The following is a 230,564-nucleotide window of genomic DNA, read 5'->3' as shown; positions in this document are numbered from 1 at the left end:
ATTTTCCGGTGTCCCACAGGCCCAGTCTGACACTGCTTCCTAATACACCTGGATACTTGAAACTAGCCTTAGGCATATCTGTCACACTTAACCACCCCTTTTTTTTCATACCCCCCTTAGGGCATTCCAACCATGGCACAGCACTGCAACATGACCTCAACCATTTACTCTGGCAGCACCATCCCACCTCAACCAAAAACCTCTCCATCCCTTCCACCAGACCCAGGTTAATTAAATCCAGTGCCAACTTTGACAATTACTCCTATAGTTATCAAAAAGCCTGCCTTCCATGTATTTATGCTTCACCACCACATACTGAACCTCCTCATAAAAATGCCCAAAAGCTTGTTCAGCTTTTTTTCTACCCCTTTCCGTAGGCGGAGGGTGATTTTTTTGTTTGAGTAGTGAGGGATTTGCTCAATCGGTGGCTGCAGTGCTTGCATAACATGAAGTGAACAGCAGGTGGAGTTTGTAAACAGGACTGGGCCTGCTTGTTTATTCTGCTAAATAACACAGTTCAAGTGAAAAATGTCATTTATGGGAGATGTTGCATATAGAAAGTATAATGCAGAAATATTTTGGTCTCCTTGCATAAAACAGTAGCTGCCTGTTTACTGAAGTTTCAGAGTAATATAATGTAATAGTAGATAAGGACTGTGATAAATAAAGATTGAATTGCAACTAGATCCAGCTTGAAGTCTGTCTGTATTCTTTCTGCTGAAAGACTTTTGAATTGGAAAGATTTTGTTGCTTATTCTAATACTTTTGTAAAAAAAAAGTTCCCAGAAAAAGAATTAAGAATTAGTGTTGGGGATATTCCCCCATTTTGATTCTCTGAAAAATGCACAAATTTCCCACAAAATTTATGAAATTTATGACGGTTTTGACACAGGCGACTTTCCATCGTGCGTCCAAATTTTTTTGACGCCGGCAAATTTTCTCAAATTTATTCACCGGCAGTGAAACCCAGACATTCGCCACAATACGCGCCTGCCGAATTTATTCGCCCATCAAGAATTGGAGGTGTATGGAAAAGGGGAATAAAAGGAGCATAATGGTGTATTAATAAAGGAGATTTAGCATTTAATGGTGAGGAGCAAAAGGTAAAAGTAGGTAAGAAAGGCATGAGAAGGAAAGGAAGCCAAATACCACAAAATAAAAGTAAAATTAGTGAAACGCATACTGGCAGCCAACAAGGGACCCACATAGGGTTCAGTCAAGTGTCTGCAAATGTCAAGATTGCAAGGCTACAAAGCTACACCCTGCTTTATTGGAATGTGTGAAAACTTTCTAAACATTTAAGAAGTGGCAGAAAAATAATGAGCTCACACATCAAGTTTACTGCAAGAAAAGGAAGAGCATAAAACAAAGCAGAAGGCATAGAAATGATGGATCCAGAGAGGGGGGAAAGAAGACTGTAGATGAAAAAAAAAAATTTAAACAGAATTTTTGGAATTTGAAGGGAAGAAAGCTAAAAAATGTCAACAGTAACACTGTTACTGGTTTTATAACTGGTGGGGTTCCACTGTCCCCTCCCAGGCCAAAATCCCTATTCCAGCTATTCAAATACCTGTTCTGGTCCCCCATGACCCACAATTATGAATACCCCACAACTTATTTTAGAATTAGCACTAGTGCAGGAGGAATTGATGAGGTCCTTAGGTGAGGGTGAAAGGAAGGCTCAGCGGTCCAATATTACTCCATTGAGTGTTGGGATTATTTACAAATTTAGTTGCTAAATTGCACCAGTGCAATTAGCCATATTATTCAATCAGATCTTATTGCAGACTGGTTACCTTGATCCCTGTTGAGATGAAGCATTCATAGCAGATTTCTCCAGCAACATTTAGTAGGATGTTACATTATTCCTGAACTGTGTCCGATGCTATTTAAAGACTGTTTTGAGTGCCTGACTTGCCAACTTGCTTTGCAGCTGTGAAACATACTGTGCTGTCAAATGACATTTTTGAGCCAACACAAATATTTAACGCACACTTCTTTGTTCATGAGAGGCAGTTCCTCGAATGTTCAAAGATTTCCACCATGCCTTTTTTTTTCAATCATTTTAGTTGTGCTTGCAGCATTAGAGATTAATTTCAGGTGAGGATCAATGCTTGTGTTTCTCACAGTCTGCATCGTATAAATAGATCATAGTAGTCTTAGCCGGCAATGGCTACAGACAAGCTGAAAAAGCTGGAAAAGTTTTGGGAATTTTTTTTTTTTGCATTTCTTTTCTGCCTACGTTTTACAGTGTCTATTTTATTTCTGTATTAAGCAACATATTAGAATAAAACCTCTAACACAATGTACATTAAATGGGAAATTACATTAGAGGTTTTTTCATTTCCACCTTACTATATTTTAGATTGCTCCCATTCCCATTTATCTATGTTCATGCATTCGATTCTGCAATTGCAGTTGTACACATTTACACACATGTACAAATTGGGTACATATACAGGTATGGGACCTGTTATCCAGAATGCTCGGGGCCTGGGGTTTTCCGGATAATGGATCTTTCTGTAATTTGGGTCTTCATGCCTTAGGTCTACTAGAAATTCGTTTAAACATTAAATAAACCCAATAGGCTGGTTTTGCTTACAATAAGGATCAATTATATCTTAGTTGGGATCAAGTAAAAGCTACGGTTTTATTATTACAGAGAAAAAGGAAATAATTTTTAAACATTTGGATTATTTGGATAAAATGGAGTCTATGGGAGACGGCCATTCCGTAATTCGGAGCTTTCTGGATATCGGGTTTCCGGATAAGGGATCCTATACCTGTATATGCATGAGTGGTTCATAATGAGCCCAAAGTTGTGGTAGTTGCACAAGTAATGCAAAGCAAGTGGCTAGAGGGCCCCACTCACGAGAACATACATTTTTTCCCCTTCGCTCCATTTTACTGCTCTTATTTTATCCATCTCATCTGCTATGTGGTTTATTGCACATGGGCATTTATTATAACTTATAGTACTCTCAGTGGTTACCACAATGATCAACATGCTCTTCTCTACAAACAACCACTTCTTACACACACACAGCCAGTTGGAGAATGGAAAGTTTTCTAAAAGGTCAGGATGGTTGTTGCCAAATAAAGGAAAAAACATACAAATTCTATATAAATGCTGATACTCGTAAAAAGGCTTTGATCGGTGTCAGTTTTTGACAAGTAGTGATGGGCAAATTTGGGGCGTTTCGCTTCGCTGCGAAATTTGCGAAATGATGAAAAATTCGCGAAATGGCGCCAGTGGCTCGTTTTTTTACGCCGGCGTCCGTTTTTGATGCCGGTGTCCTCTGGCGAAAATGGGAAATGGGAAAATGGGTGGGAATCCACCGCAAATTTGCACCTGGCGAATAAATTCGCCCATCACTATTGACGAGCTGTCATGTTTTTACATACATGTGCCTTTGGCTGGGTAGAAGAAAGGATTATAAGGTGAGTGGGTAGTCATTATTGTGTTTTATTTTTATCTACTCAAAGGGGGTTATTTATCAAGGTCCGAATTTATCTCAGTATTTCTAAGTTAGAAATCCGAGCAACTCCAATTGCCCAAACCCGGGTTTTCACAGAAATCCCCGAATTGTTCGGCGTTTTGCACAAAAACTAAGATTTTTTTCGGAGTTTTCATGGTTTTAAGCGCACAAACCACAAACTTATACAGGACCTTGAGAGCTTTTATGTTCCAGGGTTTTGGATTCAGAGTTTTCAGACCATCAGACTTGAAAAATTCTTCGTTTTTTTTCCCCTCTGAATATCGAGGTTCGGAGCTTGATAAATAACCCCCAAAATTTTAAAACCCACCTGCCACTGGCTCCCACTAGAGTCAGTAGGAACAGCTTGACACCTCAGTGCCAGGGATCATCTATGCTGGGGTCTTTTAAGTGATTTCATCTGTCAAAGCACAATAAATCACTACAGTGGCCTCAGTCTATGGTGTACATTACCTAAAAGGAAGTGATATTAATATATCTCTATTGAGAAATGATCATACAGTAATAAGAACGGTGTATTAAGCTCTTTTCCTCAAGGAATAAGAGAGTCAAATGCTGTAAGCTTTTGTACAGATAATAAAATGTAACATAGCCCCTCCGATATCCGAGAGGCAAGTGTTGGCGAGTTTATTTTAGCAAGAACCAATAGCTTTCTTCTGGAATTCCAGATAGCAGCTCACTGAAACATGAGTTCACTTACCAAATATAGATTGCTAGAGGAAGAATGACACGGCCCTTTGGGAACAGATGCAACTTGCAGGCCACACTCACCTCACTCACTTGGGACAAGAGGTTTTCCATGTATAACAGCAGATCTTCTTTATTTCATTAGAGCGAAGGACCAAGCGTGGGCTGTTTCTTAAGGTATGTACTTTTATTCTACATTTCGCAGGCCATATTTTCAGCCAAGTCTTTATCCTGTTTCAGATAAAAGTTTGTAATTATAGATTCCTTTTTAGAGGCTTGTGCTTTGCTGATGAGACACATTTAGAAATGTATGTTACTTAAATGCTGCAGTAAAGTTTGTGTAGAATAAATCGGTAAACATAATTACTGTTATACAAAGCAAACTGAGCTGAATATGAAGGGCTTTTCCAGCTGGCTAATTAAACATTTTAATTGTTAATTTTGTATTGACAAACAAGCACAGAATTTATACTGGCAAAACTCATGCATGCATTATAATTTGTGTGTATATACAGTAAGTATTAGTAATGATATTATCTAGCCTTATGGACATTTGATTCTTTTTAAACTTTTACCAATATATACATGCATTGAATTCTAGTTTATGTTTGATAATGCAGTTAATATAGTTTTGTACACTATAATTTTTATTTCATTGTAATTTCAGTATTTAGAATGCATGGTTCAGCATTGATTGTTTGTATATTTGAGCCTCTCTCAGTATGTAGTTTTGATAACAGAATTTGTTCTTTCTCTAACAGGATTTATATTCAAAATGGCAAACAAAATTCTAGATCAAGCTCTGCCCGTTCCGTTAATGCTCAAAAGCTCCTACCCAGATGAAGCAGCTCTGCAAGAAAGCCTCTCGGAAAACATTTCGGAAGCATCCTCACATGACTCCTTCTATGATTCATTCTCGGATTTGAATGAGGAGTCTTTCCCAGAACTCTCTGCCTTCCTTAGTCAAGATGAGATGGATAAGAGTCTTGACATTGCACGTGAAGCTTTTTCTGGCTCTAAACATGAGGAACCATTCCAAGAACATTTTGTAAACCCTCCTTCCTTAAAATCAGAAGGTTTCCAAAATCGGGATAATCTAAGACTTAATGTACACAATCACCAAAATACTATTCCTAAAGCTCCCTGCAAAGTCGGAGCTACTGATGTGCGTAAAATGATATCACCGCTGTTAACAACTAGTCCAAGTATAATCCGAACTCTGCAAGCCCAAAAAGCTTCCAAAAACATGAGAAAATGCGACATAAGTAAAACACCCATCCCAAAAGCCAGGGCAAAAGCTTTCCGTGGGGACACTGGTGCACAGAACAACGAATGTGCAAAGGCAGCTACTTTTATTGATGAGCTTTCTGCGATATTTCGAGAAACTACCAAAGCTAGAAACAGGAGGTCAAATGGAGATTCCTCTTCACCAGATAGTGGTTATCTTTCTCCTAAGAAAGACATGCCTTCTAACACAAATTCTTCAGTAAGTGAAAACGAGGTTGAAATTAAGCAAGAATTAATACCCAAAGACAGGCAATGTATTAAAGTGACGGAACACACTTTTCAGGAACTTCAGAGCCAATTATACCAGCCTGAAGTAAAGGTTATAGATGACAAACAATGTATTAAAGAGACGGAGAACAGTTTTCAGGAAATTCAGAGCCGATCCAACCAGCCTGAAGAAAAGGTTATCCATGGTACAAAATATACTAAAGAAATAGGGAATAGTTTTCAAGAAAATCAAAGCCAATCCAACCTGCCTGAAAAAAAGGTTAACCCTGGTATAAAATATAATAGAGAGATGGGGAATAGTTTTCAAGAAATTCAAAGTCAATCCAACCAGCCTGAAGAAAAGGTTATCCACAGTAGGCAATGTATTAAAGGGATGGAAAACAGTTTTCAGAAAATTCAGAGCCAATCCAACCAGCCTGAAGAAAAGGTTATCCACGGTCCAGCCAATAAATCAGATAATCCTCTTGCAGCTGCTCGATTTATTCAGAAGCTCAAAAGCCAAGAAGTTGCTGAGGGAAGTAGAGTCAAACTAGAATGCAGAGCAACAGGAAATCCATTGCCAGAAATTAGGTAAGTCAGTTTTATATCACATTCGCAAGGCTGGAAAGTGAACTGAATATTACTTATTTAATAACATGAGAGAATAATCTAAATGTTTTACACCTGATGCTGGCTCAATAATAACAAATGTTTTTTATCAAATGTTTTGTACTAGTAACAGCAGAACCTGCTGTAAGTAAAAGGGTAAAGATGCAATATATAATTAATATTAATACAGGAATAGGACCTGTTATCCAGAATGCTTGGGACCTAAGGTATTCTGGATAAAAGATCTTTCTGTAATTTGGATCTCCATACCTTAAGTCTACTAGAAAATAATTTCAACATTAAGGGGCAAATTTACCTAGGGTCGAATATCGAGGGGATTTTCGACTGCCGAATTGAAATCCTTCGACTTCGAATATCGAAGTCGAAGGATTTAGGGCAATTCGCTTGATTGAACGATCGAAGGAATAATCGTTCGATCCAACGATTAAATCCTTTGAATCGAACGATTCGAAGGATTTTAATCCATCGATCGAATGATTATCCTTCAATCAGAAAATTGTTAGGAAGCCTATGGGGACCTTCCCCATAGGCTAACATTGGCCTCGGTGGGTTTTAGGTGGGGAACTAGGGGGTCGAAGTATTTTTTAAAGAGACAGTTCTTCGACTATCGAATGGTCGAATAGTCGAATGATTTTTAGTTCGAATCGAAGTCGAAGTCGCCCATTCGACGGTCGAAGTAGCCAAAAAAAACATTCGAAATTAGAACTATTTTTCCTCTATACCTTCACTCGAACTAAGTAAATGGGCCCCTGTATAAACCCAACAGGCTGCTTTTGATTCCAGCGAGGATTAATTATATATTAGTTTTGATTAAGTACCAAGTACAGGTATGGGATCCGTTATCCGGAAACTCATTAACCAGAAAGTTTTTTTTCCTTTATCTCTTTAATAATACAACAGTAACTTGTACTTGATCCAAACGGAACTGAACTGAATCCTTATACTTGAAAGGAGTCCTTATTGGAAGCAATACCAGCCTAATGGGGTTATTTAATGTTTACATGCCTTTGCAGTAGACTTAAGGTATGAAGATACAAATTACGGAAATATCCTTTATCCGGAAAACCCCAGGTCCCAAGCATTCTGGATAACAGTTCCATACCTGTATTGTTTTATTATTACACAGAAAAAATAAATACTTTTTTTAAAATTTTGATTATTTTGATAAAATCTGAGTCTAAGGGAGATGGCCTTTCCATAATTCGGAGCTTTCTCGATAATGGGTTTCCGGATAATGGATCCCATACCTGTACTTCAGCTTGCTTTATAGTGATGTCATAAAAATGATTGTGATTATCACACTAGGCTTCTGCACAGCTGCACACACATTGCATGTGTGTCCAAACAGCAGATTTTAAAAGGAGGACATACTAAACAATATTATTTAAAATATATAGTTGTGTTTACTTTCATACCCCAAATCACTTAAAACTATGCACTGACCGTAGTCACTATGAGGCTGCTGGGCATTAGGGGTCTCATTTAACAATTCCCTTGCAGCAGGGGTGCAAAGTTGTGGCCCTGGGTACTTATTCACATTGGATATTGTAATGGCTGAATCTGTATTAATACTGACTCAAGCATTCTTTTTAATAACCAGAACATATAGTGCTTGACATTAAGAAAAGACCTGCTAAACTCCTTGTAATTTGTATAGCAGATCACATACTCATAGTGGTAATGAAAAACCCTACACAAGTCAAAATTATAGACTACCCAATAAATAAACATTAAAGTGATGCCGACATGTCAGCTAGGATCTGATTGTCCCAATGAGGGCATAATTAAAAAATCTGCTCCCGAGAGCTACTGCTTTCCTGCACTGTTGCTTTCAGCTGCAGTGAGAGATTGGCTGTTGCATGTGTCTCCTATACACACGGTCACCATCCAAATACTTAACTTTTTAATGCCCATGCAACCATGATGATCAGATACTGTAGATCATGTGAGGACAATCTACTCTATATATTTATTGTCGTGAGGTCAATACTAGGACACCTGGGGAAGTCCAAGATGGAGCTTATTTATGTCCCAGGTTCCTAACGGAGTGGTTCCGGGACGGTTAGTCCAGCCCGGGTGTTTTGTGTTTCATGAGGCACCTCAGGTGGATAATTAAAAAGGCAGCTCAAGCCAGAATAGGGAACTCCAGTCTGGGGAAAAGACATAGAAAAGCTGCCTGTGTGATCTCACTAAAAGGCTTGAAATCACCACAATGTTTGGGACTTTGTTTGTTCTCTGAATGTTCTATGTTTTGGGGAGACAAGCTATAGGCCTATTTCTGGTTATTTAGGATAACTAACCTGTGTTAGTTAGAAGCCCATTAAGTGGCAAGGATTTTATTTTGAACTGTTAATTTTGTTTATTTGCTGCAAGTGAAAATAAACTGCCAAAAAGAGACTTCACTCTCATGAGTTGTGATTGTGCCATTTGCTGCTTAAACCCCAGAAAGCTGATCCCAGCTACCTAATTACCTGACTATATATGTTAAAAATGTATATATATATATATATATATATATATATATATATATATATATATATATTTATTAATTAGAATCACTTTCTTTTTTTTCTCAAAGAAGATTTTTCCTTGCCTTAGAAAATACCAGATATTTCCCCATAATAGGCAGCCTGGGACATATTGATCTATAGTAAGTAATTACTAACATACCAAATGCTTATTATATAATAGAGGTAATAACTAAATCCAATTATTACACTAAATTTATATTTACAATTAATCAGTGTGTTCTAGATAAACTGTGACTCTCCCCAGTGATATTAATAGTTCGGTAGAATATAAATGATATGCAAACGCAAAAACACAATGTGCCATTTATCAAGTTAGCTCTCCTTTTATATCAGAACAAGTCAATTAACAGGTTTATTTAAATATTCAAGATATTTTCAATGTGATCAGTTAACAGTACTAATCAGACATTACTACAGGTATGGGACCTGTTATCCAGAAAGCTCGGGACCTGGGGCTTTTCTGGAATACAGATCTTTCCATAATTTAGATCTTCATACTTAAAGTTTACTAAAAAATCATGTAAATATAAAACCCAATAGGCTGGTTCTGCTTCCAATAAAGATCAATTATAACTTAGTATGGATATTGTACAAGGTACTGTTTTATTTTACAGAGAAAAGAAAATCATTTTTAAATTTGGATTATTTGGATAAAATGGAGCCTATGAGAGAAGGCTTTTCCGTAATTCAGATCTTTCTGTATAACTGATTTCTGGATGATGGATCCCATACCTGTATTAAATCCATTGTACAACCTGATTATGTGACCGCATTTCTCTTCAAATTACCACGCTGCCTTCCTTCCTCTTCTTAGCCGGAAAGTTACTAGGGCGCGCACTTCTACTTTTTATAGGTGCTGGCGTGATTACGTCAGCGCGAAATTCAAACCCTATTTAAAGGGAATTCAGTGTGCAGTTCCTTGCCCGTTCTAGGTTTCCTCCTAGTGAGTTCCTGGTGCCTCTGTGCTGTTTAAAGCTTCTGATTACCTGTTGTGACCCCTGCCTGTTTGAGACAATCCTGACTTCTGAAATCCTGACCCTGCCTGGTAAACCGACTCTGCTGTATCCATATCCCTTCTGATTGATCTCTTGGATTGACCCTTGCCTGTCTGACTCCGCTTGTACTCGACCCGCACCAACCCGGCCTGATTTGCACACGCTTTCTGTCTAGACTTTGTACTGTGACCTCCTGCTCAAAAGACTTTGCCTTACGTTTGTGCCCCTTTGCTCTTCTAGAACCCTTAGCTTGGCACCTCTCTTAATAAGACCTGGCGGCATCCGATTAGCCGAGGGCTTAGCATTGGTTCTGGATTTAGGGCGCCAACCGTGACACAGATAATTTAATTATTTTATTGAAGGCGATTTTCACTTCATCGACTATAATTATTGTAATGATTTTTTTTTCAACCAGGAACTGTATCGTTTGGTTTGGCTGATGGTGAAAAATTTCAAAAAGGGTGGGAAAATGTGCATGGCAAAAGTTCTTTTAAAGTCAGTGGGCATTTTTTGCAGCATATTATTTTACACAAATCAGTGGGCTTTTTTTTTTTGCACGTGTCTTATTTTCTTGTAGTGTTTTTTTTCCACACAAAATACCTTAAGGTCCGCACTCGAGGAAGCAAAATGCACTGAATGCAATGGAGGCCTTTGTGTGTGCATTTTTCTTCTCGCAGTGGTTTTTCTTATCGCAAATCCGTGTATTGATGATTTCAGAATTGCCATTGGACGAAACGTATCTAGGGGCCTTAATATCATTCAGCCGTTCACCTTCTATTAACATAGGTATATTTGTTATTTTTACAATCCTTCTGCATAAAATAAACTACAACAATGTTGTTTCATAATACAATAAATATGGTTTTCTTAGTAAGAGATAATAAATATTGTAACTTTTTATTGTACTATAATTTTATGAACACAGAAAAGAAAAAATATCTTGAATAACCGCTTTTTAACTGAAGGAAAGCAGCTTTTCTTAGACACATGGGTAATAGTTCCACATTAGAACTGTAAATGGAATCCCACTTTCCTGTGGCAGCATCCGAACTTCGGCAACAGTGAATAATGTCTGGGAAAAGAAATCCCATAAAACCCAAAGTGTCTCATTTCTCCCCTTTCCTATACAAATCTTCCCATAAAGCTCAAGGGAGGGGATGTAAATCATAAGCAACTCCGAAGACCACTTTAAAGTGTGAATGGTCTGTACCACTTTAAAAGTGATGGATGTAATATTTCACTAGATACCTCCCACGTTAGGTTTCTGTGTGCCCAAGCTCTAAAAAGTTCTCTGTATCTGTCCTAGTGAATAGTTAAGTGATGTACTTAATAATATCTGGCATCTTTTTTTTCTTTTTTTCTTTGCCCTCTAATTTTATTCTGTTCAGCCACCTGCTGCATGATTTAAATAATGCCGAAAGACATGGCATGTTTACAGACCCTGTGCCAACAATATATGTTGCTGTTTGGCTAATTATAAGAAAGCATTCATGTCCGCAACAGCTGCAGAAAGCCTAAGCTTTCTGAAGAGGCAATTGGTTACTTACATTTGATTAAGACATTTTATTATCTAAATAATTTTTTTTAATATCCATCCCTGTTGCACACTTCTTTAGAAATCCTAGCTTTCAATCATATATTGCCTTCCCTGGCAATGCGCGAAATGCATTGAAGTCACTGGTCAACAGCATTTTTCTAAGCTCAACGATTTTTTTTACGGACGTGACATTTTTTTCTATCCAAATTCATTAAAGTCATTGGGTGTTTATTGTGTTTTTATGGTCATATAACATCACCATAAAAATAGAATTTCTGGTTACAGGTATATTGTTATATAACAGCAGCACCTTATATATTATATATTATTATTATATATCTATATTTTATTCTTTTTATTGAATTTTAAACATAGGGTGAGGGAGAAAAACAAAAAAAAGGGGGGGGGGGTGTACAGCCATGTTTGAATTCAACCATATAATCCCAAGCATGTAAATCATAACATAACACGAAATTTCACTTTTAAATTTATTAAGCATCGAAATATTACGAGGTGAGTTTCCAACCAAGGGGCCCCATACTTTATCAAATTTCCCTGGTTGTCCCCTGGCCTCATATGTTAATTTTAATACTGGCAGCATTTTGTTCACATATTCTTCCCAAGCCCCTTTCTTAGGAGGGAGGGGAGCCATCCATCTCATGACAATCAATTTTTTGGCGTAAAAAAGCTAGGACCTCAGCAATGTCCTCCCATGATTTGTAGGGAGTAGATCATATTATCAGACCCAGCAGATGCACCTCTGGGGAGTGGCTGGAGGGGAGCATTAGTATGTCTGTCAGGTGTTTCGTTACCTTTGTCCAGTATCTCTGAATTTTGGAACATGTCCATACCATATGCCAGTAGGACCCGTCTCTGTCACCACATCGTTTACATACAGCTAGTGGACTTTGTCCCATACGGTGCAGTCTGTTGGGGGTTAGATATATTCTCAGAGAAAATTTACATTGAATTAGTTTGTCCCTTGAGCTGATTAGGAATTAGTACAATTTGTCAGTGGCTTCCTCCCACTGGTCCTGATTCAGACCAGGCATATCTTGTTGCCACCTACCAAGCCATATGAAATGGGGCTGGTGTGGTAGATGGGACTAGTGAATTTAAAACGAAAACCATCTTGGATGTATCCTCCTTTTCTAGTTGTGTCAGTGTTGGGATTTCCACCATGATCAGGTCTCCAGGCCCAAATTGCGCCCTAAAAATGTGCCTCAACTGCAGCTATCTATACATAGATAGATGTGTTTTTTTTATATTTTCCCTATAAATTATCAAATCTATAAATCTTAAGTTACCTTTTATATATTTAATATTGCCCCAAGAGAAAACAAACATTGTAACTAGAACAAATGAAATGCAGATATAGGAGCTGTTATCCAGAATGCTTGGATGTTTCCTTAATTTGGATCTTCATTCCTTCTCCTAAAAAAATCATGTAAACATTAAAGGGATCCTGTCATCGGAAAACATGTTTTTTTCAAAACGCATCAGTTAATAGTGCTACTCCAGCAAAATTCTGCACTGAAATCCATTTCTCAAAAGAGCAAACAGATTTTTTTATATTCAATTTTGAAATCTGACATGGGGCTAGACATTTTGTCAATTTCCCAGCTGCCCCAGGTCATGTGACTTGTGCCTGCACTTTAGGAGAGAAATGCTTTCTGGCAGGCTGCTGTTTTTCCTTCTCAATGTAACATAGTAACATAGTAACATAGTAATTAAGGTTGAAAAAAGACACATGTCCATCGAGTTCAACCTTTTTTTTTTTTTTGTTTATTAACTACCTATCTGCCAGTTGATCCAGAGGAAGGCAAAAAACCCATCTGAAGCCTCTCCAATTTGCCTTAGAGGGGGAAAAATTCCTTCCTGACTCCAAAATGGCAATCGGACTAGTCCCTGGATCAACTTGGACTATGAGCTATTTCCCATAACCCTGTATTCCCTTACTTGCTAAAAAGCCATCCAACCCCTTCTTAAAGCTATCTAATGTATCAGCCAGTACAACTGATTCAGGGAGAGAATTCCAAATCTTCGCAGCTCTCACTGTAAAAAACCCCTTCCGAATATTTAGGCGGAACCTCTTTTCTTCTAATCGGAATGGGTGACCTTGTGTCAGCTGGAAAGACCTACTGGTAAATAAAGCATTAGAGAGATTGTTATATGATCCCCTTATATATTTATACATAGTCATCATATCACCCCTTAAGCGCCTCTTCTCCAGCGTGAACATCCCCAATTTGGCCAGTCTTTCCTCATAGCTAAGATTTTCAATACCTTTTACCAGCTTAGTTGCCCTTCTCTGTACCCTCTCTAATACAATAATGTCCTGTTTGAGTGATGGAGACCAAAACTGTACGGCATATTCTAGATGGGGCCTTACAAGTGCTCTATACAGTGGAAGAATGACCCCCTCCTCCCGTGACTCTATGCCCCTTTTAATACAGCTCAAGACCTTATTTGCCCTTGATGCTGCTGACTGGCATTGCTTGCTACAGCCAAGTTTATCATCTACAAGGACTCCAAGGTCCTTTTCCATAATGGATTTGCCTAGTGCAGTCCCATTAAGGGTATAAGTGGCTTGGATATTTTTACATCCCAGGTGCATGACTTTACATTTATCAACATTGAATCTCATTTGCCACTTAGTTGCCCAGATTGCCAGTTTGTCAAGATCAAGTTGCAAGGATGCCACATCCTGGATGGAATTAATTGGGCTGGATAATTTTGTGTCATCTGCAAACACTGATACATTACTTACAACACCCTCCCCTAAGTCATTAATGAACAAGTTAAATAAAAGTGGACCCAATACTGAGCCCTGGGGGACCCCACTAAGAACCTTACTCCAAGTAGAGAATGTCCCATTAACAACCACCCTCTGTACCCGATCCTGTAGCCAGTTTCCTATCCATGTGCAAACGACTTCATTAAGCCCAACAGACCTTAGTTTAGAAAGCAGTCGTTTGTGGGGCACAGTATCAAACGCTTTGGCAAAATCCAAATAGATCACATCTACTGCCCCCCCACTATCCAGAATCTTACTTACCACATCATAAAATGCAATCAAATTCGTCTGACATGACCTATCCTTCATAAAGCCATGCTGATTCTTGCTCATAATGCCATTCATTAGGACAAAATTTTGAATGTGATCCCTTAACAAGCCTTCAAATAATTTGCCCACCACAGATGTCAATCTTACTGGCCTATAATTGCCAGGCTGAGATCGTAATCCCTTTTTAAATATTGGAATAACATCAGCTTTTCTCCAATCCATAGGCACCATACCAGATGACAGTGAATCTGAGAAAATCAGAAATAAGGGCTGGTCTAAAACTGAACTAAGCTCTCTTAGAACCCGGGGGTGTATGCCATCAGGCCCTGGAGCCTTGTTTACATTAATTTGTATTAAAGCTTTTTGAATCATATCCTGAGTCAGCCACTGACTAGATTGAGCTGAACCATTCGTGCAGTTATTAAGTGAGCCTGTGAACCCAGACTCCTCTATTGTATACACTGAAGAAAAGAACTGATTTAACACATTTGCCTTATCTGTATCTGTTACAACCATACTGGTACCATTATTTAATGGAGCAACACTCTCAACCTGCATCTTTTTACTATTAATATATTTAAAAAACTTTTTAGGGTTAGTTTTCACCTCCACCGCAATTAACTCTTCATTTCTTTTCTTAGCCTTCCGGATTGCTGATTTACAACATTTATTACAGTGTTTATATTGTTTATGTAACTGAAGGAGTCTCAGTAGGACATGGGTTTTTACTATTGAGTGTTGTTCTTAGATCTACCAGGCAGCTGTTATCTTGTGTTAGGGAGCTGTTATCTGGTTACCTTCCCATTGTTCTTTTGTTTGGCTGCTGGGGGGAAAAGGGAGGGGGATGATATGACTCCAACTTGCAGTACAGCAGTAAAGAGTGATTGAAGTTTATCAGAGCACAAGTCACATGAGTACAAGCTACTATTTTATTATTACAGAGAAAAAGGAAATCATTTTAAATTTTTTTTAATTAACTATAATGGAGTCTGTGGGAGATGGCCTTTCCATAATTTGGAGCATTCTGGATAATGGGTTTCTGGATAACAGATCTCATACCTGTACAATGTATTACAGAGCTGGGATAAAAGGGCACCTGCTGTCACTGCCTAACCCCCCTAACCACCTTCACCTCCTGCTTGCTCATTGTGCAGTGCTGGATACTCAGGGCCGGATGTAGACAAGGCAGCAGAGATATGAGCCTAGGGTCCTGGCACCCCCTTCCTACTTACCATTGCACCCTAGCAGGTCAGGACTTTAACTCTGTAGATTAAAAACAAATGACAGAAGGGCTGCTATAAGGTGAATAAGACAGTCCTTGTTATTGAATCTGTGGAGGCTGTTTGGGCCCTGTACTTGTAACGCCAGGACCTGTGCCCTAAGCATGTGCCTGATAAAGGAAATGTAGTCAAATCCAATTATTTCAATATGACTGTAACAATAGGGAAAATGTATCAATGTATAATGTATATATTAAGAAGTTATTTTCCTCCCTTAGGAAAGAGCTGCATTTCATTAAGTCTCTGTTAACAAATTTCAGAAATACCTTAGCCATAGTTCTTTGTGTGTAGGAGAAAGAGAGAGGTTCTCACAGTTATGAAATGGTTAAACATGAAGAAAACACAATATTTGCAAACTTTGACCATTTCACAACTTTGACACACGTTTCTGATTTGTTCTTTTTGGACTCTACACTAGGGCACTGATAATCTCCACAATATTTAAAGGAGAAGTAAAGTTACAGAGGCATTTTATTGCCAATAGATTAGCTGCAATAGTGTCAGCTAGAATGTTATAGCAATAACAATAAAACAACAAGCCAGCTGGACCACATATCCCCTCACCCTCACCTGCACTTGCAAACGTGGGCCTGCTTGTCCCGCAGATGGAGAGTGGGAAAACTGAAAAACTTGCAGCCATAAGGTGCAAAAGAACCCAGACTAGGGGTAGACTACGAATCAGGTATGTGCCTGGCACCCCCAATCACACTGATACGCCCTAGGCACATGCATCTTCTGCCTACCCCTGGTTCCAGCCCTGCTTAAAGAGCATTTGTTTTTAGATTGAGTCAGTGACCCCCATTTGGAAGCTGGAAACAGTGAAAAGAAAAAGGCAAATAAAATCAAAGATTGAGGTGAATATTCGAATTTCAAGCTATTTTTTGTGTACTTCTACTAGGGAATAGTCCAAATTTTAAAAAAATTCAAAAATTCAAATATCGAAATTTATCATGTACCGTCTCTTTAAAAATTAGACTTCGACCATTCACCATCTAAAACCTGCCGAATTGCTGTTTTGGCCTATGGGGGACCTCTTAGATCCCATTTGGAGTCGATTGGTGGACTGAAAAATCAAAGGTTTTTTTGGGGAAAAACTTCGAATCTAATGAGCTATTCCTTCGATTCATAATTTGAATTCAGGCAAATACGGACCTATTTGATTGAAAACTGACCTTTTCGACCAAAAAAAACTTCAACTTAATTTCAGTTGGTCTTTTTGAATTTGAATTTTTTCAAATCAAAATTCGACCCTTGATAAATATGCCCCTAAAAGTTAACTAAAAGGTGAACCACACCTTTAGGGGCAGATTTATCAAACGTCAAGGCGAATTTTCAATTGAAAAAAAAATTTGAATTTCGAGCTATTTTTTTGTGTACTTGACTAGGGAATTTGTCCAAATTCTATTCAAATTTGAAAAAATTAGAATATCGAAATTTATCATGTACTGTCTCTTTAAAAAATCGACTTCCACAATTTACCATCTAAATGGCCATCGAATTGCTCTTTTAGCCTATGGGGGACCTCCTAGAACCTATTTGGAGACAATTGGTGGACTTTGAAAAATCAACGTTTTTTTTTGGGAAAAACGTTGAATCGAATTTGAGCGTTTTAGATTCATACGAATTCAGCCAAATATGAACCTATTCGATCAAATACGGACTTATTCGGCCAAAAAAAACCCGACAATTTTGGTTGGTCTTTTTGAATTTCGAAGTTTTTCAAATTTGACCTTTGATAAATATGCCCCCAAATAATCAATAGGAATGAAGTATAAGTATAGAATTAATATATGTCAACTGGTGATGGAAACAATGACAAAAGCATAGTTTATTATTACCTTTATTAGAGACACAACTTGATAGGCGTGGACAGGTCCATAGTTTCAATAGACCTTCAGATTAAAATGGGTTTAAAGGAGAACTAAACCCTAAAAATGAATGTCTAAAAATGCCATAATTTATATACTGAACTTATTGCACCAGCCTAAAGTTTCAGCTTGTCAATAGCAGCAATGATCCAGGACTTCAAACTTGTCACAGGGGGTCACCATCTTGGAAAGTGTCTGTGCTCAGTGGGCTTTGAGCAGCTGTTGAGAAGCTAAACTTAGGGGATGTCGCAAATTATTAAGCAAAATGAGGTTGGCCTGATGCTACAGGGCTGAATATTTTAATTCTGATGCTAGTTACACTGGTTTTGTGAGCTGCCATGTAGTAATAATCTGTGTTAATTAATAATCAGCCTTATATTGTGACATTTCTATTCTATGTGTACTGTATATTGTGAGTGGGTCCCTAAGCTCAGTAAGTGACAGCAGCACAGAGCATGTGCAGTGAATCAGCAGAAGATGTGGAGCTACTAGGGCATCTTTTGAGAAACATATCTTCCCTGTGAAAGGGCTGTGGTTGCCTTGGGCTGGTACAGAAACCCAAAACATAATGTACAATATTTCTAACTACTTCTTTAGTTGTGCTTTATTTCTCCTTTAAATGAATTCAAAAATATTGGCTAGTGCCATCACGTTTTTAAGACAATTTGGGTTTACCATGGCAACAGTGTTTTAGGGAGATTATTTTTAATTTGGTGGCAAATGTTACACACAGATTTATGGGACGGCTATGGAGATGCCGTTTGCTCCTAGTTATGCTGTGTTCTTTGGGAGATGTAGCTTATTTGAACTAATTATATCATCCTCCGTGTTCTATGAACGATATATATAGATGAGCTACTCATGATCTAAAACAGGTTGTTGGGCTAATTATTAATTGCAGACTTTTTTTTATTATTGTAAAGGACCTGCTATTTGTAGCTGGGACTACGGCTATGTACATTTCATTCTAGTTTATTCCTTGTCTATAAACTATTTGTAATTTGCAGAGAATAAAAACCTGTGACAACCACTGCTACTAGTATAGGAATATCTAACAATTGTTACAGAATACTATATACAATACTCTAGATGTTTCATAGCTGATCAGGCTGTAATTAGTCATATTGGGACCATTAACCAGGATGCAAAGACAACACGGAGTGGTTTTAGTACAAAACATAAATATTTTACTTGGCAGCTTGCGGCTCTCTCTGTTCTGCATAATTCAACACCTTCAACACCAGCAATAGGTAACCAAGCACACCTTGTTTTTAATGTGCAGATGTTTAGAATTCTTTAATGACACAAAGAATATCTGTGTTGGTGTCAGGTTGTGAGTAGAAAGCAGCCGACAAGATGAGTCAGGGAGCAAAGTGCAAGATTTGAGCCACACCAGTGTCGGACTGGCCCACCGGGATACCAGGAAAACTCCCGGTGGGCCAAGGTGTCAGTGAGCCCTCCGCCATCTAAACATTTGGCCTATTTCATGGTCATTACCAATTTCCATGAGAACAAAGAGGATAAATAGATGGATTAATAGATTATAATATGTAAAGAAAGGAGACTAGGAGAATAGAGGTTGAGCGAGGAGAGGAAGAATAATAGTACTGAGAGTGGGCCCCTGGTCTAAGGTCTTTGGGTGGGCCCCTGGTGTCCCAGTCCGACACTGAGCCACACGCTGATATTTTGCACCCTAACTCACTTAAAGAACCCACAGGTAGAGGTCTTCTCATTCCAGAATGCATGCAGCAGCACTTGTCTTCATGAAGGGGGACAGCATGTAGGCGTAGGCATGCTCTATCCACCCCCTACCAGCATGCCTTCAGCATTTATGGAGATGCATATATCAATATATACTGTAATATTAGCATATGACCAACAAACATAACACAGTACCAGGACCCATGTTTGTCTGCAAAAAGCACTGTCAAACTTCAGTTACAAAAAGTGTGCTTTGGGGGTTTTTATACATTTGAAACCATATGTTGTTGAGTACAGATGTAAACAGTACAAAAACCTAAATCAAATGGAAGTGTCAGCTGTGTGTATTTACAGTACAGTAATAACAAAGGAGTGACATTCCGTAAAAAATGTGTCATACAGCAGATGGCGCCCTAAACCCATGGAAAAGTTACAGTGGCACTTAACAACTGTTAGTCTGCTAACAATACATATTTAAAACCTCACTGTAGAAGTTGTAATTGTGCTACATACAGAAACGTTGCATTGCATATTTTTCATTAAATAGCACACTTGCACCGAAAAAGAAAATGTATGAAGGTGATTCCTAATTAAATAAGGGCTTTAAATAAAGGCAAAAGCAAAACACTACTACACCATATTTACTTGGTCTCTACATCCAATTAGTTTTGAAATTTCTAAACACCCAAGCTAGTCCTCCAAGCTCTGCTTTTATGGGATGACTTTCTGAGCAACTGTTAATGGGTTAGTTATCAGGAGTTTCTTCCTTCGGTTTGCCAAGTAGTAGGCAAATGGGGTTCAGGCTTAGCAACAGCTGTTCCAACACTTGAATATGAAACATATCCAATAACCATGAATCTTGTAAAAGTTCCGCTTTCTGTTTGTTGGGTCAGTGATTTATAGAAATTTACTTAAGAGATCTCTATGTAAGGAAAGTTTTAACTTTATTTTATGTTTTGTTCTTCTGATTATATTTTAGACTTATGAGTGTTTCTAAAACCGGAATAAAGAAGATTCCTGATCCCATGAGTTGGATGACTAATGTAGAAAGAGTTCATGACCACGAGAATTGAAATAGGAATAAAGTGGATTATTTATCTTGTAAAGAAAGTTATTTAAATATGGTCTTGAACAACATTATTCTTCTATAGCAAGAAACCCCAACCTTTTGAACCCGTGAGCAACATTCAGAAGTAAAAGTAATTGGGGAGCAACACTAGCATGAAAAATTTTATTGGGGTGCCAAATAAGAGCTGTGATTGGCCATTTTTAGCCCCTATGTGGATTGTCAACCTACATCGAGGCTCTGTTTAACAGTACACCTGGTTTTTATACAACCAAAACTTGCCTCCAAGCCTGGAATTCAAAAATAAGCACCTGCTTTGAGGCCACTGGGAGCAACATCCAAGGGGTTGGAGAGAAACATGTTGCTCACGAGCTACTGGTTGGGGATCACTGTTCTATATTATTATATAGTGTTATTGCTCTCCTTTTCCACATGGAGATGCTGTCTATCTGTACAGGTTAGAGGGTTTTTCCTCTGAAAAGGTGATGAGTTTGGTACAGGTAGGGGAACTGTTATCCAGAATATTCTGGACCTGCAGTTTGCCGGATAACGGATCTTTCCTTAATTTGGATCTTCATACCCAGGGGCATAACGATATAGGAAGCAGACCCTGCGGCTGAAGGGGGGCCCAGGAGGTATAGGGGCCCAATGAGGCTAGAATAAATATTGGTAAAACAAGTCAACCTCTAGACATTTGTAGGGGCCTGAAAAATAATTTGCTATGGGGCCCAGCAATATCTAGTTACACCACTGTTCATACCGTAAGTCTAATAAAAAATCATGTAAACATTAAATAAACCCAATAGGCTGGGTTTGCTTCCAATAAGGATTAATTATATCTTAGTTTGGATCAAGTACAAGGTACTGTTTTATTATTACAGAGAAAAGGGAAATCATTTTTAAAAAATGGGATTATTTGAATAAAATGGGTTCTATGGAAGATGGCCTTTCTTTAATTCAGAGCTTTCTGGAAAATGGATCCCATACCTGTATATAGTAAGGCTTGCTATTAAGTTTGGCCACTTCTGTTATTATCTCTCGGTGGATATCCCCTTTGTCAGTAGCATCAATGGGCACTGATTTTTGAACCCTTATTAGCTCTTTGCACGCTCAATCATAAAAGAGGTTTCTGATGTTTTAGTTTAAACCACAAGCTGTACCCATCTTGCACTTGTGTAGCAGGTTGAGGTGGGGAAGCCCAGTTGTGAGTGATAAAAACCTGTTCTAGTAACAAAAAGTGTCAAGACACCAGGGCAGAGTCCATTAAAAAAAGCGATGATCATCATGGGAAATCTGGGACAAACAGCGGCCCACACCATTTTTCAGTTTAGGGCAGAAAGAACTTTGCACTCTCACCTTCCTTAGGTTAAAATGCTCTACAAGAAGATGGGAAGATGATCTATATAAATAGGTGCAATTACAAAATGAAAAATTCCAACTGTGCGCAACAGTGTGAATACATAAAGCAATCGTGGTGTATGCTAATGATAAGAATAGAGGAAAACCTAACCCACGTGCAACTGAACAAGCTTCTCAATGGACATACATACTTACAAATAGATATCTAGAAGAACATACAATTAAATGGTTCCAGATGGAGGTGGAATGGGTTTCAGATGTACTGGCTGTCAGATATATGTAGCACTCTATATGTCAGAAGGATAAGTGATTCTTATAGACCATTATATTTAGTGAAAAACTACACTGAAATCCTAACAATATGAACTGACACAATCTGAAACAAAAGTATATAGCATTACTTTACTGGATTTGCTTGTTCTGTCTTAGCTACAGATGGCCGCATAGAGTATGACCTAGTATTGTCATTCTTGCCAGTATTTTGCCTTCTATGTTGAAGTCGAACAGCCTAAAATTTGGAGTCGTCATAAGTGCACAGTCACCCATGTGATATCACTTCCCTGGCACAAATTGCATCCATTTGCATAAGAGTTACACTACTGCCATTGTTTGCACCTGCTTTTATCCATTTCACATATTGGTGATATGATCACTTTTGCCATTTTGAATGTTTCACTGTGTCTAAATGCTGGCCTGTTCCCCTATAGAAAGAAAGTCTTAGAAAAGTCTCCTGGAATAATTCAGTTTGGACAGTGAGAGAATCACTATGTCTCTGTGCAACGGCTGCTGTGGTTTCTTAGTAATAATATAATGGCCACGTACCCTATTCTTCAGTAGATGCTGAGAAGACAATGCATTTGTCTGCAGTGAATTCAGGGGCAAGGGGACCTCCCAACATCTTTGGGTGCAAAAAGACGAGCGGTAGAGCTATGTTATAGTTACTAGTAGGCAGACTCAATTACCTCTTATTATGAGAATAAAACCTCCAAATATTTACTCAGCATTAGACCCAAGAAATGAATATCCTGGGTATTTAGTGTCCAGGATGAAGGGTTTCGTATTTTTTATGCATTTTCTTCTCTTGGTCTTGTCTTGGGTTCTTTCTTAGACAATGTACACTGGATGCATACCGATTTGACGATCTCTGGAAATGTTAAAATAACATTCCATTTTGAAACTGTGGAGGTCAATTATAACAGAGCTGAAATATCCATGGCTGCATTAAAACCATATGTTCTTACAATATATTTTAAGTCACTCTATAAATTTACAGCTTGAATTTAGACTGCCCTCCTTTTTTTTTTTATGTCTCCTGATCACTACTCGAATAAGATTACTTGAGTGGAAACCGTTTGATGGCGATGTGTTGAACTACACTGTCTGATTTATGTAGACACAGCCTCATGAGTAGCAACTATAAATTATATAATGTTCAGTTTAATAAACATCAGGGAATTTATCCATTGCCCCATGGACCTGCATTACTAGAACTAGAGGTTTTTAGATAATCATAGATCATGTAGTTCTGTGCATCGGCTTAACAATACATCATGCAAGACACTGCTGAAATCTCTATATTAAGGGGCAGATTTATCAAAGGTCGGGGTGAATTTTCGAATGAAAAAAAAAATCGATTTTCAAGCTAGTTTTTGTGTACTTCGACTAGGGAATATTCCAAATTTGAAAATCGAAATGAATGTAATATTTTGTTAGCATAAAAAACTGTTGCAAACACCGTTGTGAACATTAATGACTGATTGATTAAAGATTGATTAAACGACTTCCTCGCAAAGTTTGCGACCAAATTGCATTTGCAAAGGTTCTCAGTATATGTAATAACATTTCGCTAATCATTTTCTGCTAAAAAACTCAAGAGCAGGTGTTAAAGGTTCACAATTCACAGTTAAGGTCCGCAATGCAATAAAAGCCTAACTAGGAATATTACCTTGAATGAGTTTTAGTAGCAAAGTTTTGCTCTTTGCAAATTTTACATTTCCCCCAAAAAGACCATCATGACTCAATGGGGGAATGCAATTAAAGTCGCAAAGAGAAAAACAATTCACACCAATAAGAATAAAAATCCCCATCTCACTATGTAATATTTTTCCTTAAACTGTTATTGCATTGCGAATTTTAACTGCGCATTGCGAATTTTAATTGTGCACTCTTTTAAGAAGTGCTTGAAGATATCGTAATCTTTTGGAGTAAACATACAGTAACATCTTTTTCAGTAAGAAGTTTTATTACATTTACTGCGCATTGGCGCAAACAGTCTTCCACTGTCGGAAGTGGTCGCTAAACCGTTTCCGGGTTCGCAAAAGGTATATTATTAAATTCGTGCAAAGCAAAATTTGTTCACGCAAAGGCATAACTTTTCACATTGTGAATAGTTTTTCCCTTACCGACTTTTATTACATTCCCCAACTTGTCAGCTTTTGCCAAATTCTGGAGCTTCAGTGACAGCCTTTTAAGACACTTTAATAATATAGAATTCACTAACACTTTTGTTCCTTATTCCTGAAATATTGTGTTTAGATTACAGTAGGTACTAACTCTTATAGAAGTCAGTAGGTGGGGATGCAAAATCTGTTTGGTTTGAAACCCCCATCTTTTTCAGCCCTATAGTATAGTTTCTACTTCCCAAGACCAGTAACATTATGATGTGGTTGTTCAGGATTAGGGATGGGCGAATTTTTTCGCCTTGTTTTGCCGAAAAAATGACACCCATAGACTTGTATGGCTTTGTGCGTCAAACTAAAAAGACGCGCGTCAAAAAAATTTGCCGCGCGACAACTTTAATGGGCGTCGGCGACGAATTTTTGGCGAAACAGGTAAAATTCGCCCATCTCTATTCAGGATTACTTGACTAGATTTTTTCAGTATTGCCAATGTTACTACATGTTCACAACCACATGGGGAATACTGGAGTCTTCTTTGTTCTGACTTTTTAAACAAATATTCAACACAAAAATCTAAGAATGTAAAGGAAAAATTAATTGCGTCATTCATCAGTTGCATGCTTTCCATAAAACAGCAGTTTTTTCCAGCAGTAGCCAGACAAATTTACATTTCTTGGAATTCACTGGCATTATTTTAAGAATAAAATTTAGAGGGTTGACCAGGTTGTAATCACAAATCCATAACACTGACATTTGAAGACCACTAAGAATGCTTTATAGAGAACAAACATATGTTATATTAATATGGGAAAAGACTGAAGAAGCCATTAGGTTTATTAACAAATTAAGATCACTAAAATGGGTACAATGTTGAGCATGCACAAAGGTAAATTACATGTTTCTTATATCGTGATCAGACCAAATAATTTGTATACGGCCAGCTTCAGTCTTTTCAACTCTTAGCAAATACACAATCACCACCATTTATTAAGGGGTTCTGTTGAAATATAATCGCAACTGCACGGTTTCCTTTACCGGACTACCAGTGTATTATTTTTTACTCCTTTTAAACTTTTCTAATGGAAACATTTTGATGCAAATATACTATTGTAGGGATCTGGTAAATTAGCCACCCTTAATAATATTGGCAGGCAAATTCCCAGTGTTATAGACACCTAAATGGGTCCTAATGGGGGAACTATTTCATTATTCTGCCTAAAGCTATGCCCCTTGGTGTCCAAACAGTGACCAGTAGATGGCACTGTGCTATAGTATAAAGGTCTGGGTAACCATGTGCTCAAGGTCCTTTGCTTTAGCCCTTACCTGAGTTTACAGGAAGGGAATAGGTAGTGGAACCTAGGTATAGTAGACCTAGTAAAGGATAAGCTATACTCTTTAATAGATCACTCTAGGATTTGGCAATCCTGCGGTCGAACAAAAATCGTTCGATTGAACGATTAAATCGTTCGAATCGAACGATTTTAGCGATCGATCTAAGGATTTTCCTTCGACCTCTTAAGACTTAGAGAATAGTTGTAGAAGGTCCCCATAGGCTAATATAGCACTTCGGCAGGTTTAACTTGGTGAAGTATTGAAGTCAAAGTTTTTTTAAAGAGACAGTACTTCGATTATCGAATGGTCGAATATTCGAACGATTTTTACTTCGAATCGAAGTCGAAGTAAATTCGAAGTCGTAGTATCCTATTCGATGGTCGAAGTATCCAAAAAATTACTTAGAATTTCGAATTTTTTTACTTCGAAAATTCCCTCGAATTCACTTCAACCCTTAGTAAATCTGCCCCTAAGTGTAAAGACTTACGGATGTAGATATATTTCTGGATTTCACTTATGGAAAAGGCTGAAAGCTGGGCTTACCTTCAATTGCTGCTGTGTATATTCCCTTGCCCACAAGGACTGAGCTGATCATTGGTGTTTGTGAGTATATGCTATCCTCATGTTGCTCTATGTTCCTGTTGATTTCTACGAACTCCTATTTGGATGAAGTTGTTGAATAAACTATGTTCTATGGTTAAGCATAAAGAACCACTGTTGTTACTGTTATTATTGTGCATAGCAATTCATTACAGTTGCACTACACCCTGCCTCCCTAAGAGAAAGGTCTCATCCGGAGCACAAATATATAGAAGGGTAAGCCTTAGTAGAGATGGTGCCACTCAATTTACTATACTACATTATTATTTACCCTTTTGCTTTGCTAATCTTTATTATTAGGGGGGTTTCCATGGTCCTACTAATGGTAACAGCTCTTAAATGTGCCTAAAGAGAGATAACAAAAACCGTATCATCATATGTATTGCACACAATTTTGCAGTAAAGATTTAGTGTAGAGGCCTCTAATAACTACCTCTACATGGCAGTTATGCAATGCACGCTATCCATTTTTTTTTTCTAATGAATAAAATTGACTGTTCATTATCATGGTATTTATAAAATCAGCAATGTGAATTGTGCAGGCACCACTATGTCTGTCCTGTTATACATTGAACTCTCTTGTGGGCTTGCCTTGAGTTTATGTTCTAATCTAGGTTCTTTAAGTATTCCAAACACTCCCACAAGATTTGGAATACAAAATTTCAATAACTTAAACCTTATCACAACATGCACCTCTTGAAGGCAGGTTATTACGGAACAGTTGCGAAGTTCAACTATGTGGACAATAAAAAGAGAGACATAAAAGAGCTACAGACTAAATATGAACTATATTTAGCAACACTGTGTGTTTCCATTTAATGTTCCAAGTATTCATAAAAACATTGTCTAACCAAATGCTTATACACTTATGTCCTGTCTGCCATATGCACTAACATTTATTCACCACCAGTTTACTATTGACCCTTGTGAAAATATATTACTTAATTTATTTTACATGGACCCCAAAAAAAAATAAAATAAAATAGGTCTCTAGCGTCCATTTGTTAACGACCAAAAGTACAATTTTTTTAATTTACAGAAATACCACTTACAAACTAGTCTGTAACTGCAAGACTTAACCTCTGCCAATCATGAACAAGAAGTAAAATGGTTTCAGCCTTGATCCGCATGCAATATTGACATTGTTGAGTACTTTTAGGTGATGCTGACAGTTTAAGTGGAATAGCAGAATGGCAGTTATTATAAAGCATACAACAAAGTTCAAACATTCTACTATATATCTATTTATCTACATCTTAAGAAGTGCAAAACCCTTGTTCACTCAATCACAGAACTATTACTTTGTTCCTAAAGTTAAGTTCATCTCTTTATAAAACCACTTATTACTTAGCCATTAGCAGACGTTACAATGAACTTGGTTATTTACCATATACTCAAAAATGTTTCACAGAGACAAAGAAACAGCTAAAAGAAAAGTACCATAGAGACCAATGGGAGGAAAAAAGATTTTGTGATTCATGGAGGTTGACTTGATATCATCCAATGCTCGAAATAAATGTAAGAAGAGGTGTATGTTCTTTAACTGAAGAGCTAAATGACAGCTAAAAGATGCTGTTCTCCTGTCATTCAGCCTTGAAGTCTACCATCAGGCACATTTTAGAATGATAAGAATAGCTGCAAAGTATTTAAATGTGGTTTTAATATAAATTATACAGTTGATATTGGTTCATTAAATGATTGTTAAGCTCTTTTCATAAAACCCTGGCTCCAGTTCCGTAGCAGTGAATCTTCTAGGCTTTGTGCAATGTGGCTCCAACGTGGCATCAATCGTTCTTCTTCTTCGTTATTTCACTTTTTCATTATTAAGCTATAATAAAACTCTTCAGGCTCAGCATATCCCATGGTATTCAGGGAGTGTGGATTCCAGAAATTATATTTTCTTGTTAAGCAAAGAATTTGAAATATTACATACAAAGCAGAAACTATAGTGTGAGAGAAAAACATGATAGAAAAATACTTTGAAGAATAGATTTTTTTTTTTGCTACAGCAGTATGTATTTATCTCTCTGTGGGCTTTAACTGCAATACATGGATCTTTGGAAGTCTTGGTATTTGGCGGTCACTCCCTACAGTTTTCTAATGTTTGGGATTTTTAGATTATTCCACTTCATATAATGGCAACGTCAAATAGGTATTCCATTGTAATCCAACTGAAATTAGTATTATTTGACAGCAAGCTAATCATAGGCAGAGAATGGAAGCTTTTTCTTAGACATGCCTACCAAGATCAATGTCGCAGACTACAAGATATTGTACTCTGTGGCCAGTATCCATGTGTGGCTTAAATCATTTTCCTAGATTAAGTAAACATTAAGGAAGGTCAGGCTAATACTACCTGCAGAGTCACTTCAAGGCCAAGGGCAAAGGTTGCATTAGTTGTATTTTACTGCCACAAGAAAATTGTAATAGAACTAACCTCATGCACATGAAAGTCAATATAATATGGAATGCAATCAAAAATTCTTGTTCTTACTGAAGTTGATTTTATCCCCAGATGTGCTGCCCTGAACCCACAGCCATTGCAGTAGATCTATGACACCACAATAAATAAAGATCTCCAGTAATCTACACTAAAGAGAAAATATCTCCTAGGAGCATATGCTCTAACAGAAAGTAGAAAAGCAACGATTGTGTTGTAGATTTCTTCCAGTTGATGAAAATGATGGGTCTGCCATCTGATGTCAAACATTATACCAGATGTAATGTCTGATAGTGGGCCCCTTGTTCTGGTGGACCCTAGGCAAAAAAAAGTGTTTCATCAGACATTCATTTGTGTGGCTGTAGCCAAGTATTTTCACCAATCTGGCCCCTGTTTTAAACACATTTTGGGGTTATTTACTAAAGTTCGAATCTGGTAAGAGTTATAAAGGGGAAAATACCATTTTTTCATGGGGTAAAAAAACTTGAATGTTTCTAGATTTATTATACCCCAAGGCCGCTAAAAGTCAGAATAAAAAAAAAAATCCATCTCAAACTAGCCACGGTCATGTAGGAGTCAATGGCAGATGTCCCTTTGGAAGATATCATGATCTACACTGTTTCATACAATCAGAATAATTTGTGGCTATTGAGCATTAATGCCATATGTGTCAGTGCATGGCAGCACTGTATTCATGAGGGACAGGCTGCGAGAGGCAGGTTGGTGCCCCCCCCCCCTAACAGGAGCGGTGGAGCACACTGCCTGCCAATGTTGTGCTCTATACTTTGCCATAAGGTGCAGAGCTTGGCTAGACCTAGGGATGGGATTGGGGTTTTTCTTCAGGTGGCAACTGTACCTGGGATCCCTAATGTGTTGCAGCCTGATTTTATTGTCCAGTACAGGGATCCCCAACCTTTTTTTTACCCGTGAGCCACATTCAAATGTTAAAAAAGTTGGTAGAGCGACACAAGCATGAAAAAAATTCCTGGGGGTGCCAATTATAAACTGTGGTTCACTACTGGTGGCTCTTATGTGGACTGGCAACCTACAGAAGGCTTTGTTTGGCAGTGAACTTTGGTTTTTATGGAACTAAAACTTGTTTACAAGCCTGGAATTCAAAAATAAACACTTGCTTGGAGGCCACTGGTAGCAACATCCAAGGGGTTGGTGAGCAACAAGTTGCTCAGGAGCCACTGGTTGGGGATCACTGGTCTAGCATATGCAGAATCATTCACAAAACAATCTGTGCAACTTGTTTCATGTATGCCCTCACATTCAAAGCTTACCAAATCATTTTTACCCTTCAGTGCCTGCAAGGATTTCCCTACACATATACAGCTTGGCTAATTAGCTCCAGATGAAATTGATGAAATGTGTTATTTAAGTGTAATTAGGACCTCAGACTGTAAGCTCCACTGGGGCAGTGGATAGATAGATATATATATATATATATATATATATATATATATATATATATATATATATATTGTGAAGTTTGGGGGGATCACAGCGGGATTGTTAGCATAAATGCAGGCCACTCCAAGGTGAAAAGAAAAACAGTCCGTTTATTTTGAAAACAAAGAGCTTCCAGCAGCAGTCAAAATGTAACAGAAAGAAAACAGCTTCATTCAGCAACACAAAGTCCAGCAATAAACAAAATAGCTTACTTCAGCGTTTTTAAGTTTCCAGTACCCCCAAGGTACTATCCAGGCTTGGTCTGTGGGGAAAACACCAGGAAAATATCCACCTGGCTATCAGGCCCCACAGGTCTCTGAAAATACAGCCATTCCAACCCAACAGCCCAGCCCTCCTGTGCAGCTCCTTCTCTCACACCCTGCACACCTGCTGCTGATTCCCTTAAACACCCCTTGGCTGTCCAGCCCACCTTCTGGCTGCTTAACCCTCTGGTGTTTCTTAAAGGGAACATTCTTAAATGGATGGCTCAGAACCTAAAAACCGGGTATACATATCTGCCATCCACTATAAATCCCGTCCGGCTTGTACAATATATATATACAAAAAAATCGAAACAATAGTAATAATATCTTTATTTAGGCTTCTCGATTCTAAAATGTTTTCTTTGACAATAAACAGAGGTGTTTATCTTTAGGCTCTGCTTTTGGATTCATTTGCTATAACCTCTAGCCCCCGCATTCAGTGTATGTTATGTCTACAGAATTTTCATTACAAATATTTATTTTTTTACTTATTTTAAAATATAAAAGGGTCAAAAAAGTAGAGAACCCCTCATTATGGTTAGTTTTGATGGAAATAAAATATATATAAAGTATATGATCCATCCCTGCCTGATAATATGAGGAGTTTCTTGTGGTAAGCTAATGCATTTCATAGAGGATTTCCTGTTTCAATGAGACTGATTATTTGTTCTTTAAAGCAAATAATTGCCGATCTAGGATTCTTTTTCAACAAACTAGTGAGTCACTTATTTTAAGACCTGTTTGACCAAAAAATCACTTAAAATACACAAGCTTTCTGATGATGTCATTCTTGATATGTTTTGTATAAATGCAGTAGATTGATCTATAGCAGAGAATTGGCCGCACTTCAAAGCCAAAATTTGCTTCAGCCAAAGGCTAGAGTTAGGTCCATCAGTTATTTAGCTTTGCTTTAGACAGTAGTTCTCTATCTAACTTTACAAATACATACAGGTATGGGACCTGTTATCCAGAATGCTCGGGACCTGGGGTTTTCTGGATAATGGATGTTTCCGTAATTTGGATCTTTTTACCTTAAGTCTCATAGAAAGTCATGTAATCATTAAATAAACCCAATAGGCTGGTTTTGCTTCCAATAAGGATTCATTGGGGCAGATTCACTAAAGGACAAAGTGGCTAACGCTATCGCCAATTCGCCAGCGTTGCCACCCGCAGGGACATCGCCAATTCACTAACAGGCGCAGGCGCCATTACTCTAGCGAAAGGGATTGTCCCTATCGTTTGTTCGCACTCTATTGCCAGGCAACTTTTCGCACTGGCGATTGATTTTTACTCCGCAATTTCTGTAAAGTGCGGATTTTACTGAACGTTAACTCTTTTGCCTCATACCAGGAGAAGTGCTAGATCTTCCTCAATCTTCTGTCACTTACATCATATCTTGTGTATCACAAATGCATTAAAGTTACAAAAAATGCTGTAGACTTTCCCTTTTTAGAAGAGGGATTACCTGCAAAAGTCCTAACAAACTTTTTTTGGGGAACCGATTTTCTCCAGACATTTCATAACATTTGGAACATTCATTTTACAGTGGGCTCATGTGTAGGGCATTATATTAACTCTTACTTCAATGGTACCGCTGCGGAGCGCCGTTCAAAGCAATAACGGAGTCTGGCGTTTAGATATCAAATTATTGGCTTTATTAAGCGCATTAAAATTGTTGTGGAGGGGGATTACATCTAACGCGTTTCGTGTCAGTAAACCTGACACTTCATCAGAGTTACAAAAAATGCTGTCGACTTTCCCTTTTTAGAAGAGGGATTACCTGCAAAAGTCCTAACAAACTTTTTTTGGGGAACCGATTTTCTCCAAACATTTCATAACATTTGGAACATTCATTTTACTGTGGGCTCATGTGTAGGGCATTATATTAACTCTATTTTCTTTATTGAGGATCCCTGGACACGTAATAAAAAGTGGTAACTTCAAGCATTTGCACCAATATTTATAATAAAGACATCCATACAACTTTAAATTACCCGGCGTATGCAAATTGACCTAAGCGCAAGATCACTAGCGAATTTTCGCTATGCACAATCGAACGCCAGTGCATCTTCGCTATGAAATGCTCGCACTGCCAAAGTAACGCTAGCGAAAAGTCGCCCATGTTAGGCGCCCAGCAACTTCGCATATTAGTGAATTAGCGTAATACTAGCAAATTTTCACCTGCCAAAGTGGTTTGATGTGTGTGAAGTGGTCACTGGCGACATTTCACCCTTTAGTGAATCTGCCCCATAATATCTTAGTTTGGATCAAGTACAAGGAACTGTTTTATAATTACAGAGAAAAAGGAAATTATTTATTAAAATGTGGATTATTTGGATAAAATGAAGTCTATGGGAGACGGGCCTTCCCTTAATTCGGAGCTTTCTGGAGAACAGGTTTCCAGATAACAGATCCCATACCTGTATTACATTTAAATTGCTGTCCACGTTCTAGGGTTATTGGAGGTGGTTGATCTTTTACGCTCTGTGACCATTTATCCCAGGTTACACCTACACGATATTAGCAAAAATTTGTAAAAACTGGTAATATCAAAAAATATATCAATTGCAAGCATGTTCAGAAGATCACTCTTAAGATCAGTTTTATATTTATAGATAAAGGCTAATTAAAAAGAAAAATTAAGTTGAAATTCCCCCTTAATTAAAGAAGACAAGGGTTACTAGACAGCGGTATCTTTTCCCCATGTTAATACATAATGCCCAAGATAAAAGGGATGGAGGTATTAGTGGGGTAACTACAGAGGAAGCAGACCCAGCAATCATGAGGGCAGCATTGGAAAGGGGGGCTGAGACTATGGGGGTCTGCTTCCTCTACAGTTCTCATAAATCCCCCCTCACCAGCAGCTCTTAACCAACATCAACGTGAGTGGGCCGGGAGAAGGGGACATGATTGGGCAGGTGGGTAGAATGAGGGCCTGGTTGGAGATTTTTGCTCGCAGCCCAGCCGAAGATTTTGAGGGGGGGGGTCTGGAGCGTTATTGTTACAACACTGAGAGGCATGATTAAATAATCATCAACATAATCCATGAAGCCTCACATCAAAAAAGTGTGGTATTTCAAAATATACCATACTGGCAGGGACTTGGGTAACATGCTAGCAATATTTTTATTTTTTAAAATTATCATCGATCATAAGCATTATGTAACATGTAAGACTGATTTATAAATTAAACATTTTTAAATTTGCTTAGAATCCTGGAAGACTTGTTTCTCCTAATTTAGGGGACTAAAACTGCATCTCCATCACATTTACACATCTACATATTTACATTACAACACTCACATAAGAAGCCTCTAGCACAGGGATCCCCAACCTTTTTTTACCCGTGAGCCACATTCAAATGTAAAAAGAGTTGGAGAGCAACACAAGCATGAAAAAGTCCATTGGGGTGCCAAATAAGGGCTGTGATTGGCTATTTGGTGGACTGGCAGCCTACAAGAGGCTCTACTTGGCACTATACTTAGTTTTTATGCAATTAAAACTTGCCTCCAAGCCTGGAATTCAAAAATAAGCACCTGCTTTGAGGCCACTGGGAGCAACATCCAAGGGGTTGGAGAGCCACATGTTGCTTACGAGCTATTGGTTGGGGACCACTGCTCTAGCAGGTCTCCAGTCACTTCTAGCTGCATGAAGTATAGATCTCCTCCAGGGCTGAAATCTTGCAATAAAATTACTTCTTTATTCTATTTTTATGTAATCTTACTTTTAACAATCCTACTATTAGTGGCTGAACAGTAAAATATAAACAGAAATATATATATACACGTATATGTTTGCATCTGCCATGGGTCTCATGGGCACTAAATAGTAGGCCTTTAACCCGAGGTAGAAGTGTTCATTTTTTGGGAACCTAAATTTCAGCAGCCCAGTAGATTTGACTCTTCGTTATGAGGTGCTTTGAAGTTCAATCATTGATCACCCTTTGTTGTTGTGAGGATGTACAAACACATGCAGCTGTCAGGAGGACAGGTTGCAGAACCTGAGATTTTCAGAAGAACCTTTTTTGTCTAAAGAATCAATTCTTGCTACTAAAGGTGAAGTTCATATACTAGTCAAATGCAGGCAGTGGTCTTCTGTCCAGCCTGGAATCTCAAAAGTTAAAGTCACTTTATGAACTCAGAATAAGTGGTACAATTCCTGCAATTGATATTTCTGTGACGTGATTTGCCATTAATCTTTCATTTTAAGAACATGCAAGTTGCACAAAGCAATTTTTCTTTTAGCACTATGTGCGTCCAGCAGGAGACATATTTATTTTTACAAGACACAGTAAGAAGTGATGCAAGAAATATTCATTGCTACCTCCTTCTGTAAAGATGCTTAAGAAGCAAGATCCCGGAAAAAGGGCATCCTGTAAAACCTAAGCCTTAATATTGAATTTTAAGTTTCCTAGTAATAGTGATACCTTTTACACAACCTTGATATCAGAACTAGACTCACGTCGCTTCCTAATCCCATAGCAGTTTATGGTGCCAACTATCTAGCACTACTGGGGAAGAAGCTACTACCAAGCACTAGGGCTTGTACTCGTATAGCGCCCTTAAGCCAGCCTTAAAATGCTCTTGCCCAACAACTATATTTGCTCTCTGCCCTGTTATCATTGGCACTCTTGTTGCCATTGCAGCTAGTTTACTTTCTCCTAGCCATATCCCCTTCTGTTTCCACTTCTTGCCATTTTACTCTGACAAAGTAATGACTGGTGCCCTTCTGGTGGCATTAAATCCATGCTAGTTCAGCCCTGTTCATACCTTCACTCTAAAAGAGGAGAATTTAATTTATGATATTGAGGTATGCAGTTAAACCAATCACCACTTGTTGTATGAAAGCATACTAGGTGGTGCATGGCCTTTCTATTGTTGTAGTATTGTGCTTCTCCCACAGGGAGTCCTGGGACTTGTACCAGATGTATCCATTCCATCCAACCACACGTTACAGCCAGCTCACTCTATGGGCTTCCTTATCCTGCCCACTCATGTTTCCTGAATTTCCAGTACTCCCTGCGGAGAAAATAACACCTCAATCTGAAACATCCAAAGAACTTGAACAGTTCATTTGTTCACTGAAATTAATCTTCTTTGTGTGTGGGCAGTTTTACCATTTCCTACAAGATGTTTTATGCAAAAGACCCATCAAGCTTTGCAGTCTGACATTGTACCCAGTCTGCTTATATGACTCTTACTGTGTTAGTTGTCCAGTCTTTTTGTATACAAGAATTTGTATAAAATACACAACACACAGCTCTTAGAGCAGAGATGCACTGCTATTTTGGGAGATTAGTTTCCCAGTGACAAATTGCTTCTTCAGGCAACTAATCTCCCCGAAATGAATTTCCGTCAGCTATAATGAAAATCGCTGATGGGATAGGACTCGGAATGCTTAGTTTTTCGAAGTCAAAGAAACTTCGGGCAACTTCGGAAAGCCGAATCGATCAGAGTGCAATCCTGTCTTCAATTTAGATTCTAGTTGGCGGGAAGATTAGTCTCCTGAAGATGCAATTTGTCGATGGGCCACTAATCTCCCGAAATAGCAGCGTGTGTCTCTGCCCTTACTTGGCTTAGTTGACAGATTAATCATGTGCTTCCTCTAAACTTGGACTTGAAATTGTTTTATGTTCTGTATGTTTTAGCCGGGGAGAGGGGGTGCTAAGTACTTCAGTTGATCAACTGCTATACAGCAGTGGTTCCTAAAATATAGGGCTACCCTCCCTAGGGGTCTCCAGAGCAGTAGGGGGACCAGATTTAAGATCAGTTAATGTAATATATGGGGTAAATACCTGTTTGCGGTCCGACTTACTCCTCGAAGTCTGGGTAAATAAGGTGAGATTTGGGGCAAAGACTAATTTTCGGGCCTTGATTTCCATAGAAGTATGACAGAAATAATTTTGATATCATCATCATTTATTTATATAGCGCTGTCAAGATACGCACTTAATATGATTGTCACCTTGTTGACCCTGTCCAAATTTCGCAGGAAGTTTGAATTTTTAGGTTGTAAGCTTGTTTTACATCTTTTATTGGTTAATGGTTGTTCTTGTCTTGGATATGATGGCACTTTATAAATATGTAATAATAATAACTAAAGAAGTCTGACAACAACTAGTATAGAAAGTTTGGAGAATGGGATAGAGTGGTAAGCTACTGCCATATAGTACAGTAACAAAAAAAGTAATTTAATACATATTGTATAGTAATAGTTTGTGGTGTATATCTAGTTGTTGGTATAGCTGAATGCTGTGGAAGGATCATGCTTAAAGACACTTAAAGGGATCCTGTGATCGGAAAACATATTTTTTTCAAAACACATCAGTTAATAGTGCTGCTTCAGCAGAATTCTGCACTTCAATCCATTTCTCAAAAGAGCAAACAGATTTTTTTATATTCAATTTTGAAATCTGACATGTGGCTCGACATTTTGTCAATTTCTCAGCTGCCCCTGGTTATGTGACTTGTGCCTGCACTTTAGTAGAGAAATGCTTTCTGGCAGGCTGCTGTTTTTCCTTCTCAATGTAACTGAATGTGTCTCAGTGAGACATGGGTTTTTACTATTGAGTGTTGTTCTTAGATCTACCAGACAGCTGTTATCTTGTGTTAGGGAGCTGTTATCTGGTTACCTTTCCATTGTTCTTTTGTTTGGCTTCTGGGGGGAAAAGGGAGGGGGGTGATATAACTCCAACTTGCAGTACAGCAGTAAAGAGTGAATGAAGTTTATCAGAGCACAAGTCACATGACTTGGGGCAGCTGGGAAATTGACAATATGTCTAGCCCCATGTCAGATTTCAAAATTGAATATAAAAAAATCAGTTTGCTCTTTTGAGAAATGGATTTCAGTGCAGAATTCTGCTGGAGCAGCACTATTAACTGATTCATTTTGAAAAATAATTTTTTTCCCATGACAGTATCCCTTTAAAGGATCAGGTTAACTATTGTCTATTTTACCATCTATGAATGCCCTGATCAATATGTATCACTTGTAAACACAAATGGGAGCTCTTGCATTGCCCAAATAAAAACAAATCCCCTAAATGGGACACGTTGGGTATTCACATCTTGTAATATGCAAGTTAATTATTTGCCATCAAAAAAAGATAAAGTTTGACAATAATTAAGACTAATAAGACAAATACACATATGAGCCTATCACTATGAGCTAAATTTGCTCTCTCTCGTATTTGATCCCACTAGAAAAAAATAAGATGAAATGCATTATTATTGAACCCCCTTCCACTGCAAAAGACACTGCAGAATAAACCATGCAAATACAGGGTATCATACTGACACTGGAAACTATCATGGAATGCATGTATGTGTTAACTCATATGTGTGGGAGTTTCTAAATAGTAAAACATAATATTATCTACAGACTACAGGGTAATATCCAAACTGCTAACCCTGCCATCCCAACTCGCTGAACAAAAGCTCCTAGCTGTCAGGCAAAATTAAGATATCTGTGCATAGCAAACCTTTTGCACAAGGGCACTTAATTCTCTGGCTCTGGTTTCTTCTCCAGCTGCATTTCAAGATAATGGCTGCCTTTATCAAGCATTACAAGTCTGTTTCTTCATGTTCTTTAATGGCAAACAGAGCTCATTACAATATTGTGCAGTATATCAATTTGCACTTGATTAATTGACACCAGACCCCAAGACATATAACAATATATACTTACCATAAAAAGAGGAATTTTTTCCTTTTGAAGACTGCTGTTATGAATTGGGTGCCAATCGTACACTTATCAGCTGCATGACACCCAATAACCTTTGCATAGGTCATGACCTGAACAATAAAATGTTCCAAAACTGGAATGCACAAAAACACTGAATGGAATGTGGGAAATCTGTCATGACTTTCAGTTCGGTTTGTTGAATCCTCTTTATATAATTGTAAGAAAAAGAGATTTGCGTGTCACTCTGATACACATTGTTTTTGTTTTTTGATCCTTAAAAGTCTCGCAAAATAATCAAGATATACAAAAATGTAATTCTCATTACATTTCATATTCATAGAGTATTCCTGTTGTTCCTGAATTCATTACACGCATAGCTTTGCCTTAAAAAGGAGTAGCACTTTTACAAAACTTTAATATCTAGTTTTTTTTCTTAAACTAGCAGTTGAAATATATGTTATATTTTCTTTCTTCCAGTAGTTGCTCAGATATCCCGTTGGTCAACAATCTAAAATGTTCCAATGTCATATATTATTTGCTAGTGTTTCTTTGCAGCTTTAAGGAGCTTCTAAACATGCTTTGCAATGAGAAGCTTAACTAATGGCTATTACAGAGCCACAATGTGATACATTAGTTGGTGGTAAAGAAAATTAGACTCAAATTACTTTTTCAATGCCCAAGTGAAAGAGGTGCTTGGATTGGTGTTAGTTTCCGTTAACTATTTTGGCTGAAATTGAGAGGCATTATCCTCAGACAAATTAGTGTTGGACTGGTGTGTGCAAGGCACATCAGAGATATTACTTCCCACCCTGGTTGCTAACTCCTCCACTCTCATGAAATATGCCACCAGCCAGCCTACACTTCCTCTTCCTCCACCTATGTGTCTTGTGTTCCTCTTCGGCTGTGATTGAGGTTGGGAGGGGAGCACCCTAAAGTTCTTGTTGGGGTGTGGGGCTTTGCTGGGTCATGCCGGTTTTTTTCCAGTGTCCCAGTAGCTCAGTTCAACCCTGGATAGGATCTCTGTCATGCAGCAGATTTACTAAAGGGTCGAAGTGGCTGTCACTAGAGAAAATCTCATTTGCAGGGACATAGCCAATTTACTATCAAGCATAGATGACAATTCACCAGTAAAAGAGACCGTCTCTAGCACAGTTTCGCACCCTATTGCCAGGCGCATTTTCTCCCAGGTGAATGGTCGTAACTCCATAAATTTTACAGAACATCAGGTCTGGACTGAGATTCAATATAGGCCCTGGCATTTCAGCTACACAAAGGCCCAAACAGCACCTCACCAGCCCAATAAAAAGTGTCTGTCTATGGCAACTTACAGCAGCCCCTCTGGCATTTGCCAGAACCCACAGATTGCCAGTCCGGACCTGCGGAACATTACCTCTTTAGCCAGAGTTTCCTTCGCCACCTTAGACCAAGCAAACTGATAAAATGAAGCTGCATCATCCTCAATCTTATGTCAGTGACATCATATCCGTTTGCCGGAAAGTCACAAAAAGTTGTAACAAACATTGGCTTCTAGTTCTTTTAATTTTTTAAAGCAGGATTGTCTTCAGAAGTTCTTAGTATTAAAGATTTTTGTGTTCATTTTTTTTAACCAATTTGAGGAGCTCATGGCTAGGGCATTAGAGGATCTCTTAACTCTTTATTTTGCTTGCTTGGACATGTGTCATAATAAGTAGCCACTTCAAGCATTTTAACCTACATCTCTAATAATGATGTCTATACGAGCTAAATGTACACCTCCTTTGCAAACTGACCTTATCGTAAGAGTAGAGTTGACAAATCAACGCTAGCGAAACTTTGCCAGCGTTTGGCTGCTGAGACGCAACTGCACATTTTAGTGAATTAGTGTAGTGGTAGCGAATCTGTGCCTGGTGAACTGACACGAAGTGCTCGCTGGTGAAAATTCGACCTTTAGTAAATTTGCCCCGTGTTATCTTTGGACACAACATAAATATGCTCTTCTTGCTCTCTCCTGAGAAGCCATAAACCAACCATATTTGTGTTGGAGTAAAGTGGTCAGTTACATGGGTTTTAATTTTAGGGGATTCCTATTGATTCCACTGCTTTGCTTATCCTTCATGTTCGATTTCCACCACCAGCAAATACTCGTGACGGTTCAGCCTTCCTGTAGAATGTGAGCTCCAATAAGCGAGCTGGACTAATCGATCAGATTGTCTGGCTTGCCTGTTCATTCCAGAACACCATAGGTTCCAGCGCCAGACAGCAAAATCCATTCTCTGTTTAGGAAGATCTCTCACTATGGAGAACTTAAAGGGGAAATTCATCTTTTTACACTTCTCTGTGGACACTCTACCAAGTCATATCAATATATGATCATGATGCATCTTGTGAAACGTCCTAGGAGGGGACCGAAATTTCACCTTTTTAATAGGGATGCACTGAATCCACTATTTGGGATTCGGCCGAATCCCCGGTGAAAGATTCAGCCGAATACCGAACCAAGTCCGAATCCTAATTGGGAAAAGACCCTAAGGAAAGTTTCCCCACATGGGAGAGAATTATGGATAATGCAAGCAGACCATCAATTCACACTTCCATAAAGGAAAAGGTTGTAAGGTTGTAATGGGATGGAACCATACCCTACTGCAATCAGGGTTAGACTGGGCCGGCAGGAAACTGGAAAAAAAACCAGTGGACCCTGGCCCTTATGGGCCCCCGCCAGGCCAGACCCCTCCCCCATTCTGCCTGGCCCCCAAAAAAAACGGCGGCAGTGCGCGGCAGGCGCACCAGGGGCCCCAAGAGGTTTGGAACCCGGTGGGCCCCCCAATGTCCAGTCCAACCCTGACTGTAATTGTACAAATGCTTCCCAGACTCATCATCCTCTGTGTGTTGGTGATTTGAGGAACAAGAAGGCTCATTACAAAATATGTTTTGGGGTTGTCATAAATTGACTATATTCTAGAAGGTGGCTAAGCTAAGCAGTCGGTGTAAAGGGCGATCATGATTGAGATAAAATGTGACCCAATAATAATTACACTGGGAGATAAAATCCCTAGAATGAAAAATCCTCCACAAATGATGGCTAATCATATCCTGGCAGCAGTGAGGGGATTGATAGCAAACATTGGGAATTGTTTATACCCCAACTGAAGAAGAATTTATTGAAATAATACAATATATATAAAGAGCGGAATACTTGTTTTCACTAAAACATGATAAATTAGATCTACAGTATGTGACAAGGTTTGCTATAATTGGGATCTAGTAGAATTCACTGAAGGAACACACGGTGCAGCTAACTAACTATGCACAAACTTTTTTAATAGTCAGCAGAACCCCCATTTTATGTTTTTCAGGGGACCAGAAAAAATGGTGTAAAATCCAAGGAAATATAAAATCATGGAAATATATTATGCATTAAATATTGGTGGAACCACAATTATTAAAGGGGATGTAAAGTCAAAAGATTATGTTACAAATACAGTACCTCTTCTCCATCTTGAAAGAAGCATCTTTTAATATACTTTATTTAGAAATTCAGAGCTGTTTTTATAAAATGAGCATTTTTCTGCCAGCGTTTGTATCCTCTGAATCTTAGAGTTGAAGTCCTTTGAAAGTTTCAGGGCTGGAACAGTTTGAAATGATCAGATACTCTGCATTCCGAAGGGCAGAGAAGCAGAGAAGGGCTGTTATCTGTAGGATGGGTTCATTTATTGTTGAGGCTAACTTCAGTGAGAAAGTATCACCCGCGCTGCTTCTCTGCTCTTCTAATACAGAGTATCTGATCGTTTAACACTGCTCCTGCAACTTTGAGAGGCAGAGGATACAAATGCCTGCAGAAGAATGCTTATTTTATAAAAGCGGGACTCAATTTCTAAATAAAGTTTATTGCAAAGATGCTTCTTTAAAGGCTGAGAAGAGGTATTTGCAATATTATTTTTTGACTTTACATCCCCTTTAAAATCAGAGTATGTAAAATTGAGGTTACACTGTATATGCTATTAGAGGGATAGATATAGGACATGACTGTAGAGGGTATCCGAGTATTTGAAATGCATAATGTGAAAAAAAGATGTTACATGTGTCATGCCTGCTCAGATGTCAAATATACTTTATAATCTGTACATGATGTTTAATGAGGTATAATTATACCTCATATATATATATATATATATATATATATATATATATATATATATATATCTTACTTTTTCTTCATGTTATGGCCCCTTTGAGGCAAAGTGTATGTTTGAAAGACAATCTGTAAAAAAAAAAAGAAAATTAGCATCTGAAAAATGTCTGCAAATAATGTATATAATTGTAACAGCTTGTCTGTAACAGATTTACAAATTATTCAGGTCTAGTAGCTACTTCTGAGAAATGCCAGCAATAAGTACACCAAGTGGTAACAGTTTACCAGTCCACCACTTGGATTACTGAACTGCTACTGGGAAACATCAGGCAGACAAAATTAAATTAAAATCTACTGAATGTAGATTTTAGAAACACATTACAGAATAAAAAAATAAAATAGCATTTGCAAAAAAAGACACCTGAATAATTATTTTGTGAAAGTGAAGTTCTGACCGAGATAACAAGGCAAAAATAGGGATGAGCACGTAATGGTAAACAGAAAAGACAACGCGATGACAATGACAGACCAAATTGAAAGGTAGCAAAAGACAATAAGGTCAGGCAGAGTAAAACCCATGTCAGACTAAACAAAAGAAAAACAGAAAAAAAAGCTAGAACGAGGTAGAGAGTGAGATGGTCCTGTAGCTTGAGCTTCTATGACAGGCAAACCTCTTTTTCTACTTGATGATTTGCAAGGTGCCCCATAAGCTTAGCATTCCCAGACCACACTGAGCATGTGCGTGTCATTGACACCCCTGACAAAATACAAGATGGTGACCCTGTGTGCATAACTTTAAAGGCCTGGATCATTACTGTTATAGAGATTCTGAAAATTTAGGCTAGTGTAGTAAGTTTAGAATGTAACATTTTGGCATTTCTACCCATATTTCTTTCTAGGGTTTGCTTCTCCTTTAAAAAAAGGCAGATTCTCTTATAGCAGTGGTCCCCAACCAGTTGCTTATGAGCAACATGTTTCTCACAGTGGCTTGGATGTTGCTTCCAGTGGCCTCAAAGCAGTTGCTTATTTTTGAATTCCTGGTTAGGGTGCAGGTTTTGGTTGCATAAAAAACAGGTATCCGGCCAAACAGAGCCTCCTGTAAACTGCTTGTCCACATATGGGCTACCAATAGCCAATCACAGACCATAATTGGCACCTCCAGGAACTTTTTGGAAGCTTGTGTTGCTCTCCAACTTTTTTTTACATTTGAATGTGGCTCATGGGTAAAAAAGGTTGGGGATCTCTGCCTTACAGCAATGCCACCTACAGGAAGAAATAACTTTATAGGAACTTTACAGATATCTATTAAACCATTGATGGAAATGTGTCAAATGGCAAAATCACCCATCTCAGTTTCATTACCTTAGAGCACCCCACCTTCCTACACATTTTAAACCCAAACTCTGACCTGGAGGAGTGTGAGATAGAACAATGCAAATACCTTAATTTGGTATTCAATTTGCTTTACTCACTATAAAGGTGTGTTGACCTTTCTGGCGCACCACTCTGGCTTTTTTTTTACACGTCCCATAGCTTCTCTCAAACTACATCTAAAAGCAATATATATACAATCCTTTCAGCTGGGTATTGTACTAACTTAATCAATTAAAGTGAGTTTCAGTCCTGAATGTAACCCATATTGGGCAGGGAGGAAAATGCCTCTCCATTGGAAATTATTGAAATTGCCTCTTTGTTCTTCCAAAGTCACCCGAAGTTGCTTCAGGAGGAAACTTCGAGTGACTTTGCGATATGTAGGTTTTACCACCATCGATTTCAGTTATTTCCAACGGAGAGGCATTCCACAGTCAACCATAAATAATCTCAATCTCAATGACAAATCTCCCTGTCAGCCAGTGGCCTTAAGGAAAGAATTCCACCTTTTGGATAAATCCCCATTCCTTCCTACACCATGAATGCACCAAGCCTAAATAAAATGGTCCCCTCCCTCAATATTTTCCAATTGGCTCTCTCTTCATTGGATGCTGCAGGACAAGCCAATATTACTTTTCTTTGCATCTAAACTGGGTAACCAATATTAGTTAATTATCTGTTACTTTCATTCACTAAAAATATTGAGACCACAGCACTGGAGCTATTGGCTTGTAGGAGATGTAAGGAACCCAAACTGAGAATTAGTGTAATGTAAAACGCAGTATAAAATATATATTGATATAACAAAAAATATTGTCTCTACTAGAGTCTCTACTTAATATCTAGTATCTGCAGTAAAAATGCAGCATATGTGCTGGTTAAGGCTCCAACAAAACAATCATTGAGAAGAATGTTCTGCATTCTGTTCATCTGCATATTTCTCTTATATAGAAATAATTGCTGGTTAGGAACTGGCAAGTTTGGCCAGAAAATTCCTTTGCCAAAGCAAGTTAATTTCATAGTTTAACCACAAGCTTCAGTAAAATATGCTAACGTGCAGATCAGGAATGGGGAGATGTAAAAGCAGCATCAGACTGTCTCCTTGGCTTCATTTATCAGTTTCTGCTTCTTTTTTATTTGCTTTGAAAATGATCATATAAAATGTAATGGATTTTTCTTCTAGCTCTTTTTGAGATTATCATCAGGCTCTCTGGTTAGTTTTATAATAAAGATTGCAGATTGCCTGCAAAATTGGTCGTCCGTATTAAAGGGACATAGCAATAACAAACAGATACTTGTAAAGCTGTGTAATGCTAAGCAAACAGGGCTTGTGCTGAAGTTGTGTTTTGACAATTGTTTTAATTAAGAAATAGCCAAAGGTTTTTTTTGTTTGTTTTTATGCAAAAACAAGTGAAACATTATTTGGTATTCTTAACTCCTCTCACTGGTTAGTTTAAGGAGCCTTTATAATGAGCTTCTATCAATCTCAGTCCTACATCAAGCTGCAGAGCCCCCCGAAAGAATTTGTGGGACACTCATGGCCATGAATTTCTCCTCCCCAATAGCTCACTGTTGCTTAGTCTTGTACCTGTCTTCGTCTCTTAGTTAAGTGCAGGAAACATGGTTGGATTGCTGCTCATGGGTGGGGAGGGGGAGTAGATATAGAGTGAGTTCAGCAGCTTCAAGTCCCTGGAAATTATATTAACTTACATTAGTAACATTTGCAGAGAAATGTGTGCCCCCTAAATATTTCACTATTGACACATTTCTGGGAAAGAAGGTGTAAAATTTAAACCGCACAGATGTCACAATATAAAATTAAAAGACATTACAAATAATGCATTAGCAGAAATCCTGGGCTGCCACCCAGCATGTGACATTAGCCTGAGAAGTTTGCTCTCTTGTCAGTCTCAAGTTATTTTAGTGATTGTTCCTAGGAAAGTGTTGGATCATGGAGTCCACACACACACACAGTTATTACTATATGAAGTTTTCTGCATGGCTATCACTTATGCAACATACACAGGATTTCATAGCAATACACGCATTATTATTCCCAAAAGACTACATGTAAAAACAAGTGCCTCTGTACTTGCAGGGAGCAGGGTACAAACACACAAAGAGAACTGTGTGAGAAGTTTACCAGGGGGTCTATTGGGGGTACGATGGGGGCGCCCGTCACACCCTTGGCAGGGACGCCCACCGCATCCTTTCTCCTCGCGCACCGAATAGTAGCGGGCGCATGCACCTCTTCCGGGTTTGACGAGGAGCTGCATCTGGCATCATCGAGCACTGGACCAAAATTCAAATATTCTGGTAACTCATTGCCCAACATAAGGAATATTTGCTTAGTTCCTGGGTGCAGTTGCTCTAGTGTTCCTGCTCACATTTGACCCTGCTTGTCCCTGACTTCGTCTGGTTCGCTGCCTGCCATGACCCTTGTTTGTTATGACTATCCTTTTGGATCCTGTTCTGTACTGCGATATTGGTGTATTTTGACCTGGCCTGTGACCGCAAATACTACTCTATTTGTACCGCATTTTCTGACTGTTACAAACCTGGCCTGGCTTTCGACTAAGCATCTTTTTTCCCATTCTACTAATTCATACTCCATTCCCTAGCTTGCTCAGAACTCACCTCTCACGTTAAGACCTGCCTGCATCCAAATAGCAGAGTGCTAGTCCCAGAGCCAAAGGCTACTGTTATAGTAAGAGTGAACCGCGACTGGGTCCTTGGAGTCTGTTCTGAGTTTGGTATACCCTGTGTTACAATCTGCCTTGGGGTGGTATTATAACAAGAGCCCCTTTTGTGTACTGTGCCCACAAACACAACTGACTTGTACCTAATGAATCAAACACTAATGCTTTTATGCCAGAAATCAGCCAATTGCCACATATTGAGGCAAGAAAATAAAATGTACCCCTATTTTAAAATATAAAAGATATAGTGGAAGTCCCTTGGGACTCTGTAACTATATATATATATATATATATATATATATATATATATATATATATATATATATATATATATACACATATATATATATATATATACATATATATATATATACATATATATATACCATTTAGCATCATGCTGATTGCCAAACAACTTTTATAAGGATATAGTTTACATATATATGGCAATTAAGATATTATATTGATATATAAATAAATACACCAGCTCTTACATTGTTGTTGTTTTGTTAGTATATTTTATTTCACATTAATTTCCTTTTATATCTTTATTTAGGCAGATTACTATGCTAACATGCAGGCAATGCTAAAGATATGGAGCTGTTTTAAATCATTGTTGTAACAAGTGAATGCTTAATTAACTTCCTAAACATTAACTATGCCTTTATTTTCTCTAGTAATCTAGCAGAAACTCAGTAATTTCTAAATAAGTACGTTGGTGTCACTGGCATTATATGAGCCATGTCATGCATGACTGCAGTTGGTGGAACAGAGGATGATTAGAAAAAACAGGCAATATTCAGTTTCTTTACACCTCCTTAAGTTCTTGGAAGAAAAAATAAAATAAGTGATTTATCAGCAGCTGTGTTGACACAGTAGGCACTAAAGTTGTCAGAATTGCACTGTGCTGTTGGGCTGATGATGCACTCGCCCCACTTGGTTCCCTTATACACCTATATAAATAATTTCTCAATCTTCTGCCCATTTTCATTGTGGGTTCCCGTGTTACAGTGAAAAGTGTTTCTAGATAGTTTAGGGGGGGAATATGTAATGACATTTTGCTTACTTGAAAACATAATGAAGATGTTTTAAAATAGTTACATTTGTGTTTGCATAGAGACACAATCTACCTGTCACTGTGGCTGTGTACGCAGTGACAGACAGATGTTATTCTTGTCATTACACACAATTGGGGCAGTAGGGTCCCGAATCTGTGGTATGTGATTAGCCTAGGACATGCATGCCATTTTTAATTCTACCAATTCTAGCAAGCTGTGCAATAGTGCAATAGTCTTAAAAGAATTCATCAGCAGCTTAAGGGTGGTTGCACACGTGAAGATTTGGGGGAGATTAATTGGCCAGCTACAAATCTTCTCTTCTTCAGGCGACAACTCCCCTGAAATGCCTTCCCGCTGGCATTGAAGTTGCCTTACGAGGAAACTTTGAGCGATTCTTATTCCATCCCGCCGGTGATTAGTATTCTTGCCGGCGGGATGGCATAAGAATCGCTTCGGATTTCTGGAGTTGCCCAAAGTTTCCTCGTAAGGCAACTTCGAAAATGTATACCAAGGCATAAGGGGAGATTAGTCACCCGAAGTAGGGGAGATTTGTCCCTGGTTGACTAATCTCCCTGAATCTTCAAGTGTGCCATCACCCTAAAGGGGTTGTTCACCTTACAAACACTTTTTAAGTTTAATTGTTTTCAGATTGTTCTCCAGAAATAAAGACTTTTTTCAATTACTTTCCATTTTCAATTTTTACAGTTTTTCCAAAATCTAAGTTTAAAGTTGAATGTTCGTGTCTCTGGTGTTTGAGTCTGGCAGCTCAGTAATTCAGGTGCAGACTCTAAACTATTTTGCAACATTTAGTTTCTCAGAAGTGAAATATTAGCAACTATTGTATCAATTCTAACAGCTGCCTTTAATGAAACCCAGGGATTCTGCTGAGCAGGGACAAACATAAGAAATGTATCAACTAAACATATCAATTTAGAACAGTTTACAGGGTCAGCGACCCCCCCCCCCAGAGCTGATTTATAAGGTGAAAAATTACACTTCAATATTAGAAAAACAGTCACACATAGAAAAAGTCTTATTTCTGGTGAACTATCTGAATCCAACTGAATTGAAAAAAGTGTTGGAAGGTGAACAACCCCTTTAACTAAGCAAGTTTAACCAGACAAATGAAACAACTGCACAGCAATTTTAAAGTGTGTCATATTATGATATCCTTAAAGGGGAAGGAAACCTAGTTGGCGCAAAAACCCTCCCCCCCTCCCGTGTGTTGCCCACCCTCCCTCCTCCCCCCTGGCCTACCTGTCCTGCTGGGCAAATGCCCCTAAATTGTTACTTACCCTTCTGCGCAGGTCCAGTCCAGGGAGTTCACAGACGACATCTTCTTCCACGCGATCTTCTTCCTGCTTTGAACGGCGCATGCGCAGTAGGAGCATTTCACTGGTACGATCTACTGCACATGCGCCAAAAGTACATCGTGACTTTTGGTGCATGCGCAGTAGATCTGTACCGGCGAAATGCTCCTACTGCGCATGCGCCAAAACGCCGTTCAAAGCAGGAAGAAGATCGCTTGGAAGAAGATGTCGTCTGTGAACTCCCTGGACCTGCGCAGAAGGGTAAGTAACAAGTTAGGGGCATTTGCCCAGCGGGACAGGTGGGCAACACACGGGAGGGTTTTTGCGCCAACTAGGTTTCCTTCCCCTTTATAGAGGGATGGGATCTGCTATCCAGAAAGCTCCCAATTCTGGGATTTCCATCTCCCACATACTCCATTTTAATCAAGTAATCATTTTTTTAAAAAAAATATTTTCTTTTTCTCTGTAATAATACAGTATCTTGTACTTGATCCCAACTAAAATACAACTAATCCTTGCTGAAGGCAAAACAACCTTATTGGGTTAATTAAATATTTAAATTATTTTTTTAGCTTTATTAAATGTTATATTAAACATAAAGGTACCATAACTGTATGTATGTATGTATGTATATATAGATATAGATATAGATATAGAGAGAGAGAGAGAGAGAGAGAGAGAGAGAGAGAGAGAGAGAGAGAGAGAGAGAGAGAGAGAGAGAGAGCTCATTAAAACATGCATAAAGCAAAAACAGCAATATTTATAAAATAAAATTTTGGGATCACTGATCAAAAAGCTTACTTTTGCCACTCACTTTCTTCCTTCCACTGCCTGGTGCTCCTCTTCTTCAAATACATCAGTGGCCAGAGGTACTGTTCAACTAAGCGCCACACTGCCATATTATACCAGTTTCCCAGACATTGCCAGCAACTTTTTTAAGCCGGGAGCATGTGCAATACAGAAACTGTGGCACTAACCTCATTTTTTGTATATAGATATATGGCAATATTTTTTTCTATGGATTAAGGCAAAATATGACAAAATTGAGACCAGAGTTGATGGTGATCAATAAGTTTGATGCCACAAAGGGCTGACCTTGGCCTGGGGAAAAACGCAGGACAAGAATCTGCCTCTCTGCTGGCACCAACTTTCTTCCTGGCCTGTACCTGGAACCATGACTAGTAAGGGACAGATTGCAGCAGATTGTTGTTTGGATATTATTAATGGCTGAAACATTGTCAGATGTACAATTTTAGTACACAAAATCTGAACGTCTATAGAAACCTAAAAAAACATTAACACATTTTTAGGTTTTATTGAGGTGAATTGAGGTTGAATTAACAAGTTACGGGACCTGTGCATTTGCATTGTCTGGTACAGGGACTTTAAATAAAACTCTCCTACAATGAGATTTATCTTGAGCTGAAAGATACACAGATATTTTTGTTTATGCAGCTGACTCTGGTCAATGGCAGCACCACTTCTTGGCAGCAGGTGTTTATTTTTGCATTGTGCCTCTGGAATCCTCTCTTTCTTCAACTAAACCTTTACTTTTATTCCTAAGAAAGCCTCCAAAATACTTCAGAGTGGGCAGCCCAAAACAGACCAGTGCTGCCTCACATACACATATTTTGTGTACTCTGTTGTTAGCATTATCAAATATATCCTTACATTTTAAAATGTAATTAAGAATATGTATATGTCAATTAAAAAATGTTTGTGACTATCTTATTTATAAACAAACTATATTTAATAAGAAATGGACAATATTTTGATGTGGCTGACACTGTAAAATGACATCTAGAAACAATGAACTCTGATAGTAAAAGATGTGGCAGACGTAGATGAACAATAAGATCAGACGACAGGTTGCTTTATGGTTTAGGGTGTTTTGCTCTAAATTTGGGGACCTGTATAGAGTTTCAACAATCCTAAATCAAAGGAACTACCGCAGTATTCTTCAGTGACATGGCACACCCTCTGGTATGAGCCGTATCAGACAGCTGTTTGTCATGCAACAGAATAATGATCCTAAGCATACCTCCAAGCTCTGTCAGATCTATTTGAAGAAAAGGGAAGATAAAGGGATGCTAATGACCTTAATCCCAATGAGCTCATGTGTGGGCAAATCTGCAACAATGTTGGAGAGAACTTTCAGACCAATATCTTGACTATTTAATTAATAGAATGCCCAGAATTTGTTCTTCTGTGATCACTGCAATTTTCATGAGTCAAAACCTGTTTTAAGCTCTGTTGAGCAGGGCTTTTTAATCAACTGAATCAGTTATTGGTTAAATGTTTTTATAGATATGCCTATTTTTAACATACATAATTCAGAGGTGTCTACATTTTTTGCTTTAGCCAGAGTGGTGCCTTCTCTTGTCCTGCTCCATCCCATTGTAGACAACTAATCAATCACCTGTCAAATCTGGACTAGTGCAAAAGCCTGCAACGCCTCAAATATAGAAATCTTTGACACCTGAGTGCAAAAAGGAGGGGACCCTACACAAGATGTTTAGAATGCCATACCAGCTGAATTTAATACAAGGGTAGTATTATATAAAAAATAAGTCCTCTATTAGACAGAGATGGTAAAGTAAACACTGGCTCCAGGTGAACATGCCCCAGACCTTCAGCATAGGAAGTAAATACAGGAATAGTATTTTGCAGACTGGCACTGGTCTGGAGCCCAATAAGTAGATAAACTATAAGCAGCTAATTTTTAAAGCCTTACGCATTTCGTGCTCCCACGAGCATTTAGTCATAAGCTTAGGCTTGATGCAAGTGTCAGGGATTCTCTGGCATTCCTTCAAAACCCCGGAAAAAGATCTGAAAAGTTATATCTTGTAGGATTTTGTTTTTATTTGCTTTGAAGCTTCATATATGAGCCCTGGTATTCCTAGAATGTAAAAAAAAAAAACTACTTTAGTATAGATACTGTGCTAATTACAGACAATACACTTTAGGTCTTAAAGAGTAAATTGCCCAATGCTTCTTAATAACTACAGTTTAACATTTCAAAAAGTTATGAACTGAAAAGATTGCTGGTAATTGCAGGGTTTCCTTGCATCTATGTGTGTAACAGTGCGAAGTTCAGCAGAGCAGATGCAGGTTTCTAAGCAAAATATATGGATTCAATGCTAGATGCAAATCTGGATAGTGCCAAGGCACACTCAGTGTTGTGGCCTCTGGTGAAAAGGGCTCTCTGGATCTATACTCTATAATAATATCCTCTTATGTACTTTAAAAGAGAATCATGTCCCATTGCAAGAGCTGTAGGAAATATCCCCAACCTTGACAGCATTCTGAATTATGATTAGAAAATAGGAGGGCTTAGTCAGACAGACCTTTCCAGGAACATTATATAAGGCTCATTGTTTTTATTAATCTTTCACCTGCTTGTTCAGCCCTTTTATCAAAACTGATTTCAGCTCAACATTGTAACAAGAAACCAGCTTGTTAACAGATAATGCTGTGGCCTGAATGCTAAGAGAATAGTACTTTAGACAATAACTTGCAATGGCAACTGTGTGGCTAATATACCTGAAATCCAATTTTCATGCCTCAAGCATACTCGAATATGCTCAAATACATGGAAATTAGTAATGCTCTTGTTACATTGCATTCAACAGGGAAAATGGCAATATATGTTACATAACTGAATTTGTCCTGAGTAGACCAGAATGTTTTGTGGTACATTCTGAAGAACAAAGACATTTTCTGTTTAGTGAGGTTTGTCATTGTTCCTAAAAATAGAAACTTTCATGGACAGAAAATTACATACTTTTAAAAGAAATGAATACAGGCTTGGTATTTTACTGTGTGGTGGAGTTGCAGCATACTACAACATTAACATATAACATAAGCCAGGCCAACAACAATTCCCTTTAATCTCTAATTGTCAGTCCCAGGAGAAGTCATTTGAATATCCACAGTGATGGCAGCCCCAGGACAAAGACTATTATGTGCAGGACCTTTGGGAAAATTATTAGAGAATACAATAAGGCTAATGGCACGCCATGCTACTTCAAACAGACTTTTATGAGAACTGCTTGTTAATGCTGGAGCTGGCACTGACAGGGCCTAAAATGCCATAACTGCTAACAGAGTATATATACTGTAATTAGAAACCTCTTCATTGTGAATATATTAGGGTCATTAAGACAGCTACCAAAAATGCCCTCCCCTTTTAAATAAAACAAGGGATATTTTTCCATATTATTCAATATATTCAAGCTGGCCAACTCCGTCATCTAAAGTCACCCCTGCTATGCTCAGTCCTACACTCATCTGATTCATTAAGGGGCAGATTTATCAAGGGGTGGTCAAAACTGTCAAATTTCGACTAGGGCGTTATTCAAATCCGATTTGAGCTTTTAAAAAAATTATAATTAGAGTTTCGAGATTTATCATACTCTGCCCCTTTAAGAACTCGAATTTGGCTATTCACAACCTAAAACCTCCCGAGTTGCTGTTTTTAAGTCAATGGAAGACGTCCAGGGATAAATTAGGAGTTGTTTGCAGCCTTCCTGACATTTGAGTTTTTTTCGGAGAAAAAACTTGAATCAATTTTTCTAAATTTGAATCAAATTCGATTTCGTTTCCAGTTTTTGGCTTGATTTAATTCATCCGAGTTTGAAAAATTTGATTTTTCTTTTTTTTAATAAATTACAATTGGTTGAATTTCAAATTTATGGGAGTTTAGGGGAGTTTTTAAAAACTCACATGAATCTTAAATTGACCTTTGATAAATGTGTCTCTAAGGGTTCTAGTATTTATTTCTAGGCACTTCTATAGGGACTATGTTTTACCTGCAACTTGCTTTTCCCAGGTTAAATCTCCCAAATCATGGCTCTTATTTACCTACTGTATATACCATGATGTTAGTGCATGGATGATTTTTATTAGTTTGTTTAAAAGCAGAGAAAAAATCCTGGCATGAGCTGTCCTCTGTGTTTACCACAGTGTTAAACATGTCTATAAAAACTACAGAGCTCATATACCAAGCAAGTGCAAAGTTCACAAGGAAACTTTATTTTCTATATTCCATTTCCAATGTAATTGCAGGTGCCAGTAGACTAACTTGTGCATGAATTATATTCACATGGGTAATCCCCTGGTTGCTGTGTGAGAATCACTAGATATTAACGTGCAATTAATTAGCTGCTTGTCAATTGCACGTCTAGGTACAAAACCAGAAGGAAGCCCTGGAAGAAATATTTTATTAAAGGAGAAACAAACCCCTTATTAAAAAAAACCCTACCCCACACAGACCCCCCTCCCTCCAGCCTAGCTGCTACCCCGAGCAAAGGCCCTAACTTTTTACTTACCCCTCGGTGCAGATTCTGGGATTCGGAGTTCACGGCAGCCACCTTCCAGGTCTTCGGTAATCTGACAACGAGAGAGGCGTAGTGGCACATGCGCGATTGGAGCAGTTTCCCGGTTTGCATGCGCCGAAATTGCTGAAGCACCGAAAGAAGAAAGGAAGATGGCTGCCGTGAACTCTAATAAGGGTCTATGTGGGGTAGGGTTTTTTTTTATATCGCGTTTGTTTCTCCTTTATGATAAGTGTAAGTTCCAAAGTACCTGCACCATTCCTGATCTTCTACATAATGATGTGTTCATTAGCCCTCTGTGTTACACCAGCGAGTAATGTTTGCTCTCTAAGGGTAAGATCGGATACACATCAGCATACATTTCTGTGCTGAAATTGACTCCATATTTCTGCACACAGACTGACGCAGCTTCTGTGAATGCAGACACCATAGTGGGCTGAGGAGAGTGAAGTCAGTGGCATAACTATAGAAGAAGATCCCACAGTCCACGGGGACCAGGGGGGAAGCAGATCCCGGACCGCAGGTTCAGCTTCCTCTATAGCTAAAAAGCATACCCCTCCCCAGTTGCTCTGTTACCTGTGGGTGGGGAAGGAGACACAGGTGGCCAGGACACCTGCGTGGGCAGGTAGTAGGTAGACGTGGAGAGGTTTAACTCAGGGCAGGCAGAAGGGTGGTTGGGGATTGCAGGGTGCCGGGGGATTGCAGGGGGAAACAAGTGCACTCTAGTTATGCCACTGAGTGCAGAGGCAGTTTCTCAGCCTGTGTTTATATGCAGAAACAGCTCAGTGTGGAATTACCCTAAGGCTACGGGCACAAATGCGTATTTAGAGAGTGTTTTTGGCGTGGTTCGCACCACGGATTTAAAACAAAAAAGCGGACCACTGCGTATCTGCGCTAGCAGCTTAGGCAATGGAACAATATCAGCTACTGTATCTTTCATACCATAGGGTTATCAGATCCTGTCTATATATTCATTCATTTGGGTTTAGATCTCTTTTGAATTATTGCAATCAGACCTTAAGATGGCCATAGATGTAAAGATTTTTAACAGATCCAATCGTTATCGTAAGACCACGATTATCTCGAAATGATCATTTAAATGTACGATGTGTCCATCAACTAAAAAGACCATTTCAGGAAACTGAAGAGTAGCTGCCTGCTTGGCCCTGCAAACATAGAAAGGTTGCATTGGGACCGATAAAGATTTTTAAACCTGGCCGATCAATTTTCTGACAGATGTCGGCTGAAAAAACTTAAGATGTATGATCGTTTGAATACCACTAACCGCACGATAATTTGACGGATTGGTCAGACTGCAATGAAATCGGTCGTTCACCAAAGAAGAATGGTCGCGTCTATGGGGACCTTAAGAACCATGCCTACCAGCAGCAGTGTTTTGGGGTTCCTCTTTTTACAAGATGTTAAGAGATATAACTTCTATATTAGACGTCATATTATTTGTTGAACGCTTGCTTAAATATAACATGTATAAAAATAAAAATAAGTCTTTTGCAAATGTGTAGGCCCTATATAAATAAAGGATAATACAAAGCTCCAATTTTCGAAAATGCCTTTTCCCATAAACTACATTATACATAAATAATGCAAATTTTTAAATATTTCTTTTTCTCTGTAATAATAAAACAGTAGCTTGTCCTTGATCCCCACTAACATATTCTTAATCCTTATTGGAAGCAAAACCAGTCTATTGGGTTTATTTAATGTTTACATAATTTTCTAGTAGACTTAGGGTTGGGGCGGACAAGCAGATTCAGGGAGATTTAGTCGCCTGGCGACTAATTGCCTCTTCTGCATGGCGACAATCTCCCCGAACTGCCTTCCGTCTGCTTGAATGAAGAATCACCTGCGCTAATACACTGGCGGTGCTTCGATTTCAGAAGTCGCCCGAAGTTTCCTCGTGAAGCAACTTTGGAAATCGAAGCGCTGCGAGTGCATTAACACAGGTGATTCTTCATTCAAGCATACAGAAGGCAGTTCGGGGAGATTGACGCCACTCAGAAGAGGCGATTAGTCATCAGGCGACTTAATCTCCCCAAATCTGCTCGTCTGCCCCAACCCTTACGGTATGAAGATCCAATTTACAGAAAGATCCATTATCCGGAAAACCCCAGGTCCCAAGCATTCTGGATAACAGGTCCCATACCTGTACATAAAAGTTGACCTGAGGAAAGATGTTAATGGAAGAGTGTATGTAAACAGGTACAGTTGCCTTCAGCAATAGCAGCAGCTGTGCTATAGTACAGAATTCATTACTGTGCAGAATGCAGGCGGTTTTCCATCTTACAGTTTAAGCCAAATATTAATTTAAGAAATATTTTTTACTCTGGATCTGGTGTAACCGATCTTTGCCCCTTTTACAGGAAATTAGAATAGAGAACCGGCATAAAGCGAAATCCCATAACAGACATGGCTGTCTCATATTTCATTCAGTTGCATTCCTCTCTTGCCCTAGTGAGACCTGCGAAGGCTTGGTGTCAGTCTTTTCTTTGCTTCTATCAAAATGATTTTTTCCTGACGTGCATTGTGAATCGCCTTCTAAAAACACAACCGTGCTGAGTGTTTCTTTTCTTCATTCATAAATCACCAGAAGTGTTTTAGCCTTATTTTTCTGTGTAGGTGATATTACAGCAGACAGACATGCTTTAGCACTATTATTTTAGACTTAATACCTAGCTGACACTTGAGCTGGAGTCAACAGCTTGAATGACAGTTTACAAGTAAAGTCACATGGAAGTTAAAGGGGTTGTTCACCTTCCAAACACTTTTTTCAGTTCCGTTGTTTTCAGATTGTTCAACTGCTTTACATCTTTTATATTTTACCGTTTTCCCAAACATTTAAAATGTAATGTCTCTATAGTGTTTCAGTCTGGCTGCTCCGTGATCCAGAAGCATTCCCGACATGTTACAATTTGCTACAATTAGTTGATCCATTTCTCAGCAGTATTTGTGGAATATTAGCAACTAGTGTATCAACTCTAACAGCTGCCTTTAATGAAGCAGGGCCATAGATAACTAATGTATCAATTAAGCAATTAATGACCCTCCCCAGAGCAGCTTTAGAAGGTTAAAAAAAATAAAACTTTACACTTCAATAATAGAAAAAAAACATTACAAATAGAAAGTAACTGGAAACCCTCTTTATTTCCAGTGAACTCTCTGAAAACAACTGAACTGAAAAAAGTGTTGGACGGTGAACAACCCCTTTAACAGATCTAACACATAGGGGCATATTTATCAGGGGTCGAAATTTCAAAATTGAAAAAAACTTTGAAATTCGAATTCAAAAAGACCAACCGAAATTAAGTTGATTCGAAATTCGAATCGTTCCAATCGAAAGAATAGCGCATTCGATCAAATTCGATTTTTCAAAGTCCAGCAATTCAATCCGAATAGGTTCTAGAAGGTCCCCCACAGGCTAAACAGCAATTTGGCAGGTTTTGGATGGCGAATGCTCTTCAGAACAGGGTCACCTTAGTAATGTCATGAACCTTTAGTACATCTGTATAAAAGCCTTTAGTTATACTTATTAAACAGCTTAGCATCTATTTCTCTCCTCACTGAAGATGAGTGTACCATTTTAGTATCTAAATACAGGTATGGGACCTGTTATCCTGAATGCTTGGGACCTGGGACTTTCCGGATAATGGGTCTTTCTGTGATTTGGATCGTCATACTTTAAGTCCACTAGAAAATCATGAAAACATTAAATAAGCGCAATGGGTTGGTTCTGCTTTCAATAAGGATTAATTACATCTTAGTTTGGATCAAGTACAAGGTACTGTTTTATTATTACAGAGAAAAAGGAAATCATTTTTAAAAATCTGGATTATTTGGATAAAATGAAGTCTATGGGAGACAGCCATTCTGTAATTCGGAACATTCTGAATAACGGACCCCATACCTGTACGTGCATATATAAGGAATGCTTTGGCATTTATTGACGCAGCAGTTATGTAAAGGCATGGCTAGTATGAAAGCGATACCGTAAAATATCAGAAAAGCTGAATAGAATAAAAAAGGTGATTGTGGCAGTTTTATGTCAACAGTATCATTGGAATGGAATTTGCAGGCATCATTGCGTATAAAATGTAGAACAATACAGCGGAGAAAGTCAGCAATGTAATGACAGAGATGAGGATATAAAGGAAGAATTTGTAACTGCTAAATTATTTCCAAGAACAATCCTAGTGCGCAGCAGCAGGTCGGACTGACCCACCGGGATACCAGGAAAACCCCCAGAGGGCCCATATGTCGGTGGGCAACTTGCTTCTAACCATTTAGCCTATTTCATGGTCATTTCCTATTTCTTTATGGGGAAAAATGCTTAATAATGGAAGAATATAGTAAGTAGAAATAAACAACTAGGAGAATCAAGAGGTTGAGTGAGGAGAGGAGGAACAATAGTTTGGAAAGTGGGACCATGGTCTAAAGTTTTCTGGTGGGCCACTGGCATCCCAGTCCGACTCTGCACAGCAGCAATGTAGTTACTCAATTATACCACAATAAAATGGTACATAAAGATCACAGACATAGCAGAAATGTAGGTACAGAGTAGGTAGAAAGGGGAGGATCGATCGCCTTTACAATAATTTGGCTTTATTAAAGCACACACAGTGATTTTGAGAGGCAGTGCATGTGCAAAACAAGCTTACGTGTTTCATGTCTTAAAGGAGAAATCAACCTGTGGGGAAAAAACCCTGCCCCCCCCACCCCAAGTAGCCCTCCTTCCTCCACCCCAGGCCAACTACCCCCTCCCCACCCCCGGAAATGCCCCATACTCTATACTTACCCCTCGGCGCAAATTCTTCCAGCAAAGTTCCACGTGTCCATCTTCGGCGTCCTCTGTAAGCTGACTGATCGGTACTTCTGCGCATCCGCAGTTGGAGCAGTTTCCGACAACTGCGCATGCGCGGAATTACACGGAAATTGCCGATCTCTCAGTCAGCTGACCAAGGAGCCGGAAGATAGACGTGTGGAACTTCGTTGGAAGAATCTGCACCGAGGGGTAAGTATGGAGTATGGGGCATTTCCCCAGGGGGGTAGTTAGCCTGGGGGGGGAGGGAGGTCTACCTGGGGTGGGGGGTACGGGGTTTTTTTCCCCACAGGTTGATTTCTCCTTTAAGGTGGCCATAGACGTAGACATCCGCTCGTTTGGCGACATCGCCAAATGAGCGGATCTCTTCCTGATATGCCCACATAGAAATGGGCGATATCAGGCTGATCCAATCGTTGTGCCCTCGGATCATAATGGATCCGATATGGGTGGTCATACTGCATAGACTCACAGGTGCTGGATGGGATTTTTTAACCTGCCCGATCTAGGGCCAGATATCGATCTGAGAAGCCCGTCGGATGGCCCCACACACTGGCCAATATGCTGCCAATTCGGTCTGTCGGACGCTTTTATCAGCCTGTGTATGGGGGCCTTTAGGGTACCTATTCATACTCATATACTGTGAGTCTGTGAATGAAGTTTCCTGAATTAATTCAGACTCCTGATGAAATTAGAAACAGGAGAAAGGTGATGGTGGAGCAATGTTATTGCCAGTGGTCCCCCAATGAGATGGAATGTTTTTATAGACTGTGTGTCCTTCACATGGGGACACCCAGCTGTCTGTATTTAGGACATGGGACTGTCTCTCTGCTCTGCGGGAGCTCCTCACATCCCCACACAATGATCCGCATTCTAACGTTGCACAAGGGATAAAAGGGAGGGGAGGAGAAGGAGGATCACAGCAGTCACTTTTGTTATTTTTGGATGCTAATATTCCTCCCCAAAATACACACCCTGCTTGCCCGCCCTACTGCCCGTGTCATGCCCACACACACACACACAATCACACACACACACAATCACACACACTTGCACTGGGCTTCTGCCAGCAACATTTAGCGCACTACTTGCCCCTCCTATAGCCGGGAGCCTTTTGTTCTGCACATTCAGCGGCTGAGAGAGAGAGAGAGAAGGGCTTCCCCTGTCTGTTGCCTACATGTGACTTACTGGAATGTTGGCGTCCTCCTCCTAAGCGCCTATCACTCGTCTCAGATATTACTGGGGGCCACAGCAGGAGGCCGCCTGTACCGAGACCAAGCAAAGCGCTGCTGTGCGGAGTTATCTCACGATCATGCTCAGTGCTGCCCCGGACTCCGGTAAGTGACACAAGTGCAGCGGCACGTTTCTGTTATCCCTCCGCTGATAGGGTGAGTGCGAGGCATAGACAGGTGCTTTCCTTACCTTTCTACTCACTACTCTGAACATAGCCAGCGCCGGAACTTTGTGAGCTCCCAAAGACTCAAACCATGTCATTAGGATGACTCATAGATGCACTTATTTGATGCTACCATTTAAAGTGACAGAAGGGGGTCATTACCCTCCCCCCCCCAAAAAAATGATGTAGGGTTAGTTTACATCTTTGTGGAGGATGCTGGGAGATGTAGTCCTTCAACAGCCTGGTACATTACCAAGGAAGCTCAGCTGCTTTAGTGTCTTGGACGTTAAAGAGCAACACTATGATGAGTATGTGCAGCCACAGAAGCTGTTACCTGAGATCATCTCTGGCTTTCCTCTCACAAAGTGGCACTGGCTGCCAATCATTAACACACAGGGGTGTTCCCTTGTATTGCTGTGTTTACCTGCAGCCAACCTGCACCCAGTGGAGGCAGGGACAGCAGTGCACAGGTTGAACCCAAGGTGCAGGCCGCTTGCCAGTGAATGTGATAAAAGAAAGGGTGTCATTTTTTGTTTGAGCGTCACAGGGAGCCTGCACTAATTATACAAACCGTGAAGCGAATGTCCAGGCGTTCCTGTTTTTCTTATTTGTTTATTTGGAGGCATTGTTTTCTTTATCCTGTTTTGGCAAAAAGGAAAGTGCAAATATTCCTGGTATTTTAGCTGGTTGTGAGCGTGGCAGATTAATCGTTGCCCTTGTTTCGGTGACGCCGGCCCCATGGCAGACAGGTGTGTGTTCAGTTGGGGCCTGATTGTCATAAAGGAGACATTTTGTGTAAAAAATAAGAATGTACCAGTTTGTTATACTCATCTAGATATAGAAGAATTGTGCTTAGAAAAGTAGTGTTTCAGGCTAATTTATTGAATATTTCTGCAAAAACTCTAATAATCCCTCCCTTCTCTTCCACTTCCTGCTCCCTGAATTCCCAGGCTGTACAGGAGAGCCAGCGGCTCTCAGCTCTCTAGGACAGGAACCAATCAGCAACAAGCAGGACCTGATAGGGAACTGAAGCTTGTCTGTTCTTGTGTGACTGCAGGGCTGTGATTGGCTGTCCCCCTCCTACTATCATTTGAAACAGGGACCAGAGAACATCTATAGGGAGCTCCAATAAAGGGGCTATTTTTAAAGATAATATACATTTTTAGCACAATGTAAAAGCAAAATCATATATTAATTATAATTGCTACAAAATTAGGGGTTTTCATTTATCCTATACAGTATATCTCCTTTTAGGTGGCGATACACAGGCCAATATAAGCTGCCGATTGGGCAGTGTATGGGGCCCTCTGATGGGCTTTGTCGGTCGCTATCTGGCCGATAGTCGGCCAGATGATGATCAGGTTGGTTTATATGACCCATTGGATCAAAGATTGGATCTGTTCATTGATGCGCTCCTCAATCCAACTGCCTGTATACTTTTCGTTGTGATCCAATCATTGGGCTCTAGGGCCTACTTTCAGATCAGTCCGATATCACCCACCTCAAGGTGAGCATATCGGGGAGAGATTGCCAACTGAGCGGAGGTATGGCCACCTTTACTCATTGCCAGTGGATTTCAGGCACACATAGTCACTCATATGCTGCATCTGTTATTCAGCAAACAAAATGTATTGCTCAGCTACAGAGTCTGTTCAATTGGATTCTTATTGATTTAGAAAGCAGATTTAATATTTTCCCTATAAGTGTCTCACCTGCTTATGTGTTTAGAGCTTCAGAGATTTTGTATATGAATCTAGAGCTCTTAGAATATAAACAAAGTATGTGCTAAATCTGAATAATGAGGACATTGCTGTTGCTGTACTGAGCTGCCAGAAACCACAGGATCAGTGTTTGTTTTGAACTCTGGTCCATTAGATAGACTGCTGCGTACATATACTGTACTTATATACCGGCTATTTACTTTTTAAAAATCTTATTGGAATAAACTGTCACCCTGCTGCTGAAGCCAAAGCATGAACTTTATTTCTAAGCATCTCATAGGGCAAGGGCACAAGGGGGATTTTGGGGCCATGCTATTGGCTATTATGGGGTGTGGGCTTCCTCTCAAATAGCCTAAGATTAATTTATCATTTGGGCTAGACCAGTTGAGAACGAAGATAGGGTTTTCCAAACTGTTCCCCTCAAGGGTAATCAAATTGCCCAACTGATTCTGGGCATTAGTACAATCTTTAATGTTCAGAATGAATCATTGGTTAAATCCAAACAACCGTTCTTCCATTTTCCAAAACCTTGCGGTCATCAGGGGCTACTGGAATCTTTAGAAATGACTTAGCTATTGCTGTAACTACTAAGTGCATTGCAGCTTCCATTCCTAGATAATTAAACATGTACTGTACCCCAAACAGAAGAACCATGGCATTAATTTGTTTGAATATTTATAGAAAATTAATTCATGTAAATGTTACTTTTAATTACGGTATGGTAATTAAACTTTAAAGGGGGAAACATGGTGGTCCAGTCCAGGGCTGTTTAATTAATTCTCATTGCATGGCATTCTTGCCCTGTTCCAGCTGTAACTTCTGCTGCATAAATGTATATACAGGATAGCCAAGTGACCCTTTGGTGGGTTTTGCGCTCAAGCATCGCTGGTGGAATGTAGGACTGAGTGACTAACCTTTCCCCTTTGTGTACTTAACAAAACATTTACTATCTGCCCTACTGTTTAGTAGTTTAACCATTACCAAGCATTTTATAGACTTGCAAGCAAGGAATTGAAGTCATTCAGTGTTCTGTGTAGTTGTCGTTTTTATTTGCTCAGGCTTTTTTTGCAGTCTCCTTTTGGACATGGCATCCTACATCACTGGTTTGTTGCCTCTAATTATAGAGTGTTAACGGGCAGGATAGGGGTATCAGTGCAGAAGGAGCATGCGGTTTCTGCAGACTTGCTTCCTTTCCCATGTGGCACGTCACCAGCACTTGTCCATCTCGGCAGCAGCTGGGACTCCTGCAACAACAATGTTGCCAAACTCTACAGCCTTAAATTAACTGGGAGAAGTATCAAGTTCCAAAGGAATAACAGAGGCATAATGGCATTGCCCTACAACAAGCAATGGGCACTGGCCTTTGGTAGTATATGGATACATTTACAAAGGACAGAGTGGCATGCATTTTTTCCAGGAAAGCAGTAGATGCATTGGGTTTTGTATCAATGTTTTCCTTTTTTATATGCTGAGACCAAAGATTTTCTTTGCCTGCAGGGGGAATGAAAACTGGGCATGAAGCATTCAGAGAGGGTGCTGACAGAGGTGTTAGTAGCTGTTAGTAATTATTAATTATTAATTATGATTATAGTGCATTATCGCACCAACATGCCTTTGCCGAACTTTAGACATTGTTCATAATTCATGGCAGTCGCTTCCCCAGAGGTGCTTACAATCTTCCGATTATGTACCTGGTGTTCTAGAAATTGTTATGTTGACCCACCTACAAATAATATGTACGTGTGTGATTATCTGCACAACTGCTCCATAATGCAGGTAAGGGAAACTTTCCCCACAACACAACAGCTGATACTCAATTGGGATTTGCAGATTGCACAGCAACTGTTGAAGTTGCTTCTCTCCTAGGTGGCAGTTTCTCACATTTGGTGCTGTAAAACTCCCCAATTTAATCACTGCGAATAATCTAGTAAATGTTAAGAAAAAAAAAAAGCTTTAAATGTAGCAGGGATGCTACGTTTGGGTTTCTGGCTGTTTTACAACAAGAAAACCCATCATCTTTGGAAATCTGATGCAAGTAATTGTAGTTCTAAAGCAGCTGGAGGCCTGAGGCTGGCCACCCCAGCTTTTCTTGCTATATACGTTTCAGAAGTTATCCCATTATATCACACCACATGCATTGAATCCAGACTGTTGTTGTCACTGACAAGTGTGTGGGATTATCTGAATTGCATTTAGACTTTTTGTAGGTTTATTACTCGGGAGACCTCCTTAAAAGAAATAGTAACACCTAAAAATGAAAGTGTTTTAAAGTAATGAAAATATCATGTACTGTTGCCCTGCACTGGTAAAACTGATCTCTTTGCTTCAGAAACACTACTATAGTTCATATAATCAAGCTGCTGTGTAGCAATGGCAGAAATTGAAAAAAGGCTATAGGCACAGGTTAAATAGTGGATAACAGATAACACCATTATGTTCTACAGAGCTTATCTGCTATCTGCTGTGTAACCTGAGCCTTTTCTCCTTTGAATGGCCACACAGCAGCTTATTTATATAAACAATAGTAGTGTTTCTAAAGCAAACTGTATTATATTTTTATTACTTTAAAACAATTTCATTTTTTTGATGTTACTGTTCCTTTAACAAGGTTACAGGTACATGTATAGAAGAATATTAGTGTATCAGTAATTCAGCCTTAGTTTCAAGAATATCTAGGACTGCAACTACACTTTCACCCAAAATCTCACCCTAATAGACCATCTGCCACTGTAACAAGCCCCCACATGGGTTCCCGGAGCTGCACTAAGAACACTTTGGATGTATTACTTCCTTAAAGTAGGTGTTTCTGACTGTTAGGGTTGCCTTGCATCTGTGTGCCCAGTATTTGTACTCGTATGCATGCCTGAGCTTGCAATGTAGATTTCCTGGCAGATGCCAGAGAGACTGCCATAAACTGCCACAAACCAGTGCTAAATTTAGCCTGGGTGGGGCTGTCAGGGGTGCTTCGCCAATGAGGCGAGATGAGGCTGTCCCCTCAGGCGGCAGCTCCCCACTAGGTACCAGGGGCAGCAAAAATGCTGCTCCTGGTACTTTAAGAGCGAATTACCGGGGGAGGGGGGAGCAGCAACTGCTGCTGCCTCAGGCGGCGGAGCGGCCAGGATCACCCTTGGGGGCTGTATAGGCCTTTTATTAGAGTAGCTGGACACATTGTTTCTACATGCAAATTGCAAGGATCAAGCGCAGGGACAAAGTAGCGTGCTCAAGAATAAACCTAAAAGGCGATAGGGCTACTGTACATACTGTAAGTTACAGCATACAGCAAGATGTTTCACAAGTTCTATGTGCCCTGCATTGACCAAGCTTGGAATCATTGGCGCAATAACACGTTAACAAGGTGAAAACTTGATTCAACCTTTAGTTAGCTTTTATTATTATTTATAAATATTCGTATAGATTTTTTTTGTGGACAAGGAATTCTTAAAGTTTTAGCTGAAGAACAGCTAGAGAGTTTTTGTGTTGGAATCCTTGGTTAGGTTTACGATGTCTGGATTCCTAAATCCTTACAAAACATGCAAACGTGTAAATGATGGCAGCAGTTTTTGCTAGCGTTGATAGAAAAAAAATATTTTCAGTTCAGATTGAGTTTGTAGGTAACTTATAGAGCTCTATGGCCATTTTATTTTTTTAAACCAGCACCAGTAGTCGACTAAAATAAATTGGCTTCCTTGTGGTTATATAAGAATGTATGAGTTAAAATGTGATCAGAAGGATACAAGAGGCCTCTGTATATGCAATTATAAGCACAATTGCCAGCTGCATGTGGTGTGTGTGTGTGTGTATATGTTTCTGCAATAAAAGTTTCTTGGCAGGAGAGTACAACGTGCGGCTTGTGGTACGGAGCACTGATTTCTTTTGCAGGACTTGCAGTATTTGTTGAATAGAACAGGAGTACCCCATTTCTGCTTTAATGAACATTTTATCCCTTAGTTTTAAAATATTAGGATCCTGTGTGGGGTCTGCATGAGCCAGTTTTCTTAAATTTCCTGCCTTCTGTTAAAATGGATTTACTTTTGTTTTTAGTATCTGAAAATCTCTCCAGACTCTTTTGGCCATAAAATCATGACATGTGATTATTAAAAGTGCACCGTAGTCTCCACTGAGTAGTGCCCTCTTTATAAAAGTCCATGTTGTTAAAAAAACTCTCAACTAGTTCTCAAACTATTGTTTAAAGGAGAAATAAAGGTATTGGCACATGTGTGGAAGTTTGCTAGATTCTAATTCACTAGAACAAAAATTAAGGTTTTTGTTGATGTTCATATGTGTTGTGTTAACCCATCTCTTTTGAATGCCAGACACCATGGGGTTCCCAGGCTATGAGGATACATAGTAGGCCTGTCACTTTTGCAGTAAGTATCACAGGCAGCACATTTTTCGAGACATTGAAAGAAAAATGCCTCTGCTAATATACAGAATGGCATTTTATGATACCTTTTTAATATCTGGATTGACATAATCATCTTTGTTTCACATTGATATAAGTGCAGCAAAAATATAAATACAGGTACAAAGGCAACATTACGGTAAATACTCTCTTATGCTATTTAATTAATATGCTATATAGTTAATAGGTTCCTTTATGGGATTTTTTTACACATTACAATTTCTGTGTATTTTTTACACCAACCATTTCATTCTAAAATAGTATGCCATTCACTATTACCATGTACATCACAAAATATCTCTATTACCCATAATCACTGTGATTATTGCTTTCCATTAATGTTTGCCAGAGGCTCATAGATTTCAAAAATATCAAATAGTCTGAAGTTAAGGTTTGAGTGAGATGTTGAGTAGTAGATTGATAGAAGATGGTTTGGTGAGTACTTGGAGATCAGTTCAATTTCCTCTGAAGGGTATGAGAGAGACTTTCTGTCTGCTTAGAAGGAGCCATAAAATAATGTGGCCACATTATTCTTTTTCAGGATGCTGGAAAAGCTACAGACCTAGAAGAATGTACCATTTGCAAGATGTTTTTTACTTTGCTCACTTTATATATTTCTTCTAAAACAACTTGGCAGGAGCAGCAAGACAGTCTTTCCTTCCATACTATATGCTGAGTGCTAAAAACTGTTCATTAGAAGTCAGGTCAGGTTTTCAGCAAACAGAAAGTTGCCAGGGCTCTGACTATGGCACGAGAGGGGTGCAGTATGTGATGCTAATTGAAGATAACCCGAGTCAAATAACTCAAGAGATCTGACAATTCAAATGAGAGTCAGGGGCATCCTTTCATTCAGCAGCTGACTAGAATACTTGATGAAAGGCCTGGTCATATGTCACTGAGACTGCTTTTCTGAATGGCCAGCCATTCATTTTGGGCACAAATACTCAAAGGTGCAGCTTAACGAAAGGCAATGTTTACTCCTTTAGCCATTCTTATATTTCTATATCACTGTGACTCTTTACACTAATACAATGTGCCATAGTCATTAAAGGAATTAGGCCACACCCTAAGTGAATGCACAAGAGCTTTTTTTTGTCAGTTGCTGCTGATTTTGTAGTTGGGCTGATGTGATGCCTTTACAAGGAAAAAGGACACAAGGGCTGTCATTTGGATAAATGCATCCGAATTTTTGGTGTTGACATTTTATAAATAAAACATTGTGATAAAAATATTAATATATTATCTGGTTATTGTTTAAAAAGTGAGAGGGAAGTCTGGACAGCCTTGAATACGAACTATGTATTGCGCTGATATAACCAAGTATAGGATTTGGAAAACTATACTCCCAAAATGAATACTTGAGCAACAGATAACAGGTATAGTTTTCCTTTGAGGATTCTAGCTATGCAACTGACAATCTTCAAGCAGGATTTTCTACAGGCATGAAATTCTGCTGTTTTAAGTCCTTGTGTGGAAATCTAGCTCCTAATAATACCTAGTTTTAATAGTATTTTTTCTATGTTATGTGTTTATGGTCTGTGGTTGTTTGAAGATAAGAGATCTTTGCATTTGGGTATGTGGGGCTCTTATATCAGTTCTGTCACTTAGGGGCCGATTCACAAATGGTCGAATATCGAGGGTTAATTAACCCTCGATATTCGACTGGGAATTAAAATCCTTCGACTTCGAATATCGAAGTCGAAGGATTTTAGCGCAAATAGTGCGATCGAACGATCGAAGGATTACTCCTTCGATCGTACGATAAAATCCTTCAAATTGAACGTTTCGAAGGATTTTAATCCAACGAAGGAAGGAATATCCTTCGACCAAAGAAACTAAGGAAAGCCTATGGGGACCTTCCCCATAGGCTAACATTGAGTTTGGTAGCTTTTAGATGGCGAACTAGGAGGTTGAAGATTTTTCTTAAAGAGACAGTACTTCGACTATCGAATGGTCGAATAGTCGAACGATTTTTAGTTCGAATCCTTCGATTCAAAGTCGTAGTTGAAGGTCGAAGTAGCCCATTCGATGGTCAAAGTAGCCCAAAAAACACTTCGAAATTGGAAGTTTTTTTACTTCGAATACTTCACTCGAAGTTAGTGAATCGGCCCCTTAATGATTTTTTTCTAAAATATGTACCTGTACATTATGTAGCTCAGTGTAAATGAGATGCCAAAAACATTGACACATTAGGAAGCCTTATTGTTGGTGCAAATACTTACCCTGTGCCTAGCTTTCTTTTCACTGGTCTGTCCAGCTTTATTGCAAGAGGGAGTAATGAAGGATTGGAGATTTTTCTGTTTTCTGAAAAATAAGTGAAACTTTGACAGACGATCACTCTTGAATTGAGCACATTTCTGAACAAGTGTACTGAGCTTAACAGGGGCATTCTTGTGTTTCAGTCACCTTGAAAGCCACTGAAGATAATGACTTGAGTTCCCTGTGCTGCTCTATTCTCTGCAGACTAAACAGATCCGAATGGGTCTGAGAATTATTGTTGGAGATGGACCAACTCCAACCTAACAAACATGATAATAAAACAATCTAATAAAATGTAATTTTTAGGTGTGCTAATCCTTGAAGCCAGTTAAATATATTGTAGTTGTCAGATCAAATTGAGGCATCCTAGATTCCCCATGCCTACAACACAATCTCCAAACTTTGCCATTTGTATGGGGCTAAAAAGTTTTAAAATATGCAAGGTGAAATCAAATTGCCACAAAACATTTTAGGATAGTTTTGCAGTAATTAAATTATTTGGTTGTATATTTACGCAGCCAGATATGGTGATTGCTCCTGAGTGTATCATAATATCATATTTCTAAATATGTTCATTAGGTTGATGTCCAGCAATGGACGCAGCCCTTTACTGTTTTGACCTTTGTGGGACTAATCAGGTAGACTGGCAGCCAACTTACAACCTACATTTCTAACTGTTTGCCATCATAAAACAGATGTGATGCCATAATAACTCTAGAAGTTCTATAAACTTAGTGCAGGGTGAGGAGGACATTGAGGCAGAGAATCCTAGCCTGCAGCTCATAGGAACCCTTACCCACTTCCATCTCCACATTTCCTACAACCCATCCCAATACCTGCATCTTTTTGCTAGTACCAACCCACTACAGAACTCTTTTTCAATTCTTTTTCCTTGACTGATATCTGCAGCCTTCAGTTTTCTATATTATTATTTTATAACAAGAAAACTTTACATAGTAGTTTTAGAGGATTTTTTTAAATGTGACTCCATTTGTAAAGTCGTAACATGTTTCTCACCAAACCCTTGGATGTTGCCTCCAGTGACCTCAAAGTAGGTGCTTTTATTTGAAATCCTGGTTTGGAGGCAAGATTTATTTGCATTAAAAGCAGGTTTACACCCAAATAGACTCAGTAGACTGCAGATCCATATAGAGGCTACCATTATTCAAACACAGCCCATATTTATCAACCCCAGGAACTTTTTGCAAGCTTCTGTTGCTCTCCAACTTTTTTTTCATTTCAATTTGGCTCATGGGTAAAAAAGGTTGGGGGATCCCTGCTTTAATGTTCAAGAAGCTCGAGAAGCCACAACATTACCTAAGTTGTTAGAGGGCTTCTACTCCTACTGTCCAAACTCTGAAAATGAATGTAATATTAGATATGTTATTGGCAAAATATAGGTTTATAACTTCCATAAAGTTTATAATCCCATGTAAAACTAACATATTTCTGTGTCAGTATGCAGTTCATGAAAACTCTTAAGTAGAAGAATAAACTGCACAGCACTATTGAATCCTGGAAAAACAATGACAGCATTCATTTACTAAGTGCAAACATTTGTGTTAGAATCCATGCCAAATGAAAGTAGGTCGCTGGCCTTTCAGCATGAGCTCAGAACAACAGCCAAAGCAAGACTGACCTAAGGAGGAGGCCTTAATAAATCCACAATTGTACATGTTATGGGATATGTCAGCAACCTCAAAGTGCATCACCTGGTGGCAAGGGTGCTGGGGAAAGACATGGTACCTTACATTGTACCTACACTATGGGTCTTTGATTCTTAACTGCACCAGTGGATGGGCCATCTAGGTACACCACTACAAAAAGAAATACAATCAGAATGGGCTTAAAAATGTAGATTAATAAATACACTCAATATACCAGCAAAAGGTGGCACCAGGGCAGATACACCAGAGGGGGGGGGGAATCTGATGCAAATCTGATCTCTACACATTTTAAAATGCCATCCACCCAATTTAAGAGGGTACTCTGTAAATGACAGATTCTGGGGAAAGTGGTCCACTGGCATCCACCAGAAAAACCATACTGTCCACCTGCCTCGATTTCAAAAATGATGGCTTGAGAATAGATGCCCTCCCAACAGTTTCATGATCTGCACCTTACACGGACCTTTTTATCAGACAAGGAGCCCAACTAGTGGTATAATGAACTCGCTCACCGTTAATTAGTCCTATGGCAGTAGGCCAATGTATGAGACACAACTTAAGGGAAGGAAAAGATTATTTTCTGCCTATGTGAGCAGGGTGTTTTATGACATCTCTTAATTGAGCATAACTAAAGGTGCTTTCCACCCTGCTTGATTACTTGGACATTGCTAATCCTAAAAGTCTTTACAGACTTTACATGGAAATCCAGGATGCATAATTAGAGAGGCACTCCCTGATATAAGAAGGCTATATTGTCAGACAAAATAGTCATTTGGAGCAGCTCCAAAAGGAGCACATTAAAAACTGCTTTTTCTTCTTCACATCCCACTTCAAGAAATCAGAGTAGCAGCATAATAATGATTTGTGTTGCTGAGATTACCAAGGAAAAGCAGGTATTTGCATACAGGGCACCCAGCCAAAGGGCAGACAATGAAGCTGTTCTGGTGTGACCACATGCTCAGCTCATGCTCTGTTTTGTAAATGTTACAGTTCCGACCACAGTTGGAGCACTTTCTAAAAACGGAAGAATAGTAGTTTAATTAAAGTTCAATTTATTTCTCCTTAATACTTAAAAGGAAGAAACATAAAGGGCCTCTAAAATGTACTTTTTTTCCTTATGGACTCACCAAATCCATCATTTTTGTATAAGGTTACTTACTTAATTTGTATAAGGTTACTTACTTAATCCTTCAGTATGAAAGATAAAAATGGCATTATGTGGGAACAACAAATAGCTGCAATTAGCGGTTCAGCACTTTTAATTCCCTTGAATTTTAAGTGTTCAGCTGAGCTGAATCCAAATCCTGGAAAAAAAAAATTGTCTGAAAGCCAAACCCAATCTTGCGTGCATCCCTGGTATTTAAAACTTAGCCTCATGTATACACCTCACCATAAACACTATCCCATTTTGACACTAAAATAATATAAATAAGCCTTTTATTTTAATCTTAAAATTCAATCTCTTACCAACATTTTTAAATCTGAATTTAGCAAAAGTGTAATTTGTTGCGGTGAAATTGTAAAGTAAAGACCATTATAAACCTATTGTATATACAATGTAGTATAGATATTGTGGCTATCAATACACAAGTGTTCAGTGAATGTGAGGGCAATAGGGCATTAGACTTTCTGATCTTTCTTACAAGTGCCAGTAATCAATGCTCAGGGAATCACTGCAACAATTTAAAGCAATGTGAGAAGCTCAGGTTCCACTATCATCATGCAAAAACAATATATTTGTAAACTACTGTGGTTTTGTTTGTGTTTTTTTTTTTTTTTTTTGTTTTTTAGTTAGACTTTCTAATCTTTTCCCACACTCCTATATAATCCTTTTAACAGCTAATGCTATAGTGGCGTTAACAATATATTTGCTTTTCATTCATTCACTACTCTTGTACTAACATGTAATTTGTCATAAACCATATCTGAAAGTTTTGTCATGAAAACAAAATATTTTGCACATGTTAAACAGGGCGATAGTTTGTAATCTATATTTTACCAAGAACATTTTCTGTCTAAGGAGGCTTAGAGCCCAGAGCATTATTTTCTCCAATAAATGGCTTTGGCTACAGGGTTAATGCTATCTCAATACAAATAGATTTAAACGTCATAAGGATCAGGAAAAGTGGGCTAAATGTTGCCATACACAAGATAACACAAGTAAATGCTTTTTTAAAGTGTTTTGGTGATGTTTGGTGATATTTTGTTGATATTTTGGACAAATTAAAGACAAATTAAACTTTTAGACTCGCTAAGTCTTTTTTACCGAAACTCTGCTTGCACTCTTCTTCAGAAAAGACGACCCATCATGCGGCACTCGATTTCTCCTCCCTGCTTTCCTTATAGGAGATAGCCAGGGAGGAGAAATCGAGCATCACATGATGGATTGTCACCCTGTCGCCTTTTCTGAAGAGGAGCGCAAGCAGAGTTTCAGTGTTATTTCTTAATAAAGACTGTGTTTTTTTTTTGTTCTATACCAATGAATATTTTTTTTTTTTTAAAAATGTATGTAATTGATCCTTTAATCAAGTGCTGGAACTAAATATAAAGCATTCAGTATTCTGCACCATGTAAACTTGGGGAGAGAAAACTTAAGAAAGGGTTGCTTTTTGGTTTAAGTATTTTCACTGCTGAGCAGAAAAGTAAAGCAAATATTGACTGGCAGTTCTTGACACTGAAATTTTGGAGTGTTGGGATTGGTGGGCCAATAATAATAATACTGAGAAATATATACAGAACATTCGAATATCTGGGTAAGAGGCATATGGGAAGCCACCAGCAGCAATTAAAAGAAAGTGGGAAATCTGTGTTCCACCTATGGGTCCCAGACCTGTTCAGAAGCATGCTGATGGTTATGGCTCTATATCACTCTGTGATAATAAAACTTTATTATCACATAGTGAAATGGAACCATAACCTCTGCAATGGGTATAAATGGTGTAAGTCAAACTCTAGTCTTTTGAAAATGTTTATATGCAGTGCAGTGTTGGATCCTTACATACTTCCAGCATATATGACCCATCATACAGGTATTGGACCTATCATCCAGAATGCTCGGGACCTGTTGTTTTCTGGATAACGGATCTTTCTGTAATTTGGATCTTCATACCTTAAGTGTACTAAAAAAAATCATGTAAACATGAAATAAACCCAAAAGGCTGGCTATATCTTAATTAGAGCTTAAGCACAAGGTATTGTTTTATTATTACAGAGAAAAAGGAAATCATTTTTAAAAATTTGGATAAAATGGAGTCTATGGAAGACAGCCTTTCCGTAATTCTGAACTTTCTGGATAACAGGTTTCCGGATAAAGTATCCCATACCTTAAAGCAGTTTTGGTTCCACCAGAAACCCAGTTCACCCTCTGGCTGGAGAGAGAGAGAGAGGACATGTATTTCTTTAGTCCATCTCATTGCTTTAGTTTTTTTGTTCAGGTATCTGCCAGTAGGTGGTATAAAGAAGAAAAAGAAGAAACAATTGTATTTACCAGTTTATTATGAAATTGATTAAACAAGTCATTATGGACAGGATATATTCTGAGATGCAGTTATACCTCATTTTCAGTACCTGCATAGTATATGTACACTGGAAATGTTGAGTATTGCTGGGAAGTCATTTTTTATAACTTGCTGTGGTTTCCCACCTAGGGATTAGTAGAACTAATTATATTTTGTAGGTACTGATTCAGATGTTCTAGTAATCTGTTACATGTTTTAAATATTTAGGGATATGAATTGGAATAATTCATAGTTTTCATATATGAGGTTTAACCAGCATTATATAGTGAATAAAGTACACCCTCTTGTAAAATATAAGGATATTATAAGTTACCGAAGGCTGAGTGTTTTTATACAGGTCATGGAACTCCGAGGTAACTTCTAATATCCTCATATTTTGCAACTGGGGGTACTTTATTTATTATAATACACAAGTTTCAGTGAGTCATGTGACAGAAATGACATCAGAACTCACCGTTTATAACTGATGACATCAGAACTCACTGTTTATAAGGATATAATTTACAAGATATTCATGGCTTTTGTGTATTATAATAAATTATATTTTATGTTACATTCAAAGCCTTTGAAAACGAGCCATCATTGCCCATCTATTTTGCTGCCTGTTTTGTTGTAAGAGGGGAAGAAGAGGTCCAGTTAGTATATTAGGAAACTAGTCACAGTAGTTTATATAATACATACTGTCTCTAAACTTATATTTGGAACACTGAATAGCTAATATTACCGTGATTTGACTTCTCACTGTAGACAGAAGCTTGCCTTTAGGGGTAATCCCAATTAGTGGTGTGCGGATCAGGTTTTTCCCAACCCGCACCCGCCTGAATCCCACCCTCCCTCCACCTGCCCGTACCCGCCTACAGGCTTCCTTTTATAGACCCGCCAATGATGTCACAGGCGTAATTACGCCTTGACAAAGCAAATATTGCGAAACACGCGTCAGCGTTCTTATCCATTGATCTTTGGCTACTTTTAACTTTAATTAAAAAAAAAAGGTGAAAAACATTTTTTGGTGGTGGAGGAAATAATCTTTGCTCGGTTCAGTTCTTTCTCCTTCTCTGTATACTTAAACTCTCAGGAGACCGTGGAATTTTTTAGGACATATTAGCTTCTCATACCAGTTTAGGGCCCATCTTAAAAACTGAGACCACAGTCCCGGTTACTCTGCCTTCTCCATCTTTGTGGTGTCCCAGGGATAGAAACAATTTAGGCACAGTTTTGGGACAACTCCACCTCCTCTTATTTCATTTTCCTCCTTGTTTCATGAATTTGAGCATTGATTTTAGTTTTTATCCTATCAATTGGCAGTCTATTTAATTTAATCAATTTTAATCAATTGAACCTTACTATTCACGTAGGAGTATTAACTAATACAGCACTTCTTAGCACTTTATATTTATTGAATTAATTCTCTCAATCTAGTATTTTCAATGCAAGCAATTTATTTAATGACATATTAACTATTAATTAATAATTTAGTCATCAATTTGGCACAATATAATTGATTAATTTGGTAGGGTACAAATCTGTGTGAAGGGGTCTCGTCCGAATTCTATGGTCTATTGCAATATAGATCCTTTTGGATTTCTGATTTTTTTTTAAAATCTAATCAACTTATTGCACTGCACTTTATAACTTATTGCACAGCACTTTATAACTTATTACTAAGTGATATACTTAACCTAATGTACTAATAAGTGGTGTTTATCCAAGTGCTTATAACTTAACTGGGACTTAATAAGTGTGTAAAAAATACATTGTGACTGCTTTAGTTTAACTGATCAAGTGGGGGTTCTTTTCTATCCCTTCTGATATTGTGATATTTTATGACTGTAGCATTAGGTGGAGCAGAATTCCCTACAGTATCCGCCACATCTGTACAGATTTGTGCAGGAGCTTAATGCATTTCCATGAAGTAATTACTCAGTGTATAACTAACTACACCGTATTGGGAGTGTTCCATTTCCACCAATTTCTTCACCTATTCAGTGGAAGGGCACTATTGTACTATTGATTCCATGTGAGGCTAGGACATGTTAATCACTGCTCTAGTATAGTTAGTATAATGAATCGATCACTAATGTAAGCAAAATATTAAGCAATAAATCCTTTGAAAGGACAACAAGATGAGATACAAGTAAAAAATATCTGCTTTGCAACTCACAATACCTGTTTTAATCCACTTTCATCAAGGAGTGTGTGTGCTGGTAGGATAAAGGCAAATAAACCTTGTTGGAAAAATAAACAAGCAACTGTGTGGTCCTTTCTATTTGCTTTCAACTCCTGCAAGAGTCATAGAGCAGTAGGCCACCTTCTCAATCATCTGTAGAATTCTTAAAAAAGCAATATGCATTCGGCTGAGCTGAGCACAAGCAAACACTGATGGGCCCGGGAAACCTGAATAACCAACATTTTCTTGCCTTTTTTTTTGTTCTTTTTAAATAAAATTTAGAACAGCAATGTTTTGTCATTGCAATAGTTTAAACCAATTCTTCCCAGTAAAATGAGCTTGTAGTATGATGTGGGCAAGATAATCTTAAGAAAAATAATTCCGTTTTTTATATTTACTTTTGTATTGTTCTTCACCAATTAGACTTGGACAATAGTCTTTAGCCTATAGCTAGCCTAGTAACCCCTTAGGAACCAAGGAACGGTTTTAAAAAACAAAATGGAAGGGGAATACTAGAAGGCATAGAAAAAATAAAATAACTAATAGAACATAAGAATTGCAAAAATTGAAAGGTTTACAGATAATTTGTTTTTTGGTTGCTGGGGTCAGTGACCCTGTGACAACCAGACAACATTTTCAGTTGTAGGACGGAAGGCAAATAAGACAAACTCTCTTTTTTTTTTGATAGGATAGGTACATATATAAAAGTTTACTATAAAGACACATTTCCCCTTTAATTGCTGTTTTTTTGGTAAAACTAGAATATTTATGTTTGAAAAGTTGCTGGGCCAATATAACAGTTTCAATTTTTATTCAAATCAGTAGTGCTGGCACTTTGGTATTCAAAACTGTGTATTCCTAGTCTTTGTAGCGGGGTATGATTTTTAGCTATACTGACTGACTTCCATATGCTTTAATGGTTGCGCAGCGGAGCTCATGGGTGCCATCTTCTGGATCTCCAGTCTTCTCCGGGTCCTCTTCCTTTTCTTCAGCAATTTCCAACACTTTTGGGCATGCACAGTTGCTACAAATCGGAAGACCGCTCCAACTGCGCATGCACCAATATGTTGCTTACCGAAGAGCCAGAAGATGGCAACCATGAGCTTTGCTGCATTTACGCTACACCTATACGTGAGTAATGAATTAGGGGCACTTTCAGGGGTAATCACCTATGTGGGGGAAGCAGGAAGGGGGCACTATGTATGGTAGTGGTTTTTATTATTGGGGAGTTAAGTTCTCCTTTAAAAAACACTTACATTTTTTGATGTTACTATTCCTTTAAGCAGAGACTTGTGAAAATGTATTCTAGCGGGATACTTTAATCCACGTAGGATATTCGCAAGTCTCACAATGGGTTTTGCAAATGATAAGTGTGCTGGCTATACATTGCATTTTATCAAGGGGTAACAGTATGTTGCAGGACACTACCTGCTTGCCTTTGGCACATAAAACTGTAAAATAACACGGTGATGATATTTACAGCTTGCAATGTAAATCATTCAGCACATTCCCTTGTCCAGTCCTGTTCAGGTACTGCATCACCTCTTGTATATTGCTTTGTTGTGATCATATTCCACCCATGACACCAACTATATGCAGAGCGGTCTTTAGTGGCCCAAAAGGTGTGTGATTACAGAACTGCCTCATAATGGAGCCCCATGGACAGGAGAGTTGTTTGTTGAAAGGAGCAGGGGATAGTAATAGTATGTATATGTGACATTATCACATAGGAGCAGATTGACTATTCTGTTATTCCTTTGTTTATCTTTTGCACAAGCTGTAACGCTGCCTTGATAAATGTACTTATTTGCTAAACACTTTCCTGACTGTTAGGAATGTTTTAGTAATTGGGGAAAATAACTCTTGTTTCCCCAGTTTGATTTTAAGTGAAATCTGTTGCGTAAAGGAACAGTTACACCAAAAGATGAAAGTGTTTTAAAGGAATGACAATATAATGTACTTTTGTGCTGCACTCGTACAACTGGTGTGTTTGCTTCAGTAACACTACTATAGTTAATATAAACAAGCTACTGTGTAGCCATGGGGGAAGCCATTCAAAGCTAAAAAAGGAGTAAAGGCAAAGGAAACAAATGATGAACTCAGTGGGATTCTTCAGAGCATATCTGTTATCCATTGAGTAGCCTGTGCTTGAATGGCTGCCCCCATGGCTACACAGCAGCTTGTTTATATAAACTATAGTAGTGTTTCTGAAGCAAACACAACAGTTTTAACAGTGCAGGGCAACACTACCTTACATTGTCAAACACTTGAATTTTTTGGTGTTACTGTTCCGTTAATGATTCTGTTTCCCAAAGTGGCCAAGCCAGTTGCTATATGCACACAGGAGATGTGTTCCAAGGAGGAGTAGTGCTCAGTGATATGCATGGAGTATTCTGCAACAGTGTGCATTTCAAGCTCCCACTTAATTGTAAAAACAATAAATGTGTGTGTTATTGTAACAACGTGTCATATTATTTGTAGAGCTCCACCAGGATACACACGTTCTAACATACTTACATAATGTTAATACAAGCTATGAAGTAAGTTTTGATAGCCGTTTTTCAATAAATAAGGGTGGTAAAACACTCCAGTAAAAGGAACGGCTGCTTATCCTAGCCAGTTGGGATATTTGTGCTGAAGTCACTTGATTACACCATCCATAAGCACGTGTATATGCTAAAGCATGTGTAACCCTCACATTTGACACTATTTATTATTTTTTCAACATTTTTCCCCTCAACATTTTTTTTTGTCCAAATATGGAAAAAAAAAGAATTGATAGAAAACGTGATTGAGATAAAGATCATGTTTTCTTATATTAAAAATTAATCTAGATAGTTTACAATTCAGGTAATAGCAAAGAAATGGCGAAGTTTGCACCAGCCTTGGTAAACTAACCAACTAGTAGTTCATGTTGATCCTATTCTCCTATTTATAAAATATAAAGACCATACAATATAACACCATTATTTTACACATTCAGGCTGCTGGTAATTCCAGGGTTCCCATGAGTCTTGTGATTGTTCAAAATTCAATAGAGCTTGCACTTACTGGTCACCTGATTCTGAGTACTTGCTATGGGTTACTAGATCTATTACTGACTTTTCAACTTTTATTATTTGACTCCCATAATGTTGCCCTTCAGTGTCAGAGAGCATCCCATCTAAATACAATGTCTACATTGTTTCACATTCTTTACTTTTTACAAACAGTAAATTATTGACTGCTACTGTGTGAAACATTCATTACTGAAACTCATTTAGAAGCTTTTACAACCTCATTAGGTGATAATTGGAATACAGATGTTGTATAAATATGTCAACATAGGTACTGTTATACTAATTATTAATTTTAATGGTTGTAAATGTAGCTGTTACTAAAGCAGTATCTATCGGGCAATAGTCTCTGACTTCTGGTTCTGACTCCTGAAACAATGTAGCAGAAGCCAGCTGCTGATTAGCAGACTTGGAGGAGAAATGCCATTAAATGCTTAAATTAAACACCAAACAAAACTAGTGAGGCTGTTTCAATATCATCTGTGACATCTTGGGGGACTGGTTTGCTGATTCGCTCTCCTAACTCAAGATTTCATACACAACTATCGGTATAGTACCCCCAAGTCCTCTGGACTAAGCAGATGCTATTTTCCCAGAATTCCAACCTGGTTGAGGTCACCAGGGGCAGTTGTTTCTAATGTAGTTGCAACCAGTGTGTCACAATTAACACAATTGTGTTTGGAGTCTGGTTGGTGTGATTTCCATGAGATTGATGTGTGTGACAGATTCTTTAGACATAAGTGCACTGCACTTATGAACCCTAGTGATGATCAACATTTTTCACCAGGTTTGTTGCGCAATTTGTCGCTTGTCAACAGGGCCGGATTTCTCAAAGGTGCTCCCCTAGGCCGCACACTGCCCCCTCACCCCTTCCCTCGACCCGCTCATCCCCCCCACCACCGACCAGCTCACCCCCCGACCCACTCACACATCCCCTGCACTCCCCAACCCTTCACAACCCCCCATCCTTCTCGCAAAGTCCCGATACTTGCCTCATTTGCAATGTTCCTACTTGCCAACACTGGGAGGATGGGTTGAGATGCGGTGGCGGGCGGGTTCAGAGTGCCAGGTTCGGAGTGTGGTGGGGACAGGTTCAGTTGCGGCCAGCAGGTGGCATGCTGCCCCCATCACTTGTGGCCTGCCCAGAAATCCGGGCCTGATCGTGAATTCTCAGCGAAGCGAAACGGGTCAGATTCGCCTATCACTAGCTAACAGCTATACAGAAGTGCAAGGAGTGCATTTTAATACGTGTACATTTAAAGGGATGTTCACTTTTCAGTTCATTTTTAGTTTGTTATAGAATGGCCAATTCTAAGCAATGCAATTTCATCATTTATTTGTTATAGTTGTTGAATTTTTTGCCTTCTTCTTCTTCAGCTTTTAAATGGAGGGCCCACTGACTCCATCTAAAAATCAAGAGCTCAGTAAGGGTACAAATGTATTATTATTGCTACTCTGTATTACTCATCTTTCTATTCAGAACCTCTACAGTTTATATTCCAGTCCCTTATTCAATGCAATGCATAGTTTCTACTGTAATGTGGACCTTAGCAACTAGATTGCTAAAATTGCAAACAGGAGAGCTGGTGAATAAAGAGCTAAATAATGCAAACACCAGAAATAATAAAAAATGAAAACCAATTGCAAATCATCTCAGAATATCACTATTCACATCATACTAAAAGTTAAACCCAAAGGTGCACAGCCCCTTTAATGAATGGGGATTTAAGTGCAACTGGCTGCCTTCTGTCGTAAATGGCCCCTATAGTTTTTAATAAAAAGCAGGAGGTACTGTAGGAATATCTCAATACGTTAATTTCATCGTATTTCCTATAGACAGTTTCAAATTAGCATAGAATGACCATTATTGTTACATAATAGTATCAAAATGAAAAGCAAGGAAACAAAAGGAAGTGGTGTTTTACAAATGAGGTTTTCCTAAATGCTTTAGTCTGGGCTTAAAAAAAACACAGAATGGCTGCAATACTTTCTGGCTACATCTACTGCTGTCCTTCCAACAACAAAAGAAAAAAGAAAAGTCAAAAGTACTCCCCCCTTTCTACTGTCGGTACAAGAGGCATGCTATGGCAAAACATCTCCAGCACCCACTGAAAGCTTGTGCCGCTGTTATAGCACTGGAGCTAATTATTTGCACACTCCTGAAAGAATTTGTTACACTAAAGAGATTAGGCATAATTTAGGGTCATGTCCGGTGTTATCAGATGACGATTCCTGCTTTAGATTAAAGTCCAGCTGTGGTTGAACAGATAACATCACAAGTCCAATTAGATTCTTGAATCATTTGAGAAGCACAATGAGATCTGCTTTTGTAACATTAATAAGCCTTCCAAGGTTTATTCATTTCATATTTCATTCTAGTTGCCTGTTCCACACCGAAAAGAACGAGTCATTTAAGGGGAAAATACTCAAATCTGTGTGTGCTGCTTTTGATGCATCATTAGGCCACTAGCAATGAAGGACAAACATCCTTACTTTTACCATTCTTTAATGGTGATGACGATACTTCTTAGTTCAGCCCCTGCGTCGGATGATCTAACTCACATGCTTCATCATATATCATTCTTCATATGTTGTGTGAGCACAAAGCAATATTACCTCTACTTTACACTGAAATGATAGGAAGGCAGTGACAAATTTAACATATAGCTGTTTGCATAGTTTCATAAAGTATGTTTTTATTGCTTTAAATGTAGTGTGTTGAACGTGCTTCCTCATCGTTTTACATCATTCCCTCATACCTCACGTCTGTACCATGGGTGTCAGATTGGAGTATGTTGGGAATTGTAAATTGCAGCTTTTTGCTAGGTACATACATGAGAGGGGCCGCAGATGCATAGACAGGACCATGCAATCACTAGAATATTATATGGTCTGGTCTTGAAATTTAAGGGCCACTACCCAAACCTTTGTGCACTTCTTTCCTCCTATTTGTGCCTATATGTGATATACCCACTTAGCTTGTAAGCAATATGGAGCATATACTTGTCCTCCAAACAAGTGTGGCAAATAATTTGGCAACATTTCTCCCAAGAAACTCACTGATGAAAGCTTCTTGATGATCTTTGTGGGTCACCTGGAAGAGCCGGCAGTCCCAGCAACTTATAGCCAACTGGTTGGGAAGCCATATTCTCAACCATATCTAATTGTTGCTAGCTAACATGCAGTGACCCTGCTATGACATCATAGGTGTTTGTGTATTGGATCATTAGGAACAAGCGTTTTTGCTAATTAGCACATGGGCTGATCAATCAGTATACAGTCTTCATTTAAAGGAGACGGACAGGTTAAAACTAAGTAAGCCTTATCAGAAAGGTCAACCTAAATACACCAGTAAACCCACAAAGTAATGCTGCTCTGAGTCCTCGGGCAAAAGACACACTGAATTTCTTTCCTTCTATTGTGTACACATGGGCTTCTGAATCAGACTTCCTGCCTTCAGCTTAAACCTCCTTGCCCCGGGCGTGAGCATGCTCAGTTTGCTCCTCTTCCCCCCCCCCACTTCTCTGCTGTAATCGAGCCCAAAGATATAAGTGAGCAGGGAGGGACTCAGGCACAAAGTGATCTCACACCAAGCTAATACTGCAGCTGCTATCAAACATAGAGCTTTTTACTATGGTAAAACATTCTACAGAATAAATATAACATTCTAGCTTGCACTATTGCAGCTAATCTATTGGCAATAAAATACCTCCATAGCTTTCTTACTCCTTTAAGGTGTGGTTCACCTTTGTTAACATTTGGTAACTTTTAGCAACTTTTTAATTGGTCTTCATTATGTATTTTCTATAGTTTTTAATTATTTTTCTTCTGATTTCCAGGTTTTAAAAAGGGGTGACTGACCCCATCTGAAAAACATATGCTCTGTTTTTTTTTTTACACTACCTGATCAATTTCCCAACCGATGTCGGGAGAAATATAGGTAGATGTACGATCGTTCATTGCACTCCGACCTCCCGATAATTTGGCGAATTGGTTGGATTGCACTGAAATCGGTCGTTCAAAAAAAAAATCAAATCTTTGAGTCTATGGGGGGGGCTTTAGGCTACAAATTTGTGTTATTGCTACATTTAAAGACTTGTCTTTCTATTCAGGCCCTCTACTATTCATATTCCAGTCTCTTAAATAAGTGCATGGTTGCTAGGGGAATTTGGACCCTGACAACCATATTGCAAACTGGAGAGCTGCTAAATAAAAAAGATATAATAACTCAAAAATCGCAAATAATAAAATATGATTTGTAAAATGTCTTGAATTGAATATCACTCTCTACATCATCCTAAAAGTTAACTAAAACCCCTTTAACATTGTCTAGTTTGCACACAAATATCTTGCTGTAAATGATTTTAACAAAAAGGGCTGGCAAAATGATAAAATGCAAGTTTATGCTTATTGCTGCTTACTTATATGCAACTATTTTGCGCTGTTACACATTTACATTATCTTCACAATGACCCTGTCAGGAAGTACTGAAAGTGGGGATTTCAGTTTTCACCTAACTAATTGGTTTAGTTGAGAAAGGATTATGTGAACCCTTCATGTTTAGATGGTGAAGTGTTGCACAGGGCACATTGAAACCTTATAACTCAGAACTGAGACAGACAGACCGAAAAAAAAGAGTTCTGATTATATATACCGTAGTCACGTGTCCGAGACAGATGTCATCTGCCCTCACCTCTATGGCCTTGTCGGCTCCATTATAATCATCTGTTTAAAAAATAGATTTGTTTAAGTCTGTCTTGCCTCTTTGGAATTTCATGAAGGAAAGCAGCTTCCTGTCGGATTTCTGAGCTTGTTGCAAACGTCTCTAACACTTCTATGTCTCGTTAACTATACAGTAGCTCCGATAAGATCCTAAGTGTTGAGTCATTTGTGATATGGTTATTTCTCTAAGGCAGCCATGGCTTTTCCATAGTCAACTTAACCCATCCCACTGCAACTGCATTGTCCCAACTGTTATTAATATGGTGCTACTATTAGCAGTGAACACAACACCTTATACCTCATAACTTTTAAAGTGCCATAAAAAAGTTGAGCACTTTTTTTCGCACATTCCTGAACTGCGTTGATAGCTGGAGAGATTGCAGTATCCTTCCAGCCCAGTTTTCAATTTTTGCAGCCCCCACAGCTACTTTTAACAACATGCTTTTAGCAGTATCATTTGGTGAGAGTATCTGGTCAATATCAGGTCATATGAAGTGGCAGAAGGGTTTTCAGAGACACAGGAGGGCTGTACAAAGACTGAAGGAATCTATTTAAGGTTTGTTGATTGTGTTCAAGCATGAAATCGCAAATTACGGTTCATATATTGTTCAGAATTCCAATGAATTTCTCTTTTGAGCAGCATTTTGTGCATCTTTAATCACCATGATAGTAAAACATATATGGGCAGATGCTTTACAGCTGATGTTACATGAGAAGCTTTTTAAAGGCATAATTTCTGCTGGAGGAAAATTGCATATGATTGTGTCCTGTGGCTTTCATTCACACCATTTAAAGGGCCCTGGGTCACTTATGAATTGAAAGATATTTATACAAGATGGACAGCAGGCAAGCCTTATATTACTCCAAGTTGATATAACATTAAGAGGGGAGGGGAAAGTCAACTATGTTAATGTAATTGTTGAAAATTATAGACGTAAAATCAGTTATTAGGAAACTGAGTTTAGGAAGTTAAGTTAAAGAATAAATACAGGGTCTGCATTTACAGACCATGTTAGAATATGGAAATCCTAGAGTAGCAATACACCCAAACTTTAATTATTAAAGGAGAACTAAACCATAAAAATTAATATGACTAAAATGCCATATTTTATATACTGAACTTATTGCACCAGCCTAAAGTTTCAGCTTCTCAAAAGCAGCAATGATCCAGGACTTAAAAGTTGTCACAGGGGGTCACCATCTTGAAAAGTTGGTTCTCAGTGGGGTTTCTATGCTGCCATGTAGTAATTATCTGTATTCATTACTCAGCCTTATATTGTGACATTTCTATTCTATGTGTACTGTATATTGTGAGTGGGTCCCTAAGCCCAGTAAGTGACAGCAGCACAGAGCATGTGCAGTGAATCAGCAGAAAAGAAGATGGGGAGCTACTGGGGCATCTTTGGAGGCACAGATTTGGGCTGGTACAGAAGCACAAAACATAATGTACAACATTCCTAATTACTTCTTTAGTTAGGCTTTAGTTCTCCTTTAAAATAACTCTCAGTGTTGGTTTGTGGTAGAACAGAGATATTCCAGCAGGGAAATATTTAGAGTGCAGGTTTATTGATGAAAAGGAATCTATATGGGGCAGATTTTCTAGTGATCAGGAGAAAGCTAGAGAGAAGCCAATAAAAGAAGAACATATATGTATTTAACTTTGGACTGTTTATATAACCAAAAATAATTAGCACCAGCTTATATTTGAATCAGAGTATTTCCATATATATATATTAAACTAGGACTGAAACCCTTATACTGATAAAGGTTATACCTGGTATTCTGTTGCTATTATTGCATCTTTTGGTTGCGGAATACCGTACCACTGGTACCACATCCACAGCACTGGGCCACTCTAGGGGACCAGCTCCACAGTTTGGGGCCACTCTACTCATTTAGTATAATAGATTCCAAATGTTGGTGAATTATGCATGCAGCTATCTGTAACTTATATTACATCTCCCTGCACAAATGTAAATGTATGCCAAGCAAGGTATATATGGAAACTTAGCTTTCCCCTGAAGCAAATAATCATAAAGCAAATATTGCTCTCAGTAATCAAACCAGATGACAAATTTAATAGGCCCGGAAAGAGCAGGAGTCCCCAGGCAATGAAAGAAGGCTGGGGGTCCTACGCTCAGAGGAAAAACTAGTGAAACCTTTCACTATTCTGCTCTTATTGAACTACAGCTCCCAGCTGCTAAAATGCTCAGCTCTTAAACAAACCTGCCTTTCCTGGTGGGTAAGATCAGGCTTGGCTGAAAGTATAAAAGTTAAGCGAAGCTATTGATATGTTCAATAATAAATCAGAAATGCCTTCATAGAACCCTTCTCTGCACTCCAGACTCATTTACTTGTGTCTGTTTTTTGCTGCCCTTGACGTTAACCTCTTCCCTCTAGTTTACTCAAGTAGATGATCACTCTGGGATTGTTTGCATTCATTTCCATCATCAGCAGATGTTAGCAGATGCCATTGAGGCTTATTTTCAAAATATTCACTAGTCGTAAATTGTCATCAAAGGCTTCCAAAATATAACTACCTAAATACCTTACTATGAAAATATAACTAGTGTATATTTTTGCGTTGTTATATAAAATTTTAGTTTGGTGTGTATATAATGGCACAGAAGAGCATTTGTGGCACATGTAGAGGCACATTTAGCAAGGGTTGAATTTCGGATTCATGTGGTTTTATTTTAAACTCCCATAAACTCGAAATTTGACCAATCAAAATGTATTGATGAAATCAAATTTTCGAATTGAATCGGCCCGAAAACTCGATTCATATTCGATTCGAATTAGAAAAACTTGAATCGAATTTGATTCAAATCAGAAAAACCTGAATCGAATTAGATTTGAATTAGAAAAACTTGAATCTAATCCGATTTGAATTAAAAAAAACTTGAAACGAAATTTAAAAAAACTTGTCAGGAAGGCTGCAAACATCACCAAATTGATCCATGGACCTCTCCCATTGACTAATACAGCAATTTGGCATGTTTAAGATGGCAAATAGTCGAATTCCAGTTGCCAAGGGCCAGCTTATGATAAGTCTTGAAATTTGAATTAAAACTCGAATAAAGTTTGGATAATTCACAATTCGAATTTGAGAGTTTAGACCAAAAAATAAATTAGAAAATTTGAATTCGAATTTTCACTTCAACCCGTAGTGTCAAATATAAGTGTGGTCATAATATGATAAACATTTTACAATAATACTTAAGCATACTTACAGCGATTCCCCTAAAAATAAACTAGCAAACAAGCTAAGATACCACTTCTTATAAACAAGGGGTAATAATTTGCAGTGTCGATCGAATACCATCTAAATTGTAAGATATTTCCACTAAATGCACGATAAATAATGGCAGAACTTAATGATCTTTACTCATTTAAATTGTTCTTTAGTTATTATGCAAAAAAATTGTAATTCTGTTGCATGAGTGAAGTGTAATACGATCCAGGCTTGATGCTAGAGTCTAGACCGAGCAGGCATAAATCTTCCCAACCCCTTTCATATCTAAAAACTCATAAATCTGTCTTGTCCAATTGAGACACATCCTAGAGCAAGTTGTTCTGTCTGTAGTGTTTTAAAGATTAAAGCGTTTATAGACAAATATTCATTTTTGGGAATATATGTTTGCATCAGTCACATGTGTGACTCACAGGCAGTCTGTTGTCTTTACATTTACATTTATTTGTTTTCAGACTGATGCCTTCTCTCTTTCCCTGTAACCTTCCCCCTCCCGAGCCGTTTAAATATCCGATATACTTTTATGCCTCCAGGTGGTTCTGTGAAGGAAAGGAGTTGAGTAACTCGCCCGACATTCATACATCATCCGACAGCAACGGCCTCCACTCCCTGGTCATCACAGAGGCATTTGAAGAAGACACAGGACGATATACGTGTGTGGCATCCAACCCCCTTGGCACTGACACATCATCAGCAGAAATATTTGTTGAAGGTAAATCCAAGTCCTAATGGAAGCATGAATCCATATACAGTAAATGCTAGTGCCCTCTGCCAGTGAATGGGACCAGCAGTGTTTTTAGTTGAGTCTGGGATGCTCTCCTGCTCAGATAAACTCTTTCACTATAAAGCATTTTGAACAGTGTAGGATAGTGTTAATAGAGAAATAATAGTATATGTATCAAAACTTGGGGAAAATGATCACTTATGCATTTTCATACTAACAAATGGGCACAGTGGACGGAAAGATGGGCAGCTGAATCCAAACGTTATTGCTTAGTAGTATTCAGCAAGGGCTCTTTGCCTTTGTTCATGGCAGTTGCCCACTGAAGTTCTGTCTATGACTGCTATTTAATTCTACCACGGAAAACAGTGTGGCAAATTAATAAAAAAACAAAAAATTGTCACACTCCAAATTAATTTAACTAAAATGTCAAACATGAATTCAAGTTAAAAAGATTCCCCATGGTACCCAATGTATAGAGACAGGATAGTCCCTAAAAAGCCTGGTGCTCACCAGAAACGTAATAGGGATTAGTGTATCCGAGTCTGTAGCTGGTTCTGGCAAGGCAGTGCCCGCGGCCAATAGTGTTTCGATTTTCTATTTAAGAATATTGTGATGAATTCAAAACATCCGGCAACTGGTGTCTTATTCCTAATTTTCTGTTTGAATCCCAGGTGCCAGCTCATCCGATTCAGAAAGTGAAAGTTTTGCTTTAAAATCAAACCAAGGAGCAATGCCACAGTGAGTTATTGTGTTTTATTCAGTGACATTTTGTAGGGTGGGATTTGGGAGATGTACATGATTTACACATCTGTCTTTTTTGAATTTCCTCTCTTAAGTAAACCCTCCCTTTCTGTTTTTAACTGTTCGTCCCCCTACAGTGCCCCACCACTATCTAATAGTCCACAAGTCCCCTGGCTTCCAGCATGCATGGTATTTGTCAAACAATTGCCACCAGGGAGTTTGGCACCAGAAGAAATGCAGCCAAATATGGCAGCTGCAAACCCTTCTCTGAAGTTTTTTACTTGGCCTTTAGGTATGAAGGACCTGTTTGATGGGGTTGATGCAGTTGGCCAGGGATCACTTTACAGGTGGTCGAACGGCTAAAAACTGGGTTAATGTTCCATTAATAAGACAAATACAAATGGAAATAAGAGAAAATACCTTGTATCTATGTTGTATCTCACTATCTTTCTAATAATATTGGTGTTCTAACTAAATATAACATTGCCTCAAATAGTCAGGTGATTGACTTCAGCTGACACATTTGGAAACTTCAAGAACAAATGCTAAGCTGTTGCTTGCAAGAAATTAATCAACAAGTTGTCAGCTATGAATTTTTCTCCTTGGTGTTAGACTTTGTACAGAGATGTGAACTCGTCAGGAGAAGGGCTTTTAAGTATATGATAAATGATAAGGTGACAAAATACGCTGGGACAAAAGCATTGGTCACATAGCGGATTGTGCAGTCTACCATTCAGCCTGTTGCGTTTTAGTTTGAGAGAGAGTTTCTGAATAGCTATGCCAATATTTCAGCTAAATATAACATTGTGGGGCAGATTTATCAACAGCCATTATGGAACAATTTATTCCAGTCCATCCATAATCACTGTTGCATTTATTAGGCCAAATATGAAATCAGAATGAGGAAAACATGTTCACAATTCCAGGAAAGTGGCAGTAAGGTGCTGATTATTATTAGAACCCAAGCAGTATCACTTCTAATAGGATAGGGGCAGATTTATTGTAGATGAAATACAGTATAAAAAATCCAGAAGTAATCTCAGCAGTTCAGTCTATTTTGCTAATTGTCAGACATAGCATGAAATAAGGTTACCGTTCCACATAGTAAAAATAATAAGTTCAATGTTATTTTTTCCCATGACAGTATCCCTTTAAAGAAGTACAGTAACAATTAAAAGGAGGATGATATTTTTGCAGACAAGGTGACCGATTTGACCTGTGGTAAAAGGCTAGTAAAGATAATAATATTAATAAGGAAGATAGCAAATACAGTATATGATTAGTGATATGTTTTAGAAGCATGATAGCACAGAGACTCACAGCATCAGATAACACAGTGATTCCCCAATATTAAATGTCACAGTGACTCAACGTACCTGCTGTGCTGTTTGCCATAAAGTGGTGGGGTGAACAATGTGTTACACTCTGCTGTTGAAAACCCAAGAGATGGCTTGCTGTTTGCCAATGGCTTATCAAGGGTCGTGAGCCAGTCAGTAAATCACTGGCCTACTTAATAAAAAATCTGTCCATACATGACCTGGTTTGTTTAGGTGGTTTGGCTAATATAGACCATATTGTCCAACCATCTGGGCATGTTGAGCTAGTTGAGGGGCTGTTTATACATGATTAAGACATTAAGTTAATGATATGATTATGGGAGACTAAGGATTTACCTGTCCTGATTGTTCAGGCCTGAAACAACACAAAAGTGACAAGCACATGTATGGCACTGTCTGATTGGCCCACAAGATGATTGGTTAGAGTACTATACAGGGCAGTTTGTTTATGACCAGCTTAAGGAACAGGCAGGTAAAAGAAAATGTACTACCAATACAGTGCTAAAAAAATTAGGCATTACAATTGTTAAGTAGCTGTTCCTCCTAATTATGAACCCAGTTCAAACTTGTCACAGCTCTTTTTGCAGCCAATATCCCCTGATCTTCCCACTCACCCACAAACAACTCCAATGTTCTTTATACAGTAACTATTGTAGGTTTTTATATGTTTTTGTTTTTATAACTACAAAAAGAACTGCCAATAAGCAGGCTCACCAGTGGTGTAACTGGCTGGGGCTTCAGACTTGTGCCTGCTGCCCTCCAGATATATATGGCGAAAAATTCCCTCGTCCTGCTGCCTGCAATCACTCCCGATAGTTACGTGGGTACAGATGACGAGATGACTTAGTGGGCGGCAAGGACACATTGTTCACTATAATATATTTTAATATATTATAATTTATTTATAGTTAGAAATTTATATGTAAGGCTATTTCTAGGAAGCTGAAATAACTAATCTTGTATTTATTTCCCTCACAAAAAACTAAAACTTTGTCCTGATCCTGTAACCAACCTGCAATTGCAGTTAAAATAATGAAAACAACTATTTCATTGGTTGCAGTGAGTTTCTGGGCTGTGCTTAATTTGCTTGTCAATTAACACACACGACTAACATTCTTCTTAAGCAAATATTTGAAATGAGCTTCTAAGGACTGTATATTCTGTATAGTGTTACAGGGGCATTGAAATCAAGTTGTTAAAAATGTGAAACCTATTCAGCAATGCATTAAAGATAATTTTAAGGCACTTTTGCTCTTTTATTACTATATGGATGATCATAAATTATGATGCATTTTTAGAAAATATATGTTTATTCATTTTTAAAGAACTGTCTACGTAATCAGGGACTTGGCTTATAACAAACAGATGTCCTGGTGTTTGTTTTGCTCTTTCTTTAATCATCTAAAGCATTTTCTGGCCATCCCATGTTATTTACAGTTTAAAGGAACATTAACGTAAATACAAGTTCCCATGTGAGCTCTGTAACTATCACATGTATACTTGAATAAACATGTCCATATACAGTAAACAGAGATTTTTGTTCTGTTTACATCAGAACATGGGTAACATGCCCACTATCTGTTTTGATCAATAAGCCCCAGCACCCTTAGCCAGCTCTTGATTGGCTATGATTACAATTTCAGATTATTTTGAGCATGCATTCACTCGAACAAATACAAAAAATGACTGGATAAAAAGAAAGAAATGTTGTGATTTTTTCCCTTTAGGGTACAGAAGAAAACATCTTCGGTTTCCTTGACAATAGGCCCGTCTTCCCCAAAATGTGGAATAACAACTGCAGTAATGCAGCCAATTTCCATACCTGTTCCGCAGGTAAGTTGACTAAAAATTAAAGGGTATTTCTAAGAGTATTTAAACTATCTGGTATCAGGTATTCGAAGCAATTGTCCTGAGGTAAAGGAGAGAAGGAAATGACTGAAATAAAATTATTCTCATAATCCCCTGATGCAGTTAACAGTGCCGTTTATTTACAGGTCAGAAGTCCTACATCCTGCCTATATCTCCAAGACAGATCAAAAACACCCACGTTTTGTGCTCCGGCATTTACAAAGGTTTGTATTGCAGTTTATTTGCTTTAAAGTACTCTACAATTGAATCGTACACACCACTGGAAGCAAATGATACAGTAAAACAGATTAGAATAAAATCAAGGGAAATTACAGTTGCGTCAGAGATGTTTTTTAGCTAGTATAGGTAGTGTAGATATATATTCTATAGAATGCTTAGGACCAAAAGAAATGTGGTGCACCATGCCCCAGGGATGGTCATTGGTGCCTTTAACGCATGCCTTAAAAATTAAAACATTAAAAGAAAAAATATGATCGTTTTGCCATCAACATGGATTTATCCTTGCTTACTTACAGGTAGATGCTATATCTTTTTATCACAGGGGAAAAATAAATCACTTAAAAATAAAGAATTGTTTGTTTAAACTAAACATTACAATAAACAGCAGTGCCCTATTCTGGAGCTTTTTGGATTATGTATTTATAAATACAAGATCACTTTTCTATACTAATGCACAATGATAAGAAGTCATATTACACACACACATAGTTTTGCCTCCAATGTTTAATTAAATCAGTGATACAATATATACTTAAGCAAGCATTACATGCAAAATATCTAATTCTTTATAAACAGAAATAAAAAAAAGGGGTGGTTCTTCAATCTTTATACAGTAAATTCTTTATAAACAGGATATTTCCTCTATTTTCCATTAAACAGAAAACTTTTACATATATATATATATATATATATATATATATATATATATATATATATATATATATATATATATATATATATAGAATCTGTAGAAAGAAAGCTGTTGCACGCAAGGGACTTTTGTCTGAAGGTAAAAATTTAAGTTTTATTTAGATCGACGTTTCGACCCTCACGGGGCCTTTATCAAGATACATACAACTGGTTTATCCCACATATTTATAGTCACACATATGCACCTCCCCCTTTAAGCCACCCCTACCAGAAAGTGTCCAATTTCAAGCCAACAAGTCCCATAATCCTCACTGGGACGGTGATCAGTGCTGCCACCTAGGGGTAAAAACATAAAAATATCCCAAAATGTATAAAAATAGATATTTTAGTTTAAAAACAAATTCAACGTTCATCCAAATACGATACATAGGAGCAATATTCGTTTAGACCCTTAGGGGAAACGGTATTAAGTTTCTTAATCCAAAATGTTTCTTTTTGCAATAATAGGCGGCAACGGTCGCCTCCTCTTCTTGGAATGGGGATGGTGTCTATACCCATAAAACGGAAAGTTGGGGGACCATGACCCTTTTCTAAATATATATAAACATTATTTAGAAAAGGGTCATGGTCCCCCAACTTTCCGTTTTATGGGTATAGACACCATCCCCATTCCAAGAAGAGGAGGCGACCGTTGCCGCCTATTATTGCAAAAAGAAACATTTTGGATTAAGAAACTTAATACCGTTTCCCCTAAGGGTCTAAACGAATATTGCTCCTATGTATCTTATTTGGATGAACGTTGAATTTGTTTTTAAACTAAAATATCTATTTTTATACATTTTGGGATATTTTTATGTTTTTACCCCTAGGTGGCAGCACTGATCACCGTCCCAGTGAGGATTATGGGACTTGTTGGCTTGAAATTGGACACTTTCTGGTAGGGGTGGCTTAAAGGGGGAGGTGCATATGTGTGACTATAAATATGTGGGATAAACCAGTTGTATGTATCTTGATAAAGGCCCCGTGAGGGTCGAAACGTCGATCTAAATAAAACTTAAATTTTTACCTTCAGACAAAAGTCCCTTGCGTGCAACAGCTTTCTTTCTACAGATTCTATATATACATATTCTGTTGGCACCAGGGCATGATCCTCCTTTGAAGTGTGTGCAACAGTCTTACAAGCTGTATATATATATATATATATATATATATATATATATATATATATATATATATATATATATATATATGCAAAACATTCCATCTTTGCATATTTCCATCATGGTAGATCTTTTAACATGGGAAAGTACATTCTTAAAGAAGATAAAAGTTGGAAGGTGGCTAGTTTGCATACGTGCAAAAACTTGACCCTTACTCATTCAGAGCACTTCAGTTCTGCATCTGGCTGTTCTCTGTGCTTTACCCTGGAGAAAAAATGCAGAGCAAGGTGCAGAGTGTTGGTTGCAGGCCATCTACCACTGCTCCCTTACTGAATGTCATGCAAGGTAAGAGATGGATAGGTGACAGGAAGGGGGTTATCTATATGCCTCCATCCACCCTTCATGAATATAGCACTGTCAAATGCAGGCATGTCACTTCATGTCATTTGGAGCACCAGAAAGACACAACATTGGCAGGTATATAGTGAATAAAGTACCCCCTCTTGTAAAATATAAGGATATTATAAGTTACCGAGGAGTTTCATGATCATATAAAAACACGAGGCCGAAGACAGAGTGTTTTTATACAGGTCATGGAACTCCAAGGTAACTACTAATATCCTCATATTTTGCAACTGGGGGTACTTTATTTATTATAATACACAAGTTTCAATGAGTCATGTGACAGAAATGACATCAGATCTCACTGTTTATAACTGATGACATCAGAACTCACTATGTATAAGGATATAATTTACAGTATATTCATGGTCCATCACAACAATAAATTAAAGTAAAATAGTGCCAAATAAAGTGAGCAAATGTATTGCAGTGTCTGATGTTTTCAAGCTTAAATAAAGCAAGTTCTTGTTTTTGCCAAATCTAGTTAATTTCGGGTCATTTAGACTACTTGCATGTTGGAACAAATCTAGGCAAGGTCAGAGGGTACCTTATATGTTATGAAGCTGGGACAACTTGCCCTGAAATAGCAGACAGGGATTATTAATTCAGCATGCTGTCTGACACTCCTGCACATACATATCTGAAAATATTGCCCATTGTGTATCCTGGATATGTTTATTTAACAAAGACATAAAGGGGCAGATTTACTAAGGGTCGAATATCGAGGGTTAATTAACCCTCGATATTCGACTAGGAACTAAAATCGTTCGACTTCGAATATCGAAGTCGAACGATTTAGCGCTAATCCTACGATCGAACGATCGAAGGATTATTCGTTCGATCGAACGATTAAATCCTTCGAATCGAACGATTCGAAGGATTTTAATCCAACGATCGAAGGAATATCCTTCAATCAAAAAAACACAGGCAAGCCTATGGGGACCTTCCCCATAGGCTAACATTGAGTTCGGTAGCTTTTAGCTGCCGAACTAGGGGGTCGAAGTTTTTTTTAAAGAGACAGTACTTCGACTATCGAATGGTCGAATAGTCGAACGATTTTTAGTTCGAATCGTTCGATTCGAAGTCGTAGCCGAAGGTCGAACTAGCCCATTCGATGGTCGAAGTAGCCCATTCGATGGTCGAAGTAGCCCAAAAAAACTTCGAAATTCTAAGTTTTTTTAATTCGAATCCTTCACTCGAAGTTAGTGAATCGGCCCCAAAGTGTATGAAAAACCTGTATGGCAAAAGAGAGCAGAGTGTTTAACTTAGTTATCACTGAAGAAACTCATTCAGGAAATATTAAGACATTCACTGTTGTTACGGGCCAGCTGTTCTATCAAGCAGTTGTCTGCCTAGTGCATAAATAAACTTGGCAAACTAATCTGTTCGTTTTGGTTTTAAGGCAGTGACTGATTATTTGGAAATTAACACTTAAACATAAGTAATTGCTATTATTTACTATTATTACTATTATTTACGCAACAAACTGGTTTGTAATCAAAATAGTTTCTGCATAGGCATAAAATTATACATGACAGTCAGTGGTCACTTTGCTTAAAAGTATCTGGATGCCCAATCTATTTACTGGAAATAAAGCCACAACCACCATTGCCTAGCCAGGTGCCATTAGATCACAGAATGTAGTGTAAAGCCTTTTCTCAAGATTAAGATGGTAAAGATTGTTGTTACAGAAAAGAAAGTAGTAAGTATTACTATACTTTATTTTGGAACGGCATATTAGACAGGCAGTTTTCTGAATACCTATGGCCATAGAGTATGTACGTCCATAGAGATATGGTAGGTGGCACTTGTACAGTTCATACATTTACACAACAGTTATGCGTGCAGACATTCTGCTTGATGGTTCCTCAATGGAAACAGAAATAAATGGAAATAAGAGTTCATACAGTATAAAGCTCTGCTTTATCTTACATTAGCCTCTACCTGTCCAGATTGAACACTCAGACTGCATAGATTGATTGCAGCAAGCACATCTCAAGAATGTAAAGAATATTCTGTAACAGAACTAAATAGTAGGGCATTTTGGAAATTACTGTTCTATCCATGAATCCATTCAGTTGTAAAGTATTCAGAGTTTCTCATCAGCCCATTGGGCAATTACACGCAAAGCATAAATTCCGAGCTTTATCCTCTCTGTGTATATATATAAGCATTTCTGATGGAAGGTCACGATATCAATTAGTTTTCCATTTTATTGGAATCTTTGTAGGCAAATTCTCCTCCACTGAGTTTTTAAAATATGTAGAGCTGAATCGTCAGATATACAGGTAGAAACAATAGAATGCTACCTGTATTTGACAATTCAGTACTAACAATGGCCGATGTTTGGGTGCCTTCAAAGGCACCCGATCAAAATTTTCCGTACAGCATGATTGACGAGCCGACCAATATCCAAGTCTTCTGCCGATCGCTCAACTCGTTTCCCACCATACACGCACACGAAAAAATTTTTGTATTATATTATCTGTGCGTCTATGGCCACCTTAAGAGTAGGTGCCCAGTTTTGTAAGTTTCAGACAGTTTACAGCCTGCTGATCTGTATATTTCTGATTTACCAAAATATGCACATTATAATAATAAGTTCAATCTTTAATTGGAAGAAACTTGAGAAGTATTATTTGCATTCACTAGTTTTAATTACAAGTTCCATGCTTAATAAGATTATAAAAGTTCCACACTGGGAAACAGTCAGATTATGTATCTTCTTTAGGATACCATGGAATTGAAGCCCACTGTCCAGTTATGGCAAACATTCCCCTTGGGGATTGGACTGAAATCCCATCTTTAAATGTAAGAATTGCCAAACCATATAGATTCTTGGGGAGATTTAGTCTTTGTCTGATTTCTTATCAATGCTTTTGTCATTGTCCTATTTGGTAAACTTTTCAAAATATAAAAAACAATATTTTTATTCATATGCAGGAGCTGCAAAACCTGACAGCGTCGGATGGACAGGTTGTGGTTCTGGAGTGCAGAGTGAAGGGCACACCCCCTGTAAAAGTCAAATGGTTCAGGCAAGGGACTGAAATACAGGATTCACCCGACTTCAGAATTCTACAAAAAAGTAAGACCAGTAGGCACTCATTTCAAAGCATTACCATCTAGACACTAACTGCACTTATTAGTTTAATTGACAATCAAAACTTTTAGGGGCATATTTATTATGCTGTGTAAAATAATGATATGTCTAAAAAACGGCATAAAAAGCTGTGTAAAATAAATGGCAAAGTTATCAAGTTGTGTTTTATTTTTGCCATGAGAATGCCAGATTTGACACCATTATTTTACACTGCTTCAGATCTTAGTAGTAAATTCTGGCAGAAGTCACTCAAAGAAAAATGTTGTTAAAAAAAAAAGTATGCCATTTTTACGCCATTGCCTAGTGATGTGTGGCGATTTTAGACACCATTTCTTACACCACATATTAATTCTGCCATTAGGGTTCCTACTAAAGGAACACAGTCACTTCACAGTTGATAAAAAAACATCGGATTAATTCACCCACAGTAATCCCATTAATTCCAGACAGTGATTATTACACTATGATTAATCAAGACATTTTCCCCTTAAAGGTGATCATTGTTGATGAAAGGGAACCCACATAGCACTGGTCACATCTGTGGCTGGAATAAAGTCTATTTGCATATGTTTTTGTATATATTTTGTATTTCCTATAGTGTTTGAATTAAATGGTGATCAGTCATAAAAAAGTTTAACAACAAATATCTATTTTTGTATGGCCACCTTAAAGGAATTTTTCAGTGCAAAAATAAAACTGGGTAAATGGACAGACTGTGCAAAACAACATTTTTATCAATATAGTTAATTAGACAAAAATTGTATCTATAAACGGTGGAGTGACTGGATGTCTAACATACAGTAACAGAACAAAACACTACTTCCTGCTTGCAGCTCTCTTGGTTTCCACTGATTGGTTTCCAGGCAGTAACCAATAAGAGACTTGAGGGGGGGCACGTGGTTCATAACTGTTTGCTTTTGAATCTGAGCTGCATGCTAAGAATCAATTGCAAACTCACTGAACAATTATGTCCCATGTGGCTCTCCTTAAAGTCGCTGACTAACTCAGAGAGAGCTGAAAAGCAGGAAGTAGTGTTTGGGCAATCATGTTAAACATCCAGCCTTTATACATTACATTTTTGGCTAACTAACTATATTAGAAACATTTTTTATTTTGCACAGCCTATCTATTTACCCAGCTTTTATTTTCACACTGAACTGTTCCTGGCAGTTTTGTTTCCTTAGTAGATATTAATTCATGTTACCCATTTTAACTGTCATTGCTATGTATTTATTTTGCCAGTAGGGTGCTAGGGTATTAGTTCATTAATAACCCTGACTCTTTATGTCCTTCATTAAAACGAACTGGTTTATTAAATGCATGTCTAGCTGTCAGGAAACAGCAGCAACAACATCATTTGTGTTTTCACAGTGGGCCAAGAGGAGATGGTTACTGCTTTAAAAATAGGCTTGTGTGTGACACTGCTAGAATATTTTTAGCTATTCTGTGTACCAAGATGAGGCTAAAAATGCATTGACACATATCAATATCATTCTTTCCTTTTTTTTATGCAATGATGTCATCACTTACATTGTAAACATGTTTATGGAATAAGGGCACATGCTGTGTTGACATTTCATCGTTATGGAGGCCTTAAGTGAATTAAATGAGTGCAAAATGTCATTCTGTGCATTGAAAGAGAGAGATAGTGCCCTGTAATTTATTATCTATAGCACATGGGACCTGTTATCCGGATTTCTCATGACCTGGGGTTTTCCACATAAGGGCAGAGACACACAATCACGCCGGCAGGATGGCACTTGGAGCGATTCGTTTTCCTAAGTCGCCCGAAGTTTCCTCGTTAGGCAACTTCGGGCGACTTCGGAAAGCGAATCACACCAAGTGCCATCCCGCCGGCAATTTACATTCTTGCCGGGGGGAGGCAGGTCGGGTAGATTAGTCACCCGCTGAAGAAGAGGAGATTTGTTGCTGGGCGACTAATCTCTCCGAATCTGAGCATGTGTCTCTGCCCTAAGGGATCTTTTTGTAATTTGGATCTCCAAAATTAATTTAAACATTGATTTAACCTAATAGGCTTGTCTTGCCTCCAATATGGATTAATTATGTTAGTCGGGGTCAAGTCCAAAATACTGTTTTATTATTACAGAGAAAGGAAATAATTATTAAAAATGTGGATTATTTGATTAAAATTTTAGTCTGTAGTAGATGGCATTCCCCTAGTTCGGGCCTTTCTGGATAATGGGTTTCTGTATAATGGATCCTATACCTGTAATAGTTATTATTATTATCATTAGAAAATCACTAGAAAATCACTAGAAAGCCATCTTAACCTCAGACTGTGCTGCCACCTACTTGTGTGTTATATGTAAGGGTCACCAGCTCATTCTCAAGGCAGTCATTAAGTAGGAAGCTTCCTTGTGTAGCCAAGTACTGTTCTATGCGATTGAAATCAAGTGCATGGGGAAGTTAACGCTGCACCCCCTTAGCTTTACAGCACTTGCGCCTGCCCATAGTAAAGAAGCTCTTCAGTTTGTATTACAAGGCGGCACTTGTACTCAGTTAAAATAAATGCAATACACACTATGCCAAAGGAGTATGACAAAGTGAAATCCTACAGCTCAGTCTGAAATGCATAATCCTGGTAAATTACTAGTTAAACATTTATTCTCCATTATGTGTTTCCTTAATGAATATCTGGAAAACGGCTGCCTTTGTAAACAGCCCTTGGAGAGTGGGGATGTTTTTTTTCCCCTATGAGACCTTATATATAATTTCCAGTCACACGTTATGCTGTACTTAAATACTGTAGGGGCAGAACTGTCAAGTACTTATCGTTCTCTCTTTTGGCTCCTGAGGCTGCTGAGAGAGATTATATATTGTACTGTGGGCTCTAGAGGCAGGACATTCATTTGATCATGTTTATTATTACAAGCGAGATACAAACGCTTGTGTGTTTGTTGGGTTAGCTTTGTTAGAAGTGCTTGTTGTCTGCATATAAGTGCCTAAGGGCTATTCCACACGGGGAGATAGCCAGGCGTTTGCGGTCGCGGCGACAAAGCGCAGCGCCAGTCGCCGCGACCGGCGCAGGCGACAGTTTTGTATGGGCGCCTATGTAAAAACGCCTGTGCTAACCACACGAGGCGATGCGCTTTTCAACAGTCGCCTGAAAATGCCTCGCCAGGCTTTTTCAGGCGACTTTTGAAAAGCGCATCGCCTCGTGTGGTTAGCACAGGCGTTTTTACATAGGCGCCCATACAAAACTGTCGCCTGCGCCGGTCGCGGCGACTGGCGCGGCGCTTTGTCGCCGCGACCGCAAACGCAGGGCTATCGCCCCGTGTGGACTAGCCCTAAAAATGAGAGCCCATTAAATGAGTCAAATGGTGCAAAAATGTAATTTTGCTGTTGTTCTCCAAATACAATTATCACTTTAAGGGGGTTATTATCAAAGGTTGAATTTCAAAGTTATGTGAATTTTTTTAACCCTAATAAATTCGAAAGTAAGTACTCACAACCCGAATGAAAGGTTATTTATGAAAAAACTCAAACTTCTAACATTCAACCGAATAGGAACAACCCGAAAATTCGAATCGAGGTTTCCTCTGAAAAAAAAATTTGAATGTCAGGAAGGCAATTAACTGGTTCAACGGACTTCTGCCATTAACTTCTACGTGAACTCAGCAGGTTTTAGTTGGAGAGTAGTCAAATTAGAACTGCTTCCAGGGTCAAATTCGAGTTGGTGGTTTTAAATTCGAATTTGTGCATTTTGACCAAAATTTTTTGAAAATATGAATTGGAATTTACAATTTGAACCTTATTAAATTTGCCCCTAATTCTTAACTTTGGCCACCATCCAGTATTGTAATGCCTGCAACCATTTGCTGTCCAGATGCACTTGTAATATTTTGTGAGGCACTTTACTCTGTGGGGGGAGTCTGTTAAATGTAGTGTACCATATTGCCTGTGTTTTGATTGAGTAACTGTAAAATCATATACATACATGCTCACACATAAATATATATATATATATTTCTGTGTGATAATAAAGAAGTACCTTATACTTGATGGTAACTAAGCTATGTCCATGCTAGAGGCAAAACAATTGTATTTTCTTTTATGTTTAAGTGTTTAAAAGTAGCCATAGTTACATTATGGAAACACCATTTATTCATATAAAAAAACCCAGGTCCTACATTCTGGATAAATGATCCAATACCTATATTTAAATGTACATATACATAAAGAACAAGACACCCAACTGAATTTATTAATGCAGAAAAAGTAATTTGCCTTATTATAGCCAAAAAGTTTGTGTTACCTTTCTCAGGTTTGAGGCCTTAATTATACTCGTAGGCCATGTCTACCTCACCAACTCTTGGTGAGGTAGACAAGGCCATATTTTCTAGATAGCAAGGGCATGTGCTTCAGGTGGCAGCTGTAGGTTGGGGCACCCTGCACATACATATGCATATACAATAAATTGTAATAATTGATCTATGATACTCATTTGTATTCCTCTCCTTTTATCTCTTTTTACCTGTAGAACCTCGATGTGCATCAGAGCCTGGTAAGTAGTCGGATACAAATACAAAAACCCTTAGGGGCGATATGATTTATAATCTCTAGCGATGTTGAAAATGGCATTTTTATGAATGTTTAGCGCTGCTCGCTATAAAATCATTTGCTGGAGAATATTACATCGCTAAGCAAAGGTTAGCGTTAACACCTCCTCTCAAGTTTCATTAAATATTTAGTTGCAAAATATGCTAAAATTTGCAATTGAATTTTATTACTTACACTGCGAATGTTGGCAAAAGCCATTTGATCGCAAACTTTGCGAGGAACTCATTGAGGTGTGTAATCAGTCAAAATGGATGCAAACGTGTTTGCTAACATTCGCAATGGTCTTTGCAAATGTTTTTTGCTCTAATGAAATATATTACATCCCCCCATTAGAGTATTTTTAAAAGTTCACACTAATAAAGCATTAAACACTATTGATGGGGGAATTTGTTCTGTTTCGCTTTACTGAAAAACAAAATGCAAATTTGACGCTGGTGACAATTTGACGTGTGCCTATTTTGTCCAATTGCATCAAAGTAAATGGGCGATAAAAAAAATTTGACGCATCGCAAATTTATTCGTCCATCACACTTCTAACTATCTAACATTACATTTAGAATCACTACATTTTGTTTATTGGTTAAGGACACAACAACTTTTAGTGTAGAGTACATTATGTACAGGTGCTGGTTTAAACTATAGCTACAGTTCAGCTGCTGCCTGTCCTCTCTATAAATAAGAAAGAGCCTAATTCACCTTTTCTTCGAAGTGTGGAGGCTTACAAGGCCATTGTATATTATTGCTAATTTTTATGGAATTCATTTCCCTATTGTCCAGATCATGGGTCTGGGACTGGGGGGGGGGCTGCTTTTAGGTGTAAGGAGCTTCAATAAAATCAGAAGTAAAGACCCAGCTGTGATCATAAAACAGCCAAAAATGAAGGACAATGTGTGGGTTTTAGAATTATTCCTGAATGCTGTTTTTGGATTAAAACGGTTAGCAGGAGAGCCATGGCAGTTCATCTTGCTCTTTAATGACATTTGTTAATGCCATGGCTCTAAGATATGATTTTTCTCCCCACTGATCTCACTTGGGTAGGGGTGTCCTTAGCGATGGTGGCCACTGTGCAGAACACTCTCTTTAAGCCTGCTTCATACTGTACATAGATGGAGCTCCTCGACCTGCAACCCTCCAACTGTTGAACTACTACTTCAAAGGTGGTTGATAGTGAGGGTTAATTCAACAGCAGCTCAAGGTTGTATGACGGGATTTCCTGATGTAAAGTGTCTCTGTTTTCATATCTACTGTACATATTATAGTGTCTCTCCTACTGCCATAGTCCATTCATAGAAGCCATTCATTAAAATTTCTGTTCTGCTGCCCTATGGGGGTGTTTTAACCTCATAGTTTCAAACAAAGACAGCTGCCCCTACTTGCAAAGTCCTAAAGAAAACTCTAAATAAAATTCTGGTTGTCTGTTTGATGCCGTGGTCATTGGTTTGGTAGTCATAGTGCTATACAGAGATATCACAATGGAAGTAAGCTTCTTGTAAGTAGTAAGCTACACGTCTGTGACAGTGATTCTTGTTTAGGATTTTCTTGCTTTCATTAGGTTTCACTCATTTCAAGTAGGACATGCCTTTACAGCCTGTGAGTTCATATTGCCTGCGGTTCCCAATAGCAACAGGCTTTTCATGTCACTCCTGTCTTCTGTCTGGTTAATGTGCTCTGTGCTGATTCTGTCTAGACTGAAATCACAATCTTCAGTTTTGTGACATAATCAGTTGTCCGTTCTTTTTTTTAAAACTACCATCCAGGTTTGTCAGATTAACGGCTTTGTTCTTTTTTTATGTTTATGTTGACACATTGCTGACTGGATCACTCAAAGGGAAAAAAATGAATCACTGGCCAGTTGTTTTTGGCCATTACGCAGCTGTCTAGTTGTAGCCGCAAAGCCTATCATATTACCTCAATGTATTGTCTGCAAAGAGACACGCTCAAAGAATTGAGTTTTAATTAAATAAAAGGGAATAACTTTATATTATAATGTCAAAAACTTAAATTTTTACTTTTTCGTTACAGCCAGTACAAGAATTAAGTGGGAATTGTTTCTCAATTTAAATTTGAAAAATACATAAAAAGAAAAGGCTTCTTACTAGGATAGAAAATTCTGCAAATTATGACTTTAGAATTTAATGCACAGGGTTACCTTACTAAGTTAGCCATTCTCAACAAATTTAAATGTATTCTGTATAGTTTTTATGGTGTACCTTATAGCTTCAATTTTTATTTAAATTACATTATTGACATTGCAAATAATTCACTCCACTTTAAAAACATTTATTCCTGAACCATTATTGGTGTGCAGGCAGCCATCTCCTCTCATTTTTGCCTGATAATGTGCTTTCAGAAACATCATGATGGAACTGATATCTGATAAGCTTTTGTTTCTCCAACTCAAGGTTACTGGAGGGGTCACAGTGGGACTTGGATTTTTAATATTGAGTGCTGTTCTACCAGGCAACTATTATCTTGTGAGCCTGCCAGAAAGCAGTTCCATCCTAAAGTGCTGGCTCTTTCTGAAAGCACATGACCAGGCAAAATGACCTGAGATGGCGCCTACACACCAATATTATAAATTTAAAAAAATACACTTGCTGGTTCAAGAATTACATTTTACATGTTAGAGTGAATTATTTCCAGTATAAACAGTGTAATTCAGAAATAAAAACTACACCATAAATATTATGTCTGAATCCAACTAAAGTCAGCAAAATCATAGTCTAATGACTTAACAATCTGCTGGAAACGTATGCAGTGGTTTACAAAGATGCAGTGGGCAACCTCTTCTAAAACCAAGAGGCTGTATCAATCCAGGGGAAAAAGGTTTTAATCTGGAGTACTAGATTGAAGTATCTGTGTCACTTGCAGGAACAATATTGCTTATTTGCCTAGTACTTCCTATTGCACCACCTCTCATTGATCACTATAGCTTATCCATCTGACTTGCCTAAAAGGATAACCAACTCCAGCAAAAAGTATGCTTTATATATAATGTATATTGACCCATGTATGTATCTAAAATACTGCTCTCCCAGACCAATATGCAATTGGGTTTTTTTAAGATATTAATTGGTCAGATGCACTGAAAAACCCATTTGACCATGGACCACATGAAACCATGACTAAAGGGTCTACACTGAAGTGAGGCTGAATAATGGGATCAGTTGCAATTGGCCTACTACATGATTTACTGAACATAGTTGTGTTTCTCCTGGCTTCACCAGACTTCTTTGATTGACCTGGGCTTATCTAATGTTTTTGATTTATTCATTCCTTCAGATCATGACAAATGCAATGTTCATTTTCCAATACTGTTCAATTGTATAAGCTGTGGTTTCTTCTGACTATCTTCTTCCTATCTTATCTCTTTCAGAGGAAATCTGTACCCTTGTCATAGCTGAGACTTTTCCAGAAGATGCGGGCATTTTCACTTGTACAGCAAGAAATGATTACGGAACGGTTTCTTGCAGTGCTCAGCTAACAGTCCTTTCTGGTATGTCAGCTGTCTCGCTGTGATTCACCCCATTAACTGTGATACCTTCAACAACTTTATTTTTTAATGTTTTGTGCAGAATTGCTCCGTTCATCATCATCTCTTTTAATTATCACTCCCCTGGGTAGTAATGTTTAGTACATAAAGTGAAGGGTTCATCTTGAAAAGCAGTTTGCACCATATCCCATCAGGTGATTTACTGAAACCTTAGAAGACAATTACTTACCACAAGTGTAGTGTACAAAGTGGCAACACAATTGTGTGCACTTCATTGCAAATCGGACACCATCACTGGAATTTTTATTGGTTGCTGTCACTTTTGCCATTTGAAATCAAAATGACACATATGCACAATTAGGGGCAAGTTTGCTGCCTTACAAGACTCCATTGCTGTGAGAAACCTGGAAAAATAACCCCCATTGTGGGTGGAAGTAGCTACAGGGTTACCCTGTAGCACAGTTTTCCGAACCAACAGGCACAACTATGCAGAAGCACAATGGGTGGATTTATATATTAAAGTACCTTTAATGAATGCCATTCCTATACTCAATGACTGCAGCCATTTTGCACAGCTTAAACTGGGGGTAAAAGGCCGCCGTTGAATTATTTTGAGTACTATGGAGTGGAAGATGAAGAAATGGCTGAAAAACATATTTTTTATAAATTATCCTCATATAATATAGCATAAAGGTAGTGTGAAATAGTCATATGAGATCGTTTTCACCCATTGTCTACTCTAGTTGATCAAGATAAAACAATCTAGTAGAAATAAGTCTAAAGCAACAGGACTTTCAGCGTAATCTTGAAAACATCTCACTATTTATCTAAGTGACTTCCTCAGTTCTACTGGTAGGAGATTTCCTGGTTAGTTAAGTGTAATGGAGTCACCAACATCCAAGTTCGATAGTTCCATGGAATTTATTCAGGTAATTGTTAGCTGAAACCCACAGGTGTGAGAGTCACAAACTAAATGTCAGACTTGAAACTTTGAAACTCTGTAATTATGTAAATATGTTTCTGTTCAAGCTAGGTTCTAGTAGTGTATAATTAAGTGTAAGAAAGTATCAGTGTACAATAATTCTAACCATTTACTATGTGTGCCCCAGGTGCCTAAATCCCAGGACATTTGCTTGAAAATGCCAATTCATTTGAATATAATCTCTGGTCAATCACTAGTCCACTTTAGTGGTCCAGGTTGACAAAGGCCCAGTCTAGGTATCCACAAGTTTCCAAATTCTGATCCCTATGAGTAGGGTTTCTTTATACTTAAATATTCAGGCCCCCCAATCCTTTTGATGCTTATATCACAGTCTAAAAAACGGCAGTTTTTTGTGTTTCACATCTTCCCTTGTGAATATTTTCAAGAATACAGCTATGGGATCCATTTTCTGGAAACAGCCATCTCCATTTGCATCAAATAATTCACATTTATAAAATTGTTTTCTTTTTTCTCTGTAATAAAGCAGTGCCTTATACTTGTTCCCAACTAAGATTTATCTTGAAAGTTTTAATTGTATTTAAATTTAATTTGATCTTTATTGGAGGCAAAACAGCACTGGTTTAATTAATGTTTAAATAATTTTTTTAGTAGGTATATGGATCTAAATGATAGAATTTCCCCTTATCCAGCAGATTCGGAATAATAGGTCCCACATCTGTACTAGGAAATAAAATTTCTTTAGACTTAGCACTAGTACCTACTGAATTTAATTACCTGAAGGGATGAAAACCTTCATAGATATTAAAATAGAATGACATGGTATTAAAAAAAATCGCAAATAGATATTGATATTGTTAATAAAATTATCTGATGCCATATGAACAACTAGGCAATGTCCCCCCTCCCAATCCCCATTTGATATGGCTGCTGTATATGCATAGAGTTACAATAGTCATATCTTTCCCCAAAGATGGGATCGTAACTTTATCCTTTTATACTTACATGCTTAAGTCAAAATGTATGCTTGAGCAAGCAGAGGGGTTTTGCCAGGGAACACATTTTGCATATCAACAAGAAGAATAGTACTGCAGATTGTGACAGCAGCCCTATAACTAAGTATAAACTTTCTAGCAAATTTATTAAAATACTTTAAACAGTAATATGGCCCATTTATAAATAAAATGTACTTTTGGTTTTATACTGTATATGTGGCCATTTTGTTACTGTTTTCTCTGTTAAGGTTAAATCGAGCCCGTGAACCTTCGTTTAAGGAGAAGGAAAGCTACGGAAGCATTTTATTGCCAATAGATTAGCTGCATTAGTGCAAGCTAGAATGCTATATTTATTCTTTAGAATGTTTTACCAAAGCTGAGTAAACAGCTCTAGAAACTCTCTTTGTTTGTTTAGGATAGCAGCTGCTGTTTCTTTTGACAGAGGACTCAGAGCAACATTACTTTGATGGTTTACTGATATATTTAGGTGGACCTTTCTGATAAGGCTTACTTAGTTTTAACCTTTCCTTCTCCTTTAAAGGATAAGGAAAGGCAAAAAAAATAAAATCCCAATTTTACTTTCTTTAATGAAATAGAAACCTATCTCCAATATACTTTAATTAAAAAATGTGTACCGTTTTGATAAGAAACCTGACTGTATGCAGCGAAATTCTCCCTTCATTTACTGCTGTGGATAGGAATTGTCAGATGGTCCCTAACTGCTGAGCAGGGAAACAATCATACTTATGAACAGCAGGGGGAGCCCCCACCTTACTTACCAGCCATGCAGAATTCAATCAGCTTTGTTTGTGATGATCCCTGAGCAGCCCAGACCACACTGAGCATGTGCAGGGTCAGGGTCAGGCAAAGATGTTTAACATAGTTACAAGATGACAGCCCCCTGTGGCCAACTTTGAAAGCATAAATCATTTGTTTGATTAGGCTTTGTGGTGCAGTAATTGTAATGCTTATGTTTAGTATACAAAATACAGCATTTCTAGCATTATTCTGTTTTAGACTTTCCTTGTCCTTTAAGCCTACCCTCCGACACTGCTAATGGATCTTCTGCGTTGTTTCAGTGACGCTGGGCTGGAGGCGGCGCAATCCTTCCTTAGGCTAATTACAAATTAAAACAGGACTTCAGCCTATGGAAGGATCACTGCACCCAGAGCCCAGCATCACTGAAACAACGCAGAATATCCGTTAGCAGTGTCAGAGGGTCGGCTTCACAAAGGTAATGGGAGGATTTGAGGGGGGGCTTTTAGAAGAAAATATTCGGTGTGCAGCACCTCCTTGATATGGACATGTTGCTATGATTTTTATAGGAACATGTCGTTATTGCTTTAAAGTAAATATCCATAGAACAGTAACCTTAGTGGATACATAAAAATAAAACCCTTTGCGTGACTTTCCAAAAAAATTCATCCTGCATGATCATTGCCCTGCTTTCCACAAAACCTATACAAAATGCAATTTTGTAAATGGTTAGCTTAGACCATATGTGTGTAAATATATATATATATATATATATATATATATATATATATATATATATAGTCCACTTTGAGAAAGGAGGAGGCCGAAAAGTTAGGCTCGTATGTTAAAATAAAACTTTTTATTCTTTGCCTAAGTCCTGTGAGTGCGGATCTTTCTTGCTGTATATATATATATATATATATATATATATATATATATATATATTGCTTTTAAACATTTATTGCGTTTATACAAACTTGCGGCATAAAGATTGTGATGGCAGACACAGTGTAACCAGGAAGTATGGACAAAAATCTTAACGGCTGTATAAACTTTAACTTTAGAAAACACTGCATAATTTTCATTCATGTTATGAATCTTAATCTTTTGACACATTCCCCCTAAAGCACTAAAGCTGACAGTTCACAGCTGAGAAGGTTGATACCTTTTCCATATCGCTATTGTGTTAGCACTTCATTATGATTATGATTATTTATACAGCTAGCCATTCAAATCTTTCAATTGTCATGGTTCTGTTGGTTGATGGATGGTCTGAGATGTTACAAAAGGGAAGTAATGGAGAAAGGCCCTTGATGATGGCTTTCCCAGGCAGAGGTGTCTGAGTTAGTGATCTTTCTTACCTACTAAAATAATAAGGGGAAGGGAAGTAATAATTCTGTATGGATAATAGTCAAAGTTAGCACCACTGTGTATAACAACACCAGAAAAGTGTGAGTAGTGCTCCTACCTACCCATATTTGTTGACTAATAGTCAAAGTTGCCATCTAAAAATACATAAAACAAAAAGTTATAAATATAAATGAAAAAAACAAAATCCCAAAAAGAACAAAGGGTATAGCAAACAGGATATGAAATATAATCCAGGAAGAATAGGGTGCAGTGTTTATTTAACTTTCAATACCATTGATGTCAGCCATGTGATTAATAAACAGCAGTGTTTGCAGCAATAGCTAATGGAGCGCCATAACCTTGTGTGATTAATGGTTATCAGTTGTACTGTCCATGTGGAAACTATCAGTCCCATCTGTCTGGAAGCCCATATACGGAAATCAGAACCCAATGTTCGTTTGCTTCATATATATTACTTATATAATCCAGAAAGTTCCAAATTACAGAAAGGCCATCTCCCATAGACTCCATTTTATCCAAATAATCCAAATTTTTAAAGCCGATTTGCTTTTTCTCTGTAATAATAACAGTACCTTGTACTTGATCCAAACTAAGATATAATTAATCCTTATTAATAACGGAACCAGCTCATTGTGCTTATTTAATGCATTCATGATTTTCTAGTAGACTTAAGGTATGAAGATCCATATATTACAGAAAGATCTGTTATTTGGAAAGCCCCAGGTCCCGAGCATTCTGGATAACAGGTCCCATACCTGTATCTGTAATAACTAAATTCTAAAGATATTTTGGGAGCATGGAATATAACTTTAAATTCAGTATAAAAAGGAAACAAAATACTCTATTTTTATTTATAATAGGATGTCACAAAAACATTGAAATTTGAAAAAGAAATCTATGAAGCAATGATTTTTTTTTTCATATTTCTGTAAAAGCCCCATGCAGAACATTGGTGAATATGGCCCTTTTAAGCAGTATGGCAGCTCATTATGGCAGTTTTGGATTTTCTCTGCACACGGTCTTCATATTTTGCTTCCTGCTCCATATATATCAAACACAATGCAGAAGGCAATGAGTACAGTCAGGGGTCTGCTGCACCTAAATGCTGTCCTGCCAGTGTGTCATTGAGTGTTGTTTCATACCTATATGAAAGATATAACAGATTATTCCATATTAAAGCAAGATTAGCATTTATGCATATACTGTTTTTACTTATTGTGGTTCCTGTGGTCTTTTCTTTTCTTAGAAAACAATACACACACTAGAAATGATGTGTCAAGTGAAGAAATTAGTGGTTACGATTCCCAGAAGCCGTCACTGCTTTCTGCTGTTCCTGACAGTAGTTGTCTTGAAATGTCATCCAAAAAGAATTCTGAGTGTTTTCAGACAAGCCAAACAGACTCAAAGTCCAACATAGCAAGAAGTCACTTCCAGTTCTATCCAGTGGAAAACAATAGCAACGGTGTAAATGGCAATAATGGAGTTAACGGTGACAGCAATAATGTTGACAGCAAATCTATTCCTGTCACTTCTCCATGCACATATTCACCAGTCAAGGAGCCACCACCAGTCCCTGTAAAGCCAAAACTGTAAGTTTTATTTAGTTGCTTTTTTTCTGTTGTAATTTCTTCTTATAGTGATATATATCAGACTCAATGAGGGGGATGACAATATTGAATGTACAGGGAATAGGGCACCACGAGATGCAGTATATAAAAGCCTCTACAGCTAAACACACAGAGGCCAAATCCCATGAAGTTCGGGTTTTTCACCCAAACATCAGATTATATAAAGTTTGATCGCATACTTGACAGTGATCTTGAACAAATGGTGTTGATGCTGTTGTCTCTACATTAGTTAATGATTTATTGCCTGAGCTAATGGAGGTATTGGCAGTTTGAACAACAGACTCTGATCTTATGTTGAGCTCTGAAAGCAAAACTGTGTGGGAAACCCCCAAAAATGGATGCCCATGTACCACCAAGTGTGGTGTGAACTTGCAGTCTTTGTGCTTGCACTCACACAAGTTCTGTGTTCCAGCTGAAATCTATGAAAAGCAGATCAGTGCAATATGACCATCTACATTTTGACCCACCTAGTACCATGGAAGCCTTCAAGATTTAGCTGGCTGAACCCAGTGGACTATTCTACCTCCATCAGCTTTGTTTAATACATTTACATTGGAAATATGAAAGTGAACATATACAGTAAGCAAAACCGAATACACATGGCAGTGAGTGGCTGAAGGGTTGTTGAACAGTTTACTGTTAAACAATTTGACCTATGCCATTAGTGTTGGAAGCTTCTCAAAAGAAAATAATCACTGAACATTTTCTGCTCCATGTAACATTAACCATGCCTAACTTGGCATGAGAATGTTAAGCACATCAGGCTTACTGTTGGTTGGCTGTAGTTCACTATACACCGCACACAATATGCATGCCCAGTGGGCAATATTATCAGACTATTGTTGTTAGGGTTGCCAACTGTCAGAATTTCACAGCCTGGTTTTTGGAAAGGAATCTGAATACAAAAAGTTTATATCAAAAGATATACGTCCCAAGGCTTTTCATAAGTTAAAACAAAAATATTTATTTAAGTTACATTAAAATTGAGATACATACTGACCCCACATGGTCCACCTTACGTGTTTCGTACCCTCATATGAAGTTCCGGAGGGTACGAAACGCGTAAGGTGGACCATGTGGGGTCAATATGTATCGCAATTTTAATGTAACCTAAATAAATATTTTTGTTTTAACTATTGAAAAGCCTTGGGACGTATATCTTTTGATATAAACTTTTTGTACGCTGATTGTCTATGGAACTGGGGCAAGTCCCTTCAGCTTAATGGAGGATATATAGAGATCAGATGTGGACTCCCATTCAAATATTGATATACAAGGAATCTGAATAGACATTGAAGTTAATGATATGGTGATCAGCCAATCACTGATTGCCACGCCATCAGACCCACCCCCTACATGATCAGCCCTCCCCTGATGTCACTGGCCATGCCCTCCAACATCACAGCCCCACCTCTAATGTAATTTGCCCCGCCCCCAAAGTAATCCGCCCCCTGTCTGTTTCCTCTCTATGAAAAGGTGGCAACCTTAAAGGAAAACTATACGCCCCAAACAATGTAGGTCTCTATTAAAAGATACTGAGAAAAACCGCTCATGTGTAAAACCCTGCTTCATGTAAATGAACCATTATCATAATAATATACTTTTTTACTAGTATGTGCCATTGGGTAATCATAAATAGAAAATTGCCATTTTAAAAAATAAGGGCCGCCCCCTGAGATCGTAAGATTCACTGTGCACACATACAAACCACATGTAAGGTCACATGAGCCAATTAACAGACAGAGTTCTACCTTTTGCTTCCTCACTTCTTCCTGTTACAGTTAGTGTTGTAGTATTTCTGGTCAGGTGATCTCTGAGGCAGCACAGATAGAGTCATGAAATGGTGGTTCAAGGCAAGAGATGTAAAAGGGCAATATTTATGTAAATATATATTCCAGTTTGGTAAAATTCTTAAATATGTCATTTAATTTGATATAAACTATCTGTTGCTTAAGTATTCATTTTGGGGGTATAGTTTTCCTTTAATTGTTGTGCTTAAAGTACCACCTTCCAATAACCAATAGTTGACAGACAAATTAAGGTCTACCAAGCAAATTGTAGACGTTCCTATACTAATCCTATAGCTCATCTGTTACCTAGCTTTGATAAATGTGCATTCTTAAAGGGGTTCACCTTCCAACACTTTTTGCAGTTCAGTTGTTTTCAGACAGTTCAACAGAAATAACAATTTCCTTCTGTTTTTCTATGTATGACCGTTCTTCTAATATTAAAGTGTAAAGTCAAATTTTTCACCTTCTAAAGCAGCTCTTGGAGGGGGGTCGCCGACCCTCTAAACTGTTCTAAATTGATACATTTAGTTGATTAGGTTTCTTGTTTTTTTTTTCCTGCTGAGCAGAATCCATGAGTTTCATTAAAAGGCATTTGTTTGAATTGATACAATAGTTACTAATACTCCAGAGATGCTGCTGAGAAATGTATCAACTAAATGTTGCAAAATTGTTACAGTTAAGAATCTGCGCCTGGATTACTGAGCTGCCAGACTCAAACACCAGAGACAGGGACATTAAACTTTAAACTTAGATTTTGGGGAAAAAAGTATGAATTTTTCTAAAAAGTATTTATTTCTGATGAACAATCTGAAAATAGCTCAATTGAAAAAAGGGTTTGGAAGCTGAACAGCCCCTCTAAAAAGCAATTTCTTTTTTATTATAATTTTCATCATCTTAAAAAAAGATCAAATAATAAGTACCTCAATTACAATCATTTTTTCATTTACAGGCTGTAAATAATTTGTGTTTTAAATTTAAGCAAAGTGGTTTAAAATAGTAACAAAATGAGGAACACTTATCACATAGCTGAAATATCCTGCAGAATAGAAAGCTGCATAACTCTTCTAAAACAGACATTACTCAAACTAGAAAATAAATCAGAAGTTGTACATTAAAAAGTCACGGAACTATCCGAGTGCCTTAACTCTAAACCACACAATTTGATGCCAAGCCCAAACAGCTGCCAATACTACTCATGAAATAACCAGATTTCAGTATTTGGAATATATCATCACAGACTTGGCTTATTGTTGTACAAATACAAATCCTGATGTTTTTATACAAAAATGTGCTTATGCTATGAAGTGGTTAGGAAGTAAAAAAAGGAATGTTAAAGCAATCCCCATTTATTTACATTTATTTTTTGAAAAGTTCAGGACAAAGTTGTCTTTTAGCCAAACACTGATTGGCTTGTGATCCAAACTTTCAATAACAGACACACAAAACTACACACATTCACACACGGGTATACACATGTAAACCAGCAGTGCATACTGTAGCGATCATTACATATGCTATCACAGAGTAAATACTAAATTGGAATAAACTCAACCCTGAAAGTAAGATGCATTTATTAACACGATTACTTGCTTTTTGCCAGTTCCGTTAAGGTGCACATGTATAAATAGTGCACCCACAACCTTTACAAATGGAAGTTGAATATTAAGTTCAGACTTTTCTAAATATGCTCCTTGCGCAGCTGTATGTATATTCAGTGGCACTTTTAGGGGGTTATTTAATAAACTCCAAATGCAAAAATCTTGAAAAATTCGTGGTTTTTTTTTGGTATCAAATCAGACTTTTAAAAAAATCATGAATTTTCATCATCGGAATATTTTAAACCCCGAAGATGGAAATGTCTGAATCGGAAAATCCGGCGTCTCAGACCTGTCGAGGTTGCATATAAGTCGATGGGAGAAGTCCCAATGATTTTTTGTGCGCTGGGTTTCGTGCAATACTCCAAAGTTTACACCCGAAAATTCTGAAAAAAACTTGAAAATCGGAGGAAAAAAACAAAAAAAAATCGTGAAAATCTTATTTTTACCCACAAAGCAAATTTTCAGGAGAATTTAATAAATAAGCGCAAAAAACCAGAGCGGATTTGATCGGAGTTTGTAGCAGAAAATATTGAGATAAATTCGGACTTTGATAAATAACCCCCTTAGTATTTTTAGAAGTAAGACTATCAGCAGTAAATTATGTTGTCGAGAAATCCCTCCCTACTGCCCTTACATTTAATGACATTCTTCTTATCAATTCAGAATGATGCTTTTTAAAGGACTGCAAGTAAGAGACCTGCTATTCAGAATGTTTGGGACCTAGGGTTTTCCGAATAACGTATCTTTCTGTATATGGATCTAAAATATTATTTAAACATTAAATAACCACAATAGGATTGTTCTGCCTCCAGTAAGGATTTGATAAAACTTTGTTGAGATCAAGTACATGGTACAGTTTTATTATCATAGAATAAAAGGAAAACATTTTTATGAATTCTTCTTTGTTTATAATGGAGTCTATGGGAGATGGCCTTCCCGTAATTCTGACTTTTCTGGATAGCGAGTTTCAGGATAACGAATCCCGTACCTGTACTAGCTCTTACATCTGAGCTTAGCACAGAGGAATGGTTTGGCTGCTATACGTCTGTTCTGGCTAAAATTAAAAATGTAAGGCCACATTCATATGGCCATGCACTCAATGATGTGATGCCACACCAGCCATTAGACTGCTAATTTACTGTATGATCCTTTTGGCTATGGGAGGCGATGGTAAGGAATCTTGTGGCTACACAGTACAAAAGTGGCAAGCCTAAAACTGTATTCTGATACAGGATCACCTCTACAGAAGCTAACGTAAAGTGACATTAGGTTCTTAATTTATTTCATTTAAAAGAGATCCCTTTCTGGCCCTTACACACACACACATCTAAACCTTAGAGCAGAGTGGGAAGGGTTGTTCCTTGGATTCCTTGAGTTAACAAGGATTCGGATGAGTTTTTACGCTTTCTTTGAATACTTTGAAATTAGTACTTTTGATACATACATTTTTATCCAGCAATTAAAAAAACTAAAGACAATAAAAACTCTCAGAAAATCCTTACTCAGTGTTGAATTCAACCGTTGTTTTTGTAGATTGTGAACTGTAAGCAGGATGTTTCTGAAGCAACCCCATAGAGAGAAATAATTAGAATCAGAACCATGTAAATGTATTGTGTACAGACGGAGCTATAATTATGTTGGTTTTTCAATTAGAAACATTTTGAAGGAGAATTTATGTTACCCTTGATATAATCTTACTGCTTAGTTATGTTACGCAGTGTAACATTAACACCCTCCCAAACAAAGAGGATGGTCAGCGAAGATACTGGATTCATCCGTGTCATTGTGAAAAAGCATGGGCTTAAGTATAATGTTGTACTATATGCATAATAACACTGCCAAGAGCCAGTAATACAACTCTACAAACCTTGGGTAAAAATATGGCTCCTTTAGCCTACAGGCTTTGCTTGGCACAGTCCTTACTTAATCCATTTCACATCCAAGCAAAGCCATCAGGACTGTTCTTTCAAATATTATACTTCAATAGCAAAAATTTTTGTGCCAATCACAAATAGTTTCCTTCTAACTAAAACATTGAAAATGTACTGGTTTGTAAGCAGGGCTGGTCCTATCAAATGTGGGGCCCAATTGGGACCATGTTGGCGGGGCCCCTAGACAAAGTGTTGCTGGCTACTGACACACCAAGTATTTAGGAAAATAAGGGCATACAGGCACAAAATAGAAAGGAAAGGGGCAGACAAGGTAACATAATAGGGGCACACAGGGTAAGAGAGAGAGGGAGGAAATAGGAGAGTGGACTGGGCCAATTAGTTTGGGGCTGGGCCGATTCAGCTTGGGAGCAGGCTTGGTTGGATTGGGGGCAGGCAGGGCCTATCAAGGTTGGAGGAAAGCTGGGCCTATGAGAGTTGGGGGCAGGCTAGACCTATGGATTTGGGGATGGGCTGGACTCTCAAAGTTGGGGGCAGGCCAGGCAGCATCATGTGCTGAGGGAAATATTATCTGTGCTGCCCTGTGGTGCGGGGCCCCCCAGAGGTGCGGGGCCCAATTGGGCCCAATTGGTCCAATTGGCCTAAGGCCGGCCCTGTTTGTAAGAACAATATATTTAATATTACTAGAATACCATTGTCTAATCACATTGTCCTACCCTATCTTACTCAAGAAGCTCCGCACCCAAAGCGCAAGAGAACCCTGGACTTAAAGGAAAACTATACCCCCCAAAATGAATACCTAAGCAGTTTATACTGTATCATATTAAGTGGCATATTAAAGAATCTTATCAAACTTGATATATATATATATTTAAGTAAATATTGCCCTTTTACTTCTTTTCCTATTTTACGATATTCTCTGTGCTGCCTCAGAAATCAACTGGCCAGAAAGACTGCAGCTTTAACTGGAACAGAAAGAAGATCGGGAGTAAAAGACAGAATTTTGTCACCTAACGTACTCTAAGCGGGTTATTTACTGAACGCAAAATGCAAAATGCAAAAATCATGAAAACTTCGTAATTTTTTTTAATAAAGTCAGACTATTTCCGAATTTATTAATTAATCTCAAGAAAGGAAAATTCTGAATCTGAAAATCCAGCATCTCAGACCTGTCGAGGTTGCATAAAAGTTAGTGGGAGAAGTCCCAATGATTTTTTGATGTGCGCTGGGTTTCCGGCAAAAATCGGAAAAAATCACATGAAAAATGCGAAAATATTGTGAAAATCAGATGAAAAAACGGATGAAAAATTTAGAAAAAATCATGATTTTTTTCCCGCATAGCAAATTTTAGGTTAAATGTCATAATAAATAAGCGTAAAAAACCCAAGCAGATTTGATCAGAGTCTCTAGCAGAAAATATTGAGATAAATACTTTGATAAATAAGGGGCATAATTATCAAGAGTGGAATTTCAAATAGAAAAAAATTCAAAATTTGAATTCAAAAAGACCAACCAAAATTAAGTTGATATATTTTTTCTGGTTGAATAGGGCCGTTTTCGATCAAATAGGTCCGTATTCGTTCGTATTCGAATCGTACGACTCGAAGGAATAGCGCATTCATTTTCCCAAAAAAACCTTTGATTTTTCAAAGTCCACCAATCGACCCCAAATAGAATTTTTAAAGAGACTTTACATGATACATTTCGATATTCAAATTTTCGATTTTTTTTCAAATTCAAATCGAATTGGACTATTCCCTAATCGAAGTGCACAAAAAATTGCTCGTAATTCACATTTTGTTTCATTCGAAAATTCACCTCGACCTTTGATAAATCTGCCCCTAAGTGTGCCTTGGTTTGTTTGTGTTCACCATGAATCATTGGATCCCAGGGTTCTGTCCTTATTTCTTAAAATAGCAATTTTCTATTTAGAATGACCTAATGGCACATACTACTTAAAAAGTACATTATTTTGAAAATGGTTTATTTACACAAAGCAGATCTACATTATTTGGGGGGTATAGTTTTCCTTTAAAGAGTGCCTTGCTACACCCCCACGTATGCACATTAGTGATGTACAAGTAAGGTTGTGCATATGAGCACGATTATACAAAGTACAAGTACTGAATGTGGCTAAAGTTGGCCAAACGACATTGTGCTCTGCTGTTATGTTTTTGCACTTTACAAATCGCTTCCCCTTGACAACATGAACCATTTAATCTATTTTTTATATTTTAAAACACATCTGGGTATTCATACTTTGTATTTAATATGGGACATCTGTGAAAATATGTCCTGCGGGGAAGCACTGAAACAGTATTACACTATGGCATACATATTTTTCATATCCAGTCATCTTTATTTTTTCAGTTCTCAAAGACGTATTATTTCATAACTCATAGGACTTTTATGTTTTGTGTAGTCTTTAGATGGTAAATCCAAATGTTCTTGCCTTACGTTTTTTAAATCTGCAGTTTTCATAATGAGATGAATGATTTATCTCACTAATGTCTAATTTTCTTCCACGCATTTTCAGGAAAAAAAACGGTAAATAAAGACGCAATTTAAGAATTAAAACTCAATGGCAGATGTCCTCTTAACCATTTGAAGATGTGTTAACCCTCACAAAATGAGTTTCTTTGCAAAAACTCCATTTTTTGGGGGTTTTCGGCGTCAAACTCGAAAAAATTTTTGTGTGACAATCAAAACAAGTCACATTTTTTCTAGATCTTATCTTATCAAAGTACTGTCTCTTTAAAAAAAACTTCGACCCCCCTACTTCGGCAAGTAAAACCTTCCGAGGTGCAACGAAGAAAAATCGTTCGATCGATGGATTAAAATCCTTCGAATCGTTCGATCGAACTAATTGCGGTAAATCCTTCAACTTCGATATTCGAAGTCGAAGGATTTACCTTCAGCAGTCGAATATCGAGGGTTAATTAACCCTCGATATTCGACCCTATGCAAATCTGCCCCATACTGTCTTTTACTGTTACTGTTTACTGTTACTATAGGCACCATCTCTCCCTACTATACCTGCTATCCCACCAGTAGCGATCCTAGAGGGGGGCAGGCCCTGGTGCGTGACGCGCAGCTGGGCCCCGCCCCCTCCGTACGGCCGCATTTTCAGTGGCGAACGGACTGCCGGGGGGCCCTGGCCTGCTCGCACCCCCTTCTCCCCCGGTAGTTCCGCCACTGTATCCCACAGCCACACTCCCTTCCCAGAGACTATTATCCACTGTTACTATAGGCACCATCTCTCCCTACTATACCTGCTATCCCACACCCACAGTGCTTTCCCAGAGACTATTATCCACTGTTACTATAGGCACCATCTCTCCCTACTATACCTGCTATCCCACAGTCACACTCCCTTCCCAGAGACTATTATCCCACTGTTACTATAAGCACCATCTCTCCCTACTATACCTACTATCCCACAGTCACACTCCCTTCCCAGAGACTATTATCCACTGTTACTATAGGCACCATCTCTCCCTTCTATACCTGCTATCCCACACCCACAGTGCTTTCCCAGAGACTATTATCCACTGTTACTATAGGCACCATCTCTCCCTACTATACCTGCTATCCCACAGTCACACTCCCTTCCCAGAGACTATTATCCCACTGTTACTATAGGCACCATCTCTCCCTACTATACCTGCTATGCCACAGTCCCTTCCCAGAGGCTATTATTACCACTATATTTTCATAATATACCAGCTTTCCAGCTGCACTAAATTACAGCCTATTTAATTCAATGCAGCACAGTCTTTCAGCAAGTCAGAAAACTCAGAAACAAGGAAGCTGCCTGCCCCTATAATCTGTTTAGCATTTGTTCCCCAACATCTGTTTTCCATCTAATTCTGTTGTTTAATTAACAACAATCTTTCAGAACCAATTAAATATTTTTTTTCTTTTTGTTTTAGAAATCAATATATTAAAGAAATACCCGTTCTGTTATAGTTATGGTTATTGCCAACTGGTTCTGATTAACATTGCTCTCTCCCTGGTTTGAGGCAGATTGTTGATTTTCGATGGAGAGACTATAGTTAGCTGAGGCACATTGTACTCCTGATCCTTTAAGGCCACTCTTTGAAACCCAACTGTAGACATTTTTCAACGATACCAAAAATGGAAGAAATGACAGCATTTAAACAAACTAGTATTGAGAAGTTACCAGAGACTATCCTTGTTTATGTTAATGAATAATGTGTCGTCTTGAGAAATCCCAGTAGCTTTTAAACAACCCTTTATTCTGTTGCCTTCAACATCTTCTTAGTCCTTGTCTCTGAAAGGGATATTGGACTTATCTTATGGATTTATATAACAGCAAGGCATTGCTTTGTTGTCCACACATGACAACAACAGTGCAAGCTCTGCAGGCAATAGAACCGAGCCATAGGGGTTGCTGCTCTAGGTGTGAGTGTATTACCATAGCACAGTATAGACTGGGGGTTATGAAAAAAGGCACTAAGTTTGCCCAGGAGCAGTAACCCATAGCAACCAAGCAGAAGGTAGAAATTTCTGGTCACCTGTTCAAAAGCAGAGAGTCTATTGGTTGATATGGGTTACTGCTCGTGAGCAAGGTCTATTGGGGTAGGTTGTACTGTAAAAGGTAAATAGCCTGAACACACTTTTGTTTAATTATCTAATAAAATTCATAATCAAGAGACAGAACTGGAGAGATTTATTGAGATAGAATAGCTATTGGATTTACATATTCCCAATAGCTAGGGGGTGCCATCTTCAATTATGGCCAGGGAAACTGCATCTATACTGTAATTTCATCGGGCAGAAGTTGTATGTAAATAATTTCATTGCCTGGGAGAAGTAAATGGAGCCTTGCCTACTTGCCACTTTATAAACAAAACTAGACATTTCTTATTGTGAATCGTTTGCATAGAGTAGAATACTTAGTAGACAAGCTTGTTTTACTGAATTTTTAATATGTTTATAGATTAACTAGCTTTTACCATAACACACACACATATGACATATGATCCCTATTGTAAAATATCAGGCAATTACGAGTCATGTTGGAATTCCACGAACACTCTGCCTATGGCCCTGTGCTTTAATAAGGTAATCAAACTATTTAGTGACTTCTGATATCTTTATAATTTCTGGCAGGGGTAAATTATTTCCCCATACTCCAATTAAAATACTATTTTTTTTTCCGTATACAAGTGAGTTGAAGCTTGAGAAACATTGCCTAAAGGTGACAGGTCAGACGTTCAGATACTGAACCGAATCCGAATCCTAATAAGCATATGCAAATTAGGGGTGGGAAAGGGAAAACTTTTTTTACTTCCTTGTTTTGTGACAAAAAGTCACATGATTTCCCCTGCCCCTAATTTGCATATGCTAATTAGGATTCAGTTCGGCGAGGCAGAAGGATTTGGCCAAATCCGAATCCTGCAGAAAAAGGCCGAATCCTGGTTTCGGTGCATCCCTAGTTTTTACAGAATTTAAAGATGTATTCTTTTAGATTTGCTGTTAAACCTTGGATGGAAAATGATGATACTTGTGGTTAATGCTGAACTTTATATCTGCAGTTCAGTTTTTCACTTTAAAAGTGTGATGGTTTCAAGTATTTTGTCCTCCTCCTATGGAGCTAAACAAAAACATTTGAAATTGCCCAGTCTGCCTAAAAAGATATTTCACCCTTAAAAAAAACTTAATACATATTAGAGCTTAAATGAATATTTAGCACAACCAATATATTAAATTGAGTGGTACCCATATGATACAGTAAATTGTGATAACACTGTTGCAGTGGTAGATACAATTTATCAAGGTAGTAGCTACATGATTCAAATCTGGTCATTCCTGATTTAGTGAGTCTGTGACTGATTTTGAAGTGTAAATTAATGAGCATATGCTGTGCCTTCAATTGAAACATTGCACATTTGTACATTTCCAATAAGCATAAACATAATGTGTTTTCCATTTTTCTTTCTTATAATTATTATTTGGCAGGCTTTGAATCCAGTTGCCAAAACAATGCTGTGTTTATTTCCTTAATCTGCATTGGAAGAATTCTGACAATTATGCACAAATATGCAGGCCTGGGTGTTAGTTTTCACAAATTTCCTGCCTGAAATTGTCAGAATGGCTTTCGGATTGTGTTTTATCTGATATAATTGCTGAACTAGGGCTTTGCTTTTGATTACCCCCACCCCTTTGTTTAATTGTTCAGGGTGTAACCCTATGCCTAATATTTCATACAAAGATTTGTTCTCACATATCACAACCTTTCTGGCAGCATTTAGCACTGACTAAATCTTTTTTTCTTGTCATAGGCAGGTTTCATACAGTTTGCTTGGCACTTTTATAGCTGACCATCTGAATAAAAAAACAAGCTCCGGCCCATTTGGCTGTACACATAGAGGGTTAGATTGTACAATTATAAACTTGAGCAAGATAGTTAGCACCTTACAAATTATCAAGATAATTGGGCAGATTTGTTAATGATTTAACTAGAGAATAGAAAGATGCATTTTATAACGCACATACAGTTCAGTGTTGAGACGTTATTAAAGTAAGTCAAATTTGTAGATAAGAGACTGATAGATGTTAAGAAGAACATCTGACCCCTGTCACATATCACTGAGAAAAACTTACTCGCAAGCCGATCAGGATTGAAAAATCTTTTTATCTGATGACCGCTATGATCTTGTGGGAAACAGCCAGTCAGAAGCAGCAGTGATGACCTATGTGATTATTTATCTTGCATTCCAAATAGTTGTATCAGTGAGAGTTGGTTATCTGTATTCTACACGTCCCCAGTGCTCCCCATAGAGTGGCTGGGTGGCATGCCTTGCCACAAATCCGGGCCTGATTATCAATATGTTTAAAACATTGAGACATTTGTGCCTTAAGCTACTAAAAATGCCCTCTCCTTTAAACAGGGATTGTTTGTCCATATATTGCAATATATTTATATGGCCAACTACGTCAAAGTCATCCCCGGTCTGACCAGTCCTACACTGAACTTTTATCTGATTCATTAAGAATTCTACTGCTTTATTACATAGGGACTAAGTTTTACCTGCAACTTACTTGCGAACATGGTTGCCCTTTTATTGGCCATCACTGGGATCACCTGATGGTAACCATAAACTTTCCCTTGTTTGTTATAGTTTATACAGGAGCAGCTCCTTTGTTGTAACTCCCTCTCTTTCCAACTATAGTCAGGTGATGCCAGTGGTGCAGTGGGGCCAATAAAAGGGCAACCATGTTTGGGAGTTTTAACCTTGAAAGCAAAGCAAGTTGCAGGTAAAACATAATCCCGATGTAAAATGTATAATAAAGCAGGAGAATTGTTAATGAATCAGATAAAAGTTCAGTGTAGGACTGGCCAGACCAGTGATGACTTTGATATACTTTTTAGTTACAGTTCAGCTTTTCGTTCTACTGTGCATCCGTAGTTGAGCAAAGACAGAGGAAGACTGAAGAAGATCACTCCGTGGTGCTCATTATTATAACCCCGGTCCAGTGCAGTTTTCTGCTGATAGGAGCACCGGCCTGGGGTTTCAGGTAAGTCAATATAATCACTTGGTGGTGCCTAACAATTGGCACCCCCAAGTGTACTAAGCCTTTCCTTCTCCTTTAATCTTTTAAAAATTATTGGTGAGCACAACTTTCCCTTGTTTGTTATCTGTATTTATAGCCAAATCACGCAATATCCAGTCATTATACCCAAAGGATTAGGAAAGTAAATGGTACATGTGGGGCCAGTGTAAGGTCAATAGGCAGGTTATGACAAGTTATAAAGAGAATTATTATGGTTCCAGGACACAAACCATTACCTTCAATTACACTTTAAAGAGATACTGACACCAAAAAATATACCTTTTTTACATCTATCTTAATATTGGCCTTCCATGCTACTTATAATTTTGCCATACAGTATTTGCTCAATGCTTTTATATTGCTTATCTGAATTCCTGTGTTTGTCTAGGAGGGGGCTGCCATACTTCTGCAGCAGGAGTCCGTTAGCATTAGAAACTTTAACTGACAGGCTGAGATGGGACAGTCAGGTTGGCAAAACAGTCAGGTGTAGGAAATTCAATTAACAATTAATTTCAAAAACCTCTCAACATGATCAACATGACCTATAGGTAACTTTAAATGTAAATTCATATTTTAAAAAGTAGTTTTTTAGTGTCAGTATCACTTTAACACAAGTCACATTCTTCGAATGGAATTGAAACTAAAGGTGGCTATAGATGCAAAGATCCGCTCGTTTGGCAACATCGCCAAACGAGCGGATCTTTCCCCGATATTCCATTAACAAACATGGCTATATCGGGGGTAATCTGATTGTTCGGCCGAACGATCCGATTACGATGTGCCGTGGGCTCCGGCGGGATCGGTTGGGACCAAACGACCAATCTCCGCCGGACAAAAGATGTCGGCACACACCACACACGATCCGAAAATCGTACGAATCCTAGATTCGTACGATAGGATCTGTGTGTCTATGGCCACTTTAAGAATCTATGGAAATTATCCAATGATCTCTTCTTCTCCATTCTTCCTATATTCTACTTACTCTCCATTTGTACAGTGGCGGAACTACCGGGGTAGCAGGGGGTGTGAGCGGGCCAGGGCCCGCACCCCCTCAGGGCCCCCCGGCAGTCCGTTCGCCACTGAGAATGGCGGCATATGCGGCCGAACAGAGGGGGGGTGGGGCCCGGCTGCGCGTCACGCACCAGGGCCCGCCCCCCTCTAGGATCGCCACTGCATTTGTACCATCATCCACTTTGTTCTTTACCCACCTTTTCTATTCTTCATTTCTCCCAGTCATTTTTTTATCCACTTAGGTGTTCTGTTCCCCTTCATTGAATATCCCTTCTGCTCTGTGTTATGCTGTGTTACTTTTACGCCAGATGTAACGGGACGCGCACCTTCCAAAAAGTTCAACTTTTGTCTCGTCGGTCCACAAGGTATTTTCCCAAAAGTCTTGGCAATCATTGAGATGTTTTTTAGCAAAATTGAGACGAGCCTTAATGTTCTTTTTGCTTAAAAGTGGTTTGCACCTTGGAAATGTGCCATGCAGGCCGTTTTTTCCCAGTCTCTTTCTTATGGTGGAGTCGTGAACACTGACCTTAATTGAGGCAAGTGAGGCCTGCAGTTCTTTAGATGTTGTCCTGGGGTCTTTTGTGGCCTCTCGGATGAGTTGTCTCTGCGCTCTTGGGGTAATTTTGGTCGGCCGGCCACTCCTGGGAAGGTTCACCACTGTTCCATGTTTTTGCCATTTGTGGATAATGGCTCTCACTGTGGTTCGCTGGAGTCCCAAAGCTTTAGAAATGGCTTTATAACCTTTACCAGACTGATAGATCTCAATTACTTTTGTTCTCATTTGTTCCTGAATTTCTTTGGATCTTGGCATGATGTCTAGCTTTTGAGGTGCTTTTGGTCTACTTCTCTGTGTCACTATTTAAGTGATTTCTTGATTGAAACAGGTGTGGCAGTAATCAGGCCTGGGGGTGAGTACAGAAATTGAACTCAGGTGTGATAAACCACAGTTAAGTTATTTTTTAACAAGGGGGGCAATCACTTTTTCACACAGGCCCATGTAGATTTGGAGTTTTTTTTCTCCCTTAATAACGTAAACCTTCATTTAAAAACTGCATTTTGTGTTCAATTATGTTATCTTTGACTAATAGTTAACGGTTTTTGATGAGCAGAAACATTTAAGTGTGACAAACATGCAAAAGAATAAGAAATCAGGAAGGGGGCAAATAGTTTTTCACACCACTGTACATTGTCACCCGTGTTCGGGATTCTGTTTAATTAGCTGTTCTTAATGGAATCCATCACTCTTCAGTTAGTTTATGATCTTCATTTCCAAAGTGACAATACTAATTTACTTACACACAAATATCCCAATGCTAATGATGCTATTTCGTCCACCACAAAGCAGCCTAATTACAGCTAGTGCCAAATGCAATGTAAAACCTCAGCGTGCTTAATCAAGTGGAGTTTATGGCTAGAAAGAGCTCTGTATTATGTGAAAAATATAAATTGCTCTATCAAAACAATCTTTCAGACCACTTGATCATGCAACATTATGCATCCTGGAATTGCCGAGACCTTGTTTCTGAAACAAAGAAGTGAAACGGGTTTTTTTTCTACTCTTGAAGATCTGGCTGACTGCCCACTATTTGTTTTACTTAGCATTATGACCCCAACGTTGATTATCCCTTTGGGGGATATAATCCCCTTTACTTGGCTGAGGTCCAGCACATTATTGTTTTACTCTTAAGATAAACCAAGAAGATAAAGGAAAACAAAATTTGAATAGAAACTATCATTGAGTTTCAACAGGCCATGCTTTGTTTTTTCAGTAAGGATTCCCCCATATTCATATTTACTAATTTCATCATACTTCACTGCCATACCAAGGACGTTTAGAAATAGAAGTATGATGCAAGTATGACTTAAAGTAATGAAGTCATACAAATGACTCTAACCCTACCCTTGAGCATTCTGGGGTCCATAAATCACTTGGAGGGCTACAAGTTACATAGGGTTGATATCTGGGCCTACATCTTGCTTGCAGGCTCCCTGTGAATTGATGCTGAGTGCTGTTTGTCTACCTGCAAGCCCAATGTTTGCGCAATCACAATGTTCCATGTAGCATTTAAGCAGTTAGATCAGGGGCCCCCAAATGTTTTTTTACTTGTGAGTCACATTTAATATGAAAAGTGTTGGGGAGCAACACAAACTTGAAAAAGTTCCTAGGGGTGCCCAATAAAGGCTGTAATTGTTTATTTGGTAATACCTGTGTGGATTTACAGGGGAATCTGTTTGGCAGTACACATGGTCTTTACCCTAGTAACCATGCATTGATTTGAATAAGAGATTGGAATATGAATAGGGGAGGCCTGAATAGAGGGGTCAGTAATAAAAAGTAACAATAACAAAACATTTGTATCCTTACAGAGCATTTGTTTTTTAGAAGGGGTCAGCAACGCCCATTGAAAGCTGCAAAGAGTCAGAAAAAAAAGGCAAATAACTATAAAAATAAAAAATAAATAATGAAAAACAATTGAAACGTTGCTTAGAATTGGCCATTCTATAACATAATAAAAGTTACCTTAAAGGTGAACCACCCCTTTAATTATGCATGTACGCAAAATCTTTATGATGCATAACTACAAAAAAAGAACATAATATCTTATTACATTATGTTAATTCAATTGTGGATATGACATAAGCTCACAGCAACATATCTGCCCCAGTATGCCAATTTTAATATAATAATTCAGTACCAGAAAGTGTTACCCTTCCTCAGGACAAAGTTGGGATTGTCCAACCCAAATATGAACAGGACAGTTGGGAAGCAGTGAACAGATGCTGGGGGTCCTTGGCACTGTTCACATTTTAATGGAAATACTATAGTTTGTAACAAAGGAACACAGCATAAAAGAAGGGCAACCCTACACCCGCACATACCACTTTTACAATGTACAGGAATCGGGTCCGCTATCTGGAAAACTACAGCAAGACCATATCGCATAGACTCCATAGACTCTAATTTTTATAGAATGATTTCCTTGCTTGGGCAATTTGGGCCCTAGCAATCAGATTGCTGAAATTGCAAACTGGAGAGCTGTAAATAAAAAGCTAAATAAGTCGAAAACTACAAATAATAAAAAATAAAAATCAATTACAAATTGTCTCAGGATATCACTCTCTACATCATACTGAAAGTTAATTTGAAGCGATACTGACACATTCCTATAAAAATCTTAGGAATGTGTCAGTATAAAGTAAATGCTGCACCCCTAACCGTTCCCCGAAAAGCCCCTCCGTAATTCCTGTTTTCATTCTTAATCAGCCTATGGAAGGATCGTGCCGCCCCCAGCCCAGCGTCACTGAAACGGTTCAGAAGGTCTTTCAGCGGGTCGGGTGAAATCGGGTTTGCGGGGGGGGGGGGGCTTTGAGAGGAATGATTACGGGTGCAGCATTTACTTGATACTGACACGTTCCTATGATTTTTATTGGAACGTGTAGTATCATTTAAAGGTGAACAACCCGTTGAACAGAGCTTCAGCACTGTTTCAGTTCTCCATGGGATCCCTTACCTGGAAGCCTGTTATCCAGAAAGCTCTTGCATTACCACCCCCCCATAGAAAAAATACCGGCCTTCCTATATATTTATTTTTTTTCCCTATTAAAAACATTGGGATCAACCATCATTTTCACCGGCCAGGTGGCAACCCTACCCATCGACTGCACTTAATCAAATGTTTTAAAATGAAAAGGTGACATTTAAGTACTAAAGTTTTCCCTCTGTTAGGTGATATCAGCCAATGAACGGATAGTACTCTGTCTTTTACTCCCATACTTTTTCCTCTTACAGTTAGAACCTGTGTAATTTGCTGTCAGGTGATTAAGGCTATCATCTGTTGGTTAAGTATGTGGCAAGCACAATATTAGGGATGGGTGAATTGGACTCTTTTCTTTAAACCAAAAATTCACCATCTGTGAAAATTTGGTGCAATGCATTAAATTAAAATCTAGCGGCAACAGATTTTTTTTTTATATTTTTCTGACGCGCGTAATTTTTTGCTCCCATTGGAGTCTATATGGGAGTCATTTTTATGGTGAAACTCGGCAAATAAAATCTGTTTCCCTGCGCACCGCCAGTAACAATGAGGGTGATGATGGTGGTAGGGAGGTAGTATTGGGGTTGCTTATGTTCTCAGTGGAGCTACCATACTTGCAGTTCAGGGGCTTTTTGCCACCCCTTGTAACTAGCCACTTGCTGCCGCCTGAACAGCCCTGCTACAGTTAGATAGAAAACCTGGACAGGAGGTAAAACTTGTGGACATCTCCTGAACAGGTTGCAACCCTATTGTGATAGTTTTCAATTAAAGTAAAAAGCCCAAGTATGTATGTATATATAGGCTACTTGAAAACATTTTCTGCTGCTGTTTATATGCTGTATCCTGTCTGTTATTCAGACTGTAACCCCTTGGAGCACCAGCAGGGACCTGCAAAGGGCTTACAGAAGTAAGCAATAACAGTTACATGGATGAAACAGGCAAGCAGTTGAACTTGCGCATAAATAAATAAATTAAATACAGTAGCCTACATCACAACAATTGACTGTAAATACCAACGGGTCAGGTACAAGGACACTACTCTTATCTTAACAGCAAAATTAATGCAGCTTGCCCCATAAGAATCATAGTTTACAGTGGACTGAGCCTCCTGGCTTGGACCCTAGTATTTTTTTAATCTATATGTCATCACAAATAAAGGGAAAATATTTCCTTTTTTGATTGCAACCACCTGATCTCCTGATAGTGTTAAGTAAAATGTAGGAACAAGTTATTCGGTATATAGAGGTTTATTTACCTGAATATTTAATGTGATGCAATATTTTTTATTGTGCATTTAGCAGTAGATTCCTGTGAAATTGTACCCTTGGTTATAAAAAGTTGTGCCATCATCTTTTTGAAGTCTGTTTTTTTTAAGTATTCTTGGCTAGCCAGCCCAAAACCGCAAGTCCAGCTATCGTTGCCAGCTGTTTAACATGCAAAACCATCATGCATAGAGTCTAAGTTATAAATAATAAAATGACTCATCCCTCGCTGTGATTCCAGTTTGTAAATTGGTGCCCAAGTCTTTGCCGGTCACTCTTTATTTTGTAAACCAGTTCATGCAAAAATACAGATGTGCTTCAGGAAATCATTGTCATCCATTATTCATAGTGTCAGCAAGTTACAAAGTTACAATGATTTATAACAAACAGTCTCCCTATAATAATTTCAGTAACAAAGGTTATATATCAGAGGGGCCTGCTCACAAGAGCTTACAATCTAAAGGACAGATCTTCTTGGCCCTGTGCAGGCAACAAAGGCAAGAGAGCAAAACTTCATATACAAATTGCTCTTTTTTTTATGTTTTTTCCATTAAGTAAACTGCTTTAAACACTGTTATGATTTACAGAATAGCTGAAGGATGAAACAGGCTAATGTTAACATATCTGAGCTTTTGGCCACATGTTACTTCTGCATGTCTATTCAGTAATTGTGTGTTCTTAGTAGTCAAGTAAACAGATCAGATACATGTTAACAGTTTGCAAAAAAATCAACAAACGTTGTTTGATCTGTAGCGTGCATTATTGCTCTGGGTCACTGTTCACGGCTGTTGTGCAGGACAAGATTACAGCTCCTAAGTGACTCCCTCTCTACAGTTTGGGAACCTCTGCAAAAAGGTGTTTTATAAGTTTCATGTAATGTCAACGTATATACAAAAACAGGGGTGGAAAAATGTTTTGTCAAGGTTTGCATGTCTGTGACTGATAAAGGCCTGTGCTTATTCATGTACGATGAATGTCTCCATTTGGTATTCTCATACACCTTTTTTATCTGACCCGTCAGATCTCATGATGAGTGTCTTAACTCACCAATCCAGGTAGACCATAATACAATAGCAATTTCCATAAGAATTTATTGTTGATGTTCACAAGCATTAAGAAGTGGCTCTGTCGATTATTAAAAATCATGCTCTTTATGTCACCTTGTGAAACTCACTTTGTAATAATATATTCAAAAAGTAAAAAAATTCTGTAAGTCAGTCACTAATAATCTCCCTTCGAGATCCACCATGAAGGCCACAGATATATAAAAACATTGGCATATTAGCTATACAGTCATGTATTTAATTTGGAGAATATCTAGGACAGACAAAAACTGGTGACCACCAAAGCTTACCCCATTTAACCTTCAAGTTGCAAATCCAGGAGTAAATATGCATACATCCCCCCAGACACTACTTTGTGCACCCCTAGGGCATCGTTTGGGAATAGCATAAAATATAATGGTTTTTGATCAGCTGAAGAGTTTCTATTAAAACTATCTGCTAACGTTGCACTACAGCTGAGAGGAAAGATGGAGGCACCGGGAAAATGCTCTCCTTAACCTGCTGTAAAAAAGGATTTAGTCATAGCACCGTGACCCGACACAAAGCATATGTATTTTTAGTTTAAATTGAAAAGTTTTAGGACATTTCAGTAAAAGTATCCTGTCTGTTTCAGTACCAGCTAATGCTGAAGACAATTAGGAGGTTTAAAGGCAAATAAAAGTTTGAAGATCAACACAAAGTTCCAGTAACACATATAAAATGAAAAAAGGATAAACTATGGCAGACAAAACCCACAAAAATGTACATTATTTGACTGATAATTTCACGGATCATGTATGGGACACATCTAAAGGGCCTGAGTTAAGCAGAATGTTTTCCTCTGTTACAGGATTCCCACCCACAGTCTAAGCTGCTTCTAGACTAGAACTCCCAGAATGTTTGTCTAGCCAAAACCAGTACCCGAGGGGCAATGGTTTAGGCAGATCTTTTGTTCTGTATATGTGACTGTAGGGCAGCTCTCTTCTAGGTTTGGCAATATACACTGTAAGAAAAGCTGATTTCTGTGGGCACATTCCACCATAACGTGGCATCAAATTGTCTAGGAGAGAAACATCTTAATCAAAACCAGGTCTTATTGCATTAAAAGTTTTCACATTAAAAGAGAGCCCCTTGAATTATTGTAATATTTTTTTGTTATTAGTTCCTACCTGTATAAAGTTCAGCTGCTATAATTAAAACCACATTCGCTGCAAGCCAACACTGAGACTGGGGAAGAATAGAATTCTATTTCTTGAGGAATTCATTTGTTTTGCGCAGTTTGACAAACACTTTTATCATCTGATTTCTCTGCCTTCAGTCGTTGTTCCAGCGCTTGCTGCATATAAAGCTGTTGAATTTCCTAATATCCGATTTTTTCACACTATGGGGCAGTTGCTAAGGCACCTTGGCTCCTTTTTCTCCCACCCTGTACAATGTCAAAGCAACCAGCTACATAAAATAGCATTGTCTGTATATATAAAAACTTTTATTATTTATGGTCAGAGTCATGAACTTAACTTCACCGAAGGCTGTAGAATATGTATAAAAGTCTGTATCACATTATCTATTTAATGTACCTTTATGTGGCAAAGCCCACCCAATATTCTTTGGAAATATGGTACATACTGTACCAAGGTTGTCAGCCTTCCAATATAGTATTTCATTTGTAAGCATGTCAGCCGGCTTAAATATCTTCGACCCAACCCCTCTGGGATAATAAAAATAATCAACAAAAACAAAACATTGTTGCGAACAATGTTTCCCTTGTGTATGTAAAAATGTTCTCCTTTGTGCATATTTTTAGTTGTACGAACCCTCAGTGCATCATCTGCCACCATTGTGCAGTGTTTATTTCTTAATTCTGGTCAATAAGAAAAATTGATATGCCACAGAACACATGGAACTTCCCAAGCTCCCCGTGTAAATGCAGGGGGCATTTTTTTTTGGACAGCTGAAAAGTACCTGTGTACCATCAGCCTAATCATAATAATAATTTTTTTTCTGTGTATCTGTTTCTGTGATTATTGGTTGTTTTTTGTTTGGCACCCTGCAGGTCATAGTTACTCTCCAGTCATTCTCTTGTTAGAATAGTTCAAGGTTATTATTCACATGGACTCATATTTTGGTAAATTCCTGCCACACTGTGTGATCAGCAGGTGGGCCTCCAGAGAACACCAGATTCTTGGCAAATGCTCATTCCTGTGAAAAAACACCATTGGAGTGGAAATTCATTAACTCGTTTTTGGACTGTGAACTACCTCCCTTAAGGTTTATCAGTTTTTGTGATGGGTAACTGACAGCAGAGTTTTTATTTATAAATCTCCCACATCTTGGGAAGTACAAAGTGATGAGAATATCCATTAAAAAAACACAAGACATTGATATGGCAGGCTTTTCCTTAGTGAGAGTGGCAGAGCAGGGTGCATGAGAAAGAACAGACTCCAATTGTTTGTAATGACATGAACAGAATGCAGCTGAAACCAGATAGGGAAGAACCATGTCTAAGCCAGGGAAAAGAGACTACCACCTCAGCTTTCAAAAACCCTGTGATGCAATGTGAGGTTAGAATTCACATGTATGAGACGTTCCTCAGCAGTCGCAGGCATACAAAACATTTGGAAGTGTTTGTGAGCTTTGCATCCTTGGACACTTGCCCTTAATAACATGTGGGTTTTATTCCTGTATAAACTTTACTAGAACAATGCATGGCATTCTACAAATGCAGTGATTAATGTAAGAGTTTCATCAGTAGCTGTAATAAGGGTGTTTTAAAGGGGCCATATACTTCGATTTTCAACATTGGTGCAATGAATAGGGCTTGTGCTGAACATACTTTTTCCCTATTGCTTTAATTAGGAAATATGTGTTATTTTTGTAATCTATTGCTCAAAATAAGGACAAATTGGAAAATGAAACTAAAGCCACATTCTACTTACTGCGTAAGGCAAAGAAAAAAGCCTGTGTAAGAAAAAGCCTCTGTATAAATACCCCCCCCTTTCCTCAGCTACTCCGCTACAGTCTGTTATCATTTTTAGATAAAGAGCAACTTATTATACAGAGGTTTCTCAGTGGACTGCTGGTTTGTTTGACTTTGCCCATTGGGATCAGGAAGTATAATGTGGCTTTACTTTTGTTTTCAAATGTTGCCCTGTTTAATGCAAGAAATAATAAAAACCATAGATATTTCCTCAATAGAATGGGTAAAAAGTACATTCAGCACATGCCCTGCCCTTTAAATGTAAATGTGCTCAGTAGTGTACAATAAGTGATTAAAGCACACAGCCACTAAATAGAGCTTGCTAATACCTGACATAGGATATTCTCCAATGCTCAAATTCAATGCCTCCATGGGAGAGGAAACCAGAGCACCCCCATACAAATTCCTGTAACCTAGAATTGAACCTAGTCCCCTAGTACTGCAAGCCCTTCTGTGATGCTCAAAAAAATATTTATTGGCTATTCTGCCTGTGCCCCTCACAGCACTGGGATGCACAGTTTACCTGTATGTAATTCATGTGATGTAGTTGTATAATCACATTTACTTTACAGTGCTACGCAATATGTTGGCGCTATATAAATACATGTTAATAATAATAATAATAATAATAATACATATTCACAATATTAGTGTAAAAATGTTAATATCATGAATTAACAAAAACAAGTAAATTGTAAATGAATGTCAGTAAATGATGCTATAATTATGCTTTTTTCATAATTACTTATATCAGTAAAAGCTGCCTGTTTTTTCCTGGTGTGTGTCTGTCTATCTGTCCTGCTGGCAATGGAGTTCTCTAATATTTTAAAGACCATATTTTATGGATTCTAGTGTCAAAGGCAATTGATTTCTTTCTTAGCCTTACATTTTGTTTATTAAAAAATGTTTATAAAATATTTCCCAGAGTGCCTTGGTGTTGGAAGAAGAGGAACGAGTCACGACTAATTGGAAGGAAGGGTGGGCATGCTTATTAGTCCTTAGTGAAAATATTTCAATATTGTGTCTGGAAAGCTATTCATCATAAAATCAAAGATTGTGGAATTTATTCTGGCTGCAGTTCTTTGAACTTTGGACAGCCAAGTAGTGCAAGAATGAAAAATGAAGATGATGCAAATCAGGAAACAAGTTATAAATTGCTGTAGAACTCTGTGCTCCTGCGATCTCCTGTATATTGGATACAGGAGACTAGACAGAGGCATAGTGAAAATCAGCATGCTAATATCTGTCCTGGCCTACTCCTAAATATACATGTTAAATATAGAGAATTGTACTTATTCATAGACTTGTGCTCTGATAAACTTCAATAACTCTTTACTGCTGTACTGCAAGTTGGAGTAATATCACCCCCCTCCCTTTTCTCCCACAGCAGCCAAACAAAAGATTACAGCTCCCTAACACAAGATAACAGCTGCCTGGTAGATCTAAGAACAGCATTTAATAGTAAAAACCCATGTCCCACTGAGACACATTCAATTACATTGAGATGGAAAAACAGCAGCCTGCCAGAAAGCATTTCTCTCCTAAAGTGCAGGCACAAGTCACATGACCAGGGGCAGCTGGGAAATTGACAAAATGTCTAGCCCCATGTCAGATTTCAAAATTGAATATAAAAAAATCTGTTTGCTCTTTTGAGAAATGGATATCAGTGCAGAATTCTGCTGGAGCAGCACTATTAACTGGTTCATTTTGAAAAAAAAATTTTTTCCCATGACAGTATCCCTTTAATAATGGGTTTTACGCATTATAATTATATGCCTTAAAACACTAAACATCGTGAATGATCCATTTGATATCATCATAGGACATGCCAGCAATGGAAACGGTCCTATCAGCTGCCAGAAGAACTGCCACAGTGAAGGCTACATTAGAGCATCACCTGTTCTTTTTATTGAATTTTGTTTATCAGTCCCATTCTTAATTTCATGTTTTTAGTAAAAGGCAAAATTGTTTTCTGTTCAACTGTTTCTCTAAAAAGCTGAAAACACCCTAGCATATAACTGTAAGATTAAAAAAGATTTTGAAATCTTCCCCTTATTTTTCACTGTGAAGACTGTGAATTTGCTGCCCATTGCAGCTTTTGGTTGAGGGGAAGAAGAGAAATGAATGTGCTGTGCAACTGTGCAGATTATTGTAGCCTTTGCTGTGTTCCTTTGGAGCTGCGAGGTTGATCAGGTTCTGTTGCAGAGCGCAGAACTCCCTTTGGGCCAGATGATGTTTGAAAGGAAAGGTGCTCCTTACATGGGCATGAGTGTGTGTGTGATTGGCTAAGGTAACGGCGGCGTGAGGCACGGACCTGACTGTATGAATGTGTAACTAAGCAGGGAAATGGGATAGCAGTTAGAAAGGGGGCGGGCTACCTTCTCAGAATGTTCCAAAGAACAGCTCCAGCAACCAAATAAGGAAGTCTCAGAGCAGGATTTTCAGAGTACAAGTTATTTTTTGGATTCTGAGCAAACGGCAGTGGGTAGTGCCTGTGTAACATAGGGATTATTTTTCAGTCATAAGTAGATAGCAAAATAGAAACACCCGACTGATGATCACGATTTCCTTATCCTTACTGTCTGTCCACAACATGTTTGTTCTTCTTTGCTTTGGTTACTAGGAAAATGTGTATAGTATATAGTATAGTAAATACAGTATAATATAGTATAGCTATGTATCCTGAGAGGCATTGAAATAGCTGTCAGTAGCTTTCAATATATTTATTATACGACTCACATGTGTCAAACAATTCCCAGGATGCACTGTTAGATAAAATAATAGTAGGTTGGTGTGCAGAACAAGCAGCAGTATTGTTTCACACCATGTAGGTGCCACAATATTGCAAGGCACAGGTGAGTATAGTCTGTTATGCAGTATGCATAGTGATATTATTATATTTGCTACGGTTAACAGGATTATACCACAGTTCAAAGCATACCTTTTCTTTCTTAGCAGTGTTTTCAGGTTAATTTACTGTACATATTCCTTCTCATGCACAAGAATTCCAATAATGTAAACCTCTCCCCCTGCCAAGTGCAGGTGTTAGATTAATGGATATGTCCATGTAGTGTACAACAAGCCTTATCACTGTCATCAGATCTGAAGAATTCCCATGTCATAAGAACTGTAAGCCTGGGGTAAGGGCATTTTATATTATTGGCAGCCATGCTGAATTCATATGGCACAATGAATGTGGGCAACAGTTTGTTAGTTCCTCCCATGTATGCATGGGTTTCCTTTCAGTATGGGGTATTCTTATTCCTCCCACACCCCAAACCGAAATTGCTTCTAGTATTTGTGGTGTGAATGTTATAAGGAACTACGGGGGGGGAATGTAATAAAATTCGCAAATAGCAAAACAATTAGCACAAATGAGAAAAAAAAGTCTCAATTCGCAATGTAATACTCTTTCTTAAACTGTTATTACATTGCGAATTTTTATTGCGCATTGTCCATTTTTAAGAAGCGCTTGAAGTTGTCGTAATCTTTGGGAGCAAATATAACTTTTTCAGTAAGAAGTTTTATTACATTCACTGAGCACTGGAGCTAACTATAAAATTTGCAAACCTTCTTCCACTGTCGGAAGTGGTCACTAAACAGTTTCCATGTTCGCAAAAGCTATATTAAATTCGAACAAATGCAAGTTTGTTCGCACAGAGGCATAACTTTTTCGCATTGCGAATATTTTTTACGTTACTGCCTTTTATTACATTCCTCCATAAGACTGAAAGCTTCAGGAGCAGGGATTGTCAGTTACCATGTAACCGTGTAACATTTAGGCTAGGGCCAGATGGGGCTGAAATTACCCTGCGGATAATTATAGGCCGATTTCAGCCCCTCAGCACGGGCAACAGGGCCGCCATCAGGGGGGCACAGGGGGTACTTGTTGTACTGGGCCCGCGCCTAAAGGGGGGCCCGGCTGTGCTGCACTTTTTGAAATAACTGATGTCTGATTTCGGGCCCTGACTGTCCCTAGCCTTAGGGTGACTGTCTTCATTTGTTTTTCTATGTGACTTTCAATTTGATAGGAAACTCTAACATTTACAGAGTTTATTACACGCTTATTTGTGCATTTTACACTTATGCACATTTCCATGTCTTAAAACCCATATATATGTAATGTTTTTTCCCTGTATTACATTTTATACAAACAGTGCAATACATTATTATAATATTACAGTTATGGGCTAATTTTAAGACCATTGCCACATGGTCACCTTTTGTTGACGAGGATTCTGGCACTTGGGAAGTTAATGAAGCCCTTGGCAAAATGAAAACATTTTTAGGATACTGAAGTTTAACAACTATGGAGCACAAAGAATGTCTGTTGAACTGCTGGAGTGCTAACTTTCATGTCATGTTACTGGAAACAATGAATCAGCGTCCTATGTTGAGAACTAGACTGGGACCCACTAATTAGTTTCTTGCATGCCTGTAATGTTACACATCCTGAAGCTTTTTTTTACACATTCTCTCTACTGAACCCAAGTCGGCAAAGAGGTTGAGCTGCTAGAGACATTGGGGAAATGATTTTGGTGGACAATTATCCATGCTATGAAAGCTGAGAAGAGTTAGTCGTGTGCCAGCTGCAGTTGATGTCCAACCTTAGCTTTGATTTTAACTACAAATCCCATCTGCTCCGCACACAATAAACTACAGCTGTTGGATATGCTGACAATGCGTCAGAAACTATCTAAAAAGTAGTCCTGTGGCTACCAGAACTACTGTTTACCTCTGTGTATGGTTTAGAAAGTCCACAGGCCGGGATGGGCCAGGTTTAGTAAAGTCAGGGATTACTGCCCTGCTGCTGTTTGATAATGAAAGCAAATGTCTGACAAATCCATTCACAAAGCAAATCAGGTCATCTAATTGACCAGTATGCAGGTAGGGGACCCACACACAGAGCAATGATTTTAAAGTTTATTTAGAAAATGACCAGTCAGTCCATGTGGGCGGCTGGGCCGCCTTTTGTATTTGCATTAGGGAAATGCCTTAGCTAATATAATCAGCATATACGGAGCCCTTTTGTCATTTTGGTATTAGTGCAGACTAAAACATAAAAGGTCTCTATCTGCATCTTTCAATCAATGTGATCCTTTTGAGTATGGCAGTGTGCAAGTTCTTCTGTAGTGGAGACGATTACAGTATATTAGGGATAATTTACAAGTGGTAGGTCCAATCGCTAGAGCAGTGATCCCCAACCAGTAACTCATGAGCAACAAGTTGCTCCCCAACCCATTGGATGTTGCTCCCAGTGGCCTCAGAGCAGGTGCTTATTTTTGAATTCCAGGCTTGTTAACAAGTTTTGGTTGTATAAAAACCAGGTGTCCTACCAAACAGAGGCTCCTGTAGTCTGCCAGTCCACATAGGGGCTACCAATAGTCAATCACAATCCTTATTTGGCACCACCCAGGAACAATTTTCATGTTTTTGTTGCTCCCTAACTCTTTTTAACTCTGAATGTTGCTCAAGGGTGGAAAAAGGTTGGGGACCCCTGCGATAGAGCATGGACAGTATCTCATATTATATATGATGATTAGCACAAATGAAATCTATAGGTTGATGTTTAATCCTAGCAATACCACTTGTAACATCTAGACATGTATGACAATACCCTAGTCTGTGTCATCCACATCCCCAGAGGTTCCTTTTTGCACATCCAGCAAGGAGAATGTGACTAACAACGAGAAATTCAATAATGTTTTTTTCAAGCTGGGGGTGAAAAGTTTGCTTCTCTCCCTCTTTACTCAGCCACCAAATGAGTGTCTTACCTTTTACTGCTGAGACATGTACTGACAGCCTAAATATTGATTAACAGCTATGAAAAGACTTCAAAGTGGAGCCCCTGTCTATTTCAGAAAGCTGGAACCCTTATTCTTCTATGTCATTTAAAGTACCTGCACGTTTGTTTTACTATACTATGGAAATAATCATGTATTATTAAGGTTTATAAATTGGAAAGCCAAATGGAGATAGGTCATATTTAGCATGAAGCAAGTTCATGGGATGTATACCATTGTGTCTCTGTAGATCATTGACATAGGATATTGATGAAGGCACTGGAGTTTAACATAGAAAGTTTTAAACTATACTCCTTTATGAGAGCAGGATCCTCACTGATATTTGCAAAATGGTGCATTCATGCATAACTTACTGTATAGAATGACGTTTTTTATTCAGGCACCAGTACTTGGTTCCTTATGGCTGCAGATTCAGTATGCCAACACTGCTAATAAAAACACATTGCAGTTTAAAATATACTGCGTGGAGCTGTTTTGATTCAACTCTTTATTGGATAACTTACTGTTTGTCTGTTTTATCGGTAGGGAGCATTGTATTGTCTCTTCCCCATGTGTTATATGTGCGCATTGTGCTTTGAAACTGTCAAGGATTAGGTAGGGAGCGCTAAGGAAGTAGAGGAGGAAGGTGAATCCTTTAGGCAGGGACTGGCTGTGCCCATGGAACACAAAGGGAAAGAGAGGAACAGGCTAATGAGGACGTAGTCTGTCAAAGTGGAACAGGTGCAGAGGGGAACAGGACGGAGAGGGTGAAGATCAGGACTGGACAGGAAGAAGAGGGCGATGAGTTGGGACAGGAGCAGACTGGGTAGGAGCGGCAGGGAGCAGGTGTAGAACAGGACAGACAAGGGAAGAAATAAGACAGGATACAGGTACAAGTTGGAACAGGACAGGAAGCAGGAACAGGCAAGGCAAGGTCAGGTCAAGGTCAAGGCAGAATAAGTTTAAGTCAAGGGTTAAAGCAGGACTGGAGCAGAACTGGGAGGGGAAGGCAAGGCAGGATCAGAACAAGGCAAGGTAAGGAGGAAAGGTTCAAGGTAAGACAGAACAAGGCAAGACAAGACAATGAAAGCAGGCTAGAGTTGGAACACTTAGCTAGGGGCAATGCCACAGTGCTAGTATGGGAAGCCAATGCTCAGGCAAGGCGTGTGAGGAGGATTGGCCTTAAATGGGGCAGAGTCAGCCCTGATTTGCTCACTGCAAACCAATCAGGCTACTACTGGGCTGGGGCTGCAAAGGCCACGTAACATATAGTGAGTGACCCAGCAGGCTGCTCACCTGGCCCAGTGAAACCCAAACGTTACTGGCTCGAATCCCAGCAGTAACACAAATCAATGGAGGGCACTCCAAGTAGCAAAAGAGTCTTTTTAAAAGTCTTTTTAAAGTAACAAAATTTCAAATGTAGGAGGTGCTGATAACCCAGGGATACCACCAACAAGTAAACCCAAAGCTCAATGTCACATGTAATGGGTTCGCACACTCTGAATAATATACAGAAGGCGATATGAAATAAATTTATTTTTATATAGATATGAAATGTACATCAGGTAGATCAATATCTTATACCAGACAATTTATGCATAACAGTGCGACAAAAATATGTACACACCACCAGTTTCAAAGCAAAAGGAGAAAAACAAACCACAAGGAATCCCAGCAGTGCCTGTCAGAAACCTCATTTTGTTCCCATCTGTTCTGTTTCGTATCTACTGTCACAATTGATACAGTACAATACAAAATCTACCATGACATATAAATTGCGACTTTGTTGATATTTATGGATGATCTATAACTGTCACTTAAAGGTTTGCTCTTCTACGCTATATGAGCCATTTTGGGCAAACTTGAAGTTTGTTCTGTGTGGAACAGAGTTTATCTGGGCAATCTCTGGCCAGTATAGTCATTTGATGATGGGCCATTGTGTTAATTATCCTCATGCTAACCTGCCCATACTGTATGCCTGCAAGTGTGTCCTTCTTGTCTGGTCCTAGGATCTGTTTACTGTTCTGTGCATGCCCTCTACCCAAATATGTAGTGATGGCAAAAATGGCACAGCTATTTATTATTTAAAATTAGAGTTAAAAGTATAGAGTGTAAATGGCAGTCGTGATCATGATTTGAAATAGTGGGTATGGTGAAAGTTTTGAAAAGTGAGTGAGAGAGAGAATTATAACAATTATCATGAACAGACAAAGGAAGGAGGAGAATGAGAGCATATTAATGTCAAATGATACCTGTATATCTGATTATTGGAAGTTGTGACATACAGTAGCACAACATATTTGCATTGGCTAAAGCTTTAAGTTGACAGTCTATGTGACTATAGAGTAATAGAGCTTTGTGAGCAGTCAGTCTCTGTAAGTGAACACAATAATTGCTCAGTGGACACATTCAGTATGTGTGTTGTGTTCTGCACCGTATGCCATTATACTTAGCCTAATCAAAGATCCCTGAGCTCATTCATTTTTATGTAGGAATAAAACCAGGATTCAGTTTGATATTAATGCTACCTAATGTGACTTTAAAGTTCCAGATAATTGAAGACAACGCATTTTTAGCCACAGTTGGTACACTTTTGTAAATTCTAAGCACATAAACATATCATCTACAGTATTTGAACCCCAGTTTGCATATAAGACATGCAGAATTTCCCCAAAAATTACTTTTTTCCAGTGGCGCTCTTAACACCATGCTCTGCCAAGCTTTAAAATATCCCTGCAAATATTTACCAGGGCAATATATTATTAATCATTATGCTTGTTTCCTATTAATTAATTTTCCATGCTGGAATAAATGAATCGAGAAAACGTGTACAAATCGGTCCACACGCAATTTGCATCCGGGATTAGCATGGGAGTTAGTACGTAGAGCTGCGGATTGAAAACAAATTTGATTGACCTCTCAAATCAGTCATAAACATCTGGACGAATGGACACATTAATTGACAACCGGAAAAAGTGTTGTAGGAAAAGAGATGAAACTTCTGGAATGAATGTACAAATAACACATAAGAGTATAAACAATTATTCGGTATTTATAGCAGTTTGGAACATAACTGGGACAGTCTGTCTTTCTCCCCACGACGCATCTCCCTATTCACTGAGCAGTTTTGCCAGAATGACATCGGGTTATCATGGGATTTTGACTTGCGCTGTTATTTTTAACCTAAACTATTTGCGGAGGATGAAAAGAATGAAATTAAAAGGAAATGATGCAAACTGCCCCTCTAGTGACACACAGAATGCCTTGTGGAAAGATCTGTATTGTAGTAGTCATGTGTTTTAATGCCCAGTATTATCCACCTTCCATATATTCTATTCTTTCGCTAGTGAGCCCACATCACCGGAATGTACCATCTAAGCCAGTAGTATCAACCCAGAGATCCCAAGTGAGTGCAATTGTATTTCAATGAGAGCTGGAGGGCTGCAGGACAGACAAACCTGAGCTTAACATATACTAGTAATAAAATACATGACTGTTAGGACATGATGGTGGAGCAACCACTTAGTGTGACATAGGTAATGGCACATAGGATGTCCTGTATCTGTGACATATGGGGTACTTTGTCTACCACAATTGCCTCTACATGGGATTTCCATATGTAAAGTACTGTTTATGCACTAATTCCTATACCAGAGGATGGCATGGTGCTTTTGGGTGCTTTGTTGCCCAAGGGAGAGGCAGTTTTTTTATGTGGGCAACACCTTTTTATAGTCAAACTTAAAGGGGTGGTTCACCTTTAAGGTAACTTTTATTATGTTATAGAGCTGCCAATTCTAAGCAATTTTACAATTGGTTTTTATTACTTATTTTTAATCGTTTTATAGTTATTTGCCTTTTTCTTTTTGCAGCTTTCAAATAGGCGTTACTGACTCCCTTCTAAAAAACAAATGCTCTGTAAGGCTACAAATGTATTTTTAATGTTATTTTTTATTACTGATTCTTCTATGCAGACCCTCTCCTATTCATATTTCAGTCTCTTATTCAAATCAATGCATGGTTGCTAGGGTAATTTGGAACCTAGTTACCAGATTGGTTAAGATGGCGACCTCTAACTTCACTGTTTGTTAAATATACGGTAACTCTAAAAGTTATCTCAAAGTTGAACAACCCGTTTAAGGCAAAAATCAGCATGGCACCATCCACAATTTCCATTTAAATTTAAAAAGCCGTTATTTACTTGACATGGCTTTTAGATCTCTGACCTGCAACGTTTCCAGTATCAGCCTTTTTTCCAATTCCTACATAGTCAAACTTAATACAGAAAAATCTAATTTGTGAATGAAATTTCAGAGCAAAAATTTTTAGCAATTTCCCTAATAAAAGAACCTGCACTTTCGGATCTGACATATGACAAATGCAGCAGTGTTGAACTGTTTGCCCTTCCTCTCACATGTACTTTGTTCCAGGATCAGTTAAGCAATAAAGAGAAGTTTTCAGGCAGACAAAAACACTGGCAATTTACACCCTGGCTTTTCATTGGCCAGTCTGTAAAATAAAGAAGCAGTCCCAGTCACTAAACGCTCAATGAAACGGGCACAGGGAAGGGGGAAAATATAATCCATCTATCAATGTTTAGATTTGCAGCTACGCCTCTTTTTTAAACACATGCAGGAATTCTGCAAAAGAGTGGGAGGGACTTTTATTGTGAAACTGCTGCTGGACAGAATAGAGTTTTTTTTTTTCCTTCTGAAAAATCACTGAGTCATGAAGTTGCTGATCCATCTGAGCTTGTCTGACTAACGTGTGTATGTGCAGTCGTGCTCAGTACCTGTTGGGCTTCACTTCAGTCACAAGCACTGCTGCTCCCGACTCTCTACACAGAGTACCGGCTTCATTGGTGATCAGAGGCAGAGCAAGAAGCTCTCCCAAAGGTAAGATGCTTTATGCAGGAACATATAGTGCACATTGTATTAGGGGTATCAGGAATGAGAATGGGGAGAATGCAAGCTTGTAGCTCTCACTGTACTGAGCCAGTTACTGTACACAAATGGCGCTTCTGTAATGTCTGGCTGGTTTCAGGTATTCGTGGAACTTGCAGGCTACGCCACACTGAGGGGAAATTTTACGTGATCATCTTGCAGAATGAGGCAGGGTCTTTTCCAGTACCTTAGTAGAATAAGTGTCCCAGCAGCTGGCTTTCATTTCTGCTGGAGCTGAGAGTTTGTTTAACGAAAAGACTAGCTGTAACCATTACTGGAGAGATCTCATAAAGGCAATCTAATGTTTCCCTGGCTATTCAGAGGTGATCGTCTTGGACAGACATAATATCAAAGGCTATTGTGATACTAAATTCTATAGTTAGTATAGATATGGTTATATAGAATTTAAGTGAAAGTATGAAGGGGTTTGTGTATAGATGCTGGGTTTCATTTGGAGGGGTAACTATGGGCATGGAACCATTTGGACTGTACTAAAAGTTGCCTTTGATTAAACTGTGCTGTCTTCCAGCACTGATAAATATTGCTTTTTAGTGAATTGTGCAATGTAAAAAATGAAAGCCAGGCTGGTCAGTAATAGTGGCATCTGATGCACTACACAGTGCAAGAATGTATCCAGCACATCTCACCATGAAAAAAATGGAAGGCAAAATAGAAACTCAGCTCGCGGTACACTGTGATATCCAGTACATTGGGTAGTGTTAATAAGAAAAGCAATTATGTGGGTAAGTATAGTAAAGCTATGGCTTTGGACATACTGTATAATGACAGAAACTCAGCATCTGCTGTGCAAGAGTGGTATCCAATACACTAACCAGTGTGAGAATGGAACCCAACATATACCCTGCAAGATTGGTATCCAATACACTACTCAGTGTGAGAATGGAGCCCAACATATTTGGTATCCAATACACTACCCAGTGTGAGAAGGGGACCCAACATATACCCTGCAAGATTGGTATCCAATACACTACTCAGTGTGAGAATGGAACCCAACATATACTGTGCAAGAGTGGTATCCAATACACTAAAGCTTTACAAGATAAACTTACATATACAATGTACCAGAGTGGTACATAGGACATTGTGCAGTGACTGATTTCTTTGTCAATCCACTGTGACAACGCTACAGTGCCGGAGGCAGTAGTAATTGCCTTTTAATTATAGATACAATAGAGTGAAACCCATAAAAAGGTGCATTGTAGTTTGAAAAACTATATAGATGAAAAAGATTCCTTAAATGTCTCATGAGGACACTATGTCATTATTCAGGTAACTGTTCATACCAGTTTGATTTAAAGAAAGAGAAAAAGGTGTATTGTGATAAGATATGTTGGATTGAAATGGGCCATTAAGTGTATTCACATTGATATTTTATAGGACAATAGTGCTTTCTGTATAGTTGTGCCGAAACGATGCATGGTAATACTGGCACAATATTTGTAGTTGTACCCATACTATACTTGGTAATTGTGCTTTGTGTGCAGATAGACCCATATTACAATGGTAGTGGTAATGATGCTTTATGTTTACTAGCACCAATATTATGTATGGTAATGCTGTAGTATATGTAGCTGGACCAAGACTTAAAATGAACATTAGAAGACTGACACTATAACACTCAGATTAGCTTTTTTTATCATTATCCTTTGATGTTTCTTCATCTACACAATGACATTTATCAGTTTATTGGATCCAGACTGTTGGACTTTAGTGTCATGTAGAATTTAAAAAGCCTGTAAGTTTCAAGCTGTTGCAAAACGAAACTTCCAGCATCTTTCTCTAGCCATGGTCTGAACCATTTTACTGCTAGAATATGTACATACAGATAACTTTGCAACATGTACTATTCAGTACTTCTTATGGTAAAAGGATGCTCAGTTTGCTGGTTCTTGTCATCTTTTAAGAACAAATTACCCATATCGATGTATATGTTTAATATATGTAATTCTCTGTGTATAATATTCTTGCAATGGAGGAAATCAGTAACATGCTATGAGGCAGCCTGTGCATTTAGACTTTGATGTGCCATAAAGGGGCTCTCTAGTCTGTCTCCTTGTTTAGGTAAAGGAAAACAGCTCAGGGCAGCTCAGGTTCAGCGTGTGGCTCTGAACATTTGTTTAAAATTGGGATTCGCAGACAAAAATACAGTTGTTTCCTTGCAAGAGGAATGTATTTTTAAGGAACGCTGGGAAGGAAAATGAAAAAGACGGGCCTTCTGATGATGTGTTTACAGAAACTTGGCAAGCAGGCATGAAGGGCTGGCTTTTGGAAACAGCCCAGAAGCTGCTGAGACAAAGTACTGAAGGGCAGATTTCAAGCCAGGGGTTGAAAGAGAGGGGCAGGGGGTATTAAAAACTTACATTTCAGTGGCAAACTGTCTTTAGTGTTTTACCATGTAGATCAGCAACATATGGGGTGCATGCTGGGAGTTATACATAACTGTATATCAACAGTTTTGTACCTACTGTAAGCTAGTTCTAGCATTATAAGGGGAATAACCATCTCTAACTGCACATTAAATATGTCCTTTATAATCATCAATTGTTTAGATGATTATGATAGCAAACTTACAGCCTAAGCAGTAACTTGGAGGCATCATTTGTCGACCATATATCTTGTTGTCATCACAAGATTGTTTTTCAGAAGAGCCTTGCAAACCAAATAATTACACCTAATGTCTGTGGCACACAGGGGTGAATTAAGGCATTTTAAACCAATTTTTCTGGTGTATGTGGGAAAATAGGAAGGGGCCTTATGTGCTTTGTCTGCCACTGATTACATGCTAAGTGATAATAGTTGTAAAGGTTTCCATACATGGGCAGATGTCCTCATTTGGCGAGGGCTTGGACTGGTTTGGACTCACTTGGGCTGATCCGACTGTTGGCCCTAAGGTTAACAATGGGATCATACAGATGGGCCTATAGAGACCCTTTGAAAGGAGACAGACTCATCACAACAATGTACTACTCGTCCAATGAGATTTTCAAACCTCGTCTATAGGTTGGACAGGCCTGTTGGTGGGACCCATACTTTGGCTGGAGCGACCTAGTCAACATTACTGTAGCATGGTCTGTCTAAAATGTGACCACTAACAATGCCTTACATAATTTAGAAAACAGACACCAAAAATATTCAGGCACTAAGTAATGGTATACCCTTTCCTCATCACTTCCTATGTTGAGTCTTATAAATACATTTTGGAAATGAAAATAGAGTTTATATAGAAACAAATAGGATGTCTAGTACAGTAATGTTGGACTGTTCAGATGATTGTGGTACATGGCAAAGTCCATTCTTCAAGTTCGATAAGTCTGAGATAACCAACACTGTTATGCCTGGGTTATTACAGTAGCTTTCTTTGTGTGTGAAATGGACAGATCCATTGTTATTTTTGACATCCTATTTTGTAGATCTGTGCATTTTTGTTTGTATTTCCCAGAACATTCATATATTAAACTGGAGGGGAGCAGAGGTGATCCTCGAACTTAAGGAGCTCCCCAGTTGGGGTACGTTATTGTGTAGAATGATAGCTACTTCCATATTTCCAACATCTGTTCTAGCAGAATGTAATTGGATGCACCTTTCAGCTGCAGTGTCCTTGAAAATCATGCGGGATGCCCATAATCTTTTGTTTGCATTGATGTTTGTAAGGTGCTAATGTTAAAGATTGTCTTAAACATTTAAAGGTTCAAAGGTATGGTTTGGAGTTTCCAAATTAATGGTATAATAACATAGTACAATGACTAGACTCATCATAGTACTGTCTGAACACTCAGATTCGGTGATGTAAATAACAGCTCAAACAATAGAGAACTGCTGTAAAAAGTTGGCAGTAAATTACAGTCCCTTTTACTTTTCTGAGACAGATACAAACAAGTGACTGGGACGTTGGTATGAGCTGGCCTTCCTGAATAACACATTTCTTGACAGAACCAACACATTCTTATCTGACCTAGACAAACATCTTCTATTTTGAGACAGAAAATGTATGACACAGTCCATTACATTGTCTTAGAGGTCGTACTCTGAACTGTGATTCGTTGTTACACTGTCTTGCTAGGAAAGGAGTTTGAGTTTTTCTTTTTTGTTAAATAATTGCTGGTCACCTGAATTCTACATTTAGTCATCACAATCAGATGCGGAAGCTGACGTAGTAACTAATACATTTATTACAAGGGCATCGACAAATCTCCAGATAACAGCTCCCCTGTAGTGGAAAAACTGACAGAATTTCAGAGCAAAAAGGGAGTCTAATCCTGTGGTTCCAACAGATGCTTTATTAGAACATGCAGTTGATATTTTTTCCACTTGAGCATTAGATGGAATTGAACAGACGAGTTTGCCATATGTTGAGAGCGGTCTACAGAACAAAGAGATTCCGCACACAAGCATGGGAAAGACCCCAGATATTCATGGAGTCAACAGTGTAGTTTAGTTACATTTAGCAGCAAGAAAATGTCACTAGAAGAAAATGCTGCTGTGTTGTGAAATGAGTCCTTTGAGTCGGGATGCACCGAATCCACTATTTTGGATTCGGCCGAATCCTTCGCAAAAGATTCGGGCGAATACAGACCCGAATCTGAATCCTGATTTGCATATGCAAATTAGGTTTGGGAAGGGGAAAACATTTTTTACTTCCTTGTTTTGTGACAAAAAGTCATGCAATTTCCCTCCCCGCCCCTAATTTGCAAATGCAAATTAGGATTTGGATTCGGTTTGGCCAGGCATAAGGATTCAGCCGAATCTGAATCATGCTGAAAAAGCCAGATCCTGGCCAAATCCCAAACCGAATCCTGGATTTGGTGCATCCCTACATATGACCATGATAATTTGGGGTGTATTAAGGTTTTGGAATTTCCCTTTCCTTGAGAATGGATTTACATGGAAGATACTCGTGATTTTGAGCTGTCTACACATTTTTTAATGACCCAGGCAGCTCAAAATCATGACTTACTTCCATGTAAATCCATTCTTCAGGATTCAGAGCTACTGTACTTGCATTGTGCCTTGCAGGTTTTGTGGCCAGAAACTGCAGGACAAAATCCAGAACAAACAAGGTCAAGTTTTGTGAAAACAAGAGTGGCCCAATGACATCATGAAAGAACACAGAAAATAAGTGAGGCTATTTAACAACTGCTGCAAAGTCCTTTAGCTGTTTGAAGGAACAAGAAAGACTAAAGTGCAGTTGCTCTTGTGTGTGAACATTATATAACATCTTAGAAAAATAATTCATACGATAAAGACTTAAAGCCCTTTAAGATGTAATTTATGGGGGGCTATACTTCAAACATGTCATATGTTTGGCGGTCTTTGTCCTATATTGCTGGGCATGGAATGTGTTTATTTCTGCACCATTGTCTCGGTATAGTGTTGTAAGGTATAGATGTTGGGCATCTTGTACTGTACCTCCCACCTTTAAGGTGTAATGCAAGCTGATTGACTGGAGAACTATAGCAGGCAATGTTGGCCTCTTTGTGGTGCACCATTTTGTATTCTCAATACAATAATAAATCCATGCTGTAGGAAGTATGTAACAGAGACCCTATAGATCTAATGTTTGTATAGGATCTGTTATACTGTACATAGTCAGAGACCTCACCTATTCCAGAACCTGTCCTTATCAACCCATAAAGGGAGCCTTTCACCAAAAAGCACCGCCAGTCTTGAGAAACTTGGATCTGTCTGAATTTGTGCTCTGTAACTGGATGCTGGGCATAGAAATTCAAACAAAGGGCATCTGACAACAGTCAGTCCCAGATCATGTTCAGGTGACTTGAACGTCACGTCACACCTTGCTTTAGAATAGAGAAATGCGTGGTTTTATTAAAATCCTATTAGTACAACTTAACTTTTCAGTAGAAAATATATATTCATTTTATACTATTATAACACTGTCTGTATTATGGACTAACATTTATTTTTCAACTGCTCAGTGCTGATAATACTGATTTAGCAGCATTTTAGTTGCAAATGTATTTGTCCTCTAACATCATGGACCTGTTACAGCTAACATGTTTAGAATCAAGAACATTTTTCTATTTTTATTCTGGCTGGATCTCGAAGTCTGACATAGTGCTGATCGCTTTAGTACAGCCTTTTCTTTTACCTCTGGTAATTGGAGTTTCCAAATAGTATTTTATCATAAATCATAGCCTGGAAAGAAAGTAAGTATTGAGAAATCCTGACCTGCAATAAAATTCTGAGCATCTAATTTCCCAGGAATGCATGCCATTTGTAAATATTGGCCAGAAAATAATGTAGTATTGGGATTTGAATAAGGGAAAACGTCTTCAGGCCGTCTGTGGAGAGGGGGGCCGGCAATGGAATACAGTGAGGAGGTGCTAGTTGTATATGAAGAAGTCAAGGCTGAGAGTAGCGATAATACAGAGGCCCCCGAGGTAGGTGCACTTTATGAATATGCAAACATACTAAAAATCTATGGAGCCTATAACTTTTACTGAATTTGTAGGTTTGTAGTCTGATACTGAACTAAACTGAGCATATTCATGGAAAGATAATGGAAAAATTCAATTATAGACAAGATGGGTTTTGTTAAACAAATCCCACATAAATCACATAACTTTGTATTTCAACCAGCTGAGAAACATTCAATACCCTTGTGTACTTTATCGTTCACATGAATGGAAACCCAGGGACCATAACTTTTCCTAAGAGCATTTCATAAGAGTGCCTTTGTGACAATGAGAGCAACATTTTAATTGTAATAAGTATTTTGTTAAGACCAATTAGCCTTTAAGATGGAGGGCCATGTTATTGTGCACATAGAACATACTGTACCTTGTCTATAGAAAGCATTTGTTATTACTGTATTACTGTATTCTAGATCATCAGCTGCGGCTGCCCAGGTCTATTTCAGTTCTAATATTCATAGCTGGATAAACCTACCCGTTTGGCTCATTTTGTAGAAGTTCATGTTTTTGGCATAATTATTTGGCCTCATGCAGCTTGGTAGTGTTCAAACCTTAAAAGGAAAAAAAGACTAATAATAAACGGGAGTTTAGCAACGAAGACGTTTAAGTAATTACCCATCATCATTATCTGCCATTAAAAGAGCAATTCAGTGCTTCCTGCTCTTCAGCTTTGTGGTTTTCCCACTGCCTCCCATTTGCAGGAAATTTTCGGAAGGACTTAAAGGACTATCACTTTCTGTGTAGGCATTCAGTGTAAATATGTGCAAGTGAAAAGTTCAGTGGCCTGTAATTCATTCTAATGCTATGTTACAGCTCCTGGCACTAACTAAACCTTTGAATTCCCCATCACTGACATCAGACCTGCCTAAGCCTTGCACCGTTGTTTCCAGAAATGCCTAATTATGGATGCTTTATGTGCTGTCAGTCTGAACCAGTGGACTTCTCTGCTGTAGACTGCATGCCCTGGAAAATATGAAATCAAGTGAATGAACAGCCTACAACCCTACAACAAGCTGCAACTTTGGGCAGATTGCATTGCTTTGTCTAGTCAGCATTTATGTGACAGATTATTCTGCCTTGTCAACTCCTTCACAAAGTACAAGGCAGCAGAAGGTAACCTTTAGCATTCCAGCTGTTGAAGAACTATTTTAACATCCCCTTGCCAGCTCTGGGAAACCAGTTGTCATGGCTTGAATTATCATTAATTGGCTTTTCCAGTAACAGGAGTTTAAAACTAAAAAGATCATGCTTAAAGAAATAGTAACTCCAGGGAAAGCAAGTTATCTAAAAGTATTGACGCCTAAGGCCGCATTTACTAGTGCAAGGAGCAGCGCAAATCACAAAATTGCATGTCTTAAAATTCTATTCACTACTAAACAGAAGTAAGTTCAAAATACAGGTATGAGACCTATTATACAGAATGCTCAGGACCTGGGGTTTCCCAGATAAGGAGTCTTTCTTTAATTTGGATCACCGTACTTTAAAGTCTGCTCAACAATATTTTTAACATTAATTAAACCCACATGTTTTTGTTTCAGTATGGATTAAACACATTGCTCGAAGCATCAAAATCACCCACTGTGCAATAAAAACCAATGGACACATGAATAATTACAGTTTAGATACCACTGAGACTGCCCTTATATGAGTAGCAGCAGGCCTTCAGGGGAAGTTAAGGTTGGTCTAGCTGTATGTTAACTCTTGCATCCCTCCCACTGTCCAGCAAATTAATAAAGCAGGCAAGGGAGATATACATGAGCATGGGGACATCATGGGTGCAGACATTGCAGAGCTGTATGAGAGCCACTCTAAAAAATGTAAATATATGAAAGAAGACCCTTTCTGGGCAAACTTAGCACACATGTCACAATTATGTAGGAACAAGTTCTATTCTATTAGGTTTGTTCATTCAATATAATAATTTAGCAGTAACTGCCATTTTTTAAGCATTGTAATGATTTCTACTCAGAACAGTATCTAGTAGGGGCAAGTTTATAGCAACTGGACTTTCTGAGTATTCTTGGAAACATTTTCAACACTTATTCAAGCAGCTTTTTCAGTTCAGCTAATTGGTAGGGAATTTCTCTGGCATTTGAAACCCTTAATAGTATTACAGTCACCAACATCCAATTACAGTGGTTCTACTCTCTCCTCTGTACATACTGTATATCATGACTGCATGAACGCTTTTATAGACATACCCAAGAAAGTACATTTCCTGCATGACTTTATCAATATCATTGGTTGACAGAGTAAGACAAAAGAGTACAATGCTACACTTGTGAAAAAGGGCTTTTTTCTAATGACATCCACCTGTGTTGCTGCTCTCTTTCCCTGTTAGGTCACACCAGCCAGACCAATGCAATACTTTAAACAATGAGGGATAGGATGGAACACACAATGTGCAGGCTCTACTGCAAAAAATTTTTTGTGATCAAATAACATTTTTGCAGCAGAGCCTGCAGATTATGTGTTCCATCCTATCCCTCATTGTTTAAAATAATGCTACACTTGTAATTATTCTTTCCCCATTCCTCTATGTATTTTGCTATTTGGGGCTTGCTTTTTTTCCCTGATAATGCCACCCTGTTTAGGTGAAGCTGAGTGAGTTTCTCCATCTCTACTACTGTGCAAATAAAATTCAAGGCTTAAGACAGAGGTGGCATACTGAATATTTTCCGTTGAAGCTAATTCCAGCATATGTGCGCTTCATAATGACAAGAGGCCATTGTAATGTAGATAACACCGTGATCCGAAAGGTTTGTGTGTGGTCCCATTTAGCGTCTGTAATGGCCATTCTAGTAATAATAGCTTGAGCGTGAATTGTGAAACGTCAAAGCTGATTGAATTATTTCTGGATAAGGGAGGGCTGACATTTAGCTAACCACAGACAGTTTCGAGGTGAGTTCTAAGGCAGAGACGATATATGCCCTGGGCCCCTATTGTAAAATGAGCCCCTAAAAGAAAAACAACGACCTTGGTAAATGTACAAAGTACATACATTGTATAATGAATGTTGCAAGTTAGCTAACCCTGACAGTTAGGGGGTAGATGAGGTTGATAAAAGACTCTACTCTACTCTACAGATCATTTTTATTCAAAATGAAAGCCTTTCCAACATTGGCTAGGGTCAACACCAGCCCTGCACTTTACAATACGGCTTTTTGTAAATGATGTTTCATTTTTATTTGCTCTGTACAAAGGTTGGTGAGTTCATATATAATATATAATAAATAAATGACATCTGAGATGTTCTATACTGAAGTGTTAATATTAGGGATGCACCGAATCCACTATTTTGGAACGATTCAGCCAAATGTCGAACTGAATCCGAATCCAAATTTGCAAATACAAATTAGTGGAGGGAAGAGGGAAACATTTTTTACTTCCTTGTTTTATGACAAAAAGTCACACGATGGAAATTATGCAAATTAGTTTTCCGATTCGGTTCGGCCTGGCAGAAGGATTTGGCCCAATCTGAACCCTGCTGAAAGAGGCCGAATCCTGACCGACTCCCGACGACTAAAATGTGTAGACTTAATACATCAGTTTTGTCCCCGCACATATGAATTATTTTATTTAATGAAAGCACAGATTCTGGCCAGTTAGACCTCTAAACTTTCAGCCCTTCATTTAAGGGCCCATATGCACAATATGATGACTTCATTTTTGTTGCCAGCTGTGTTTATGTTGCATGACTGCTGGCCACCAAGAGACACTGACTTTGTTTATTGGGTAGTTGAATATTGTATGTGTTTGCATTCAGTTTGTGATTCTGGAGTAACCCTACTTGAGATGGCAAATGCCTCCAATCTGTCCTCTAATACTTGCCACAATGTCAGAAAATGATTGTGTGCTGGGAGTAAGTGATCAAAGGAATAGGTTAAAAGGCATTTTCCTAAAAATTCAATATAATTAATCCTTATGGTAAGAAAAACCAGGCTATTGGGTTTATTTAATGTTTACATGATTTTCTAGTAGACGAAAGCTATGAAGATCCAAATTACAGAAAGATCACTTATCCAGAAAACCCCAGGTCTTAAGCATTCTTGATAGCAGGTCCCATACCTGTACATACATACAGCATACATACATCAGGGTTGTTGATTATCTGCAATATATTTGAAATTAAACCAGGATAATAAGCAATGTCCCCAAAGAATCATTAAAGGAAAACTATACCCCCGAACAATGCAGGTCTCTATAAAAAGATGCTGCATAATACAATGCATAAAATGCATAAAACCCTGATACATGTAAATAAACCATTTTCATAATAATGATGTGTCATTGGGTAATCATAATGGAAAATTGCCATTTTAAAAAATAAGTGCGGTCCCTGGGATCGTAATATTCAGTGTGCACACATACATACCAAACAATCCATACATGTTAGGTCACATGAGCCAATTAACAGACAGAGTCCTTTCTTTTGCATCAACACTTCTTCCTGTTACAGTTAGAGGCTAGCTGTAGTATTTCTGGTCAGGTGATCTCTGAGGCAGCACACAGACAATCACGAAATGGTGGCTCAAGGCAAGAGATGTAAAAGGGCAATATTTACTTAAATATATATACGAGTTTGGTAAGATTCTTTAATATGCTATTTAATATGATATAAACTATCTGTTGCTTAAATATTCATTTTGGGGGTAATGTGTTCCTTTAAGAAGGTGAAAGTACAGGGTTGACACAAACACTTGTATTTGTTGTGTGGGCTGGTAGACTACAAGGGGGCCAGAATAGACAGAGTATGTGCTCATAGTTGTAATATGGGTATAAAAAAACACATTTTTTTGAGCATGTGGCGTACAAGAAATTAGAGGAAACATTGATTGCATTCTGTATTCACGTTGTGTTTTTCTTCTCATCTTTTATCTTTGTGTTCAACTCAAATTAAAATCAAAGTACAGTTTATGGTCCCAGTAAGAATATTTTCACTGGGTTACTTTTCTTTGTCTTTTATGCTGAGTTCAATTTTAGTCGTAAAAGCTCTGCATGCGGTATCTTTGATCTGTAATGGCAGCATTTTAATAATCATAATAATTCATCTACAGAGCAGATGCCCACAAACCAAAACCTTAACTTTGATCATATTTCCATTTGATTTGATGCCTGGTAACAATTCTCATGTAAACAAGTCCTAACACTGAACTGCCCCAGGTATTCCAGCATTGCACGTAATAACTGGCCTCCGCTGCCAGCTCCACCCAAAAAAATAGGACACAAGAATAGAGGCAGCAGGCCCAGTGAGGGCTGGGGAAGCCCAAAGGTATAAAGGCCCCCATGACACTTCTTTATATATAACTATAAATGTCCAGATCATTTTATTCATTGTGAGAAGGGGTACAAACTATAAGGATCCCATTATTCAACAGTTACTCCACTACTTAAATAATCACTAACTCCCCCATCTCTGACTGGTTCTGCATGAAAACTTGTACCCTAAGTGAAACCCACAGTTTTTCAACTGTTGTATTTGTTTTGGCAACACTAAGGTCAAGCCATTTAAAAATGTAAGCAAATGTAGAATTTGACAGCTGGAATTCAAACACGGGGAAGTGATAAATTGTCAGAGGCATTTAAATAAAAGCAATAATGTGAGATCTAGCTTGCTTTTTTTTTATACGATGATGATGATTTTGTTTTTACTGAGTGACTAGATGAAAAGTGAGTGAACATAATGTACCAAGGACAAACATATTGGGTCATGACATGCCATTTTTGATATTGGACAGACATTAAATAGAAAATATAGCTCAGTTCCAAATTGTATTTACAAGGGGCATATATTTATAAAACCACTGCTCTCTGAAAACTTTTCGGATCCAACTCCTCAAATATATATATATTCATAATAATTATTTATCAGCGAAGAGCCTCGTCAAAACAGCGAAAAATGCTCACCCTTTTCCCACGATGACCTGGGTGTACAAACCCCAGGTCCCACTCTTCTGGGCTCGCACACTTTAGCCAAGCATAAAAGTCTAGGGAAAAACCACACTCACCGACCGAAGTAGACGAGTGGCCCGGATGCATCGTCCTGAACCCGTAGCTTAAGGTGATTTGCACTAAAGACCAAAAAAAACGGCAAGCACTCTGTAGTCCACTTGTAGAGTAAAACGTTCAAGTTTATTTCAGCAGGTTAAAAACATCACAATGCCAATGCGTTTCATATCGAAGATACAGTCGTTGTCATAGGCATGGCCTATGCATGCCTATGACTACGTATCTTAGATACGAAACGCGCCAGGGTTGTGATGTTTTTAACCTGCTGAAATAAACTTGAACGTTTTACTCTACGAGTGGACTACGGAGTGCTTGCCGTTTTTATGGTATTGGACAGACATTGTCTTCTTTTCATGTCCTATCCTAGTATAGGGGGGAATTGTTTCCTTTTTAGTCATTGTTAGTATTGTTTCCCATAAAATTATCATTATACTGACCCAACTGGGAATTTTAAAAAAGATATGTCTTGTAAGACTTGTATGGCTCGCTTGCACTACACAAGTCTCATGGCCATGACTTATTGCTTGGTTTAAATGAACCATGTCGCCATCTACCATTTTCTATTAGTATGTTACCTGCTTTATTGAAGTGGAGCGATACATGATATTATATGTAGTCATCAGATTTAAACCAGACATACATGAAAGGCCTGCTGATTTGGTGAGATTTACAAATGAGTAGATCTTGACTGATTTCAAGATCCACGTTAAGGGCCAGATCACTGCATTGGGTTGTGGATACAGTTCTGCAGACCATTTGTGGTCCTTGTCCAGTGGGACCTTCCAGCCTTCCTAATCAATATCTGATTGAGCCCCATATCAGTAAAGACATAATTTTGTTCCAAAACATGGACTGATAATCTGCTGACTTGACTAGGAATGCCCAGAAAAAGCAGGTAGTGTCCTACCATGTCCCTGTTTATCACCAGTCATAATTAAGGTGGAGCGATCTGTGGGCATCTGGTGGCTGGATCAAACAGTGCCTGGCAAGCACATATGATGCACATTTTCTATTTTATTTTAAAGGCATAAAGTTTATTATAAAGGCTGGGATGTAAATTGTACCTTTTCCTTTTGTCGAAGAACCTCCTGGAAGAATAAGTTGAGATTAATTGACTGCAAGTGCAATCACTGTGTTGATAGAATCATAGGATTATTCAGGATGAAAATAATGACTCTCCTATACAGCTAAGGTTGTTTAAAGCAAGTTGTCAGATTTAAGAAAGTTTCCCTAATAAGGCAGAGTGATGTAACAGGCTTGGATAGGGTCCAGCTTCCCAACACTCAAAGTGTTTATGTGAACAGCATACCTATGGAAAATGCTGCAGGAATGCACAGCGGCAGATATGTAAATATAGTAAGTGCAATTAGACTGGAACACACCATTACTTTAATATGGGGTCGAAATAATGTGTCTTTTTTTAGGTTTATATTATTTCAATGAACTAACAGTGAAAGGCTTTAGAGGGTTTCTCATTCTTTCTCAGCTCATCTGTTCTAGGGACTGCCTTTACCCCTTTTAAATTACTAAACAGTACAAGCCTTACAATCAAGGCTTGATTAGATTCACAGTATATTTACATCCCTGGATATGGTATAGATTTACTGTGTACTAAATGGACCACTTATTACAGAGACTCTTATGCATGCATCTCTTCTTTAATTGTGGTCTCTCATTCAGTGGCACCCTCTTCTTAGGACTTAAAGGAGAACTAAACCACCCGATGTTAAGATATTGGTCCCATCAGTGTCTGACCCCTGAATTCTTTTCCCTCTAGAAATAGCATCCGTAAATGAGTGCAGCAGAGCTCACGGACACCATCTTCATCTCTTTCGGTAATCTTAGTGTCTTCTTTCTCCCCTTCTGCAATTTCCATCTCTTTCGGCACATGCGCAGTTGTCAAAAACTGGAAAATTGCTATAACTGCACATGTGTCAACACACTGCTCCATTCATGAAGATTACCGAACATAAGAAGATGGCGTCTGTGAGCTCCGCTGCACTCACTCTGCATTTGGGGTCACTATTTCTAGAGGGAAAATAGTTCAGGGGTAACACTGCAGGTGTGAGGCAGGGAGGAGTCCAACGGAGGGAGGGGCAGTGGGGACTTAACATCACTGGGGTTTCGTTCTCCTTTAATGGTTAAATGGCAGTTACTGCCAAGGCTATGGACTCCAAGGGACGCATTTGTTAACATTGGAGACAAACAGTGATGGTGCCCATATCAATCAGATCTTTGCTCATGTTTCTAACTTGTAGATGACTGTTCTAATTGCTGAATGGTTGCTATGGGCAATATCGCTGACGATGTTTGTCTCCCCCATGTTGGAAATAATAAAGCCTTCTAATTCATATTGGAATTGGGATGCAGGGGTCACAAAAGGTGCTGCAAACCTTCACCTCAAACATACCAGGGAAGAGCTGTAAGCCACCTCGCAGTGATCCATCAATTCAGCTTTCTGAGGGTTTATAGGTATTATATTATAATTCATAGAAGCCATGTGTAAACTGTAACATAAATCCTTATAAATGGTTCATTTATAATTGGTTATAAGTGTAACTGCTAACATAAATGCAGTAGACCCTTTTTACTGAATTCGGTCACTTCAAATATCCTTATATTTACCATAGCAGGTGCATATTTGCCTACATAATAAATTATTTTACCTTTCCATGCAAAGTACTCATATAAGCCTTCCCTGAGAAAAATAACAGGATGGCATATATACATCTAGAATAATACACAGCACAGGATTGTTGTATGTTTTTATATTAATACAGACAGGTGTTTACTAAGCTATTATTGAAAACCAGAACAGTCATCAATGGGCAACTGGGTTGTGCAGACTCTGCCATTTTTGTCTCCCTGAAGTCAATATTTTGTTGTATTCAGTAAGTGTCTGTCTTAGTACTTGGGATACAGATGGTTAGGTGAGTTATAGACGCAGGCCCTGATAGATGAACCCTCTGGTGTATGTCAGTGTACAAGTGGCCAATTTATTTAGAAAGACAATATTTGAGGTTATAAGAAGCTAATTCAATAGACATACAGTAGCACATTTCGGGGTCTTTCAGGTGCAATTTAGTAGGTTGCCCTCTACTTTATTGTGTCGGCAGTATACACAGAATCTGTGGTGAATGTGCAGTTTGAATTTCTATAAGACAAAGATCAACATGCACATCTTCACACTGGCGATTTTCCCACAGCCAACGGTCTGATGCTAAGTCAGGCAACATTGGTTGCTTTTCATTATAGGATAAGTAAACCTTTAAAATATATGAATGTAAAATTGATGAGAGTGCTATTCTAAGAACTTTTGCAATGTACATTCATTATTTATTTTTTCATTCCAAGATATTAAGGAATACATGTATTGTTAATATGAATGAATTTGGTGACAATTGCACCATCTGCTGGTCAGTTTCTGACCATTCTCACTGCCAAGTAGTCAAGGAACTTGTCAGGAGAAAGAAAGGGGGCTGCTCTGATGTTCTTCTGCTTAGGAAAAAAATTTGAGATCTTTCTCCAACCTTTCCTAATCAGAACATCAGAGCAGCACAGTCGCTTATTTTAAAGGCTTACTTATCCTTGATGCATATTTTTAGCTTGTATTAACCTGTGATATAATTACCATCCCGTTGGCATTCTTTGCTGATTACTTCTGCAGTACATTGTTGGTGGGGATATAACAGCTTTCCTCCCCCAAACGTTTCAGCTTTTTAATTTTCTTTCTTCTCTTGATTTTTTATTTTTATTTTTACTGTCTGGTAAAGGAAAATGTTTTTGGTTTCTCTTGAGCATGCAGCAAGGAAGATTTAAAGGCAGCTATTCCACTAAAGAATGCAAGTGAAAGACTTTCATCTTTCTATATACTTTGAAGCTGTTCTATAAAAGGGTAATTGTCAAACAAGGAGAATCCTGCCTTCCACTTCCAGCTGTCGAACTACAAGTCCCATCATCCTGAATCAGCAGGCTGAGGAGGGGTTTGATTTAACAATAGCAAAAGGCATAGAGAAATAAAAAAGATGTCCATTTTCCAGCAGACTGGCCGCAGTACGTGCTCAATTGTAACACTTCATATGGCAGTGCTAATTGAGACAAGATCCCACTCTGGAATGGATTTCCCTTGTATAGAAGTATAATACATTTCACTATTAGCTGTTGGTTTTATTTGACTGATGGAAATGTTTGTTATTCTGACTAATACAACAATACACTACTTCACTCAATATGTAATACTACACATAAATACTTCACATTGTTCTAGTAAAGTCTGCAGGGAATGCATCAGCCAAGACAAGCAATATGGTAGCATCTGCTCATGAATATACAGAGGGAGCCACCTCATTTATTACATAATACAACAAGCCACTGAGTGGCAAATGTTGATGGGAGTCTGCTGTTAATCTTATAACATAACAATCTCTGTTGCCTAACAAACAAGTTGACTATTTACTTGATAATTTAAAGGTGTATTTTGAGACCAAGTTTTTCTGAAAGTATACAATTTTATTTAACATTAGAAAATTTCCAATTAAAATTTGGCCGGCCAGAAACACAATAAATAGCAATATAAATACATACAAGATAATTATCAAATTGCGTCAGGTAGGTGATCACTTATTTAAAATCTTAGTGATACCATTTTTCAAATGTTTCTAGGTTGTATTAGGGGTTTCCCATAATTTTGTAATAGTAATTGCATAAAGTGAAGTTTCTGTGAGTTATAGTTCTCCATTTCGATGATTAGGTAAGAGGTAGCTTTGCCAATGGATTGCCAGGCTAATTATTTGAAGATATGTATAAGAAAAGGTTTCCAAAGGGGTTTACTGGGGCGTCCCCCACTTCCCCTCTCTTTCGAATTATATTATATTATAAATATATCATTTGAAAAGACCTTGGGGATTTATGGTGTGTTTTAGACCAGTCAAATAGTTCTTTCCTTAATGCCACATTACCTCAAGTGACTAGTTACTTGCCCACAGGAAGGGCGCTCAGATGAATCCCAAGAAAATGGTTTATTTCAATGAAGTGGTACTTTGTGCTATGACAAACGAGAGAGAGAAAATCAAAGAATGTCTCTGCAGATTATTTTTGAAACCCCCTGAGGGGATGCTGTGTTCTGGCAGCTCCTTACTATAACATTATAAGAACGATGAATATCTCTTAGATCTTCGCCATGTAGCTGACAGTCTAGTGACAGAGGTTTGAGTTATTCATGTTTATTCTTTAGTGATTGACAACATGTTTCTATTTAGTTCAGGCCAGGGTGTAGAAACTGAAGTGTTGCAGCTTTTGCTAAGCCATCTAACATATTCTCGGGTTGTACTGATGGAGAACTATTGGTTAAAGTGCAAAGCACATTCCTCATGCACCTCTATGCTGTGACGGGAATCAGTAGCGTAACTAGATATTACTGGGCACCACAGCAAATTATTTTTCAGGCCCCCAAAATGTTTAAAGGTTGACTAGTTTTACTAATATTTATTGAAACTGTATATAAATAAGGGCCTCATGAGGCTTCTGTACCTCCTGGGCTCCACTTCAGCCACAGGGTCTGCTTCATCTATAGTTATGCCCCTGACTATAATCTCCCATGCTCCTCGGTTTTCATATAATTGCATTGATGCCTATATTCATTTACAGCAGTATTGTCTAAGCTTTTTAGAGTAGGATCAGCTATAATATTTGCTGCAAACATTATATTAAAACTAAGTTGTCATACAAAGGTCTATGAAGCTGCAGGACAGGCTGGGGCTCATGAAACTCCCTAGAAACTGCAGCCTGCTTATGGGAGTCCAGTCCATTCATATCTTCCTCCAAAAATGATCTGGTGATAGCATCTAGTAGTCAGCATAAGGGATCAACTAACTGTCCTTACCAATGAATGGCAAACACTATGTTAATGTGATTTTCTTTTTTATGCTATGTCCACTCAAACATTAAACAGAAATATACTGGAACTAGTTCCTTTTCTTCTACAAACCACGGAGAAGCAACATGGGCCTAATGAAGCACTTATTATAGGAATTAGATTAGGTGCTGGATTATACTATTTTTGTTACCCTATCCATTGAGGGAGATCTTGCCTAGCTGCTAGGGGACTGCATGCTCTGAGCATGTATATATAATCTAGGACTGTTTTTCCCAAAGGAGATTTCCATCCTTCCTACCTAAGTTTTATAGAAGTAGATCCAGCCCTCAAAGCTTTCTGTAGAAAGCAATAGAGAAAGAACAATTTTATAGTTCAGATTTACTCTATGTATAAATACCAATATATATCAATTACATTTATATAGCACAGCAGGGTTTAGTTCCAGTGTCCCACCACGGTCCTGCCAGCCCTAGAGTAATGGCTTTGATACACCTGCACCTTCCTCTCACTAGAGAAGAAGAGGAGATTTGTTCTGAATAAGGAAGACAGGGCAGCTGTGCGGGGGGGGGGGGGCCTGCTAATCCATGGGGTGACTCTGACCACATAAATTAAAAGGAAAAAAATATCAGTGTTTTACGCAGCTGTTCCTACACCTTGTCTGTATTCCAACACCTCCTGCTGTCATTGGCTTTTCTCAATACAGCCCACTGAGAAGGGACATTTTAGGAAAAAGCCTAGGAGAGCTCAACGTGCAATGCAATGGTTTGTATTGGACAATTGCTCATTTGTCTACAATGTATTTGTAATTAGCAACATTGATATAAAGCACATACTGTTTTTTTCTATGTAATGGATACTTTAAATAAAGAATGTGCTGCTCCTGAAGGAAATAGGATATTGAATTGTCTTTACGAACATTACAAACTGCTGTTTCTTTGGGATGGTTTCTTCTAAACTAAACTCCAATAATTGTATTGCAGTATCGTGTCATGTTATTGCCTTCAGAATTGCTGAACAGAATCCCCCAACAATTTATACCAAATATAGAAAATAGACATCATTCCGGCTTATCTAAAGGGATGAAAAGTTCAAATCATACACCCCCACCAAAAATCCAGATTGTTTAGGCCAGGAACCACTGGGGTCCATTACTTCAGCTGCATATCACATAGCTCAGATCACATGACATATAAATATATCTCTATTTTTTTTTGATGATTCATTGCAATAGTGACATCATCCTTGTCTCCTGTAATTATTAATTTGTGAATAATGTATGGCCGACTTAATATGAGGATGGTGCATGCCGATTGAAATGAAGGCAGTCAATTGCTTTTTGACAAGACTGAAGGGACACTATGGTGGCACATACAATGCCATGGGGTTAGCATTAAAATATTAATCTCATACAAGGAAGGTTTCGGTAGTGTTATGGACACATAACTATAAAAACGTGGCAGTATGACGTTAAAAGATGTTTTCAAGGCCCTTCCCTAACATTACTATTACAACATGTACTAAAATAATACCCACGGGCGTTCTTAGATTTATTTTCTTAATATCACTGTGGTGTTTCCTAATCTTTTCTTTTAAAGGGTGTGTTGTGCATCCTACATATTGTATGTTGCAATTTTTGCTAGTAACTTAATTATAAAAGATGACAACATTATAAACGTTATACTCCAGTGAATGAAGCTATTGATCCTGACATATGGTTTCATTGTATACAGACACAACACAACCTGAGAATCTGCCACAACCTACCAAACATTAGTATAGGGGCAGATGTATCAAGGGTCGAATATCGAGGGTTAATTAACCCTCGATATTCAACTCCCGAATTAAAATCCTTCAACTTCGAATATCAAGGATTTTGCGCAATTCGTTCGATCAAACGATTGGAAGGATTTTAATCCATCGATCGAAGGAATATCCTTCGATCAGAAAATTGTTAGCAAGCCTATGGGGACCTTCCCCATAGGCTAACATTGGCCTCGGTAGGTTTTAGGTGGCGAACTAGGGGGTCGAAGAAATTTTTAAAGAGACAGTACTTCGATTATCGAATGGTCGAATATTCGAACAATTTTTAGTTCGAATCGTTCGATTCGAAGTCGTAGTCGAAGGTCGAAGTAGCCAATTCGATGGTCAAAGTAGCCAAAAAAAACATTCGAAATTGAAACTATTTTTCCTCTATTCCTTCAGTCGAACTTAGTGAATGGGCCCGTATATGTACTGTGGCAGCCCACTACCTACTGCTAGACTTCAGTCTTATCGGGATGTAGGGACATTGCACTTGTATGATCTAGTGTAGTAGGTTGCTTAAAAACCAGATGTACTGCCAAACAGACCTTCCTATAGGCTGTTAGTCCACATAGGGGCTACCAATAGCCAATCACAGCCCTTATTTGGCACCACCCAGGAACATTTTTCGTGCTTGTGTTGCTCCCCAACTCTTTTTAAATCTGAATGTTGCTCACGGGTGAAAAAGGTTTGGGATCCCTGATCTAGTGTGATGGACTTTGTATAGTCTTCTGTTCTGTTTCCGTCTGTGGTCAAAATACAGGATGGCCTCCCAGTTTCTGTTGCTTGGTGGTGTTGCTTCAAAGTTAACTGCTACTGGTTGTCCTGGGTTTTCTGTTTATCTTAGGTTCTAAGATTCTAATACGTGTACAAAAAAGCTGTGCCTACCAACAGTGCATCCATCAAGGGGGTACGACCATTGTATTGGACTAAGGGGAAAATATGGGTTTGTGATGTGTCCCATGATGGGAAATTGAGTCTTTGCACATGTACAAACATGGGAGAGGAAGGTTAAAATCTGCTACCCTAATCAGGAATGTATGTAGTGTTAGTCATACAGGTATGGGACCTGTTATCCAGAATGCTCAGGACCTTAGGTTTTCTGGATAACAGATCTTTCTGTAATTAGAAAATCGTGTAAACATTAAATAAACACAATAAACTGGTTTTCCTTCCAATAAGGATTGTCTTGATTTGGATCATCTACAAGGTTCTGTTTTATTATTACAGAGAAAAAGGAAATAATTTTAAAAAATGTGGATTAATTGAATATAATGGAGTCTATGGTAGATGTCCTTTCCATAATTCTGAACTTTTTGGATAATGGGTTTCTGGATAATGGACTACTACAATCAGGTATATTAAAGAGGAGCTAAACATCCTCCCATGGCTTTATTCTGTTGGATCATCACAGAGGACCCCCAGCCCCATCTACTTCCACATCTCCCTTACGTCTCCTTGTACTTTCTGATGATTTGCTTAGCTGAATTCAGGGCACAGGGCTTGTGCGCATAATATTTGCCATTAACCAATTCCATTTCCAACCTTGACTGCACTGTTTGGTAATCAGGTACATGCACACTAATGGCAGGTCTGTAGTTCTGGCCCAGTGCTTCTGCTTCTTGTAGAGATCTGATGGCAAAGCACCTCGGGAACATAGGCATGGACCAACCATATTATACCTCCCAACTGTCCCGTTTTGAGCTGGACAGTCCCGCTTCTAACAGCGCAACCTGTAGTCCCGGCTTGTTACTGAAATGTCCCGACTTTCTATTTGATCTCCTGCACTGAACAGCCAGAAAAAGATACAAAGTTTCTAACTTAATTGGCTTTTGGCAGAGAGCCCAGAACAGCCACCAGGTGCACTTGGAAACTTTTGTAACAATTTCAGATAAGCAAAGAAGTTATTGTAACAATTTAACATAAGCAGGTCTCTTGGGGAAACTGTGACCAGCAGCTTTAGGGCTCTTACACACGGGCATTTTTTTCCTGCGCTCCCCTGCGTTGCTCTTTCTTCCGTTCAGCCGCAGGGGATCGCAGTAGTAGTAGCTTGTATTCACCGAACGCAGGTGAAATGCAACATGCTGTGTCCCACCTGCATTTGGCACTTACATGCATCTGTGTGAGTACAACCCCCTTCACAATAATTGAGTGCGTCTACTACTGCGTTGCCCTGCGGCTGAACGGAACAAAGCGCAACACAGGGGAACGCAGGAAAAACCACCCGTGTGTAAGAGCTCAAAAGGGCAATTCACTGTCATTAGAAAAAATGTATAAACACATAAAAACACAGAAATGTGTTCAAATGTTCATAACTTTCCAAATTGTGTAAAATGGTAATTATGGGGTATGGTCACATAAATGGGCGTGGTCAAAAAAACCTTTTTGTCCCTCTTTCTATTTGCAGAATGTTGGGAGGCATGACATATTGCTATGTGAATTGTGATTTTGTCCTGCAGTTAGTGCAGATTATTAAATACCAGGGTATCAGGGTCAGTTTCACTGTAGGGAAAGTCAAGCTTTGTATACACGTCCGTAATTACTCCAGTAACTCCATTTCCCACTCACTTTCAGATATATGCTGGATAATTGCATATTTTGCTTAAAGCAGGGGCGTAACTATAGAGGAAGCAGACCCTGCGGCTGCTGGGGGGCCCCAGGAGGTATAGGGGCCCCATGAGGCCCTAATTCATATACAATTTCAATAAATGTTGGTAAAATATGTCAATCTCTGGACATTTTGGGGGCCTGAAAAATAATTTGCTGTGGGGCCCAGTAACATCTAGTTACACCACTGGCTTAAAGTAAGGGTCAGTAATGTGGATTGAGCCTTTAATTTGGCCCATATGGATACATACCAAATACGTTACTAATTAGCCAAATGCTTTGTACTAGTCCTACCAATTTCCCTCTTGCATTGTGTAACAAAGCCTATGGCCTATTTAGAAAACACAGAATACATCTGACATATCACGTAGCATCCGACAAACTAGAGAGCTTGTATTTTACATGCCTGCAGCAGCGTGCACTAGAGTTTATGTGCCTTTTTGTCAGCGGAAGGGAAAAGTGAAATGTTTAAATGCACAGGAATCTGTCTACAGCTGGTTCCCTTTAAATAGACATTTAGGAACTGCATTTCCTTTGGACAGATAAATGGACAAAAAAGGAAAATGGGCATCAGTTCAGCTGCTTGTTCTTCTAGTGATAAAAGGATGAGCTGTCACACAGTAAATAAGAAATGCTTTTTCGCTGCCTTTTTAGGCTTTGCTTGGCCTGTGTGTGTTTTATTAGCAGTTCACTTCTGCCCATCAGCCTGCTAAACAGATGACGCCCATTCCTAGTTTTAATTAATGAAGACAAAATAAAGTTTTCATTTTCCAGAGTAAATCATTGGTTTTTGTAATAGAAAAGAGTGACAGAAATGTCAGCTGTAGTTTATGTTGTCAGTTGCTAAAATATATTTTAGTTCCTTTCTAAAATCTTATATATTTTAGTTTCCTTTTGTAGGGATATTTAATATTTTTTTTATTATTTTTAATATTCTATTTTTTTTCAACCTGCAACTTAAAATGCTTTCTGGTTGTTGGGGGTCACTGACCCCCAACAACCAGAACAGATTGACCGCAAATGTTCAATTTAATTGATATACAGGTATGAGATCCATTATCCGGAAACCCGTTATCGTGAAAGCTCCACCTCCCATAGACTCCATTTTATTTAAATAATCCAATTTTTTCCTTTTCTCTGTGATAATAAAACAGTACCTTGTACTTGATCCAACCTAAGACATAATTAATCCTTATTGGAAGCAAAATCAGCCTATTGGGTTTATTTGATATTTATATGATTTTTTAGTAGACTTAAGGTATGAAGATCCAAATTACAGAAAGATCCATTATCTGGAAAACCCCATGTCCCAAACATTCCCATACCTGTACATATTTTTAATTTGGCAGCATACCACTGTCTTCATCAGCAGTTCAGTGGATGAGGGTTGTGTTTTATCTATTGTTTTTATCATGAAAAATCTTATAGTATTGTTATAATGTTATTTTTTTTATAAGCCAAACTGGGCAAACCGGGAAATTGAAGCTGCTCCATGTTTAGTGTTTGCGCTGTAGAATATTATATTACCAGTGCACAGATAATCTCCTTTGCTAACACAACAAAACAGAGGGGAAAGGGAGGGGATTGTATATTGGTTATTTATTATCAACCTCGCAAGAACCAAACATGGAGTAACTTCAATCTCTGTTTGCCGTGTTTAGCCCAAAAAATAACAAACATAGTCCTTTTGTGATTAAAACAATAGGCAGAACATAACTTCAAGGCAAACTTTTCAACTGTCCCTGATAAACAACATCAATCAGGTATTAAACTGCCCAGCAGTTTGTTTGTTTGTTTGGATTCCGGTACAATAATCTGAGAGAGCATTCTAATGAAGCTTTAATTTCCATCTGTAACAAAACACATACAGTCGAACCCCCATTTTACGTTTTTTTATGTAAAAAATGATGTAAGATCAGGGAAAATGTAAAAGCTGGGAAATGTATTATGCATAATATATAGATGGGAGCACAAGAAAAAACAATATAAAGTGAGGGAAAACTTTAAATAAGTTGGAATCCTTTCATTTAGGAAAACTCTAGCAGCCGGAACCTGTGTTAGATTTTATTAAGGAAATGCCTTTTGTTAAATTTCCCTTGTAACGTTTCTGAGAATCCCAATTTATCCAGGGTTAGTTTTGTTCTTTTCATCTGTCTCAGTATCTTGTGAAAGTGTCTATGTTGCTTCTGTTACTACAGGTAATTACATGAGATTTTAGGTCATGACATGTCCTCTGGCTGAAAGTGGATATAAAAATGCACATTTTTATTCTTCAACCTTGAGCTTATCAGCTGTTGGGGGGCTTCATTTCTCAGGAGTGGCTTAGACGCTGATCTCCAAACACTGGCTTTGGTTGGGTAGCAGTCTTGTTTCTTTTGGGAAGTCAATCAATCAACCACCTTGTGCCTCAGGCAGCAAAACATTATCAGACCTATGAAGCTATGAGTGTTCATCTCACAATGATTTAGATGGTTTGTACAAAAATAAGTATAACTCCAGCTTGACTTCATAGAATGCTGGATAATGTAGTACAGTGGCAGTTGCAGAGTCAGAAGTTTTAAGAATATGTTGACAAAAATGTTCAAAAAGTTGAAGACATTAATAGTTTTTCTATCTCTTTCAGGGATTCTCAATTAATACAGCAGTTGCAGAACCAGATTCGACTAGAGCAAGAAGGTGTCTCTTGGAATCAAGGAAGTGTTCAGCTGAATACACCACCATCTCCATCCTTCCCTCCTCCACCTTCCTTCCAGGAGCTGGAGGCCAGTCAGCTTATTACTTCCCCAGAGCAAATGAATGTCCTTAACTCACATAATTCTCCAATGCAGCCAGCAAACTCGTTCAACTATGCCAGGCCTAAACAGTTTATTGCTGCTCAGAACATGAGCCCCACCTCAGGCTATATGTCTCCATCTTCTGGTTCCTCTACTTCTAGTTTGCCATCACCAATGTCACCTTCAACCCCTCAGAAGCAATTTGGCAGGCCTCCAGTTCCTCCTTTCTCTCAGCCATTTCCCCAAGAAGGGGAACAGTTTTGGTCTCCAGCTTCATCATCTCCTCCACTTCCCCCTCCTCCTGTTTTAAGTCCAACTACAAATTATTCTGTTGTTGAGGCATTTCCACTTCCACCACCTCCACCACCACCACCTCTTCCAGTTTCTGCACCATCACCTTTCTACAGTCCATCACCTTCACCAACTGGAAGAGCTCCCAGTTCCTGCCAGAGCCCAGCAGCTTTTATCAGTTCCATACTGCCTCCTCAGCATTCACCAATTACTTTCAATGAACTTGGGCTTCCTAAAGGTGTAATGCCTCCGTAAGTACACCATTTCTTGTTAATTCTCTTAAATGATGAAAACAAACTGTTCTAATATGCGTGGAGACATTACGTAACATGCTTTAATTTGCAAGTCTTTCCATATAAGATAGCATTTCTTAGATGGCCCCTAAGGGTTCCTGCAGGTTACTGAGATAGAAAGCAGATACTAATTTATACCTGTCAGGATGCAAACGGCCTACTGAATACAAAAGAGATTATGAGATTAAGAGAATGATTGGTGATTTGTTCAATGGAAAAAAACTTGTGAAATAGTAAAATTGCTTTACCATCTGGTGCAAAAAACATGTGATACAGGTAGTTCCACTGATATTTGATCTATTCATAATATACATTTGTTCAAAGTCATGATTCATTTTTCAGTTTGACCACTTTTTGCCAGTTGGGTAATAGCAAAGGACAGACCAGTTCATAATGAAAGCAGTGTCATGTTAGTACAACTCCATACACTTGGCCTCAAATACCATGTTTTCTTTCCATTGTTTAATCAATCTTTGTGCTGTATGTACAGTATATATGTACAGATAAGGTACATACTATTCCACTGGGCTTGGTAACAAGCACAAAGTAAACATTCTGTCTGATAAGTCAGTTGCAAGAATGATTAGTTTAAAACATGGAGACTGCAATGGTTCTTTAAGTTGTTTACACAGGAGGGATTGTCTTATCACAGGCCTGTTAGACAGTGTTTAGGGTCAGGCCACAGTGGGTGTTTTGGGGAGATTTGGTCGCCTGGCGACTAATCGCCTCGTTTTTGCAGCGAACAATCTCTCCAAACACCTTCCCTCACTCTGCGCCGGCTAAAATGAAAAAACGCTGGAGCTATTCACACGTGGCAATTCGTTTTCTGAAGTCGCGAGAAGTTCGCAAAACTGGTGAAAAATTAGCAAAACAACGATTTTGACGCCGGCAACAATTCACCGGCGTCAAAATGGAAAACCGATTCCCATTAAAGTCAATGGGCATCCATTTATGAACTGTCGCTGGCATCGATAAACCTTTGATGCCAGCGTCGAAATAGAGACACCAAATTTTCGCTGGAAATTCACTAATTTATTGGCTGGCGGCGAAACGGGAAAATTTGCCGAAAATTCGCGGCCTGGCGAATAACTTCCCCCATCAGTGAACCCTATTTGAAAGCTGGTTCAAAATAGTTCAAAAACTATAAAAAATAAAAAATGAAGGCCAGTTGAGAAGCTGCTTAGGTGAACCAAATGCATCCCATTGTTTAGTATGTGCAGTAAGAGGCAACTTAAAAAAGCCATATAGCATTCTCCTAATTGATCATCAACATGCCAATACAGGCCAGAAAATAGCTTTCCAAATTGAAAAGATGCAGAGTAAAATAATAAATAATTCTAAAAATCACAGTGCCCACAGGAATTTGATCTTGATATAAGAAAACATTGGTTATGCTGAGCAAAAATGAACAGCTTCTGTTAATAACTCCAAAAAATGCCAAGAATTCACTCTCCTAAATAGGTTTATGGAGTTATAGCCTTTCAGCAAGCTCATTAGGATCAAGGTACTCTGGCTCTACATACAAACAAGCCTCAAGTATAAACAGAAAAATACTTGTAGCTGTGTTACCAGGAACTCTCTCTCTGCAGCTGAACTATTCTTTGGGAGATGATATCAGGGATATATGATCTCTTTGCTTTAAAGTTAATTGATGTTATTATGAGGGCACAAAATTGGAGCAACAACAGGGCAAAGCGATGGCACCATATGTTAGAAATTAGCACCACAGGTATAATATTTTTCTCTTTTACATATCCGTAGGGTAAATATTCTTTCGTTTAAAATACGTTCCTAATAATGATACTTCAGTTAGCATTAACATTTAATGATTTGTTTTTAAGAAATCAATGTTATTTGAGACACTTGCCCATATTTAATTCCCTGATAACAGAAGAATAGTGATAATTAGCTTTAGTTTTTAGTTTTTTGTTGCAGTTCAGTTTTTCTTCTCCTGACAGGTTTCTAGTTTTGATTTAAAGCAGTGCATTTACTTAGGCCTCGTTCAGACCTTTTAATAAATCAGATTAGCATGGAAAATATCGGAGAGTCAGATAAGAAAATGAAATTATGAATCTGATTTGACATATCAGTTCTATTACATGTAAAAACGTTCTGTATAGCCATTCAGTCTCAGATTCATTGTTTTTAGTGGAGCTTCTCATAACAAAGATTATTTAGGTTAGGTTAAAGAGCCCTGCGAAGCTAAAGTGAGGGGGTTCCCAGATTTACAGCATTGTAATACGTCTGGGAACCCCCCACTCAGGGCCGGATTTACATAGTGGGCGCCCCTAGGCCCACTGCCGTTTGTCGCCCCTGTCCCCTGCTCTTTATTCGTGCAAATATTCATCATCTGGACTGGAGCAATGGGGATTGGCGCACAGGAAATGTAAAAAATTATTGTATCTCCAGCGCATCCCCAGTGTTTTTGAACCAATGTGGGTGTGGTTGGGCAGCATGCCGCCCCCCTAAAATCCTGCCGCCCTAGGCCCGGGCCTAGGTGGCCTTTCCAAAACTTGCAAGTAAAGTAAAGAACATTTTAAATACATGATCGTGATCTCTATAAATTGTGCTCATGGTATAGGAAGTGTTCTAATATCCCATAGTTACCCATTTAGCAGGAAGCCTTTACTCATCTGCTAGTTGAAAACTTTGCACCTGTTTTAACCCCCCCCCACACACACAACCAGTTACCCTGTTTCAAAGAGGACTCCCGAATGATATGTATCATTATGTTGGCCACAATATATATATATATATACTGTATATATATATCTTACCCAGGCTTATTCTGCTATAGTTCCCATGTCTCTGCTGCATATATATTAATAACTCTGGCTCAAAATATTCTCAGAAATTTGAAAAAAGACAAAAAGCATCTCATGATTCCAGAATAGCTTGGTCCCTGATGGCATGTTATCCCTTTTGGATTTTCCAGTAAATCTTTGAATTTATTTAATGCTGGACAGGACAACTATGAGTAATCATGGAGCCCAATACTACTTATTTAGGGCTTTCCTCCAGGATGTCCCATATAATAACCTTCCGACCGTCAATAACATTAAATCATGCGCACATCTGGGCCATGCCCATTCCACAAAGCACCTCTCTCATGGTCTGCTTTAAACCCTGCCCACACTTCTGAAGGTCTGACTCTTGAATCACACATTTTGGCTCACAGCTCTTGGAGCTACCTTCTACCCAGGGCTGGATTTATATTGTGGGTGCCCCTAGGCCCACTGCCCTTCATCGTCCCTGTCCCCTCCCCTTCATTCATGCACATGTGCAAATTTTATCATTGGGTCCAGAACGTTGGGAATTGGCTCATGGGAAATTTTAAAAATCATTTAATCATATCTCATGCCTCCCCCGAAAAAAACCTGCCACCCTAGGCCCGGGCCTTTCCACAGATCCAGGCCTGCTTCTACCTTAAAACCTAAGTTTTAAGTAAGTTCATCAAATTTCTTTACTGTGTCAGTTTGTTTTTCTTTATTTTCAGTACTGGGTTCTTGAGAATAAGTAAAAACTTAGTCTTAAAGGAGAATTCAATCGTTTTCAAAAAAAAAAAACCCTACCCCCCACCCCATGTAGACCCTCCACCCCCCAGCATAGCTGCCCCTCGGGGAAATGCCCCGAACTTTATACTTAGCCTCCGGCACAGATTCAGGCATCGGAGTTCCACGCAGCCATCTTCAGGGTCCTACCAGCATCAATATTTATTCATTACTTACTGTAAGAGGATTAGAAACCATTTTGGCCTTGTCTCCTCTACAAGGAATGTCCTGCCCTCCCGGCATGGTATTTCCATTTACATACTGTTTTTACCTTTGAATAGCCAAATAATCATTCCAGCTCATAAAATGTGTTATGGTTCAATAAGTGCTAAAGTTTGTCTAAAATGGGTGGTCTTTGAAATCTCTCCAAGGAGAAAACTTCACAAACATGGACTTTCAGTTTATTAGTACTTGTAAAAAAAAAATCCCATCACAGCAGAACTTTAGTTAGATGTATGTTTATTTTTTAGACATCTGGATGTGCACAATGGCTTTGACCCATGTCTTGTCTTTCTAGTCACTGAATATACTTAGTGGCCAGCAGTCTGCTTGTTGTGCTCATACATTTGCTATACTTTGCAAATATTCATTATTATAAGTGCAAATCAACAGATGTAAATAGAATATTCTATAATAAGGATAAAGCTACACCGTCTTTCCAAATAGATAGAGTCAACCCTAGAATGTGAGTGTCTACTAAGACTCCTTTGAGAAGGTCTAACTCTGCCTTTCTTTTTATGAATCTGACAAAATATTGATATTTTCTGTTTATTTTAACAGTGGTTTCCCAAAGAAATCTGGCCGTACTGCACGCATAGCATCAGATGAAGAGATCCAGGGCACAAAAGATGCTGTCATACAGGACCTAGAGCGAAAGCTTCGTTTCAAAGAGGAGATGCTGAACAATGGCCAGCCGGTATTGCACTAACCAGTACATAGAATGAGCTCTGTGTTGCACTAACATTCTCAGGCTGTTGATTATAATCAAGGTTCTGTGAATGGAGTTCATTACTCTTCATACTGAATTATTTAAAGGGATCCAGTTAATAGTGCTACCCCAGCAGAATGCTGCACTGAAATCCATTTCTCAAAAGAGCAAACAGATTTTTTTATATTCAATTTTGAAATCTGACATGGGGCTAGACATTTTGTCAATTTCCCAGCTGCCCCAGGTCATGTGACTTGTGCCTGCACTTTAGAAGAGAAATGCTTTCTGGCAGGCTGCTGTTTTTCCTTCTCAATGTAACTGAATGTGTCTCAGTTTTTACTATTGAGTGTTGTTCTTAGATCTACCAGGCAGCTGTTATCTTGTGTTAGGGAGCTGCTATCTGCTTACCTTCCCATTGTTCTTTTGTTTGGCTGCTGGGGGGGAAGGGAGGGGGTGATATCACTCCAACTTGCAGTACAGCAGTAAAGAGTGATTGAAGTTTATCAGAGCACAAGTCACATGACTTGGGGCAACTGGGAAATTGACAATATGTCTAGCCCCATGTCAGATTTCAAAATTGAATATAAAAAAATCTGTTTGGATTTCAGTGCAGAATTCTGCTGGAGCAGCACTATTAACTGATTCATTTTGAAAAAAAAAAATGTTCTCATGACAGTATCTCTTTAAGGTTTGTCTTCCATTTCTTATCTCTTGAGAATCTATTCAAGAATTGCCAGGTCACTTGCCCAAACAGAGAGTGATCAGCAACCAAGTTATGTTGTGTTTAAAGTGCTGGACTCTGCAGTGTGTCGATGATTAAGCTCCCCATAGAGGCGACGATTCTTCTTGCCAAACGACCGATTTTAATCCTTCAAAATTATCGTGCAGTTAGTGGGATTCGAACAATCATACATCTTACGATTTTTCGGCCGACATCTGTCAGGAAATTGATCGGCCAGGTCAAAAAATTTTTGTCAGTCCCAGTGCAATCTATCTATGTTTGCAGGGCCAAGCAGGCAGCTCCCCTTTGTTTTCCTGCCAAATTGGTCTTTTTAGTTGATGGTCAATTCATACGATCGTTCCGAGAAAATCATTGGTCTCACGATGAGGATCGGATCTTTTAAAAATCTCAACATCTATGGCCAGCTTAAGAAATCCAAGCAGGCTGTCACCTAGCACAAGCAGTTGTAGTGTCTGTATCAATCAAGCCACTGTGCAGTCACAGGAGAGAACCTCCTTTTTCCCTCTTCTAAATTTACCTGTTTAGTTCTCTGACAAGGTCCTACTGCTGCTCAGACAAATAAAACTTAAAATACATTATCATATATCCAGTGTTTTGATCCAGAAGAAGGCAAAAAACCCAGCCTAAAGCCACTGCCAATTATGCCTCAAGAGGGAAAAAATTCCTTCCTGACCCCAATGGCAATCGGAGACATTCCCTGGATCAAGCATTTGACATTCATTAAAATTGACTAATAACATGCAAACTCTCTCGTGTTTATACTGTATAACTATACCGAAACCACAATAGAACAGTACATGCAGGAATACATCCACATTTGCTTATTAATAGATAATATGACAACATAAAGAGAAACTCCTGACATTTTGCAAAATATGCAAAAAAGGGGAGGGTGGGTGGTATGTTTCTACCTGCTCAGAAGATATCGGAAGAAATCACATCCCTGTCTTTCTCCACCATCAGAAATTAAACTCTTTTTTACATCTATCATAATATTGCCTTTGAAAGCTACTTAGAACTTTGCCATAAAGTATTTGCACAATGCTTTTACATCACCTGTCTGACGCCCCATGTTCCTGTATGAGGGGCTGCCATATTTGTGCAGCAGGAGTCCATTATCATTAGAAACTCTAACTGACATGTTGAGAAGGGACAGTCAGGTTGGCAAAACAGTCAGGTTTAGAAACTTCAACTAACAATTGCTTACAAAAACAAACCTCTCAGCATGACTTTTAATGCACATTTATATTTTAAAAAGTAGTTTTTGAGTGTCAGTATCACTTTAACTCATTCCTTCTCACCCACTCACAGCTACATCTGATTTTGCCAGTCTTTAAGGGACCCATTCACTAAGTTCGAGTGAAGGAATAGAAGAAAAAAAACGTTGAATTCGAAGAGTTTTTTTGACTACTTCAACCATCGAATGGGCTACTTCGACTACGACTTCAACTTCGAATCGAACGATTCGAACTAAAAATTGTTCGACTAATCGACCATTCGATAGTTGAAGTACTGTCTCTTTAAGAAAAAACTTCGATACCCTAGTTCGCCACCTAAAAGCTACCGAAGTCCATGTTAACCTATGGGGAAGGTCCCCATAGGCTTTCCAAGTTTTTTCTGATCGAAGGATAAACCTTCGATCGATGGATTAAAATCCTTTGATTCGAAGGATTTAATCGTTCGATTCGAAGGATTTCATCGATTTAATCGAATTGCGCAAAACCTTTCGACTTCGATATTCAAAGTCAAAGGATTTTAATTTGTCAGTCGAATATCGAGGGTTAATTAACCCTCGATATTCGACCCTTAATACATCTGCCCCTAAATATAAACCAGTGTAAATTGGCTGCTGGTCATTTGGATCCCTTGTCATGCAGCCCCTGCACTTATAGCTCCAGGGCTTTCCTTTCTATTTCAATAATGTAGAGTTAGTATGATCTCACATATATTGTTATATAGGATACAATAAAACTGGTGCATAATCCACCTCCTAGTGGGAAAATCACATTGCTGTGAGATATCTATGGTCAATTCCTTTAATTATAATAGGACGTAATCTGCAGTATTGTTTCACACCGAATTTGAAGGATATACTGTGACTGTAAAGCTTTTGCTATACTAAGCATCTTTTAAGCCTTTATTTTATTTATTTAATTAATCTTGCCTTAAGTAGTATTTTTTACAGCATTGTTGTATTAATGTGATCCCAAACCCTATGGATTCGAGTATGAGGAGTAGTTTGAGTCATGTTTAAGACATATCATTGTCCAAAGCCATTCAACAGTATATCTGAATAGAATCTGATTAGTAATTACTAGGGATGTAGCGAACCGCCGTTTTGGTGTTCGCGAACACCGGCAAAAAATGCGAACGGTTCGCGAACCGTTCGCGAGCTTCGAACACCCGCAAAATCGTTCGATTCGAACGTTCGAAGGATTTTTCGTTCGATTCGAACGTTTGAAGGATTTTCATCGTTCGATCGAAGGATTTTCATTCGAATCGAATGGTCGAGGGATTTTAATCTTTTGAACGAATGGAAATCGTTCGAACGAATGGAAATCGTTCGATTTTAGCAGTCGAATGGTCGCGAACTCAAATTGCGAACGTTCCCAAACGTTAGGCGGACGCGAACGGTCGAAGTTCGCGCGAACAAGTTCGCAGGCGAACTGTTCGCTACATCCCTAGTAATTACATTATTACACTGTATTATAAAGGACTCTTTCTTTTTAAGAAAAACATATGGGCAGTTTGGTTAAAATTAGCCAAATCAACCATTTTCCGCTCGTAGGTTTAGTTGATAGCAGCACAAATTAAAGCCATGAATATCTCCAACCAATACCTAGTAATAGACAAAAACAATGTGCTTTCTACATCTAGAAATTAACATATGAGGAGAAAATGGCTCGTCGGTTGCTTGGTGCTGACAACGCGGCAACAGTGTTTAATATCCAGGAACCAGAGGAGGATGGGAATGCGCAGGTAAGGACACTCCAGTCCCATTTTGTTTGAATTAACATGCATTTCAGTAAAGCAGTTGTTTGGTTCACGTTATTATTATTATGTGTTTTATTCTGGTTTTTATTTCACATGTTCTAATATCATTGTATTTTTTACAGTCAGCGTTGGTAAATATAATTTCAGTTAAAGGAAGTGCCAACATCCAACTAGGCTGAATAAGAAAAATAAGAAAAATATTTCCCTTGCCAGGGAGTTACCCCTTTACATTACTGTTACTGGAATGTATCCATGGAACAGTGACAATATTGCTTATCTCTTACAATCTCAAAATAATATTTTTCCTAATGGCTGCTTAAACACTAAACTCAAAAGAACATTTCTCTTCCCATAACTGTCATGTGACTTGAAGTCTATGCATTTACTGGAAGCAATTAGAAACCCCCATGTCCTCTTATTAACCTGTGGGAAATCTCATCCCGATGCTTAAATGGAGGTTTAATAATGTGAATGACCCTAATAAAATTGTCTTTGCTGCTTGATGTGTCTGAACCCTACACGTCCAGCTCAGCAGAGATTACTAATGTTGCCAGACAGATTTCAAGTAATATAGTTTTCATATCCATCCCTTGATCCAGCCAGCCGTCTTTTTACTTCCCCAGACTTTAAATAAAACCACATGAGTCTCTACAGCATAAAGTTCTGTTAATAACAGAGGAATCTATATTCAAAAGAGGAAGCTTCTTCCCACAGCAAATCCAAGAGAGTTCAGGGGTAGCCCTGTTTATACTCGCTTTCCTGTAGGGGCAATATCAAAATATATATAACAATAACATTTGCAGACAACTCTAGACATAATTGGAGTCTCAAATAATTGAGATCCCACTGTTGCCTGTGATGAACATGTGAGTCCTCGGCGAAGAAGAAACCATGACAATTGCTTCTACAGAACACTTTTTGCTGAATAGCCCATAGAATTTTTTTACCACTTTCCGGCAGAAGTAAAATACACCGGGGTGTACAAAAAATATAGACCATGAAGACAAAACCATAGAACCAGCTCATTACTCAAGAATACTTTCCTAATTGTTGCCTTTCATCCTGTTTTCTACCTTTGCAGGAAGTTGACTCTCTTGAAGCTTCTGTAGAAAGTCCTCTTGACACTCAAAAGGTTACTCTCCCTCTCTCTCCCTTTTTCTCTGTCCTTTTTTAGAGAACACACCTTCTGCACTACTTACCCTTGCTGTGTTTGTAGAGATGGAGTTCAGATTCTTTATTTTTGTCACAGTTTTATGTGAATGGCACACATTTATATTATGGATGTACCAAAGGTATAAAAATATTAAAATGTAGCATATATATATATATATATATATATATATATATATATATATATATGATAAAAAACACTTACAGTATGTTATCTGTTATCTGGAATTCCCTAAATAATGGATCTTTCTGTAATTTGGAGCACCATCTGCTAAAATGTGTTTTAAAAATAAAACATTAGGATTGTTTTGTTACTAACATGAATTTATGCAGTTTAGTTAAAATTAAGTAGAAGGTACTATCTTATATATTACGTAGAAAAAAATGTTTGTTTAAAAAGAACACTATGAAAAATTTCATTTTATATATTGGAACTTTCTGGAGAACAGATCCCGTGTGTGTAATATTTATAAAATATATATGTGAGTATTTAATAAGGGCATCAAGAAGTTGCACCGCATTTATTTTCAAATGCATGTCCTTTTCATTACAGAAAAGCTTTGTCATTTATGTTGTAATCTATAAAATGTAGCACAAAGGAAAACCTTTACGTGTATCACAAAATATTATTTCTGGAAATAGCAGGGGTTATTTCTGAAAGCTGCTGAAGAATTGATAAAGCACTGCGTAACTTGTGGGCGCTTTATAAATAAATGATGATGATGAAGAATTCAGGATAAAATCAAATATACCCTGGAAAATACAATAGGATTGCTTGGATTGCTACACAGAACTGTTGTGTTTGCCCTCACTAAAAAAGCCATTGAGTTATGAGTCACTGTGCAAAGATAAACAACCAGCACAGTGTATTATCTTACTTTCACATTACCCTGCCTGTGTTTTCATAGGTAGCCTACCTGCAACCAAAAATGTGATCTCTTTGCTGAAACATATGCCATTACACATAGGCAGCAAAGCGTCATACGTTAGAAAAGAGCCGTGCCTTCAAGGGTTCTTACTAATTTCCTGTATGGAAAGAATACAAATTAATATCTCATTCAGAAATGTACAAAAAGTACCTTCAATTTATGGCATTCATAAATTAGAAAATGAAAGCAAAGATGGTGAATGAGACATGAGGTGGAAATCTCAAGGCTGTAAATAGTAATGAGTCTTTTTTCTATGGATGGCCCTAATATATTGTTATCACTATTCATGAGGGGCCAGCAATGCTTATGATGTTAAAGAAATATAGTAGAAAATATATGCAGGAGTAATAAAAACCAAAGAGCCGTTCAGGGTTGGACTAGGCCGGTGGGAAACCGGGGCAAACGCGGTGGGCCGCCAGCCCTTTGCTGGTAGAGCCTTGCTCCTTCCTGACTTCCCCCGCTACATGAAGAAATAACATGCATTGAAGAAATTACATGCTGGCAGGGGAAGGGTGACAGAGTGCGCAGGTGGATTTGTGGCAGGGGCCCGTGTGGGTGGCGGTAGAGGGGTCGGAGGCCCGTGCGTGTGTTGTAAGGGGGTCGGGCCCGTGGGGGTGCTTGCCCCTGGAGTGGCAGCCCCGGTTGGCCCAGACCCCCCAGTCTGACACTGGACCCATTAGTCTGATACACACAAACCTATTGGTCAGGTTCTGAAGAACAAGTCTAGTACAAAGATAAGTCTTCAGTTCTCCAAAATGGGTTTGAGAGCTCCTCAGGGTTTGCAGCACTGAAATAAAGAAGGATCCTAAAAATGCCTGATTGAACTGGCTGTACATAGTGATGTGTTGGCGGGCATGATACCTGTGGGACCGGCGGGTCAGTCGGGTTCGGGCCAACCTTGCACCCCCATTTCCGGATGGCAGGCGGGTCCGGGTCAAGCTCTTCTTCTTGCTCTCCCCACCCACCACCTTGCACTGCCGGCTTCCGGTTTTATAGCCAAGCGCCTGCTCACCTTGCCCCTTTTGTGAAGTACTAGCTTGTTAAAGCCATTTGATACGGATACATTTTTGTTAGCACAAATCTTATTTCATTGCTTAATAAAGACATATCTGGAAATACCTCTGTGTTCTATACATTTGTGTATGTTTCATATGTAAATATGTAAATATCTACGTGTGCTTTTGTGTTACTGTCCCATACATTCCTACAGTGAAATCTTAATTTGATATACCCTGACTTTAAGTTTTCCTGCATTTTACACCATTGTTTATGGTCCCCTGAAAAACATAAAATGGGGATTCTACTGAATGTCCATAGCATGTATCTTGGTACAGTACGTGGGTCATTTCCAAGAATGTGTACTAGAAAAAAGGGTCTTGCATTTCCAGACTTATTAAAAACAGCCAGATTCGTTGGAGGCCTGAAATAGCTTTAACCTTTGTGATTGGAAATAGAAATGACTGTTGTTGTAAGGGGAAGGGAAACTGGAGCTGATATATACATATACTGTATATAAATATAGATATACTCCATCCCATATGTCATCTGCATAGTAGAATTTTTCAAAAAGAACTTACTGTGTCAGCTCTGTCAGGAACCCAATTCGAAAAGGCTGCTGTCACTGCAGACGGTTCATGTTTTGTCTGTTTCCTTTTGCACTTTGGATTACTAGTGGGAAAACATCTGTTATTTATTGAATAGAAATCTTAAGCTTTATACAGATCCAAGTTTGCTCAAGAAATATGTTATTTAATACTCAAGGTACAGTACAGTTACCGGTAAGTTTGCAGTTCATCTCAGAGAGATATTGTGATATATATATATATATTTGTATAGATACCACCAATAGACACACTCTAGGACTTCATAATGCAGTGAAAAATTATGAAACATTAATTGTCAACATTTTGTTCCCATTTTTAACCTTTCTCTGAAGACAAAGTGACATAGTGCCCACCCTGGTCTCCTTCATTCACTCCAGGGACCTATTTATCCGGCTTTTCCTGAGCCTGTACACAAACACAGCCTTACTTGCTGCAACAACATACATTCTCCCTGGAGTTCACAGTTTAATACTGGAGAAAAATACACAAAATCACAATCATCTCAAGCTCATTTCTTAATATATGTATACTTCTTCATGGTCTGGGCAGTGTAAGTATATTGTTACCAGCCAATAAAAGTAAGCTTGAAAAAATATATATGTAAAGATTGTGGCATAATAGGGGTCTAATACTATGCACCCATAGGACTGGCCTTAATGGGATCCCTTTTCCATTCCATTCGATATATTATTTTAGTCTCGGGCACCATTCATTTTAAACTTCTGACAATTTTCCTGTTACCAGCCATGGCTGTGTGCAAGCGATGAGTCTGTACACAAATCAAACCTGCTGGGAGATACTAAAAAAGTATTTTTAGGGAAGTTTGTTTCAGTGCGATGCAGTTCACTGTGTTTGCTGTGTTGCACTATTTTCTAATAAGCAAGGAGAATTCCACAGAACACCTGTAACTTTGTCTGCACGAGTTTTGATTGTGATAAAGTTTACCAAGTTCAACTCAGCAATTCATGTAAATTGCATACAATGGCCGAAAATAAAAACAATAAATATTTAAAATGACATTTAATACTTTTTGTTGTTTTTATGTATTTTTTTTGAAATCCTGTAGGAGTACAAAGTCTCCAGCTTTGAGCAGAGATTAATTAGTGAAATTGAGTACCGTTTGGAACGATCCCCTGTGGAAGAGTCTGATGAAGAAGTAGAACATGGAGATGAGCCAGTGGAGAACGGGGAAGCCCCGCAGTTTGAGACAAAGCTGAAACATTTCAAAATCTTTGAGGGAATGCCATCCACATTCATTTGCAAGGTTACCGGCGAACCAAAGCCAAAGGTAAATTGTGTGAATACGCAGCACACTGCTTATAGAAAGGGCAGCTTTTTTAGGAAAGCTTCCTAAAACATGTCTAGGGTCTGTTTATAAATTTGATAAATGTGGGATGAATCTTGCATGCTCTGTATAAGCTTCACCTGTCTTTTGCATACGGTAATAATATCTAAGTGACTGTACAGCTGCTGCTGCTCTACAGCCCCCAGTGCACTGGAATGTTAGGAGCCCTTACTGCTACAGACAGACAGTTTGCACATTGACCATCACTTCTTACTTCTTAAAGGGGAAGTAAAGTCTAAAATAGATTAAGGCTAGAAATGCTGTATTTAGTATACTAAACATAAACATGAACTTACTGCACCACAAGCCTAATCAAACAAATGACTTATGTTTTCAAAGTTGGCCACAGAGGATCACCATCTTGTAACTTTGTTAAACATCTCTGCAAGACCAGTGTGGTCTGGGCTGCTTAGGGATCGTCAAAACAGCACAAGTCAAATAATATCTGAGAGAATTTTTTACTGAAAAAGAAAATAGATAGTTTCCCCAAACTGCAACACAATTATGTGACCAGCAATGTATAATCGATACTGTGAGGCTCATTTCGTTTTTACGACAGTTCATTTCACCCTGACACCATCCCCTCCATGCCTCCAGTCCTTTATGTAAATGGAAAGCACCTGCTGCAAAGAAACACTAATGTGCATTTTCTGGCCAAATACCATTGTGAGCAGTGACATGTGGTTTACATTCGCATAATTGATAGGAAGTAGCGGCTGGTATCCAGTGTTTCTGCCCCAGCAGAGAAATGCCACAGTGACAAAAGGCTAAGAAGCTAAGTGAATACATCACCTCTAATACAATAGGTACAGTAACCTAATCCCAGGATTCCCTAGTGCTGAACTCATCACTGGACATAAACTGTTATATTTAGGGGTTTAAAGAATTGTATTGTTACCTTAAAGAGAGGAACTGCCAGAAGAGTTATTAGTGTCGCACAATCCAAATAATTATGTGTAAAATATGGAGGTAGAAATTGCTCAAGTTCAATGAAAACATAAATGAGTTCTTTGACAAGCCCATACATGACATATTTTCGATACAAAAACTTCCAACTACAGAACAGAAACTCCATGGTGAGACGTGGAGCGGACAGGTCTTCAGGACACATAGCTGCTTGGCTTTTTTCCCAGAAAAAAAAGCGGCAACTTTAATGGAAAATTTACAGCTGGCAAGGTTCATAATAATATCTGAGTTTGGTCTCGATCAGGGGCCTTGCTCCATGTCTGTCTTACTTTTTATGGGAAGTTTAATTGCCCCATTAATTGTGTAGCAATAGCAAAATATAAGTTATGGGTGTGGCTCTATGCTTTTATCTCTTGATTAGGCGCAACTAGTTTATTACAAGTGTGTCTCTGTCAATCTGGATACCCAAGGACCGTTGTTTTTTTACTCATGCGTATTATTAGATATAAACAGAGTCGTCATTGTCTTTGAAGCTAATTAGCTAGGCCCTCATACTTAAAATTGTAATTATGAACATGGTACAAATTCTTTAAAATAATTAAGGGCTCTAAAAGGAATGACTTTGGTTTCAGGTAACTTCCCTCAATGAGAAACCTGTGCTTAATGCTTGTATTCCCAGGCACAATCATGCATCAAGTCCAACTTCAAAGTAATACTATATACTTTTTTTGTCAATATAAATCCCCAGTTTAATTATATTTTGATGGGGTTAATTTCCGTATGTTCTGATGTAAAGTCTTGTTGCACTTGGAAGGCAGGCTTTGGCGTCACTCCTCGGTAAATGTTTTATGTTCCATATTAAAGCTGCAATGTACTAGCTGTCATACAAGAAAAATACACCTTTATTTATCATTCAGCACATTTGTCAGTGCTCTGAATGGGATCTTTCTTCCTTTGAGTTTCTAAGGGAGAGGCCCTTTCTGATTGTATCCAGAGTGAATATCATTTACATTCATTAACATGACACACAGGTATGCAGTTAGTTTTGTGGCAATTTATTTGGTGATATGTAAGGAATGACATTGATTTGTGTGTATTTGTGTAAGACAAACGTATTGTATGGCTTATTGGATTCCCTTATCAGGCCATAAAAATAAGTCACATTGCTGTACCCCTATTGTTTATCCTAGAAGTGACAGGTCATGAGGCTCCTCCGTAACCTGGGATTTTTAGCTTTCAATAGACAGGTATTACAACTGCTAATAAATAATAAATGGTAGCTCAGGACAAAGTGAAAACTGTTTTGGCAGGACATTATATGGGGAATAAAGTAACTCCTAGGGTCGAATATCGAGGGTTAATTAACCCTCGATATTCGACTGCCGAATGTAAATCCTTCGACTTCGAAGTCGAAGGATTTAGCGCTATTCCTACGATCGAACAATCAAAGGAATAATCGTTCAATCGAACGTTCGATTAAATCCTTTGAATCGAACGATTCGAAGGATTTTAATCCATCAATCAAAGGATATTCCTTCAATCAGAAAATTGTTAGGAAGCCTATGGGGACCTTCCCCATAGGCTAACATTGGCCTCGGTAGGTTTTAGGTGGCGAACTAGGGGGTAGAAGAATTTTTTAAAGAGACAGAACTTCCACTATCGAATGGTCGAATAGTCGAACGATTTTTAGTTTGAATCGTTCAATTCAAAGTCGAAGGTCAAAGTAGCCCATTTGATGGTCGAAGTAGCCTTATTCGACCATTCGAAATTCAAACTATTTTTCCTCTATTCCTTCACTCAAACTAAGTAAATGGGCCCCCTAAAATGAAAGATAAGGATGCTAGAAGTCACCAGGAAATTCAGGGCCGGATTTACAAAGTGGGCACCCCTAGGCCCACTGCTGTTCGTCGCCCCTGTCCCCTCCCCTTTATTCATGCATATTTTTCATCATCTGGACTGGAGCATTGGAGATTGGGGCACATGAAATTTAAAAAAGATTGTATATCCAACGCATCCCCTGTGTTTTTGAACCAACGAGGGTGTGGTTGGGCAGCATGCCGCCCCCCTAAAGTCCTGGCCTTTCCACAAATCCGGGCCTGAGGACATTCCATCCCAATGTTGAAATGCCACATGGCTTTAAGACAGATTATGGAACTCAGAGATGAACGATGACTTCTTATACCCTCATATATAAAGTAGGGAGCACTTTCTATTTATATGCACACATTTCATTCAGTTATAAAATAACTTAGCACTGAGTTACGTATCAAATCACTATTCTCTATTTATAACGATGTACACATGGTGAGTCCAACTAAATTGTGGATTGGAACCCAAATAAAACAATTTGGACATTTGCATTTCTTGGGACCCCCTCTGCCATGATGTTCTTGACTGGAGAAGCATCTTTACCTCTCTGATTGGTTCCTGAGCACAGTGCCTGGGTTCACCTGAAATTAGGATATTAAGAAGAATGTGCAACAACTCTGCTGCCACCTTGCTTGGTTGCTTAAACAGGTATGGGATCTGTTATCCAGAATGCTCGGGACCTGGAGTTTTCCTGATAAGGGATCTTTCTGTAATTTGCATCTTCATACCTTAAGTCTGCTAGAAAAATATTTAAACATTAAATAAACCGAACAGGCTGGTTTTGCTTCCAATAAGGATTAATTATATTTTAGTTTGGACAAAGGTACTGTTTTATTATTACTGATAAAAAGGAAATCATTTTTAAAAATTCAGATTATTTGGATAAAATGGAGTCCATGGGAGATCGTCTTTCTGTAATTCTAAGATTTCTGGATAATGGGTTTCCAAATAACGGATCCCATACCCGTGCAAGCAAAATGTGTATAGTTTGTAAACCTTGTGGACAGGGCCCTTATCGGCATCCTTATCTTTATGTGAGCTGTTAATGCACAATGATACAGAATATGTTGGTTCTTTATAAAAGAATCAAATAATAGATTAGGAACCTGGCTTCTCTGTACTGAGTTTACTGCTGGGGAGGGAGTAGTTGGCATTGTGTTCTTGCCATTTTTGTTGTGTATCAAATCAGTTTGTGGTGTGTATGTCTCCTTGTTATGCTAATTATTGAATTTAGATACAATTATTATAGAAAATCAGTACTTATAGGCACAATAGGTATTCACAATAGGTGAACACTTTTGGGAAAGTATATTTTACTTTGCAAAAAGTTACTTTGTGTTAATCCATAGAATATTGTGTATTGCAATTAATATGCTGTCACATACTAAGGTGATTTGATCTGGATTAAAAAGAAACACCTAGAAAATCTTAGGAGACAAGGTGGAGGGTTTAATGACTCATGAAATGATTCATCTTAGAAAAGAATTTTACCTGGAAGTGGGTTCTGGCAGCTTGTGGATCTCTTCTGAAATGCTTTTGTCCTGACGTTCTTTACTAATGCAGAGAAAAAAACATATTCATACAACCACTCACTACAGGGTACAGTTAAGTATGTGGTATGTGCGGATTCATTCTGCCATTTAGATGTTAATCTTTCCATCAGTGCCAGCCATCAGCTACTTTATAATGAAACCTTAGCTCATGGTGATCATTGTTTTAGCCTATGCCGCTATTATATACCATTCAAAGAGAGATGACAATATACATGTATACAAATCTTGGAATTGTCCAGTTGTAACATATTACATCTGCTGAGTCTGCACTGTCCTGTCCCTACACTATGCTGTCCTGTCTTGCAGGAGTTGCATATTTTTCTACTTGCACTTTTTGTCTGTTGTCCGGTACATCTACTGTATGTTGTGTAGCACCATGGTCCTAGAGGAACATTGATTGCGTTATTTATCAAAGGTCGAAATGTGAATTTTTTAAAACTCTATTAACATCTTCATTGACTTCTACATGAACTTGGCAGGTTTTAGGTGGAGAATAGTTGAATAGTTGAATTACAACTGTTTCCAGGGTTGAGGTGCGATAAATCTCACATTCCAATTCAGATTTGAGTCAGTGGTTTTAAATTCGAATTTGTGAGTTTTGACCTATAAAAAATTTGTTCAAATTTGAATTTACCATTCTTAGTAGATCTTATTAGATCTGCCCCCTTAGTATCAAGGTCTTCTTTACTAAGAAGAGGGATAAAATTATTTTGATACAGGGCTAATAAATCTGCTGTTATGTACACCCCCAAATATTTAATTTTGGCAGATGTCCATTGAAAAGAGAATTTATATGATAAATCTTATACTATCTTATGCTTATGCTATCTTATACTCTGTATTTCTTATAGTTAGGCCAGATATGTCTTCTACTACTGCTGTATTTGCTGAATTCTATTTATTAATTATCAAATCATGAAACATATTGGACAGGCCTTGAATAAGTGTATAAATGCAAGTGCAATTGCCATGGTTCGAAAATCATGAATCCTATCGCGGTGCTGTGCATTGGGTTTCTCACTCTTTGAAATGTGCTGCATTTGAATCAAAAATGCATTATTTATCCGTATTTGAGCAGGACTTGTAGGAATTATCTTAAGCCTTAAGTCAAGAAGAAAACACTATTTTCCCTGTAGGAATGTAGGATATCTCAAAGCATAAGTCATTCAAGTGGTTATAATGCTGTGTATGATGATGAATCCATTAGGTATGATCTAATAACCATCTTGGATCAATTAAGCTGTGGTAGCCAGTCTGGAGTCATAATACGATTTCTCTAACCGCCCTCATAGAGGGAGTTCAGACCCTTACGTGTGATTTCATGCCATTTTATACCATTCAAATGGAATGCATGAAATGTTGACACATGCAGGATGCCTCGTAACCTTTAGAGATTAGCATTCTTGGCAAAGCTTTAATCCATTTTTCTAGCCATTTAAAAATAGCTCTGCGTTTTGGATCAGCACGTTCATTTGTTTGAGATCTCAATTCAGAGAGCAGCTGCTTTAGAGAGTCAGCTGTTATGTCTAGATATGGTTTATGCTTCTGGCGTTAACTCCATTTCTCATTAATATTCACCTTTGTATACTTTTATGAACCATTGCATTTTTTCCCCACAACAGATATATTGGTTCAAGGATGGGAAACAAATCTCAAAAAGGAGTGAGCACTATAGGATTCAGAGGGAACCTGATGGGACCTGCTCCCTTCATACCGCAACTTCCTTGTTGGATGATGATGGGAATTACACCATAATGGCATCAAATCCACAGGTAATAAAGCCAGCTCTCTACATATCCTGATAAACACTGTGAACACCGGCAGTATTAGCAGTTACTAGTTTGCCCAAATGACAGGCAACACCTTTGTTGGGATACTATGCCTTAAAACAGAAACAAGTTGAGATAGGCCGTTGATCATATAATAATAATAAAATAATTATAATAATAATTTATAAATACATCATTTAAATCTTTTATAATTTATAATTTGGTTACCTAACTAATTCTCCGTTCAGAGCTTCATAACCTAGGGAAATGAGGATTTGCTGTCAGTAGAATTTCATGAGTACTTCACATTTAGTAATGATTTCCATATTCACAGTTGCCGTTCCTTAACAGACCATCAGTCAAGTCATATAGTGAAATGAATCCATTTCTGATTACGGTGTCAGACGAATATCTCTAGCAGGGCAACTAGAAGAGATTGCTATGGGATCTGTTCTACATCAGCTCTGGCAGATGTTTTTCATTGATAAACCCCTTTAGAAAGATAGATTTCAGGTTAAAACAGAAGACTGAGTTGGACAAGGTGCAAACAAACAGAATACAGACACATGGTAGCATTTTCTTTATTTTGCAGCAAATATTAATGACTGAGCCTCCCTTAAACAAAACTAGTGTTTTGTCTAGTGTTTTATTATCATCCAATCAATTCATTTATATGTAATAGTCAATGTAAAAAAGGAATTGTTTCAGGTCACATTGTTCAATAATCCAGTATAAATTAGATTCCTTGCCATTTTTTTATTAAAGATAAATATTCTCTCTTTAGCAGTGGTCCAACTCCCAGAAAACCTAGTGGGCTATCACGTTCCCAAGCATGCTGGGATTGCAGCTACAACTGATAAACATTGCTGGCGTGCAGAATCATTGAGAACCACTGAATATAACAAACACTCTGCAGGGGCAATCAGTTCTGTCATGTTGAACCTCCACTAGCAGTGTTTCAGTAGAATGATGGAAGCACAAACTAGAGACCCATAGGTTAATATTGTCCATTTTAGAACCTTTATTGCTACGGAACAAATCCATTTGCAAAACGATACAAAACTGACGCTGGTAAAGAATAATTGTGTTAGAGACCAGTTACATGTGACAAGCCTGGCAACATGGAGCCAATATTAAGCACACAAAAAGGGATTACTTCATAAGAAAAAACAAACTCTTGTCACCAAGCTAGAAAATAATCGAAACATTAGGGCTGTGTTAAGTTAATGTGCTGCTTGGTTACAGTGCGTCACTTCTACTGGGGTTTATTGCTCGTTTCCTGCACTAAAAATGACAAAGCAGTCAGCTGGAGCTGGAACTGGAGCTGGAACTGGAGCTGGAACTGGACCAGTTTGGTTTGAGCCCTGAGGACTTCCCCACCCCAACATTTCACAAGTGTACCATTAACCAACATTATATAGCAAGTTCAATGCAAAATGATTGGTGGGGTATTAAGTTATAGAAAAGAACTTGCACCGCAAGGATTTGATTTATTTGGCAACCACTGAGAGCCACAGGTTTATAGGACCTCAGTTTAAGACATTAAAGCCCAAAGGTACAGTGATGTGAAGGCAAGGATCTGTTTTAGTCCAGAGGTTTATTACTAATGACAGAATTGGATTCCTGGCAGAAAATTACTTCTTAGAGCTCACCACTTTTGCATTAAGTTTGTCCCTTTCCCCAAAAATATTCCCTTGTGCCCAGTGTTTCAATTGTGCCTGTTTAATCTGTAGCCCTGAAGCACTGTGGCAAGAAAAAAGAACAGCCTTTTGAGGCAGTTCCTTTCTAATGTTATATCAGAAACAATATCTTTGCCAACTTGAAAAGATTTGGGGGGTCATTTATCAAAGGTCGAATTTCGAAGTTATGTGAATTTTTTTTAGCTCTAATAAATTCAAATGTACTCACAACTCGAATGGGAGGTTATGTATGAAAAAACGTGCACGTCTAACATTCGAATTCGAATCGAGTTTTCTTCCCAAAAAAAAAAACTTGAATGTCAGACTAATAACATATTGAAATGATTTAATGACCTCTGCCATTGACTTCTACATGAACTCGGCAGGTTTTAGGTGGTGTAGTATTGAATTAGAACTGTTTCCAGGGTCGAGGTGTGATAATTCTCAATTTGAGAATTCAGACTAAGAATTGCTGCAGGTCTCCACTCCCCATTTCAAAGCACAGAAACCTGCAGCTACCTCCATGAATACATGGCTGCCTGTGTTCGGCAGTGCTGTATTCATGAGGGATGGGTGCGGAGGGGATCATAGGTGTGTGTCCCCACCCCCTAACTTGAGCATCATTCATAGTTACATAGTTAAATCGGGTTAAAAAGAGACAAGGTCCATCAAGTTCAACCACTCAAAATGAAAACCCAGCATCCATACACACACCCCTCTATACTTTCTCATAAATTATATATACCCATATCTATACTAACTAGAGAATTTAGTATCACAATAGCCTTTAAAATGATGTCTGTCCAAGAAATCACCATTCAGACATGCTAATTAGGGAGCTGCAATGGATGCAGGCTGTAGCAGGGCCCTGTCCTTGGGACAGGAGGTTGGGACATGTTTGGCATGCACCTGCTTATGTTGAGCTCTCATCTCAATCTGGATGTTTTTTCCACCATGTAGTACCGAGCACAAGCAAACCTGGGGGAGAAGTTCTGTCTAAATTAGCATTATGGCAGAAGAGAAAAACTGCAGCACCTCTTGTTTGCAAAATATGCAAATTTATTACAATTGGTCAGTAACAGGCAACGTTTCGGGCCTGGTCTTGCCCTTTCTCAAGGCTTGAGAAAGGGCAAGACCAGGCCCGAAACGTTGCCTGTTACTGACCAATTGTAATAAATTTGCACATTTTGCAAACAAGAGGTGCTGCAGTTTTTCTCTTCTGCTATATATTTGGCCCATGGCAAGGGCCTGTACGCTGCTTTGCACTCTGACCGAAAGGAACTTATATGAGGTGGTTGAAGCACACACATCTGTATACTTAAATTAGCATTATGGGGCATGATCTTATATCCCTTAGTGCTCCTGCTCTTCTGCCTCAGGGGGAATGTAAATGACCCCAATATCTTTAGCAGCACCCTAAACATTTACAATACCTAAAAACCTAAAACTGACAACTTCCTGAAGGATAGACAATACCTAAACGGTGACAGTTCTAAACATATGCCTTTTCTACAAAAACACATGCTAGAAATGTTGTGCGCCGATTGTAGAGAAAGCCAGTACATTCATTAGTGGATGTAGGAGTAATGCAAGGGAATCAAAGAGCATTTCCTGATCTATAATCAGATACAATACTGTACCAAGCATGTATACATGGGGCAGTTTTATCCCTACCCTGTCCTTTTGTTTCATAGAAACAAGGTATTGTCATCTATTTTGTGATATCTTTAAATGATGGATTGGATATTGGACAGGTGTTGATCCCTTGCATTGCAACATGAGATTTTATACCATATGGTTTGTTACAGCTGAAGCTTTAAACTAGCAGATGTGAGGGACTTCAGTCATGTGACTGTCTAGTCTGCCCCCCCTTATACCGAGATATAGCTTGACATTGATATCCCCTCTACACAGGTGGGAGATGCCTTGCTGTGCATCAGACTCCCTATGACCCTAACTGAATAATTCTCATGCTTGTACATTGCTAAGCCTTGGACATTCAGCAGAAATAAAAGGTTTACTCACCAGTCAGTATTTGTAGGGGCTGCAATGAGGGATATATCTAGAATAGATAATCTGCACCCAATTTATGAATATATAATAAGACATTCTCCACTAAAAAGTCTTGTGACAAATGAGCTGTGTCTTTAACTTCGGCAGTGTCGGAATGGGATGCCAGTGGCCCACCAGAAAAACCTTAGGCCACGAGCCCACTGGAAAACCTTAGACTGAGGGCCCACTTTCCAAACTATTATTTCTCTTCTCCTCAGTCAACTTCTTTATTCTCCTAGTCTTTATATCTACTTACTCTATTCTTCCTTTATTAATCTTATTTTTGTGAAATAGGCCAAATGGTTAGAAGTAAGAGGCCCACTGACACCTGGGCTCACTGGGAGTTTTCCTGGTATCCCGGTGGGCCAGTTCAACACTGATAGTAGGTGGTATCCACCTTATATACATTATACTTTGGGGATACTCCATAGATGTTGTGGGACTGGGTATAGGTGAATTTGTTCCTCTTTCCCTTGTTTTTTTGCTAATGTAAAACCTTCACTGAAATGAAAGAAACATTCCACAAAAACACCAAAAATTGGAAATATGGAAGGAATAGTTGTGTTCCTGACCAGCTAGATGTAGCTGCTCAGAGAAGGAGTGTACTGTGAGTAAACAAACTCTTGTCTAAACATAAGGGCTTTGTTATGTTAATCGGCTGCTAGGTTACTCTTCTATGAGGGTTCATTGCTCTTTCCCTACTCAGATGTGGCAAAGGGGTCAACTGGAGCTGGACCAGTTTCATTTCAGTCTCAGGGAACTTACCACTCCCACATTTCCCAGGCCCAAGTGCAGTTACATGTTTAAAACATTTCTAGTGCAAACACATCAAGCTGGTTTTTATGCTGGTGGCAGTGGGTTGGTAGAAATGAAAAGAAGGATTGGCAGCTGGAGGGCTGGATACTGGGTGGGTAACAGGGGCAGTACAGTCCGGTGCCAACTAAGGGCAACAAATCACTGAACTTTAAACTGAAATGATAAGATTTAGGGACTACCCTTTACTCCCTTTTAGCAGTAAAATAGTTATAACTAGTCATGGGCATATGCATATTTTTAAATGTGGTCCAGATGTGATCTATTTAGTTTCTATTTTCGTATGCTACAGCTACACCTTCCAGCCATAGTGATAGGAACACCCTGTAAACAGACAGACAAACATACCACACCCTACCTTAATATGGAAACCTATTTTGTCAGTGCTATAATGACAAGGTAGTGGCTTCCCAAGAATGCTCTCTCCTACCCAAATACTACCATGTAAGGTTTGCAGACAGATTTTACCCTCATTTCTGTATTATTTAAAATATTGTCTTGCCATCCACTAACCTGGACAGTCTAGACTGGTCATGTCCTGTAAGAGACTGCTGTGAATGGGCATTTGAATGCTTCTCTGAACAATGTTATCATTTGTTCCATAACAGGGCAGAATAAGCTGTACTGGAAGGCTGATGGTACAGGCTGTAAACCAAAGAGGAAGGACTGCCCGTACGCCAACATCACAGCTCCATGTCCGACGGTAATATGAAATCATGGTTTCTTCCTACATCATGTAGTGTGGGGGTCTCCAGCCTTTTTTTTTTTTTTTTACCCATGAGCCACATTCAGATTTAAAAAGAGTTGGGGAGCAACATAAGATTAAAAAAGGGTTCCTGGGTGGTGGAAAAGTAATTAATGGCCACTTGTAAGTCCTTATGTGGACTGGCAGCCTACAGGATGCTTTTTTGGCAGTATACTTAGTTTCTACGTAACCAAAACTTGCATCCAATCCAGAAATTCAAACTTAAGCACCTGCTTTGAGGCCATTGGGAGCAACATCCTAGGGATTGTTACTGGTGGTGGAACACTGATGTACTGGAACCAAAGTGTACTAATAAACACGTGTAAAAAAAAAAGTGTAGATTATCTTTGACATCAGTGACCTTATAGTTTATGATCTAAGGGAAGATAGGACTTATTTTCAATGTGAGAAGCCAGCTTGACACCATCACTGTTAATTGTTACGCAAATAGATTTTTAATGAGCCTTAATCATATTTTTTTTTCTCCAAGACCCCGATCTCGGTCAAGAGATAGTGGAGATGAAAATGAGCCAATCCAAGAGAGATTTTTCCGTCCGCATTTCTTGCAGGCGCCAGGGGATCTCATTGTTCAGGAAGGAAAGCTCTGCAGGATGGACTGCAAGGTACTTACCTCACACCGGGGATAGTTGTGACCTGCAGGGAAAGTGCAGTATAAATCTTGGAATCTCCTCCTACTCGTAGGGCACTCACTGAAATATCATCATCCCTGCCTTTCTATAGGGCAACTGCACCTTGATTTTATTTCAACTGCCTCTACAAGCCAACTCTGCATTTTATTAAAGACTTTTAAACTTTGGTTTATAACTCAAGGAGAACTTAGTTAACTGTGACCGAATGGGCGTTGTCATTCTGATTGATTATCCTTGTCCATTATCTCATGGTGGCATTGTGGTACGTAGGTCAACAACAGCTGGAGATGAAGAAGAGCAGGGCCACAAGGCATTTATATAGTAATGTAATATAATTTATATAGTAATGTAATATTTATATTATAATGTTATACGGCAAAGTTTGCCCAGGTCCAGATCACCTGTTTGAAAGCAAACATCTGATTAAACATCCATGGATTATCAGAGATTGGTTAAACATCCATGGATTATCAGAGATTGGTTAAACATCCATGGATCATCAGATCATCAGAACATCATTGTTGGCCGTCACAGTAGTTCTGCCAGATTTCCTTTCCAGACTATTCTTGCTGACATGTTTACAGAGGTATCAGCTATACAATAGGTAACGTCTGCCTTTGTTTATCTTGAAATCTAACCAGCGCTGGTGGCATTAAATATCATTTTCTATGACAAGCAGTTTGATATGACTGCGAACTAATTAAAAATCGAAGACACTTGTGAAATGTAATTCAGAGATAATTGACAGATGTGTAATGTTAGATAATGCTGTAAATAGACAATTGTTTTGCGTGTTCTTCCTCTCTTACTATCTCTCTCTCTCTTTAGAAACCTTCCCATGGGAAAAAGCAAAGCTTAGCACATTCAATAGCATCAGCCTTGCTCGAGAGTCAGAGACAAATTAGCAGATCTTATTATTTGTCAGTTAAAAGAGCGGTGTGTGATTCCAGACTAATTCCCCATTACTATTAAATGCCATCTGATATTATTTTAAACTTAAGGAATGACATCGACAGTTTATTCTACAGCAAAAAGCAATATTAACATTATAGAGAGAGAGTCTGGCGGCTTTGCTTATTATAGGTGGGTAGGAAAACACGCTAATCTTATAAAAGCACTGAGCAGGAAGCTATGGCTGTGGGTTATAGCACTAAAAATGCACGGCACACTCCTTCATCCAAAGTGGAATATGTCTTTAACAATAGACTGGATTGTATGTGAAAAGAGTTATAATAATATTTGGGGGGTTATTTATCAAAGGTCGAATTTCGAAGTCATGTGAATTTTTTTAGCTCTAATAAATTCAAATGTACTCACAACTCGAATGGGAGGTTATTTATGAAAAAACGTGCACGTCTAACATCAGCATCCAAGTTGGGGAGGGGTATGGTATCATTTTAATCTTTAAAAAAGTATTTATTTTATTTTTTTGGTATCTTTTTCGGTTGTAGCAGCATCTGCAGGCAAGAGGCACTGCAATTATTGTCTTTGTAGCTCAGTCTCACTGGCTGTGTGTGCTGGTATTAGAGAAGCAGGGCAGTTGTTGTACAGTTTCTGCAGTAATGGTCCTATACTGACTTGTGCTGCTTGCTGCCTCCACCCTTTTCTACCCACAGAGATTAATGAATTGTTTTTTTTAAATAAATGTTGATTTTTTTTTATAAAAAGGAACTTGAAATTCCTGTTTAATGTACTGTATAATGCTTTATCGATTACACCAGTTAATGCAAAACTACATGAATTGGGGATACAACATAATATTAAATCCCTAGTTATCAAATTTAAATTTGAACAAAATAAAATCAGAATACAGTGCGTGGCTTTAAAGGAAAACTATACCCCCAAAATGAACACTTAAGCAACAGATAGTTCATATCATATTCAGTGGCATATTAAAGAATCTTACCAAACTGGAATATATATTTAAGTAAATATTGCCCTTTTACATCTCTTGCCTTGAGCCACCATTTCGTGATGGTCTGTGTGCTGCCTCAGAGATCACCTGACCAGAAATAATACAACACTAACTGTAACAGGAAGAAGTGTGGAAGCAAAAGACACAACTCTGTCTGTTAATTGGCTCATGTGACCTAACATGTATGGTTTGTTGGTATGTTTGTGAGTACAGTGAATCCTACGATCTCAGGGGGCGGCCCTTATTTTTTAAAATGGCAATTTTGTGTTTATGATTACCCAATGGCACATACTACTAGAAAAGTATATTATTATGAAAATGGTTTATTTACATGAAGCAGGATTTTACATATGAGCTGTTTTATGCAATATCTTTTTATAGAGACCTACATTGTTTGGGGGGTATAGTTTTCCTTTAAGTTGTGAAGTCACATGGTTTGGCTGAACAATAGGCATTTGGAAGAATCTGGGTTCTGCAAGCAATTTAGGAATGCTGAGCTGCGTTTTGGATTTGCTTCATCTCTAACATAAATACTATTTAACATTCTCCTGTTTTTGGAGCCAATAAACCAACCTTTATTTTCCTTTCCTTCAAGAGGCGCTAAAACTGAAATCATGTGCACAGGCCCTAGTGCTGGAAAGCAAACCCGCAGCTGGAATATAAAAGGGTATTTATAGAAGTGCCGTAATGTGCCTCATATTGATGTCGCAGGTTTATTTATAGAACGGCCGAGGGTTATTTTAGTGTAATGTTAATATTAGTGTAGCCCTTAATAAGGGACAGGTGAGTCAGAACGGCTTAGTCACTAATGGCCTTACTTGTTCCCTTGCAGCCATAGTCAAATAAACATAATACAACATTATTGCTATTTGCACAAATAGTGCACTAATGAAAGCATTCCTTCTCCGAAAAGGCAATTAACCCGCCTTAAGGCTCCACACACTAGTATTTTATATGTAATTGTTCTGAGAGTGGCTCTTGATTGCAGACTTTATGGGAGACTGTGGGAGGCCCAGTCGTACACTGTCTGTACTTGAGCAGTTCTTACAGCTGAACTCACAGGTTAATTGGACGTCTGTACAAGGCCAATGTGTAAATAGCTGCACAATTAATCCCAATGCATTCATCTTCACACGTTACTTGCAAACTGTTTACGTGGGAAGTTGAATCTGGGAACTAAATTGCAGTCTTTCTGTTGTCAGATGGAGAGTAAATGTCATGTTTTGGTCTGTATGGAGTGTACTATTTCATTCTGAACTGTAAGGGCAAAGACACACGGGAAGATTTGGGGAGATTTAGTCGCCCGGCGACTAATTGCCTCCTCTTCGGGCGACTAATCTCCCCGAAAAGCCTTCCTGCCAGCTAGAATCTAAACCGCCGGCGAGAAGGCACTTGGATCGTTTAGTTTTCCGAAGTCGCCGAAGTTGTCTGATGAGAAAACTTTGGAAAATGAAGCGATCTGAGTGCCATCCTGCCGGGAAGCTTTTCAGGGAGATTAGTTGCCCAAAGAGGAGTCAATTAGTCGCCAGGCGATTAAATCTCCCCGAATCTTCCCGTGTGTCTTTGCCCTTACAGTTCAGAATGAAATAGTAGACTCCATACAGACCAAAACATGACATTTACTCTCCATCTGACAACAGAAAGACACTTCCTGTGTGTCTCTTCCCTGAGGCCACTAAAAGCAGAAAGCTACAGGGATATCAGACAGACACAGCATATGGAGATAAACTTGCTTTATTTCTCTATTAAGCTGTGATGTTTTTAAGTTATTTTAACCATGTTTTACTGTCTTCATCTGTTGTTAAAGTCTGTGCCTGCAACTTGTAGAGTTGGGGTGACCTAGGCCAGATCCAGTGACTGCTTAGTGGTTACAGGCTGTACAGTACAATAGTGTTTTTGCATTGAATAAATCTGGTTCTGCAGAAATGCTTAATAGTGATGACCTATTGTTGTGATTGTGTGCATTAATATTGGAATTCTGTGATTCAAACCTTAGGTTAGTGGCCTGCCAACACCAGATCTCAGCTGGCAACTGAATGGAAGACCCATCCGCCCCGATAACTCGCACAAAATGCTGGTGAGGGAGAATGGAGTTCACTCATTGGTTGTTGAACCGGTCACCGCAAGAGATGCTGGAATATACACCTGCGTCGCCTCTAATCGTGCAGGACAGAATTCTTTCACCTTAGAACTCATTGTTGCGGGTATGTGGCACCTACTGCACTATAAAAGCAGCACATCTTATGGCCTTACATTGTTACATATATTATTGTGCCCCATGTTTGTATTTACAGTGATTTGGTAGCACTTAACTCATTAGTAAATATCCCCTTGCTGCAGTGAAGCTTACAATCCAATTTCCCTACTATACACAAGAAGTATGTGTGTTGTGTCTGAGAGGAACCCATGCATCTTTATAAAACATTCATATTTTGTAAATTCCCACCAATACTTTAACCAATATTTCCATTTGTTGGGAAAAGTATTATTATTTACAAGTATCAACATGATTGATTTCCCGTTTGTTGGGGCAGGGGTTGAGTAAACTGGATTTATTCTAAGAAGCCATTCATGCAACACATAGGGGCATATTTATCGAGGGTCGAATTCGAAGAATTGAAAAAACGTTGAAATTCTAATTCAAAAAGACCAACCGAAATTAAGTTGAAGGTTTTTTTTTTTGGTCGAATAGGTCCGTTTTCAATCGAATAGGTCCGTATTCGACGGAATTGAATCATACGAATCGAAGGAATAGCGCATTCAATCAAATTCAATTCAATTTTTTTCCCCCAAAGTCCACCAATTGACTCCAAATAGGTTCTAGAAGGTTCCCCTATAGGCTAAAACAGCAATTCGGCAGGTTTTAGATGGCAAATGGTCGACATTGAATTTTTAAAGAGACAGTACATGATAAATTTCAAAATTCTAATTTTTTTCAAATTCGAATTTGGACTATTCCCTAGTCGAAGTACACAAAAAATAGCTTGAAATTCGAATTTTTTTCATTCGAAAATTCACCTTGACCTTTAATAAATCTGCCCCATAACCTTAGACGTGTAGAGCCATGAAACGCAGCTTTCCCATTAGGCAGGGTCCTAATAAAGCGGCTATTGATGTGTTCTTTTGGTAGCCATGGGGACAACGGCCGGAGCAGAACTGCTTTCTTTCTGTCGAGGAGTTTGGGGACTCCCTGTTATTCTTTGGCACAAACACTGAAACTCACAGCTATTTTAGTTTATGACTTCTGCCTCTATGAAAAACACGGGCGAATCTGGAAAGCCAGATATCTCTGCTCATGCAAAACAGCACCACAAGACCTTTTTTGGCAACAAAAAGGGGCTGGAAAGTATTGCGCTGAGTCTGGTTGTCATCTGTTTGAAGTAGCGCTTGGCAGGGTTTCCGTTTAGAGCAAGTCTCGGCCATTGTCTTATTCTGCATTCATTAACCCTTTCACTGGCAACATGAATTCAAACACTGTTAAAGTAACAGCTTTCATCCACTGATTTGCTCCCACAGCCAAGGATGCCCATAAACCCCCCGTGTTTATAGAAAAGCTTCAAAATACCGGTGTTGCTGAAGGATATCCCGTTAGGCTGGAGTGCCGTGTCAGTGGAATGCCCCCTCCGCAGATATTCTGGAAGAAGGAGAATGAGTCGCTCACCTACAGCACAGAGAGAGTCAGGTGATTACAAGCTGTTCTTTGTATACAGTACATGATATATAAGTGTGTGTCTAGAATGGATATATAGGCATCATAGTCTGTTCATTTATATTAAAGGAAAACAAAATCCTAAAAATGAATGTGACTAAATATGCCATATTTTATATACTGAACTTATTGCACCAGCCCAAAGTTTGAGCTTGTCAATAGCAGCAATGGTCCAGGACTTCAAACTTGTCACAGGAGGTCACCATCTTGGAAAGTGTCACATGCTCAGTGGCCTCTGAGCAGCTGTTGAGAAGCTAAGCTTAGGGGTCGTCGCAAAATATCAAGCAGAAAATCAGGTTGTCCTGTAATATAAGCTGATGCTTCAAGGCTGATTATCTAGCTGATGCTAGTTGCACTGGTTTCTGTGCTGCCATGTAGTAATTGTATGTATTAATTACTAATCAGACTTATATGGTGACATGTCTATTCTGTATGTACAGTTTATTGTATGTCAGTCCCTAAGCTCAGTAAGTGACAGCAGCACAGAGCACATGCAGTGAATCAGCAGAAAAGAAGACGGGAGCTACTGGGGCATCTTTGGAGACATAGATCTTTACTGCTAAAGGGCTGTGGTTGCCATGGGCTGGTACAGAAGCCCAAAACATAATGTACTACATTTCTAGCTACTTCTTTAGTTAAGCTTTAGTTCTCATCTAAGAGGGAAGAATTTCTGATTGTATAGAATAAGAATATACTTTTGCTGCTTATTTATTTTAAAGGCAGGTCATTTTCTGTATGTGTTCAATGTACTTATAATGTTGATATTTACCCTTTGCATTATTTTTTTATTCCCCAGCATGCATCAGGATAACTATGGCTACCTGTGCCTACTAATTCAGGGTGCCACAAAGGAGGATGCTGGTTGGTATACTGTGTCAGCAAAGAATGAAGCTGGTATTGTCTCCTGTACTGCCAGACTGGACGTGCACAGTAAGTTTGCCTCATAACGCTCCTTATTTCATACCTTTACCATGATTGTGTCTTTACCAAACATTGATTTACATTTTTCACCACCAGCTGCAGAGATCTTGACACCCATACAGGATCCGTTATCCAGAAACTAATTATCCAGAAACCTCCAATTTATGGGAAGACCATAGAGTCCATGTTAATCAAATAAATACATTTTTTTAATGAGTTCCCTTTGCTCTGTAATAATAAAACAGTACTTGATCCAAACGAAGATATAATTAATCCTTATTGGAAGAAAAACATTCCTTTTTGGTTTACTTAGTGTTGAGTGACTGGATGTGTAACATAATAGCCAGAACACTACTTCCTGTTTTGCAGCTCTCTTGGTTTCCACTAATTGGGTACCAGGCAGTAACCAATCAGTGACTTGAGGGGGGGCACATGGGACATAACTGTTGCTTTTGAATCTGAGCCGCACGCTAAAGATCAGTTGCAAACTGTCCCATGTGGCCCCTTTCAAGTCACTGAATTCTGGAAAGATCCCTCATCTGGAAAACCCCAGGTCCTGAGCATTCTGGATAACAGGTCCCATACCTGTACTTAGAGTGTGCAACCATTTTTTTTAGGGATGCACCGAATCCACTATTTTGGATTCGGCCGAACCCCTGAATCCTTGCATATGCAAATTAGGGATGGGAAAACATTTTTTGCTTCCCTGTTTTGTGACAAAAAGTCACGTGATTTCTCTCCCCGCCACTAATTTGCATTTGCAAATTCGGGTTCGGTTCGGCTGGGTAGAAGGATTCGGCCGAATCCTGCTGAAAAAGGCCGAATCCCGAACCGAATCCTGGATTTGGTGCGTCCCTATTTTTTTTATATAAGAACATATGGGCCAAAAAGGACATTTCTTATTTGTTGCGGTGCTCAAACAGGTTGCAGTTCAGAAAACGTTTTTTTAAGAGCTGTTGCGCTTTTAGGTTGAGCTGTTACCCTATACACATGTGTAGGAAGTGGGGGTTATTTTTACAATCTTCTTTCTGAAAGATTTACGTGTATTTATGTATTTTTTGTGTCTCCAGCCCAGTGGCATCAACAATCTCATGCCCCAAAGACAAGAAAGGTCCGTCCATCAGCGAGTCGATATGCAGCACTTTCCGACCAAGGCCTGGACATCAAAGCTGCTTTCCTGCCTGAAGCAAACCCTGTGCACTTACAGCCAGCGCTGGTAGAAAGTGAAGATCTGTAGACTGATGAGTGGGACCTTTGCAAAGCGGCCACAAAGGGAATACACTGAATGCTCCCAGTCATTGGTCATTAGACCTTCAGCTGTACTGATCAGGACATGCTCAACTCTGTATTCACTTTTTGTATAAGCAGACTAGAAATAGGATATAGCAGAATTAAAGCTGCCACATTCACTTACTGTTCTGCTTTGTTATAAAAAAGTCTCTTTTCCTTACTATGCATACCCACCTCTGAGAAACAAGCCTTCTTACTATAAGCAGTGCCTTCTGTGCAGGTTAGCAGTGTTACATGCTAAGTGTTAGAGTGCTTAGTGTTAGAGTGCTTCAAACACAAAACCAGCCTTCTGCATCTTTATTTGTGCCAAAAAAAATGTTCAACCGCTACTTTACATAAAGTCTGAGGATAATGCATTTTACTTGTGTATATAATGTTGTAGCGTTGTAGTTGCTAAATGAATGCTTTTTTTGGATTTTGCCTTTACAGAATTGGCCTATACAAAGTCACAAAAATAACACAGATTTTCAGCCAATGAATGTTATGGCTTCCATCCAGCTTCGGGCCCTTAAACCGGACATGATGGTGGACAGTGTCGCGCAATTCTGACTCCTTTTAAGTGCAATGCTCTGACATCTGGAAAGCAAAAAAAAGGCCATATGAACTTTTCAAATTTAATTTGTAATTTAATTATTTTTTTTAATGTAGTATGTATTTCATATAGTTATAAGTCACATTAAACAAGAAGCAATTCATAGTCGGGAAGTATGACAGTTCACAGAATGGGCAACAATACACTGGCCTCTTCCCATTGTGCCCTTTAAATTTCTGGAAAGTGCAAAATGTGGAGCTAAGACATGGAAACCCTTCCATGTTTTAAAATGATGTACCCCCAAAAGAAGTAGTAAAGTAGTCCCAGGCATGCACATGGTTAGTAGAGGAAAGAGCTGTGGGTAAAATAAGTACAGCAATAGAATCCATATCATTTGAAAGGAAAGCTCAGGCAGCAGGTAGGATATAATAATGTAGGTGCTTCATGCAAGTGTAAAGAATGGAAATGCGGAGTAGGTCAGGCCTCTCTCAGTAGACATGTACAGAACAGATAAAGGAAGTAGGAATGGCTCCTAAATGAAATCATTTGGCTAATAAGGCAATATAGCTTCATTTTTTTGTGCTTTCCAAATGAAATGAAAGACATTTGCAGATATGTTAGAATTACATAGACTGGAAGTCCCTTTGACAAGGTGTGGAGTCGTCGTATTTAATGACAGATACAAAGTAATGAACTTGGTGCCAGGAACCAACACTTCTGAAAGGCTCTGAACTGAAACCAGTTTGCTTGGTCTTTTGCTCAGAATCTCTTATTTATTGAGCTCCACAATTGGACAGAAAAGATGAATAATAAAAATATTGTTCAGCCCCTTACATACAGTAAGAAGCGAGTGCTCACGGGAGCTTGCACTTTTCTCTAGTGCTCAGGTTAGCACCATCATCGGGGTGTAACTATTATCCAGCACTATCATCAGGGGGGCCAATGAGGTCCTAATTAATAAGCAATTGTATATTGGTGAAACAGAACCTCTGGATATATTGAGGGCCCTAAAATAAATGTGCTGTGGGGCCCAGTAACATCGAGCTGACTATTATCACTTTAAATCAGTCTTGTCTGTACAAAAACCAGATGCAAAAACCCTCAAACCCCAAACAATCTATAATAAACCACTGACGGTACAACAACAAAACCATGAAAGGGAAAGCACTGTATTCCGTGTATGAAGCACATATAGCCTCTATTATTTATAATAAATATTGACCTGCTTTATCTCGGTTTCACTACATATGAACTTGTTATTTGTTTGTTTCTTTTAAAAAAAAAAACATTTATCATTCACTATATGCCTTGCTGTATAGATATACATTAGCCGTTTTATTTAATGCAAGTTATTAGCCTTTGATATAGTGCAATAGTCTAGTAGAAATATTGGGGCTAATTTTAAACACAGTTATAGTGGATTTATATAACACTTGTCATTTACCACACGCCATATAGATATTCGTGCCCATGTTTGCTAAACCCCAGAGCCGACAGAAGTTTGTTTGGCCACTTTTTTATGTGTTTGTTTTAATCCAGGGCTGTTGGATTCCAGGCCCCAAGGGCCTCGACAGGTCAGATATTAAAGGGATTCTGTCGTGATTTTTATGATGTCGTTTTTATTTCTAAATTCCACTGTTTACACTGCAAATAACTCACTCTACAATATAAAATGTCATTCTTGAACCAGCAAGTGTATTTTTTTTTATTTATAATATTGGTGTGTAGGCCGCCATCTTTACCTGGTCATGTGCTTTCAGAAAGAGGATGGAACTGCTTTCTGGCAGGTTGTTGTTTCTCCAACTCAATGTAACTGAATGTGTTGCAGTGGGACCTGGATTTTACTGTTCTTAGATCTACCAGGCAGCTGTTATCTTGTGTTAGGGAGCTGCTATCTGGTTACCTTCCCATTGTTCTGTTGTTAGGCTGCTGGGGGGGGGTAAGGGAGGGGGTGATATCACTTCAAATTGCAGTAAAGAGTGACTGAAGTTTATCAGAGCACAAGTCACATGACTGGAGGCAGCTGGGATACTGACAATATGGGGCACATTTACTATGGGTCGAATATCGAGGGTTAATTAACCCTCGATATTCGACCATCGAAGTTAAATACTGCGACTACGCATATCGAAGTCAAAGGATTTAACGCAATTCGTTCGATCGAACGATCGAAGGAAAAATCGATCGAATGATTAAATCCTTCGAATCTCACGACTGGAAGGATTTTAATCCATCGATCGAACCATTTTCCTTCAATCAGAAATTGCTAGGAAAGCCTATGGGGACCTTCCCCATATTCTAACATTGGTGCTCGGTAGGTTTTAGGTGGCAAAGTAGGCGGTCAAAGTTTTTTTTAAAGAGACAGTACTTCGACTATCGAATGGTCGAATAGTCGAACGATTTTTAGTTCAAATCGTTTGAATCGAAGTCAAAGTCGTAGTCGAAGTAGCCAATTCGATGGTCGAAGTAGCCAAAAAGTATTTTTCATTCTAATCCTTCACTCGAGCTAAGTAAATGTGCCCCTATGTCTAGCCCCATGTCAGATTTCAAAATTAAATATAAAAAAATCTGCTTGCTTTTTTGTGTAAAGGATTTCAGTGCAGAATTCTGCTGGAGCAGCACTATTAACTGATGCGTTTTGAAAAAAAACATTTTCCCATGACAGTATCCCTTTACGGTTTACAGTAACTTTCTTTTGAAATTCTTTTTATTGAGATTTTCAATAAAATACAAGTATATGACAATATGATAAACATACAGTGTTTCAAGGTTTACAGTAACTTAGCAGAAATGGCTGCAACACTAATCATTTCGTCTGTAGGAATATATTTCAATTCCTTTATTGCAGTGACCCTTGGCATGGATTTGGGCATCACATTCAGGGGCTTACCAGATTCAGCCATGAGACTCCCAACAATAGATTTTCAGTATGGAAAGAGGTTCTATTAGTCCCATATTAGCATAGTGATGTCAGTGTGTGACAGTTGGCTTCCTAGTGTCGGTCCCAGATATCAATATGGAATTGTTTGGAACCCAACAACAGAAAATAAGATAATTTAAAGTCGCGAATACCTATTTATATATGTGGAGATATCCTAAAACTCTCTACTGTAGTGGGTCTGCTTAGGCCAAATAATATCCGCATCAGGAAAAGAGCCAATGCACCTTAATTATGTAAAAAGGGCCAGCTTATATTTTGTCACCATGTTATATTTAAGGACTTTACCTAATAATTTCTGTATTTCTGGAACAGCGTCACTTTTAGACAAGGGCCACGGTGCTTTTCTAGTTTATTGTAGAAAACAGCTCGTCTTATAACATCGTGCAAATGCCTCTGTTAATGTGATTTATTTAGGTAATGGTTGATTTTTCACTAGCATTTTAATGCTTCCATTTATACGTATTTATATCAAGTGCCACCGTCTGTTAGTAGGAGTAATGTAACAATATTGAGACGGTTCAGAGTTTAACATGAATGTGTGTTAAATGCCATGGACAGATGTTTTTTTTTTTGTGGGGAAGGATTTTAAGACAATTGCTATGCAAGGATTTAAATAAAGATTGTTTCTTCAAACCTTTTCGTCTTAGTGCGGAGAAATTGTTTTTGCATAAATAACTTGCATGGTATATACTGTACATGGTAGGAAAATGTAGGCTTTACATGTCCTTTAAAGGCCAGTCTCAATGTGCCAACTCTAAACCGCTTTTTATTTACTTGCTGAGGACATTAAGTGGCAGATTTATCAAAGGTCGAAGTGAAAATTCAAATTTCAAGCAAATTTTTTTTACTCCGACTAGGGAAGAGTCCAAATTCGAATTTTAAAATTTATCATGTACTGTCTCTTTAAAAATTTGACTTCGACCATTCGCCATCTAAAACCTGCCAAATTGTTGTTTTAGCCTATGGGGGACCTCCTAGAACCTATTTGGAGTCAATTGGTGAAGTTTTTTGGGGGGAAAAAAATTTGAATTGTACGATCGCGATTAATTCAATTTGTACAAATCGAATTCTAACGAATACAGATCTATTCGATCGTAACGGACTTATTCAGCCAAAAAGAACTTTTGATTTCATTTCGGTTGGTCTTTATGAATTCGAATTTTGTCGTTTTTCAAATTCTAAATTCGACCCTTGATAAATCTGCCCCAAAATTGTATGGTATACATAAGATATACTTCAAGCTCAATAATTCATAGCCAGTATTAAGTGTATATATATATATATATATATATATATATCAAACAAAAAAGTCCAGACCACTTGCTTAATGAAACAAAAAAGACTTTTACCAAGCAAGAAATTGCAACGTTTCGAAGCTCCCGCTTCTTTATCAAGCATACATGATTACAATGACATCACATCCTATATAGGGTCACAGGCATAAGTTCCGCCCACACACATATGTAGAATAATTAAGCATAACCCCATGGTATCACATAATATCACCCAGAATGAGCATAATTAAGCATTGTTGACATAATTCTAATAAACACCAGGTTATGCATCAAGTAACTAGTAACAAATAAGTAACAATAACATATATTAGTTTTCACTCAGATTATCAAAACAATGTAACAAATAGGATATGTACTATCAATCAGTCCGAAAGTTATCCCATCTCATTCAATGATTGTAATATACTTATATAAAGGCATACAGATCATATTCTCTATTGAGTCCCTTTGGATGTAGCGTTTGTAGTGTATGGATCCAAAATTTCTCCCTTTTCTGGAGTTGCTGGAGTCTGTTGCCCCCCCGGCGTGGGGGGGCAACAGACTCCAGCACAAGAAACCTCAAGGTTGCTACCGAATGCCGTGCTGCATGAAAGTGCGCCGGAACCGGTAATTTCAACACCTCCTTTCTAATAGTAGATTTGTGCTGGCTTATCCTGTCACGTATAGGTTGAATGGTTTCCCCTATGTAGGCCAGCCCGCAGGGACATTTCAGCATGTAAACTACGTACTCAGTGTCACATGTGTAATGGTCTTGTATTTCGTACTTCCGCCCTGTGTAGGGATGGGTAAAGGCATTTGTGCGTATGACGCTAGAACACTGATTGCATCTACCACAAGGGTACATGCCATTTCTCAGGGGTGCTAAAGTCCTCTGCGGGTTGGTCCGAGTGGTACCTAAATCTGCCTTAACAAGTCTGTCCCTCAAACTCCTTGGGCGCTTATACGACAAGAGGGGGGGTGCTTTAAATTCCAAAATTTCAGGATAGGCTTTTTGCAGTAATGGCCAGTGTTTGTAGATAATTTGATGTATCTTACGTGTACTTGGGTGATAAGTATGCACAAACGGTATACGTCTTTTCTGTGACACCTCTGGAACCTTTTCCTGTATAATGGAATCTCGATGGAGCTCTCTAACCCTTGCTACTTCCTGGTTAAGCATTGCATTCGGGTACCCCCTCTGTGTAAATTTAGTTGTCATCTCAGTCAGGCGTTCAGTAAGATTTTCCTCCTCTGAAACCGGTTCCGGCGCACTTTCATGCAGCACGGCATTCGGTAGCAACCTTGAGGTTTCTTGTGCTGGAGTCTGTTGCCCCCCCCACGCCTGGGGGACAACAGACTCCAGCAACTCCAGAAAAGGGAGAAATTTTGGATCCATACACTACAAACGCTACATCCAAAGGGACTCAATAGAGAATATGATCTGTATGCCTTTATATAAGTATATTACAATCATTGAATGAGATGGGATAACTTTGGGACTGATTGATAGTACATATCCTATTTGTTACATTGTTTTGATAATCTGAGTGAAAACTAATATATGTTATTGTTACTTATTTGTTACTAGTTACTTGATGCATAACCTGGTGTTTATTAGAATTATGTCAACAATGCTTAATTATGCTCATTCTGGGTGATATTATGTGATACCATGGGGTTATGCTTAATTATTCTACATATGTGTGTGGGCGGAACTTATGCCTGTGACCCTATATAGGATGTGATGTCATTGTAATCATGTATGCTTGATAAAGAAGCGGGAGCTTCGAAACGTTGCAATTTCTTGCTTGGTAAAAGTCTTTTTTGTTTCATTAAGCAAGTGGTCTGGACTTTTTTGTTTGATATATAATTTGTCCTATTTGGACTAAGTCACGGACTGGTCTGCACTCCACTCCATTTTGTACAAATATATTATATTTTGAGTGTTGAGTTGTGACCGATGTCCCAAACTACCCCCTTATCGAGTACCCAGGCGGATGTATTTGCCTTCACTGAGTTGGAGGCGGCGAGTATAGCAACCCTAGCAAGGGGCTCGAGGGAGTTTCTGCACACATCTCACCCTGAGGCACGGAGCCGAGATTTGGAGCGGTTAACCAAAAAATCCATTGCTTTGGAATTACATGGCTGCACTTTGGCAGAATACCATCGCCTGAAACGGATTCCAAGGGGTTTGAGAGTGCACCTTCGACCTACTCTGTTCTCCGAAAACCTGGAGTTTTGCAGGAAATTTGAAGGTATACTGAATAAGTGCTCACTGGACATTATTACACTTACTATTGAGCATATACAGAAGGAATTGATTACCGTATCGGAGCAAGTGAATGCACTTGAGACACAGCTAACACAGACTGCGGGACAGGAGGAGTTCTCTGTGATTAAATCCCAGCTGGACGAACCGGTGCGGAAGTACCGACAGGAAACTGAGGCCCGCAAGAGGGGCAAATTCCTGAGGGACGCGGAGGATTACACGAACGGACGCGTGTACCGGTGGATACCGGGACGTCCTTACGTTGCTCCATCTTTCTTCCGCAATCAGAGGACACAAGCACGCGCAGTACGTGCGCCACGCCAGGAGAGACGCCAGGAAATTGGCCGCAGCAGTTCAGGTGAATCTATTGCCCAGCGCACAACAGATTCGTCCGGCTCCTCTCATTCTTTTTTAGGGGAGGACAGCGCTCCCTCCAGCAGCGGGGAGCACGCAGGGGCCATTCCAGAGGCAAACGCCGCAGCCGCAGGCAAAACACGACAGGCACGGACCACCAACAGGACAACGCAGAGGAAGTGACATCGCTGGTGATAAACATCTCAAAGAAGGTACTGTCACAATCGGAACTTTGTGTTCTACAGAAGGGTTTATCATTCTGTCCCTCTGCTAGATTAGACACATTCTCCCTGGACATAGACCTGCAGCGGTTCTATAGACTACTACGACTTAAAGTACAGTTTAAGGACAGGGGTGGTGGAGAGACTCAGGTCCACACAGAGTCACTTACTATGCAACGCTTTAATCTATATAAGAAGAGCAAATATCTTCCACCCACATCTAACCATCCGGTTGAGACTGTTATCAGCTTTATAGCACGTGACATTAACCATTTAATACAAGACTCGAAGGGACTAAGGTCTATGAGATTTAACAACAATTTGTCAGTGACTGAACGGGACTCTTTGTCTTCACTTATGGGGGATGATACAGTAATATACAAACCTGCTGATAAGGGGGGAGCCCTAGTAATTTTAGACAAGGAATATTATGTACAGGAAATCCTGGGTCAATTAAGTGATGGTAATACCTATGTATGTCTAGAAAGGGATCCGACTGCAGAGATAACAGGTTTGATATCAGAGATGCTGTTACGTTACCAGGATCTAGCATTATCAATGAAGGTCTTAGGGATTTTCTTACACAGGAATTCCCCTGTATTCCGGTGTTCTACACTTTACCTAAAGTGCATAAAAATTTGCAATCTCCCCCAGGGCGACCCATAGTAGCAGGGGTTAACTCCATATTATCCCCTTTATCGATATTCTTGGATAAAGTACTGGCACCCTTTGTGTCCTTGGGACAGTCATATGTAAAGGACACTTCCCATTTCTTGAGATCAATACAGGACTTAGATCTAGGAGAAGAGAGAATAATATTGGCAGCCTTAGATGTAAGCAGCCTGTACACCTCCATCCCCCACGAGTTGGGCATGGCGGCGGTCCATTCAGTGTTGGAGAAATCAGAGTATGATGCTATACAAACTAACTTTTTTATGGAGCTTCTATCTGTTGTCTTACATAAGAATTATTTCTTGTTCCAGGATAAGTTTTATCTCCAGCTACAGGGGACCGCGATGGGATCCAACGTCGCCCCTACCTACGCCAACATCTTCATGAACCATTTTGAAGATACATATGTTTACACACATGAATCATTCGAGAGACATTGCCTGAAATGGTGGCGCTACATCGACGATTTGTTGGTAGTATGGAGGGGTGACGCTGGATCCCTATTGGAGTTTAAATCATATTTGGATGCATGTATCCCAACCATAAAATTCACATATACGCACAGTGAGGAAAGGGTTACATTTCTCGACACTACAGTGTACCGTAAAGGCAGACAGTTACATACTGATTTGTATGTCAAGTCGACTGACAAGAACAATTTATTACGGTTTGATAGCTCACATCCGAGGGCTAATATTTCCTCTCTCCCCAGGTCACAACTATTACGCGTTAAACGAATAGTTTCAGAGGAGGAAAATCTTACTGAACGCCTGACTGAGATGACAACTAAATTTACACAGAGGGGGTACCCGAATGCAATGCTTAACCAGGAAGTAGCAAGGGTTAGAGAGCTCCATCGAGATTCCATTATACAGGAAAAGGTTCCAGAGGTGTCACAAAAAAGACGTATACCGTTTGTGCATACTTATCACCCAAGTACACGTAAGATACATCAAATTATCTACAAACACTGGCCATTACTGCAAAAAGCCTATCCTGAAATTTTGGAATTTAAAGCACCCCCCCTCTTGTCGTATAAGCGCCCAAGGAGTTTGAGGGACAGACTTGTTAAGGCAGATTTAGGTACCACTAGGACCAACCCGCAGAGGACTTTAGCACCCCTGAGAAATGGCATGTACCCTTGTGGTAGATGCAATCAGTGTTCTAGCGTCATACGCACAAATGCCTTTACCCATCCCTACACAGGGCGGAAGTACGAAATACAAGACCATTACACATGTGACACTGAGTACGTAGTTTACATGCTGAAATGTCCCTGCGGGCTGGCCTACATAGGGGAAACCATTCAACCTATACGTGACAGGATAAGCCAGCACAAATCTACTATTAGAAAGGAGGTGTTTGAAATTACCCGGTTCCGGCGCACTTTCATGCAGCACGGCATTCGGTAGCAACCTTGAGGTTTCTTGTGCTGGAGTCTGTTGCCCCCCCACGCCGGGGGGGCAACAGACTCCAGCAACTCCAGAAAAGGGAGAAATTTTGGATCCATACACTACAAACGCTACATCCAAAGGGACTCAATAGAGAATATGATCTGTATGCCTTTATATAAGTATATTACAATCATTGAATGAGATGGGATAACTTTGGGACTGATTGATAATACATATCCTATTTGTTACATTGTTTTGATAATCTGAGTGAAAACTAATATATGTTATTGTTACTTATTTGTTACTAGTTATTTGATGCATAACCTGGTGTTTATTAGAATTATGTCAACAATGCTTAATTATGCTCATTCTGGGTGATATTATGTGATACCATGGGGTTATGCTTAATTATTCTACATATGTGTGTGGGCGGAACTTATGCCTGTGACCCTATATAGGATGTGATGTCATTGTAATCATGTATGCTTGATAAAGAAGCGGGAGCTTCGAAACGTTGCAATTTCTTGCTTGGTAAAAGTCTTTTTTGTTTCATTAAGCAAGTGGTCTGGACTTTTTTGTTTGATATATAATTTGTCCTATTTGGACTAAGTCACGGACTGGTCTGCACTCCACTCCATTTTGTACAAATATATATATATATATATATATATATATATATACTTTAAAGAAAAACTTCCTCTGGCACAAATGCTGCATATACAGAGGGAGAGAGAGGGAATGTAGAGAAAATAAAGACTAACACCATTATTGCAGGTTCAGTACTCAATATTCCCAGAAGAGCTTTATAGGGTTGAGGTCTGGTGAGGTCAAAGACCGTACTCTGGCTTCCCTTTTCTTCCCCAAATAGGTTTTTCATAGCTTAAAAATATATTTTTCGTCCTGCTTCATGATAAAGTTTGCACCAATCAAGAGCTGACCACAGCATAGAGGCGGGGCAGCCAATATTTGATTGACAGCTGCGATTTTTAAATGAGTTTGGGTTTCATGTTTAATTTGAAAGGACTTTTATTATACAGCTTTTTATGTCTGGGTGATAGGTCCCCTTTAAAGAGAAACTAAAGTCTTGTTGCAGCCATACATAAAGTACGGTTACTGGAAAGAAAAAAAAATAAGACCATCTGCAAATATTCAATTTCATAATGTTATTATCATTTTTTCCTTTATAATAGAATTAAACCCCAAACAGAATGACTTCTCAGGTGAGATTTTATTTACAACTTATATTATTATTATTATTATTATTATTATTAACATCTATTTCTAACATATTTTGCGGCTCTGAAAAATAAAATGTAAAAAACTGAACATTGTTTACTATTCTTATAATATTTATTTGAACATACAATGTCTAAACTTTTGTAAGATGAAGAAACCTAAATGTGTAGTTGGAGGCACCATCAGCCAGTAAACATGTCCTGTGATATAGGGGGATTCCAATAAGAAGAGGACTGACTGGGCATCTTCTTCTGGATCTCCAAACCTGCCCAAGGGAATCATTTTATTTAGGGAATCTTCTTCTAAACCTGAAGTCATATCAGTTTGAATAATTCCTGCAACACAGAAGAGCTATATAACCCAACACTGAGCTTCTGTGAGAAAACCAGTGCTGAGCGGATTCTGTATAAATGCAAATGTTCCCTTGACATCTTATGGAAAAATGTAGCCTTGGCATTAAAGCCATATATTTCAGCATGAGAACCAGCTGTTAGATTAAACAGACAAACACACAGTAACTATATTTATACCCTGTGTATTGCTTGAAAAACAGGGATCACTTTGTTTATTATTTTTTATAAAAAAAATTTATTATCACAATAATGATAATAAATAAAATATATGAAAGAGAGATGAGGGCAGCAGGGGAACCAAGTGGGAGGGGGAGAAATACCAGACATTGGGGGTAATTTATCAACACTGGGCAAATTTGCCCATGGGCAGTAACCCATGGCAACCAATCAGATTGCTGCATATATTGTTCTACTTGCTTTAAAAAGCTAATCACTGATTGGTTGCTATAGGTGGGCTAATTTGCCCAGTGTTGATAAATGAGCCCCACTGTGTCCACCAAAAAGGCCCTGGAAGAACACCAACTGCTCCATTACTCAATTGCGATTTGGGCGCTTTAAGCCCCCTAGAAGGGTCCTCATGGGACCCCTATTTGGGTCCTGACCCAGTGCAGTGTTTTCATTCATCTAACAATTTTGATAAATGATCAGACAGGTGTAAGTGTTCAGGTTAAATAAATTGTTAGAGTGTTTGGCCCAGTCTTACCTGGTGCAACTACATTAACTCGGATGTTTATTATTGCCACTTCTTTAGCGAGGGACTTGGAGAATCCAAACAATCCTGCCTTACTGGCACTGTAAATGCTCTGACCAATATTCCCTTTATGACCAACAATGCTTCCTGCAATAATATTCAATAATGAAAGAAGATCAAAGAGAAAGACAAACATTAAGGAAACAGGGTGCATTACCCTGGATGGGCTCCAACAACAGAACTTTCCTATAAAGGAAGACATATGCCAAATTGGCACATTACCTGTATGTTGTTTTAATGCAGGCTCTTTTTTTCAGTGCTCTCATTTTATAAACAAGACAAATAGCACATAGAAGAATGACAACCACAAAGCTGAACAAACACGGAAACGCTCATATTTCTGCTTCTGTCCTGAACAGGTTCCTCCCTCACAAAATACATGAACGGTGTTTAATGATATCTCACTGACTTGTTCAAACAAGGTGCCGATAGAATCCTAGGATCAGTGGTATTAGTAATCGATGGTTGGGCCAGACAATTCCTTTTCAAAAGGGGAACTATTGAGAAAAAGAAAATATTTTAGAAGCTTCCTCATACTGAGGTAAGAAACTTTCTAAATACAATCAATTAAAAAAATCGGCATTGTTTCTGAAATAATCAAGTTTATCTTCACTATCCCTCTCTCAGCAATTTGTCTTCATGCAGGAGCTGGGTGTTATATGAACGATCCAATATATCTCATAGGGGGGCTTCCTTTACTTGCAGATGAATAAGAGCTCATTCAGTTAACTGATTCCAGTACAAAGAAATCTAACAAAATAACTGCCTTTTGCACAAATCCTGCATGTAGAGAGACAAGATTTCTGGTGATTTTAATAGAGTGAGCTCTAATACATCTTCTAGGCAAAAGGAGCCCCCCTATGAGATATATTGGATCATTCATCTGACATCCAACTCTTGAATGAAGACAGAATAAAGAGAAACAGATGCTGAGAGAGGGATAGTGAAGATAAACTTGATGATTTCAGAAACAGTACAGAATATTTAATTGATTGCATTCAGAAAGTTTCTTAGTTCAGTATGATGAAGCTTATATTAAATTTTAATTTTCGTGATAGTTTCCCTTTAAAGGAGAAGGAAAGCTACAGAGGCATTTTATTGCCAATAGATTAGCTGCAATAGTGCAAGCTAGAATGCTATATTTATTCTGTAGAATGTTTTACCATACCTGAGTAAAAAGCTCTAGAAACTCTGTTCGTTTAGAATAGGAGCTGCAGTATTAATGTGGTGTTACATCACTTCCTGCCTGAGTCTCTCCCTGCTCTGGGCTCAGATTACAGTAGAGAAGGGAGGGGTGGGGGGAGAGGAGCAAACTGAGCATGCTCTTGCCCAGGGCAATAAGGTTTAAGCTGAAGGCAGGAAGTCTGATACAGAAGCCCATGTGTACACAATAGAAGGAAAGAAATGCAGTGTTTCTTTTGACAGGGGACTCAGAGCAACATTACTTTGGGGGTTTACTGGTATATTTATATAGACCTTTCTGATAAGGCTTACTTAGTTTTAACCTTTCCTTCTCCTTTAAAGGGCATTTAAAAGCAAAAAATTAAAATCCCATTTTTACTTTCTTTAATGAAAAAGAAACCTATCTCCAATTTACATTAATTAAAAAATCGTTTTTACAAGAAGCAAAAATTGTCAGACGGTCCCTAACTGCTGAGCAGGGAAACAATCATACTTATGAACAGCAGGGGGAGCCCCTGCCTTACTTCCCAACCATGTAGAACTCAAGCAGCTTTGTTTGTTTCCCTGTAGAACAGTCGTTGACTGTGTAGAGATTTGTATTGGATTTTATTTCGCCTTTACATCCCCTTTACTGTTTCCAACTCCAGCTGCAGGGACAAAGATCATGGAGCCAGATTTAAAAAGATAAACTGGGATTCTATTTGGAGGATTATTTTGCTGCAGCCACTGCTTCTGCAGAGTTGGAGAATGTTTGTATTAAACAATACAAAAACTGTAAAATCCACCTTAGATGTGACAACACAGGACCCAGTGCAGTCTGTATATTCTGATTATTAATCAGCCTTGCTGTATCGGCTTCTGGCAGATATTATTTGACTTGTGCTGTTTTGATAATTTATGATGATCCCGAAGCAGCCCAGACCACATTGAGCATGTCTTGGTCTTACAAAGATGTTTAACAAAGTTACAAGATGGTGACCCCCCTTTGGCCAACTTTGAAAGCATAAATGTTTAGCCTTATTCTATTTTAGACTTTTCTTCCCCTTGTTTAGGGTAATAAAAATCTGGAAACATTCCCTTCCCAAAAACTACATATTTACAAAGAAAACATCATGCAAAGCCTCTATGCTATTGCACGTGTTTGAATGAACACCTTGATGTACCATATATACTCGAGTATAAGCCGTCCCGAGTATAAGCCGAGGTACCTAATTTTATCTCCAAAAACTGGGAAAGCTTATTGACTCGAGTATAAGCCTAGGGTGAGAAGTGCAGCAGCTTCTGGTAAGTTACAATCTCGTTTTTGGATGACTATTCTTAGGCGCCGGCTACTATTCTAAGGCGCCGGCGAATATTCTAAGGCGCCGGCTACTATTCTTAGGCGCCGGCAAATATTCTTAGGCGCCGGCTACTATTCTAAGGCGCCGGCGAATATTCTTAGGCGCCGGTGACCGTTTTTGTGCTTGACCCGAGTATAAGCCGAGGTAGAGTTTTTCAGCATATTTTGGGGGCTGAAAAACTCGGCTTATACTCGAGTATATACGGTAGTATTAGCAGCTGACTCTGAGCTGTTACATATACTCTAAAGCCACACTCCTTGTACCTTTCCCCACCAAATCACTATATCACGTGTTGTTCACAAATGTCTCCTAACAGATCATGTTTGTCAGGGGATGACGGAAGCTAAAGCTCCACAGCACATGGGCCACGAGACTCAAACACTCGAGGAGGGGTCGTTACTTGAAACCATTACATAGGATTATACAGTTATGTAAATAAAGAAGCACTTCAGGCTTCTCGAATGGAACTAAAATATCTTACATTTCTTTAATTGTTTAATTAACAAAAAAGTGGGTGTCAGCTTGCAGACAAAGGCTAAACACCAGCAACATTCATTTTATACCCTAAAATGTTCAAATTCCCCTCACCTTACAGCTGTAAGAGATACTTCAAGCTGCAGGGCTGTGAACAGAAATGAAAAAGAGAACAAATAAGGATTCTTATGGCAGGAATGTCTTGCAAGAATTCTTTTCCACTCGAGTGCCTTTTCAGAATGTATATCTTGCAGGTGTCTGCAGTGATGATGCAGGCATGTTACCAAGTATGAAATATAAATAGTTCACTTTCCCTTGTCATTCCATCCCCTACTTCTATTGTATTATTACTTTTCCAGCTTATTTGTTCATTCCCAGTACTTGACACCTGATTTTGCCCATACCTACACCTGGAGGCTTATTTATTAGAGGTCAAATTTTAGGTTTTATGAAACCACGACTAAACTCACAAAGTCTAAAACCACAACTGTCACTGAATTTATAAAAAATTCTGAATAAAAAAAAGTATGAATGAAAAAATGCACTGAACGGTCTGAAAAAAAATCTGAATACCACAAAAACCTTTAACAATGTGAGTTTTCTGAACAATTTGTAGAGAAAAAAAATCCAAATACATCTAACATTCTGATTGGTTTAAAAATGGTCTAATAGGAGCAGTGCTCCTCCCATTGACTTCTATAGCATCTAGACAACTATTGCATGAAAGGCTTTCATGGTTTTTTTCACTTAATAAATCTTGAATTTTTAGAGCTTTTTAAAAAATTTTAAGAAAACATACATTTTGAGAGTCGCCCGGTGAAAAGTCAACTCTTCTTCAGGCAATTAATCTCCACGAACTCCCTTCCTGTCGGCTAGAGTCTAAATCACCAGCAAGATGGCACTCGGATCGCTTCGTTTTCCAAAAGTCGCCCGAAGTTGCCTCACGAAGAAACTTCAGACGACTTCGGAAAACTAAGTGCTCCGAGTGCCATCCCACCGGCGATTTTGATTCTAGTCGGAGGGAAGGCTTTTCGGTGAGAGTCGCCGGGCGACTAAATTTCCCCGAATCTTCGCGTGTGTATCTGTCCGAAAGGATATTTCCATTATTCATTTGCTCTGATCTTCTCCACTCACTATCTTGCCTTGACATAATAAAGCCACAATGGGAGGAAAAACCGCCTACAGATTGATAAATCCACCCCCAAGTTAAAGGCAGCAGAGAAAAACAAACTAAGATATGGGAATAATAGGGAATAAAGAATACTACACATATGGGATATGGGATCCATCATCCGGAAACCTGTATCCAGAAAGCTCCGAATTAAAGAAAGGCTCCCATAGACTTCATTTTATTCAAATAATCCAGATTTTTTTAAAAACATTTTCCTTTTTCTCTGTAATAATAAAACAGTAGCTTGTACTTGATCCAATCTAAGATATAATTAATCCTTATTGGAAGCAAAACCAGCCTATTGGGTTTATTTAATGTTTACATGATTTTCTATGAGACTTAAGGTACGAAGATCCAAATTACAGAAAAATCTATTATCTGGAAAGCCCCAAGTCCTAAGCATTCTGGAAACCAGGTCCCATACCTGTACTCATCTCCTATCAGTAAGGCAACAGCAAAAGTATTTTCCATAAAAAATTTATTCTAATGACAGACTGAATAATATTCATTCTCACTCTGAAAAAATTAACCCTGTGCTGTCACAGGGAGATACAACTCTGGCTAAGGGTTACGACATATACTAAAATGAAAGCTTGTGTCATATGAAAATACCATTTTTAGAAAATAAGTGGAACACTGCCACCCTCTGGATTACTGAGGAAATAATCATCTAAAATCAACACATAAGAAATTCACCAGACCAACACTTGGATATGTACCCATAAAGAAAATGATTGATTTAAATAAAATCCAAATTTTTGTCCGACCAAACTATAAGCCACGATTTACCCTTATTTATCAATAAAAAAAACCACGAGAAATTCGGACAAAACTTTTTCGGATTGCTGCACAAAAAACACAACTTTTTCAGATTGTGACATGAAAAATGCAATTTTTTTGGATTGACGCTTGAACAATCCGCAGACAAAAATATCTTCACATTGTAAATATTGTAAATAGGACCTCTGCCATTGACTTCAACAGGACCTTTACAGGTTGTAGGTGGAGTATTTTCGGATTCAGAGTTTTTGCACCCTCGGGGTATAATAAGTCTCAAGGTTTTTTAAACTAAACATTTGGATTTTATAGTAAAAAAAAACTCAAATGTTTCGAGTTTTTAGCATTCGGATTTTAATAAATAACCCCCTTAATGTAAAATACATTTTAAAGTTTAGAGAATAAAATTATTAGAGCCATATGAAATGTATTACCTAACTATTTAAACACACCCTTCCGTGTACAGAAAAGAAAAAAAAAAAAAAAATATATATATATATATATATATATATATATATATATTTATATAAGGAAATAGCATCTTTAAATATATGTATATAACAGTACTGCAATGGCTTGTCATAGCTATAACAGTGCTGTAAAGTCTCACAAGCCCTCAAGACTCCCTTTCTATGAAAGTATAACATTATTGTGGTGAGCTATTATGGATGTGCTCAAAAATATAACCATTGCAGAGACACAGTTGGGAAAGAATTGTGAGTGCAGCCTGAGACTGGAGATCCAGAATACATACTCTTTACTAGCATGTTTATAACGTGTGTGTTTGTCAAAGTGCTATTATTTAAAGTATTAAAGGGTTAGCTCCCTACACCATACTTAAAGTTAATTTTAAGTCTACAAGACGGCTTGACTTGGACAACAGTCTTATTTTTTAAAGCATGTTAAGCTATATGATAGGTCTAAAGATTGGCATAATAAATGAATGACAATATACTTTCATGCTGCTGGCTCTGTTACATGGCAATTGGAAACATGTTCTAATGAGAGGGATTTAGTAGCAGTGAGTAATAAAGTTTTCATTTGTGCAGGTCACTTCCCATGAACATTATTAGCCCAGTGCCACTAATTTTTGCTTATAATGTGCATCGATATACTGTATATGTTGTGCTTTATTTTGTTTCAGCAGCAAAACACAAAGAACTGTTCAAGAGCACGTGTATGTATTTTCATTAGTCCACAAGGACTCTACTTGTATAAGGCTTATAGTTATATCACATGAGGATACAAAAAGAATTGAGTGATAAAGTATTATAAGCAATGAGAATGGTCTTGGGGAAGTTATAACTGTTCCTATTCACCATGCCAGCAGTGATTTAATTAGCAAGGGAAATCCACTTGGGACTTTCCATGTTTTGTCAACAAAGTGTTTTGGCAAAAATGCTGCAGAGAGAAACCTCACCCTTATTCTAGTAGTGTCCATAGGGGCAGATGAAAACTGCTGTTTTACTGTTGGACGTTTATTGCTTAAAGTTGGGCTAGTTTATTGCAGGATTTATAAGCCAAAACAAATATTTGGCTACAGCCAATATAGCTAATGCAGCTGAGACATAAACATGTATAAGCAGTAGGAACATTTCCCCAGTGACCATTGTATGTAGGGAACTGCTTAGCTGTCAACATCCGTTAGTGATTACAGGACAAATCTGGACAGTGACTTAAAGGAAAAAGAAAGGCTGAGTTTACTTGGGGGTGCCAAAAATTAGGCACCCCAATTGATTGTATTTACTTACCTGAAACCCTGGGCCTGTGCTCCTTTCAGCAGAAAACGGACCTACCCAGGGGTTCTTCTTCTAGCGGGTGTGCACACGCAGTAGCGCCAAAAGCCGAGCTTTAACAAAGAAGTTGCCTATTTTGTCCTACTGTGCATGTGTCTGCCCCTGGAAACTTGAAGAAGAAGCCGGTCGCTCTGTGGTGCTCGCTTGAAGAACTCATGGACCAGTACAGTTTTCTGCTGATAGGAGCACTGGCCCAGGGTGTCAGGTAAGTCAATACAATCACTTGGGGGGCCTAACATTTGGCGCCCCCAAGTAAATATGCCTTTCCTTCTCCTTTAAGATGTAATAGTTAAGAGCCAAGCCCACTGTCCCTTTCCAGAATGTAAAGTATGTCTTTTGATAAACAGTACACCTGAGTGAACCCTTATTTTGGGGGTTTTCTTCCGTGCTTTTTCAAATATCATAATATTTGTAGCCCAGGAGGTGCTCCCACCGAATAGTCAGTGTTATAAGGGAACTAACAGTATTTTACAGTGCATTGGTTGTGGATTTGGGTTTGTTCTATAACCTTTCCAGAAAGTCGCAGCCCTTCTAATGAGGCTGGCAAATACTGCTTCGTGTGGCCTGATTCGCACCGAGTGAGGTGGAAAATGATGCCTTTAGAAGTAAAAAAAAATGCTATTTATCCTCATGGTGCAATGTAATTGCCAAAACCACCACTCTGTCTAACTCTAATAAAGACTAATGATGTGAGAAAGAAAGAGCCTACCTACTGATGCCTGCAGAATTAACAAAATTGGTCAACGTTGCCCAAATTGTTCAGGATTTCTTGTTCAGGTGTACTGGATCTCATTCTCCTTGGAAACATCACAGCTGACGGCCAGGTGGGCTTCATAACGTAGAGAAATTGAACATGATTAAAAATGTGCCATTCTCAGGCCAGTAACATGAAATCATTTGAGATATGTGTTGATACAATAAATAACATTATAGGACCCCTACACAATGCTGGAAGGGCCCCCTATACAAGTTACAATTACTAATTGGTGGCCAATGTCCCCTATACATGTTTAAAAAAAATTGGTCACCAGCATGCCCCCCATAAGTTAAAAAAACTTTGGTGGCCGGTCACACCATAAAAGTAAAAAAAGAAAAAAATAATGGTGGACAGACATTTGCCGGGGGTCTATCCTGAGCTTCTGATGAGGTTATAAATAAAAAAATGTAATAGTCATTCAGGGTAATTTGGACCCTAACAACCAGATGTTGCAGGTGAAACTGCAAAAGCTGCTAAATAAAAAGCTAAATAACCCAATAACCATTTGCAAATTGACTCTACATCATACTAAAAGTTAATTCAAAGGTGAACAACCTCGTTAAGGCGTTTATTCTCATGTCTGTCTGTCTGTTAGACATTGGGTTACTTGCTTTATGGTTAAAAAAAAATATGCAGAACCCAAACCATGCCACTGTATGCCATACTTGGTGGGTCTTAACTCTTTAGAACTATAAAAGGAACTTTGCTTCAGTAGTGATGGACAGATCTGCTCTCAGTGGCAGTTGCAAAGGTGTAAAAACACAAAAAAGCAATGTATTCTGTGGAAGGAAAGGCAAATTGTGACTTGTGGAAGCTATTACTAATTGAAGCTCTCCAAGTATGGAATAGATTATAAATTCTCACAAGATTGGCCTCCACCCTTTTGTCTCCTAACAATATACAGTTGTAACAGTGCCTGTATTCTGGTGATGTTTTTCTTTATATACAAACTGTTATGACTATGGCGCTGTAGATATAATATCTGTGCCTCTCATTTCAGGATTCACCGAGCACAAGTTTCCACTAGGTGTCACTCTTTCTACAAACTTTACAATTCTGCACCAAAACAACAATGTCAAATAGCTGTAGGCTGTGCCTTAATGTGGCCATAGATGCACTGATAATATATTAATATAATATTTGATGTGTGTATGGCAGTAGACAAGCCGACCAATATCAGCAGAAGACTTGGATATCGGTTGTTTTGTCGATAGGGCTGGCCAGAATATCGGCCACTGTTAAGTAGAGTGTTCTATCTGTGTATCTGACAATTCAGCTCTACAGCTCTGTACTGAAAATGAATGTAATTTTTACATCTATGGTCACCTTTAGTCATGTGTGGACAGGGCTGGATTTTGGGTAGCAGCGCCTCAAGGCCGCATGGTCCTAGAGCAGGGGTGTCCAAACTGCGGCCCGAGGGCCACATGCGGCGCAGGATGCATATGAATGCGGCCCAGCTTGGTTCCCGAGGAAACGTCATGTCGCAAAAGATATAGGAGGAGGGGGGACTCTGCCCATTGCCCAGTTAGTAATAATAATATAATAATAAGTCTAGTTAATATCCAGGTGTCCCATATTTCAGTGTATAGCTCCATCTGGTTATCCAACTGGCTTGTAGTTCTTTTGTGTGCATTTCCTTTACTTTTACAAACCAAACATGTTTGTGTATTTCATGTGTGGCCCCAGACAATTTTTCTTTTTCCAATGTGGCCCTGCGAGCCAAAAGTTTGGACACCCCTGTCCTAGAGCTTTGAGTCCCCAGTGCTCCTTGCGTGTGGATTTCAGTAAGCCAGAAACTCATGGAATAGTAGAACAGTTTTTTTTTCATCCTCTGGAGGCATGCTAGTATGTTTTGTGTCTATTGAGCTGAAGTTTTACCCATTTTTAAGTGACATGCGCTAGTTAAGCTCCTTAGGTATAACAAACACTATGTGCTCTCAAAGAAACAACTAATAATACTTTATAATTACAGGCTTGTTGGCTGTCCTAACTGCACCATCATACCAACCAATACGGATGGATGGAAATAGAAGCAGCTCTCCACCACGATTAAGATAACTTGAAAACACCTCTCTGTACAGAAAAAGGTTAAGTAAGTAGCGGAAAGCTTATCTAAAACTTAAAGAGGACAAATACCCCCTTTTTAAAGGGATACTGTCATGGGAAAAAAAAATTTTTTCAAAATATATCAGTTAATAGTGCTGCTCCAGCAGAATTCTGCACTGAAATCCATTTCTCAAAAGAGCAAACAGATTTTTATATATTCAATTTTGGAATCTGACATGTGGCTAGACATATTGTCAATTTCCCAGCTGCCCCAAGTCATGTGACTTGTGCTCTGATAAACTTCAATCACTCTTTACTGCTGTACTGCAAGTTGGAGTGATATCACCCCCCTCCCTTTTCTCCCCAGCAGCCAAACAAATGAACAATGGGAAGGTAACCAGATAGCAGCTCCCTAACACAAGATAACAGCTGCCTGGTAGATCTAAGAACAACACTCAATAGTAAAAACCCATGTCCCACTGAGACACATTCAATTACATTGAGAAGGAGAAACAGCAGCCTGCCAGAAAGCATTTGTCTCCTAAAGTGCAAACACAAATCATATGACTGGGGGCAGCTGGGAAATTGACAAAATGTCTAGCCCCATGTCAGATTTCAAAATTGAATATAAAAAAATCTGTTTGCCCTTTTCAGTGCAGTGCAGAATGGAGTAGCACTATTAACTGATGTGTTTTGGAAAAAAACACGTTTTCCGATGACAGTATCCCTTTAACATCAGCTCTTTCAGTTCTTAAAAAAGGTGCATAATAATTTCAGCTGCAATGGATCCCCACACCAGAATGGGGCCCATTTACTAACAATCGAATTTCATTTAAAGTGTACTGTAGTAAGTGTAAAACCACAAAAACCTCTAATGCAACACTTCACCAATCTCCAAGTAAAAGTTATCGAGGTGGTATAATAGTCAATGAGACCTGCTCTGATCCTATTGGACCACTTTAAATCAATTCATACTTTTGGAATTTTTCTTTGTTAGAAGTTGTCTAAAAAGCTCAGATTCGTCGTTCAATGCTTTTATTTTTTATTTTCGTACTTTTGATTAACAGATCTTTTAATTAATTCAGTGACAATTGGGGTTTTACAGGTTTTAAAAACCACTAAAAACCGACCTTCCATAAAAAAAAAGTCTCCACATCTACTAAACCATCATTTAAACCCAATAGGATAATATTGCCTCCAATAACGATCAAATATACCTTAGTTATTTTTACAAAGAGAAAGGAAATCGTTTTTAAAAATGTCAATAATTTGTTTAAAATGGAGTCTATTGGAGATCACCTTCCTGTAATTTGGAGCTTTCTGGATAACGGATTTCCACATGATCCCATACCTATATATAAGCAGTGTTTATGCGCTTTTTTTTAAATTATTTATTTCGTTTTTTATTATGATCTTTTATTGATAATATTGCCACAGTAACAACATAAAAACAGTTTTAATTTCTAATTAATAATCTACCTCTAATTTTCCTATTATTCACATGAATTGTGCTTCTGAACACCAGTCAGTCATATGATAATATGAAAAGCATCTGAAAAATGCTGCTAGAAACACTAATGATAATTTATTGTCCTTTCTGCCGCTCATCTCTTTCTCCTAATTAAGGAAAAGTGATAATATATCTGACACCTATTTTTAATTATGCAATTCTGTTTCCCATCCGGTGTGGAGCTAATTTCTGTCCCTAGGGCTTATATAATTAATCATGTTGAATTCATTTCATCTGTAATATCTCTTTTGCTTTAGAGAAAATGATACCCACATATCAGGCAAACTTTTAATTGAATCTGTAAAACGAACAATTGTTATATTTTGCTAATTTGAATAATTGTACCGAACCTCGTCTGTTCAGTGTTTGGCTGTTGTTTAGTATCAGTGTTGTACATCTCTAACCTGCACACCCTGAGCCCCCTGCAAAATAAAAAGATAACTGACCTTATTTACATATATGGACACAAGTGATGGAATCTCTATTTGTAAGAAATTATAGCCTTGCAACCCATTCTTCACCTTCCAATTACTGTTTTTATCTGGAGGAAAATCTAGGTCACAGTGTTCTGCCCTGTAGTTGGTGTAAGGGGCTCCTTTGTGCCATCCAGTACTCCCTAATGTGCACTTTTTTTGCTTGGTGTTTAAACAAATAAATACGTTTTAGGGCAATTTAATGGTGCTTTGATTTTCAGTTGGTAAACAAGCCCCATAAATGATTTAATGGCAAGGGATACCATAGATACACATCAGTGGTGTAACTACATATTACAGGGCCCCACAGCAAATTAATTCTAGGGCCACTACCATATGCAGGGGTTGTCATTTTTTACTAATATATGTTGAAATTGCTCATTATTTATTGCCTTATGGGGCCCTTATATGCAGCCGCAGGGTCTGCTTCCTCTATAGTTACGTCCCTGATACACACTATGAAAGAGGTCAGTGAAGGAAGTTGTAAAGAAATAGAGAAAATTTGATAAATAAAATCAATCATTAGGGGGCAGATTTATCAAGTGGCGGATTTTGAAGTTAAAAATACTTCGAAATTCGACCATCGAATTAAAATACTTATCGAAGTCAACGTTTTTTTCCATCGAATTTGGGCATCCTGCGGTCAAAGTAAAATTGTAGGATCGAACGATTACATCCTTTGAATCGAACAGTTCGAAGGATTTTAGCGATCCATCAAGCGATTTTACTTCAACTTACAAAAACTTAGAAAAATGCTCTAGAAGGTCCCCATAGGCTAACATAGCAAATCGAAGTTTTTTTTAAAGAGACAGTACTTTGATTATCGAATAGTCGAATATTCAAACTATTTTTCTTCGAATCGAAGTCGTAGTATCCTATTAGATGGTCGAAGTATCCAAAAAAATTACTTCGAATTTTAATTTTTTCCTTTAAAAATTCCCTCGAATTCACTTCGACCATTGATAAATCTGCCCCTAAATATTACATTTACCTAAACAGCCCATTTTTATCTCTCCTTATTCCGTTCCAATAGAAATTCTGTTTAACTCAACTATTTCAATGCACTTAAAATCAAATGTAATTTATGAAACTGTACATTGCACTTACATGAATTTTATTTATTATTCTACTTACCCGAACATTTTACAAAATATTCCTTTACAGAAATCATTTCACTAAACACTCCATTTACATGAATATTCATTACCACTGAACACTCCTATGCTCAGTTTTTAGGTAAGAAAAATGATTAGTGAAACGGAATGTTCAGGAAAATGAAAAGCGCCATGTTTTAGTATCTCCCTTGACACAACTTGCTGTACAGTGACATTGGAAAATGTAAACTACTCTACAAGTCTGAAGAAGCCCCAGGTAGTCTTGGGAAAAAGCACACTGAATATTTTGTTGTCTGCAGTTAGGGGCAGATTTATCAAGGGTCGAAGTGAATTTTTGAAGTAAAACAATTCAAAATTCTAAGTAAGTTTTTGGATACTTTGACCATCGAATTGGATACTACGACTTCGAATTTACTTCAACTTCGATTCGAAGTAAAAATCTTTCGAATAATCGACCATTCGATAATCGAAGTACTGTCTCTTTAAAAAAACTTCGACTTCAATACTTCGCCAAAAGAAAATCCTTTGATCGATCGCTGAAATCGTTCGATTCGAACGATTTAATCGCATGATCGAACGATTTTACTTCGATCGCTCAATTACCAAATTCGGTAAAAAATCCTTCGACTTCGATATTCAAAGTCAAGTATTTTAATTCGATGGTCGAATTTCGAAGTATTTTTTACTTCGAAATTCGACCCTTGATATATCTGCCCCTAAATCTGCACTACCACAAACAAAACCTCCCAAGTTTCCTTCCCTCTGGCAGTAAAGGTATAGGATCCGTTATCCAGAAACCCATTATCCAGAAAACTCCAACTTATGGCATGGCCATATTCCGTAGACTCCATTTTTATCATATAATTCACATTTTTAAAACTTTTCTTTTTCTCTGTGTCTGTAATAATAAAACAGAACCTTGTACTTGATCCCAACTAAGATATAATTACTACTTACTGGAGACAAAACAATTATTGAATGTTTAAATGATTTTCTAGTAGACTTAAAGTATGAGGATGATGTATGATTTGCATTTGTGAACTGCTGAAAAATAATATTCAGTACGTGTGTCATGACCTTCACACGTCACGTTTCCATTGCGGGAGGTGCAGGAGAGGCATCACCTCATCTCGACTCTGTGAGTTCCCTGACGGAGGATTTATTGACTGCGTATTATTTTTGTATTCTCTTGCATTAAAGGAATATCACCAAAAAAGAACACCATTGTATTCTATAATAGAGTTATCTGTTATCTGCACAGCAGCTTCTTTATATCAACTATAGCAGAGTTTTTGCAGCAAACACATAACTTTTACCAATGCAGGGCAACACTACATTATATTTTAATTAATTTAAAACACATTTATTTTTGTTGTTACTATTCCTTTAATACAGTTAAGTATTAAACCCAATAAATCCAATCCATGTCTAATATTATTTCCATCCCTAGCGAATAAAAGCCAGAACATATACTTCTAATTTGCTATACATATTAAATTCTGTTTAAGCCAGTGCATATTTGACGGGTATCATTTAAGGAGCGTCCTATGTAATTTAGCAATTTCCTGTAACTTGTGCAGAAGGCAGAAAGCCCTCATCTGTAGTGCACATTGTTAACTGTTCTTCTTGCTTTTGTTATCACTAACTGCAAAACATGAAGGATAATTACAGTAAGGCTGGATGAAGAGAAGGGTAAAGTAGGCTCATTACGGTGCCAGATGATTTTCCATACTATGGGTCCATTCTATGTGCTAAACTCATTGTAAGCATTTGTTACGCATTAGGTTTAATGAGTGTAGTTTTTTTTTATGTAGGACACCTCCTTGAAAAAAGGAAAGGTATATCATTTTCTCACGCACATCAGCATTAACATTCATTGTCTGTTTATTGTTTATTCAATATTCAAGAATTTATTCAAGATATAGTCACCAACATCCCAAAACAGAGGGAATGCTCAGTGACTTAACAAAAGGGGAAGCAGACTGAAGTCACTGCGGGGTCCGCTCCTCTGTAGCTTTAAAAAAAAAACCCTATTCTTGGTTGAGAGTGGTGGGGAGTTGGGGATGAGACTAATTGGGTGGGCAGTCAGGGGTGAGTTGAGGGGGCAGGTTGAGGTGTGCGCTTTGTCCCTCCAAATATTATTTTGCGGGGTTGGGGTGCAGTCTAGGGGGCACATTTACTTAGCTCGAGTGAAGGAAAAGAATAAAAAATACTTCGAATTTCGAAGTATTTTTTTTGGCTACTTCGACCTTCGACTGCGACTTCGAATTGAACGATTCAACTAAAAACCGTTCGACTATTCGACCATTCGATAGATGAAGTACTGTCTCTTTAAAAAAAACTTCGACCACCTACTTCACCACCTAAAACCTACCGAGCATCAATGTTAGCCTATGGGGAAGGTCCCCATGGATTAAAATCCTTCGAATCGTTCGATTGGAAGGATTTAATCGTTCGACAGAATGATATTTCCTTCGATCGTAAGAACGAAGGAAATACGGTTAATCCTTCGACTTCGACGGTCGAATATCGAGGGTTAATTAACCCTCGATA

The 230,564-nt window shown here is 38.5% G+C and overlaps 2 protein-coding genes across 5 annotated transcripts; one reads left to right on the top strand and one right to left on the bottom strand.

The window, feature by feature from the left end:
* Nucleotides 1-4,251: 4,251 nt before the first annotated feature.
* On the top strand, nucleotides 4,252-205,507 carry palld.S (palladin, cytoskeletal associated protein S homeolog). 4 transcript variants are annotated; one of them, XM_041579522.1, is made up of 22 exons: nucleotides 4,252-4,361; nucleotides 4,946-6,269; nucleotides 87,295-87,473; nucleotides 88,157-88,223; nucleotides 91,291-91,396; nucleotides 91,558-91,635; nucleotides 96,808-96,949; nucleotides 101,466-101,489; nucleotides 104,922-105,041; nucleotides 110,347-110,689; nucleotides 169,505-170,197; nucleotides 174,571-174,706; nucleotides 178,338-178,439; nucleotides 179,536-179,586; nucleotides 183,224-183,445; nucleotides 189,453-189,602; nucleotides 194,752-194,846; nucleotides 195,379-195,511; nucleotides 199,450-199,657; nucleotides 200,970-201,135; nucleotides 201,959-202,092; nucleotides 203,154-205,507. In XM_041579522.1, exons 2-22 carry the CDS (start codon nucleotides 4,960-4,962, stop codon nucleotides 203,318-203,320), a joined length of 4,626 nt encoding a protein of 1,541 aa, XP_041435456.1. In that variant the 5' UTR covers nucleotides 4,252-4,361; nucleotides 4,946-4,959; the 3' UTR covers nucleotides 203,321-205,507. The 4 variants fall into 4 exon arrangements, with proteins under 4 accessions (XP_041435456.1, XP_018098707.1, XP_041435457.1 ...); XM_018243218.2 differs by lacking the exon at nucleotides 179,536-179,586; XM_041579523.1 differs by lacking the exons at nucleotides 4,252-4,361; nucleotides 4,946-6,269 and adding an exon at nucleotides 59,821-59,937.
* An 8,823-nt stretch (nucleotides 205,508-214,330) lies between these two features.
* LOC108706632 (carbonyl reductase family member 4-like) lies at nucleotides 214,331-215,524 on the bottom strand. Its single transcript, XM_018243217.2, has 2 exons — nucleotides 215,323-215,524; nucleotides 214,331-214,601 (listed from the first exon to the last, which is right to left on the bottom strand). Exons 1-2 carry the CDS (start codon nucleotides 215,522-215,524, stop codon nucleotides 214,381-214,383), a joined length of 423 nt encoding a protein of 140 aa, XP_018098706.2. The 3' UTR covers nucleotides 214,331-214,380.
* Nucleotides 215,525-230,564: the final 15,040 nt, after the last annotated feature.

This window comes from Xenopus laevis, chromosome 1S (assembly GCF_017654675.1).
Source record: "Xenopus laevis strain J_2021 chromosome 1S, Xenopus_laevis_v10.1, whole genome shotgun sequence".
Classification (NCBI taxonomy): Eukaryota; Metazoa; Chordata; class Amphibia; order Anura; family Pipidae; genus Xenopus; species Xenopus laevis.
This window is presented reverse-complemented; position numbering and strand designations above follow the sequence as displayed.

Bases quoted from the DNA above. Each gene is read 5' to 3' on its own strand.
- palld.S (XM_041579522.1), top strand. From the start codon at position 4,960: ATGGCAAACAAAATTCTAGATCAAGCTCTGCCCGTTCCGTTAATGCTC. The intron at 194,847-195,378 runs GTAATATGAAAT...TTTTTCTCCAAG, and splicing joins TCACAGCTCCATGTCCGACG to ACCCCGATCTCGGTCAAGAG. The intron at 201,136-201,958 runs GTGATTACAAGC...TTTATTCCCCAG, and splicing joins TACAGCACAGAGAGAGTCAG to CATGCATCAGGATAACTATG.
- LOC108706632 (XM_018243217.2), bottom strand. From the start codon at position 215,524: ATGCACCCTGTTTCCTTAATGTTTGTCTTTCTCTTTGATCTTCTTTCA. The intron at 214,602-215,322 runs GTAAGACTGGGC...TCTGTGTTGCAG, and splicing joins AGTTAATGTAGTTGCACCAG to GAATTATTCAAACTGATATG.